The 209245-nt window shown below is 40.6% G+C and overlaps 1 protein-coding gene and 2 pseudogenes across 2 annotated transcripts; 2 read left to right on the top strand and 1 right to left on the bottom strand.

Annotated features, from left to right (window-relative positions):
- Positions 1-27140: 27140 nt before the first annotated feature.
- On the top strand, positions 27141-27532 carry LOC132665922 (small ribosomal subunit protein eS24 pseudogene; annotated as a pseudogene).
- A 52837-nt stretch (positions 27533-80369) lies between these two features.
- Positions 80370-208586, bottom strand: GALNT1 (polypeptide N-acetylgalactosaminyltransferase 1). 2 transcript variants are annotated; one of them, XM_060613622.3, is made up of 13 exons: positions 208464-208577; positions 160283-160337; positions 144656-144909; positions 135740-135914; positions 106263-106429; positions 100668-100875; positions 96504-96674; positions 94167-94284; positions 92260-92440; positions 91250-91389; positions 86548-86646; positions 85726-85860; positions 80370-82585 (listed from the first exon to the last, which is right to left on the bottom strand). In XM_060613622.3, the coding sequence occupies exons 3-13, from the start codon at positions 144792-144794 to the stop codon at positions 82439-82441; spliced, it is 1680 nt and encodes a 559-aa protein (XP_060469605.1). In that variant the 5' UTR covers positions 144795-144909; positions 160283-160337; positions 208464-208577; the 3' UTR covers positions 80370-82438. The 2 variants fall into 2 exon arrangements, with proteins under 2 accessions (XP_060469605.1, XP_060469606.1); XM_060613623.3 differs by lacking the exon at positions 160283-160337 and having other exon boundaries at positions 208464-208586.
- On the top strand, positions 180580-193447 carry LOC132664998 (Y-box-binding protein 1 pseudogene; annotated as a pseudogene).
- Positions 208587-209245: the final 659 nt, after the last annotated feature.

Genomic DNA, 209245 nt, shown 5'->3' with positions numbered 1-209245 from the left:
GCATGGAGCCTCTCCCAGGACCATCTGAGCAGTCTTGTTGAGGGGTTCCTGTTGAGGGGTTCCTCACAGGACCTTGTCTGGGGTAGGGCTCTTATGGCAGGGCACAATTTTATTGCAGAAACATTTGGATACAGGTTATTTTATCAATCAGGGATTTCTTCGGTCACCAGATCACCAACTATTGCCCTAACACAGCTAGAAAAAGATTCCCTAAAAATACAGATTTGACCAATCTCTGATTTTTTTTTTAATAGAAAAGGCCTAGGGTAAAGGTTGAAAAAGAGGAGAAAAAATGATTTCTTTCTCCAAAGCTACTCCATGGCAGGCAGCAGGAAGTGTTGGGTGCCTGTGACAACTGACAGGGCTGCAGAAACTGGATTTGGTTCTTAGTTGAAGACCACACAAAACAAAACAATTGTGCGTTTTGAAACCTGTTGCCAGAACTAACTGTAAAAGGCTGCAATGAAAATGGTTGTCAGGCCATGTTGTGTGACCTGCTGTGGCTGCATAGGGGTCCCTGGAGTCCATCTGCCCCCACAGGGTTCCCAGGGGCATCTGAGGGGACCCAGAAATCCACCCTCTTCTCAGAGCCCTGAGTGATCTGAGCACCCCATTTTCAGAAACAATGTCCCAGATGCCACTTTGTTTTCTCTTCTTTAGGTTACAATGTTCATTTCTGAAGGTGGAAGTCACAGGAGAAAGGAGAGTGCTCTGGAGTCTTTGGGAGAGAAATGGATTAGTCTGCACCTAACTGGAAAATGTAATTGACCAGCATATTCTACATAATGCCCGTGCTCCTTTAGGTTGATGAAAGGAATACTTTAGTATCAGTTCAACTTGTTTGAGTTGAGAAACTTTCCAGGGAGTTTCTACTCATTTCTACTGGAAACTCATGGATATTCACAGGTTGACCAGGTTTTGTTGTATTAGTCAGGGTTCCTCTATAGAACCAACAAGGTATTATGTAAAGAAATTTATTATAAGGAATTGGCTAATGTGATTACGGAGGCTGCATCTGAGTCTGAAGCAGGAGAGACGATGGTGTACCATGTAACTTCTAGTCCAAGTCTGAATCCAAAGGCAGGAGAAGTCCATGTCCCAACTCAGATGCTTGGAGAGAGAGTGAATTCTCCATTACTCAGCCCTTTTGCTCCATTCAGGCCTTAATGGAATTAGATGAGACCTACCCATATTGGGGTGGGCAAGTGGGATTACTCAGCCTACTAATTCAAATGCTCATCCAGAAACACCCTCAGAGACACACCCAGAATAATTTTTAACAGAATATCTGGGCATTCCATAGCCTAGTTAAATTGACACATAAAATTAACCAATACATATGTTTTTTCACATTTAAAAATAAAAAGGGAACCAGGAGCACCTGGGCGGCCTCAGTTGGTTAAGCGTCTGACTTCGGCTCAAGTCATGATCTCATGGTTTGTGGGTTGGAGCCCCAAGACGATGGGCTCTTATGATGGGTGCTTACAGCTCAGAGCCTGAAGCCTGCTTTGGATTCTGTGTCTCCCTTTCTCTCTCTGCTCCTCCCCTGCTCACGCTCTGTCTCTCTCTCCTTCAAAAATAAACATTCAAAAAAATTTATTTTCAAAAAGGAATCTAAACACGTTATGTTACTCTTCATTAAACTTGGCGAAGGACCCCAAAGTCAAAAGGTTTCTAAAAAGATACCTCATTCACTGTTTTTTCTTGTGTTTGCTGGTTTAGTGCCCTTCATTTCACCATCTCTACTCTGTATCGTTAACAGTGGCTTTTTTTTTTTATTAAAAAAAAATTTTTTTTTTAACGTTTATTTATTTTTGAGACAGAGACAGAGCATGAACGGGGGAGGGTCAGAGAGAGGGAGACACAGAATCTGAAACAGGCTCCAGGCTCTGAGCTGTCAGCACAGAGCCCGACACGGGGCTCGAACTCACAGACTGAGAGATCATGACCTGAGCCAAAGTCAGACGCTTAACCAACTGAGCCACCTAGGCGCCCCAGTGGCTTTTGACACATACGTCTTGACTATCAGGCTGTGAGTTCCCAGAGCCTGAAATCTGGTCTATACTGCTTATCCAGTACCATCAACCTGAGATGGTGCCTGCCACATAGGAGGTGCACAATAAACTTAAAAAAAAAAAAAAATTAAACTTTAGCGGTTCCTGGGTGGCTCGGCCAGTTGAGTGTCCAACTTTGGATTTTGGCTCCGGTCATGTTCCCAGTGTTGAGGGATCAAGCCCTGCTTTGGGCTCTGCTCTGAACCTGGAGCCTGCTTGAGATATTCTCTCTCTCTCTCTCTCTCTCTCTCTCTCTCTCTCTCTCTCCCTTTGCTCCTCTCCCCAGCTTGTGCATGCTGTTTCTCAATCTCTCTCTCTAAAAAAATAATAAAAAAAAATTGAACTTGATACTTGATCCATGATACTGGTTGTGTTGAGTTGCCTTCCCCAGCCCCCATCAAATCTCTGGCAGAACAAGTTAATGGCATTGTATAAGCTTGGTTTAACAATTTAATATGAAATACTAAGAGAAATTACTGACCTTTAATTGACAGAGAAAGCTGTAGAATGAAATAAAATAAAATTGTAGCAAATGACTAATAGAAGGGGCTCAAGTGAATAAACAACCTTTCTATCATTTGTTTTATTTTGGTGAATTGTGGCAGCAACTGCTGATTTACAACAGGCTGATTCTGACCGAATCTAGCTCAGCTAGTGATTTAGAAAAATCACTCAACATTAGTTACAAAATATAGTTCTTTGTTGTGTTTTTTTTTTTCACCAAATGTCATTAAGGCATTTAGAAAAATGTTAAAATACCTTTCATGGATGATTTTTCTCCAGTAAATTTTTAATCACACCAAATATGCAATAAACAAAATGCAGCTTTTCCTCTATAATTAAATGGTCTAAATTCACAAGTTCATCGCATTAATTAAAAGAGCAGTCACCCAGTTGTAAAATTGCAAATAGCTGACTTTCTCTTGGGCTTCAGATGGTAGCTTTTATTAGTTCATATATTTAAACATATATAGGCTATTGTTTGCCCTGAACAGTTTCAGATTTGTTAATTTTTTTTTCAGGTTTGTTAATTTTGTAACAAATCCTTTTTTAGAAAAAAGTAGCAATTTAAGTAAAATCTGGCCTTTGTCTGAAGCCCACAGTCAACCCTGGTGCAGCAATGTTTCAGTCAAATGCCAGCTGTGTCCCTATAAATAAAGCTAGTTACCAACTTCAAAGTAATAGATAACCTTGAACTTTCAGAGAAAAAGGATGTTGATTTTAATCCATTTAAGCCTGGATATAAATGATTTCAGGACATAATGGTGCAAAAACCCAATATTCTCAGAGACTGATTATATTTGACTCCATAGACCCAGTGATAATACAACATAATTAAACACGTGGGGCACAAGTGTCTTTGAAATACATTATCTGCAGGGTGGATAAAGAGAAAAGAAATAGGATTCCTTTTTTAAAAAATGGGATTTTAAGAATGTAAATCTGGTTTTAAAATGTTTGGCTAAATCGTTCTCTTATCTCTCTTTCAAATCCCACATGAAGTCCATTTTCATAGACTCAGATTTGGAAGCTCTTGAGTCTAATTCCCGACTCAACGCCAGAATCTCCTTTGTGTTGCTCTAAGCTCAGGCAGCCTCTCAAGGCAGCCCTTCCCTCTGTTTGAAGGACTGATTGCTGGAAGCATCTTCCTGACGTTATCAGAGACTTAAGCCACGTCCCTGTAATTTCCGCAGTCATTAGTCCTTATTCGACCTTGTTTCTGTAATAGAGAAAAAGCCCCCCTCGGCCCTAGAGATGACCCAAATTCTGCAATGATTGCTCATATTATACACTTCTTAGACTTCTCTCCATTCTGGATACCATGTCTCTTGCTGACTCAAACTTGTGAAAACTAGTTTTAAAAATGAAAATCGCAAATTCAGTGGTACAAAATTTATTGAGTACCATGTAGCAGGTATCCACTAGGAACTGGACATTATAAAAAGATAATTTATACATGTGCACAATAGCCCTGTTCTCCAGCAGTTTCTAGTAGGGAATAGAATAATCCTGTACCTCTCTCCATGCCTCTCTTTCTGCCCCAGTCACCCTCTATATGGGAAGTTGCACCTGTGGTTGGGTAGGTTCCTGAGTAGTCAATGGGCCCTATTTTACTGGATAACTAGCTGGCTGAGCCTTAAAAGATCACCGTCCAGGGGTGCCTGGCTGGCTCAGTCAGTAGAGGTATGACTCTTGATATCGAGGTTGTGAGCTTGAGCCCTATGCTGGGTGTAGAGATTATTTAAAAATAAAATCTTAAAAAAATAAAAGATCACCACCCATTTGTGGTGCACTCCTCACTTTTCTGTTTTATACCATGGTAAGACTTGGAGCCTACTATTTGGCTAGCTACCTGCTGTTTCTACTTTCAGTGTCTACTCTGGTGAGTGGACTCAGTGCCCACTTGGGACCTCTCTGTCTCTCTCAGTGTCTCTGCCTCTCTCTCTGTCTACACTGGTGGTGGAGGTGGAAAGAGTAAGAGTCTCACTTTGACTTCAAGCCAAAGCTGCCTATTCCAATTTAATTGCCCTAGTGGGTTCTACTTTGTGGATCAAGGGCATCGGTTCAAATTTAGTCATGGCATTTTATTCTCATTCCACTAATGTTCTTTATACACAGATTACTCAGTTTGGGGCCCCATGAGGAGAAGTGAGGAGGAGAAGCATGATACAGGCATTTCTGGGACCCTCCCTAAGCCTAATTCCACCAGATGAATACCAGAACTTCACCCAGAGATCCCAACACTCACAAATTAGACATGATTTAAAAAATACATATATCCATAAGAGAAGAATAAAAACATGGAGTTTTGTGGGTAGGAAATTGGAGGTAGAGGTGGGGGTGATAAGGCAAGGGGCAGGAAGGACTGGAATTTTCAGCAGGTGCAGCTGGAAGACTATGGAGAAAGATGGCACCCTGTGAGGGGATGGGAGAAATATATTCAGGGAATGGAGAGATCTCAAATTTGGTTGAAACATATAGGAGAATGTAGGGAGAAGAATACTGGAAAGAGGAGCTGGCCCAGATACAGAGAGCTCTGGCTGTCAGGCCAAAGTTTGCACATGATTTGATAGGCAGTCAGGAGCTGCTGAAGGTTGGGTGTATGGGTATGAAAGTGGTCCTGCACATATGATGACAGAGCTGGCAGACAGGGAGGGAGGAGGGAAAAGACTGGCCACTGCGAGGTGAGGGAGGAGGCACTCAAGCATAACACCCATACAAGGTGGTCCTTGGGGCGGGCAGTGCAGCCTCAACTCCCTGCTCTCTGGGGAGGATTGATGGACTCATCATTTTCACTGCTACATCAAACTTTTGGTTGATGCCGGGCCTGGTATTGACTGAGATCACCAAGTCTTTTTTTCACAGGATTTCTTCCAGGTGTCTTCACCCACAATTTATTAGTGATTTGGAGAATGTCTGTGTAAAACCTGACCTTCATCCTTTTGCAAATTAATCTTTTTAGTGTTAATTTGACATTCCCAGCTCCCAAGATAATTCTAAATTTTCACTCTGTCGTCTATCACGTTGTCTCTTCTTCCCAGCTCTATTTTGTTGGAAAATTGAACAACTGTCAAAGTTTTGCTGACAGTGTTGACAAGATAAGGGCAAAGACCGCCTCCTGGAGCTCTAATTGAAAGCCCCACTAATAGCACTGGAGCCGTTGACCAACAGACTGCAGGAACCTTGCTTCCCTGGAGGCAAGTCCACCATCAACCTCATTGTGCCCCTCAGCATTCATCATTTCATTCCATAGAAACCTGAGTCATCAAAGACGGTGTGTCCCCTTGACCATCAGACCCTCTAGTGCCAGTGTGATGAGAGAAAAGTCCATGTGACACTGTCATTCTGTTACTTCTGCAAAGGCTGCTTTTTCTTAATTTTATTTTAAAGATTTTTAAAAAAAGTAATCGCTACACCCAAGGTGGAGCTCGAACTTACAACCCTGAGATTAAGAGTCGCATGCTCCACCGACTGAGCCAGCCAGGTGCCCCTATTTTAAAGATATGTTCATTTTTCTTATACAAATACAAGAGGTGGGATTGCTGGATCATCGTTTTCCACAATGGCTGCAAAAATTAACATTCCCACCAACAGTGCATAAGAGTTCTCTTTTCTCCACATCCTCACCAACATTTGTTATTTCTTGTCTTTTTGATGATCGCCCACTCTAACAGGTGTGAGGTGGTATTTCATTTGGTTTTGATTAGCATCTCCCTAGTGAGGAGTGATGTTGAATGCTTTTTCCCCGTACCTGTTGGTCATTTGTATGCCTTTTTTGGGGAAAACTGCCTATTCAGTTGATCTGCCCATTTTTTAATCAAATTGTTTTGTTTTATTTTAATTGCTACCAAGTTGTGTGAGTTCTTTATATATTTTAGATGCTAACCTTTTATCATATAAATGATTTGCAAGTCTTTTCTCCCATTCTGTTGGGAGAACGTTGCCTTTTCATTTTGTTGATGGTTTCCTTCGCTGTGCAGAAGCATTTTAGTTTGATGTGGTCCAATTATTAATTTTTGCTTTTGTTGGCTTTGCTTTGGTGTCCAATCCAAAAAATCATTGCCAAAACCTATGTCAAGAAGTTTACCCCCTATGTTTTCTTGTAGGAGTGTTGTGGTTCCTGGTATTATGTTCAAGTCTTTACCCTTTTGAGTTGATTTGTGTGTATGGTGTAAGATAGTGGTCCAGTTACTTCTTTTTTGCATATGACTGATTGCCCAGTTTCACAACACCATTTATTGAAGAGACTATCCTTTCTCCATTGTATATTCTTGGCTCCTGTGTTGTAAATTAATCAATTATACATACTTGGGTTTATCTTTTGGCTCTCTACTGTTTTCGATTGAACTATGTGTTGGTTTTTTTTGGCCAATATCATATTGTTTTGATTACTATAGTGTCATAATATAGTTTGAAATTAGGAAATGTGATGCTTTAGCCTTGTTCTTAAGATTGCCTTGGCTGTTTGGGGTCTTCTGTGGTTCCATACAAATTTTAGGATGTTCTGTTTCTATGAAAAATACCATTGGAATTTTGGTAGGAACTGTAGTGAATCTGTAGATTATTTTAGTATGGGCATTTTAACAATATTAATTCTTCTAATCCACGAGCACATAATATCTTTCCATTAATTTGTGTCTTCTTTAATTTATTTCATCAATGTCTTATGGTTTTCAGTGTAAAAATCTTTCACCTCCTTGGTTAAATGTATTTCTAGGTATTTTATTGTTTTTGATGCAATTATAAATGGGAATGTTTTCTTAATTTCCCTTTCTGATAATTTGTTATTACTGATCTTTATAGAAATGTAACTGATCTTTATAAATTGATTTTGTATCCTGCAACTTTACTGAATTCATTTATTAGTTCTAATAGATTTTTGCTTTTCTATACATAAATTATTATATTTTATCTCTATATTATATATTCTTTATATAATTTATTTATTATTTATTTATTTATTTATTTATTTTGAGAAAGCACGAGTGGGGGAGGGGCAGAGACAGAGGGAGGGAGAGAAACCCAAGCAGGCTCTGCACTATCAGCACAGAGCCCAATGTGGGGCTTAATCCCATGAACCATGAGATCATGATGTGAGCCGAGATCAAGAGTCAGACACTCAACGACTGAGCCACCCAGGCTCCCCTATAATTTATTTTATTATTATTAAAGAAATTTTAAAACACACCCTTTAAACAAGATTCTAAGGCGGTTGCATGATCACCACCTCCTAATGTTATGGCCATTATTAGGTTTCATTATATGGTAAAGGTGAAGAGATTTTGCAAATGTAGTTAAGGTCCCTAATGAATTGACCTTAAGTTAATGAAAAGAGATTTACCTGAATGGGCATGACCTAATCAGGCAAGCTTGTTAAAAGAAACTCAAAGCAATAAGGCCTCTCTCCTGCCGGCCCTGATAAAGCCAACAGCCATGCTGGAACTGCCTATGGAGAGCGGCAGCTCATAGGAGCACAGACCTCAGTTCTACAACTGCAAGGAACTGAACTTGCCAGCAACCTGAGTGAGCTTGGAAGCACATTCTTCCCAGGCCGGGCCAGTAGATGGGAATCCTGCCCAGCTGATACTTTACTGTTGCCTTGTGAGACCCTGAGCAGAGGACCCTGCTAAGCATTCTCGGACTCCTAACCCATGGAAATGGTGAGATAATAAACGTGTGTTGTTTTAAGCCACTGAGCTTGTGGCGATTTGTTATGCAGTGATAGAAAACAGATAAACACATAAAAGTAGAGAATAGTACAATGAAGTGCTACTCAAACTGTAGTCTATGAACCCTGGTGTCCATAGCCTGTTTGTTTCTGATTCACGAGAAGTACAGAAATTGGGAGTCAACACTGAGAAACTTTCATGGCAGTTTGAGTTTGCTGTGACCTCAAAGTGGTCACAGCAAAGTGTGTGTCATTGGACTCATCTCAAGGAGCAGGACGTAGACCAGTTTGGATTTGGTAAGCTTACATGATAAATCGTGTATGGTGTGACCTGTGTACCAGATACATATTACAACATGTATAATTTTAAATTTAGTTTGTCAGTCAAAATCTGAAAGTGTACAAAAACATGAGAAATGTAAGCATTTATTTATTTGTATAACTTTTTAAAAATCAAGCTTGTTTTTAATTTAGCAAATTGTTAGCTATATTAGGAAAGTAACAATCCAGTGGTTTATTTTATTTTTTATTTTAGTGTGTGTGTGTGTGTGTGTGTGTGTTTTAAAGTAAGCTCTAGGCCCAACGTGAGGCTTAAACTCACAACCCTGAGATCAAGGGTCACATGCTTTACTGAGTGAGCCAGCCAGGCTCACTTATTTTGATCCCATGTTTCAATGACCATAGCTTGACATAGTCAGGAACTTCTGAGTACAGAAATCCAACCCACAGAGCAAATAAACCAGTGAAGAATTTTTCACTGTAGCTTAAAGAATGCATAGATTTGTTAATGTGGCAATTCTAGTACATGTGCAACTTGAACAGGATGGTAATGTGAACAGTTCTTTTCTCTTTTTTGAAGTTTATTTATTATTGAAAGAGGGAGAGTGCAAGCAGGGAGGAGCAGAGAGAGGGAGACCGAGGATCCAAAGCAGACTTCACACGGCCAGCATAGAGCCTGACACGGGGCTTGAACTCACTGTACCATGGGATCATGACCTGAGCTGAAGTTGGACACTTAACTGACTGAGCCACCCAGGTGCCCTGTGAACAGTTCTTTTTAACCTCATTGCCAATTAATACAACTAGCTCTATACAACCAAAAAAAATACAACTATATAAAACTGTGAAAGAATACATTGTCAACAAATGTGGTTTGGAGCTAAAGTTTTCTGTAAGAGTGTGTTTTGCTAGCCAGCTGAATACACAGGAGCACAGGAGAATGTTCTGGAACAGTCATCGGGATTAAGGAGCTCATGACTCTAAGCACTGCTTCCTTCATTGAGAAAGTCTTGCTACCAAACAAATGAACAAACCAACAAACCAAAACATCAGGTGAACTGAATAGTGTATTTAGTGATTAAGAATTTGTGAATTACATAAAGGCAAATGCATTAAATTCAAGGCCATCCTACTTTTATGTGATGGATAGAAGTGGAGTATAATTTCTTACTGCATGCTGAGGTATAGTACTTGTCGCGGGGGAGAATTCTGTCAGAATAAAATACAGAACAAATTCATTATGTTTCTGTGAGATAAGGAATCAGTTTGATCCAATATTTAGAGATGTGAATTGGACATCCAGACTTGCTGATTTTTCTGATAGCTTAGATATTTTTAATGACCTTAAAACTTCCTTAAAAATAACAAAGGAATGCAAGAAAAGATCAAAAGATAAAGGCAAAATTTGGAATTTCTGTAGATTTTCACGGCAGATCTCAACAACAATCAGAAATGTAGATGGCAGCCTATTACTGCACACTTGTACACCTATGAATTTGAATTTTATTTTCCATCAAAAGATAATGCACATGTAAGGAATCTGTGGCTCAGGAATCTATTTTTTAAAATCAAAGGATATGGGTAATTTAAGTTGAACTACAACTTTACAGGATAAATTGATGGCCCCAGCTACTGATCAAAGACTGAAGATGAATTCTTAAAATACAACATTATTTGTTTCATTTTTGATTGAAGCTAAAAATGGATATCCTGAGCTTGCTGAAATTACTGTAAACTCTCTTCTGCCATTCTAGTCAACACGCCTCTGTGAGGCTGATTTTCTCTACCAGAAGTGCCATGACAACAAAACACAGAACTAAGTTTAGATGTACATTATCCCCTGTGAGTAGTATTGTCAGCAGTCCAAACTAGGTTAGATAAATTAACAAGCAAGAAGTAAGCTCATTTGTCACATTAATAATTTTAAATATCGATGAACATGATTTTTGTTCAAACTGTGTGCAGAGGCATTTAATATGGGGAATCTCTATCTTATTCGTAATTCTCTGAGTTATGATTGGGAAATTACAAAAAGTTATGAAAGTAAAATAGCAATTCTCCATATTCCCTTATATACACACGTTCAATGGAAAACATGTATAGTTTTAACAACTCTTTTCTCTGGGGTGCCTGGGTGGCTCAGTCAGTGAAGTGTCCCACTTCAGCTCAGGACACGATCTCATGGTTGGAGGGTTCGAGCCCCACATCAGGCTCTGGGCTGACAGTTCAGAGCCTGGAGCCTGCTCAGATTCTGTGTCTCCTGTCTCTCTGCCCCTCCCCCACTCTCAAAATATAAATAAACTTAAAACAATAAATAAACTTGGGGCACCTGGGTGGCTCAGTCAGTTAAGCATCCGACTTCAGCTCAGGTCATGATCTCACAGTTTGTGGGTTCGAGCCCCGCGTTGGGCTCTGGGCTGACAGTTCAGAGCCTGGAGCCTGCTCAGATTCTGTGTCTCCTGTCTCTCTGCCCCTCCCCCACTCTCAAAATATAAATAAACTTAAGACAATAAATAAACTTGGGGCACCTGGGTGGCTCAGTCAGTTAAGCATCCGACTTCAGCTCAGGTCATGATCTCACAGTTTGTGGGTTCGAGCCCTGCGTTGGGCTCTGTGCTGACAGCTCAGAGCCTGGAGCCTGCTTCGGATTCTGTGTCTCCCTCTCTCTCTGTCTTTCCCCTGCTCACACTGTCTCTCTCTGTCTCTCAAAAAAGGAATAAATGTTAAAAAATAAATAAATAAATAAACTTAAAAAAAACTCTCTCAAAAATAAACTTAAAAAATACATAAAAATAACTTCTTTAAAAAAATAAAAACAATAAAAATTATTTTCTCTTTCCATATGGTAAGTTTGTTTTGATTCTCTATATTGAAGCATAATTTTATGTGTGTTGAACCCGATGAAAAATTTAGATTTATCTGCTGTATGTCTTTTTAAAAAAATTATTTAACTGTTTTGGCAATTCACTTTTATTGTACTTGATAAAAGTATTGGCCTACAATAAATTAGAAAAATTTTTTAAAAAGCAAAGCAGGGGTGCCTGGGTGGCTCAGTCAGTTAAATACCTGACTCTTGATTTTGATCTCATGGTTCAGGAGTTTGAGCCCTGTGTTGGCTCTGCACTGACAACAAGACTGCTTCAGATTCTCTGTCTCCCTCTCTCTCTCTGCGTCTCACCCCTTCATGCTTGTTCTCTCTCACTCTCTCAAAAATTAAATAAGCACTTAACAAATAAATAAATAATAAAATTAAAAAGGCAAAGCAGTCCTCTCCCAGGTGGATGAGAAGCTACATGGGTGTAAAACTGCAGAAGCCAACAGCTGCCCCCAAAGACCCACCCCCCTGTCAGCATTCTTGTCTCAGCTCTTCTCTCCCTTACGTATTTTGCCAGAGTATTTTAAAGCAAACCCCAAATAATATATAATTTTACATGCAAATACTTCAGTATGTATCTTTAAAAAGTAATAACTTAAAAACTTGAACCACAATGTTATCATATTCAACAAAATAAGTAATTTCTAATCGTATCTAATATCTGGCTTATATTCACTTTTCCCTAATTACTTAAGAAACGTATTGTTGTAGTTGGCTTGTTCAAATCAGAATGCAAATAAGGGCCACACGCTGTATTTGGTTGTGATGTCTCCAATCTCCTTTGATCTAACAATACCGTCCTCCTTTTTTAAACCATATATATTTTTTTAGTTTATTTATTTTGAGAGGGAGCACACAAGCAGGGGAGGGGCAGAGAGAGAGTGGGAGAGGGAGAATCCCAAGCAGGCTCCATGTTGTCAGTCAGCATGGAGTTTGATGCATGGTTAGATCGCATGAACTGTAGGATCATGACCTGAGCAGAAATCAAGAGTCTGACACTGAACTGACTGAGCCACCCAGGTGCCCCTAAACCATATGCTTATTGAAAAGCCTGAAGTATTTGTCTAGTAGAACTTCTAACATTTCTGCATTTGGCTTATTGCTTCCTGGGACTGTCTGTTAGCCTGTTACTCTATCCTTGATAGCTCCTTCTCCTGGAAGTTAGAGTCAAAGCCTCGATTAGATTCAGACTTTACTTACCTTTCTCCAAAATGACTTCTAGGAAGTGCTGTGCGCTTCCTCTTGCATCACCCCAACGAGCACATAAGTCTAAGTCTCGTTGCCTACCTTTGGAGATGCCAACTAACATTCAGTGGGTTTAGGTTTCACCAAAGGTTGCCTACCTTTGGAGATGCTAACTAACATTGATGAGTGGGTTTAGGTTTCACCAAAGGTTGCCTACCTTTGGAGATGCTAACTAACATTGATCAGTGGGTTTAGGTTTCACCAAAGGTTGCCTACCTTTGGAGATGCTAACTAACATTGATCAGTGGGTTTAGGTTTCACCAAAGGTTGCCTGCCTTTGGAGATGCTAACTAACATTGATCAGTGGGTTTAGGTTTCACCAAAGGTTGCCTACCTTTGGAGATGCTAACTAACATTGATCAGTGGGTTTAGGTTTTCACCCTGATCCATTCATCATAATATACTCCACTGACTTTTAGTGAGTGGTTTGCAGCCATTAATTATTACTACCTGGATCTGGTTTGCATTAGGAATTCACAAAATGGTGATTTTCTAATTATCTCATTGCTTCTTCATTTATTAGCTAGAATGACTTTCTAGAGAAAGAATCATCCCTTCTTTGATTATTTTGAAATATAGTCTGTAGAGGAAAGCTCGATAAATGCTCGTTTTTTTCCTTTTATCAATTTTCAGAATAAGAAATTTGTGCTTTAGCAACTTCCCAAGATGATCAATTAATCTGGGGAGGTTTTCTTGAGTATCATATGAACTCATAGATTGCAATATATTTGATGTGTTTCAAGACATTGTTATCATTATTCAAATGGTCTCCTTTTTGGGCAATGGGAGTCCCCTCAAGTTGGCTCTTGGATTTTTGTTATCAGTCTGGCAGTAGTTGAGAGCTCCTTGTTTTGTTTTGTTTTTTAATTTTTTTTATTTTTGAGAGAGATAGAGACAGAGCGTGAGCAGAGGAAGGGCAGAGAGAGGGAGACACAGAATCCAAAGCAGGCTCCAGGCTCTGAGCTGTCAGCACAGAGCCCAACGTGGGATTCGAACCCATGAGCTGGGAGATCATGACCTAAGCTGAAGTCAGAAGCTTAACCGACTGAGACACCCAGGTGCCCCAGCCACCCAGGTGCCCCCAAAGCTCCTTGTTTTCAGGCATGACAAAGTATGCCAGGTTTATGTTATATACTTTGGGCCTCAGGTCTGGAATCAGCCATTTCTCTAAGTTATCCTGGTTCCTTTCAGTGGGAGTTAGCATTTAGGGACTTCAGTCTGCATTCTGCATGTCTGATTTCTCTACTCTTTTCTCATGGACTGGAAAAACTCCCCAGGGACTGAACACATTGGAGTTTGGGGCCAAGGCCATTGCATTATGTTGTGTATATGTGTCATCGTCAGGTGCCCTATGAGGAGGCAACCTGGTCTCCTGACCCAGTGCCAGAAAATGACACTTGTAACACCCCCTGAAACATTTAACTGATTTCATGCATGCATTCACTCATTTATTCATTCATTCCCTTATTCATTCATTCATTCATTCATTCATTCACTCAACAAATACTTAATGAGTACCTATTGTATCTATTGTTTCAGGTCTCAGGGATGTAGTGGTAGACAAACAGTACAGTCCCTGCTACCATGGAGATGGCTTTCCAGGGAGGGGAAGAAGACAATAGACACACATGTGATGGGGTGTGGGAAGGGCTTTCTAGTCAGGGTAGTCTGATAAATGTTGGGGCAGACACCTGGAGGAAGTGAGGAAGGATGCTAGGCAGAAGTCTGGGGGAAATTTCTGGGCCAGAAGGAGCAGGCCAGTGTAAGAGCCCGGAGTCAGGAATGTGCTCACTGATTCCTAATACTGCAGACACTGACAAATTCTTCGCTATCCAAGTTTTCAGCATTTCTTATCAGTTGCAAAATATTTTTTCACAGTAAAACTTTAGAGTTTACAACTTGCTGGGGCGCGTGGGTGGCTCAGTTGGTTAAGTGTCCGACTTCGGCTCAGGTCACGATCTCGTGGCTCATGAGTTTGAGCCCCGGGTCAGGCTCTGTGCTGACAGCTCAGAGCCTGGAGCCTGCTTTGGATTCTGTGTCTCCTCCTCTCTCTGCCCCTGCCCTGCTTGCAATCTGTCTCTTTCTCTGTCTCTCAAAAGTAAACATTAAAAAATATTTTTAAAAAATAATAAAGTTTACAGCTTGCCTTTTTCTTTTTTTAATTTACTTGAGACAGAGAGAGTGGGGGAAAGGGACAGAGGGAGAGAGAGAGAGAGAATCTCAAGCAGGCTCCCACACTCAGTATGGAGCCTGACACAGAGCTCGATCCCACGACCCTGGGATCATGACCTGAACCCAAATCAGGAATCAGACATTCAACCTGCTGAGCCACCCAGGCACCCCTACAGCTTGCTTTTCAATAGTGATCTTTTATTTTTTAATTTTTTTTAGAATTTATGAAAACAATTTTTTTTAATATTTATTTTTGAGAGACAGAGACAGCATGAGTGGGAAAGGGGCAGAGAGAGAGGGAGGCACAGAATCTGAAGCAGGATCCAGGCTCCACACTGTCAGCACAGAGCCTGACACAGGGCTCAAACTTACGAATGTGAGATCATGACCTGAGCCAAAGTTGGACACTTAACCAACTGAGCCACCCAGATGCCCCTCAATAGTGATCTTTCAATTGGTGACTTTTATGTCATCACTCATGATACCTTGCAAAATATACCATCTTCTCTCCACCCCATGCTATATTCTTAAAAATGACTTTTCTAATTCCAGAAGTCATAGGTGTTTATTGAATAATGCACGGAAAGCACAAAAAAATAACACAGAACAAAGTAAAATGAGAACAAAACAGAAGCCACCTGTTGCCTCCCCCCCCCCCCCAATAACCTCTGTAATATGGCAGTCGGTGTCCTTCTATTCTTTTGCAAGAATGTTGTCCTGCTGTGAGTACTACATTCTGCCTCCCACTTTCCGACATGGTCTTCAGTGGCTATAGAGATTTCTGGCTTATATCTGCTCAATACTTCTTTGTCAGAGCAGGAGTTCCTTGCTGAGCTGTGGCTTACACCTGCTGGCTTGAAATGTCCCTTCAGACCCAGGGTGTGCCCTGGACCAGGGCCCATGCCTCTGGGTCCTGCCATTTCCATATCACCAATCAGTTCTTGCTTCTTGGTCAGAGAGAAGTGACAAGGAGAGTGTTTCCTCCCCCCTCACCATTTCTCCTTCCTACCAAGAAAGAGAGAGAGAGAGAGATCATGGTAGAGGGGGATGAAGGACAGAGGAGAGGAGTCAAGCAGTATTTCAAAGGTAACAGTGGAGCCAGAATTTAATCAATTCTTCTTGGAAGGAAATAATTTATTTTCATGTAAAATGGAATTTTCGTTTACTGATTTGCTTTCATCACCTGAGGCCAGGTGTGATATTATGACAGAGGACCTACTCATTTGGTGAGCCCCATCACCAGTTACCTGAGCCCTTGTATATGTGAAATACTCCTAACAAATTTAGACACATGTAGGGGAAAGAAAAGTCTACCCAAATGAGAACAAACAGATACCAGGTGTTAGGATTTCAATGGATCTTTCTTGGGGAAACAATTCAATTTAACCTACAACAGGTACCTTGATACTAACAAAAAAAAGCATTTTTGAGACACAGCGTAGCACAGTGGTTAGAGAAGTGGTACCAGAGTATCCAGATTGAACCCGTGGCTTTGCTGCTTCTTAGCTGTGTGATCTTGGGGAAGGTGGTAGGTAACCTGTACTTGAGTTTCTGCATCTATAAAATGGGGACAGTGCTAATCAAAGTACCACCCCCATGGGGCATGTTGTAAGGGGATCTTGTGACTTAGGGCGTCTTTGGCACTTACAACAGTGCTGACATTTAGCAGGTGCCTGGCCCATGTTGGCCATGTTGATTGACCTAAGCGCTTCACAGGTATTAACCTTCCTAATCTTTAGAACAAGCAGTTAAATGCATATTATCATCGTCCCCGTTTTACAGAGGGTTTAACTGGGGCAGACGGGTTAACTAGTCCAAGGTCCCACACAGGAAAGTGGTACAGCTGAATTCAAATTCAGGCAGTCTCAGCTCGGAGCTCATACTTTACTATAATGTCTGATATAATTACCCACTATTTAGTCCACCTGGCATTCCCTTCCAGAGCCTGCTGCTTGTGAATGGTTTTTCTTCCTCAAATATGGATATGAATATGGGTCTAAGTTTAAAATGAGGCCTTCTGTGCCTCCTGAGTCATCGAGCTGTCGCACCTTACCCTGGACTGTCTCCAGTCTTCCAACTGCACAGACCTTTGACCTTCACCATGAACTTCCCGGCCCCTTTCTGCCTTTGCTTACTTGCAGGGAGATGCCAGCAAGACTTCAGTTACAAAACGTATCTCTGTGTGGAGGTTTGTCCTCACGGTCTGCTGGCCATCTCTCAACAGTTGCCCCTTCTCCCTTGTTGTGTTCTCTCGACATTTGCCCCTTCTCCCTTGTTGTGTTCCGTTTTTAGAAAAGACTCATCCCCAATGCTGATTACTTCATGCTTTATTTATATCTGTAAGAGATGGCCCCTTTCACAGAGTTCACACCCCAGGTCCCCATGAGCATGAGTCAGAAGACCACACAGGGACAGAGAGGTGGCAATGCCTGGCCACAAAGGAAAGAGGGGCACGACTTGACATAGGGTTCATTTTGGAGGAGTTTATTCAGAGGCTGCTTTGGGTCGGGGCTGGGAATAAATGAGGAAGAAGTTCCCCGCCTGGTCTTGTAGTCTAGCATGGGAGGCAGACGCATAGGCCCTGGGTCCCAGGGTGTGATGCAAGTGCCACACGGAGGGTGTGTGGAGGTCAGGGAAGGCTCCCGGGAAGAGGAGACCCTGAGCTGAGTCAGACCCAGGTTTGAGCCAGAGCGTCATCGCTCCCTAACTGTGTGCCATCATTGGCCTCTCTGGCTTTCTTTCCTCACTGGCTAAATAGGGCTGTTGTGAAGATGAAATGTGCACCACACGTGGCACCCAAGGGTTGCCCTATAAATCACTGCAGGTGGTGCCGTTGTGAATATTGACCCACCATTAATAATAATGGTTGCTTTCTAATGATGTGCCCTCCTCATGTTATATTCAGAGGTCACATTCACTTCCAGTAGCAAATCCCAGCCTACATGCAAATACAGCTCTTTAAAAATATGATTATATAGAGAAGAACAAGCTTTCCTCTCCCACTTTCCTCTCCATGAGCCCCATTAAATATGTGGGGATTTGCAGAACTGGAATCAGACTTTCCATCCTCAAAGCTGACTTGCTTCTTGATAGCAACAAAGATGTTTCCTGCACCTTTAACACATTACCAGGGATGTGTAATTATGACAGTGGCAGAACACTCTTGGCTCCCTGGGATCACTTCCTAGTGATGATTCTTTTATACAATTGCCATTATTTCTCCACAGAGTACAACTGAGCGAAGCCAAGTTACTGAGACATAAATGGTGTAAGCATGTCATTGCATTAAACGGACGTTTCCCCCACTGTGGTGTTTAATAATTTATACCTTAAAGAAGACAAGTAGCTGCCCAGCTAGCTAATTAAAAATGCTAGATCTCACAGATGAGAAGTATGGTTCTTGTTAAAGTGTCCATTTGCTACCTTGACAGTTTCTAAGAAGCAAATATTTCTACTGCTCCAGATATAAAGAAACAGAGTTACTCAGCCATGGGAATCCACTTTGGAAAACAAATGAATCCACGAGACTCCCCTGTGATGACACAGCCCTCGGTGCAAAATCAGATGATGAAGTGGAGTGCCATCCGAAAAAGTGCAGTTCTCATTAAATAAGGGAACTGGAACCTTCTTGATTCCAATAGCAGCCTCTGGTCCATGCATTCCCCTCAGTTTCTCAAGGAAGGGATTTATTGGACATAAGTTCCGGGCATCCCCTCATCGAGCCCAGGATTTCACTGAGGAGCAGCTCTCTGACAAGGCAGGTCCACATGACAGCTCTAAGGACTGCCAGTCACGTATGCTGTGGGATGTAGTCACCTGCCTCTGCTCTCTCCTGAAAGTCCTCTCAATGACTGTCAAGGGACAAAAACAGTTTTGGGTTTTTTGTTTTGTTTTTTAAGGCATAAGTCACCAAAGGTAAAGAGACTAGGCCAGAAGACTGCTGCAGAGAGAGAAGGCCACGAGCATTGAGAGACAGATCTCTGCGTGATCAACAGCCTAGCAAACTCAGGAAGCTGAGAAGCCAGCCACGCAGGCCCTGAGTGCAGAAGGCTTGCAGTGGGGCTTCAGGGACCAAAACCACAGGTGCAGTTGGGGCCTCAGAAAGATCAAAACACACCCTGAGAGCTGGGAGCTAGCCTGGAACCCACAACCAGGCCATGATGTTCTCCTGTTCAACAGAAGCAGTTGCACAGAACACCTCCATCAGACAAGGCCACTCTGTGATGTAATAGATGAAGATAACAACAGGACAGTCCCTGACCATACCTGAACAGTGACAGCAACTGGAACACTGCCCCAACCTGAAGAATGGCCCAGGGACCACCCCCCCCTTCCCAAGGCAAGTGACAGAGGCTTCTGATGACAGCATTAGCCTACTTCATGCCCTGCAACTCCTAGATGAAATGCATTAAGTCATCACAGGACTATTCTTCCTTGCCACAGTGCTCCCAGTCCAGAGGGAAGTGCTGCCCCCCTGGGCTCTCCTTCGTATCACCCAACTCAAGTCTAAATCAGACCCTAAGTCCTTCCTAACACTCACTGAGACACTTACAGTTCTCCATGGTCGGCCCCTCTCAATGCAATAAGATGGTAAACCCAAGTGTGCTCCCAGTGGTCTCTGATGAACACCAACAGGTCCCGGGCCTCACCCACTGCCCCACCCCAGTGCCAGCAGTCAGGGGTGGCAGGAAACCTCCGAGAGATTGGCCAATGGGCACTGTGGTTGCAGAAGCACCAGGCCCTGCTGAGGAAGAGGTGTATTCTCCAAAACAGGGACATTAAATGCATGATGACATCACAGCCAGACTCCCAGCCTCTCCCCTGCCTGGCTCTCAAAAAAGACAAAGCAAAGAGGAACTGAGAATCTCCCCAGAAGCAGAGACCATGGCAAGAATGTCTAAAGCTGAAGCGTATTCTTTAACCAATACTTTACAAGAACAAAATAAGAGTTGGAAGGGAAGTTATACATTAAAAGACATTTATGAGTTTTATCAACCAATAGAAAAGTGTGGACCTTACTTGAATTCTAGTTTAAACACACCACAAAAATAAAACCATTTATGAAACAACCAGGCAAAGATGAATATTGACTGCATTTTGATGATATGAGGAAATTGTCAAAAAGTTTAGATATGATTATTTGGATTATATTTACATAAAAAATTCCTTATCTTTCAGAGGTACTATGAGAATAAGTACAGGTGAAATGTTTTGAATTCTGGAATTTGCTTTAAAATATTCTTCTGGGGGATGGGTAAAGATGAACCAGGACTGGCACAAAGGGAGGTGTATAGAGGTTTAAGGTTTATCATTTAATTAGCTCTACTTTTGTATATGTTTGAAATTTTCCACAATAGAAAATGAGCAAAAACAAGAAAAAAAACTACTAAAGGTTAACTTTCTTTATTTTTTTCATTTTGAAGATTTTATTTTTAAGTAATGTCTACACCAAATGTGCGGCTTGAACTCACAACTCCGACTCCAAGATCAAGCATCACATATTCTACTGACTGAACCAGCCAAGTGCTCCAAGGTAACTTTCTTTAACCTCACAAAAATGCCTCCATTTATCCAGACCTGCCCCAGACCTCAAGCCAGGAAGATACCAGGGTAGTCCATTCTCAAAGTCTGCAGATACAGAAAACAAGGCTTTATTTTTTTAATTTATTTTTTAATTTTTTAAACAAGGCTTTAGAAAGCTCTTTAAAAAATGGCATAAACCTAATTTATCAAGGAAGGTAAAGCAGGAAGGTAAGAGGACAGCCCCAAACACAGTTGTACACTGCTGTCTGTCCTCCTCCTGCTTCTATGCCCCCACTCTTTAGTGAGCCTGTGGTATCTGCAGACAAGGCTCCTTCCATAGCCCAGAAATCACCTTGCTGGGCATCTTGCCTGGGTGTTCTGGAGGGCAAAATGCAGTCGATGGCCATGATATCAGATTTAGCTGTGGGTGGGGACAAGGAGGTAGCTTGCTTTTGATGCGAGGGAGGGGACGGAAATGCCCTCCACTGATCTGGGTGACGAGTGAGAGGTGGGCATTGGGAAGAAGAGGATAACTCCATCTGTGGTACCTGCGTTGTTGGCAGAATGAAGGGTTGGGCAGGATTTGACTCCTGGGGGCAAGATGCTGGAGCTTGGGGGTTTTCCTTGCTATGTCTTCAGCACCTAGGACAGCTCTCAGTAGCGCCCTTGGATCCTTGTAGGGATGAATGAGAAGAAAGCAAAATACAACACTCTGAAGAAAACCAAGTGCAGAGATGGTGGCTAAAGAGTGGGGCAGAGGGAGTAAATCTCTGTGGAAGGTGGCAGGGAGACCGTGGAAGGTGTCCCCAGAGAGGAGAAATTTAAGCTAAGTTCTGAAGAATGAGACCTGGGAAGAGCATTTCAGATGGGAAGACCAGGGTGTGCATAAACCCCAAGTCAGGAGAGGTGTGCCATGGTGGCAGAGGAGGACAGGGTGACTGGGGCCTTGGGAGGGCACATGGTGAACCTGGAGCATGGAAAGGACCTAGACACAGGGCCTTTTAGACCAGGGTAAAGAGCCTCTGCTTTAATTCTGAGTACTATGGGAAGCCTTTGGAAGGTTTAAGCAATGCAGTAATATGATTTGACTTACATGTTCAGAAAAATCACTCTGGATACTATGTAAAGAATAAACCATAGGGAGTAGAGGATATAGGAGACCAGTTGTCTGGATAAGAGATGGAGATGGCTGTTTGGATAGGGAGGATGAATTGGAGGTAGTGAGAAATGGCTGGATATAAGTGACCTTTGGAGAGATTGCCAACCAGGTGTGGAGATAAGTTGGATGTGGACAGAGAAAACCCCTGGCTCCTGGCTGGAAGGATGGTGTCTCATTTCCTCACAGAGGTGAGGAAAACAGAACAGGTTTTGAGGGAAAAGTTACAAGTTCAGAGTTAGATGTATTGTGTTTGAAAAGTTGATTGGATGCCCAAGTGGAGATGTGAAGAAGGCATCACTATAAGAAGAAGGAGTCCAGAGGTAGAATTTGAACTGGCAGCTGTCACAGCACAGCGGGGATTAAAATCTAGAGAGGTTAGGGGACACACAAAGTGGCCGTGGGGAAGCTGGCACAGGAGACAGAGCAGGAGGGACAGAGGCTGAGAAGGCAGGGCTCTGACTTGGCCCCATGTGCCTTCTCCAATGCCTCTCGCTCTCGCTGGCAAGACCCTCTGCACTTCAGCCAACCTGCTGGGACTTCTGAGTCTGGAACATACCATTTCTGCTAAAGCCTCTGCACTTATGCTCTGCTCCTCCTCCCTCCAATGCCCTCCCTGATCTAGGCTTTTCTTAATTCTGGCCATCCTTTTAAGACCCAGCTCACTCTTCCTTGATGTCCCCCTGGGGGCAAGCATCTCATCCCCCACCTCTGCTCAGCTCTGTGCTGAAAACCAGAGCTAACCTGCCTCTCACACATTTTCCAAGCAGGCATTGCACATACATCCATGGTGCCCCCCAAACCACAGAGAATGCAGATCAAGCTCTTCAAGTGCCCTGCTAAGCCCCTCTCTGTATTTGAGGTGAAGGGGAACCCCCCATCCCAATTTTCAGAACTTTTATGCCCTGGATGAAGGTGTGGATGAAAGTCACATGGCTTTTGGGCAAGTCCTGCATCATGGGCTTCCCACTCTCAACCATGGCAGCAATATGGTGCCTCTGCCCTGTCTTTTAAATATCCCCACTTACCACGCTTTGTTTCTAAGGTGGGAAGGGATTGGGAGGTGGTGGTGGCCTTCGTATGGGCCCTGGGGCAGGGGCAGGATTTAGAAAGGGAGGGACATTTAAAACATTTTTTTAAAAAGGGACAGTGGGTGGTTCAGTCAGTTAAGCACCTGACTCTGGGTTTCAGCTCAAGTCATGATCTTGTGGTTTGTGGGATCAAGGCCCACAGTGGGCTCCGAGCTGACTACATGGAGCCTGCCTGGGATTCTGTCTCTCTCTTCCTCTCTCTCTGCCCCTCCCCCCCACGCCTCTACCCTCCCCCATCTTTCTCTCTGGCCCTTCCTCCACTGAGAGAGTGCTCTCTCTCTGTCTCTCAAAATAAATAAACATTGAAAAAATTTTTAATTAAAAAAAAAGGGAAGAGAGGAGGAGAGGAAAGCAATAGTGGAGGATAGGAGGCCATGGAGTAGAAAACTCTGGGAATTGGCATCTGGGGCCATTTCACTGCTTCTCTTTTTGACAAAAAGAATGCTTTGCCTCAGTCATGGCAGAATGGGCAAGTGTTCCTTTTTTTAACCAACTAAGATATACAACGGTTCTTCACGCTCTCTCTTGGAGCCTCCATTCTAAGCATAGTGACTGGACTTCTGGGTGGGGTGGATCTCTGAAAGCCAGAGAGGGAAGTTGTCAAGATTGTGGCAGGCAGCAGGGAGCCAGTATGGATCCTAGCAGAGAGGAGGGGTATCACAAGAGCCCTGTGAGGTGCAAACCTGGGAAGAGAAATCAGTCAAATGCTCCTCCTGCCATCTGGGTGGGAGGCCGGAACCTTGATGCCCTCAGGATCAGAGCAGCTGCTGGGCCTGAGGCCCCAGATATCTCCTAGGAGATGTGGGTCCAAGGCTGAAGTAGAGGAGTGGGTAGAGATCCCTGTGGGGAGTTTTCTCAGAGTCGAGAGAGGGAGGGAGTGTGCAAGGAACAGGACAGACGGCTTAGCAGTCTCATTCAGCTGCTTGTGTTTGCTACTTTGGGCTACATCAAGAGAAATCACGGAGGCCTTTGTAGGAGGAGGCCACCGGTGACGTCCAGCCCAAGGCTGACAAACAAGACAGAAAGTAGTCCCACAGTTACTCAGGGCTGCTCAGGTGCTCTCCGTGGGGTGCTGGTACACAGTTAGCAACTGCCTCTTTGGAAAGAAGGGGGACTGATTTGTAAGTGCTCCCACTGGGGCCAATTTTAAGCCACCAGCATAACCTGACTGCATCCCATTACATAGTCCTCCCACCACGGCTGTGAATGAGCTCAAGGACACAATAATAAAACAGTAATGAAATAACGAGTTCTGAGTATATTTTATCTTCATTTTAATATGTTTTGTTTGCTTGTAAGTTTACATAATTTAGTTTTTAATAATGATTGTTGAGGAACTGGCTTGCAAATTTCCTAAAAACTTAATCATCAGCTCTTGAGAGGGGGTACGAGCCGGTCCCAGCGCCTCTGGCTGATGCGAGGGCAGGTCTGGCTGTGGGAATGGGGATCCCTGCCTGGCAGAGCTCTCCTGCAGGAAGCCGCGGCTTTCCAAGGTCAGGAGCTGGGAGAAAACGACAGGCTGACTTCTAAGAAGAGCTCAGACCTGGGACAGCTGGACCAGCCTACAAGACGAGCACCTTTTCTGTAACAGGTCCAGGAACTGTCTGATTTTTAACCAAAAAGAACAACAACAACAACAACAAAGAGTTTAAAACTTGCATTTGCAAGTGTCATCTGAGCTGGAACGGCTACAAGACAATGTATCAGTGTTAAAATTAAAGTGAAAATTAAGCACACGTCACCCTATTAGTCAGCGTTTTAAGGCTGTATTATTGCGAAGTTCAGAAAAAGAGTTAAAGAATCTATTTAAATGCAAATGTGCCATAAAACCGACTAATGGCAATGCATCTCTGAAATGCTCTCAGCCCTTCTTTCAGCAGACTCTGCTTATAATAGCGTTGGTTTTTTTTTTCCCCCAACTTGGGGAATAATATCTCCGAGAAATCCTGTGTTGGTGGAGTGCAGCTGTGTGATTACCTGGGGGTGGGGGATGCGCGGGAGGAGGGATCAGGGCTCCCGCTGGGGCGGAATCTGCACTCATGCCCCTGTGCCCTCTGGGACTGGTTGTGCAGCACAGAAGCCCGGCTTGGCGGCCATCAGGCAGGGCTTAGGGCTTGTGCCTAGAATTGTCCCCCGCTGGCCCTGCTGATTACCATGCTCCAGAGCAGCCGAAGCTGGGGTTGCTCACAGACCAGGGAGCAGTGTGGTGCCCTGACCCAAGGACTGAATTGAGACACTCCTCCGAAGGAGGCAAGCACAGCACCTGACTCAGAGGGAGTAAACTGCCAGTGTTGACCACTAAACCCTCTGCCCCACACAGGAAGGAGGCAGGGAGGTGACAGACCCTCACGGAGACCCTGCGCTGTGCCAGGTGCCAGCCTCATCCTCATGATGGCCCTCTGGAGGAGGCCTTATTGCCCTGACTTGACAGAGGTTGGGAACAGGGGGCACAGGCATTGGGTGGTCGTTGACATTGGGCTTCTGTGGGAGGACTGGCCCAGCCCCCGCCCTGCGTGTGGAGAGGAGTAACTAGGGCATCAGGCAGCTATGGCAGAGCTTGGTGATGAGCCTGGCCTGGTGCTGGGTGAAACCATCTGCTTCTCCCCATCAAGGCTGGGGGCCCACCCTGGGAGCAGTCAGGGATCCCAAGGTGTATCCAAAAGCCCATGGTTACCCTCGGCCCTGTCTCCTCAGCTAAGAGGGGACTGTGTACCTGAAAGCCCCTCAAACTCCCAGAACAATGTAAGAACTACCTTGTTTAAGGTAGACTCTGTCAGGGAGCAGGCAAAGCCCACCTCGCACAGCTCACCTCATCTCCATCATTGAACCCGTGGGTACCTCAAGGTAGGACCGTGGCCCAGGCCCTGTGTGCAAGCAATAAAAATGTGTCGAGTGTTTGAAAACTGCTGCTCGGGCATGTAATATAGATATGGGGCAGAATTTATAGATATTATAATTTTAATATAAAATTAGCATTTATGTCGCTCTTTTTACTTTGGTTTATTTGGAGCCATTCAGAATTTGGTTTGAGGGACCCTATGCTAAAATGGGTTGTTCTCTAAGTACCCTACCCCCACCCCCCAAAGGACCCGCTCCCTTCAGGACTCATGCGTGGATGCCCTTGGGAAGAAGGAATGCAGGGCTGTTGAAAACCTCCACTTCTGTTCTTCCTCTGTTTGGGGGACACCATGGGGGGAGGCACAGTTTTGGTCTGGGATTGCTTTTCTGCCTGGAAGAAGGCGCCAGAGCCAGGGCCAACGAGGGGGCTAAAAGTGGTGCTCAGGGCTTAGAATAAATTGGTTCAGGCAGGGATCATATGTGTAGTTCAACTCTTGGGAATTCAGCCAAGCAGCGGTGGCCTTCAGAGGACTGATTGCAGAGGAGGGGACCCCAGCTGTGGTAGCAGGAGGGGAATAGCGCCTAACAAGGAAGCATGAGAGAAACTATCACCTAAGGAGACCCTGCCTGGTACCAGACATGTGCACTATTTTATGTCATCTTCCCTCCAGCCATCTCTGTTTGCAGACAACATAATCTTGAATAGATGAAATATTTAAGAATGCACTAAAATCCAGAACTAATTAATGAGGTCAGCAAAATTACAGAATACAAGATCCATACACCAAAATATAAACTACATACAAGATACGAAAAAAATGGTACTTATGTATACTTGGAATGAATAATCCAAAAGTGAAATTAAGAAAATAATTACATTTACAATAGCATCAAAAAAATAAAACAGGAATAAATTTAAGAAGTACAAGCCTTGAACACTGAAAACTATAAACATTATTGAAAGAAATTAAAGAAAACCTAAATAAATGGAGAAGATTTAATATGTTTAAGATGACAATACTCCCTAAGTAACCTACAGGTTCAGCACAATCTCTGTATAATTTCAAGTGCCTTTTTGGCTAAAATTGATAAGCCAATCTTGAGATTCATATGAAAATGCAAGGGACCTACAATAGCCAAAACAAAGAAGAAAGTGGAGGATTCACATTTGCCCATTTCAAATTTCCTACAAGGCTACTGTATCAGGGCACTTGGGTGGCTCAGTTGGCTACGCATGTGAGTCTTGACATTGGATCAGGTCATGATCTCATCGTTGTGAGATCAAGTCCCGCATTGGGTTCCTGCTTGGGATTCTCTCTCTCCCTCTCTCTCTGCCCCTCCTTTGCTCGTGCGTGCACGTGCTCTCTGTCTCTCTCTCTCTCTGTCTCTCAAAATAAATAAATAAATAAATAATTTTTAAAAAGGCTACAGTATCAGGAAAATATGCTACTGGCATAAGAATAGACATACAGACCAGTGAAACAGAATTGAGAGTCCAAAAATAAACTCGTATTCACATTTATAGTCAATAGATTTTCAACAAGGGTGCCAAGACAATTTAATGGGGAAAGAAGTCTTTTCAGCAACTTGATATTCATATACAAAAGAACACTTCCTCAAACATACATATGTAAAAGTTAACTCAAATGTATCCTAGACCTAAATGTTAGAGCTCAAACTACAAAACTCTTAGAAACGTCTCTTTTCCTGTCCGGCTGCTTGAAGCTCAGCTGCCATCATGAATGACACCGTAACTCTCTAGACCAGGAAGTTCATAACCAACTGACTACTTCAGTGGAAACAAGTGGTCATTGATGTTCTTCACCCTGGAAAGGCAGCAGCACCTAAGACATATTTGGGGGAAAAACTAGCCAAGATGTACAAGACCACACCAGATGCCATCTTTGTATTTGGATTCACAACCCATTTTGGGGGTGGCAAGACAACTGGCTTTGGCATGATTATGATTCCTTGGATGATGCAAAGAAAAATGAACCCAAACATAGACTTGCAAGACATGGCCTGTGTGAGAAGAAACAGACCTCAAGAAAACAGCAAAAGGAACACAAAAACAGAATGAAGAAAGTCAGGGGGACTGCAGAAGACAGGGTCGATGCCGGGAACAAGTGAGCCGGAGACTGGACAACAGAAGGAATAAAGATTCTGCAGTGGCTCTGTAGTGACTGTGCCAATTTTTCAGGAGAGGGTTAATAAACTAAGAAATTTTACGTGAAAAAAAAAGTCTTAGGAAAAAATATAGATGTAAACATGCATGACCTTGATCAGAACAAGCATTCTTAGATACGACACCAAAAGCACAAGCAATGAAAGAAAAAAAAGATAAAACAAACTTCATAAAAATTAAAGTTTTATGCTTCAAAGGACACCACCAAGAAAGTAAAAAGACAACTTACAGAAGAGAAGAACATTTTTGCAAATCATATATGATAAGGGACTTGAAACTAAAATATATAGGGAACACTTACAATTCAATAATAAAAAGGCAACCTAATTTTATTTTTTTTAAGTTTTTTTTTTTAATTTTTTTTTTAATTTTTTTTAACGTTTTATTTTTGAGACAGAGAGAGACAGAGCATGAATGGGGGAGGGGCAGAGAGAGAAGGAGACACAGAATCGGAAGCAGGCTCCAGGCTCTGAGCCATCAGCCCAGAGCCCGACGCGGGGCTCGAACTCACGGAGCGTGAGATCGTGACCTGAGCTGAAGTCGGACGCTTAACTGACTGAGCCACCCAGGCGCCCCAAAGGCAACCTAATTTTAAAATAGGCAAAGGATCTGAATAGACAGTTCCCCAAAGAAGATTACACATGGCCAATAAACGGTTGAAAAGAGGCCTTAACATCATTAGCCATCAGGGAACTGCACATATAAATCATGAGCTGCTATTTCACATTCATTAGGATGACTGGAATTTTTAAAAAGACAGAAAATAACAACTGTTGGTGGGAGTGCCAATGGTACAGCTACTTTGGAAAAGTCTGGAAGTTCCTAAAAAAAATAAACATGTGGGGCACCTGGGTGGCTCAGTCAGTTGAGTGTCTGACTTCAGCTCAAGTCATGATCTCGAGGTCCGTGAGTTCAAGACCCATGGCAGGCTCTGTTCTGAGCCCTCAGAGCCTGGAGCCTGCTTTGGATTCCGTGTCTCCCTCTGTCTCTGCCCCTCCCTTGCTCTCTCCCTCAAAAATAAAGAAATATTTTTAAAAATATAAACATACAGTTACCATATGACCCAGCAATTTCACTAATATGCCCAAGAGAAATGAAAACATGTCCACACAAAAACTTATATACAAATGTTTGTAGGTATATTATTCATAATAACCAAAAAAAGTGGAAATAACCCAAATGTCTATAACTAATCAACCAAATATGCTATATCTATATAATAGAATATTATTTGGCCATACAAAGAACCGAAGTACTGACCCACACTACAACATAGATGAACCTTGAATATATTATGGTAAGAGAAAGAAACCAGTCACAAAGACTACACGTTATATGATTCCATTCATATGAAATGTCCAGAATAGACAAATCCATAGAGACAGAAAATAAATTAATGGTGGCCTTAGGCTGGCCTTTTGGGGAGAAATAGGAAGTGATTGCTAATGGACACAGGGTTTCTTTTTGGGGCAATGAGAATGTTTAAGAAATTTTTTTAATGTTTATTTATTTTTGAGAGACAGAGAGTGTGAGTAAGGGAGAGGCAGAGAGAGGGAGACACAGAATCCAAAGCAGGCTCCCAGCTCGGAGCTGTCAGCACAGAGCCCCATGCGGGGCCCTAACTCATGAACTACGCTATCATGACCTGAGCCAAAGTTGGACACTTAAACGACTAAGCCACCCAGGTGTCCCAAGAATGTTTTAAAATCGAGAGTTATCTGTTTTATGATGTGTGAGTTTTGATAGTTTGTGGGTTTGGACAGTTTGGTCCATTTCATGTCATTTGCCACATTCATTTGCATAGAGATGTTATTGTTTTAATGTCTATGAGATCTGTAGTTGCCTTTCCTTTTCCATTCCTGATTTGGTAATTTCTGTCTTCTTTCCTTTTCTGTTTATTAGTCTGACTAGAGAAAATCAATTTTACTGGTCTTTCAAAGAACCACTTTTTGGTTTCATTGATTTTCTGTTTTTTTTTGTTTCCAATTTTATTAATAACCATTCTTCATTATTTCCTTCCTCCTACTTGCTTTGGGTTTATTTTGCCCCCTCCTCCCATCAGTTTCTTATAGGGAAGCACAGGTGTTTGCTTCGAGACATTCCTTGTTTTGTAATATAAACACTTAATGCAGTAAACTCATCTCCCACTTTAGCTACATCCCACAAATTTTGATATGTTATATATTAATTTTCTTTCAGTGTAATATATTTTCTAATTTCCTTTGAGATTTCTTTCGGAAAAACGTCATTTCTTTCCTAGTGTTTGGAGAATTTTCAGTTATCCTCCTGTTATTGACTTATAGTTTAATTCCATTGTAGTCAGAAAGCATATTTTCTATGATTTGAATCCTTTTAAATTTGTTAAAGTTTGATTTATGACTCACAGTATGGTCTGTCTCGTTAAACGTTCCATGTGCACTTGAAAAGAATGTGTAGTCTACTGTTGTGTGGAGTGTTCTATAAATATCAATTAATTCAAGGTAGTTGGTGGTGTTGTTCTGTTCTATCTTTGCTAATTTTCTGTCTTTTATTTCTATATATGACATACAGAAGACAGTTGCAGTTTCCAAGTATAATGGTGGATACATCTCCTTTTCTGCTCTGACAATTTTTGCTTCTTATATTTTGAAACTCTATTTTTGGATATCATACATTTAGAATTGTTATGTCTTCTTGGTGAATTGGTTCTTCTATCACTAAGTAACGTCTGTCTTTAACTTGTAATTTTCTTTGCTCTGAAGTTTACTTTGATATTCATATGGTTGCCCCTTGCTTTGTTTTGTTTGGGACTTCCATGTTATAGTTGTTTTTTTTTTTTTAATATTTTTTCTTTTATCCTACCTATGTCATAATATTTAAGGAGTTTCTTTAGACAGGATGTACTTGGATCACTTTTTAAAAACTCCATGCTGTCAATCTTTTTTATTCGTGTGTTTACTTCATTTACATTTAATGTAATTACCAATATATTTGGATCTAGACCTCCTATTTTATTATTTTTTTCTACTTATTCCCTCTATTTTTCATTTTTGTTTCTCCTTTCCTATCTTTGGGTTAAACTTTTTGTGTGTGTTTTTAGTATTCCATTTTAAGTTATCTAATATATATTTGACATTGTTTTTTTTTTTTTAATGTTTATTTATTTTTGAGAGAGAGAGAGAGAGACAGAGTGTGAGCATGGGAAGGGCAGAGAAAGAGGGAGACACAGAATCTGAAGCAGGCTCCAGGCTCTGAGCTGTCAGCACAGAGCCCCCACAGGGCGTGAACTCACCAACCATGAGATCATGACCTGAGCCAATGTCGGTTGCTTAATGGACCGAGCCACCCAGGTGCCCTTAGTTTTGACATTATCTTAAGTGTTGGGGAAGACGGTCCTGCTTGAGCATCTGTTCTCCTACATCTCCTACTGTGTGTGCCTAAACTGTAAACCCTGACTACTTTTTTACCTGGCCACTTCTCAGCACTTGGCATGGGTGCCCAAAGCACCAACAGCTGCAGGTTGGAATGTGGTGGCCAGTGAGGGGGAGAAGCCCCAGGGCACAGGCACCAGAAACTAGGAGGAAGAAGTGCCCATGCTCAGGTATAGACCCTAAATGAAGGGAGAAAGGAAGCTGACTTTGTTTCCTTTGCTTTGCTTCCACTGTCTTCCTGGGCTAGCCTCCACCACTCCCTGTGCTTCCTGAGCTCCTAGCCAGAGGATAGCCTGGTCTCCTGGTATTAAGGACTTTGCAGTCCCTGACTCGTATGCATGTTAGACTCCTTAATCCATGTTCTCATGCAAAGACTCCTAATTTCAATTGATGGAGTTTTGGTGAAGGAAAGGTAGGGAAGGAAAGCCCAAGTGGCCTTGTGGGTGGGGCCCTGTGGGCCATTCGCTGTACCCTTGTGGCTCCCCCTGCTGAAGGATAGTAAGAATCCATGTGTTCTGTGTCTGCACTTTCCCTCCCCTAAGTGCCAGAAGGGATTCTCCCATCCGGAACTGCAGCATGTACAAACATACAAGTGGTCATGTAGACTGCAACTTCCCCTTTCCCCTTTCCTCCCTAAACCATCCCTGGTGCTCCAGCAGAAACAGTACAGAATTCCAGCAATAGAAAGAGAAATCGGTGTTCATCAGATTTAATGGCTGCCCGATTACTCAAGGGCATTTCCTAGTGTAACAGTGCCACCTGGTGGACAAGCCCCCCAGTATACTGTTTGCTTGTTTTATTTGAGGAGGTTACGAGCAAGCTCTTGTTGAAACCGCATGCTTGACCCCTGGGTGCCTTGTAATACTTTGACCTGACATCCCCATTTTGGGGTTGATCAACTCAGACTCAATGACTAGCAAGGTGAGAAGAGCCCAACAGACCTCTCTGTTCCATAGGAAGAGCAACTCAAGAGCCAGTGGGCCTGGCCTTACCGAATGTCTAGTTTATATAAGGAAGTGACAGCAACGCGCCTTTTGGGAAAGAGGCCCCCACCACAGACCCTAAAGCAAGCTGCTGACTTAATGGGGTCTTTGATTCATGAAGATTCCCCTAAATTCCTGGGCCTGTTCTCTGGCAGTTTAGCTAAACTGATGGCATCTATATACCAGTGCACCACCTCCATAGAACAGAAAGTGACCAGGGTCTATCACTCGGAGCAGAACTCATGACAGTCCTTATCTCCCTGGTCGGGACTCCCCTTGATGAACCTTGTCACTTGTTTACTGACTGAGCTGTCGCCGACGGGCTGGCCATCTGGCCTGCTGCGGGAAGACTCTGGGTTGGCAGATTACAGGAACCCTCTGTGGGGCAGCAAACTGTGGGAACAAATCGCTGCTGCTGGTGGGACAGTTGTGTCACTGATGCAGATGCTCTCGGTAAGGATTCTCTGGTGAAACCAGCTGGCGTCACATTGCTATCAGGCCTTCACGGCCCACACCACCGCCTTCACTGGTCCACATGCAGGTTTCGGGCCAGAGCTGGGCTTCAGGGCCCCGTTCATGCTGTTCCCTCCACCTGGAAGGTTCTCTCTTCTGCTCTTCACCTTGCCAACTCATTCTCATTCTTCGGGTCTCAGCTTAAATCTCACTTCCCGCAGGAAGCCTGTCTGACTGCTCCCTACCTGTTGAGCTCGGATGGTGGCCTCCACAGAATTTGGTATTTTCTTCTCTTGGTCCTTCGATGTATTTGTTAACTTAATCGTTTGCAGTTGTTTAATCCATACCAGTTTCCCCTTTTAGACAATGAGAATATGAGGGCAGCATCCACATACGTCTGCTCGTTGCTAAGGTCAGCCAGTGAGGCAGCAGACTTGCAGGGAGAATGTGCTCTGTGCCCACCATGGCGTTGGGCTCCAACATTCCTAAGGACGAGGTGTGGCCCTTGCCTGCTGTTCTTTGCTTGTTGTCTCCACAAGTGCTGGGGCCCAGTGGTAACTGGCTGCCGGCCAGGAGGTGGGTCTACCTGTCAGAGGGTGTGTGCAAAGTGGAGACAAGGGGCAAGTGGCAGAAAGGGGGTCACAACCAGGCTGGAACCAGGGCCTGACGGTCAGAGCTGGACTCAAAAGTGGAAGTAGACATTGCCCACATCCTTTGGAGACCCTAAGGATCAGGGAGTCCCAACGTGGGACCCGCTGGTGTTTGCCACCCTCATGCAGGCTGTAGTGAGCCACGCTGCCCGGTGCTCTTCTAGCAAGCTCCAGAGGACCATCAGGGCTGGCGGGAGGAAGAGGCCCAGAGCTAAGGCTCTATGTCATTCTTTCCAACACCGTGGCCTCCTACGCCAGAGTGAGCCTTGAGACTCACTCTGGGGCCACTGACTTGGGGAAGTGACGGGGCCAGCCTGTCTGCTTGGAAATCCCCTGTGCTCCTCAGGGAGCACCTCGAAGAAGAGGGACCTGGGTGGGGAGGCTGCTTTGGCCAGCTCCTTCATCATCCTCGATTTTCTGCTCTCCAAACGGCCTCCTGCCTCTCAACCTCCCTGGAGGCTCAGAGTCCTTGTTTCCCGAGGAGGAGGCTGGCCGGGACAAGCTTGCCCGTTGCGTCCATCAGTATTTCCCGCAGAGGGCTCTGCTCACAGGCTCTGCCACTTTCCTCTAACATCCCTGGCAGAGTCACCTCCGGTGAGAACACAGGGAAACGAGAGAGATTTGTCTAAATTTGTCTAACCCAGAGCTTCACACAGCTGTGTGATCAGTATCCATTTCCCACAGAACACCTTTTAAGATTGCAGGCAACCCCGACTGGGAAACTCCTGGATAAACGGTTTCCATTTTAGCCTAGCATGTAGTAGGCGCTCAGTGTATGCTTCCTAAACAAATGAATGCTTGAAGGGGTTGTGCCTCCTCGCCCTCACTTTCTTGGCTTCTCCAGGGGCACCATCTTTTCTGCCCATCCTCCTCTGCACTCCAGATCTGACTCCTCTGGCCCTAAGTACATGCTCCCAGGGGGCCTGTGCACAGGCTGCACGGGGCCTGATCCATCTAGACCTCCCCAGGAGCCTGGATCAGCTACTCATTTTTAAGCCCAGATGAAACCTCCTCCCCTAGGGGGGTGGGGAGTCCAACTTTCATTAAAGCAGAGAATAGCGGGGCGCCGGGGTAGCTCAGTCGGTTAAGGCTAAGTGTCCAACTTCGGCTCAGGTCATGATCTGGAGGTTCATGAGTCGGAGCCCCGTGTTGGGCTCTGTGCTCATAGTGTGGAGCCTGGAGCCCACTTCAAGTTCTGTGTCTCCCTCCCTCTCTCTCTCTGCCCCTCTCCTGCTCACACTCTGTCTCTGTCTCTCTCTCTCTCAAAAATAAACAAACATTAAAAAAAAAGAAGAGCATAGAAAATGCCATCAGGATTGATTTAAACACATTTCTCTTTTTTTAATGTTTATTTCTTTATTTTGAGAGCGAGAGAAGGAGAGAGAGAGAGAACACATGCACACTCTCGAGCTGGGGAGGGGCAGAGAGAGAGAGGGAGAGAGAGACTCCCAAGCAGACTCCGAGGTGGGGCTTGATCTCACAAACGGTGAGATCATGACCTGAGCCAAAATCAAGAGTCGGATTCTTAACCAACTGAGCCACCTGGGTGCCCCTAAACACAATTCTTGAGGAATGACTGTGTAGCAGACACTTACTTCGTGGTTGCTTTTTGGACACACTTTCTGCTCTGAGAAGTTCTCGCTGCTCTTGGGGGTACATTATTTGATCCTGGAATGACCTGTCCCATCTGCTTGCCCTCCTCTGGCTCACAGATGACCATTTCTGCACACGGACCATACCCGGGCCCTCATTCCCCAGCACCTGCCCACCTCAGTCAGTGCCGAGGGGCGTCAGGTCAGACTGAGAAAAGGCGAACACAATATCACACCGTGGGCTGGAACTTGGGGGCAGAGGTCACAGGTGGCTGCGGCTCCTGTGGGCTGCACAGCTCCTCCCTCGGCAGCACAGGTGCCTCGCTTTCCGCTGCTAAAAATAGGTGCAGACCCGTAAAATCGTCACTTCTTGACATTTTAGAAGCCATTCTAGTCATTTCAGTAGATATTAGCTCTAAAGAAGTGACTAGAATCCAATGTCTGGCAATATCTGTCCGTAATGAAAGCTGGTATCCCCTGGCAAATTCATTCCTTTCAGAGGCAAATTATTTCAGACTCGCATCACGTAAATCGTGTATTCCCAGTGGGTTCAGAAACATTCATAGGTGGGTTACTATGAGCGAAAATAATCCAAGCACAGAAATCCAAGGTTTTTTGTCAAAGTAACAAGCAACATGCAGTACTCCAGGGGGGAGGAGGGGGTGGCGGCAGGGGCTGCCTGGACCTCTTCAAGTCCTCAGGAAGAGTGATGGGGCTGGGGTGTCCAGGGTTAACTAGGAGCCCTGGGCCTCCCTGAGATGTCCCCAGCAGGCCAGGCTGTGGTGTGACCAAATTCTTTTGGGTCCTTTCAGCTGGGGGTTCTCAAATGTAGGGGGAAACATATGTTTTAATGGAAATTATGAATTGTTGAGATCACACCCTTGGGGTTATCTGATTCTGGCCTTTTATTGCCAAAGTGCTGTTTTATACTTATAAATTGTAGAAGTGCCTGGGTGGCTGAGTCAGTTAAGCATCTGACTCTTGATTTCGGCTCAGGTCATGATCTTGCGGTTCATAAGATGGAGCCCTACATCAGGTCCTCTGCTGACAGCATAAGCCTGCTTGGGATTCTCTCCTTCCCACTCTCCCTACCCTTCACCCTCTTGTTCTCTTGCTCCCTCTCAAAATAAACAAATAATAAATAAGTAAATAAATAAATAAATAAATTTAAAACATAATTATAAATTGTGCATGACTGAGAGTGCAAAATAATTTTTGTCCACAGCCACGCAAATGAATTCTCTCTGCTGTAAAGACAATCCTTCTCCCCTGTGGAAAAGCCAGTTTTGGATCCAAGTTCATTTAATATTCCTGATATATTTAAAAAAATTTTTTAATGTTTATTTATTTTTGAGAGAGAGAGACAGAGTCGAGTGGGGGAGAGGCAGAGAGAGGGAGACACAGAATCCAAAGCAGGCTCCAGGCTCTGAGCTGTCAGCACAGAGCCCAACGTGGGGCTCGAACCCACAAACCACGAGATCATGACCTGAGCTGAAGTCGGATGCCTTAACCGACCCAGCCACCCAGGCGCCCCTGATATTCCTGACGTATACAAATGTGTCTGTTCTTTGGATTCTCTTTTGAATTGACTGTAACATCCTCCAGGTTTCTTCATTAATAATGAGTTAAATACAATGTTTAACACATGCTCGTTTTATATCTATTAACGTCATAGGTTTAATTTTTGCTGGAAGTGGTCCACCAGAGTCAACCGCAGAGTCTGTGTTCCATCAGGTCTGGGGTAGGGCCTGAGCACGTGATTTCTAACACGTCCATGGGGCACACTTTGGGAAGTCTGCGTTAGGCTTCCTCCAAGAACAACTCTGGGGGGAGGGGGGTGCGGTGACAAGGGCTCCATTGCAAGGGGAGTTTCTCCTGGGGTGTCTAAGCCCCTGGGACCCACCGGGTACCTCCCAGACCCCCATGGAGACTCTGCTTTGCAGAGACCAGCAGAGGGGAGCCCAGATGAAGGGAAGAGGGATCATGGAGCCAAGGTGCCTGGCCGGTGCCTGCTATACAAGTTGTCCCGGGCTGTGGGCTTTCATCCATGTGTAGTTACCACTTGGGCCCCTAAAAGCTGGCATGATCTGAGGTGGGCATGTGGCCCCAGAAGGGTGGGTGAGTTAGAGTTGCCTCCCCTGGGTGCCGTTTCTCTTACTGAGCACAGAGCCAGCCTGCATGCAGCCCTGCCTCGAGCAAGGGGCACATCACATCCTGGGCTAGTCTCTAGGACCCGGGACCCTGGGAGAGGCGGGGAGGGGTCGCTGTGGCACCCCATCCTACTACCATCCCCCACCATGACCACCCTCTTTCTGGGATGCAGAGGACAGGGAGACCTGAGACTGTGACCCTAGCTGTGAGCTGTCTTAGGCATGGCTAGACTATCCCCACAGGTTCCAGAAAGCAGGGGTCTTTTTGATTTTTCATGGCCACATTTGAATCTAGCCCTGTCTGGCTCTAAAAATGGGCTTTTTCTGGCACAGAAGAGGCTGTCGACACACAGGGGGGCTCCTCTGACTGGAAATATGCCTGCTTTTGACATCTGACCTTGCAGTCTTGATCCTGCTCTGAGACACCCCATAAGCAAGAGTCTTGTGACCCAGGACAAAATACCTAATCTTCTGGGACCTCAATTTTTCTCTCTGTAAAGGGTTGCAACAGTAGTGGTGCTGGCTTTCCAGAGTTCTGGTGGGGACTCCTTGTTATTCTCACTAGAAGTGGTAGCCCTGGGGTCAGGGTGCTCGTCGCCTGCATGAAGTCAGATGGTGGGGGAGGCAGAATCATGGCCCTCCATGATGTCCCTATGCTAATCCCAGGAACCCATGAGTATGTTAGGTTTCGTGGTAAATCGGAATTAAGATTGTTTCGGATGGAATTAGGGTTGCTAATCAGCTGACATTCACATGGGTAGCTTATCCTGTATTATCCCACTACAGTCACAAGAATCCTTAAGTAAAAGGGAGGCAGAAGAGGAGTCAGAATCATCATCTATGAGAAATTGACCTGCTATGGCTTTGAAGACAGAGGAAGGAGGCCGTGAGCCAGGGAATGTGGGCTGCCTCTGGAAGGTGGAGAAAGGCCGGGGACAGATTCTCACCTAAATACTACAGAAAGGAACACACTAATTTTAGCGCATGTCAGACTTCCAGCTGATAGAACTGCAGGATAACACATGTGTGTTGTTTTAAACCACCAAGGTTTTGGTAATCTGTCACAGCAGCCTTAGAAAACCGCTACAGAGGGTAACGGTAAAGCCCCTTTGTAAACCAAGCACAGCAATACGTGTGCTGTTGTGGTTCGTAGGAGGAGGCTCAGTATTACGTGTTCACACGTCCCACCTTCAGGAGCAGCAAAACGTTTAAAAATGTTAACGGAAAATGGGGTTTCTGGTTGCAGATGAAACAGAATAGGCACACGTGTCCCCATGTGGCCTGCTAAGTACACCCTAAGAACATCGGGCATTAAACATAAAACTCAAACGAGAAACCACTAAAAGGGGGAGAGAAGGCAGGGCAGCTAGAGACACAGGATCTCAGGAGGGGGATGATGTTGAATTCTGCTTTTTCTTTTTGTTATTGTTTTTGCTTTATACGCCTCTAGAACGGGTGTGAGAGAAGCCTAAAACCCGGAGTCGCACGTAGGCCAGCGCCGGCGCGGACCAAAAAAAGCCTCAAAGAAAGGCTGCTCCCTCCAGCTGAAGGACCAGGAAAGAGGCAGCCTGCAAGACAGAAAACAAACAACTGTTGGGGCACCTGGGTCGGTTAAGCGTCTGACTTCGGCTCTGGTGGTGCGTGAGTTCGAGGCCTGCATGGGGCTCCCTGCTGTCAGCGCAGAGCCCTGTTCGTATCCTCTGTCCCCCTCGCTCTCCGCCCTCCCCTGCTCATGCTTTCTCTGTCTTCTCTCTCTCTCTCAAACAACAACAACCTCTTCTACTCCACGCAAACACCACAGGAAAACTGGCTGCCACCAGCCCGTGTGTCCAAATGGAGAGTCTAGAGTCCAGATTTCTATCCTTGCCCCACGGGAACAAGGGGCCCCAAACCCCAGGTTAAGGAAACCCTAGTGAGGAGCCTACACTTCCACCCCGCCCACACCTGTGCCCTTCCCCCCTCCCCCCCGCGTCAAGGGAGGCGGAAGGAGGAAACTTCTATCCTTCTCTGTCGGCAGCAGATGGCGCTCGCCTCCTCTCCCCACCCCTCGCACACGGACAGAGGCCGCGTGTGAAACAGAAAATTTAATTAAGATCCAGAGGCTCATAACCCAAAATGGCTGAAATGAAAGCCACTCATACCTTGAATGAGAAAAGATAATTAACAGATAGCAGCCCTTCCACAACGCAGATTTTGGAAAGATCTGACGAGCACGTTAGAGCAGCTGTTACTACAACGGCAATTATGAACATGCTTGAAACAAACGAACAATCTAAAAATTCTCAGCAAATAAATAGGAAGTCCCACCAAAGACATCGAAGACTTAAAGAAGACCCAAATGGAAACTTTAAAGCTAAACTATTACAGGGTGCCTGGGTGGCTCAGTCAGTTGAGCGTCAGACTTCAGCCCAGGTCATGTTTTTTTTCTAAAACCTTCCTAAAGTGCACTACAGTGACTAAGCCCTAGCTCTTTCTGGATAGCAGTGCTCGGGACAGATATCCCAAGGCATCTGACGACCAGCTGTTACTGGTGTATTCATTAGTATGGATTGGGTTCTGGGAGTTAAGGGCTGTTTTTTTCCCTCGGGAACCAGCTTGTTCTGTAGAGAAGGAGGAGATTGGCTACGGTTGGCTGGTGGGAGGTGGCCAAATCTGGCAGCACCGGATATTATCAAGTGGACTCACCTTTGGTTCCTCTGCGCTTTCGGTTTGCTCCGGCCTTTGACCTTGCTGATGTAAGCCTGGAGCCCCTGGAGCCCCTGGAGCCCCTGGAGCCCCTGGAGCCCCTGGAGCTTGTGCTGGTATCCTGGGGCTTTGGCCTCCGGGGGCCCTGGGCATCCTGGAAGGCGAAAGAGACCCCCAGGACCCACAGGTGAGATTCTCTCCTCAAGTGGGGGCTTGGATGTTACTACCCTTGCACTTCTGTTGGTACAGAACCTGTCCCTCAGTCCTTGCTGGTTCCCCGGGACAGCTGCAGTCCCATGTGACTCTGTTGGGTCAGGAGCAGTTTTGAAGATTTTTGCTTGCTTGGTAGGTGGCATGAACCACACTCCGTTCTGAAGGGTTTGGATAGAGGTGTCAAAATGTCTGGTTGACCAGTTGTCCCTTGGTGCTGTCCTGTACATAGCTTCTTGCTCTGAGATGCCAGGTTAAGGGGTCATCTCGTTAACATGGTTGTGGCAAAATTGCTTTGGCGTGGTTTCCGAGTTTGAGCAGGTGGGAGGGTGAGGGCAGGTGGGAGCAGGTGGGAGGGTGAAGCTTTTTAGAGGTGATACAAGTGGCCTGAATGGGCAGTGGGTGTCTAATGCTCACATTTATTATTTGAATGGGATGGAGGGGGCCCCGAGGTTTATAGGCAAATAACCATAATAATTACTATAATATACATATGTTGTATAACCTTAAATATAAAACCTAGATCATCATAAATTATATATCCATATAAAAAAGTAAAAACCATATAAGCAATAAAAAAATAGAAAATTACCCAATCTGAGCTATAGAGAAGAAACAGTTTAAAAAAAAAAAAAAACAAAGCCACAGGGAGTGGTGGGATTTAATATTTGTATTACTGAAGCCTCAGAAGGAGATGAGAAAAAAAGTGTGCGGCTGAGAAAGTGTTCAAAAAAATAATGGCTGAAAATGTCCCAAATTTGACAAAAGTTACAAGCCAACAGACTCAAGAAGCTGAACAAATCCCCAACAGGATCAGCCCAAGAAAGCCACACTGAGATACAGGATAAAAATTCTGCAAAGGAAAGACAAAAAATATCTTAGCAATAAGAAAAATGACATCTTACCTGTAAAGGAAAAATAATCCAAATTATGGTAGATTCCTCATAAGAAATTATAAAAGCCAGAGGAAGTGGTACAACATTTTTCAAGAGCTGAAAGAAAAGGTCTGTCAACGCACAATTTTATATTCCATGAAAAAGTCCTTGAGGAATGGAGGGCAAATCAAGACCTTCTCAAATGAAGAAAAACTAAAACAGAGGCACCTGGGTGGCTCAGTTGGTTAAGGGTCCGACTTTGGCTCAGTTCATGATCTCACAGTGAGTTCGAGCCCCGCATTGGGCACTCTGCTGTCAGCACAGAGCCTGCTTTGGATCCTCTGTCCCCATCTCTCTCTGCCCCTCCCCTACTGGTTCTTGTTCTCTCTATATATACTTAAACTACATATAAACTTAAAAAAAAAAAAAAGTAAAACTAAAACAGTCATTGCCAGTAGAGCTATTTTGAAAGAATGGCTAAAGGAAATTCTTAACACTCAAAGGAAATGATAAAAGAAAGAATCTTAACCCCTAACATATTATACACAAACATTAAGAAAGATAGAAGACCTAAATGTGACAGCTAAAACTATAAAACTCTTAGAAGAAAACATGGGAGCACATCTTTGTGACCTTGGATTTGGCAGTGCTTCCTTAAATAGAACACCCTAAGCACAAGAACCAAAGAAAAAATGGATAATTTGGATCTCGTAAAAATTTTAAACATTTGTACTTCAAAGACGCCATAAAGTGAAAAGATAGCTCACATAATGGAGAAGGGTTTCTCAAATCACGTATATGATAAGGGTCTTGCATCTATAATAAAGAACTCTACCAAGTCAATCATTTGGGGGAAAAAAGTTAAGAATGGGCAGAGTATCTGCATAGATATTTCTCCAAAGAAGATAAAACAATGACCAATAACCAGAGCTAAAGAATGCGCGCACCATTGGTCACCAGAAAAATGCAAAGCCAAGCCACAATGAGATCTACTCCACACTCACTAGGATGGTTATTATGGAAAAGACGGACAATAACAGGTGTTGGTGAGGATGTGCGGAAATGGGAGCCCTCATAGTTGCTGGTGGGAATGTAGAATGGTACTGCTTTGGGAGACCTTTAGGCACGTCCTTAAAGATTTAAACCTCGAGTTACCATGTGAGCCAGCAGTTTCACACGTAGTCCTGTTCCCAAGAAAAATGAAAGCCTACTTCCCACAGAAATTTGTATGTAAATGTTGCTGGCAGCGTTGCTCGTAATAGCCGAAAAGTGGAAACAACCCAAATGTCCATTAACTGATGAATAGGTAAATCGAATATGGTATATCCACCCGATGGAATATTATTAATATTGCCTGGGAATATAAAGGAATGAAGTACTGACACGTGCTACAACAGGGATGAACCTAGAAAATATTATGCTAAGCGAAAGAAGCCAGTCAGAAAACATTATATATTTCAAGATTCCATTTATATGAAATCTCCAAAATAGGCAAATCTGCCCAGAGATAAAGTAGTTTTGTGGTTGCCCACGACATGGAGGGTGAGAGCTAAAGAGTATGGGGTTTCTTTTTGGGGTGATGAAAATGTTCTAAAACTGATGACCGTGATGGTGGCACACCTCTGCGAATGTACGAAAAACTACTGAGTCGTACACTTGAAATGCGTGAATTGGATGTAGGTGAGCCATTACCAAAACACGAAAGAATCTTAGAACCTCAGCAAGAAGGACAGAAAAGGAGTAAATATATGATAGATTTTCTTTTTTTTTCCCTTGACTTTTCTAAATTATGTTTGGTTGAAACAAAAATTACTGCATTTTCTGATGTGGTCCTCCTTGTGGACCAGCTAAGACAATTGTAATGTAAATGGGGAAGGGTAAAAGGGATGAAAGAGAAATAAGGGAAATAAGGGAAAATAAATCTCCCCTTGATTTCTCAGTGTTCCTATCAGAGCCTCAGACTCCAGAGATGAGAAATTAATATTCAACAGAGGATTTTTTTTTCACTCCCCACCTCCCAAAACATGTTACTTTGCACATATCATTAGGATTAGATCTGCAATCATTTGTTTCCCTGATGGCAGAGCTAACTATTCCCATCCAGTAGCCTTTTCTTATCTCTCCAAGAGAAAAAAAAAATTATGTTCTAGGATGGACACTTAGGTTACAACATTATCTTCCTAGGTAACGGCTTTTGAAATTTCAAAAGGAATGAAACCAAGGACACACAGACATTTGTACATTTTAAAAGCTGACTGTTGAGCTTTATTTGGACCCTGGAGGTTTTATTTCAAAGGGTTAGAGTAAGACATTTCCAAAGAGACTCTCTGAAAAAGGGAGAAGGAGGGCTCTTTCTTTTGTACATAAATGGCCTAAGTTCTGTGTTCATCACTTAAAATATAGACTGTGTCTTTGCATTTGACCTAGCTTTCACTGCATCATTTCAGGGACACAGGAGAAGCATGTAAGTAAGGTAAATACAGGTACTAGATGGGATTGAACTGCGTGGGTCCATTTACAGGTGGACTGTTACCTGTTTTATTTTTCTTGAGTTGACAGTAAAAGCCACATGGCATTGATTTACAACTGCCCAGCCCAGTCTCCACAAGAATGAATCTAAGGCAACAAGCACAGAAGTCTTACCTGCTGCCCTCTGAGCATCCGAGCAGGGCTGGCAGACAGAAGTTGGGGCTAAAGTATAGGAACATATCCAGAGAGCAAGGACAGCTGGTGGCCCCAGCACCCAGGCTCCCAGTCCTCTGCCCCCAGCTTTGGGGCTGTGCAGGGATAGCTGCAGGGCCTGGGACCCTCCTGGCCGGGAATAGACTCTTGGTGGTGGGTCTCCCCCCCCTGGTGGGGCCCTGCCCCGTCACCTCCTGGAGGCTGGCATGCTCACATGTGGTCACAGCTGCTGATGGCCATGGGCTGGTGGTACACCCCCAGGCAAATGGGGCATCTGTACGGTACTTGCAGGCTGCTCTTGCCCTCTGAAGTCCTGCCTGGCAGCTGCTGCTGCTCCTAAGCTGTGACCACCAGGCTGCTGAACATCCCCATCCCTGCGCCAGGCCCGCAGCTCCTGTCCTGGCTCCCTAAACATCATTTCTTTTCATAAGTATACATACAGTACTGTAAATCTATTTTCTCTTCCATGTGATTTTCTCAATATTTTCTTTTCTCTAGTATGCTTTATTATAGGAATACATGTAACATACAAAATATGTGTTAATTGACTCTTGATGTTGTCAGTAAGGCTCCTGGTTATTAGTAAGGCTTCCAGTCAGCAGTAGGCTATTAGTAGTTCAGTTTTGGGGGAGTCAAAAGTTTTCTGCAGACTTTTCAACTGTATAAGGGTTGGCACCCCACAAGACGTTGCATTGTTCAAGGGTCAACTGTAATATGAAAACTACTTCTGATACAAAAATCTCATGAGTATATTGAGGACATGTGTGTATTGTTTGTTTTGAGAGACAGAGCCAACATGAGTGGGGGGAGGGGCAGAGAGAGAGGAGGAGAGAGAATCCCAAACAGGCTCCATGCTGCCAGTGCAGAGCCTGATGCAGGGTTCCAGCTCACGAACCATAAGATCATGACCTGAGCCAAAATCAAGAGTCAGACACCCAACCAACTGAGCCACCCAGGCGCCCCAGTGTCCCACTCTTGATATGAGCTCAGGTCATGATCTCACAGTTAGTGAGATCGAGCCCCGTGTCAGGCTCTGTGCTGACAGCTTGGAGCCTGCTTGGGATTCTCTCCCTCCCTTGCTCATGTTCTCTCTCTCAAAATAAATAAGCTTTAAAAAAAAAAAAAGTAAAAGAAAATAAAAACTATAAGGAAAATCCAAATGGAAGTCTAATATCTATAGGAAGGACTTCTGATTTCCAGTTCCACATGTATGGAGTTTGGAAGTCACTACTCCATTCTAACAACAAGTAAAAAGCCAAACAGACTAAAAAACCTACAACTCTTCTTGGATCCATAAGAAAGGGGAGGACATAGAGCAAACTACTGCCCTGAGATTGGAGAGTCAAACAGGCAAATAGAGAGAGTCGCAGCTCACCAGAGGAGCAGAGACTCATGATTAGAAACCAGTGCCAGGTGCCAGCTCAAAAAATCTGAGCTGTAATTGCTAGAGGCTCAGTGTGGACAACTCTGAGAGAAAAACTCAAAGGGGGACCCAGTTATAGGAGAGCCTCCACAAGATAGTGAGATTTACCTCCAGGAGCTCGACCAGATTCTCACAATTAAATATCAAGGAAAAAATACCACCACAGGGCATCAGGCATGGGGTAGGGAAAAGGAACAATTTTGAAATATGCCAGAGCACTCTGTTCTTCTTAACAGGGCATATCCTCAGGGTAAATTAGCGAGTTACTTTATAGATCTCAATAGACTGACTCTAAAGTTTGTATGGAGAGGCAAAGGACCAAAAATAGTCAACACAGTGTTGAAGAAAGACAATATTGGAAGACTGATGGTATCTGACTTGAAGACTTAATAAAACTACAGAAATAAAGACGGTGTGGTATTGGTGAAAAGATAGACATCTATAGATCAATAGAACAGAATCAAAAGGTCCCCAAAAGACCCCCACAAATATAGTCTTGACAAAGGAGCAAAGGCAATACAGTGGTGCAAAGATAGTCTCTTTAACAAATGGTGCTGGAACAACACCTCTCCATACCAAAAAAAAAAAAAAAAGAGCCTTATACCCCCTCACAAAAATTAACTCAAAATGGATGATAGATCTAAATGTAAAATGCAAAACTGTAAATCCTAGACAACTACATAAGAGAACACCTATATGACCTTGGGTATAGTGCTGCTTTTTTAGGTAGAACAACAAAGGCTCTGGGGCACCTGGCTGGCTCAGTCACTTGAGTGTCCGACTCTTGGTTTCAGCTCAGGTCATGATCCTGGGTTCATGGGATAGAGCTCTGCATTGGGCTCTGTGCTGAGAGTGGAGCCTGCTTAAAATTCTTTCTCTCACTCTCCCCTACTCAATCTCTCTTTCTTCCTCTCACATAAATAAGTAAATAAATAAATGAATAGAATAAAAACAAAGGCTCAATCCATGAAAGAAATAACTGATACGCTGAACTTTATTAAAGTTAGAAAGCTTCTGCTTTGTAAAAGACTATTGAGAGAATGAGAGGACAAGACCAGACTGGGAGAAAATATTTGCAAAAGACATACCTGATGAAGGACTGTTACCCAAAATATACAAAGAACTCTTAAAACTCAACAATAAAAAACAACCAATTAAAAAAATGGACCAAAGACTTTGACACCTCACCAAAGAAGATAAACAGATGGCAAATAAGCATATGAAAACATGTTGCACATCGTATGTCATCATGGAAATGCAAGTTAAAATGAGATACCACTACATACCTATTAGAATGGCCAAAATTTGGAACACCAGCAACACCAAATGCTGACAAGAATTTGGAACAACAGGAGCTCTCATGTATTGCTGGTGGGGATGCAAAATGGTATCATTACTTTGGAAGACAGTTGGCAATTTCTTACAAAATTAAACCTCCTTTTACACAGAATACAGTAAGTGTACTCCTTGGTGTTCACCCAAAAATGTAGAAAACTTATGTCCACACAAAAGCCCACACATGAAAGTTTATAGAAGACTTATCTGTAACACCTAGACTTAGAAGCAACTAATCAACTAAGACGTCCATTTATTGTTTTTTTTTTCTAAGATGTCCATTTGAATGGATACATAAACTGTGGTACACACAGACAATGGAATATTATTTAGCACTGAAAAGAAACGCATTATCAAGCTATGAAAAGACATGGGGTAACCTTAAATGTATATTACTAAGTGGGGAAAAAAAGCCAATTTGAAAAACCTACATATGACCTGATTTCAACGATATGACTTTCTAGAAAATAAAAACTATAGAAATAATAAAAAGATTAGTAGTTGCCAGGAGTTAGAGGTGGGATAAATAGGCAGAGCATAGAGGATTTTTAGGACAATGAAAATACTCTGTATGATATTATGATGGATATATGTCATTATACATATCTCCAAGCCGATAGAATGTACAAGACCAAGAGTGAACCCTAAGGTAGCCTATGGACATTGAGTGATTATAATTTGGCAATGTAGTTTCATCCTTGGTAACAAATGTACCACTTTGGTGAATGATGTTAATAATGGGGGAGGCTATGCATGTGTGGGTGTGGAAAGTATATGGGAAATCTCTGTACTTTATATATATGTTTTGTGAACCTAAAATTGCTCTAAAGTCTTATCCTAAAGCAATAAAATAATAAATAATACCTACAGGAAAGTAAGAAAATGAGAACTAAGAAGTTAAAAGCAAAACAAACATTTAAAAAAGTGGTAGACTTGATCCTCACATCAATAATCACATTGAATGTAAGTGGTCTAAATATACCAATTAAAAGATTGGCAAGCTGAATTTTAAAATGTCTCAACTGTACACTATAAGAAACTCACTTCTAATATGACAATTCAGGTAGGTTGAAAATTAAAAGATGGGGAAAGACATATGCAAAAACCAAAGCAGGTGTGGTTATATTCTCAGACAAATAAGACTTCAGGGCAAAGAAAATGAAAAGAGATGGAAAGGAACATTACTAATGATAAAAAGGTCAATCCCTTAAGAAGATATAGCAATCTTACATGTGTATGCATGCTCTAAACACCAGCACTGCAAAATCTGAAGGAAAGACTGATAGAACTGAAAGGAGAAATAGATCCACAAATAAATTTGGAAACTTCAACATCCCTTTCTCCACACTGATAGAACAATTAGAAAATTAACAAGGATATAGAAGAATTCATCATCCTAATTCTCAACCAATGGAATCTAATTGAATTTACAAAACATTCTACCCAACAAGAGCAGATTACACATTTTTTTTTCAAGTGCCCATGGAACATTTACCAAATGTCATGAAGTAAATCTCAACAAATTTTAAAAAATGTAAATAATACAGATGGTGTTCTTTAACTATAATTAATTCAAATTAGAAATATAGAAAAAAAAGAGGACAATTTCTAAACACTTGGAAACTGAACAACACTCTTCTAAATAATACACATGTCAAAGAGGAAGTCTCAAGGGCAATTAAAAAGATGAACATGAATGTTAACTGAATGAACTGAATGACAGTGAAAATACAACCTATCAAAATGTGAGACACAGCTGAGGAAGTGCTTAGAGGGAGATTTATAGCACTAAATGCTTTCATAACAAAGAAACAATGTTTTAAACCAAAAGCACAAGTTCCCATCTTGAAAAACTGGACCAAAATAAGCAGAAAGCAAGCAGAATAAAGGAAATAATCAAAATCAGGGCAGAAATCTAAGGAATTCAAAGCAGAAAAATAATAGAAAATAATCAACGAAACCAAAAGAGATTCTTTGAAAAGATCAATAATATTGACAAACTTCTAGCAGGACTGACAAATTTTTAAAATGGAGAAGAGAAATGATCGGTATCAGGAGTGAAACGGGGGATATCACGACAGACCCTGAACAAGGATAATAAAGGAGTACTACACACGACTCAATGCACAATAATTCAACGTCTTAGATGAAGTGAACCAATTCCTTGAAAAGTACAAACTATCAAATTCATCTAATCTAAAATAATTTAGCCCTGTAACCTTCGAGATACTGAAGCTGCAGTTTAAAATCCTGTAAAAGAAATTTCCAGGTCAAATGGCTTAGCTGGAGAATTCTAAACATCCGAAGACTTCTAAATTGTATAAATCTCTTCTAGGGAACACTTCAGAATTAACCTATCGGACTGCACAGTGATAGCACAAAAAAGAAATCCCTCATAAATATAGATGCACTATAAAAGAATTATACACCAAATGGGTTTATTCCAGGGATGCAGTGGTATTTCACTATTTGAAAATAAATCAATGTAATCCACCATTGCATTAGTTTCTTATTATTGCTGTTACAAATGAACACAAACTAGTAGCTTAAAAACACAAGTATATTATCATACAATGCTGGAGATCAGAAGTCCAAGATGAGTTTCATTGGCCTAAAATCAAGATAATAAAAAAATTTTTTTTTAAGGTAATTGAAGTAGGGCTATGTTCCTTCCTGGAGATTTTAGGAAATAATCCGTGTTTTCACACTAACTTCTAGGGGCTTCTTGCATTCCTTGGCTCATGGCCCCCTTCCATCTTCAAAGTCAGCAATGGCCAGTTGAGTCTTTGTTATATCACACATGACTCTGGCACTGACTCTTCTGCCTCCCTTTTTAACATTTAGGGACACTTGTGATTGCACTGGGACCACTCAGATAATCCAGGATAATTTCCCCATCTCAAAGTCAGTTGATTAGCAACCTTATTTCCATCTGCAAACTTGATTCTCCTTTGCCAAGTAACCTAACATAATCACAAATTCTGAGGTTTAGGACATGGCCATCTTTGGGGGCCATTATGCTGCCTACAACAATTAGTCCTCTGGTTGCCTGCTACTTGGTCCTGTCTTGAGCCCTTTCCCTTCTCCTAGCTATTGCTTGAGCACATTGCTGTCTAATCTTCCAGCTTTCTAACCTTATCCCTATGCCAGAGCCTTGCCCTCGCTGCTCCCTGACCTGGAAAACAGACCAATTGCCCCACAGCTTACTCTTTTGTACCTTTCAGGCTGTGGTCAAATAGTCCTTCCTCTGGTAGGCTGACCTGATAGAGAATGGCTCCCTCCCCTCTGTTATTTCATTAGCTGCATGAGTTTTCTTCAAGGCGCATTGTTTGTTTTGTTTCACGGTCTCTCCACTCCTCCTCCTCATGTCAGCTATGTGGGGACAGGAAGTTTGGCATTCTGAGTCCTTAATGGAGTGGATGTGGAGGAGGCTCTTAATGTATATTTGGTGAATTAATGAACGAGTAAATGACAATCATCTGCAAATAATGAGAACAAATTGTTGTTTTTGATGATATTTTTTTTGCCTCCTTTCTGTTTCATGTCCTGATGCATTGCCCAGAGCTTCCGGAACACTAGTATAGTGCTAATGGTGATAACAGGCATCCTTGTTTTGTTTGATTTAAATAACAGAGTCTCTAGAATTTTATCATCAAATATAATATTGGCTTTTGGTTTAGAATAACATAAGTTAAAGTACAAGAGTACTTTGTTTTTTTAAGACCATTTTTTAATGTTTATTTTGAGAGGGAGAGAGCACAATAGCAGGGGAGGGGCAGAGAGAGAGGGACCCAGAGAGAGGGACAGACAATCCCAAGCAGGCTCCATACTCAGTGCATAGCACAGGACTTGATCTCATGACTTGAGCCAAAATCAAGAGTTGGACGCTTAACCTACTGAGCCACCCAGGCACCCCAGTACAAGAGTACTTTAAAAATAACATGTTAAACACATGTTTTTGCAACAAGTCTTACTAGTAGTGTTTTAGCAAACATTTACTGATAGAATTTATGCATAGATATTTTGTTAAACCTTAGTTACATTTTGAGACAATCCCAACTTGGTTGAAGTAATTGTCCTTTTAATCTAATGTTGAATTCTCTTTGTTAATGTTGTGTGTAGGAGTGTTGAGCCTGCAATCATGAGAAAGATTGACTGAGACTTTTCTCTCTTTCAGTTCTCTGTTTCAAGTCCTCTTTTTATCCCTAAAGCGGCCTGTGAAACAGCCTCCCCTGGAAGGTTGCACACTGAGGGGCGGGCTGAGCTGAGTAAAAATGGGAGTGCGGAAGAGTAAACACCAACAGGTTTCTTTACACTTTTTGCAGTTGTATGTGTTTCTTGGCTGGAGTTGAATCAAGCCATGCGTTGGTTAAGGAGGACCAGATTGACACTTTTCTGAACGGGATCCTCTGTGGGCTGTCCAGCCGCAGGGGATCCTTGGTCTGGTCTGGCACACAGCCAGGTGCAGCTGCTCCCACCACTGGCCCCTGTCCCAGCAGAAGCAAATGCTAACCGAGGAAGGGAAAGGTCATTTGTTAATGCTGGCAAGATGTTATAACTCCCCAGTGAGGAAGGCATTTTATGTATGTATGTATGTATGTATGTATGTATGTATGCATGCATTTAGCGGGGGAAGGGGCAGAAAGAGAGGAACTGAGGATCTGAAGCAGGCTCTGCACTGACAACAGGGTGCCTGATGTGTGGCTTGAACTCTGGAACCCAACCCTGAGATCGTGACCTGAGCGGAAGTGGGAAGTTGGACACTTAACCGACTGAGCCACTTAACCGGGTGCCCTGAGGAAGGCATTTTAGAGATGACCAGACTGAGGCACAGACAAGTTACTTGCTAAAGATCCCCCGACTGATACATGGCCCACCTGGGGTTTGAACCAGTGACTGACTTGAAGCCGGTGCTCTTTCCATAGTGCCCGTGTCTCCTTTCACGGTCGGCACCCTTACTTTGGCCATTCAAATGCCATAGTTAAGAGCAATGTCCCTCTCCTGTCCTCCCACAGGACAGGGAGTGCAGTGTCTCCTGCTGTCCTGAAAAGTGACAAAGGCCCAAAGCTGAAGACAGAAGGCGAAGATTCTTCCCGGCCTTGGAGGCAGGGGCTGAGGTGGGCCAGCCCCTCCACACAGGCTTATAGGGAAGCAGCAGTTTCTGACCCAGCCCGTTCTGCCTTCAGACCTGTCCCACGTTCAGCTCCCGAGCCTGCGTCTGAACACTGAGCTGGGGAGGAGTGGCGGCCAGTCCTTCTGAAGAAACTCGTCCCTTCCTGGGTGTGTCCCCACTCAGCAGAGCGGGGTGCCTGCCTGGAGGGAGCCTGGCATTGGCACCGCACACGCTGCCCATATGATCAGTCAGCAGGCTTGCTGGGGTTCCCTCTGCCACCTGAACGGCAGAGAAAGAATGTCCGGTGACAGCTGCCTGGGGAGGGGGCCCTAGTTCCTAAAAGTCAAGAAGCAAGATGGCAAAGGCCCGCCCGCCTAGGAGTTGGTCTCAGAGAGCAGTTCCCATCCCACACTAGAGGGGACTTGGGGAAGAACTAGGGCACAGCGGACTGGAAGATCCCCTCCCCCCCCCCCCCCCCCCCCGCCTCTACCAAACACACTCTGAGAAGGAAGAGAAGAGAAAGGAGAACTCAGCTCAAGATGGGATATCAGAATGAAACAAATGAAGGTGGCTAGAAAGTTGTGAAACTGGGCCAAGGCATTCTTAAGGGAACTGCTCCCAAATGAGGGAGACCCCCAAAAGATGGCGGGGGGACAGTTACAGGGACAAGTGGAATCATTTCAGGTTAAGGCTTCACAATAACTGGGTTCCACACTGTTGGTTGACTGACACCCCGCCCCCACCCGAGTGGAGGAAATGGAAATCCTGGAGTCAACAGGCATTTGGGGAAATAGACCCTCAACCACTTATCTTCACACGTGCTTTAGTTTGCTGTGAAACCTTTAGCTCAAACCGACAGCATGACAGACAGGCCTTCAGAAATGGCTGGGTCATCTGCTTGGCAGCTCCCCTGGCCTTTGTAGCTAGACCAACGCCTCCTAATGGGCTAGGGCTCTTCCCTTCTTGGTGAGCCTTTGCTCTTGGTGAGCTTTGATAGCGGATTCAATCTTCTTGCTCATCACTAGTTGGTTCAGATTTTCTGTTACCTCATGATTCAGTCTTGGCAGAAGAATGTTTCTAGGATTTTATCCATTCTAGGTTATTCAGTTTGTTGGCAGATAACTGTCCCTAGTGTTTTTCTATAATGCCTTTTATTTCTGTGGTTTTGGTGATAAATTCTTCTCTTTTATTTATGATTTTAGTTTTGAATCTTTTTAAAAAATTAATCTAGACAAGGGTCTGTCAATTATATTGCTCTTTGAAAAATCTTAGTTTCAAGGGACGCCTCGGTGGGTCAGTCGGTTATGCATCCTACTTTGGCTCAAGTCATGCATGGTCTCAAGGTTCGTGAGTTCGAGCCCCGCGTTGGGCTCTGTGCTGACAGCTTGGAACCTGGAGCCTGCTTCAGGTTCTTTGTCTTGCTCTCTCTCTCTCTCTCTCTCTCTGCCCCTCCCCTGCTCACACTTTGTTTCTCTCTCAAAAATAAGCATTAAAAAAAATTGTTTTCAGTCTCTTAGTTTCAGGGCACCTGGGTGGTTCAGTCAGTCAAGCATCTGACTTCAGCTCAGGTCATGATATCCTGGTTTGTGAGTTCAAGCCCCGCATCGGGCTCTGTGCTGACAGCTCAGAGCCTGGAGCCTGCTTCAGATTCTGCGTCTCCCTCTCTCCCTGCCCTCCCCTGCTTGCACTCTGTCTGTCTGTCTGTGTCTCTCAAAAATAAATATTAAAAAAAAAAAATCTCTTAGTTTCATTGATTTTTTTTTTTTAAGTGTTTTTCTCTTTATTTAGTTTATCTCTGCTCTAATCTTTATTTCCTTCCTTCCATGTTTGGGTTCTTCTTTTTCTAGTTTCTTGAGGTATTAACTTAGGTTAATTTGAGATCTTTCTGCTTTTTTATAGTCCTCATTTACAGTGATATGCTTCCCCATTAGCACCACTTTCACTATATCCCATATGTTTTGGTATATTGTGTTGTATTTTTCATTTGTCTCAAGGTATTCTCTATTTTTTTTGTAAATTCTTTGATGCACTGATTGTTTAAGAGTGTATCATTTAATTTTCACATATTTCTGGATTTTCTGGTTTTGTGCTATAGATTTCTAGTTTCACTCCATTGTGATAGGAAAAGGTAACTTCATATCTTGTTTTGTGACCTAACATGTGGTCTATGATGGAGAACGTACCATGTGTACTTGAGAAGAATGTACATTCTGCTCTTGTTGGGTGGAGTGTTCTATATCTTTGGTAGGTCCAATTGTTCTATAGTGTTATTCAATTCTTCCATTTGCCTATTGATCTTCTGTCTGGTTGTTCTATGCATTATTGGAAGAGTGGAATTGAAGTCTTTAGTGCTGTGTTGATGTGTATTTCTCTCTCCTATTCCTTTTTTAAAAATTCTAGTATAGGGGGGCCTGGGTGGCTCATTTGGTTAAGGGTCTGACCTGAGCTCAGGTCATGATCTCTTGGTTTGTGAGTTTGAGCCCCGCATCAGGCTCTGTGCTGACAATGCAGGGCCTCCTTGGGATTCTCTCTCTCTCTCTCTCTCTCTCTCTCTCTCTCTCTCTGCCCCTACCGTGTCTCTCTCTCTCAAAATAAATAAACTTAAATAAAATAAAATAAAAATTCCAGTGTAATTAATGTACAGTGTTATATTAGTTTCAGGAGTACAATATAGTGACTTAATAATTCTATACATAACTCAGTGCTCATCACAAGTGTACTCTTAATCATCTCCACCTGTTTCACACATTTCCCCACCACCTCCCTTCTGGCAACTACCAGTGTGTTCTCTATATTTAAGTTTGTTTTTTTTTTTTTCTGATTTAGTTTATTTCTTAAATTCCACATATGAGTGAATCATATGGTTTTTGTCCTTCTCTGGCTTATTTCACTTGACATTATACCCTCTAGATCCATCCATATTGTGGCAAATGGCAAGATTTCATTCTTTCTTTATGCTGAGTAATGTTCCATGTATGTATGTGTATTTGTATGCATGCATGTATATATACATATACGCCACATCTTTACCCATTCATCTATCGATAGGCACTTGGGCTGCTTCCATATCTTGGTTATTGTAAACATAGGGGCACACAGATCTTTTCAAATTAGTGTTCTCATATTGTTTGGGTAAATACTTAGCAGTGGAATTACTGAATCATATGGTAATTCTATTTTTAATTTTTGAGGAACTGCCATACTGTTTTCCACAGTGGCTATATCAGTTTGCATGACTACTACAGTGTAAGAGCGTTCCTTTTTCTCTACATCCTTGCCAACCCTTGTTGTTTCTTGTGTTTTTGATTTTTAGCCTTTATGGCATGTGTGTGGTGATATCTCATTGTGGTTTTGATTCACATTTCCCTGATGATGAGTGATATTGAATATCTTTTCATGTCTGTTGGCCATTTGTATGTCTTCTTTGGAGAAATGTCTGTTCATGTCTTCTGCCCATTTTTAAACTGTTTTTTTTTTCCAGTTTTGAGTTGTATACATTCTTTATATATTTTGCATACTAACCCCTTATCAGATATATCATTTGCAAATATTTTCTCCATTCAGTAGGTTGTCTTTTGTTTTGCTGTTTCCTTTGCTTACAAAATCTTTTTATTTTGATGTAGTTCCAGTGGTTTATTTTTGGTCTTGTTTCTCTTGCCTCAGGAGACATATCTAGAAAAATGTTGCTACTTGTTTTGAATAATAGTAATTCATGATAGCCGCACTTAGTTTTGTGGAGAAAAGCTTTATTAATTATAAGGGAAAGGGAATATAAGGAATTAAACAATTATAGTTAACATAAAGAGGGAAAGAGTGTAGAGAACAAAGAAGTCTTAATACATCAAATTGGGTACTCACAGCATCCAGCCTCCTGCCTGGGGAAGCCTCATGGTGAGCAGTGGGTTTGAGTCCCAGTTGAGGGTCCTGGGAAGAGCGTCCTCTCCTCAGGTGAGACACTTCCAACTCAGTATTTCCACCAGCGCCATACACACACACACACACACACACACACACACACACACATACATACATTACCCATGTATGATTTATGATTGTTCATTAAGTTTGCCTAACTGCAGTGCTGAGCAAGCTGTTTTTTCTCTGTTTCTCATATGGTATCACACAGTGTTAGGAGCCTGGGAACCTGCATATTTCTCTTCCCTCTCCAATCCAGTCCATGGAGCCAGACTGGTCTGACTCAAGGTGGTGAGGCAGAGTAATCCCTCTTAGTGTCAGGACAGAAGGGCCAGCTCTGACCCTGAGTCCAGAAATGGAATACAAGCCAAATAAACCCATGTATGTGCAGCTCTGGGCAGAAATGTTTGACAAGTCACAAACAACTTCTATATAGAACACTGCAGCCAATGTCAGAGAAATTTCTGCCTGTGTTCTCTTCTAGAATTTGTCTATGTTCTCTTCTAGGATTTTTATGGTTTCGGGTCTCACAATTAGGAATTTAATACATTTTGAGTTTACTTTTGTGTATGTATAAAGGAGTGGTCCAGTTTCATTCTTTTGCATGTAGTTGTCCAGTTTTCCCAGCACCATTTGTTGAAGAGACTGTCTTTTTTCCATTGTATATTCTTGCCTCTTTTGTCATAGGTTAATTGACCACATAATTGTGGGTTTATTATTGGGCTCTCTATTCTGTTTCATTAACCTATGTGTCTGTTTTTATGCTAGTACCATACTGTTTTGATCACTACAGCTTTGTAGTATATCTTGAAATCACTGATTGTGATACCTCCAGCTTTGTTCTTTCTGAAGATTGCTTTGGCTATTTGGAGTTTTTTGTGGTTCCACACAAATTTTAGGATTATTTGTTCTAGTTCTGTGAAAAATGCTGTTGGTATTTTGATAGAGATTGCATTAAATCTGTAGATTTCTTTGGGTAGAATGGACATTTTCACAATTTTTGTTCTTCCAATCCATGAGCAATGGAAATATCTTTCCATTTGTTTGTGTCATCTTCAATTTCTTTCATCAATGTCTTACAGTTTTCAGAATACAGGTTTTTCACCCCCTTGGTTAAGTTTATTCTTAGATATTTTATTATTTTTAGTGCAATTATAAATGAGATTGTTTTCTTAATTTCTCTTTCTGCTACTTTATTATTAGTGTATATAAATGCAACAGATTTCCGTATATTAATTTTGTATCCTGTGACTTTACTGAATTTATCAGTTCTAGTAGTTTTTGTATAGTCTTTAGGGTTTTCTATATATAGTATCATGTCATCTGCAAGTAGTGAACGTTTTATGTCTTCCTTACCAACTTGAGTGTCTTTTATTTCTTTTTGTTGTCTGATTGCTATAGCTGGGATTTCCAGTGGTCTGTTGAATAAAAGTAGTGATAATGGACATCCTTGTCTTGTTCTTGATCTTAGGGGAAAAGCTCTCCATTTTTCACCATTGAGCATGATATTAGCTATGGGTTTTTCACATATGGCCTTTATTTTGTTGAGGAATGTTACCTCTAAACTTACTCTGTTGAGAGTTTTTATCATGAATAGATGTACTTTGTCAAATGTTTTTTCTGCATCTATTGAAATGATCATATGGTTTTTAGCCTTTCTTTTGTTGATGTGATGTATCATATTGATTTGCAAATATTGAACTACACTAGCATCCCTGGAATAAATCCCACTTGATCATGGTGAATAATTTTCTTTAATGTAGTTTTGGATTCAGTTTGCTAATATTTTGTTGAGGATCTTTGCATTTATGCTTATCAGAGATTTTGGCTAGTAGTTTTCTTGTTTTGTAGTGCTGTTATCTGGTCTTGATATTAGGCCTCATAGAATGAATTTGAAATCTTTCCTTCCTCTTCTATTTTTTGGGATAATTTGAAAAGAATAGTTATTAACTCTTCTTTAAATATTTGTGTAGAATTCTCCTGTGAAGGCATCTGGTCCTAGACTTCTGTTTGTTGGGAATTTTTGATTACTGATTCCATTTCATTGCTGGTAATCAGTCTGTTCAAAATTTCTATTTTTTCCTGATTCACTTTTGGGAGGTTATATGTTTCTAGGAATTTATACATTTTTTTAAGGTTATCCAATTTATTGGCATATAGTTTTTCATAATATTATAATCATTTGTATTTCTGTGGTGTTGGTTGTTCTTTCTCTTTTATTTCTGATTTTATGTGAGTTCTCTCTCTTGGTGGGAGGGATGAGTCTGGCTAATGGTTGATCAATTTTGTTGATCTTTTCGAAAAACTAGCTACTGGTTTCATTGATCTGTTCTATTGTTTAATGTTTTTTCATTTCTATTTCACTTATTTCTGCTCTAATATTTATTATTTATTTCTTTCCAATGGGTTTGGGGTTTGTTTTTCCTTTTCTAGCTCTTTTAGGTGTAAGGTTGGGTTATTTTTTGGAGCTTTTTCTTGCTTCTTGAGGTAGGCCTGTATTGGTATAATTTATCGTCTTAGAACAGCTTTTGCTACATCCCAAAGATTTTGAACTGTTGTGTTTTCATTTGTCTTCATGTATTTTTTTACTTTCCTCTTTGATTTCTTGATTGACCCATTCATTGTTTAGTAGCATGTTATTTAATCACCATATATTTGTGTTCTTTCCAGATTTTTGCTTGAAGTTGATTTCTAGTTTCATAGTGTTGTGTTCAGAAAAGATGCAATGATATGACTTCAGTCTTTTTGAATTTATTGAGACTTGTTTTGTGGCCTAACATGATCTATTCTGCAGAATGTCCCATGTACTCCTCAAAGAAAAGTGTATTCTGCTGTTTTAGATGGAATGTTCAGAATATATCTGTTAGATCCATCTGGTCCAATGTGTCACTCAAAGCCACTGTTTCATTGATGATTTTCTGTTCAGATGATCTATCCATTGATGTAAGTAAGGTGTTAAAGTCCCCTACTATTATTCTATTACTATCAGTTTCTTCCTTTATGTTTGTTAATAGCTGCTTTATGTATTTGGGTGCTCTTATGTTAGGTGCATAAATATTTACATTTGTTTTATATTCTTTTTTTTAAATTTTTTTAAATGTTTATTCATTTTTGAGAGACAGAGAGAGGCAGAGCATGAATGGGAGAGGGTCAGAGAGAGAGGGAGACACAGAATCTGAAACAGGCCCCAGGCTTTGAGCTGTCAGCACAGAGCCCAACGCGGGGCTCCAACTGACGGACCATGAGATCATGACCTGAGCTGAAGTCGGACACTTAACCGACTGAGCCACCCAGGTGCCCCAATTGTTTTATATTCTTGTTGAATTGTTCCCTTTATGATTATGTAGGGTCCTTCTTTGTCTCTTGTCTTTGCTTTACAGTATATTTTGTCTGATGCAAATATTGCCACATTGACTTATTTACTTCGATTTGCATGATCAATGTTTTCCATCCCTTGACTTTCAATCTGCATGTGTCTTTAGGTTTGAAATGAGTCTCTTGTTGGCAGCATATAGATGGGTCCTGCTTTTTTCTTCATTCATTTACCCAATGTCTTTTGACTATAGCATTTAGTTCATTTACATTCAAAGTAATTGTTGATAGGTATCTATTTACTGCCATTTTATTACTTGTTTCATGGTTGTTTTATACTTCTTGTCTTGCTGTCTTCTCTTGTGGTTTGGTGGCTTTCTTTTACTGATATGCTTGGATTCCTAGGTCTTTATTTTTTGCATATATATTACTGGTTTTTGATTTTTGATTACCATTAGGTTTATATATAACATCTTATGCATATAGCAGTCTATATTAAGCTAACGGTCACTTAAGTTTGAACCCATTCTAAAAGTGCTAAATTTTAACTTCCCTGCTAGCTCCACTTTTAGGTATATGGTCTCATACTTTAAATCCTTTTATTTTGTGAATCCCTTGACTTTTTTTTTTTTAAGAGAGCACACAAACCAGAGAGGAACAGAGAGAGGAGAGAGAATTTTAAGCAGCTCAGTGCAGAGCCTCATGTGGGGTTTGATCCCAAGTGTTGGATGCTTAACCAACTGAGCCACCCAGGTGATCCTTGACTGATTTTTATATTATACTTGAATTACTGCTTTTGTGCTTTAATCTGTGTACTGGTTTTATACATAATTAATCTACTACTTTTATTATGTTTATATGTACCTGTGAAATTTTTCCTTGCCTACTTTTCTTATGCTTATGGTCTTTACTTTTCACTCAAAGAATCCCCCTTTAACATTTCTTGTAAGGCTGGTTTCTTAGTGATGAATTCCTTTAACTTTTGTTTAGGAAATTATTTTTTATGTTATTTATTTATTTTGAGAGACAGTGGGGGGTGGGGAGGGGACGAGCAGAGAGAGCAGGAGAGAGAGAGAATCATAAGCAGGCCCCATAATTGGCACAGAGGTGAATGAGGGGCTTGATCCCATGACTATGAGATCATGACCTGAGCCGAAATCAAGAGTCAGACACTCAATGGGATGAGCTACACAGGTGCCCCTGTTTAGGAAATTCTTTATCTCTCTTCTAGTCTGAATGATAGCCTTGCTGGATAGAGTACTTTTGGTTGCAGGTTTTTTTCCTTTCAGCGCATTGAAAATACCATGCCACTCCCTTCTGGTCTCCAAAATTTCTGCTGAAATATCAGCTGATACACTTATGAGATTTCCCTTGTGTGTAACTGGCTTCTTTTCTCTTGTTGCTTTTAAAATTCTCTCTTTATCACTACTTTTTGCCATTTTAATTACTATATGTCTTGGTGTGGACCTCCTTGGGTTGATTTTGGGGGACTCTCTGTGTCTCCTAGATCTGAATTTCTGTTTCCTTCCCAAGATTCAGAAAGTTAGCAGCTGTTATTTCTTCAAATAAATTTTCTGCCCCCCTTTTTCTTCTCCTTCTGGGATCCTTACAATGTAAATATTATTATGCTTGGTGGTATCACTGAGTTACCTAAGTCTATTTTCATTTATTTTTTATTTTTTTCTCTCTCTCCTGTTCAGCTTGATTGCTTTCCATTACTGTGTCCTTGAGGTCACTGATCCATTCTTCTGCTTCCTGTAGTTTACTATGTATTCCATCTAGTGTATGTTTAATTTTGGTTGTTGATTTCTTCACCTCTGGTTCTTTTTTCTTTTCAGTCTCAGTGTTGAGGATCTCACTGAGGTCTTCCACTCTTTTTCCAAGTCTAGTGAGTATCTTTGTGACCATTGCTTTAAATTCTCTATCAGGCATACTACTTCTCTCCATTTTGTTTAGCTTTCTTGCTGTGATTTTGTCCTGTTTTTTCATTTGGGACATTTTCCTCTGTCTCATCATTTTATCTAACTCCCTGTGTCCGTTTCTATGTGTTAGGAAAGTTAGCTACATCTCCTGCTTTTGAAAGTAGTGCCCTTATGAAGAAGAGGTCCTGTAGTGCCCTTTGGTGTAGTGTACCCTGTTCACCAGAACCTGGCACTTCAAGAGTGTCTGCTGTGTGTGTTGTATGTGCCCTATTGTTGTGGCTGAGCCACTTTTGCCTTAATTTCAGTCATTTGCAGTGGCTCTCTTTGTCTATTGTTGGCAGGATTTGGTCCCTCCGTTTTTAAGGGGTCAGTCTAGGGCTGATTGGGGCTTGAGTTGGGTCAGACCAGGTGTTTGCCAGAGTTGTGGTCACTCCAAACTCAGGGTGTTCTCCCTGCATTGTCTCCTAAGAGGATATGTTGGTGGGTGGGGCCTACAGTCAGACCAGATGTCTGGCCAGAGCCCACTCCTGGGACTGACTTGAACTGTTGTATGTGGTTATCTTCCCCTCTGCCTAGGGCAGGAGTCACTTTGGAGTGGTACTGGCCACTGTTGGGTTTGCTTGCACAATGCCATATTTGTGGCACTGCTTTAGACGGATTTCTTCTGAGGGTAGATTGGATGGGGCAAGTCCATGGAAGAATATGGGGAAGTGGCATGCTGTTAGCAGTCTAGCTGGAGAGTGTTCCTGCTCTTTCCCACAGGTGTCAGTGTATCTAGACTGGAGGGCAGAGAGGGAAATGGCACTGGCCAGCTTTTCTGTTCTTGGAGAAATCCAAGGATCCCTGCCTGTTCTGAGATTGGGAAATAAATCTCTTGGTATACCCAAGACATTTTTCAAACTGCTCCTTCTATGCTGTATCTCAGTGGGGCCATTTGTTATGCTGTCTCTTTAAGGGTGAGGACTGTTTTGTCTCTCCCTCCTGCTCTCTCAGAGCAAAGCTGATGATTTTTAAAGTTACAAGTGTTAAGCCCCACTGATAGTAAAAATTCAGGTAATTAAGCCGCTCTGGCTTTGAAAGGGAAATGTTGGGGGGATTGCTTTTCCCAGTGGGTCCCCATACCTGGGGTCCCTGGTGTGGGGTCTGTTCCTCTCCCTTTTCCATGCCTGTGGTGTCCTTCCTCTCATGGACAATCTCACTGGTCATTTTGGTTCCTAATCATATCTTAACCCTTCTTCCCCTCTTCAATTGTGGACTCTTCTCTAATTTAGCTGTGGAGTCTGTTCTGGGTTGTTTTCGGGGTTATTTGCAGTGATGTGGGTATTATCTAGGTGTATCTGTGGGAGGAGGTGAGCCTAAGGTTCTCCTACTTTTCCATCTTCCCTGGAACCTTCTCCCTCCTATTGTATCAAAGTTTGCCTCATGTATTTAGGAGCCCGGAGCTGTGGTGCATAGATATTTATAACTGATAGAGCTTCTTGGTAAAATTGATCCCTTTTTTCATTATATTGTATCTTTTTTTTTTTTTGTCTTTTTATTCTTAGAGCAGGGAGAGGGGCAGAGTGAGAGTGAGAATCAGGTTCTCTGCTCAGTGTGGAGCCCAACTCAGGGCTCAATCTCACAATCCTGGGATCATGACCTGAGCTGAAATCAAGAGTCAGATGTGCAATCAACTGAGACACCCAGACACCTCTCCTTCTTTGTCCTTTATAACAGTTTTTTATTTAAACGTTGTCTGACTTTAGTATAGCCACTCTTATTCTATTTTTGGTTAATTCATACAGAATATCTTTTTCCACCTTTTCACTCTTAGCCTATGTGTATCCTTAGGTCTAAAGTCTCCTATAGATAGCATATAGATGGATCATATATTTTTAAAATCCATTCACTCAATCTGTGTGTTTTGTTTGAGGAGTTTAATACATTCATATTAAATTTTTTTACATTTATTTATTTTTGAGAGAGAGAGAGAGAGAGGGAGACACAGAATCCAAAGCAGGTTCCAGGCTCTGAGCTGTCAGCACAGAGACCTATACGGGGCTTGAACCCATGAACCACGAGATCCTGACCTGAGCTGAAGTCGGACGCTCAACTGACTGAGCCGCCCAGGCACCCCAGTACATTTATATTTAGATTAATAACTGATAGGGAAGGACTTAGTATTGACACTTTGTTTTCTGTATGTCTGTAGCTTTATTGTCCCTCCTTTCTTCTCTCACTGCCTTCTTTTGTTTGATTTTTTTTTTTGTAGTGGTATGCTTTGATTCCTTTCTCCTTTCCATATATATATATTATATATATATATATATATATATATAATATATATATACACACACACACACCATATATCCATATATACACATATATATGCTATACGTATTTTCTTACATATATACATATATATCCATATATATATGCTATATGTATTTTCTTTTTTTTTCTGCTATATATATATATATATATATATATATATATGCTATACATATTTTCTTCGTGGTTTATCATTTCAATTAAATATCCTGGAGTTGTAGTCTGTTTTAAACTAATAACTTCAATTGTATATAAAAACTCTACTCCTTCGCAGCTCTACCCCATTACTTGATGATATTGATGTCACCATTACATCTTTAAATACTGTATGCCTATTTTTTAAGGTTTGTTTGTTTGTTTGTTTTAAAGTTTATCTATCTATCTTAAAGTTTGTTTTGAAAGAGCACACAAGCAGGGGAGGGGCAGAGAGAGAGGGAGAGAGAGAATCTCAAGCAGGCTCTAAGCTGTCAGCATGAAAGACTTGTGCAGGGCTGGAACCCACAAACTGTGAGATCATAACCTGATCATTACTGTATACCTATTGCTATAGATTTATTGCTGTTTTTATTTTTGTTAATTAAATTTTTTCACCAAGGGGTGCCTGGTTGGTTCAGTCCTTGAGCATGCAACCGTTGATCTCGGAGTCATGAATTGAAGCTCCATGTTTGTTGCAGCGATTACTTAAAAATAAAATATTTAAAAATAAATAAATAAGTATATGCACCAAAATTACAATTGTAGAAGTTACTATGTTTTTTTCATTTATTTACGTTTATTGAACAGCCTTATCTTTTCATACAGATTGGTGTTGCTCTGTACCATTTTTATTTCAACTTGAAGGACTCCTTTTATCATTTCTTGTAGAGCAGGTCTAATGGTAATGAACTCCCTCAGCAGTTTATCTTGGAAGCTCTTAATTTCTCCCTCATTTTTGGAGGACAGTGTTAACAGATAAAGTATTCTTGGTTGACTTTTTTCCGCTCCAGGCTCTGAGCATTTTGAATATATCATCCCACTTCTTGCTTTCAAAGTTTCTGCTGAAAACTCTGATATCCTTTGTATATGATGAATTACTTTTTCTCTTGATGCTTTCAAGATTTTGTCTTTGACTTTAGATAATTTTTTTAATGTTTATTTATGAGAGAGAGAGAGAGAGAGAGAGCACAAGCATGAATGGGGGAGAGGCAGAGAGAGAGGGAGACACAGAATCCGAAGTGGGCTCCAGACTCTGAGCTGTCAGCACAGAGCCTGATGCAGGGCTTGAACTCATGAACCTTGAGATCATGATCTGAGTTGAAGTCAGACGTTTAACTGACTGAGCCACCCAGGTACCCCTAGACAATTTTATTATCATGTGTCTTGATGTAGTTCTCTTTGAACTTATTCTAGTTGGAGTTCTTTGAGCTTTTGGAATCTGTATGCCTATTTCTTTCCTCGGATTTAGGAAGTTTTGGGCTCTGATTCCTCCAAATAAATTCTCTGACCCCATTTCTCTCTTTTCTTCTGGGATTCCCATAATGTGAATATTGGTCCCTTTGACGGCATCCCTTAAGTCCCTTAGGCTCTCTTTACTTTTCTTCATTCTTTTTTCTTTTTGTTCTTTGACTTGATAATTTAAAATGACCTGTCACGTTTGTTTGCCTGATCAAGTCTGCTATTGAATCCCTCTACTGAATTTTTTAGTTTAGTATTTATATTTTTCAGCTCTAGAATTTCTGTTTGCACCTTTTGTATAATTTGAAATAAGATAGATTGATGCCTCTAGCTTTGTTGTTCTTTCTCAAAATTGCTTTAGCTATTCAGGGTCTTTTCGTGGTTTCATACAAATTTGAAGATTATTCTAATTCTGAGAACAGTGGCCTTGGGATCTTGATAGGGGTTGCATGGAATATTTGAATGTTTTGAGTAATATGAGCATTTTAACAATAATGATTCTTCCAGTCCATGAGCATGGAATATCTTTCCATTTAGGTGTGTCTTCAGTTTTTTTCATCCATATCTCATAGTTTTCAGTATACAAGTCTTTCACCTCCTTGTTGAATTTATTTCTAGGTATTTTATCTTGCTCCTCATCTTAGAGGAAAAGCTTTTAGCTTTTCACCGTTGAGTATGATGTTAGCTTTTTGTTGAGGTATGTTCTCTCTATATCCACTTTGTTGAGATTTTGATGTGATTTTTATCAGAAATGGCTGTTGAATATTGTCACCTGCTCTTCTGCATCTATTAAGGTCATAATATGTTCATTTTATTAATTTGGTGTGTCACATTGATTTATAGATGCTTAATCATCCTTGCATCCCTGGGATAGATCCCACTTGATCATGGTACCATCTTCCATTCTTCTCCTGAGTTCAGTAAGCATCTTTATGACCATTACTTTGGACTCTTTATCAGGTAGATTGCTTATCTTCATTTCATTTAGTGCTTTATCTGAGGTTTTGTCTTGTCCTTTGTTTGAAACATATTTCTCTGTCTCCTCATTTTGTTAGACTGTCTGTTGGTTTCTTTGAATTAAGTGAATAAGCCACCTCTCCTCGCCTTGGAGAATTAGTCTTGTGTAGGAGATGAAACTTACCATTCAACCCTGTTTTTGCTCTTGGTTGCCTGTCAAACCTGTGATTGTCCAAGAAGCCTATTTTATTTTTAATAGTTCCCAGTGTTTGAGGATCTACTAAGACCTGTTATTGTCCCAAATGGGAGGGTATCTGTCACCACCCAAATTTAGGCTGCTTGGAAGCCAGAACCCTCAGCAGCAGCTTTTAAAATGCAGATATATACAATCCTGTGGGACTGCAAGCTTAATCCCTGCTGACCACTAGAGCCATGCCATCTGGAGATGTCCCACAAAAATCAGGGCTCCATATGAGTGTATAAGCTCCTTTCTGAGAAGTAAAAGTCAACGGTAGTGAAGCAGAGGGAGAGCTAAAAGACAGTATTCCCCAGCCTGCGTTCCCTGTCACCTATGTATCTCCTAGATGTGTTCCAAAGCAGAAGCCTGCCCCTCAAATCTGCCCCTCTAATCTATGTGCTCCAATACAAGCACATAGGCCTCTTTTACAGAAAGACTGTGGGTGTGATTCAATATGTTGTCTGTGCAGTGCCTTCAGGATGGTAGTTGGCCAATAACTGTCTCTCCAATTGTTACAGTCCTGTGGGACCCAGGAACACAAGCTCCCCTGGCCACCAGCTAGGCAGTCAAGGGGCATTCCATGGGTGGCAGCTACAAAAATCAGATCACCATTCATAAAAACTGGTGCATGTAGGAGCTCCCCTCTAAGCGATACTGATGCTCTGGAGCGCAGCAGGTGGAGAGCATGAAGATGGTACCTACTGTCTAGAGCAAGGCAGAGTGGGAGTGCAAAGATGGCTTCCACCTGGAAAAAAAAAAAAAAGACAGTGCACACCAGCTTTAACATGGCAGAGGGGAAGAGTGCAAAGATGGCATCCACCAGCTTCTGTCCCCCAAGGAGTATCCTAGCAGGCACCTGCCCCTCAGATTGACACTTAAATTTAGGTGAAAGACTTGTATACTGAAAACTATGAGATATGGATGAAAGAAATTGAAGACATGCATAAGTGGAAAGATATTCCATGCTCATGGACTGGAAGAATTAATATTGTTAAAATGCCCCTATAACCCAAAGCATTAAAATATTCTATGCCCTATCAAAATTCCAATGCCATTTTTCTCAGAAATAGAATAATCCTAAAATTTGTATGGAACCACGAAAAGACTCTGAATAGCTAAAGCAATTTTGAGAAAGAAGAACAAAGCTAGAGGCATCACATTATCTTAAAATCAGGTTCCTTTCAAAAGACTACTTCTGTTCTAGGTTTTGGGGTGAGTGAGTCCACATACAGGCATTTTAAGACCCATTTCTTAGTTCACCACAGCCCCATGGGTCTCATGGGCATGAACACCAATGGTTTCCAAAGCTAGATGTTTTGGGGTTGTATCTCAGGTGCAAGTATTAAAAATTGGGGTTCCCAATGTGGGGTACAAAACCATTGTTCCTCAGGGAGAAGCTCTGACTTCTGTGTTCCCTCCCATTTGTGGGTCATAATGCTGGGCATGGGGTTTATGGCAAGATTGTGTCTCAGCCTTTCCTACCATCTTCATTGTGTGTGTGTGTGTGTGTGTGTGTGTGTGTGTGTGTGTGTGTGTTTCTTCATTTGCCTGATGTGAAGGCATTTCTCCACTAGTTTTTAGGCTTTTTTTCCCACAAGATTTGCAGCTATAGATCTGGTGTGTCCATGAGAGATGGGTGAGTTCAGGATCTTCCTACATTGCTGTCTTGAACCGGACTCCAAATCTTTTAGATTTGGTCTAAATATAATATAAATATATTTGGTCTACAAATAGACCAAGTTCTACTTATATATTTGCTTTTCTACCTTTGCTGTTACTTTCGGTTTTATATCTAAGAGATTATTGCCCAATGATCACGTCATGAAGATGGTGGATATGTTTTCTTCTAACAGTGGTACAGTTTTAGCTCTTATATTTACGTGTTTGATCCATTTCGAGTTAATTTTTGTGTGTGATATGACATAGGGGGTCTCATTTCTTTTACATGTAGGCATCCAGTTGTCCCACCACCATTTATTGGTATTCTGTTAAATTTTCTTCACACTTTTGTTGAATAAGTATGGGGGTTATTTCTGGACTCTCAATTCTATTGATCTGTGGGTCTATACTTATTCCAGTACCACACTATCTTGAAAACTACAGCCTTGTAGTAAGAAATTGGGAAGCTTGAGTACTCCAACTTTTTTCTTCTTTTTCAAGATTGTTTTGGCTATTCTGAGCACCTTGAATTTCCATATGGATTTTAGGATCAGTTTGTCAATATCTGCAAAAAGACACTTGGGATTTTGGTAGGCATTACATTGAAATTGTAGCTCAGTTTGGGAGAAATTACCATCTTAACAATATTATTTTGATTCATGAACTTGTGCTGTTTATTTAGATCTTTTAAAATTTCTTTTAGTGATGTGTTTTAGTTTTCAATGCATATGTCTTGTACTTTTTTGCTAAATTTGTTGCTAAGTATTTTATTCTTTTTGACACTATTTTAAATGTTTTCTTTTTAAAAATGTTTGTTTATCTTAGAAGGGGAGAGAGAGAATCTGAAACAGGCTCTGAGCTGATAGCACAGAATGTAGGGCTTGATCTCATGAACCATGAGATCTTAACTTGAGCAGAAATCAAGAGTTAGACACTTAAGTGACTGAGCCACTCAAGCAACCCTTAAATGTTTTCTTAATTTTATTTTTGAACTATTTATGCTGGTGTACAGAAATACAACTGATTTTTCTGTATTGATATTGTATTCTACAACCTTGCTGAATTCATTTATTCTAATGATTTTTTAAAATGTTTTTTCATTTTTGAGACAGAGCATGAGCAGGGGAGGGACAGAGAGAGAGGGAGACACAGAATCTGAAGCAGGCTCCAGGCTCTGAGCTGTCAGCACAGAGCCCCACGTAGGGCTCGAACTCACCAACCACAAGATCATGACCTGAGCCAAAGTCGGACACTTAACCGATTTATCCACCTAGGCGTCCCTCTAATAATTTTTGATGGACTTCCTAGAATTTTTTAATATATGAAATGATGTCATCTGCAAATAGAGATAGTTTCATTTCTTCTTTTTCTATGTGGATGCCTTTTGTTGCCTCAAAGTTGCCCTGGCCAGAGCCTCCAGTACAGTGCTGAATATACACAGCAAGAGTGGACATCCTTGTTATCTTCCTGATCTTAAGGGAAAAGCATTCAGTCTTTCCTTATTAAATATGATGATAGATACGGATTTTTCATAGAGACCCTTTATTGAATTGAGGAAGTTCCATTCTATTGAGTTTGCTTAATCAGAAAAGCATGTTGGGTTTTGTCTAAATGCCTTTATTGCATCTGTTGAAATGATCATGCAGTTCTTTATTCAAATAATATAGTGTATTACATGGAGTTTTATATGTTGAACCAACCTTGCATTCCTAGATAAATCCAACTTTATCATGGTTTGTAATTATTTTAATATACTTCTGGAATTGGTTTACTAGTATTTTGTCAAAGATATTTGCATCTATAATAATCAGGGATATTCATCTTTATTTTTTTTCTTGTACTACTTTTGGCTTTGATGCTGGCACCATAGAATGAATTGAGATTATTCCTCTTCTTTTGTGAAAGAGTTTGTAAAGGACTGGTGTTAATTCTTCTTTAAATGGTTAAGTGGATGCACTGGTTTGGATAGTGTTTCCCCCAAATTCGTGTCTACTCAGAAATACTTCAAAATAGGACTTCATTTGAAATAGAGTCTATTATTTTCCTGAGGCTGCCATAACACAGTGCCACACATTGAGTTGCTTAAACAGAACTTTACTGTTCTTGAGTTCTGGAGGCCCAAAGTCCAGAATCAGGGTTTTGGCAGGGAAGATTGCTTCTAAGGGCTGGGGGATAATCTGTTGTATGCCTATCTCCTAGCTTCTGTCAGCTTCAGATATTCCTTGACGTATAGATGGTTCTACCCATGTCTTCTCACCATTTTTTCTGTCTCTCTGTGTCCAAATTTCCCCTTTTTATAAGGACATCAATCATATTGGATTGGGGCTCACCCTTATGATTTCCTGATAACTTGATTACTTCTGTAAAAAACCCTATTTCTAAATAAAGTCACATTCTGAGGTACTCAGGGTTAGGGCTTTATCCTATCTTTGTTGGGTGATGTAATTCAGCCCATAACAGTGTCTTTGCAGATGTAGTTAGGAAAGAGGAGGACATACTGAATTAGAGTTAGTCCCAAATCCAATATAACTGGTATCCTTATAAAAAGGAGAAACACAGAGACACAGAAAGTATAATGCCATGTGTAGACAAAGGCAGAATTTGCAGTGAGATTGGCAGTAATCATGGAAGGGAGGAAGGGGGCATGAAACAAATTATTTCTCAGAGTTTCCGTTGTTTTCTCTCTTTTTAGGTGTCAAATGCATGTATTTTATCCTCAAGGCTGTTTTTCCCTCCCTCAATCTTTTTCTCCATCTGTGGTTTAGTTTGGAAAATTTTTTTTAATGTTTATTTTTGAGAGTGAGACAGACACAGAGTGCGAGTGAGGGAGGGACAGAGAGAGGGAGACACAGAATCTGAAGCAGGCTCCAGGCTCTGAGCTATCAGCACAGAGCCCGATGTGGGGCTCAAACCCACCAACTACAAGATCATGACCTGAGCTGAAGTCGAACGCTTAACTGACTGAGCCACCGAAATGCCCCTAGTTTGGAAATTCTTTATTGACTTGTGTTCAAGTTCACTGATCTTTTTTCCTACTGTGTCACATTAAATTGATTTTTTAAATATTATTCAATTTTAGGATTCTTTTCTCCTTTCCAGTTTCTAAATTTCTTCTGAAATTTTCCACATTTTGATGATATCAGTTTTTTATCTTAAAAGAAATCCCGGGGCGCCTGGGTGGCTCAGTCGGTTAAGCGTCTTACTTCAACTCAGGTCACGATCTCGCGGTCCGTGAGTTCGAGCCCCTCGTCGGGCTCTGGGCTGATGGCTCAGAGCCTGGAGCCTGCTTCCGATTCTGTGTCTCCCTCTCTCTCTGCCCCTCCCCCGTTCATGCTCTCTCTCTCTCTGTCTCAAAAATAAATAAAACGTTAAAAAAAAAAATTAAAAAAAAAAAAAGAGAGTCTCCGGAGTCAAGCGCAGACGAGAGGCCCACGGAAGAGGGTAGGAAGGGCGGCGAGGCGGTGCGCGCTCCACGGACTGGCGGGAGGGAGCCGGGGCGGAGGGGCGGCTCGCCGGCCAAGCAGAGCCCCCGAGTCTGGCTGGCAAAAGCGGAGGGGCCGGACGGACTGTGTTCCGACAGCAAGCGCGACTTAGCGTCTGGGAGGTCATAAGTTAACAGCTCTGCTCGGAAAGCGGGAAGGCTGGAGGACAAAGGGAGGGAGAGCTGCTGAGCCCCCGGACGGCAGAGCTCAGCTTGGCGGGGAACAAAGGCGCCAGCGCCATCTCCCCCGCCCATCCCCCAGCCAAAATCCCAAAGGGAACCAGTTCCTGCCAGAGAACTTGCTCGCTCCGCGCAAACACCCAACTCTGTGCTGTTGCGGAGCCAAACCTCCGGCAGCGGATCTGACTCCCTCCCGCTGCCACAGGGCTCCTCCTGAAGTGGATCACCTAAGGAGAAGCGAGCTAAGCCTGCCCCTCCAGCCCCCGTGCACCTTGCCTACCCACCCCAGCTAATACGCCAGATCCCCAGCAACACAAGCCTGGCAGTGTGCAAGTAGCCCAGACGGGACACGCCACCCCACAGTGAATCCCGCCCCTAGGAGAGGGGAAGAGAAGGCACACACCAGTCTGACTGTGGCCCCAGCAGTGGGCTGGGGGCAGACATCGGGTCGGACTGCGGCCCCGCCCACTAACTCCAGTTATACACCACAGCACAGGGGAAGTGCCCTGCAGGTCCTCACCACTCCAGGGACTCTCCAAAATGACCAAACGGAAGAATTCCCCTCAGAAGAATCTCCAGGAAATAACAACAGCTAATGAACTGATCAAAAAGGATTTAAATAATATAACAGAAAGTGAATTTAGGATAATAGTCATAAAATTAATCGCTGGGCTTGAAAACAGTATACAGGACAGCAGAGAATCTCTTGCCACAAAGATCGAGGGACTAAGGAACAGTCACGAGGAGTTGAAAAACGCTTTAAACGAATTGCAAAACAAAATGGAATCCACGATGGCTCGGCTTGAAGAGGCAGAGGAGAGAATAGGTGAACTAGAAGATAAAGTTATGGAGAAAGAGGAAGCTGAAAGAAAGAGAGATAAAAAAATCCAGGAGTATGAGGGGAAAATTAGAGAACTAAGTGATACACTAAAAAGAAATAATATACGCATAATTGGTATCCCAGAGGAGGAAGAGAGAGGGAAGGGTGCTGAAGGGGTACTTGAACAAATTATAGCTGAGAACTTCCCTGAACTGGGGAAGGAAAAAGGCATTGAAATCCAAGAGGCACAGAGAACTCCCTTCAGACGTAACTTGAATCGATCTTCTGCACGACATATCATAGTGAAACTGGCAAAATACAAGGATAAAGAGAAAATTCTGAAAGCAGCAAGGGATAAACGTGCCCTCACATATAAAGGGAGACCTATAAGACTCGTGACTGATCTCTCCTTTGAAACTTGGCAGGCCAGAAAGGCTTGGCACGATATCTACAGTGTGCTAAACAGAAAAAATATGCAGCCGAGAATCCTTTATCCAGCAAGTCTGTCATTTAGAATAGAAGGAGAGATAAAGGTCTTCCCAAACAAACAAAAACTGAAGGAATTTGTCACCACGAAACCAGCCCTACAAGAGATCCTAAGGGGGATCCTGTGAGACAAAGTACCAGAGACATCACTACAAGCATAAAACATACAGACATCACAATGACTCTAAACCCATATCTTTCTATAATAACACTGAATGTAAATGGATTAAATGCGCCAACTAAAAGACATAGGGTATCAGAATGGATAAAAAAACAAGACCCATCTATTTGCTGTCTACAAGAGACTCATTTTAGATCTGAGGACACCTTTAGATTGAGAGTGAGGGGATGGAGAACTATTTATCATGCTCCTGGAAGCCAAAAGAAAGCTGGAGTAGCCATACTTATATCAGACAAACTAGACTTTAAATTAAAGGCTGTAACAAGAGATGAAGAAGGGCATTATATAATAATCACAGGGTCTATCCATCAGGAAGAGCTAACTATTATAAATGTCTATGCGCCAAATACCCGAGCCCCCAGATATATAAAACAATTACTCATAAACATAAGCAACCTCATTGATAAGAATGTGGTCATTGCAGGGGACTTTAACACCCCACTTACAGAAATGGATAGATCATCTAGACACACAGTCAATAAAGAAACAAGGGCCCTGAATGATACATTGGATCAGATGGACTTGACAGATATATTTAGAACTCTGCATCCCAAAGCAACAGAATATACTTTCTTCTCGAGTGCACATGGAACATTCTCCAAGATAGATCATATACTGGGTCACAAAACAGCCCTTCATAAGTTTACAAGAATTGAAATTATACCATGCATACTTTCAGACCACAATGCTATGAAGCTTGAAATCAACCACAGGAAAAAGTCTGGAAAACCTCCAAAAGCATGGAGGTTAAAGAACACCCTACTAACGAATGAGTGGGTCAACCAGGCAATTAGAGAAGAAATTAAAACATATATGGAAACAAACGAAAATGAAAATACAACAATCCAAACGCTCTGGGATGCAGCGAAGGCAGTCCTGAGAGGAAAATACATTGCAATCCAGGCCTATCTCAAGAAACAAGAAAAATCCCAAATACAAAATCTAACAGCACACCTAAAGGAAATAGAAGCAGAACAGCAAAGGCAGCCTAAACCCAGCAGAAGAAGAGAAATAATAAAGATCAGAGCAGAAATAAACAATATAGAATCTAAAAAAACTGTAGAGCAGATCAACGAAACCAAGAGTTGGTTTTTTGAAAAAATAAACAAAATTGACAAACCTCTAGCCAGGCTTCTCAAAAAGAAAAGGGAGATGACCCAAATAGATAAAATCATGAATGAAAATGGAATGATTACAACCAATCCCTCAGAGATACAAACAATTATCAGGGAATACTATGAAAAATTATATGCCAGCAAATTGGACAACCTGGAAGAAATGGACAAATTTCTAAACACCCACACTCTTCCAAAACTCAATCAGGAGGAAATAGAAAGCTTGAACAGACCCATAACCAGCGAAGAAATTGAATCGGTTATCAAAAATCTCCCAACAAATAAGAGTCCAGGACCAGATGGCTTCCCAGGGGAGTTCTACCAGACGTTTAAAGCAGAGATAATACCTATCCTTCTCAAGCTATTCCAAGAAATAGAAAGGGAAGGAAAACTTCCAGACTCATTCTATGAAGCCAGTATTACTTTGATTCCTAAACCAGACAGAGACCCAGGAAAAAAAGAGAACTACAGGCCAATATCCCTGATGAATATGGATGCAAAAATTCTCAATAAGATACTAGCAAATCGAATTCAACAGCATATAAAAAGAATTATTCACCGTGATCAAGTGGGATTCATTCCTGGGATGCAGGGCTGGTTCAACATTCGCAAATCGATCAACGTGATACATCACATTAACAAAAAAAAAGAGAAGAACCATATGATCCTGTCAATCGATGCAGAAAAGGCCTTTGACAAAATCCAGCACCCTTTCTTAATAAAAACCCTTGAGAAAGTCGGGATAGAAGGAACATACTTAAAGATCATAAAGGCCATTTATGAAAAGCCCACAGCTAACATCATCCTCAACGGGGAAAAACTGAGAGCTTTTTCCCTGAGATCAGGAACACGACAGGGATGCCCACTCTCACCGCTGTTGTTTAATATAGTGCTGGAAGTTCTAGCATCAGCAATCAGACAACAAAAGGAAATCAAAGGCATCAAAATTGGCAAAGATGAAGTCAAGCTTTCGCTTTTTGCAGATGACATGATATTATACATGGAAAATCCGATAGACTCCACCAAAAGTCTGCTAGAACTGATACATGAATTCAGCAAAGTTGCAGGATACAAAATCAATGTGCAGAAATCAGTTGCATTCTTATACACTAACAATGAAGCAACAGAAAGACAAATGAAGAAACTGATCCCATTCACAATTGCACCAAGAAGCATAAAATACCTAGGAATAAATCTAACCAAAGATGTAAAAGATCTGTATGCTGAAAACTATAGAAAGCTTATGCAGGTAATTGAAGAAGATATAAAGAGATGGAAAGACATTCCCTGCTCATGGATTGGAAGAATAAATATTGTCAAAATGTCAATACTACCCAAAGCTATCTACACATTCAATGCAATCCCAATCAAAATTGCACCAGCATTCTTCTCGAAACTAGAACAAGCAATCCTAAAATTCATATGGAACCACAAAAGGCCCCGAATAGCCAAAGTAATTTTGAAGAAGAAGACCAAAGCAGGAGGCATCACAATCCCAGACTTTAGCCTCTACTACAAAGCTGTCATCATCAAGACAGCATGGTATTGGCATAAAAACAGACACATAGACCAATGGAATAGAATAGAAACCCCAGAACTAGACCCACAAACGTATGGCCAACTCATCTTTGACAAAGCAGGAAAGAATATCCAATGGAAAAAAGACAGTCTCTTTAACAAATGGTGCTGGGAGAACTGGACAGCAACATGCAGAAGGTTGAAACTAGACCACTTTCTCACACCATTCACAAAAATAAACTCAAAGTGGATAAAGGACCTGAATGTGAGACAGGAAACCATCAAAACCTTAGAGGAGAAAGCAGGAAAAGACCTCTCTGACCTCAGCCGTAGCAATCTCTTACTCGGCACATCCCCAAAGGCAAGGGAATTAAAAGCAAAAGTGAATTACTGGGACCTTATGAAGATAAAAAGCTTCTGCACAGCAAAGGAAACAACCAACAAAACTAAAAGGCAACCAACGGAATGGGAAAAGATATTTGCAAATGACACATCGGACAAAGGGCTAGTATCCAAAATCTATAAAGAGCTCATCAAACTCCACACCCGAAAAACAAATAACCCAGTGAAGAAATGGGCAGAAAACATGAATAGACACTTCTCTAAAGAAGACATCCGGATGGCCAACAGGCACATGAAAAGATGTTCAGCGTCGCTCCTTATCAGGGAAATACAAATCAAAACCACACTCAGATACCACCTCACGCCAGTCAGAGTGGCCAAAATGAAGAAATCAGGAGACTATAGATGCTGGAGAGGATGTGGAGAAACGGGAACCCTCTTGCACTGTTGGTGGGAATGCAAATTGGTGCAGCCGCTCTGGAAAGCAGTGTGGAGGTTCCTCAGAAAATTAAAAATAGACCTACCCTATGACCCAGCAATAGCACTGCTAGGAATTTATCCAAGGGATACAGGAGTACTGATGCATAGGGGCACCTGTACCCCAATGTTTATAGCGGCACTCTCAACAATAGCCAAATTATGGAAAGAGCCTAAATGTCCATCAACTGATGAATGGATAAAGAAATTGTGGTTTATATACACAATGGAATACTACGTGGCAATGAGAAAAAATGAAATATGGCCTTTTGTAGCAACATGGATGGAACTGGAGAGTGTGATGCTAAGTGAAATAAGCCATACAGAGAAAGACAGATACCATATGGTTTCACTTTTATGTGGATCCTGAGAAACATAACAGAAACCCATGGGGGAGGGGAAGGAAAAAAAAAAAAAAAAAAAAGAGGTTAGAGTGGGAGATAGCCAAAGCATTAGAGACTGTTAAAAACTGAGAACAAACTGAGGGTTGATGGGGGGTGGGAGGGAGGGCAGGGTGGGTGATGGGTATTGAGGAGGGCACTTTTTGGGATGAGCACTGGGTGTTGTATGGAAACCAATTTGACAGTAAATTTCATATATTAAAAAATAAAAAAAAAAAAAAAAAAAAAAAAGAAACCCCATTTTTATTGATGAACTTATCTGCTAATTCCATCATCTAGGTCATCAGTGAGTCTTTTTGTTGACTATTTAAAAAAAAAATCTACTTTCTTGTTTCCTCATTACTTTTCACCCTATACTGGACAACTCAACATTGTGATTGGTGCACCAAACAGTTCTGTATTATGTCCTCTTCTTCTGAAGACTGTTTATCCAAGTTAGCAGATTGTTGGCAGATCAACTTGATGTTGCAGAGGCCTGGTTTTATATTTTGTTAAGTATGGTCTTTCTGCATTTTGTCCTTGGCCCTAGGAATAGCCCCAAGTCCTTAAGAAATGGTCTTTATTCCTACACAGGGCCTTGGGTTTCAATACATAGGCATACTTTGTTTTATTGAACTTCATTTTATTGTTTCATGGACACTGTGTTTTCTACAAATTGAAGGTTTGTGGAAACCCATTGAGCACCTCTACTGGCACCATTTTTCAAGTGGCATTTGCTCACTTCATGTCTGTGTTTCACTTTTTTAGTGGTTACAATATTCCAAACTTTTTCATTTTTATTATATTTGTTATGGTGATCAGTGATCACAACTTACTCAAAGTTCAGAGAATGGTTTAGCATTTTTTAGCAATATTTTTAAATTATGAATGTACATGGTTCATGTTTTTAGACGAAATGCTATCACACACTCAACAGATTACAATATGGTGTACACATTACCTTTATATGTACTGGGAAGCCAAAAAAAATTGATTTGACTTGTTTTATTGCGATATTTGCTTTATTGCAGTAGTCTGGAATTGAGCCTGCAGAATCTCCAAAGGTATGCTCGTAAAGTCTAAAGTGTTGATCAAGCGCCTCCAAATGGGAAGTTTTTTCTGTGGACTTCTTGGAGTCTCATCCTGCGCACATTCAAATCATTCCAGCAGTTGAGGAAATTCATATGCAGATTTGGGGACTCCTCTGTGACTCCCTCTTTTAGATATTCTCCAATCTCCAGCCACTCTGCTCATAAATACAGTCTCTGACTCCTTGGTCTAAGACAACAATTTCTATCTGTATGACCACTACCTCTAGTGTGTTGTGTACATTGGAAATGTTCTTTGGGGAAAAGACATACATATGTTACCTTATATAGAAGGTCCTTTTTAATAAGGGTTGAATCCTCTACATTTTGTGTCCTTTGTTCATTTCCCAAGGCTTTAAAACGTTTAAAAAATTGTTGTCCAGGACTATTAATTTATTGGCAGGTTTAATCTGACACAAGCTTTCATCACTTTGCCAGAACTTTGTTTTGGTAATACCTTGGTGGCTCATTTTCTCTTTTTAATAATTTCATAATTAACTTGTGAGCATATAGGGGCCTGGATTAATGTTTCCCCCCTCCCCCCACCCAAAGAAATACTGTATTCTCATTGTTTCCAGCAAGTGCCATAAATCTAGATTCACTCTATTTTCTTGATCTGCAGACTTTGTAACTGTGGTTTTAAACTCTTGATCTATTTAAAAGCAGGCCTTGGGGTGCCTGGCTGGTTCAGTTGGTGGAGCGTGCCGCTCTTGATCTTGGGGTTGAGTTCAAGCCCCATGTTGGGTGTAGAGATTACTTGAAAACAAAATCTAAAAACTAGGCCTTATGATCACAGTGGTGGCATCATCCTTGCCACCATTTACTACCTAGAAAAAGGGCAGAGTCTGTCAGATTTTACCCTTTGGTTTCCTTTACAAGGCAGACTTCTTTATGCATCCTTTTACTTATAGAGCTCTCTGAATTTTCCAATTTTATGTAGGGATCTTTAGTTTAATTCCCCAGCTTTGTTCAGGGCCAAGGCCTAGGAACTATCATTCCCCAAGCCCTGGTTATTCTATTTTGTTCTTAGGAGAGGAAAGGCTTTCACGTTTAACCATTACCTCTGTGACTTGTGTACTTATCTTCCCCCCTGCCTCACCGGACCGTAGGGTTTTCCCATATTTTCTTGTGAGTTCAGTTGAATATGTTTGTTGCAATTTAGCCAGTCTTTGGGTATTGTGTAGCAGTGGAAGGCTATTTAGAAAACTCTGATACCAGCAGGGTATTTTATTTCCCCCCAGCACTTTATTGAGGTATACAGATGGCAGAATGCATATATCCCAAGTATATAGCTCAGTAAAACTTTAAATTATCTAAATAATTTGCATTATCTAAATCAATTTATAGACTACTTCCATCATTCCAGAAAGTCTTCTCATGCCACTTCCAAGTCTATACTCACCCAAAGGTAAGCACCTTAGGTTAGTTTGGCCTATTCTTGAGCTTCATATAAAAGTAGTATGTCTAGCATTCTTTGTTTAATACTTTTTCTATTTATCCCTATTGTATCAGTAATTCATTTTTTTAAAATTGTAGACTAGTATTTCAATAACTATTTGATTATCCATTATCATGCTGATTGGTATTGGTGTAGTTTCTAGTTTGAGGGTTATTTTACATCTGCTTTGAATATTCTTGTATGCATCTTAATGTGGGCATATCCCCTCATTTCTCTTGGGTTTTATCTCTAGAAGTGAAATCAGAGTAGGCATACATTTACATTTATAAGAAACTGGGAAGCTGTTTCCTCAGGTGATCATACTTACACTTTTGCCAGTTTCTACACCTTCTCACCCTCTGGGCAAGTGTGCAACAGTTATTTCCTGGTGGTTGCATTCTTCCTTCCCTCATGGCTGATGCTGAACACCCTTCCCTATGCTAATTGCGCATTTGGATAGCTTCTGTGAAGTGTGTATTCAAGTCACTTATTAACTTTTATATTGTGTTGCTTTTGCAGTGGCTTTTAAAAGTTGTTTTTCTGCATACAAATCCTTTGTTATGTGTACTGCAACTATTTTGTCCTTGGCTGCAGCATGGTTTTTCACTTTATCTTTTTGATGAGAAGAATGTAATTTTGGTGAAGTCAAATCAGTTTTCTTTTATGGAGTTTATTTTGTGTCCTAAGACATCTTTGCCTATCCCAAGAGTCACGAAGATATTTTCTTCTAGATTTATTGTTTTGTCCTTCACATTTAGGTCCTGTGATCCATGTTGAAAACATTGTGCATTGTGTGAAAGTATCAATATTCAGAAAGTTTCTCCATGGAGTTGCTTGTGTTTTTTTTGTTGAAAAGCCAATGACCATATACGAGTCTGCTTCCCAATTCTCTTCTATCCACTGATCTATTAGTCCTGAACCCTAGTACCACTCTCTTAATTACTGTAATTTTAAAGCAAGTCATGAAATTGAGTAGTGTTAAGTCTTCCAACATTTGCCCCCTCCTTCAGGACTATCTTGGTTGTTCTGGGTCTGTTGGATTTCCATATATATCTGCAAATTTCTACAAGAAAGCCTCAGGGGAAGGATTGTTTTTTCACTGAAATTTGAATTGATTTCTGTAAATCAATTTGTGGGAAACAGATCTTGATATTATGCAGCCTTTCAATTCATGAACATATTTATTGCAGTGTTCTATATACTTTCAGCAACATTTTGTAGTTTTCGGGATAGAAGTCTTACGTATCTCTTGTTAACATTTTAGATATTTGACTTATTTGATGTGATCACAGATGGTAATTTTAAAATTTAATTTTTAATTGTTGCTATGTATAGTCAATACAGCAGAGTTTTGCCTCATTTCCTTAAAATTATTAGTTTTTGGTAGATCAAGCAAATTCTTTATCTTCAGGAAGTCAGACAATGGGAGAAGTGTTGCATAATTGAAAACATCTAATTTTCCAGAGTAAAAAAATGGTTCACTCTTTGTATACCTCTGCTCACAGTTACCACCTAAGAAACCCTACCTTCTGATTTTCTTTCTCCTTAAAAGAACATGTAATTCTGAGTTCAATTTACTCTTGGTGTGCTTCTTGAAAGATGGGGAGAGCACCAGATCTTTACAGAGGAACTTCTGTTTCTCAGCTAAATGTAGAATAGGAAAATGAGGACATGTCCTACATGCTGCCCTTCACTTATATTTTCAGGGTGCCAATCAGAACAGAAAGACATTAAAATGGATTGGGATGGGAGGAAGGTGAATAAATTTGAAGATTCAGATTATTCTTGTCACATTGGTGAATTCTTCACTGGTCAAATAATCCCCTCTTTTCATCCTTTGCTTTCTTTTTGATTCATTCTTTTCTTCCCAATTTGACTTAGAGCGATTAGCATACGGCCTGATCTACAAATAGCTGTAATGATTAGGGATCCATTTTAACTTCAAATAAAACCAATGTAAGGCACAACTATTCAGGAATATTTTATATTTTCAAAGTATTTATGAATTCTTTAATTAGAAAAATAAAGGCAACGGGATTATCTATCAGGTTCTAAAAGTACCCATGAATTAAATCACTCACATCCCCCTCTTAAAAAAACAAAACAAAACCTTGAATCACATTGCTATTTAAGCTTTCTTACAATAAGGAATAAGACCAAGCTATACTAGAGTACAAAAACCTGAAATTCTGAGCATGAAAATAATTTATTAGACATCTGGTTTATTCGAACATTAGGCCTACTGAAGACAGAATTAACAGAGCTCATGGAGTAGGAAACACACACACACACACACACACACACACACACACACACACACATACACACAAAAACAAAAACAACCCATCCAGCACCTGCTTCACTGCAAATTTCCTGGGGACAAAATGTATGCATTCTGTACTACAGTCTCACTCTAAACCATCCATATGTGTTTGATGCTGATTAACCTGAATAGGAGATGAGAAACTTTCTATACACTCAACTTGGCAAGTAGCCATTAGTGATGCAACTTTCAGAAACATTCTTAGGCACAAGAACTAGCACTGCCTGCAGTGAGAGTCTTTGATAATCAAAGAAAAGAATATCACTAAATATATTCTTACAAATAAGAAAATACAAGCACTTTTGCCAATGGACTGCTTTACATATCAGTTAAGATGTCACAATGAGATCTTCTATGAAATTAAAACACTAATTGTTATACTCAACTTTTAATCGATTCTGAAGTTATACTGTGGTATTAAAAATTAGAGGAAAAAACTGATTTAATCTAAATAGAATTTAGGGAAGAAATGCAGGACTAATATATAAGAGTAGCTGCACTTCTTTGGTTAACTCATTAAAAAAAATCAAACATTTTCAAATTAAAAAAAAAAAATCACCATTACAAGAATCTAATCTAAATATGCACCTGACAATAAAGCACATCTGAGTATGCAGTGAAAAAAGTTTTCCAAAAAATCATCAAATGGATCCTCTCCAAATACCCAAATAATCACTTCTGCAGGCCTTTTGTTGAGTGGAATCATAAAGAACTGAAGATTTATTGCTGTGAAAACAAATCTGTAGTACAGTAGTATGAATCTTGGGTATTAAGCATAATCAGCTGAATCAAGTTAAGAAGTTCAAACTCTAATAGGAAATTTTGTGTGTGTGAAAGTCAATAGCCAGTTGACCCAAGAGCAACTGAGAGATCTAACCTGTTCAGTGAGACCAGACATTGTTAAATCTTCATTCTTTGAAGGCAATTAGAAATTACAATTTAAACAGCCCATAAACCAAATAAAACAAAATTGAAGAAAGCAATTAAAACTACGTTCAAAGAGCCATTTTTTTTTTTAGCTCAATTTCAGCACCCCAAGGAAAAAAAGCATCCATGACTATCACAGATGAAAACAAAATGTCACTGGAATCCGTTATTTTTCCCCACTGAGGTATAAAATCTATATAGAAATTTGATACTATACTATAACAAATTGTACTTCTCATAGTTCTGTTTTAATTTCCTTTAAACCCTGTTTAATATAGTTTTTTCTTAAATTGTAAAAATGTTGTTTTCATGATTCTGAAACTGGTTCCAGTTCTTTTTCACTTATTTTTCTATCAATATTTAATATACTGGTTACCAGTCCTAATCAGAAAAAAAATCTTAGAAATCTCTTCATTAGGACAGCACATTCAGTGAAAGTTACTGATGTGCAAGCAAACCATGAAAGCGGAAAGCACGTTTGTTGACTGCTTCACTGCCTGAATATTCTTTACAATGATTCTTGATGAAAGACTCTTTCCATCGTGTAAACATCAGTGTGCGCAGTCTTGCTACTCTGTAGTTTCACGTCCTTGGACAAGAAGGCTGGTTCACAGCTAGTGAAAAGCGAGAGGAGTCTAAGTTTCAATGGCTGATAAACCTTACATCCCCACAGGAGGAAAGCACTTTTCCTTTTTTGCTACTTAAGAATGTGGCAGAAATGTATGCTGAGGTAGCCCAGTCAATCCTTATTTTTTTTTCTTCTTTTTCCTTTTTTGTAAATTTGGTCTCAGAATATTTCTGGAAGGGTGACGTTTCGAAGAAGCCACTGCTGGGACCGGCTTCCATTGCAGTCTCTTATGCTGGGCACCTGGCTGTCCTCTTCTGTGGCTTTATCCAGGCACTGATTACTGTTCACATGCTGCAGGGTTAATTTCTGCAAGTGACAGAAGAGAAATCTTAACATGAACGTGACAGAAAAAAACTCAAACATCTCAGCCATCGTTTCTGACGAGTATTAAACTGCCCTGTAGAAAAGGTGTCTACGTTAAGACCACCTTAAGAGCTATGTGGGAGGGAGAAAGGCACTGGGGTGCAGTGGGCTACAATGAATTTAAACGAACATGACCACAATGCTAGCTACTCCCAATTCTGCACAAGCTCTAACACTGAGAAATTTCACTTTGTGTGCTTCAGCTTCCTTTAAAAAAAAAAAAAAAAAAAAAAAAAAAAAAAAAGATCAGATTAGTGGTTCCTAATTTAGGATCCTCAACCTATTTTCAAAAGCTATTTCAAAATTGCTTCATTTCCCTGTGATAAGGCTGTTCAAATTAATTCTATGATTCCAAACCTCATGTCCTTAAAATTCAGGTCCTTTTGAAGACTCAAAATCTTAAGAGATCATCTTAAAGCAGCCATTAATAAATGGGTGACAGATGGTGCTATGTAACTTTTTATGTACTCATTTGTACTCCAGACTCAATACTGTCAAGTTGATATTTAGAATAATTTCAAAATGTCAGGACAGAGTTATCAGAGTGATTAGCCTAGGTCAGTTTATGTGTCTGTTACCGCACGCTGGTCACCAGCATGGTCACACAGCCAACAGCTGTGTAGGAACATGAGTTAACCATTATCCTGTAAATGTATACAACTGTTAAGAAAGTGTGAAATATGTTTACTAACACATTTATCGGACTCTTACTCATCCCTCTAATGTAATTCTTTTATCTGGAACATTTCATTTTCAGGGACTGTCATCACTGTGTTCAAGAGAGGACCCAGTCAGCACTGACTACTCTCCACACAGGAGAGTAGTTTTTTGTTTTTTGTTTTTTGTTTTTTTTTTTTTAACGTTTATTCACCTTTGAGAGACAGAGATGGAGCATGAGCAGGGAAGGGGCAGAGAGAGGGAGACACAGAATCCGAAGCAGGCTCCAGGCTCTGAGCTATCAGCACAGAGCCCGACGCGGGGCTCAAACCCACAAACTGTGAGATCATGACCTGAGCCGAAGTCAGACCCTCAACCAACTGAGCCACCCCAGCACCCCAGAAAAAGCTTAATTAAGGCAACTAGATAAACAGGTGACAGATAACTGACTGTAACCTTTTAAGCAGAGAATAAAAGCTATAATTATCATTGCAGAGTCTACTTGCAACCTAATAAAGGTAATTTGCTGGCTCCTGCCCCTAATCTCTAGTATAACTAGGTCAAAATCTGCATTTCGAAAGGACAGAGCCATGCATCAAAGCAGAAGCGTCTGGTGTCATAAATGGAATGTGATATAGAATATAAATAAGACTCTAAGATGTAAGAATATATAAATCTAATCAAAGACCTATGGTATTATGCAAAGAATCCTGGATCAAGAGTGGCAGGTCTGAGACCCGGTTCCATCATTTTACCTGCTCCGTGACCCTGGGGCAAGTTCCATTCTGGGCTTCAGTGTCTCTACGTGTATAAAACAAGGTCCTGGGTTTTATTTCTATGGTTCCTTTGGAGCCTTCGGTTTCATGATTTTAGGTTTAGATTATAAATCACTGACATGAATATTTTATTTCTCCAGATTGCTGTGGTTGAGACTGATGGAGGCAGGACACCGCCGACAGGCTGTTCTGGAGCTCCCCATGCAGTTGGCTCAAGCTGTGGGACCTGCATCGCAGCGTGACTCCTCCCTTTGCCCAATTCTGCTTTGTCCTTTTCACAGGCGTTGATCCAAAGGGTGCTCCCTAATAAACACTGTGAACACTGAACTTTATCTTGTGAATACTGAACTAACTTTATCTGATAGAACCCAGCCTGCAAAACTAAAATTTTACCTCAGAGAAGACACCATGCAAAGGGCTCCAGAAGTTTTAAAACTACATTCACAACTGGTTCTTTCTAAATACCTTAAACCTACTTTGGCTCCTTAAACTTCTAAGCACACATTTTACTTTTGGAACAACAGGTGTGGCAGATTGCATAGATCATACACAGGCTACAAACATCCACTCCCACTTCCTGTCCCCATCACACCTTAGAGACTGGAAAACCAACGCCTGTTTAACCAGCCTCCCTTGCAGATGGTCACTAGGGGATGAAGTTCTAGCCCATAAGACACAGCAGAGTCTGTGAAAAGAAGTGTGAAAGTACAGGGTATGTTTCAGAAAGAGGAGAGTTGATGATTAAAGGAGACCAGGGTTTGCATATGACCTGGTATAGGGAGAAAAGACAGCCAAAGTCTTAACTGCTAATAAAGTCATGATGCTAATAAAGAAGTTAAAGAAGTTAAAGAAAAAGAGACAGGAATGCTCCTGGCTTTGCAGCCAGGAGCTATTTCCATAGTGTCAGGCCGAGGCTAGAGCCACGGTTGGAGAACCAGAGGCAGGAGTGCCAGCCAGCCCCTCGCTTGCTGTTAATACATGTAACACATGATGGTATGTAGAAAGTAAGGTAGGAGCAAAAGTCTTTCCTAAGAGAAAAAAAATCAGTGCTTGTGCAGAAGAAAAAGAACCAGAGAAAGACCTACTGAAGATTCCAGTGCTGGTTCCAGAACCTTAAAGCAAAAGCACAAGCAGGTTAGCCAGATGCAAAGCGCAGGAGTGAGGCTTACTGGGGGTGCTCTGAGTGATCTTTTCTGCACCTGTGTGTGAGGACAGCACACACGGTGTGGTGACAGGAAGAGGTTCCAGAGGAAAGCAAAGGTAAAAAGCTTTGTTACATATGTCACAGAAAAATCATTATGAGCCAGAGAATTTAATTATTTAAAGCTCACCTTTTACCTAAGTGTTTAATTCACTAATTTAAACAGCCTACTCACGTCTCCATTTCTCCCACACTAGACGACTACAGAGCTTGAGGACATACACACAGAAGACTGGCTATAGTGGCAACAAGGACCCAAGAAATGGGGGGCAAGATTAATTACTGGGGAGATTAAAACATGTTTGTTTTTCCCACCTGTAGGTTTTTAGATGTAAGAACAATTTGATCCATCTTCAAACTTTACAAGAATTCATTCTTTTTGCCGTAAAGAATTTTTTTAGCTTCACAACACACATAATTTCATTCCTCTATGCAAGTGGAAAACTTACCACTGGGTCATACTCCCAAAGCTGGTTGCCTTTTAGGTGGTGGCATTTGAGCATTGTGACTGGGCCATTAAGTTTGGAGACATCCAAGCAAAGGTCATCTGTTCTAATTTCTTTGTTGGCAGTATAAGAGAAAACCTGAAAAACAAAAATGCACACGTATAAGCTTTAACAATAAAAGAAACTAGCCAGTAATCTAGCAGAGAAAAAAAACAAGTATCTCAAGATATTTGATTTCTGAACTTTATTAACGTAGTATTAGGAGAATAAATGATTCCGAAAAAGCTACCACAAATTTTACATACAGGATAGAAAAAATGACCGTGAGCTCTCTGTATACACTGAGTGTATTGTCAAGGGCTATCAAAAGCTGTTCGACTATAAAGGGCAAAATAAATCTCACGCAAAGCAATGTAAATACGGTTCTCACAAGGGACCTTTTATAAATGTTTCCATTTAAAAACAATCATTAGACTGAAGGCTCCCTTCTCCTAGAGGTTTTTAGAATTGTCTCTTCATAGGTACGAAAATATTTCCTGAATGACGTCATGAGATAAAAGATTCAAACAAATCCAAAAATTATTCCTTTTATTTATTTCTAACATTTATTCATTTTTCAGAGACAGAGACAGAGCATGAGGGAGATAGGGGCAGAGAGAGAGGGAGACACAGAATCTGAAGCAGGCACCAGGCTCTGAGCCTGACACGGGGCTCAAACTCACAGACCATGAGAATATGGCCTGAGCTGAAGTCAGACGCTTAACCAACTGAGCCATCCAGGTGCCCCCAAAATTATTCCTTTTAAAGCTTTACTAAAATACTCACCTGGTTACCTCCCATACCATGACAGTTAAAAATTCCAACTTTTTCATTCTCTTTTCTAGCCATGTTATCTAGACACTGATTTGTTTCCACATTTCTTATCTATGGAACAGTGAATAAAGAAAATACAAGGTGTTAGATAAACAAGACATACATATAGATGCATATGGACATTAAAGTCAATCGAAACTCTCTACCACATACATATACACAGTGTAGACTGACGGCAGAATGCTCAGTGGCTTCAATACACTATCAATTCCTTCCAGTTTACTCACATTCCAAGTTCCATCTTGATGACTGCCTTGGAAAGAGAAATAAGAGATGTCCTCTTGTTGGGTAAAATATTTGGTAAACATCAAGATGTCTAATGGCAACTGAGGTTCTAAATTATCAGGGACCCTTAAAGACTTGATGTAGGAAAAGAAGGGAGCTTTGCATCATTGGAGTAGATACTCCTGAACATAAATATGATCTTGATGTCCTCCTTAACCTAGCAGGAAAATAACTACTGACAGGATGGTTTGGGAATATGATACAGTACATCCCTATGAAAGTTGTTTTAGGATGTACCTAAATTGTTTGAGATTACACAGGGTATACAGTAGTTATGAGCTTTTAAAACACCGGGTTTGACAAACAAATGTGGAAACCCCAACTTAGGGCCTGGCAGGGAGAAATGTGTGGAATGACAGCAAGACAGACAACTTCCTGTGTTGCTGTGTTAATTAGCACTAATAGAACTTTCTGTAATGATGGAAATGTTCTATACTTGTGCCATCCAATATGGTAGCCCCTAGCCATATGTGGCTATTGAGTACTTTATTATATTTTTTTCTTTTACTTCTTGCTATTGAGCATATCCATTCCTGGGAAACAGGCAGGAACCTATAGCCCAGATTTCTTAGTTTTTGCTATAATCTCCTCTAGGATCTTGGCACTTCCACTGGGCAGAACAACACAGGCAGTTTAAGGACTTCTCAATTCTAATATAATGGAATCTGGATTCACTCTTTCCCTCACTGCAATAAGAGAAATATTGGTGGATATGAGAAAGAGTATGGGTGTGAATGGTTAAGAGCACAAATTTTCAAGCCATACTGCCTATGTTCAAATCCTGTCTCTTCCATTTTGTGTTTAAACCATTTACTTATGCCTCAATTTACTTATGGTTAAGTGGGGATAATAGTACCTCTATCTCATAGTGTTGATATGAGGATAAAATGAGTTAATGTTTGTAAAGCACTCAGACCAAGACATAGAGTTGACATGGAGTTCATACTCACTAAATCTTAGGATTATTAGATCTGTCTGGGGAAGACATTGGTTAGTCCTTAAGACTGGCTAAACTGTGAAAGATCTGACTTACTTGTTATCTGTGGTTGTTGTTTAGTGTATTTATCTCCTGGATTAACGGGTCTGAAACTCATTTATTCAGTTTCAGGTCCTACAGGAGCCATGAAAGTCAGACTTAGTAAAGGCAGAGACTCTAAATTCACACCTTCTCATTCCCCTTTCTACTCTAAAATTCTATGATCTCAGGCTTCTCTAGACCCTTTGAAGCATGACAAAAGATCCCTGAAAGGCTAAATTCCAGTTTCTAGCATAGGAAAGCTCAACCAGGTGGAGCTATGGTCCCAGTACGAGACCCCCAGCTGCACTGGGGTGGGTGCTTGAGAATGACCCCAGCACCAGAAGTCAGAGCTTTAATCTGCCTAGTGTGGCCTGATACTGAGGGCAAACAAGCTTAAGACCATCTGCTTAGTTAAAAAGACAGTGTGACAAGTAAGCCACAGTGGGTAAAATCTGTTCCTTTTACAGAAAGCCAGCTGGCAAGAAGCAGGTAAAGAGCAAACTTGCCTGGGCAATCATCTACTGTGGGTTAGACAAGTGGCTCTTTGTAATATGCCTGGATCCTGGCCCAGCTAACAATGCCTAGGTGTTATCCAAAATTGGGTCAGTTCAAGGAAAAAAACCCCAACTCATTCCCTCTATTCTGAAGGCAAGTTATAGGAACAACTGCTATTCTGGACCGGAATGAGGCTACAGCAAAGGGAACAGAGTCTCATTAATGAATCAAGAAACAGCCTACTCCTCACCTGTTTGAGGATGAATTTCTTAAATTACTACAGAGTTCACACGTAGGGAGCTCAGGTCTCCCCTGAAGTAGCCTCAGTAACTACTAAGGACAAACGGTAGCCTGTACTCGTGCTGGCACGGGCTGAATGGTTTCACTCCGACTCACCACCATCAGCACCGGGCTCCCCTGTGATATATCTGCTGCTGTGATATATTGTCCCATATCCTGCTCTTCTACGTTCATCTCGTCCTTATTCCCTAAGCCCCTAACACCACCAATACACTCTCTCCACTCTCAACTGATGATCTTGTGTTCAAAGAGGACATGGAAGAATCAGAGAACTTCCCACCACAGACTACCCGTCTCTACCCTCCAATCACGACTGACCTTGCATTTGTCCCCACTCCCTCCACTTCCTTCCTACTTCAGTGGACACACTGCCTTCTCATCCTGCCCACCATGACCATCTATTACATCTAAACAACATCTATTACAGGTGACTGCCATTAGTACTCTTTTCTAACATCTTCACATTTTCTCTTTTGGTCAGTTGCATCAGCACAGTTCTGGTTTAGCAAAAATAAACACAAAAAACCCTTTCTTTAGCTCCATATTCCCCTTCAGCCACTATTTCTCTGCTCTCTTTACAACAAAATTTCTTGCAAGACTTGCCCAGACTCATGATCTCCACTTCCTCTTCTTCCTTGAAGCCATCAAGGATTTTGTCCCTACGAACCTCCATGGGAACCCTGCTGACACAGTGAGATGGAGCCCACCAACAACTTCTCCCTTACTAGTCCAGTGGTCAGTTCTCTGTACTAGGCTTACTCAGCAGTCAACCACTTCCTCTTTGTTTTTAAGTTTATTTATTCATTTTGAAAGGGGGGAGGGGAAGAGAGAGAGGGAGAGAGAGAATTCCAGGCAGACACCATGCTGTCAGTGCAGAGCCTGAGTTGGGGCTCGAACTCACAAACTGTGAGATCATGACCTGAGCGGAAACCAAGAGTCGGACTCTCAATCGACTTAGCCACCCAGGTGCCCCAACCACTCCCTCCTTCTTTAAACACATCCTTCACATAGTCTCTGGGATACCCACTCTTAGTTCTCCTATTTCAATGGTCACTCTTTCTCAATCTTTTTGGCTAATTCATTCTTGTTTCAAAATTTCTAAATTGTGGAGTTTTCTAATTGCTTTGTTCTCAATCCTCCCCTCTTCTCAGTCTACACTCACTCCTACCACGGTGATCTCATACAGTTTTGTGGTTTTAAAAATTACCCATATATTGACAACTCCTACATTTAGATCTCCACCCCCAATCTCTCATGCAAACTACAGATTTGTAAATGCAAGTACCTACCCTGTATTTTTACCTGGATCCAATTTAACAGGTCCCAAACTGCACTGCTGAATGCCTGCTGTTACCTTCTCCACAAGCCTTCCCATCTCATTGCCAACTTCCTTGCCCCAGTTTCTCAGGCTGAAATCTTACCATAGTCCTTCATTACGCCTTTCCTTTCACCCCAGCTCTACTCTTGTTCCCACAGACAATCTGACCTTCTCCCAGTGAAAGTTTGCTTATCTCTCTCTGGCTTCCCATCTCACTCAGAATAAAATCCAGAGTACTTACTGTGGCCTACCAGCTCCATGTGACTTGACCTTCAGTTTGTCTCGATCTCATCTTCTACTACCCTCCCAGTCCCCCTGTTCACTTCATTCCAGACAACTGTCCTCTCTGCTGTTTCTGGAACACGCCAAGTACACTCGTGTCTTAGGGCCTTTGTACCTGTTTTTCCCTGAGCCCAGAACACTCTTTCCCCAGGAATTCATATGGCTTGCTCATTCACTTCCTCTAAATCTCTGCTCAAAAATCAAAACTCTTATATGAGGGGCCTTTTTCAACTACCCAAACAGTACCGCTACTCAGGCCCACCAGCCATTCTCTTTCCCCTTTGCCCTTAGCACCACCTGCCGTACTGTATACTTTAAAAACCTGGCTTCCTCCACAGATTGTAAGATTTGCAAGAGCAGAGACTTTATTCACTGCTATAATCCTTGTACATAAAATAGTGCCTATCACACGGTAGGTATTCAAATATTTATTGAATGAATGAAATAGCTGAAGAAGGGACAGCCTCCTATGGAGTCAGGGGTTACTTTTCCCAAATATCATGAGATTGAATCCTGGGATGGGGCCTGGCTGTGGCCCTGACCACACATATCATTTGCTGCTGTGACTTCTATTATATATGGTCTTTCAACTTTCTTTTTCCCTTCTTTACAATTTATCTTTACTTTGATGTTTGTTAAGCTTTGATTCAGGCTAATTAACACCAGGAGTATATGCTTTCAACTTCATGGGACATTTTGTTAAAGAAGTCTACTGAAGACACTAATATATTGAAATAAGAGTCCACCTCTGAAAGGTTAAGGGTGGAACATTCTTATTTTAATAACATGAAAAATTAATAAAATTTCAAGTTATGAGGTAGACTGTGTTAACAAGAACTGTCTCACACTTGAAGTTATTTAATTTTAATATGGAGGGATTCCCTTGTTGGATGTTTAAGCTCTATCGTTTTTGATAAATGAGAACACAACAACCACACAGAATATATATATTTTACCTCTCCCAAAGAGAAATAGTGACGTGGAATTTGGGAATCAGGATAAATATTCTCTAGGTACCAAGAGAAAGGTCTGCATTGTAGTTTGTGTCTTAGGCCAAGTCTTGATGATATATCTCCATAATCTACCTTTGTAACACCTGTTGAAAGAAATAATCGACTCTGAATTACTCATGTTCTATTAGGTAACATATTTCTATGTAAATAATGCATTTATTAACAAGCCAGGCAAATGGGAAAAGCGGTATCATTTTGGTGATATGACTACACAAGTGATATACCATGAATCCATTGTTCAAAATATAAAACAAGGAAATATATTTATGTGTTTTTTTTTTAAAGAAAAATTAGATTTTCATTGTGAGAATGGAATACAATGCTAGTAATATCACACACAAACATAAGTTATTATGGGATCAGAAAGCTTGAATATGTATGTTTAGGCAAAAACAAGAATCAAGATCTATTTTGCCCAAGTATTAAGCAGTGCAACTGCTTCCAGTCAGGTTTCTCTCCCACAACTCACTGACCTGTGCAAGCTGACTAGCCAGTCTTATGGTAATTAGAAAAGGGGGCTGCAATGGCAACAGCGTCAGGAAGATATAGAGCTTAGGGAACAACTATTCCCACAAAATTCTGAATAGCAGAGAAGTTCCTGTCCAGGTCCCTAGAGGCATGCTACAGTGCTCTGCACTGGCCCCGAGAGACTCCAATCTTCATATAAAAGTTAATCATCACAATTAGGTTAAAAATAGATACAGAACACTGACGACACCTGGGCTAACAGTAACATGTGCGATACTGACCTGGATAACTCATTGTGTTACTATATTAGGCACTTTGCTAAGCACTCTGGCACTGGGTGTGATTTCATTTATTCCTTACGACAACCCCGTGAGGTTGGTGCTGTCCCCCTACTCAAGGCTTTTCTACCCCTTATCTCTCAGATGCATTAAGATCAGGAATAAGAAAGCTATACTCTTGTATTTCTAATGCAAAATAATGCTAACCTGGAGAAATTATATAGAAGAAATTCTTGAACTCATCCATCCACACTTCTGCAAGTCGCCTGTTATTTTTATTGATAATCTGTCCTGTGCCTCCAGGAAATGTGTAAGGTGTGGCTTTCCGAAATACATGTCCGACATGTGAGCAGGTAACAATCTCCAAAGTTCCTCCACACTGCCAGATCTGAAAACAACAGAAAAGAAGACCACATAAGACCCTGATGTTTTTTTAAAAACTGTTCACATCTCTGGATATTCACAGTTAAAACTTCACAGAATCATGGCTATACATCCTCACAGTGGAGCTCCTGCTATATGGTCACAAAGCCAGTGCTTCCTCAGAAGGATACTTTTCTGTAATTTTTGGTTCTGATCAAACCAGAAGTTGAAGGTTAAATTCAGAAAAGATATGTTAAAGGCTAAATGCAGAAAAGATATAAGGTCTAGAGTATTATTTTTTTTAAGTTTATTTCGAGAGAAAGCACATACACATGTGCGCGCACATGAGCGGGGGGCGGGAGACAGAGGGAGGGAGGCGGAGAATCCCAAGCAGGCTCCACTCGGACTGCATGGAGCAGGACGCAGGGCTCCAACTCACGAATCATGAGATCCTGACCTGAGTTGAAATCAAGAGTTGGATGCTTAGCCGACTGAGCCACCCAGGTGCCCCCAGAGTAATGTTTTTCTAACTGGAGGCCAGGACTCATAAAATGATCGTAAGTTCAACTCTGAGGAATGGCAACCAGCACTCACTAACAAGACATACTGTTTCATGAAATTGGTTAGATTTTGTGTGTAGTATACACATGGTTCATGGTCAAAACACTTTTGACCATGCAATATGCAGCCAGAGTCCTATCTACTCCTCCTCCTCCAGACCTGTCATAGCCTGTACATTAAACCGACTGGAAATTGAAACTGGATCTCTCATGAATTATTCACTGGGACAATGACAGCACGCTCTGTCATCTTCATGAGAATAAAAACAAAAGGGTAAAAGAAACATCAAGTTTGGGTTCACATTCTTAGTTTAATGAAATTATCCTTCTGTTCCTTTCAAAATACATTCTTCTGTAAGTCAAAAATCTGCTATTTACACTTAAAACAGATTTTGAGAAGTTCTGATTTTGTTAAATATTCAGTGTCTCTACTTTAAAGTTCTCCCAGGATCACAAAGCGATACAGCTGGATAGGATCTCCCAGATGATCTAGAGTCCAGACCTCTCCTTTTCTAGGGGAGCAAAGTGATCCACTCGAAACAAAATGAGCTAGCTGGTTTAGATTACAGGGCAGTTCAATGTGGTTTCCACTATACGCCAGGTGTCTCGAGTTAATTATTTTCAGAAATACACAATGTCACTTAATGGGTTGATTTTAGTGAATGTGAAATGGTTAAGTGTTTTATATAAGGTTGACTGGGTTAAATTAGAGCAATTTCAGAACTCCGGTCTTTTTCTTTTTATTGAAAAATGTAAAGCCAGTAAAGTGACCAAGTTTTATATAAGAGAGAACAATTTTCACAACAGAAGGACAAAGCATATTACAGAAAGTAAAATTACGTTTTTGGCAGTCAAGTACCATAGTAGCATATAGAAACTACATATTGTTTTTTATTTTTAGAGCTTGAATTACTTCCTTGTAAGTAACAGAAATTCAAAACAACTAGGGGATCTTGTGTAAGTTTTATACTTTAACTATTAAGATAACTGAATTATTTGCTTAAAATATAGTTTATAAAAGGAACCATTAATAGTAACACCTAAGTTTTTATGAAGTGAGGTTCTGGAGTCTGATGAAACTCAGAGTAAATTCAATTTTTATTTTTTATTTAGAGATACATAACATGAATAATTAACGCATACCTATATTTGAGGTTAAGTAAAAGATTATTTTTTGCAAAGGGAACTTACCCTAAAGGAAATCTCTAGGTTTTCTCCTCCCCAAATATCCATTCCAGCATCATATGTTCCAATCTCCTGGAAGTAATCTCTGTCTATTGAAAACAGGCCTCCTGCCATTGTAGGTGTTCTGAAATCCAATCATAACTCTATACGGTCAGTTGTAAGAATTTAAAATTTACAGTCAATTTTTGTTTTTAAAAGTAGTTATATTAACTGTATACAATGACAGAATAAATGCTTATTCTCACGCTCTTCAGAAACATTCATAGGCCCCTAAGGACTTTCCATGTTTTTATGATCTGCTATTTGGTCTTCAGGCAGACCTATACCCACTGTGCTGACTGGTGGACCTACTCTTGTCACAGCCTGTGTGTGCCCTGACAGCCTTCTCTGCCCAGTCCCAAGGCCACTCCTGTTTTTAGTACCTTTCCTGGTCCTCAAGTCCTGACTAAGCTTAGTCACCTGAAACTCCTTAAATTGAGGCTAGTTCTCATAATTCTCTCCATCTGACTGTGTATCTTCCCACAGTTCCCAGCAACTACACTGACTATATAATCAACTAGATTCATGTTAGTTAACTCTCACACATGAGGTTTTAAAGTGTGGCAAATATTGCAAAAGATATAGATTAAATAGGACAAAAACAGTGAGACTCTTTTCCTACACCTAACAGAAATCTTTAAGGAAAGGAATGAAGTACACAATGAAATCAATACACTCCTAAGGGGACTGTCATCCTGATCAAGTATGGCACACTCTGTGCAGAAGAGGAGCCCAATTCATCAGCACGTGACCCAGGTATGCAGAGTGGGTGGAAATGACTGGAGTTAAGCAAAGAAATGATAATGAAGGAGGATTTAAATAAACAAATACCCATCAACCATTTGATTTCCATGAAAGATGTGTATGAAGAAAAATGGACTTCAACTAGAAGAAAATAATTAAGTTCCAGGGAAAAAGGAAACTATGGCCATCATATTTCATGATGAATTGTCGCCTGTGATTCCATGTCCTCAAATATATGGATTCTAGGCTGTAAAGAGTGGCAGCATTTGCCTTTCCAGTAGAAAGTCGTTTCCACATAAAAGTTAGAATATACTTTGATTTTAGAAGAGAAAAAGAATGAGAAAAGCCTACTATCTTAGGAGGCAGAGGAAACAGGCCAACACCCACAGAGTTACCATTTAGTACCCAGGTTTCTTGCCCTGGGTTTTGAGCTATCTCTGCATTTCCTGGAATTGTATGCTCAATCTTCTGTTTGCACATGTGTATTTTCCCCCTATTAGAGAAGACTCACAGCTTTTATCAGACTTTTCAAAGAAGCCTACTGTCTACAAAATGTTTCAGAACCTCTGATTTAGATGGTGATTTCTTGAACTGTCAGCAAAAGAGTAGAAAAGTACCTTTGCTAGAAAAAGACTCTGGCAGGGCAGGAGAAAAAGCACAGAATTAATGAAATTCTCCTCAGCTTGGCCAAAACAGGACTTGAGTTCAAGGGAAAGCAGGCCTGAGAAGGCCGGGAAGGGAGAAAGCTAAGGCGTGGTTGGTTCTGAAGGGGCTCTCAACCACTACAGAAGCAGCAGGCTGGTGCTGCTGGACAAATCCCAGGATGGCTCCCAGAGCTCAAGGTCTCAATTTCAAGGTTCTGAACAGCATAAAGATGATTATCCCTTTCTGAAAAAAAACTACAGATGACCAAATATAAAACAAACGAAAAATCAGAATGTGTCCATGGAAATCCTTTTTTATACTTCTGTCAAGTCTAGTTATTTTTATATCTGAAACAAGCTTTTCTAACCTTATCAGTCAGTAACTATCATCTGAATGGTACAAGTTGGAATTTACAATCTTATTTTTTGGTGCAACGACCCACTTTTAGGTAATATTTTCACATACCAACACTTACAATTAATTAAGGGACAGTTTAATTTAAAGCTAAATATTATTATCCTTAACAATTGAATCTAAGCATAAATCTGACAGATTTACAAAATGTTGTTCATACAGGAATGAAAAAACATATGCATGTTACCATCACTTTTCAGGTGCACTATTTATATAGATTTATATAAATGAAAAAATCTATATATATAGGCTTATAGAAAGAAAAATTCCAACTTTGTTAAATGATCAGAGTAAAAAGCCCTCTTTAAAATACTAATACACGTGAAAGATGGCTCTTAACTACATATATGGTATACACCTCGTGTATGTATGGTATACATTATATGAAGTATGTGCCTCATGTTTCTCAAAATATACTTAAAATCCTTTTGATAGGATTCCCAAAGCTTCGCTATCCCCCATTGATAACACTTTAGGGAAAATGTTTGACAAATCAATTACCTGACAGGAAGAGTCCGATCACCTTTCCTTCTGTCCATTTCTCTTTGGGGAACAGGATACCATCGAAAATTGAGCTTCCAGTTGAAGCCACCATAGGTCATATCAGAGCCTGCCATGTACTCAAAAGTATCATCGCTGATCACATCAATGATAGGACATACCACTGTTTTTCTAAAATCATAAAAGCAAACAAAAAAATCTTCACAACTTTCCTTTTTGAGGCACAGTATAACAACTATAATTATATGCTAAGTGTGTTTAAAATAAAAATACATTCTATAATGTTAAAAGCAATGATAAAAAAATTTCCTGCTATATCCTACTAAGTTAGCATAATCATTTATCACACTCACTTGTAGCCATTGATAACCTTTCATCCCTTTTTAGTTCATACTTTTACATAACTGCCACATATAAAAACAATCCAGGGGCACAAGGGTGGCTCAGTCAGTTAAGCATCTGACTCTTGATCTCAGCTCAGGTCATGATCTCACAGTTTGTGGGATTGAGCCCCTCATCAGGCTCTGTGCTGACAGTGCAGAGCCTACTTGGGATTCTCTCTTTACCTCTCCCTCTCTCTCTCTCTGCTCCTCCACTGCTCCCTTCTCTCTCTCAAAACAAATAAACTTAAAAAAACAAAATTCCAAATATTTCCAGTTTTCAAAAATAACGCTTTTAATGACTACATAATCATTTTAAAATGATTACTCTTAAAATGAAAACTCTTGGATATGTGTGTTCCTTACAGTTTTTTTGTTATTCAGTTACTAAGTGGACATGTTCATATAACCAGTATTTTGCTTTTGCTTTAGGAGTAAACTTCCAGTCTTGTACTTCTTCCTACAAACTGTCTGATCACAGATATTTAAATTTTTTTCTATTGGTTTTGTGAGTTTTTATAAATCTGAAAAAACTTCCACATGACCACAGCTCTTTCCTAGGAAAGGGTGCACTGCTCATAGCCTTTGGCAGCCATATTCTAGAGTATGTAACATCCTCAGCATCCCCATCTTTCCTGTCTTATTTAAGAAATCATTCCCAGTCCAAAATTATAAAGGTATTCTCCTATGCTGTCTTCAAAGAGAATTATATTTTTACTTTTCATATTTAAGTCTTTAATCCTCATGGAATTGATTTTGGTATGATAAACAGTAAGTATCCAACTTCATTTATTTTCCTCATGGATAACCAGTTATTACAACACTATCTGATGGTCTTTTTTCCTTCTGCTGTACTAACCAACGCCTCCTCTGTCATAAGTCAAGTTGTTGTGTAAACATGGGATGGTTTCTAGACATTACTGTTTCACGAATTTATTTGTGAACTTCTGCATCAATGTCACTGCCAGGGGCACCTGGGTGGCTTGGGTGGATGTCCGACTTCAGCTCAGGTCATGATCTTGCTTCGTGAGTTTGAGCCCCACATCAGGCTCTGTGCTGACAGCTCAGAGCCTGAAGCCTGTTTCAGATTCTGTGTCTCCCTCTCTCTCCGCCCCTCCCCTGCTCGCACTCTGTTTCTCTCTCTCTCAACAATAAATAAACATTTAAAAAATTTAAAACAAATATGTCACTGCCACAATTAATATAGCCTCAAAATAAGTCTTGATATCTGGTAGAGCCAGCCCTGTTGATACTTCGTCTTCTTCAAGAATATCTCACCTATTTTTTTAAAAATATGCATTTCTACATAAATGTTAGAATCAGCTAGTTCCTCCAAGAAAATTCTGTTGCGATTACAACTGGAAGTGCACTGAATTTCTAGATCAGTGTGGGGAGAACTGATATTTTTACCTTTCTATCCATGATTATTATCCTTCTCTCCACTTATTTTCCAGTAAATTTTAAATGTTCTATTTTAGGCATATTTTGTTAAACATATTCCTAATTATAGCTTATTATTTCCTCTGCTATTATAGAAAGGACCTTTTCTTTTTTTCTTTTTACAATTTATTTTCTAACTATTCCTTGCTGGTGTGGAGAAGGCTTTTCTATGGAGATCTTATATTTGACAACACTGCTAAACTGTTATCATGTCTGTTTTGTGTAAGATTTTGTTTTCCATTAAGAACACATCATCTGCAATTGACAGCACTTGTTTTTTTTCCGTTTCCAATCTGTACACCCTTTACTTCTTATATTATTGCAAAACCTAAGGCTTCTATTAATACTGAATGACAGTAGTTAATTCAGGGCATCATAAGGATGTTCTGTATATTTTTAAAAAATTTTTCAACTTTTCTCCATTAATCTGATGTTTGTTAGCTAAGGCTTTTTTTTTTTTTTTTTTTTTTTTTTTTTTAGGCCATCCTTTCTCAGATTAGTAAATTTCCATTCTGTAATAGTTCACTAAGTACTTTTAATCATAAGTGATGTTCATTTTAATCATAAATGAACACGTTTTTCTGTATCTACTGAAGAGATCACAGATTTTTAATGATAGGGTTTTAATCATAGTTTTAGAAATGTTAATGACAGTGTATTATGTGAACTGATTTTGTAATATTAAACTAAACCAATTAGTCATGATATGTTCTTTTACATGTTTTTCATATAAAAATAAATGCTATAGTTATTTTTTTTACTCCTAGTAGACTCAGTTTTCTGATATTTTGAGAATTTGGGGTTAGTGTTCATGAGTGGATTTGGATAATTTTCCACATACTTCCCTATTGTCTTTCATGTTAGAGTTCTACTACTCTCACAAAGAGTTCTCTCCTTTTCTATGTACTCTGTTTACAAATTCTGTTTCCCCACCGCCACCCCACTCCAAGGTTGAAACAGGCAAGTATTCTTGGGTGCGGTGGGGTTTCTCTTTCTCACTCACATGGGGGCACAAGATCTTAGCTTTACACAGGTGTTTGCTCTTCATCTTCCCACCTCAGGCAGGGCCTAGGCCCGGTCTCCTATCTTCCTGTCGTTTGTCTATCTAAAGGCAGAGAGGCTCTGTGTCCTCTGAGTTTGGCAGGAATTCTCCAAGTGAGAGCTGGCTTTAGTGTTTGGACCACTCTCTTGCCTCACTTTTGAGATCTGCAAAACTTCTGACTTCAGTGCCAGTTCAGCGATGCATTTAGAAATGCGTTTTATAACCTATCCAGCATTCAAACTCTTTCAGATGGAAATGTTACTCAGGACACCTAAGGCACCACACAGCCCCAACTAGAAGTTGTGACCGTCATTTCAGTCAACCCCTCTTTAGTTTGTCAGCTCCTCACCCTGCTTTCTCTCCCTGGGGCCAGGCTCTTGCTTATGTGTGCTCTTTATGCAAGCCAGTATTTCCCAAGTCAGTCATCTCCTCAAAGACAACAATTCACAGAGATATTCTCTTCCTTCTTCGGGCTGTGTTCTCCTCCCTAAAGCTGCTGTACCTTCTTGCTGTCCCAGCGCTGGTTTTTCCCTATTTATTCATCTCTGAAAGGGTGAGATGTAGGCTCAGCATTTGCTAACAAACAGAACAGATGCAGTGGCTTGTGCCATGTTTCACTTAACTTGTACTGAGTTCCCCTTCCTAAAGTCAAACCTTTATGTGGAGCTGGCCCAGGCTCAAACTGCAAAGGCAAGAAGAAATTCAACTAATCTGAGTCTAGCAGACTGAAGTTAGCTTCCCTCCTGGTATACAAGAACTGTGCCAGGGACCGGCAGTAGGTCACACTGAAAAATGTGTGCATTGCTCTCACTGCTCTTCCTGCATCCTCAGAGATTATAGCGCTTTTCCATATACAATTAAGCACCTTGGGCTACGATGCTGATCTCCCCACCCCCTCCTACTTCCTGCTGTGCTACAGGCTGAGTGCTGTAGTCTCAGTAAGGAAGTGGAGAAGGAGAGGTGACCTGCCTGCCCCAGTTTAGCCTTAGGCAGCAGGGGCGATCAAGGGTTTTATCCTACCTCTCCTGAGTTCACAGCCTTCTGTTCTGCTCCCAATTAATAAATAGAGCATGAGGTGCACATCTGAACAACCTGCTTCCTGATGCAGCCTCATCAACAAGACTGCAAACATTTCTTCACGGTCGCCTTCACTTTTAGTTTAGAGTGTTCTTCACGGGTATTTTAAAGCAAACTTTAGAGGAAATTATTTTTACATTTATTTAAATATACAGAATTCTGCAGTTTACCATACTGTTTAGGACAAACACACTGAAAACAAGTTTATAGACTCTGGAAAATTACCTGTCATGTTTGATCCTGGCTAAGAGAGGCTCCAGCCATCCCACTGTACATTCACAGTGAGCATCTAAGAAGGTGATCACCTGGCCTTTAGACACAGCAGCTCCTTTTAATCTAGCTCTGATCAATCCAGAACGTTGTTCCATTCGAATTACATGAACTGGTACTTTTAATTTTTTCACATAACTCTCTAGAGGTCTTTTCAGAAAGTCTGAAAAATTAACAAAACAAAACATCACATGAAAAGACCAACCCGGTGCTACCCAGATGTAAAGCAATTCTGATGTGCGGTATTTCCGAACACTTTCAGGGAGGCTCCCTGACTCACAAACCCATTTCACAGCAGGGAGGCTTTTTCTTTCCTAAGAGCTCATCCTAGAGCTGCCCTACCTTCCTGCATGAAGACTTAGGAGAGAGCCTTTGGGTGCAGGCTCAGTCAAAGACAGGCAGGTCACCACGGTTCCCTAATACCTCTCTTGGCTCAATTCTTCTTTCTCCAACCATGCTTAAATCTCAGGAACAGAAAGAAAGTAGTTCAAGAGCATTAAATCCAGACCTCAATAGAGAGAAGGAACAGAATACGTCACAGCTGTTAGAATTGAGACAATTGTGGGATGTCGTCAAAGGCAGAAACCAACTGTCTTATTGATTACTACAGTCTCTATGGTTCTTGTATTGGGAAGCATGGAGTGAGGTCAAGCTCAGAAGAGAAATGCTGTACTATAAATGCAAGACCAGAATTCCTTAGCAGACAAGTAGGTCTAAGTAACAAAGGTCTTAAGGGGGAATCACAAATGAAGGAGAAGGAGAAATCAGAAAGGATGAGGAAGTGGCTACATGAAACCAGCAACTATCCTGGAGTGTTCAAATAGAGGTTGTGCCCCTAAGCCAAGGAAGTCCTGCCTCCAAAATACGTAACACTTTAAAAAGCGGAAACGTCTCAGCTTCCTCAAAGCAAAGAGAAATAATTTTTTCAGATCAGGTTAGTTCATGGAATTTATGCCAGAGAAGCTATTGATGGTGGTTTGGTCAAATGTCTTTCCAACATTCCAACGACAGGATAGGTATGAGGATAATCTCTTTAGGGAAGGAAAATCCTGAGACAGAACTCCTGGGACTCCTAGGACTAGTTCTGTCCCACAGGACTCTAGTAAGGGGTAGGTCCCAGAGATCAGAGTGTATGCATTAAGGGGCTCTTAAAAGAGTAAACATGGGAATCCAAAGGGCTTCCTATGCCGCACAAAGGTTAAGAAAAACAGGGATGACATGGTTCTCGCCTGTCTGAACTAGAACGACTCAAAAATGAAATAATCAGGGACATGAAAATTATGAAAGAGAAAGGCCTATCTATCCCACTATGGAATACTGATTCCATTTCTGCTCATATATTTCCTAAAGTATCTGGGCTAAAAACAGTATCTGTAAAATACTGGGAGTAGAACTCGTACTGAGTCACCACTGTGATTTTATGAAGCAAATCTTAGGGTCAAAAAAATAGAACTCCATTCTGAATAACAAGGTGAGGACAGTACCAATCCCGGGGAAGAGGAAGATTCTGCAATAGCAGCTATCATTTTGTGTCTGTTTAGCATAGTGCCAGGCTCTTTGCACCAACTTAATACCATTTATTCCTTAAAACAGTAACCCTATGAGAATGTCATTACCCGTAACTTAGACACAAAAATTCAAGGCTCAGAATATAAAATGAACCAATCAAAGTGACACAGCTTGTTGAGGGTTGGAGCCAAGATTCAAACCCAGGTCTGCCTGACTTCAAAGCCCATCTTCTCATCCACAACAAGAAATCCCAGAAGGGAACTACAGAGAGAACAACTCAGGACAGTACGATCACTTGAGCTAACACAAATTTAAATTACTTTATGTCCAGAGTTTGATGGACTCCCATGTGTTAGGGTGTGGGATATATTCTAGGGCTTCAACCAACTGAGGCTGGGTGTGTCATACACAAGATGTCTCCTGATAAGCTTACCCAAAAATATCAGACAGCTTAAAGTCTTCTTAAGAATCAAAGCAATCTAATTCCCAAGTCCCACGTCTCTGAAAGCTAAAATACTCTGTCCTGTCTATAAATAAAATGAAAAATGCATGATTCTATGGTCTGGCAGCTCAAAAAAGTTGCTATTCCACAAATTTTCTTGGCATCTTTGTGGCCTTCATGCAATAAGGCTAAGAAATAGGTGTCCTCCTAACAGATGATACAGAATTAGGGACCCAGGGCTGGGTGGGGGATTAGGAACTACTTATTCAAGCCTAATTCTACAAAAAATGAAGACACAGAGGGTTAAGTGATTATGGGTCGAAGCCTCCATGTCATCTAAAAATAAATGAGAATCTTGTTTATTAGAATATCTTTATAGCTATTAGCCTATAAATGGGCCCCCAGGCATCTCTCCATCAGGGGGCATGAGGCTGCCAGAGAGTGTTTTGGGGGAAGTTTCATTGCTTCCAGCAACATCGAAGAAATCTTAGGCAGAACTCTACAGAGCAATAGAAAGAACAAGGAATTTAGAGTCTAGTAAATCTGACTCCTAACCCCTACTAAATAAGAACCTCTGCTTCCTTTTGTGTAAAATGAGAAAAGCAACAGTCATCTCAAATTAGGAACATGGTATCAGTTCTAGGTCTTAAGATAACCTTCTGAGATGACAATTACATAACTTTGACGTGAATTAAAGACTCATCCTGACTCTGCCTTCATGACAGACCCTGTAAGCAGTGAAGTTAGGAGACATGACGTACGCAGCAGTTAAGAGGTCAAGCGTTAGGTTTATGCTAAGCCTCATCAGTAAAACAGGGATAATTATAGCACCTGCTTCATACGCAATAAATGGGGCTACCGACAACTCAGCAGGTTAACTGCGCAATTGGGTATCCTGAGGCCATAAGCAAACCATGCATGCTACACGACCTAATTAGAAGTCCGCACAGACAAGAAGTAAGGGCGAGGATTAATTGGTAGATTATTCTTTCATTCACTCATTAAATTCTGGACTGTTTATGTAATAAGTGCTGTGGGCACTGAGAACAGGGAGGTGAGCACACAGCCCTGATGGAGTGTACAGTCTAGCAGGGGAGATGGTCATTAAGCACATGGATAAATAGTTAAAACTGATGACAGCCGTGGAGGAGTGCAGTGTTCCCAAACATGTTAGGAGGGACACAACCTGGTCTCCGGAGTTCAAGGAAGGCCTCTCTAAATATACCGTGATTCTGAGTAAACATCTGAGCTGAACTGTGGGGATGGGGTGGGCAGGGAGTGGTTTGGGAAGTGAGTAGAGATGCAGGCAGAGGCCGGGGCAGACAGGCCTCAGAGGAACAGTTTTAGTCAGAAGTGCCAGGATCACAGCCATGTGTTTAAAAGCTCACCATGCATACAGAGTGGAGAACGGATGGGAAGGGCAAGGGCGTGTGAGGGGAGATGGGACCAGCTAGTCTGTGTCAATAGTCCAGGTGAGGAGTGAGGGTGCCTTGGATGTATCTCATGAATAGAAAAGGCAGACTTACAGAGTTACATAAAAACAGAGTTTGCTCTAGTTCCTGGGCCTAACAGTTACCACCTAAAAAAGAGAACCAAAGAAAATTACCCTAGAGAATTCTCAATCTGGATAGAAGGACTACAAACAATGATAACCACAAAAACACAATACCTAGTGGTTCCCAAATATCAGAAATGGCGAGCTACACACCTGAGGCTTTCCAGGCAGGAAGATACGGGAGAACCAGCCCATGACCCAGGGCTCTGGGACAGTACTCAGGGACCCTGCATGGTGACTAAGAGCCCCGGGTGGAGCAGTGAGGGAGACCTCTGCCCATGTTTTCTCTTACAGGTTTATACAGGCTGGGTGACTAAGAAGGGCCTACATGAGGAATGGAAAATATAGTTGGTATATGTGACTTTGTCACTTTAGATTTGTGGGCACATGTGTCTTTGATTAGACCACTTCCTACAAAAACGTACTATTCACACAGCCCTCTCAGGCACTCAACAGAATATTAGAGAATACAAAGGAGGAAATGGAAAAATAACTCATTTCATCTGAGGAAAAAGATCTCTCCTTGAGTATTTAATTTAGCAAATATCAACATGTAAGTAAAACAAACGTTAAGTCACTTGCAGAATCGATGTTCATATATATACTGCTGCTGAAATGAACTTAAGCTTATTTTCTTAAAGGATTAATTAACTCCTGGCAAACAATTATCCACATGAGGATTTACACTTCTATTGTCAACAATAACTATTTAAGTGTGGTATTCTTAATTTCTAACAGCTCACATGTTGACATTAATTACATTACATATTATGCTATTATTCAAATGCTTTGTGTGTTTATAAACTGTCTCCTTAATTACACCAAGGAGGCAAGCTACAAGGTACTCAAGAAGGTAGGACCATATATTATTCTTCATTTGTACTTCTATAATCTGGCAAAGTGGCGAGATTTAAATTGCTATTAATGTGCAAATTACTCCCCATAATTAAGACATGAAGTGATTGTGATTAAATTTACATATTTAGAACAGTCATGGAAGGAGAAGATAAAATACTTAGATAAACCATCTTAGTAGATGCAGTGATATTAGGCAAGAAAGATGGAAGCAGCAAAAGAGGCTGAAATAATGGTCAGGAAGTCTATGGCTGGTCAAGGAAGAGACATTTTCTGTAGTTCCTTCCAAATTTTTGGAATATTAGGGGAACGAATACAGGACACCAATGATCCTCAATAGTGCTGTGGGGGAAAAAAGCCTGGGAAATGCCAGGTATGTCTGAGTTTAACAGGTTTCTCTACAGATGGGACTTAGCAGAGCCTTCTCTATGCTACCTTGTGGTGTGAAATCTCCATGAAGAATTCAAAATAAACGATGTTGGCTCAAGGTACTTTAAATTAATACACCTTTCCCAAACAAGGACTTCATGAGACAGTTTGAGAGATTCTAAGCTTGTGAAACACTCTGAGATCCCTAGAAGAGTATTTGGGCAAGAGTCACTGTATAGATTTATTATGAGATCAGAGTCATATTACATATCACTTTCTCATAAATGCCTTCCTCAGCCTTTTATATAACCAGCTATAGATCATTCTTGAACTTAGGAATGGAGAAAATGGGGAAATCTAAGAAGAATCTGGAGAACTAAGGCTTGCCCAGCCAAGACTCATTTTCCTTGCCAGAGGTACTTCCCTATGACACATGGAACTCAATTTCTCCATACTGGCTCTAAGGAGGTCAAGTCTCTCTCCATGGACTCACGGCCGCAACTTCCCAAAGGGAAAATTCTAATAAAATTATGTGGGTTTTTTCAGTAGTTCTGCATAAATGTTTATATGATATAGCATTATTTCTTTTTAAAACAAGATTAAGTTGTAATACAAATTAAATGCTAATTAAGGTAATACCTTAATTTTCTTTCACAAGGGTGTAATTTTTTGCATATGTGAATGAGTCCAAATGCCACAAACATTTTTAGGATAAATTAGAAGTCTGTATAAAATTGTTAGGTTAAAAATGATAGCGACGTTTCTTAACCATTAATGATAAAAGCTGTAGCATATTATGGCATTAAAATTTAAAATTTACCTCTTTCACTGGCATCATCTACTAGAACAATTTCTTCTAGCATGTGTCTTGGTGAGCGATTAATGACACTATGGACAGTTCGCAGAAGTGTGCTCCAAGCCTCATTGTGGAAAACAATCACCACACTTGTTGTAGGAAGATTATCTGGATACACCTTTGTTTTACACCTAGAGACAAAGCAAATGCCTTTATAAAAAGTGACTGTTAAAACAGCATACTCAATGCACCTGGAGAAGGAGGGGTATCAGAACAATAAAGACAGTTTGCTCTAGTGCTGGGACTCTTGGGAACTGTTCATTTAAGTTTCGGTTTATTTAAGTACCTATTTAAAGTTATATTTTTAGATGTAAATTATCTTAAAGATGTTAACTGTACACTTAAAATTAGGCACCTCTTCCTGGTCAGTGTTTTCTGTTGATTCAATTTAATGGACAATGTATTAAGGTGACATCATCAATCTGAAACTGAATGTGTCTCAAGAATCCAATTAAGACAAAAAAAAAATGGAATCACTGGAATCTATGCAGTTTAATAATCTAAACAACAACAAAAAAAACACTTTCCACAAGAGAACTCATATTTACTGAGTACTATTTTGTATCGGCAGAGAAGCTTCCTAATAATTCTTAGAAGTATCTGAGGACACATTTCACACAGGAGAAGATGAGGACAGACATAATAAGGAAGTAGCAGGGCCTGACTGAGAACTCCAAAGTCCATGCTCTGCTCAACCAAAACGCGTGACCCCCCTTCCTCCATGCTAAAATACCAATATGCATCTTGTGTAGTAAAGACCAGGTCTAGAAATGCAATCACCAAGAAGACCAAACACACCCAAAATATATGCACACAAAACCAACATATTAGTCATATGTTTCCAGCACTTTTTTTTTTTTTTTTAATTTTTTTTTTCAACGTTTTTTATTTATTTTGAGAGAGACAGAGCATGAACGGGGGAGGGGCAGAGAGAGAGGGAGACACAGAATCGGAAACAGGCTCCAGGCTCCGAGCCATCAGCCCAGAGCCCGACGCGGGGCTCGAACTCACGGACCGCGAGATCGTGACCTGGCTGAAGTCGGACGCTTTAACCGACTGCGCCACCCAGGCGCCCCTATTTCCAGCACTTTTTTAGGCAACATGCCCTCTCCCTCCAGTCTTGTTAGCTGGATGAAACTACTAAACCACAGAGGACTATAACAGCAGTTAGCAAGCAGACACCAAGGGATGCAGCTTAGAACATGAGCTCTCCTAAAAAATGCACGTGTTAACTCTTTTGGTTTGGTTTGCAATCTGCAACCATCACTCCAGCCTTCTATTTCCACCTTTGTTTCCTGCTCTCTTACAAGCTCCTCAAACCTTGTGGTCTCTCCTATCTCATCTGTTATCACCTGCCAGTGGGAGTGGAGAAAGGAAAGAAGGGGAAAGAAGTAAGAAAAATACCAGTGAAACCCCTCTTCTGAAGCAGTCATGATGACCCACTTACTAGGTCCCACACTAGGGCGGCTGGCTGGCAGCTGGAAAAAAAGGAAAATGGAAGGGAAAAGAGATGACAAGGGATAGGGACTGAAAGGAGGAGGAGGAGGAGCATTCATTGTGGGGGGCCCCATCAACACTACTCCCTCTCTTTCCAAGGAGAAAAGGACAAACAGATAGCATCCATTGTCCTTCATTAAATCCCTCTTCAGCCCCTACCATCCTCTTGACCATTCTCCAAGTCCCCCTTCACAATGTGGTATTCGTCACCTATTACTTATAACCTTACTCCTGTCCATTGGCCCACAGCCTCATTTCCACACCACATTCCACACCCCTCACCTTAGGTTCATTCCAAGCCCCACCAGGAAGCCACCACACAGCCTGCTGCCCTGTCTACAGTTCCTTCCAAGTCCAGGCAGCATTGGTGAGGCCCAGACAACCAGGTGTGCAGGCCATGGGAAGGATATTGTGCCCTTAGCATTCCAAATAACACTTTTGCCAACAGCTTCCCATCAAAACTCTGTTATGTTATAAATGGTGGCTAGATTATATACATACTCGGTACTATGCTTCAGATACATCACAGGTGAGCAAGTCAAGACACTCATGTTCTCATGGTGTTCATCCTGAACACTTGACCCACAGACTACCGGCACAGGACTCTGAAATCAGGAATGGCCTGTATATGAGTAAAGGGGGCTCAGAAAAAGTGTTTCTAATATTATTTAACTGAATCATATTAAGTCATATATGATCTCTTTTCTCAAATTAATCTTTACTCATTATTGTAGAATTGGGACACAGAAAACAGCCAAGGTGACTACAAAGTTGTTGGCTTACAAAACAACAAAAGAGCAAAATCAAGACCCAGAAGATAATTAGGCAAAATGCACAGTGTATAAACAGTATGCATGGCTAGCAAGCAGACAGGAAGAAGAGAAAATCCTGAGAAAGCAAATTCTGCAGAAGAAAAGTAAGAAGCCAGATTTCTTGGAAGATACAGTAAAGAATTCAATTCTGGAAGTGTATGGAAAGGAAGACTTCAAAGACTACAAAGAACACTAGAAATAGAGACTAAAATGGAAATCATTCACAAGAGGATGTAAGAATCAGAAAGCCAAACAAATATTAGGATCTGGACCAAAGGGAAAATAATTTCCTAAATCAAACAGTTAAATTTAATAATTCAGAGAACACAGCAAATTCATAAATGTTCTCTCAAAGCAACACAGAAAATATAGAGAAAATATGAAAAGTCAACATAACTGATCTCAGAACACGTAACCCCCACCCCAACCTAGACATAAGGCTCTCGAGGAAAACCAAAGGTCCTTTCAGCCTTCTAGTTAAACTGTTCCCATGGAGGGACGACCTGTCCCCGTGGAGGTGAGAGTGGGGGATCCTTCTGGGGGCGGGACACACAGAGCTGAGGACGGGCAGGAAGGTCACAAGCAGCTTTCTTCCACCCTGTCCCAACAGAATCTTTCATCCTTAGGAATGAAAATTAGCCAGTGTAGGGTTGTGCTACTTAAATAGTTACAAGCAGGTTTAACAACAGGGTGTGGGGATGGGGAGAGAGGGAAAAGAGGTTTAATTTTTTACTGAAATAAAACATACATACACAGAAGCAGACAGATCACAAGTATGCGGCTGAATGAATTTCCACCAAGCGAATGCATCAAGTAGCCAGCACCCAGATGAACGACGGTTTATTTACTTATTTACTTCATCTGGCACCCAGATGAAGCCGACTGTGACCAACACCCCCACAGGTTTCCTTTGTCCCCTTCGCAAGGTCACCACTCTGCTGGACCTTTAGCATTACAGAGGAGTTCTGTTTTTTTTTTTGTTTTTTTTTTTTTTGTTTTTTGAACTTTATTTGAAAAGAATAATATAGAGCAGTAGTTCTCAAGCTTTTTTTCATAATCCCTTTATGTGTTTAAAAACTGATGATCCCAAAGTGCTTTTACATACGTTATAGCTATTGACACTTACAGCGTAAACTAAAACAGAAAATTTTAAAACATAAGCATCCACAAACACGTATTACACTAGCTATCAGAGAGATGATTCATTACTATCACAGAGTGTGCCCATTATGGATTTATGGTCTCTTCGCTCCCAATATACCCTCCACTGCCTACTCTGTGGCAATGTAGCTGGCTCCTGTAAGCATTTCTCCTTTGCAGCTGGCAAGAGGCATACAGAAGCTGTGCATGGCACACATACAAACAGAGAGTGTTGGAGGGACACTGCAGGAAGTAAGGAGTTCCCTTCCTGGTTCCCGTGCGCTTTCATTTTTCTTCTCCTTCCCACTTTGTGGCTGCCAGTGGAATGTGTGGTGGACGCCCAGATGCGCTGTCTCCAATGAGTTTCAACAGCACCTACCCCCTCAGGCAGATTCTCAGCGAGTCTCCCAGGCACCTTAGCAGCTCGCTTCTCAGTTTTGGCTTCCTGCACCCCTAAAGGGGGGAGGTTCCTGTTTGCCAGTTCTGGCTCTGGTTTCCTGCCTCAATGCACTTCAAAGTGTATTTCCTGCTTATTAGGCCTGCCTACCAGCCCCCACTCTGGAGGGTACCATGTGCCAGGTCTCACCAGGAGTAACCGGTAAGATTTCCCTCTATCCAGTAACCAGTTATTACACATTCTCCAATGAGGTCTGAACCACAGCATTAGGGAGGGGGCTCCCTTCCAAGATGTTACATTCCTTGGTACTCTCAACCCATGATATACTTTACAATTGTCTTTGCCTCCCTGCAGTCAATCCCACTATAGTTAACAATTATATTAAACTTTCTCTGTTCAAATTACTGCATGATTTCAGTTTCCCAGCTTGACCCTGATCCATATAGCCTCTCAAACTCCACTGTGCACCAGCTGAGTAAGACAAAAAGGGTTAATAATTGTCTTGGTATTATTATGAAAACTTTTTGACCTTGCGGGCTCCCTGAAAGAATCTGAAGGACCTCCAAAAGTCCCAGCATCACACTTTAAGAAGTACTGATACACAGCATATTCTTTTGTGCCTTAATCCTTTCCTTCGACATTGTTTGCGTATCATCCATATTGTTATGGGTGACAGCTGCACAGTATTCTTTTACAGGACATATAAATTATATGTATATACAATTATATATTATATATATAAATAATAAATATATTATTATACATATATTAGAATGAATATATATATATTATTATTATATTATATATTATATTATATTATATTATATATATATTCATTCATATATTAGAATGAATATATATATATTATTATTATATTATATTATATTATATTATATTATATTATATATATATATATATTCATTCTAACACTGATGGACATTGAGGTACTTTCCAGTCTGGGCTATTATAAACAATGCTGGGGTGTCTGGGTGGCTCAGTTGGTTAAGTATCCGACTTCGGCTCAGGTCACGATCTCGCGGTTCACGAGTTCAAGCCCCACGTTGGGCTCTGTGCTGACAGCTCAGAGTTTGGAGCCTGCTTCGAAATCTGTGTGTCTTCCTCTCTGTGCCCCCCCTGCTTGTGTTTTGTCTCTTTCTCTCTCTCTCTCAAAAGAAACAAACATTTAAAAAATTAGAAATAAATAAAGCTGTGAAAATCACTCATGTACATGTCTTTTGGTGACTACATGTATGCATTTTTGTATTTTTGGGCAATAAAGTATATATAGGCTCAGCTTTAGCAGATACCATAAAATGGTTTTCCAAAGAGGATGTAATAACTTACACTCTCATCAGCAATGTTAGTTTCAATTGTTCCACAAACCTACCAAGAGTGTCATTTTTTTAAAGACCCCCCCCCCCCACCCCACAAAAGGAGGTAATTAAGTTTTCTGAGTTTTAACAAATGCAATAGTTTCATAAAACCACCACCACTTTCAGGAAACAGAACAATTTTACCTCCAAAGAACCCCTTTTGTTACCCTTTTATAGTTTCACCCTCCCCTACACCTAAGCCCTAGCAATCCATATCGGCTCTTCATTGCTATAGTTTTGTCTTTTCACAAATATCATATAAATGGAATTATACAGCATGTAATCTTGGAGACAGGTTTCTTTCACTCAGCACGTCTTTGAGATTCATTCAAATTCTATGTATCAAAAGTCTGTTATTTTTTACTGAGCAGTATTCCATTCCAATCAGTGTTTTCATTCACCAGCACTTTCCAGTTTGGGGCTATGATGAAGAGAGCTGCTAAACACATTCATGTATCAATTTTTGTGTGATCATGTTTTCATTTCTTTAGGGTAGATATCCAGGGCTGGGCTTGCTGGGTTACGTGGTAAGTATAACTTTGTAAGTGTAATTTTTAAACTGCCAAATTGTTTTCCAGAGATACTGTATCACTTTGCATTCTCACCAGAAATGTATGAGAGTTCCAACTGCCCTGGATCTTTGTCAGTGCTTACTATATTTTTTTATTGGAGCCATTTAAATAGGCATACAGTGGTACCTCATTATGGTTTTACCTGGCATTTCCCCAATGACTCATGTCTTTCCATGTGTTCACTTGCCATCCATATAGCATCCTGGGTAAGTCAAATCTTCTGACATTTTATCACATTCATTTTTTTAACTGGGTTACATGTTTGAGAGTTCTTCATGTATTTTAGATACAAGTCTTGTGTTGGAGGTATAGTTTGCCAATATTTTCTTCCAGTCTGTAGCTTGTCATTTCACTCTCTTTTCATCAGAATCAAAGTTTTAAAATTTGATGAAGTTCACCTGATCAATTTTTTATTTTGTGAAATTATGCTTTTTGGTTTTTTAATTTTTTAATGTTTATTTAGAGAGAAGGTGTGCATAAATAAGCATAAGTAGGGGGAGGGGCACAGAGAGAGGAAAGCGAGAATCCTAAGCAGGCTCCAGTGTCAGCGCACAGCCCAATGCAGGGATCAATTCTAAGAACCATGAGATCATGACCTGAGCCAAAATCAAGAGTCAGATGTTTAGCCAACTAGGACACCCAGGCACTCCTATGAAATTATGCCTTTGGCTTCATGTCTAAATACTCTATGCCTCATGCCAGGTCCTGAATATTCTCCCTAAAAATTATAAACATTTAGATTTTACATTTTAAAAAATGTTTAATAATTTTTGAGAGAAAGCAAGCGGGGGGTGGGGAGGGGGGGAGAGACAGGGACAAAGGATCCAAAGTGGGCTCTGTGCCAACAGCAGCAAGCCTGATGTGGGGCTAGAACTCACAAATGGCTAGATCATGACCTAAGCCAAAGTCAAACGCTCAACTGACCGAGCCACTCAGGTGCCCCCTAAACTTTTAGATTTTAGATTTAGATTTAGGATCCAATTTGAGTTAATTTTCATAAAACACCTGAAATGTGAGATTCACATTTTTGCATATGGATATCTAATTGTTCCAACATCGTTTATTGAAAAGATGATCTTTACTGAATGGCTTTAACACCTTTGTCAAAAACCAAATAGCTATATCCCTGTGGGTCTATTTCTGAACTATGTATTCTGTTCCACTAATCTATACGTTTCTTTGCCAACAGCACTGTCTTGATTACTGTGGCTTTATAGTAAGTCTTTATTTTTTAAATTTTTTTTTTTAACGTTTATTTATTTTTGAGACAGAGAGAGACAGAGCATGAACAGGGGAGGGGCAGAGAGAGAGGGAGACACAGAATCTGAAACAGGCTCCAGGCTCTGAGCTGTCAGCACAGAGCCCGACGTGGGGCTCGAACTCACGGACCGTGAGATCATGACCTGAGCCGAAGTCGGACGCTTAACCGACCGAGCCACCCAGGTGCCCCTATAGTAAGTCTTTAAATTGGGTACTGTATTTCCTCCAATTTTACTCTTTTAAAAAATTATTTTTGCTATTTTCTTTGCCTTTCCAAATGAATGTTTAAATCCCCTGCTGGGATTTTGAGTGGAACTGTATTGAATCTACACATCTCCTGGGGGAGAACAGACCTCTTTTATGTGGAATGTTCCAACACAGCTAGAGAACTGAGGCGTTACTTGTCTGACTCTGCTGGGCACTGCCTGTGCCTGTGTCTGTGCTCTAGGCCCAGCAGCGGGAGACAGGAAGAGAGAAGCATGGAGGATTCTACCCATGATCTGGAGACCAGAGCTGTTCTGCTCCAAGAGATTCCCCTCCCTCAGACTCAGCTGCTTGTCTGGCCGTTGCCCCCATGGCTGTGCTGCCCCAGCAATACTGCCTAGGAACTGGGGTAGTAGAGAAGGGGAAAGAAAAAGAGACAAAAATAGGGGTGTTTCTCCATTAACCCTTAAGAGATCCCTTTCTCATTCCTCAGAACAGAAGGAGTAGGTTACTCCTGGGGCTCTCCTTCTGCACCCAGTACATGTATCTGAGTTCTGGCCTGCCTTCAAGTACAACGTTGAACAGAAGCGGAGAGCACACATCCTTTCCTTGCTTCTGATCTCAGGGGAAAGATTTTAGTCTTGTACTATTAAGCATGATATGATACTAAAAGCATGCTTCATGAAAGAAACAACTAATCAATCTGACTTCCTCAAAAGGTACAACTAAGGAAATGAAAAGACAAACCACAAACTGGGAGAAAATATTTAGAAATCACATTTGTATCCAGAATATATAAATGGCTCTTACAACTCAGCAACAGGATGACAATCTGATAAAACATGGGCAAAACATTTAAAGAGAAATTGCATTAGAGATGTAAGAATGGCCAGGGCAATCAGGTGGCTCAGTGGGTTTAAGCACCTGGCTCTTGATTTAAGCTCAGGTCATGATCTCACATCTCACTGTTCCTGGGGTCTAGCCCTGCGTCAGGCTTTGCACTGACAGCACAGAGCATGCTTCAGCCCCATCTTTCTCTGCTCCTGCTCTGCTCCTGCTCTGTCTCTCTCACTCTCAAAATAAATAAATAAACATGAAAAAAAAAAAAAGACATAAGAATGGCTAATAAGTACATGAAGATATTCCCAATATCACTGGTCATAAGGAAATGCAAATTAAAACCACAATGAGATACCACTTCACACACGGCAGAATGGCTATAATAATAAAGACAGGTAAAAAGAAGTGTTGGTGAGGATGTGAATAAACTAGAACTCTCATACATTTTGCTGGTGGGAAGGTTCATGGTGCAGCCACTGTGGAAAAAAGTTTGACAATTTCTTAGTTAAAAATAAGGTTACCATATGACCTAGCAATTAGGAATCTACAAGAAAAATGAAAACATATCTACACATGTACCTGTATACCTTCTTGTACGCCTATCTTCTACACAAATGTTCTTAGCAACACATTCATAGTAGCCAGAAAGTGAAAACAACCCAAATGCTCATCAACTGGTGACAGGAGAAATGAACTGTGGTGTATCCATACAACTGAATAACTGTGGCTGAGTGCGGGAAGGCAGAGTGAATACAAATGGACACGAGAGATCTTTTAGGGGTGATAGAAAAGTTCTAAAGTTATAATGCTTGCATAACTCTGCAAACGTGCTGAAAATATAACTGAATTTTACACTTCAAACGGGTGTATTTTCTTGTAACAGTAAAGATGGAGTAAGTCACTCCCCCCTGTCTCTCCCAGTGAATGGCACTGTAACTCCTGGATACAGTGCACGGAGCAGCTTCCTGAGGGGACTGAAATGTAAATGGTAGCAGCAGCAGGTCAACCAGGGAAGGAGACCAGAATTCGAAACTTCACCAAACCAGTGGGGAGTTTGCTACTTTTGTCCTCTGGCATTAGCCAGCCTGCACTCAAAGCCAGCTCCAAAACTGAAAGTGCACAATGGGTGCCCTAAGGTAAGAGCCCCAAGAGAAGCTCTCTGTTTTGGTCTGAGGAACAAGAAAGAAGTGTCCTTAAAGGTCTTGACTCCTGTTCTGTTTTGTTTTTTTCCTTTCTCCCTCCTCTGCCATCCTAGCAAGTCTGAGTTTGAGCAGCACTACACCGGAGCAGCGGGTCTCCTGGGAGGTGGGATGTCCGTAGAGATCAAAATTACCTGAGCACCATTATTTAGTTTTTATTTTGATCCAAGGCCATGTACATAGCTTAAAGAATAAACAGCTCTGCAAAGCTTGTTTTAAAAAGTTGTTCTCTCAAAAAAAAAAAAAAAAAAAAAAAAAGTGCCGTTCTCTCACCTGTCTGCCATTTTCTCCTTTCCCATAAAACAAACCACATGCAATTCTTTCACTGCTTTCTCTTGGTATTTACCTCCATAATTCTAAATACTATATCTGAATTTTGATTTTTCAGTTCTAGATATTACATATTGACTTACTATAGAATATAGGGCTTATTTCCCTCCTATCCCCATCCTAACACATACACTTGCTACTCCTCAGTCTCCCAATATAGTTACGTTCAAAATTTGGTTCCCTGTTCTTTAATGTTCATATAAGGACTATACAAAATGCTATTTATAGCTGATTAATATATTGTGAATACTTTCCCTTTTCTGTACAACATTCCCTTCCACTTCACCCTGGATTATTTTTCCCCTTTCCTTAGTTTTCTATGTATTTGTCATTAATTCAAACACAGACTCTACAAATTATCTAAATAGTCTCTTAAGATGTTCAGAAGCATTAACTATAATATCACTGAAATCTTAAAACAAGCTCCCCTGGAATTTTCCAGGCTGGCTGCCTCTGTGCCTACACCACTGTCATCTGGGCTCTCCCCCTGCCACCCGTCTGTGGATTCTGTGAGCCCTCTGCACAATGCATCTCCTGGCTTTCATATCCTATGTCTTTCTCTTCCTTAGTTTACTGCTTTGTCTGGCAGAGAACACAGACTGAGAAAGGACGAGGGGAGACGGGCAGGTCTTTGAAACTATATCATCACTACCACAGTGGACTGATGATGCCTTTAATGGGAGTAAGTTATATACTGAAGTGGAGCTGGAGTTGATTGAAAATCCCTTGTTTTTAAACGAGTGAAAACACAAGTGGTTTCATTTAGGTTTCTATGTACAACAGAAATTAAACGATGGCCTATATAACAAGCACTCTTGTTAGAAGTGAAAGAAATACTGAATAAACTCTAATGCTTGAATTTCACTGTGTGGTCTGAGAGTTCGTTTGAGGGCCTGCCTGAGTGACTCAGCAGTGTTTTGGGAAATAGATTATTAAATTTACTTAGCACAGTGTTCATCTCAGCAAGACTGGGCTTACCAGAGAATCAATTCACACAAACACCTAACAATTCAGGAATGTATAAGTCCCATGATAATTACTATTTATTATATTTTGCAACTGTTACAGTCCCATTATACTTATTTTAACCCTTTTAGGGCCTGAAAAATTATTAAGAGTTTTTATGCATTGCCCCACTTTATCCTCACAACCCTAAGACAGAGGCCTTCTCCCAATTTTACAGATGAGAAAACTGAGGCTTAGGGAAAGGAAGTAGTTTTACTCTAAATCAAGGTACATATGCACATAATCCAATTCTCTTCTCTCTGTCCCTTTTGACTATTGTTTTTAAAGTATTCTTCATCATCCACTAAATTCAGCCTGTCACTGCCATTTACCAATGACGAGTCAGTATTTCTTAAGATGGCTGGCCACCTGTCTGGCAGTGTTTGGCAATGTTCTATAATTTCTCTTCCATGTACTCTCATTCAGACAAGTTCAATGAAGATCTAGCCATAAAAGTGATGGCAGGGCACAGTGATTAAGATGACATGTTTTATCAATGACAGATTTCACTTGGATCACTTATTAGCCATACTTTGCACAAATCATTTAATCTCCCTAAGTCCAAGTTTCCCTGCCTGTAAACTGGGCATGTTAGTATTTTGCTCAATTGCTCAAATATGACCATGTGTGTAGTGCCTGGTCCATACTAAACACTCACTAGATGGCATCATTATTACTTTTTAAACATCTGAGACCAATTTTATAGGATGGAATTGCCACATTAGGTGACTTGGAATTTGCCTCAAACCTCCTGCCCTAAGATCACACACTACAAAAGTTATTCTTTGTTTTTAAGTCTTCTTGACGCTCGAACAATGCTATTCTTTCCCCCAGTTTCCTGCAGGAAACGTGTCCTTGGAGATCCTACAAGACGGTAACGGTTCCTGGCAGGCACAGGATGGTTTGTACACTGCCAGCTATACCACTGGTTAAGCCAATGACTTAGAACAAGCAGGGCTTCTCAGGGTTCAGAAAAGGGGGTGGAAATGCTGCACTCTAGGGGCCATCCACACTGCTACTCTTCCACCTCTGCAAACTGGCCTGAAGATCTGCTGGCCAGCTTGGTTCACTGTAGTACACAGACAGCTAAACATTAATCTCATGTTTCTCATTTCACATTCCATTGTAAACACACCTCAGAAGCCAGATGGTGATTCATAAAAAGGATGGAGGAAGCATGCTCGCGGTCAGCTTTCATGAGACTCACACAGGAGGACCTAGAGCTCCCTCCCGGAACACAGGCCTTCTCCATATCCCGGTGCCACAAAGTATTCACAGCACTGCAAGTCCTCATGACAACCCCTGTTATTTTCTTACTGTATAGATGAGGATCCTGAGGTATGGAAAGGTCACTGACTAGTCCAAAGCCACACAGCGAGTAAATGGCAGAGTGAGACCTGGACTTTGCCACTATCAGGATATTAATGAGAAATTTATTCAGGTATAATTCAAAAAAGAACAAAGGGAGAGAAAAGTAAGGGTACAATTTGAGAAGCTCTAGTCTATGCACATGAGTAATTCCAGAAGAACGGGCTGAGGGAATGGTGACATGGCAATATTTGAGATTACAGCCAGAAATGTCCTGGAATCGAAGAATACGAACGCTTAGATCACAAGTATGCTATGTGAACTGAGCACGTAGATAAAGATAAATCCAAACCTTGACAATTACAATGTACCTGGGTCTTACTACTAAAGGAATAAAAATAAAATGTACAGCTTCCAAACAAAAGAGAGAAAAACATGAATACTTAATTTATCAACTGAAATGGTACCCATTAGCAAAACAGGAAAGGAGGAAAAAATGAAAAGGATGGTAAACAAGATTTATTAGTTGAACTTTATGAAACTCATTTTCATAGGTCAAAAATGGTTGAATATCAATGTCATATGGTTCAACCTAAAAGAAGCCCAAATATATCAAGTCACAATAAATGTAGATGCATCAAACTCACCTATTAAAAACTTATTAGGCCTGAAACCAATATTGTGCTGTATGTTAACTAACTGGAATTTAAATAAAATTAAAAAAAATTATTATAATGAATTAAAAATATAAATCCAGCCATTTAGTAGAGATACACCTAAAATAAAATCACACAGATAGCTGAAAGAAAAAGAAAAAATAATAGTCATATTAGGAAAATGTTACACAGACTAAAAGTTGTACAGCGATATCAAAACCAGGGTAAAAAAATTAATAAAGATATAGTGAACACTGGATTTAAAAACAACAATATACTATGCATTGCCATAAATTCAGCCAATGATGCAGCCTTGAAAAATAAAAGAATGAATTAGAGAAATTGTCAAATCCATTATCATAGTGGGAGGTTTTTTTTAAAGACAATGTAATCAGAACCTAATAGAGCATGCACTCTAAAACAGAAAAAATCCAGAAGTAGCAACCAACCAAACAATATTATTTTCAACTACAGAAGAAACAATTTTAAAAAACTGAACACTTTCTAGATTACAAATGAGGCTTTAACACATTTGAAATAGATCATGTTCATATACCGACCATGTTCTCTGACCATGACAAAATTAATCTAGGAATCACTAATAAAAAAAAAGAGGAAGTCAAAAGGCAAAAAGAAATGTACCTAGAAATGTTTTAATGTATTTCTAGGTCATCCCGAGTTAAGCAAAAATCAAACGGAAACTACAAACTACTTAGGAATAAATAAGAATGAAAATACTATAAATAAAACTAACAGGCTATACTGAAGTGATTCATAGATATAGAGTCTTTAATAATTATTAGAAAGCAACAATATTTTTAAGTAATAGTTTAAGCATTTAATTAAAGAAGCACTGGGGCACCTGGGTGGCTCAGTCGGTTAAGCGTCCAACTTCAGTTCAGGTCATGATCTTGCGGTCTGTGAGTTCGAGCCCCGCATCTGGCTCTGTGCTGACAGCTCAGAGCCTGGAGCCTGTTTCAGATTCTGTGTCTCCCTCTCTCTCTGACCCTCCCTCCGTTCATGCTCTGTCTCTGTCTCAAAAATAAATAAACTTAAAAAAAAATTAATTAAACAAGCGAGGGAACAGATTGAACATGAAACACAGAAGAAGAGATAATTACACAGAAAACAATTTAGGGGCACCTGGGTGGCTCAGCCGGTTAAGCATCTGACTTCAGCTCAGGTCTTGATCTTGCAATCCGTGAGTGTGAGCCCTGAGTCAGGCTCTGTGCTGACAGCTCGGAGCCCAGAGCCTGCTTCTGATCTCTCTGCCCCTCCCCCAGTCCATACTCTGTCTTCTCACCTCAAAAATGAATAAATGTGAAAAAAAAATTTTTTAATAAAAAAATTTTTTTAAAAATCAGATAAACGAAAGAAAAACCTACTTCTTCTTTGGAAATTAAAAAACTGCACACCACTAGCAAGATTATCTAAAGAAAAAGGAGAAAAGTAACAAAAAATAATAGATATGAGAATAACTATATATTATATACCTAGTGAAAATGTTTTAAAACTATACGATAATGCTGTGAACAAGTAAGAGAAAACACAGGGCTTCCAGTCACTGTGAATTACCCAAAGTTTAGTTGCTATTGGGCTAACTAAAGCTCCTGACCTGTGTGAAAATTAATGAAGAGAAACCTCACTGAAACAGAGTCAGGAGGCCGGGCTGAGAAGCCAGTCCACCCAGCCTAGATTATAAGATTGTCAATTACAGGCCCCAACAGAAGAATGGTCAATAGGAAAGGATCACCAACTACAGGTCTCAATAGGAAAAGACATACACTGCATCTTCTACAAGAAATCGATTCCCTAGCTGCACCTCAGCAAATGAGAAACCATCATCACCCCCAACTCCTGCTTTTCTCTAATTAGCTTTCATTCAAAACAACTCCTCCCAATTTCCTCTCCCACCTCCATAAAAGAAGGTCTTCTCCTCTGATCATTGCATTTGCCTATGGTTTTGCCGTAGCCTGTCCTGAACTGCAATTCTCTGCTACTACCAAATAAACCCATTTTGCAGGTAAAATAACTGGCTGTTCTTTTTTTCCAAGTTAATACCTGCAAACCTTTCCATGGTGCTCTGGGGAATTGATGGTGCTGTCACCAGTAAAATCCGCTATAATCACAATCCTAAATTCACAGTTTTCTGAATACTCCCTTCATTTTCTAGCACTGATTAAAATATCACCAAGAGCACTGCTTCCAGAGTTGTCTTTTTTTTTTTTTTTTTTTAACGTTTATTCATTTTTGAGAGACAGAGAGAGACAGAGCATGAACGGGGGAGGAGCAGAGAGAGAGGGAGACACAGAATCTGAAACAGGCTCCAGGCTCTGCGCTGTCAGCACAGAGCCCAACACAGGGCTCGAACTCACGGACCGTAGGATCATGACCCGAGCTGAAGTCAGACGCCCAACCGACTGAGCCACCCAGGTGCCCCCAGAGTTGTGTTTCAAGATGAGGCTGCATCTCTTCCCTATCTCACATACCACTGAGTCTGGAGGTGGGGGAAGATATCTTCCTTGTTCCTTACTGCTGATTCAAGACTACTGCTTTTCTCTCTTCCCTAAGAAGCCTCAAGTCCTTTAAAAAAAGGTGCTGTCAGGGGCGCCTGGGTGGCTCAGTCGGTTGACGTCCGACTTCGGCTCGGGTCATGATCTCACGGCCCGTGAGTTCGAGCCCCGCGTAGGGCTCTGTGCTGACAGCTCAGAACCTGGAGCCTGCTTCAGATTCTGTGTCTCCCTCTCTCTCTGACCCTCCCCCATTCATGCTCTGTCTCTCTCTGTCTCAAAAACAAATAAACATTAAAAAAAAATAAAAAAAATAAAAAAGGTGCTGTCAGAAGTTGCCACCCGATCCTTGTTACTGCCATCTATCACCTTCCCTATCAGTTCCATTGCTAAGTCTTGTCAACACGTTTTCGGTCATCTTAGCATCTATGTAGTCAATTTTTCAACACCCTGGCTTCTCAGATCTTTACTCTGCTCTCTTCCAGTGAAACTGTCCTCCAGGACATATCACCCATGTACTTTTTTCATGCTATCCCCCTAGATCCTCCATTAATGATCACCTCCATTTGAAGCACTACAATCTCTGGTCACCATTTCCCACCCTGTCCCCAATCCTAACTCTTCCAACTCAGTTACTCCAATAATCCCAGATCTTTAGCTTCCTTCACAGGGAGGCGGGGGGAGTCTCCACTCCAGACCCTCCCACTTTTTTTTTTTTTTTCTAAGTTTATTTATTTTGAGAGAGAGAGAGAGAGAGAGAGAGAGCAAGCGAGCATGAGCAGGGGAGGGGCAGAGAGAGGGGGGTAGAGAGAATCCCAAGCAGGCTCTGCATTGTCAGCACAGAGCCCAGCTCAGGGCTCAATCCCATGAAACGTGAGATCATGACCCAAGCTGAAATCAAGAGTAGGACCCTTAACTGACTGAGCCAGCCAGGTGTCCCAGACCCTCTTTTTACTTTCTGTTCTGTTCATGTTTTCCAGTTCCTCTACTCTGCTTAGATCCCAGACCCTTTATTATTATCACCACCTTGTTATCTCCCTATTCTTTTATCTCACTTGCTGGAATATCCCAATCATAGCTAAATCCAACTTTCTGCTGGTTTTGCATCTCACTTGAGCTGCTGAATATGGCTAAAGAAAACTTATTAAGCATGCTAAATGACCTCATTTTCAATTTATAACCACAAACCTCAAGCAGGCGCTCTGCATTGTGCAGGATTCTTCCTTCCATTTCCTAGTCACCTCCTTCAACCTGTTTCACATGTCCACAGATACCCAATCTCCTCCGTACTTCCTCCTACTCACAGGTGGCAATTTCACCGAAAACCCAGAAGTTGTCAGGGGAGAATTTCCATACTCCCACGAACACACCATCCTGTAGGCATGTGTGATCATGCACATTGTGCCTTTTCCCCACTAGACAAGGCCTGAACTATCCCTGTTGCTGTCTGAAGCCAAGTACAATCTCCTCACTCCCTTGAGTTAGATGTTCTTGCTATAATACTGCCCTCCCAAATTTTCCCTCAATGGGGTCATTCCCATCAAAACACACAAACATACTGTACTATACATCACATCTTAAAAAGACAGAGAAAATGCCTCCCTTATCACACCATCTCCCCAGGCAACACCTCCACTTCTCTCCCTACTCCAATGACAACTCAAAGTCACTGCTACGCTTGCCGCCTCCCCTGCTCCCCACCCCACTTTGTTTCCCCTACTCTTTTTTTCAAGTTGATTTTATGTGAAGTGTAACAGAGGACACAAAACATAAATTTAGGGCTGAATGAGTTGTCACACAGCAACCACCCATGCAACCATGACAGGGCAGAGCGAGAACATGGCCAGGACGTCACAAGGTCCTCTTGTTCCCATTACCTTTTCTTTCCTCCCCAAAGGTGATCAATAACTGCCCTAACACTTAACATCATCATTTTGTCTTGCCTGTTTCTGACCTTCCTAGCGACAGCATAATTCCATATATATTGTTGTGTGACTCTAAGGGTGAGATTCATCCATGTTGTGGCTTTTGTTCATTTCCTGCTGTAAAGTACTCCATTGTACGAATCTACCACATTCCACTGCTGATACGCACTTAGATTAATTTCAGTTTGGAGCCAATATAAAAATACTACCATTAACCATTTTGTCCTTGGGGTGCCCGGGTGGTTCAGTCAGTTGAGTGTCCGACTTCAGCTCAAGTCATGATCTTGTACTTCATGAGTTCAAGCCCCACATCAGGCTTGCTGCTGTCAGTACAGAGCCCGCTTCAGATCCTCTGTCCCCCTTTCTCTGCCCCTTCCCTACTTGCACTGTCTCAAAAATAAATAAAACATTAAAAAAACAAATACAATTTTGTCGTTGTCTTTTGATGAATATGTGCACACATTTGCTATATCCAGGTGGGGACCTGCTTGGGTCATTAAGTATGTTAATATTCATGTTAGTAGATACTGACATGGCTTTCAATGTGGGTATAACAATTTATACTGCCACCATAGTGTATGAGAATATGAAATGGTATTTATTTCATTAGTCTTGTGTCTTCCTGGTTACTAACGAAGTTGAGCATCTTGTGATATACTGATTGGTAGTTTGGATTATCTCTTCAAGTCTCTCATCCACTTTTCTACTGGATTGTCTGTCTTCTTTTACTGATACATAGGAGTTACTCATATATTCTGGATCTGAGCATTTTGCTGGATCTTCTGTAACTTGTCTTTTCAATGTATTTTTCTTTTCACTTTTTTTTTTTTAAATGAACAGGAAGTCTTTAATGCAGTCCCATTTATCAAACTTTTCCTACATTTTTGGGTGTTTTTTTGCCTTGTTTAAGAAACCTTCCCTTCTTTCAAGCCCATAATAATATTCTATGTGATCTACTTCATTGCTTTGCCTTCACATTTGTATCTGAAAAACACATGAAAATGATTTTCTGTATGGTGTGAGAAAGAGTGAGTTTCAGTTTTGTCCTTAAATTCCAGCACTTCTTTTTTCTTTAGGAGATCATTCTTCTACTACTATGCAGTACCATTTTTGCCCTAAACCAAGTGTTCACGTAGTATGGGACTGGTTTTAAACTCCATTTTGTTTCACCAATCTGTCTATCCTTCCAAAAATACCACACTACCTTACTATACTTTTCTGAGTAATTTTGATAACTGTTACTGCAAACCCCCCAACTTTATTTTTCCACAAAAACGTCTGGCTCTTCTGGGTCTTTGCACTTCCAGTTACATTTGAGAACCAATTTGTCAAATCACACACACACACACACACACACACACACACACACACACACACACACACACGTGATGACTAGAAATGCACTGAATCTGTAAATCAATTTGGAGAAAGTCAATATTTTTATAACATTGAACTGTCCATCCACAGACACAGGCATTTCTCCATTATTTAGGTTTTTAATTTCTCTCAATAACATTTTAGAATTTTCTTTGAAGAGAGTTTCTGATATCTGATATTTTCTGACTGCACTGTAAGTGGTATTTTTAAAAAATTTATTGCCTTTTGTTAAAAAAGTGACCTAGAAATACAATTGATTTTCTTTATAAGCATCAACCTTAAAACAATCAACATAGCTAAACACTTATTGATTCTAATCCTTTGACTGTATTTTTTATGAATTTTCGTTATATATTACCATGTCAATTTCAAATAGTAGATTTTAATTTTTCTTTTCTAGTACTTATAACTATTATTTCTTTTGCTTACCCACCTTATTTTGGCTAAAACCTCCTGCCTAACATTGAACAGAAGTAATAATACACACCTATGTCATGTTCCAGGTCTCAAATTGAACATTTTCACTATTGAGGGGCTTTGTTTCATTTTGGTTTCGGTAGACATGTTTTATCAGATTAAGGAGGTTCCCTTTCATTCCTAGTTTGCTAGAATTTATGTCAGAACCAGTGACACATTTTGATCAAATCCTTTTTCTAGATCTCCTGAAATAACATGACTTCTTTCCTTTATTCCTGTTAATGTGGTGACTTTAAATGATTTTCAAATATTAAATCAACCTTGCATGCTGGCATAAGCCAATTTTGTTTTAATGCATTAATTTTACATATTGCCGGATTTAGCTGATTAACATTTTATTTAGAATCCTACATCTATGTTTATCTATATCAATGAGACTGGTCTATAATATTCCTTTCTTATCAAGCCCTTGTCAGATTTTCATATCAAGATTATGCTGATTTTGGGATACCTGGGGGATTATACTACCTACTTACAATTTTTTAAATGTCTGCAGGATGTGTGGTAATTGTCCTCTTTTCCATTCATGATAGTTGTTATTTAGGAATGGGTTTTTTGAGGGGTGCCTGGATGGCTCAGTTGGTTAAGCGTCTGACTCGATTTTGGCTCAGGTCATGATCTCGTGGTTTGTGAGATCGAGCCCCCTGTTGGGCTCTGCACTCACAGTACAAATCTTGCTTGGGATTCCCTCTTTCTGTCCTTCCTTTGCTCACGCATGATCTCTTTCTCTCAAAATAAATAAATATTTTAAATTTAAAAAAAAAGGGTTTTTTGATTTTTGATCTTTTGAAATAACTAACAATTGGCTTTGTTGACTCCATACTCTATGTTTACATTCTGCTGTATTAAGCTCTGCTCTTTGAAATATATTGTCTTTTGAGGTCAGCATCTATGGTAATGTTACCTTTTTCATACCTTATACGGATTATTTGTCCCTCTTCTTATTTTCTTGACTGGTCAATTTTATTAGCATTTTCAAAGAACCAACTTCTGGATTTGTTGTTCCTCTATTGTAAATTTGCTTATTAACTTTAGATTCCATTCCTCCATTTTTTTTAAGTCAATTTGCTGTCCTTTTTCTAATTTCTTATGATAGTTCATTTATATTCTATCTTTTTAAAAACATTAACTGCATTTAAATGTATTTATTTTTACCTGGACATGGAATTAGCTGTACCTCACAAGTTCTGATACTCAGTATTTACATTGTCAACTAGGATAAAATATTTTCTTCTTAATGCAGTTAAGCTTTTTGCCTTGAAGTCTCCTCTATTTACCTGACAGTAATATAGATCAGGTATGTTTTGTTCTATTCTTTACCCTACATGTTCCTATATCCTTTTTTTTTTTTAATGTCTGCCTCTTACAATAATATATATAGTCGTCATTTTTCTTAATCTAAAATCCTTTAAAACCTTCACTACATTTAATTATACATTTGCGTTTAAATCCATGATCTTACATAAATAGAAATAGTTGCCCTTTTCTCTCCTTTCTTTCCCTCTTTTGAATTTTTTTTAAGTGGGCTCTATGCCCACCATGGGGCTTGAACTCATGACCATGAGATCAAGAGTCACATGCTCTACCAGCTGAGCCAGCCAGGTGCCCCTGAATTTAAATTTTTTAAATTTCTACTTCCTCCATTCTACTAACATTTACCTTCTTCTGGTGGTAACCTTAAAAATTGCAATATACAACCTTGATTTATTTATTAAAGTCTAATATTAACTGGCATTTTTACCCATGACTTGACAACACACATACACACACACACCCAAAAAACCATTATATGTTGACATTAATTCATCTACAAATTTACCACTTCCACTGCTCTTCCTTCATTTCTATACCTGATCACTCCAGTGGGATTTTTTTTTTCTTTTTTTTTTTTTTGCTTAGAGAACACTCTTTACTATATTTTAGTGTAGGTATTGAATTATCTCAGTTTTGTTTATCTTACAGGTTTTTATTTTTGAAAGATACTTGGTATCTTGGCTGGATATAGAATTTTAGGCTTAAAGTTATCTCTCAGACTATAAAAGGCACCATGTTATCATCTTTTGGCTTCTTTATTTTTTCTCTTGAAAAGTCAGCAGAGAGGTCAGCTGTCAGACTCAACTGTTGTATCTTTTTTTTTGTTGTTTTTTGTAACATTTATTTATTTTTGAGACAGAGAGACACAGAGCATGAACGGGGGAGGGTCAGAGAGAGAGGGAGACACAGAATCCCAAACAGGCTTCAGGCTCTGAGTGGTCAGCACAGAGCCCGACGAGGGGCTCAAACTCACAGACTGCGAGATCATGACCTGAGCCAAAGTCGGCTGCCCAACTGACTGAGCCACCCAGGCGCCCCAATTGTTGTATCCTTGAAGGTAATCTTCACCGTCCCCTCCGCTCCTTTGCTTGTTTTTACAATTCTTTTCTCTAGCTCTGGCTTGCAATATTATGATGTGGCCAGCATCCTGCTGAAAATTCATCAAAATTATTGATATTGTGCCTTACGGTTTTAGCATCAGTTTTAGAAAATTCTTAGCCATTGTACTTTTGAATACTGCTACTGCTCTATTCTCTTTCTTACTTTGACTACAATTTGTTGACAACTCTACACTTCTCATTCTCTCTCTGTTTTCTATCTTCCATGCTTCACTCTGGATATTTACTTCTGATCTATAATTCAGTCACTAATTTTCTCTTTAGCTAGATCTCATCTGCTATTAAACCCATCCATTATGTTTTTACTTTTTATTATTGTACTTTCCCAATTCTAAAATTTCCACTTGGTTATTTTCTAATAGATTCTAGTTCCCTGCTGAAATTCTCAATCTTTTTAAAAAATCTCCTTGAACACATTAATATTATGTACAATCATTTTAAAGTCTGTGCCTGTTAACTCCCTTACCTGGGTCTATTTCCACTGTCTATTGTTAGTTGTTTGTTTTTTGTTTTTGTTTTTTTTTTCATGTTGCCTTATTTCCTCAGGTGTCTAGCGAAGCCAGGCACGGTACATGAAATACCATTTAAAAATTTACTGGCCTGGGGCACCTGGGTGGCTTAATTGGCTGACTTTGGCTCAGGTCATGATGTCATGGTTTGTGGGTTTGAGCCCCACATCTGGCTCTGCCCTGACAGTACAGAGCCTGCTAGGGATTCTCTCTCTCTCCCTCCACCCCTCCCCCACTTGCACACTCTCTTCCTCTGTCAAACATAAATAAATAAACTTAAAAAAATAAAAATAAAAATTCACTGGCCTGATAGCTTTCTATGGAGAGGATTTACATTTGAATCTAGGGGGAGCCAGAGGCACCAGTAAATCTTAATCATCTTAATTCAGTTTCCTGGGTTAAGATGGTTTAAACTTGGGCTTCAGTCACTGCCAGGGCTGATCTACTTGAATTTCATCACTATTTCTAGGAACCTAAAACAAAAGCATGCAGGAAGGGCTATCTGACTCTCCCCTTACCACACACACACATTAGGCTCTGGACTATAGGTTTTATGTCCCAGCACCAAAAGGCTATCAAAAGCACTATTTAGTTTCTCAGTGTACACTTTCTGGAATCAGTAGAGGGCCCCCTGGTAAAAGTTCCAGGCTTGTTTCTGAGTTTTTATCTTCTCCCATATTTTGGCTCCGTAACTCTTTTTTTTTTTTTTTTTAAATAATGTTTGTTTATTTTTGAGAGAGAGAGCCAAAGTGCAAGAAGGGAGGGGCAGAGAGAAAGGGAGACACGGAATCTGAAGCAGGCTCCAGGCTCTGAGCTGTCAGCACAGAGCCTGAAACAGGGCTCAAACTCACGAACTGTGAGATCATGACCTGAGCTGAATGAAGTCAGACACTTAACCAACTGAGCCACCGAGGCATCCCTTGGCTCCATAATTCTTCACTGCCTTCTAAGCTCTGCCATCTAACATCCAGATGCTTTCAAGCAAACGACTTATATATAAAAAAATGTATACATTTTTTCCTAACTTTCTCATTGTCCTCAACTGAAGAGGTGATTTGAAACACTGAGGCTGCCATTACAGAAACTGTAAGTTCTTCCTCATTCTTTTTTTTTTTTAATTTTTTTAGTGTTTATTTATTTTTGAGGCAGAGAGAGACAGAGCATGAATGGGGAGGGTCAGAGAGAGGGAGACACAGAATCTGAAACAGGCTCCAGGCTCTGAGCTGTCAGCACAGAGCCTGACGCGGGGCTCGAACTCACGGACCGCGAGATCGTGACCGAGCCGCAGTCGGCCGCTTAACCGACTGAGCCACCCAGGCGCCCCTCTTCCTCATTCTTTTAAATGAGGGTCTCATTCCTATCACTCCACAGAAACAATGTTATCTAAGTTCCAACAGTCTCCACACCCTGAAATCCACTGGGCCATTTACAGACCTCCTCCTCCTCACATCTCAGCAGCACAGTTGACCACTTACTCCTTTCAAACATTTGCTTGACTTCCATATGCTTTCCCCCCTCATACCTCATGTTTTCATACCCTTTGGCTAGATCTTCCTCTTCTCACTCTTCAAAAGCTGAAACAGCAGTCACTTAACCTCGCCTCCTTTTCATCTCATCCACTCTGATTGCTATCTCAACCAATCCCATATTCCTATTTTCCCCCTCTATTTTGGCAAGTATCTCTGCAATTCAGACGGCTGCTCAGACCTAAATTCTTACTCCTCCTTTTCTCTTTTACTCCATACCCAACCCACCAGCATTCTGATAGGTTCTATCTTAAAGATGCAATCAGAATTTTAAAACTTCTCCACCTGTGCTAGCCCAGTCCATGCCACTATTATCCTCTGCATGAGTATGTGCAGAAAGGAAGTCTCTCATTCTCTATAGCTGGAAAATGTAAACTGGTGAAAACAGTGTGGGAGCAGTATTTTTAAAAAATCGACTGAAATAAAAGAGCACATGCCTCTCAGCACAATAATTTCACTTCAACTGTCAAACACTTCTGACCATAACCCACAGTAACAAATACATTTTATGTTAACCTAGTGCACACATCCTGAAACAATGATTAATGAAAAATATTACCACACGAAAACACACTCCGATGTCTTCTATTTCACTAACTAAAATGCTAACAGGTATTCACGACTGATGTCACAATCCATTAGTAAGTAAAGGGTCATGAATTATAATTTGAAAAGCACTATTCTACAGAAAACTGTTACATCTACAGAAAGGAATACATGTAAAAGGATGTTTACAGAGACATAACTGCAAAATATGTACACATAAAGTAAAACAATAATAGATAAATTATGGCATATTCATACAATGGACTTCTACAAAGAAGTTATATCATCCAGAATTACATGTACTGACATGAATAAATCTCAAAATCAATGCCTGAACGAAAACAATTTTTAAAAAGTTGCAGAAGGATATGTGCATATCCATATGCTGTACTACCATTTGTTAAGTTAAAAATATGTAAGTACACTATATTTTATATATATAGACATATAAAAGTACTTTTAAAACATGAACAGTAAGGATAAATGGAAAAATCAGAACGACTGTTAGAGAGAAGTGGCCTGGAACTGAGGAGGAGGATACAAAGGGATTCAACTATAGCCATAAAGTTTTATTGCTAAAAGCAAAATATAAAGAAAATATGGCAGCTGAAGCTTCAATAAAGCTGGTGGTTGATACAAAGGTTTGTTACCTCCTATAGCTTTCTGGATGTTTAGATGATTTTATTTTTGAGAAATAATTAAAGGAAACAGAAGGTTAGTTTTTCACAAAAATAAAATTTCTGAGATCCCTAGTAAAAGATGGCAAATACAAAATAAAAAATACATATAAAAAGTTTCAAGACAAATATTTTGAAGCATGTTTTTAAACTATAATTTATCAGGTCTCTCTGAGGCAAAAGATAAAAAACATCAGGGAATTTGCTAAATTTCTATAACAGAAAAATTTACATTTCATGAAGCAGGTAGAAACCAAATTAGAAGACAGGTACAAAAAAGTAGTATTTATGCTAGAATATTCACAACAAAATTTTATCTAAATGAAACAAAATATCTACCAGCCTTAGAAATACCAATTATTTGGGGGCACCTGGATGGCTCAGTCGGTTAAGCAACCAACTTCAGCTCAGGTCATGATCTCAAGTTTATGAGTTTGAGCCCCATGTTGGGCTCTGTGCTGACAGCTCAGAGCCTGGAACCTGCTTTGGATCCTGTGTCTCCCTCGTTCTCTGCCCCTCCCCATCTTGCACTCTGTCTCTCTCAAAAATAAATAAACAAAGAAAAGAAAAAAATGCCAATTATTAAAAAATTTTTTTAAATGTTTATTTATTTTTGAAAGAGACAGAGCAAGAGCAGGGGAGGGGCGGAGAGAGAGGGAGACACAGAATCTGAAGCAGGCTCCAGGCTCTGAGCTGTCAGCACAGAGCCCGACATGGGGCTCGAACCCACAAACTGTGAGATCATGACCTGAGCCGAAGTCAGACGCTTAACCGACTGAGCCACCCAGGCACCCCAGAAATGCCAATTATTTATAAAGCACCTGGAAAATACAAAATCTTAAAAAATTATAAGCAAAGCAACCTCCACAAATTCATCCCAAGTTATCTAGAGGAGCTTATCTGATGTAAGAAAATCAACAGAATTCTACCAAATACATTACTTGAATCAGTTTCCATAATTTCACCTAGCATTAGAAGGAATGGTTAAGAAAATGAAAAAAAGTAGCTTTCAGCAATTAGGAAAAGAGAAAAGAGAAGTAAGAGCCAGATGACCTGGATTCAAAGCCAATTCAATTATCCTGGCCCCGGCAATTTTTCTGAAGACCTTTAACAGCAGCCCGCCTCATGGAACTGATTATTTTTTAAACCAAAGTTAAATTTACTTTAAAAACTAGAAAGGCTGAAGCAGCTGGGTGGCTCAGTCGGTTAAGCATCCAACTCTTGATTTCAGCTCTGGTCATAATCTCACGGTTTGTGGGTTTGAGCCCCACACTGGGCTCTGGGCTGAGAGCACAGAGCCTGCTTCGGATTCTGTCTCCCTTGCTCTCTGCCCCTCCCCTGCTCATTCTCTCTCTCTCTCTCAAAATAAATAAACTGAAAAAAATTAAGAACTAGAAAGATTAAAATGCTATTGTTATACTAAATATCTCACAAATTCTTACATGTATAAAAATGGTAAAGTGCAGAATTTTGTGCCTACATTTTTAAAATGCCAGATAACAATGGCAAAGACTTAGTAACAAAAAATTTAACAAATAAATTCAAGAGAATAGCTCAAAGATAGTCTAGGATTTTTCCCTGGAAGGAGAAAAAAGAGCAGATGAAAATATAAGAGACTAAAAGAATCAATTCGAGTAGCCCAGAGCCTGGCTAATGGGAGTTCCAAAAGAAAAAAACAGACAGATGGGACACAGAACGCACCTGTCCAATGGAGATGCACATGACTGACCAGAGTGCACACCTTTCCTACCACAAGCACACAATTTAGTTGACTTGAAGGATACTGGTACAAAATGCCTTTAAGCTACCAATCCACAGCGAAGAGAGGGAACAGAGGAAGAGCCAACGACACCACAGTGACACAGTCCAGAAAATGCAGGCTGAGGAAAGATACAAGACATTCAGCCTGGTCTTCCAATAACAAAACTCTAAGGAGAAAAAAGATGGAGAGGAAACTTACAGAGACTAAGAAAGACTTAATTAAGAGACCTGTTCGCCAGTTGCAATGTGTGGACCTTATTGGGATCCTGATACAAATACTACAAAAAAAATAAAAGTATGACGTAACTAGGGAAATCTGAACACTACCTAGGTATTTCATGTTATTAAGGAGTCACTGTTAATTATTTTTTCAGGTATAAAAATGGTATCATAACCTTCCTACCTTCCTTCCTTTCTCTGTAAGTCCTTATCTTTCAGAGATACATAATGAAATATTTACAAATGATATGCCTTTGCCTGGAATAGGAGAATCTGCTTCTAAGAGCACTCAGCTGGTTATCCACAAAAGGCCACAAACCAAATGGGCTTTTCCACAGGGGTGCTCATGTCAAGTCAACTGGGTAATCTCAGAGCTAATAATCCAAGTGAGAATAAAAAACCAAACTGGAAACCACAATGCATTTTATAACCTAATCCTGAAAGCGACACTCCATCACTTGTACTGTGTTCTACTGGTCATACAGACCAATGCTAGTGCAGTGCAGGAAGAAAATACATAGAGGTGTAAATACCAGGAGACAGAGACTGTTGGAGGGACATATAAAAGGGCATTAAGAGACGAGACTATTAGGGATTATTGAAGCAAGGTGATGAACACATGAGGATTCATTATACTACTGTCTCCTTCTGTATACATTTGAAACTTCCCACAATAAAAGTTAAACAAACAACAACTTTAAAGGACACTTGCACAGAGATGGAGCAAGAAGGGGTAAAACGGCTACTCAGTTGCAGTAGTGACTTTGTGCCGGCTTCCTTAAGTGGCCCACTCCCACGGGGCCCAAATGTCTGGCAAGAAGGACTATGTATCAGCAGCTTGTGCAAAGTAAGACTTTCGAATCTGAGCAGTCTTCAACAAGCCCAAAATTCAGTGCACGAGCATGTGTATCACACCATTTAAACACTGTTCAAAACGTAAATGCTTAACAAAATGTGTTAAGAGTGATAATGTACATAGGGGAATTAATACAATTACAAAAATAACTTTGCCAAAACAAAAATAATTGAGTCTTTTTTAACATAGACATCATTCAAATTTTAACTGCAGGCTTCCCTGAAGAGTCTGGCTTTCTTTAGTAAGAAAATTGTTCTTAAATTGTTCAGGAGAGTAAATAGCTTGTGAAAACCTAAGATTTACAATGAATCTGCTGGATGAACATATAGATACTCTCAATCCCCCCCACCCCGGTTTAATTTTTATATGCACAATATTAACTGCATCCCAAACTCCCCATCAATTGTCAGATTTAAATCTCTTCTAGAGACATTCAGCGGTACCATCCCCCATCTTCTTGAAGTCTCTCCAGGGCATGAGTATCCTGGCCTCCTTCCATCTGGGTGGGCCGCCTCTTGGCCTACACAACTCTCATCCAGGGCTCTCCCTTCACCATCCTCAAGGGATTCTCACCACATTAATTTTATGTCACATCTCCTGTCTTCTATATCCTGTGTCCATCTTTTCCCTGGTTTGAGTCCTCACTTGGTGAAGCATAATCTCCAGTAACTTCCCAAGAAAGGATGTGTGGCAGCTCAGTGTTATGAGACCTTTTTGGATTTCCAAAAATGTCCCTTTTTAACCTGTGTGTTTGACTGCAAGTTTGGACAGATATAGAATTCTAGGTTGGAAATTGTTTTCCTCTAGAATGTTGCTCCTTTGTTTCTAGGGTTGCTGCTGAGCTGCTATTGAGTTCTGCCTTTTTCTTTCTTTCTTTTTAAACTCCCAAAAACTCTTTTTGGCTCTCCTAGTGTATCTTTTGAATAGTATCCTACTCTTGTTTTATGGTTGTAATATTTTATTTCTTTGGGATTATTTTTTTTTAAGTTTTCTTCTACCTGAATAGTTTTTGCTTCTCCCAAATTACTTACTTCTCTTTTTGGGGACTATACTTTCCATGTTTGAGGGTTTCTTGTGATCGTCTAGTATTCCTTGGTTATCTATTTGTTATAAAAATAGGGAACCAAAAAGGTGATTATTAGCTCTGAATGATGCTTAATATCAGTTTTCCTCCCCCTCTCTGTGTTTAGTCCTATTGTGTTACGAATGATCCTCCAATCTCTTGCCTGGAGAGGGAGAGGGAAGGCCTGGCTGTTGGCATCAATGGGAGCCACAGAGGGCAAGGTGGTAGGGTCTCAGGAGCTACATGTATCTGCCCACTTGTTCCGTGTGTTTTCTGCATAGTTCCTTTGCTCTTCACTGGGCCTGTTGTCCCCTAGCCCAGATATCTTGTGTACCTTTCACACGCAGCAACTGGGCCTCTTATATTGGGGGTGGGAATGCAAATTGGCACAATCGTCCTGGAAAAATGTTTGGCAGCGCATACTAATGCTAGATATATGTATAACCTACTCCTTTCCCCTAGACATACCAAACAGAAACAAGAGTCTAAGTCCTCCAAAAGACACGCATAAGAATGTCACAACTGCTTTGTTCATAATAGTCAAAGGGTGGAAACAACCCAAATGTCTATCAATGTGTAAATAAATTATGGTATATTCATTTAACACACATATCTTGATTTGGATAATGATGAGACAGGTGTATATGTATATGTAAAAATTCACTAATATGTACACCTATGACTATATACATTACTGTTTTAAGTTACAACTTAAAAGAATCTTTTTTAAAAAGCTGATTATAGGAACATTTTGATAAGTTTAAAATACACTTCTAATCTAAAGCCTAAAATATATAGCCTAATGATCAGTACTATTTTCATCAACATTTAATAAGTTAAATGGGATAAGTAATAACAGTGATACAACATTCACTTTCAGAATAGTCAACACTGAAGTGCAACTTACTGGGACTTGAGAGCACACTTTTCATTTTAATTAAATGCCAACAGGACCACACTAGGTACTTACCCTTCTAACCTAACATCTGGTAACGATCTGTTGAGTGCAATCATCTCACTTGCCATTAAATTGAACTGATTGATTTTAAACATCTCTTTCATCTTTTCTTGATCCTCTTTAGGAATGACAACTGGTTTCCCCATTTCTCCAGGACCTTCATGAGGCTTTTGTACTGGCTCTAGAACTAAGAATAAGGAGGAAACTTAATTAACAATTTTACAGCAAATGTAAATATTTCTGTTTAATAACATGAGTTTAAATTGTGCCCTCAGCACCCAGAGCCATTTCTGAGCCCGTCCTCTACGTCTGTGACACCTTCTAGGGGCTGCCCTGTCCTCCTCTTCCACACAAGTGTCCTCACTCAAGACCTCCACACCCTGCACTACTCACTCACCTGAATCGCACGCAGCCTTGGCGTTCCCATCTCAAATACTGTCACCACATTAACCTCTCTAAAGCATGACCTTCATTGTGGTATTCCCATGATCTCCTAAAGTCTAACCCTTTAATAGGGAATTAAAAAAGATTTTTTTTAATGTTTATTTTTGTGAGAGAGAAAGAGAGAGACAGAGCATGAGTGGGGGTGGGGGTAGGCAGAGAAAGAGGGAGACACAGAATCCAAAGCCGCCTCCAGGCTCTGAGCTATCAGCACAGAGCCCGACATGGGGCTCAAACTCACAAACCGCGAGATCAGGACCTGAGCCAAAGTTGGACACTTAACCAACTGAACCACCCAGGCGCCCCTCTTTAACAGAAAATTTAACCAAATTTCCCAAACCTAACACTTATTCAGCCCTCCACCATGCCACCCCCCACGCCCACTCCAGTGTGTCATCATCCTTCAGTCAAACAGCAACTCACTACTTTCCTTCATAAGTGCCTCATGTTTTCCTGTGTTGGTGCCTTTGCTCACACTGGTCCCCTCCCATGGCATCTCCCCATTCCAATTTCTACAATACCAAACCCCTACTTGTCTTTCAAGTCCCAGCTACAACAGCTTCTTTTGCCTGCAGCTTTTCCAAATCTCTCTGCAGCGATCATCTGCTACTCCTGACTGCCACATCATTTCATTTAGGGCTCTTAGATCTCTAATCAATTACTACCTCCATAATGATTGTTAACCTGTCTTGTGGGCTCCCCACTAGATTACGATCTCTTTTTAGCTGAAGTTTGATTCATTTGCATACTTTTTGGGGAGTTTAGCACAGTGTCCTGTAGGAGTTTTATAAGTATATGCTGAATTAATGAGAGCAAAAGTGCTATTCAAAATAAGCCAAAATGAAACCCTAGAAATGATAATAGACATCAGAATAAGCATCAAGCAAGATGGAGTATCATGAAAGATCATTCTAAGTCATGTTATCTCGTGATAACATAAAAAGGGTAATATTCTAGATCAGCAGTTTCGAAATATTATTCCTTGTTTTATACTTTTGACATGTTAAAAAATGTTCCAAGAAAAACAAGTTCCCAGATATATTAAACTTGGAAAAAAGTGTATTAAACTTCTCATCTAAAAGGGATGGGGCAAAAATTTTTAAAAAATAAAAGGGATTGGTAGAGAATGGGGTGAGGCCAAGAATGGGATAAAAATACCTGTTTTGAGGGCACCTGCGTGGCTCTGTCAGTTAAGCGTCCAACCTCAGCTCAGTTCATGATCTCACAATTTGTGAATTTGAGCACTGCATCAGGCTCTGTGTTGACATTTCGGAGCCTGGAGCCTGCTTCAGATTCTGTCTCCCTCTCTCTCTTCTCCCTCCCCGACTCATGCATGCAGTGCGCTCTCCCTCTCTCTCAAAAATAAACATTACAAAAATTTTCTTGAATACCTGTTTAGTACATTACTTGTTTATTTTTAAAACTGAAAATTTTATTCTCCCATTGTTTACGTTTTAGGCACCTCCAAAAAGTCTGCACAAAAATAGAGACATCAAGGCAGTAGACAAGCCATCTCTCTTCAGCCAGGCTTCATCTGCCCAAGAATAGGACTGGTTGGTAAAGCTGACCTGTAGATTGTTTCAGATCGTGGTACAAAGCAACCTACCAACACCAGAGCCAGAGAATATGAAATTACTGTGTCTTCAACAACTCTGTCTAGAATATAAAAACACCCGTCTTAGACAACCATCAAGAAAAAAAAATGGTATAAGATAATTTTGCTCTTGTTCTCAGAATGAACTGTGATTTGGGGAGGGCATTAAAATATTAGGAAATAGGGGCACCTGGATGGCTCAGCTGGTTAAGTGACAAACTCTTGGTTTTGGTTCAGGTCATGATCTCACAGTCCAAGAGTTCAAGTGCCACATCAGGCTCCATGCTGACAGTGCAGAGCCAACTTGGGATTCATTCATTCATTCATATTTTCTCTCTCTCTCTCTCTCTCCCCCTTCCTCCCCCCCTCTGCCCCTCCCCCAGCTCAATCTCTCTCTCTCTCTCTCTCTCAAAATTAATAAATAAACTTTAAAAATATATTAGCAAATAACTTCAATTATAGGAAAATTATAGGAAACTCATGTAAAACAATTTTTAAAAACAAAGCCTGTCTAATGTTTGCCAAGTAACTAAGCTCTTTAAATATCAGGGTTGATACAATTTCAAGATTTCCCAATCACAAGTGTAATAAAAACTATAATACAAGTAGTATTTTAAATATTTAAAAATCACAAGTTATAAAACTCTTATTAGAGTCAATTCTAATTGAGTCTGTCTCTGAAAAAAAAAAAGCAACCAACAGATTTGGGGATTGGGATATTCAGGGGTCAAGAGAAAGCAGCAGAGTTCTGGATGTGGCAATTTTACTGTGTGCATGGAGAGCACAGTTAACACAAAGAGTAGGTGGGAGACATTTAGTGGCTCTGATCATAAATATCTTTCGTTATCAGAACCCTATTTTAGTATAAGACGATGCTTTAAAGTTAAAATGGAAAAAAAACATTTTCATGCTGTTTGGCTTTTAAATTAAGAGTGTTAAGTTATGCATGGGGTGCCTGGGTGGCTCAGTTGGTTAAGTGTCTGACTTCAGCTCAAGTCATGATCTCATGGTCGTGGGTTCGAGCCCCGTGTCAGGCTCTGTGCTGACAGCTCACAGCCTGGAGCCTGCTTTGGATTCTATGTCTCCCTCTCTCTCTGCTCCTCCCCCACTCATGCTCGCTCTCTCTCTCTCTCTCAAAAATAAATTTTAAAAAAGTTAAAAAAAAAAAGTAAGAGTATTAAGTTATACAGAATACCACCTACAACATATTTTTGCTGGGGTGAGGTGGTGGGGGAAAGAGGGAGATCCTGAATTTGATCAAGCCTTCAGACCTACCTATCAATTCACAGAAAATATAAGACACCAAAGGACATGACAAAAAGTGTTAAAGGGATGCAAATCCTAACTGTGGGAAACTGGGGGGGTGGGGGGGAAACACCCAATTTTTTCTTCATCATCAACAACAAAATATTGAAAGGGAGGACAGAGAGAAAGAGACATCCACACATCCATGCCACCAGACCAGCTCTGAAATGAAAACTGCTGATGCCAGATGGTGGGTATATGGGAGTTCTATTTCTCCACTTTTGTTTATATTTGACATTTTCCCTGGGGGTTGTGGGAGCATGAAGGAGGACTCTAGATATTACTTCTGTGAGGACTAGTAAGTATAAGCTTGATTTCTTATAGCTTAAGAGACTATATGACCAGAAAGTTAAAATCTTGCCCAATCACTGTGAAGTAAAACTCTGGCCTTAAGATCTTAAAGAAGCAGACAAAACTCTACAACATATACAATCCTGCTATTGTGACATGTTACTAATCTGACCACCTGGTACTTATTAATAACCTGAATATCTAGTACAGTGTCCACATTAAGTAACTCAACCTACTGGTACACATGAAATTTCCAAGCTATAATAGAAATTACCAAAAATTATATGACTACTAGATGACTTACAGAATCCACCACAATACTCTAATTTAGAGATTATAATATCCTAAATAATTAAATGGACTAGTAAACTAGTTTTCTTTGGCAAAGAGCTCAGGATAAAGTGCATGTGGATAATGAATGTATTTTTCCTACTAATGCACTTGCAGATTAAATGATAAGCATTAACTTTCCATGCACTCTACTTACCAGTCTTTTATGTAAATTAAAAGTTCAGTGAAATTTTTGTTTAAAACCAACTGAAATGGGATTTGGATATCATTTTATGAACTGAAAGAAAATCTTCCTTGGCATAAAATTTTACATGCAGATCATTTCTAAAAATCAAATCAACTCTGACAAGGGAGAGACTAAGGTGTTTTAAATCCACAGTATTATGTGAGAACAAATGTATTTTACATTTCAGGTAAACCTCACTTATAAAACAATAAAGTCTCATGTTTTATTTTAAATAATCTCTACTCCCAATGTGGGGCTCAAACTCACAACTCTTGGTCTTATGAGCCAACCAAAAAGTATCATGTTTTAAAAACTTAATTACCAAGAAAACTACAGATTCACCCTGAATGCCACCAAACCAGATTAATATACACAAGCCACACGACCTACCTTTGAATGTATTTTAATAAATCTTACAAATTTTAACTTGTATTTTTCTCAAATAAGTAGAATAAAGAGGTATAAAGTTATGATACCCTTTCGGGGAAAAATACAAATAAAAGGCTAAAACCACTTCTCATAAATGATTTTCTCTTATTACACAATTATCATCTTTTTAAAAAATGTTCATTTATTTATTTTGAGAGGGAGAGAGAGAGAGCACACACAGGCAGGGGTGAGGCAGAGAGAGCGGGAGAATCTGTGCGTCAGCGCAAAGTCCGAGGAGGAGCTTGATCCCACTATCTGTGAGATCATGACCAGAGCCGAAATCAAGAGTGGGGCACTTAACCAACTGAGCCACCCAGGTGCCCGTACACAATTATCATCTCTACTGTTTTTAGGCATTATCTCTTTTATGTATTCCAAAATATTTTTTCCACATTTTAACAACTCTGATTGGGATGTAGCTTACAATGATAGCTGGAATGTTTCTGCTTTCTTACAGTATATAAACCAATAAGTATGCTAGCTTTGAAGCCCCGTCTGGAACCCTCAGCCTCTCACCTGGTCTCCCTTCCTACAGTTTCCTCACCTCCTGGCTTACTGCTCAGCCATTCTCTCATGCTTCCCTCCTCCTCAGTCGTGTGAAACAGCCTGATCCCCTCTACCCCCCACCAATGTAAAGCCTCTTCATTCTCTTTCTCCACAACACATAGGCCCTTCTACCAGATTTCACTCAAATTTGCCCTCCCCCAGAGCCCACCACCCTCACAAACCTCTTCTGGGAGAACTGGTCATTCTCTGTGTCTCACAAGGTTCGGATGAGATCTCACATCTCCACACCGTTACTCCCAGACCATTTCTCCTTTACCTAGTACCTTTGTACTTTGTATAAAAGCTACTTATCTTTGATGCTCATGCCACCGTTGTTTTCAAAACTGTATTAGCCTCGGCAATTTCTTCAAATACAATCCTTTTCTTATGGTTTTGATACCACATAGTTTCATCTGCTAAGAACCTGCTTTTTCAGGTATTAGTTTTCCCTTACATTTTAACCTCCCCCTCAATGTACATAAAAAATACACACAAACATAAAACTGCCTCCATTCCTTTAACTACTGCGCTACCCTTCTCTTTTTTGTCTTTTCCGTTAAGATTTTATTTTTGAATAATCTCTACACCCAATGTAGAGTTCAAACTCACAACCCCAAGATCAAGTCACATGCTCCATCAACTGAGCCAGCCAGGCACCCCATGCACCACCCCTTTTTCTGTGTTGAAGCTTCCTAAAGAATAAGCTACACATCTCTACTCTTCACGGGTACATCAAACCTATTGGCAATCAGATGGCACCTGCCAGGGTCAAAACAAACCTCATACAGAAACATATAGAAACACTTCCTCTTCATCGCAGATAAAATCTCTTGACAAACAACACCCAGGGTTTTCTTTTTTTTTTTTTTTTTTTTTTTAATTTTTGGGACAGAGAGAGACAGAGCATGAACGGGGGAGGGGCAGAGAGAGAGGGAGATACAGAATTGGAAACAGGCTCCAGGCTCCGAGCCATCAGCCCAGAGCCTGACGCGGGGCTCGAACTCGCGGACCGCGAGATCGTGACCTGGCTGAAGTCGGACGCTTAACCGACTGCGCCACCCAGGCGCCCCACACCCAGGGTTTTCATGAGCACTCTCCCTCTGGCTTCCCCTTCCACCTCTAACTTCCTGAGATGACTCTTTACTGACCTCCACGATGCTCTTCAACACTGGGTCTGTCCCTTCTGAGTCTATACATGCTCCTGATGCAGTCCTCTGCACAGACCAGGCTTATGCTACCACCTACATTCTGCGCCTCGACTGCTCTCTCCTGCAGAACGTCTCTACCAGAATTTTCCAAGTTAAATACTCCCAACCCAGCTCATCCTTTCACCTTCCACCAAAGCTGCTCCACCTCTGGGGGCCCACCTCCTATCAGTTCATCGAACAGGGAAACCTGAGAAGTATCTTAAACTCTTCTTTCATTACTACCTACATTCAGTGGCTCAAGTTATATAAATTCCACTGTTTACGTATTTCTTATGTATATATATTTTTCCTTTCTACCTCAGTATCACTTTAGTGTAGGCTCTAAGAACTTCTCTAAACTTTCATGACAGCTTCAACTAGCTGCTGCCTTATTCTCTTCTAGTACGTCAGCCACATGCCCACCGAGGCTTTCTTCAGAAAGTCTGGATCCCATCAGGTTACATACTCCCTTGTTTAAAATCCTTCAACGGCATGCCACTGCCTACAGGAAGAAATCCAAAATCCTCAGGATGCCATAAAAGGCCTTCGGGAATGTGGCTTCTGCTAACCTCCCAAGCTTCATCTGTGCTCCTTCCTCACATTCTCTATCCATCAACTCTATTCTCTCACTTGCATATCTTGCACATGCTTCTTTCCTTTGCTTATTTATCAAACGTAAAAAACACCTGCTCACCATGACACTTCTCAACATGAGCATTATTTCCCTATTGAACCTTCTCAGACACCCCGAGATGTTCCCAGCACTTTCTGCTCTTGTGCACATCTCTAGAATGCTATTTATTCTATCAGTATTTTACTTATTCTTTCTCTCCTCTTGAACTGTGAGTTCCTCAAAGGGAGGAATTTTGCCTTATTTTTTGTTATTGAACTGTGTAGCATATATATACTGCCCAGCACATATCAGAGTTTTAAAAATATTCACCAAGTGGATCTTCACACACTAAAGGTCCTATTCTTTCTAACTTTTACGTCTCTGTGTTTAAAATAGAACACCATGAGCTTCCGCTATAAATGGCAATAAATTAAAGCAGGGTGAGGGGAAAGTTAATCTGTTCTATTTGGGAAAAGAATATCCAACTTACTGGTAGATGGTAATACCTGCCCTCTGAGTTAAATCTAGACAGAGTTACAGTTCTGACAACAGTTAAGGAGTCAACCAACAAAGGTACTAAACAGCAGAGCCACAGAGTAAACCAGGAAGGTCAACAAATTAATAAGCTGACTTTGAATTAAAGTATATTTTATTAAAACTTAAGGGGAGGGGCGCCTGGGTGACTCGGTCGGTTAAGTGTCCAACTTCGGCTCAGGTTATGATCTCACAGTTCGTGGGTTAGAGGCCCACACCAGGCTCTGTGCTGACAGCTTGGAGCCTGGAGCCTGCTTTAGATTCTGTGTGTGTGTCTCTCTCTGCCTCTCCCCTGCTCACACTTGGTCTCTCAAAAATAAATAAAGATTTAAAAAAAAAAAAAAAACTTAAGGGCAAAGTGAAAATTAAAAAGTCAGGGAGGGATTATAGCCTAGGTATTACTAGAGCCAGTGCAAGCAACTGAATCTAATTTTAGGTAAATTTCCCAAGAAGAAATGAACAGAACTTGTTATACAAACCCATCTATAAAAATTACAGTAAGTAGGCACAGTTAACCAATACAAACAAATATTTTTAGATTATAAATTTTAGGGGACCAGGTGCTCTCATTATAAAAATACAAAAAATTTAACTGTGATTACATATTCAAATAAAACTGATGTTAAAACAGTAATCATTCACATAGAATTCCTAAAAATAGTAGAATTACTGCATAGCCAGATTTTCTATAACTAATCATAGAGAGTTCAGAGCTCAGAACAGCTGAATTATTGACTCATAATGCAAAGTCATTTTCATTATGTTAAAAAATAAAAAGCAGCACTTGTTTGTTGGTTTGAACACAGGTATTCAAAACTGAATTTTCCAGGTGTCCACTGCCCAAAATGTCAGGACTTCAAACCTAGGTCCTTCATATTTGTGTTTCCTTTCTTTTCCATACCAGATACTGCAGTCTCACTGTGGTCTTTATTATACAGCCTCATCCTTCCAAAAGTCCTCTCAAAAGTGCTAACTGGAGCTATTTACAGCATTAACAAAAAGAACTCTCCAGACTACCTCCATCTAGAATGATTTCCCTCAGCAATGAGATGGGAAGGCAGGAAAAAACATCTTTTAATACCCAACAATGAAATTTTAACACTCTATTCAGCATTTATGTCATTACACTAATGCCATACCATTTTGTTGGTTCCAACTATTAGTTGTTATTAGTTTCAAAACCATTAATATTAGTTTCTCCACATTACTTGGTAATACAGTTTGCAGAAAATTAACTACAAGTAACAGTGAACACAAATATTGAATTCAGCAACTCTATACTGAGACTTGAATCTCGTTTTTAACTGTTGGAGGAACCCACTGGAAAACTGTTGGTAACATGATCATCATATTTAGGAAGTCAGGAATTACTATTAATCTAAAAAAATGAAAATTTTATAGTATCCAAATTAGTGAACAAACTAGTGACATACTTATTGAAACAGATGTATCAGTGTAAAACGTCACTCACCATCCCCAGCAGGAAGTCCTCGCTCCTTTTTTTCATCACATTTGTTGCATTCACTGAAGTAAAGCAGCAGGAACATATCCAAGAGTACCCAAATCAAGGAGGTGGCTAGGACCACCTTGCAATATGCAAATTTTCTCATGGCACTTTAAGTCAAATGCAAAATTTTAAAATATATATATATATATATATATATAAATATGCAAAGATCATGAAAACTATTCCAATCCAGTTTCATCAGAAATCACGTTCATAACCTATAGAGACAAAAAGAAAAAAGATAACTTAAAAAATCAGAACCTTAAAAATGAGCTGTAAGATTAATTTAACATGCACATGAAATTTTACTATTCAGAGTAAGTTTAAACATTTGACTTAAAAAACACTTGTAAAATACATAAAAATGAATAGTGCCAAGAGTGTACAAATAACTCCTACAAATCAATATATAACAATCCAAAAGAAAAATGGGTGAAGAATATACAAAAGCACTATGCAGAAAGGAAACCTGAACAGCCTATAAATGTGGAAAAGCGCTCAATTCAGTATTAGGAAAACGCAAATTAAAACAATAGTGTGCCACTATCTCATAACCATGAAACACACAGGGCTGAACTGCCTTCTATTCAACTGCTATGTTAAATGCTAAGCCATTAACTGCCACAGGAGTTTAAGAAACCAGTGATTCTCAGTCCATTCAGGTTTCCAGGTCCTAAGGACTAATAGGAGGTCTCCCAGTATTGTATGATAGCAGTTTATTGGGCTAATTCTTATCCCTCTGTTCCATTGAATCCCATTCTAAAAACACTACAGTCAGCAGCCACCATTCAGAAACACTCACAGCAAGTATAATGGAGAAGAAAAGAGTTTAAGATCCGAGACCTAGTCCTGGCTCTTGACAGTAATTTTACAGACTTCTCTGATCTTTAGTTTCTATTCCCCCCACCCCACCCCTCAATCTGTTAAAACACCAAAGAAAATGATGGAAGGAACTATCACCCAATTTGGAAAGTCATTTGGGATAGTCTAACTAGTAACATTTCTGTTACTAAGGAGCTCATCTTGGGGAGCTCTGGAGCAGTGTGAGGGACCTCAGAGAGGTCAGGAATCATTCTGATAAGCAGCTGACATGGAAGCTCAAAGGCCTATGTCACTGCTGATCAGGAGGGAGACAAGCCAAGTGCATTCAGATGAAGTGGATAGAAGAAACACACTTTGCACATGTGCCTCACGAAAAAAGCCAAATGAGCAGATGTTCTGAAGGATTGGGCTGATGGGCAACATAGCAGCTTCTTAAAGGGCAATTTTACATGCCATGGTGGGCAACAGTGGTACTTATTACCTGAGCAATTCAGGACAGGCCAGAGAGTTTATCTATAAAAAAGATATATAATAGTTCTTGCCTACTTCACAAGGTTGCTAGACAGCGACCTGAAAAGCACCCAAAAAAATACTAAGTGATACTTACAAATGTAAAGTATTATTTGTGCTCTGAGACCTTTGTTTTCTTGACATTCCTCCTTCATCAAACCAACATTCCCTGACTGCACAGTGAACAGGGATGTATGTTACTGTCATATGCTTGCCTCAAAGTTGTACTTATTCAATCAATATCTGATACTGTGTCCCATACGGTGAGCAAGTACTGATAACTAGGGTGACTAGGGTTGGGGAGGGGGGGACCAGAAGCACTATAGTGCACAGCATCGTAAAGCAATAGTTTTCTCCAGAGAAGCTAGATAGAAACAAATTTTTATTTTGAGCTACTTTACATGAAAAGCTGTCTCTTTTGGTCACTGGCAAAGCAAACAATCTGACTGCTAGTACAGTATCTGGGATTCAAATGTAGCTTTCTATTCTCGAAAATCTGCTGATTGTTATTTTTTTAAATGCTTATGGCCCACAATACTCCAGTGTAAATCTCTATTACTTTGTATCCATTCTTATTTAATTTTTCCAAGGCAGCACAATTAGATTAGAAAATTGAAGATGAAGTGGGTATGTATGTGTTTGGGAGAAGAGGGGTATGGATGAAGCAGGAGGTGTAGGGAGAAAGGAGGATAAAGGAGAGACAAAAAGTCTTTGAGATCCTGGGTGAGGCAAAGTTTCCTCAGAACAGAACAAAAGAAGTACAAATCATAAGATGGTAACTTGGACTTCACAATCAAAATCTTCTCCAAAAGACAGTTAAAAAAATAAAAAAAGCAAGTCACAGATTGGGAGAAGATATTTACAAATTGCATATCTGATAAATGACTTATATCCAGAATAGAAGAACTCTTAAAATACAGTAAAAAAAAAAAAAAAAAAAAAAAAAAAGAAAGAAAGAAAAGAAAAGAAAAGAAAAGAAAAGAAAAGAAAAGAAAAGAAAAGAAAAGAAAACCCAATCCAGGGACACCTGGGTGGCTCAGTCGGTTAAGCATCTGACTCTTGGTTTTGGCTCAGGTCATGATTTGGTGGCTCATGAGTTCAAGCCCCACATTGGGCTCCGCACTGACAGTGCAGAGCCTGCTTGTATTCTCTCTTCCTCTCTCTCTCTGCTCCTCCCCTGCTTCTGCGTGCTCGCTCTCTCTCTCTCCCTCCTTCCCTCCCTCTCTCAAAATAAATAAACTTAAAAAAACACAAAACAATCCAGTAAAATAGGCAAAAGGTTTCATCGATTTTATCACCAAAAAAGCAATACAGATGGTAAATGAGCACGTGAAAAGATGTTCAACATCATTAGCTTTTAGGGAACTGCTAATTGAGACCACAGTGAAACACCACTATGTGCCGATATATATGGCTAAAGGGAAGAAGAAAACTACCAAGTGCTAGCTAGGAATTGCTGCAACTGCGACTATAATAATGCTGCCAGGGGAATGCACAAGGGTACAGCCTCTCTGGAAAACTGGCAGTTTCTTCCTACAAGAATCTGGCAATTCCGTCCCTAGCTATTTACTTAAGAGAAAGGAAAACATATGTCTACACAAAGACCTGTACATAAATCTTTACAGCAGCTTAACCGTAATCATCAAAATCTGGACACAATCCAAATGTCCATCACCTGGTAAATGGATAAACAAACTGTACCACACCAGTGAAATACTAACCTAGCAACTAAAAAGAACAAACTGTTGATATATATGCAATCATTTGGGTGAATCTCAAAAGCATTATGCTAAGTGAAAGAAGTCACAAAAATGCTGCATACTGTATACTGCATGATTCCATTTAGAGGGCAATCCAGCAAAGGCAAAACTATGGACACAGAAATCAATCAGCGGTTGCCAGGGGCTGTGGAGGAAGGAGAGAACTGCCTCAAAAGGGGCATGAAGGAACTTGTGATAATGAAAACATTGCAGGATCTTGCTTGTGGTGGTGGTCAGATGACTCTGTCCATTTGTCCAAACTCATAAAACTACATCTAAAAGGGCAAGCTGAATTCAACCTCAATTCCCTTAAAAAAAAGAAAGATAAATATGGGGGGAATACTTCAAAGAAACAATGCCAATTTCAGAAGCAGACAAACGGTGTACATTTCCTCAAATGACACACACCAGAATTTATCTTGGAAGTCACTTAAAGCTCACAGTTTTTGTCCCAACAATGATAAATTAAAACTTTCCATTTGAAATGCATTTGACTACCTAATTTTTTTAAGTTATAAAATCATAATTAATATCAAAGTACAGTGATCAATTATATCAGCAGAGTTCTTTTTATTTATTTATATATATATTAAATATAATTTATTGTCAAATTGGATAATATACAGTGTGTAAAGTGTGCTCTTGGTTTTTGGGGTAGATTCCCATGCTTCATCACTGACATACAACACACAGGGCTCATCCCAACAAGTGCCCTCCTCAATGCCCATCACCCATTTTCCTCTCTCCCCCACCCCCATATCCACCCTCAGTTTGTTCTCTGTATTTGAGTCTCTTATGGATTGCCTCCCTTCCTCTCTGTTTGTAACTATTTTTTTTTTTCCCCTTCGCTTCCCCCATGGTCTTCTGTTAAGTTTCTCAAGATCTACCTATGAGTGAAAACATGGTATCTGTCCTTCTCTGACTTATTTCACTCAGCATAATACCTTCCAGTTCCATCCACATTGCTGCAAAATGGCATGATTTCATTCTTTCTCATTGCCAAGTAGTATTCCATTGTATATACAAACCACATCTTCTTTATCCATTCATCAGCTGATGGACATTTAAGCTCTTTCCATAATTTGGCTATTGTTGAAAGCATGTATCAGCAAACTTCTGATCCTACTCTATGTCATACTGTCAAGTTCCTCCAAAGATTCATCAGCATTTTCTAGGGCTAAATAATTATTCTTTTTAAAGTTTATAATGTTTTGAGAGAGAGACAGAGACAGAAAGAGAGAGAGAGTGCACACACACATGCACAGGAAGTGCAGAGAGAAAGGGAGAGACAGAGAGAATCCCAAGCAAGCTCTGCACTGTCAGTGCAGGGCCTGACGCAAGGCCTGAACCCACAAACTGTGAGATCATGACCTGAGCCGAAACCAAGAGTCAGACACTTAACCGACTGAGCCACCCAGGCGCCCCTAGAACTAATTATTCTCTCCTACTTCTAATCATACTAATACTAATCATACTTCTAATCATACTTCTAATCATTCTAATCTCTCATACTTCTAATCAAGGTTCTCCAGAAGTTTCAAGTCTAAGAAGAGAGTCTTGGCTCAATAGTATCTTTACGAAAAAATGGAAGTTTCATTCTCTTAGACCTAAAGCTTTTGACTTCTGGGTACATCGTAGTGTATATCTCTCCTCTAACAGGAACACAGTATTCTCAGGCACCTCGGATCACTAGCTTGGCATCATACTGACCCAACAGAGGTAGGAGAGATGGGCCCTTTTGACAGATCTATTCACTTAATTTGTAGCTGGAACTTCTGTCAGAAACACTAAAGACTTAAAAACATGATAGTTATCCTCTAACATAGTAAGGGAAGGCTAAATTATTTTATTTACTAGTTATATATTCCATTTACTCTATTTCTCAGAGCTATAATCAAACATATTCATTCGCTTATTAATTCATTCAATGCACACAAATTCGGTAAATATAGGGAATGTGTCAAATGTAGGGAATACAAAAATAGACAAAACGCACACTCCCTACCCTTATGAAATTTAGAGTTGGCTCCAGGAAAGCAAGCATTAATCAAACAGTCACATATACATAAAGTTTCAGTGGTGATAACTTTTTGAGGGGAGGTACACAGCAATATAAACAAATATCTGACTGTCAAAAAGGCTTCCCTGAGGAAGACATGACTTGAGATGAAAAATTTGAGGCGGTGAGTAGCAAGGGCTCTGTAGCAGAAAGGAGCCCAACACTGAAAGGTCAGGGGATCAAAGACAAAAGAAGAGGAAACCTGTGATTAAGATAAAGCTGGAAGCTGGATAAAAGTGGGCAGATTCAAGAGGTATTCAGGAACAAATTCAATGGGATTTAAGGATGAATTAGACAGGAGGAAATACTAGCTTATGCAACTGGATGCAGAATGGTGCCAGTCACAGAAACAGGGACCAACAAAAGAGGAAAAGAAGGAGAAGCAAGATGGGAAGAAACTTAAGTTTGACTTTGGACATGTTAAGTATGAGGTAACCCTGATACCTTCAAGAAGAGATATTAACCACAGCTAGGATACAAAAGTTTGAGGCTCAAAGGAGGTGTCTAAGGTAAAGATATACAGAGAGAAGCCTTTGATCTTATGCAACTTTGTTAGGGCAGACAGACTTTTAAAAAATTAAGATGAAAAATAATTTCTGTGGACTGTAATTTCCCTCCTAGAGTGGGGCTGGACTTAGTGACTTGCTTCTAACCAACAGAATATGGTGGAAGTAATGGTGTGTGGTTTCAAGGCTAGTCATAAAACACATTTCCTCCTACCTTTCTCTCAGATCACACTCTGGGAAAAGCCAGCACTAATGTCAGAAGGATACTCAAGCATCCATATAAAGAGGGTCACATAGAAAGAAACTGAAGCCTCCTACCAACAGACCCCCAGGCATCTATTACACCAGGCACGGAAGTGAACCCTTTGGAAGCAGTCCCAATTAGCCCTTCAGATGGCTGTAGCTCCTGCTGACATTGACTGCAACATCCAGAAAGATCCTGAGTCAACACCACCCTGCTAAGCTGCTCTTGCATTCCTGACCCAAAGCAAATACGATAAATGTCTGTTGTTTGGAGTCATTAACTTTGGAGATAATTCATTATTCATCAATTATAAGATTTCAACAACAAAATAGGCCTAGAAAGAAAATTCTTCAACCCATAGTAAACATATTTAATGACAGAACTTTTCAGGCATTTCTGTAACATGACTTACGCATCTTTACTTCAATTTGACACCATACTAGAATCTAAGCAATAAGACAAGAAAAGGAAAAAAGATGAGCAGGGGGGGAGACAAAATTATCTGCAGACAGCATGATTTCTACACCAAAACTCTAAAAGAAATCAATAGATAAGCCATTAGAGCTAATCATGGTTTCATCAAGGTTGCTGAATACAAGATGAACATGTAACATCAATCAACTTCCTGTATAGTAATAACTAATTAAAATATGCAAAAGAAAACAAATTACATTCAAAATAGCTATAAAAACCCTAAGGTATTTGAGGATGAACTTAAAAAAATATGTGTAAGACATAAAAAAATGTGGCGCTTTATTGAGAGATATAAGAGAACACCTGACTAATGGATAGATATACTATGTTCAGTAAAGAAAAACAACAGTCTCTTCCCAAAATTAATCTATAAATTTAATATAATTCTAATCCAAACACAAAGTAAGCTGTTGGAGACTGGATTTATAACAAAACAGAAGAATCCAAAACCATGTGGTTCTCCAAAACAAACCTGTACATGTGTGGAAAACTGGACAGGTGCTACTACAAATCAGAGTAGAAAACTGGTACAGGGACAAATGGCCTTCCATATGGTAAAAAATAAATTTGGATCCTACCTTATACCAGTAACAAAAGTAAATCTGTGAATAGATAATAACTGAAGCCAAAGTTGTCAAAACAAAGAACAGCTATTCTGGCCTATTACCTACTGCCTAAGGTAAGTATGGCCTCTGGTTCTTTAGTTTTTAATTTTATGGTTTCTGCTTCCTGGGAAGCAGTGTTTAGGCCAACATTTCTCCCACTGTCTTTGAGTTGTCAAGTGATTACTGACTAAAATTTGGCACTGAGAAGGCTCATTCACCAGACAAAAATGCAAACCAATTTTTAGGTATTAGCATACTCTCATTCTGAGTATTGAACAAAGACTAGTTAAGAACCAGTCTAAAAATTCTGTATAAAATGATGTCCACATTCCATACGAATTTGGATATTCTCTTTCTCTGTTTCCCAGGTGTTAACAAGTTTACAGGTTGGGGAACAAGTTTATCATTTGGGGTTCTCACGGTATAGACTCCTATAAAATTTACTAGTATCCTGCATGGAATCTCAGTTTCCAAGGCAATAAACTGACTTAACCTACAGCAATACCTTTAAAAGTTAATATTTTTCCTAATTATAAAGTAATATATATGCTCAATGCAAGGAATTTGGCAAACACAAAAAAGTAAAAGATACAAAACCACCTAAACACTACTAATCCCAGTTAAACAATACCACCAATGGGCCAAGTGTCCTCCCAGTCATTTGGAATATAGTAAATGTCTTAAAGCAAGTTCATAATGTCTATTTTGACTCAAACATTTTATTATCTTTAAATGTCCTTATTAGGGGGAAAAGAAAGAAATGGGTATGACTATAAAGGGGATAGCAAGAGAGATCTCTGTGGTAATGCTATATTTTGATTTTCAGTAATACACACAACAGACATTTCTAACCCCCCTCCCCACCCAACCACTGAATATCAAGTCCTAGGCAATAACAAATGTCTTGTCATTTCAAAATAGCCTTGATATTCACCAAGCTAGGTTGAATGCCACATACTGATTTACACTTAAAGAACAGACATAAAATAAATGCAAACTGAGAGGGCTTCCAGGTTCATGATTCTGACCCTTGCTCTCCTTGCCTTCCCCCAAAGGTTTCTTCTGGTAATAGACCCAGCCCCTTGGCCACAGTCAAATGATCTGGCCAGGCCAACCACAAGATCTCTTCCCTTGGCTTCTTAAGTCACAGAGCTTGAGGCTATGCATGTAGTTCTGCAGTCAACCACAATGCCCAACACATGGAGAAAGCCCACCTGTAGCCCAAGAGAATGAGCCCAAGCAGAGGCATACAGAACAAGAGGCAGAGGGTCCTGATGGAGACAAAGTCCCTGACTCTTCCTTGGCTTCTAGAAACATCAGCAATCCTTCTACTAATCACCTTTTCTGCTTAAGAGTTTGAAATCGGTTCCTGACACAACCAGAACACCTGGGATGTTGGCGGGGGGGGGGGGGGGGGGGGGGGCCGGCGGGCGGTGTGGCGAGAGGAAATGACCTATAGGTGAAATCAAGCAGGTTCTGGCCCACTGATGAGGTTCCCTTCTGGTAGTTATAAATAACTGTACATTATGAGGCAAATTACACTATTTGAAAAGATATCTTTTAATGCTCCAAATCACAAAAACTTATCAAATATCAAAAGTATGTATAAAACACAGCACTGAAATAAAGTATCACAATACAACACACATGTATACCCACCACCCAGTTTAAGAATAAGAACATAATCTGGGGAGCCTAGGTGGCTCAGTCAATTAAGTGTCATTCTCGATTTCAGCTCAAGTCGTATCTCACGGTTCGTGAGTTTGAGCCCCGCACTGGACTCTGCACTAACAGCTCAGAGCCTGCTTGGGATTCTGTCTCCCTCTCTCTCTGCCCCTTCTCCGCTCGTGTGTGCACACACACACACTCTCTCTCTCTCTCTCTCAAAAATAAAAACATTTAAAATGAGACTTTAAAAAGGAAGAAGGGCATAATCTTTAAAGTTCCCTCTCTAATACTATCTATTCCCCAGCTCCTCCAAGGCAACCTCTATTCCAAACTTACCATTCTCTCTTTTCCTGATAGTTTTACCTCGCAGGTATCCTTAGCAATGCCTTTTTACATTTATTTGTCTGTTTCTGAACTGCTTATACATGGAAAAATCTGAGACTTGCGTTTTTTTTTTTTAATACTGAGTTCTGAGACACATCCGTATGTTGCATATGATTACAGTCCATTCCACTACTGAACAGTACTCCACTGGCTTAGCATACCACGGCTTATCCATTCGATATTTAACGAACATGTGGTTCTTTCTAGGTTTCTATTATCAAAAACAGTACTGTTATGAACATTCCTAAACATGTTTCCTGGCGCGCACGCACACACACACAAACACGCACACACACACAAACGCACACACACACACACACACACACGAGTATTTATTTAGGGCAGGGGGTCCTAAACCACTTCTGCAAAGAGTAAGGTGGTAAGCCTTTTAGGCTTTACTAGACAGAAGATCTCTGGTGTAACCATTCAACTCTGGTGCCACACCACAAAAACAGCCATAATGATATATAAATAAGTAAGCATGATAGTATTCCAACAGAACTTTATTTATGGTGACTGAAATTTGAATTTTATATAATCTTCACATTACAAATTACACAATTTTTTTTCATCATTTAGAAATGTTAAAAACCATTTTTAACTCATGAGTTGTCACCAACCCCTGATCTAGAGTCCATACATAAGGGTATTAGGTCACAGGGTACGCATATTTTCAATATGACTAAATATGACCAATTTGTTTTCCCAGGTGGTTGAAGCAAAATAGTAAGCAAAATGAGAGCTCTGGATGTGTCATATCCCTGGCAACACTTACTGATGTCAGACTTTCTTATTTTTTGACAATCTGGTGCGTGTAGTTGGTATCTTAATGTAGTTGCATCTCCCCACGGTCTCTGCCATTACTGGTCATTCCATTTCCACTGGTCATTCCATTTCCTCTTCTCTAATGTGCCTACGAAGTCTAGTCCACTATTCCATTCAGTGGGTTGTTTTGTCTTTTTTTTTTTTTTTTAAAGTAGGCTCCATGCATAGCACAGAGCACAACGTGGGGCTCGAACTCACAATCTGGAGATCAAGACTTGAGCTGAGATAAAGAGTTGGGCACCCCTGGGTTGTTTTCTTTTTTCTGTTAGTCTGTAAAGATGTTTGTTGCAGTCTGGATTCTAATCTTGTGTCGATTACATGCACTGCAAGAATATTTTCCCAGTTTATACCTTATCTTCTTAATAAGAGGTGTCTTTTGTGGTTCGCATTTTCTATGTCTTAAGAAATTCTTCTCTATCTAGAGATCATTAAAGATACTGTTCTAACGTCTAAAAATTTTTAAGTTTTACCTTTCAGGTTTAAGTAAAGATTCAATGTCACTTTCTGCCATGTGGATAACCAACTGTCCCAGTACAATGTATGGAAAGTTCATCCCCTTACTAAAGGTGTGCAATGCAAACTTTGTCATAAACCTGATTTCCAGGTTTCTACGTTCTGTTCCACTGGTTCGTCTACCCCTACACCACATTGCTGTCTTACTTATTACAGCTTTATAATAATTCTTAATAGATGCTAAAGAAGCCTTCTCACCTTGTACCACTTCTTAAGGAGGGCCTTGGCTACCCTTGACCCACTGGCCTTCCTTAGCTATGACAACCATTTAACTCCCATGAATGAAAAAAAACATTCCACATACTGAAAAAAAAAATCTAGTAGTTAAAAGAATTTACATGTCTATGGTGGATCAATTCTACTGTTCTGAGAAAACAAATTAAAAATAATACAAGTCATAAAAACAGAACTACCCCACAACCCAGCAATTGTACTACTAGGTATTTATCCAAGGGATATAGGTGTGCTGTTTCAAAGGGGCACTGTTATAGCAGTGCTATCAACGATAGTCAAATCATGGAAAGAGCCCAAATGTCCGTTAACTGATGAATGGATAAACAAGATGTGGTGTATACATACAATGGAGTGTTACTCAGCAATCAAAAAGAATGAAATCTCATCATTTGCAACAACATGGATAGAACGAGAGTACTATGCTAAGCGAAATAAGTCAGAGAAACACAATCATATGATGTCACTCATATGAGGAATTAAAGACACAAAACAGATGAACGTAAGGGAAGGGAAGCAAAAATAATATAACAACAGGGAGGAGGACAAAACATAGGAGACTCTTAAACACAGAGAACAAACTGAGGGTTGCTGGAAGGGCTGTGGGTGGAAGGATGGGCTAAATGGGTAAAGGGCATTAAGGAAGACACTTGTTGGGATAGACACTGGGTGTTATACGTAAGGGACGAATCACTGGAATCTACTGAAAACATTATGGCACTATACACTAACTAACTTGGATATAATTTTTAAAAATGATAGTAAATAAATAATGATACAAGTCATAAAAAAGAAGTTGGTGATAAGGAGTTCAACTTAAGAGCCATTTAAAATAAAAATTTCAGGGGCGCCTGGGTGGCTCAGTCAGTTCAGCGTCCAACTTTGGCTCAGGTCATGACCTCACGGTTTGTGAGTTCGAGCCCCGCATCGGGCTCTGTGCTGACAGCTCGGAGCCTGGAGCCTGCTTCGGATTCTGTGTCTCCTCCTCTCTCTGCCCCTCCCATGCCCACGCTGTGTCTCTCTGTGTCTCTCAATAATAAATAAACATTAAAAAAAGAAGAAAAAAAGAAAAGAAAAACCCAAAAATGTCTTATAAAATGACATCATTATTAAAATAAATGTATAGCATCCAACTTTTATGTCTACTATACTGTTGTTCCTTAAAAAAAAAAAAAAAGTTTCGGTATTTTAGAGTCAATTCTATACTCTCTGATACTTACTGAGTCTTGGCCAACCATGTTCTTGACACCGTGTCAGGTACTGCAGATGGTACTAGCCTGAAACAAATCACACCCTGGAAACTTATGCTGTCAAACACCAATCTAAGAGACACGCCATTCACATCACAAAAGACAAACATCAACTCAGGAAACCTGACAGGAAAAAGACAGACAGATAGGGAAGTTTCTGAACAGGTTTTATCAGAAGGCAGTGCAAGATACTAAACTTTTCTGCAACAAGGTTTTCTTTAATTTTGTTTCTGTAGTTGTTTTGTTTCTGTCTTTCCTTTACCTAAAACCGTTTAATGGCTTCTTACTTTTCTTACTGTTACTGCAGGACTCATACCTGCAAGTTGTCACTAAAGAAATTCCATGGTCAAATAAGTTAGGAAAATGTTATATACTCTATACGCCCTGGGAGATTCATACTGTCTACTACTGACTGCCCTAAAGGTTCTATGAAGTTCTGCAATAAAGAAACCTATTTCATTTAGTTAACTCAGAACCTCTCACTTTCAAGCATGGAACTTTTCCCATCCATTTTGTCTTTTTTGCATAACACAAAACAGGTTTCAAATAGCAACAGATTAAGTAACGGATTGGTTTCAAATCCTGCAATCAGCCAGTTTTTAAAGTATGGGTTATTCTTTTCCAGCAAAAATGGTTTTTCTGTGCACCTGCAAATTCCATTAAAGAGACCTTACCATGTTCACAAGGAAGATCTTCATAAAGCAAAGGTTAATTTTGTAATATCTAAATTGAACTGTTTAAAGTTCATATTTCTGTACCATCTTTTTTTTTCCAACTTTTTTTTTTTTATTTATTTTTGGGACAGAGAGAGACAGAGCATGAACGGGGGAGGGGCAGAGAGAGAGAGGGAGACACAGAATCGGAAACAGGCTCCAGGCTCCGAGCCATCAGCCCAGCGCCTGACGCGGGGCTCAGAGCCTGACGCGGGGCTCGAACTCACGGACCGTGAGATCGTGACCTGGCTGAAGTCGGACGCTTAACCGACTGCGCCACCCAGGCGCCCCTGTACCATCTTTTTTTTTTAAATAAATGTTCATTTATTTTTGAGAGAGCGTAAGCAGGGGAGGGGCAAAGAGAGAGGGGGACAGATATCTGAAGAGGGCTTGGCACTGATGATAGGGAGCCCGACGTGGGGCTTCAACTCACGACCCATGAACTGAAGTTGGATGCTAAATTGACTGAGCGCCCAGACACCCTTCTGTACTATTATTTAATATAACATATATGGCACAAATAGTTGTAAACAAAAATGGTAAATCCAGAAGTCACCATTACTATAAATCTTTAAAAGAAAAGAATCTAGAAGAAATGAAAAGAATTCTAAAGAAGTGAAATTTAGCAACTATTTACTATCAATTGTTTTTTCTAAGTTTAGAATATCATGTACTGAAGAATATATCAGCATTTAAACGGTACATTCAACAAATGCAACATTATTTCACATAGGATACTGTGAGGAAAGAGTTAACATAGCAGGTCTGTTTCACTCAGTCCATGCTAATCTCTGGGGCATTCCTGGAGCCATGGCAATGACCCCTGGCCAAACTCTGAGAACTAAACTCCTGGAATGTTCACAGTCACTGGGTAAGGATGTTAAAGGCAATGGGTCAGGATGTATCAGGCTGTCAGCATTGTTTAAAGTAATCACCAAGATTTATGATGTGCACCTGGTGTCTGGTCGGGTCCTAAATTTTAGTTACCAGGGCTGGCCACAGAAAGTCATGTCCTTGGGATCCTCACAGAGGAAAGACATGGACATTTGTGCCTGATCTTCCTGGCATTCACCTGTATGTATCTTTTTCCTGCTGTTCCTGTACTGTATCCTTTGCTATAATAAACCTTAGCCATGAGGACAACGTTACATTGGGGGAGTCCTTCTAGCAAACCAAACTAATGGGCAGTCATTCGTGGGACACCACACACACACACCCAAAACAAACACCATTAAAGCATTTGGTTTGCCATAATACCCACTTCTCTCATTATTTTTCAGAAGCTAAATGATCATAATCACAATCTACTTAAATGAATAAATCAATGTACAGGAGAAAAGTTAACAAAGCAGGCGTAAGATTCTTATCCTTAGAAAGGCTGGCTTGCAAAGTTGGCCCTTGGTTGGTAACTGGGAATTTGAATGACAAACAGTTCCCTATACTGTTAAAACACTTAGCTCAAGTGATAAGTGTCTAACTGTGTCTGTTTGTACAAACAATATGGTTTGTGCAAAACACCTGATTTTCTTCTGGGAGACTGAAATTTTGGTACATGCTAGGCAGAGGGTGCCTCCATGACCAGCCCAGAATAAATAGAGTGACATTGAGTCTAATGAGTTTCCCCAACTGGTAACACTTCACATATGTTGTCACAATTTATTACTGGAGCACAGCTTATGTGACTCCACTGGGAGAGGGTCTTGAAGGCTTGTGCCTTGTTTCCTCCAGACTTCACCCTATGTACTTTTTCCCTTTGCCAATACTGCTCTGTATCCTTTCACTGTAATGTTAGCTGTTATTATAACTATATGCTGAATCCTATGAGTCCTCCTAGCCAATCAGTAAACCTGGGGAAGGCCTTGGGAACCCGCAACACAATCAGCATATGAAAAAAGAAGTTTAGTGTCTATTAGGCCAAATGCTAAAATTCAAATTTGGGTTCAAATTTCAATTCCAACACTTACTAGTTAAACAATCCTAGCAGGGGCTCCTGGGTGGATCTGTCATTTAAGTGGCCAACTGGTGATTTTGCCTCTAGTCATGATCTCAGGGTTCCTGAGTTCGAGCCCCACATCAGGCCCCTCCCCTGCTCATGCTCACTCTCTCTCTCCCTCTCAATAAATAAATAAATGAATAAATAAGCAAATAAATAAAACAAACAATCCTAGCAGTGTTATTCTTTATTTGCATAAACCAGGAGCTCTTTATTCCTCTGAGAAAAACATGCCCACCTTATAATTCGATTTCACTAAATTAAATGGGGTCATGTACAACACTTAAATATTATAGTACACACTTGGTAAATATTGAATAGTATTTTCTAGAGGCACCTTCTTAAATAAAACAAAAAATCAGGAAGCTTTTATATTTGTACTGATATAATGATTATTCAAATGGCTACAGTACTGCAAAGCTCAGAGATAAACTTTAACCCTGAATCTTTTTTTGTTTATTTATTTTGAGAGAGCACAGGTGCACGCCTCGTGAGTGTTATGTGACTGGGGAGGGGCAGAGAGAAAGGGGGAGAGAGAGAATCCCAAGCAGACTCTGCACTCTCAGTGCAGAGCCTGATGCGGGGCTTAAACCCACGACCCACAAGATCATGACCTGAGCTGAAATCAAGAGTCTCATGCTTACCCGACTGAACAACCTAAGCACTCTCAACACTGAATCTTCAACACTGATTCTATGAGTGATTTCCAGCCCACTTGACACGATTATTGGGTGAGCTCAAGCAGGTTAAACCTAAATAATAAGAACCTTTTTATTTCTAAACGTTACGTTCATCTAGTCTTCAAAATGACCTCCCTAATGAAATATGAATGCACTAATTAGTACCAGGACTATGCTTGATGGTTACATTTCTGAAATAACTAAACTTGGATTTTAGTACAAACCATTAACTTATGTATATATGAGGCATAAAGTCCAATCAACATAAGTGTGAAACCTACATAGCTGTAAAAGCAAACCCCAAGGTAAGGGAAGTGAAACCCTGAAGTCATTCACTCCCAGCTATCAACTTACCCCAAAGTGGTTTTTCAAATGAATTCATATCCCAAATCCACATGTCCCACATGTCCTGTTGAAAAATAAATTTCCTAAAATCAGATTATTACAGAATAACTCTATCCTCCCCCCTTATTACTTCAGCCATGCTATTCCACTGACTTTAGGTCAGCCGCATCTGAGGGCAAAAACCATGTCTTATTCAGCTACTTCCCCAATGCTGAGCACAGGCACATAATCGGTATTCCTCCAAACCTTGCACATAGTAGGTATTTAGTTAATGTCTAGTGCATGAGTGAGTCAATGAATAAAATATCACTGAGATCCAACCTCAAGCTCAGTGGAAAGACTATAAAAGAGTCATTCCTCCTCTTAGAAATCTAACAGGATATTAACTTTCCAGGTGGGCAGTCCAAAGACAAATAGCACCTGGAGCAGGTCCTGTTTATTCCTCATCCCACCCCAACCCACCATGTTTTTCACTGCATTAGACTACCAACTGAATTCAACTGATCATTCTCTGCGAGACTACCTATTCTTGTATTTTCGTTTCATTCAAGCCAGCCATGGCTGTTCTATTCCTCTTGCTGGTGCAAGTGACCAAATCTCAACCAACAGCACCTGAGAGGAAATCTGTTGGGTGCATTCAGGAAAAGTTATCCTCTCTCAAAGATGTTGAAGGAGAAACTATACTTTTCTACCTTTGGATATTGTGTGTATAGTATATTTAGAAGTGTATTTATAGCAGCCATCTTGACTCATGAGGGAAGCCAACATCAACATGTTTAGGGTGACAAAGTTAAAATACGGAAAGCACATAGGAACCTGACAATATCACAGAGCCACTGAACAGACCAACCCTGAAATCTATGTCTGGACTTACTGTTACCCGAGATGATAAAACCCTCATTGTTTAACCGGATACTCTGCTACTACAGTTGAAAGCATCCCAATACACCACGCCGCAACCTACAGTTATTGATTTACACAGGTATGTATGCTATGAAGAAAAAAACAAGATGCGAATCAGTGAAGGGTCCAAATTAAGGAGTCTACTTTTACAGGAGACTGCAAAGAAGCAGAATTTTAGCATAAATTTAACAGCTACAAAACAGAACTTGGTGTATAACATGCCCATCTTAGACACAGCATTATTTAATCTACCACAGACTCACATATCCCTAATTTATTCAAACTTTAATAAATATCAAATATGTGTAAGGCACATAAGTAGTCTGATGCATATGAATATGAAAAAGGCTCAGTGCCTGTCCTCAATGAGCTTGCAGTTCACGGGGGAGAGAGAACAAGGTAAGTCTGCGTGGCGCTTCACGGTTTATAAAATGCTTTTACATATTTGCAACAGGTCCCACGTCACAAGGGGCTGTAGTGCACAAAGGAGAGAAACTGGTGGGGGAGAATGATGGAGGAACCAGTTTGAGTTAGGAAAGGGAAAAAGGATATTTCAAGGAGACAAAACGGTCTGAGCTAAAATAAGAGAGGCAGGAAAATGCAGGGGATGTCTAGGGGACAGCAAAGAAAAACTGGAAGACATGGCTGAAAGAGTATGTTCAGAACAAGAAAAATCTTGATTGGCAAGCTAAGGAGTTCGAAGAGCAATGTTGACCATAGTGTTCCCATGTTTTTATCCCTTTTATACAAATGCCAAGTCATTACCTCAGAACACTGCAGTTTCAGAAAATGTACACCTTTCCTCCAACCATGAACTCAAGACACTAGGAAATAGAACACGGCCACCATCAACAACGACAAACCCCTCAGATAGTGGGAAGTAGTTTTTGGGAAGGATCCGGCAGGAACTTCCTCCAGGCCAGGGGCTCATCCTATTTTCTGGCTATGAAGTCCCCAAACTCTCCAAAGGTGTTTGTATTTCTGCCCAAACACCAACCATAGCCCTGGGCTCCATAATCTGCCCTCCTCCCCCAGATTATCATCTCTGTGCAAGTTGTCTTTATTCTCTAATTTCTCAACTCCTCAACCCAGTGTGGTCTGACTTCGCTTCAGCGAAACAGTTTGATCAAGTTACTCTAGTATTCTAACTACCAAAACAGGTCTCTTTCTCCAAATCATTCGTAATATCTAAAACATCTTCTTTTCTTGTCTCCCGGGGTCATTCCTTGTTCTCCTCCTTTTCTGATCATCCTCTGCAGTCTTCTTTACTAGTTCCTCCCACTCTGCCTTGGATCTGTCCCCAGGCTGACTGTCACTCCACACACCCTCCTTGGGAAATTTGCCAAGTGTAAAGATTCACCCCTGGTGTGCCAGTGGGTCCCGTATCTGTGTCTTCTTCCTGGGACTCTCTCATTAGCCTGCAAGCTTCTCCAGCGTGATAATTACTTTTTCACACCTGAGCCCTAAAAATCTTATAAAATGTCTGAAGACAGCAGAAAGGAATATGCGATAAAGCATTTCTGCCCCAATGTCATTCTTTATCCTTTTCTAATGTTTTACTTTCCATTCTTTTTTTTTTTTTTAATATATGAAATTTATTGTCAAATTGGTTTCCATACAACACCCAGTGCTCATCCCAAAAGGTGCCCTCCTCAATACCCATCACCCACCCCCTCTCCCTCCCACCCCCCATCAACCCTCAGTTTGTTCTCAGTTTTTAAGAGTCTCTTATGCTTTGGCTCTCTCCCACTCTAACCTTTTTTTTTTTTTCCCTTCCCCTCCCCCATGGGTTTCTGTTAAGTTTCTCAGGATCCACATAAGAGTGAAAACATATGGTATCTGTCTTTCTCTGTATGGCTTATTTCACTTAGCATCACATTCTCCAGTTCCATCCATGTTGCTACAAAGGGCCATATTTCATTCTTTCTCATTGCCACATAGTACTCCATTGGGTATATAAACCACAATTTCTTTATCCATTCATCAGTTGATGGACATTTAGGCTCTACTTTCCATTCTAGCACCAAACACTAATTTACAGCAAAATATATATTGATTAATTTATTACTTATGTCACAAACTTCATGAGGGTAGAAATTCTGTTTAATGATTTTACTATAACATCTGGAATAATACCTAGCACATAAGAGTTCAATCATCATTTGTTAAATAAATGAAAAACCAGAAAGCAATACTGTGTAAGAAAAAAGGTAGCTAAAATTAAAGCATTGTAAGGTTGTTATGTTCAGGTACAGGATAAAGATAGGTGATTAATTTTAGACGTTTTAAGATTAAACATTATTGAAAATTTAAAGGTAACAATTAGTAAAGTAAAAACAGAATGTACAACTTAAAAACCAAAGTTGAAAGAAAGAATATCAATCAATTAAAAATAAAACAGGAGGGGCAACTGGGTGGCTGCCGGTTAAGCACCCAATTCTTGATTTTGGCTCAGGTCACGAACTCACGGTTCATGGGATCAAGCCCTGTGTCAGGGATTCTCTCTCTCTCCTCTCTCTGCCCTTACCTTGCATGCACGTGCTCTCTCTCAAAATAAACTATATATATATATATATATATATATATATATATATACATACACATATATATACACGCATACATAAACACACTCACATATATGTGTGTGTGTATATATATACCCACGTACACACATATATATATATATATACATAAATATATATATATATATATACATAAATATATATATATATATGTATATATATATATGAGCTATCAAGCCATGAAAAGGCATGAAGGAATCTTAAATGTATATTGCCAAGTGAAAGAAACCAATCACGTACTGTATGATCTCAACTATATAACATTCTAGAAAAAGCAAAACTATGGAGACAAAAAAAGATCGATGGTTGCAGGGGTGGGGGTTGAGATAGGCAGATCAGAGAGGATTTTTAGGCAGTGAAAATACTGTCTATTGTACATAATGTCCTTATACATTGGTTCAAACCCATACAGTGTATACCACGAAAAGTGAACTCTTAGGGTGGTTATGATATGTCAGTGCAAGTTTATCCTTGGCGAAAACATGTACCACTATGGTGAGTAATGCTGATAACAGGGGAGCTATGAGCATGTGAAGGCAGGAGGCATATGGGAAATCTCTATACCTTCCCCTCAATTTTATTGTAAACCTAAAACTGATCTTAAAAAAGTCTTTAAAAAAAATGAAAGCGTGAAAGACACACAGAAAGGTGAAATAGCTTATACTGGACTAACCTTCCCACAAACAACAATTATAAACTCTGGCCAAAATGTAAAAACCACTATTGAAAAGCACTGGATAGGTTAAATAAGTTATGGGGATTAAGGACTGCACTTGTGATGAGCACCCCGTGTTGTATAGAAGCGTTGAATCACTATATTGTATACATAACACTAATATTACACTGTGTGTTAACTAACTGTAATTCAAATAAAAACATTTAAAAAAAGAAATTAAAGCAATTAGAGAAGCACTGGATAGCAACCAAAAGACAGAAAAGAGAAGCCAATCCTTGAAATAGGAGAACTGAGATTTGCCTTTATATTGCTACTTGCCTACGGGCAGATACCAGCCTGCATAGCGTAGAGTAGGTCAAACTAGAGGACAGTCATTCACTGGCTCTCGGCAACAACTAATGAAGTCTGGGGCTAGTAGAGCAATTGGAAAGTGAGGAAGAAAATCCTAGATATGTTAATATATGTAAACTCCGCCACAATCCTTAGCTGAGCCCTGAACACACAACACAGGAGACTCCAGAGATCTCCCAAAAGAGCAACAGCTAAAATGGATGAAAGAACTGAGCAAGATATCAGGTATACTGCCCAATGCAGGAGAAACAGAGTTTGGAATTTAAGTCCAGCCAGCCTGCTAGAACAAGAAAGAATCAACGCTCTTTAGGAGAAAACAGAATTATACATCACAAAAACACATTTAAAACAGTCTGTATCCCAAGCAGGCTCCACACCATCAGCACAGAGCCCAACACAGGGCTCAATCTCACGAACCCAGAGATCATGACCTGAGCAGAAAGAGTCAAGACGCTTAACCGACTGAGTCAGCGAGGTGCCCCAAAACGTATTTCTTAAATAATTAGACTTAGAAGTAAAAAAATATTCTTTGATCCATGAGCTAAAAATGGATGTTGTGGTCGCAGACATGAAAACAACATTAATCTCATTGTACATCTCCATCAGAGCTCTTGGGTGACCAGGCACATTGTCAATGAGCAGTAATATTTTGAAAGGTTTTTTTTTCCTGAGCAGTAGGTCTCAGCAGTGGGCTTAAAATATTCAGTAAACCATGCTGTAAACAGATGTGCTGTCATCCAAGCTTTGTTGTTCCATTTCTAGAGCACAGGCAGATTCAGCATAATTCTTAACGGCCCTAGAATTTTCAGAATGGTCAATGAACACTGGTTTCAACTTAAAGTCACCGGCTGTGTTAGCCCCCAATAAGGTAGTCAGGCTGTCCTTTGAAGCTTTGAAACCAGGCACTGACTTCTCTCTAGCTATAAAATTCCTAGATGGCATTCTCATTCAATAGAAGGCTGTCTCATCTACACTGAAAATCGGTTGTTTGGTGTGGCCACCTTCATTAGCTTCGCTACATCTTCTGGATCAACTGCTGCAGCTTCTACACCAGTACCTGCTGCTTCACCTTGTACTTTTGTAGAGACGGCTTATTTCCTTAAACCTCATGAACCTCTGCCAGCCTCAAACTTTTCTTCTGCAGCTTCCTCACCTCTCTCAGCCTTCACAGAATTGAAGAGAGTTAGGGTCTTGCTCTGGATTAGGCTCCGACTTAAGGGAATGTTGTGGCTGGCCTGACATAATATTCATACCACTAAAACTTCCTCTGTATCAGCAATAAGGGTGTTTGGCTTTCTTCTCATTCTCCACTGGAGTTGCACTTTTAATTTCCTTCAAGGACTCTGCCTTTGCATTCACAACTTGGCTGTTTGGTGGAATACACCTAGCTTTCAGCCTATCTCAGTTTTCAACATGTCTTCCTCACTAAGCTTAATCATTTCTAGCTTTTGATTTAAAGTAAGAGACAGGTGACGCTTCCTTTTACTTGAACACTGAGAGGCCACTGTAGGGTTAAAATTGTCCTAACTTAATTTCTTTTGTGTCTTGGTGAATAGGGAGGCCCGCAGAAAGGGAGAGAGGTGAAGCAGTCAGAACACACACAACATTTACCAACTAAGTTCACTGTCTTCCATGAGTACAGTTTATGGCACCCCGGAACATCAAAGCTCACTAATTCAAGGTCACCATAACAAACATAATAATATAATGAAAAAGTTTGAAATACTTTAAGAATTACCAAAATACGACCCAGAGACGCAAAGTGAACAGATGCTATTGGAAAATGGTGCCAATACACTTGTTCAACACGGGGCTGCCACAGACCTTCAGTGTGTAAAACACAGCACCTGCAAAGTGCAATAAAATGAGGTATGCTTGTAAAGGATCAGTCAATTTAAAGATACATCAAAAAGCAAGTATCTGGGGTACGTGGATGGCTCAGTTGGTGAAGTGTCTGACTCCTGATCAGTTCATGATCTCACTGTTTGTGGGATCGGGCCCCACACTGGGCTCTGCACTGACAACAAAGAGCCTGCTTAGGATTCTCCCCCCCCCCCCCCCCCGCCTTCTCTGCCACTCCACTGCCCAGTCTCTCTCTAAAAAAAAAAAAAAAAAAAAGCAAGTATCCAATCTGATCCAATCTGAAGATCTGAGAGGAAAGAACAATCTTTTAGTGAACAGAGCTTCAGTGAGTTATGGTACAATATCACAGAGTTTAGTATATATGAAATCAGAGTCGCAAAAGGAGATTATACAAAAATCCTATAGAAAATTATACAGAAAAGTATATGCAAAAATAACAGCTGAAAATGTACACAATTTGGAGAAAACATAAAATTTCAAATCTAAGTCCAGTGAACCCTAAGCAAGATAAATACATGGAAAATCCCAACTACAGCACATCATATTCAAAGTGCTGAACACTAGGGGCACCTGGGTGGTTTCGTGGGTTCAAGCCCTGAGTCGGGCTCTGTACTGACAGCGTGGAGCCTGCCTGGGATTCTCTCTCTCCCTCTTTCCCTCCCTCTCTGCTTCTCCCTCACTCATACTCTCTCTTTTTCTCTCAAAATAAGTGAATAAACTTAAAAAAAAAAAAAAAACCTTATAATAAAAAAAAAAAAGTGCTGAACACTAAAGATACAGAGAAAATCCTGAAAGCAGCCAGAGGAAAAAGACATATTATATACAGAGGAAAAAATAACAGTTGACTTCTCATTACGCAAAACAATTTTCAGGTAAAGAGAAGCCAAAACAACTCGTCTCTTGCAGACCTGCACTACATGCAATGATATAAAGGAAGTTCTTCAGGCAGAAGGGAAGTGACACCAGATCTGTAAGTATGAAGATGTAATATATGCAAAAATTAGAGCAAACAATAGAGGTGGGAGTAAGTGGAACTACATAGTTGCAAGGGACTTACATTTTACATGAAATAGTACAACCTAGTACCCATTCATGGTATGTAAAACAAACAAAAGAAATCCCAGGAGACTGAAATGAAGAATAAACTTTGTTAACCTGATAAAGGATATCTGCCCCAAATCTACAGTAAACAAAACAGTTACTGGTAAAGTCCTGGAAGCATTCTCTTTAAAGTTAGTAAAAGGATAAAAATGTCTTCTATCACTTCTTCCTCTCAACGACATACTAGAAGTCATACCCAGAAGAGTAAAACAAGAATATGAAACAAAAGATTTAAGAACTGGAAAGCAGAAGAAAAAAACAGAGACAGAGAGAGAGAAATGATAGAGAAATCCAAGCAAATAAAGACATTTAGAACTAATGAGAACTTTTGGCAAGCCTGCTGGATACAAGTTCAACATGCAAAATTCAATAAACTATTTTTGCCGATAATAACTAGAAAATTGCTTAGAAAGTCCCTTTAAAAAATAAAAATAGCATGTTCAAATATGGATGGTTTATTAAAGAAATAAATCCTCTCAATATTAATCTATACATTTAATACAGTTCCAATCAAAATCTCAATACAATTTTTTTTATATATAGAACTTTAAAAGCAGGGTAAAATCACATGGGAGAGCAAAGCCATGGAAGCAAATAAAAGTTTGAACAGGATGAGAGAACTCTACCATATATCAAGCTGCAGTAATTAAGTCAGTGTGATACATGGGCAGAGACAGATTAAAAGAACATAGAAGAGAATGAAGAGTACAGAATCGGACCCAAATGATCATACAAACTTGATACATGACAGGTGTCACTATACACCGGTGTGAAAAAGATAGACTGTTTAATAAATGTTCATCCACATGTAAAAATAAAACTCCCACCTCACATCATTAAAAAAAACCCCTAATTCTAGGTGAATTAAAGATTTGAGGATATACAGTTCTAAAATTTTTAAATAAAATATAAGCAAGTATCTTTGTATCTTTGGGTATGAAGAATTTCTTAAATAATCCCCAAAAGCACAAACCATAAAAGGAAAAAGTGAGTAATTTCTACTACATGAAAATTAATTTTTTAAATATAACCAAAGACATCATCATAGACAGTTAAATGATAAACCAAAGACTAGGGGGGAAATATCCACAAGAGAAATTATAAGAAAAGATTAATATCAGAATGTATTAATAATTTCTACAGGGCACCTGGGTGGCTCAGTCAGTTAAGAGTCCAACTCTTGGTTTAGGCTCAGATCATGATCTCATTAATTCAGGAGACAGAGCCCCACGTGGGCTCTCTGCTGACAGCATGGAGCCTGCTTGGGATTCATTCATATTCTCTCTCTCTCTCTCTCTCTCTCTCTCTCTCTCAAATAAATAAACAGGGGCACCTGGGTGGCTCAATTGCTTAAGCATCCAACTCTTGATCTCAGCTCGGGTCATGATCTCACAGTTCATGTGATTGAGCCCCACATTGGGCTCTGTGCTGATAGCGTGGAGCCTGCTTGGGATTCTCTCTCTCCGCTCCCCCCCCCCCCCGCCTCAAAATAAATACACTTAAAAAAAAATTTTTTTTTAATACATAAAAATAAATAAACTTAAAAAAAAACGCTTCAACTTAAAACAAGCAACAAAGTGGAATGAAAATTGTCATGGTAATGGGTAAATCACAGGTAAGGAACCATAAAAAGCCAATGAACATGAAAATATGCTCAACTTCAATAGTATTCAGAGAAATGAACGTGACCTCATCAAACTGGCAAAACACAAATGTTAATAAGGAATAAATGGGACACTCATACAATGTTGTTCCAAGTGTAATTTGGCACAGCCACTTTGGAGAGCAGTCCGGCATTATCCAGAATAGCTGAAGAAAACACTACCCCATTATTCAGTAATTCCACTTCAGGTATATACCCGGGAGAAACTCTCTCTCACATACTTACAAGGAGACATGAACAAAGACTACAGCATGGTTTATAAGCGCGGGGGGGGGGGGGGGGGGGTAACAACCTAGATGCACAGCAAGAGGAGAATGAATAAACTGTGACAGAATAATATATAGCAATTACAATTAAACTAGAACCATGTGCATCAATATTGGTAAACACTGTTGAATAAAAAAAGCAATGTATGTATAGTATGTTCCATTTATACACAGTTTTAAAGCATATTAAAATAAAACATCCCATGGACACAAACATATATTGTAAAAACAGCATAACATGAAGGAATACAATATGCCAAATTCACATTATGGGTATTTCTGAGGAGGGAAGGAAGGGCTTCAATAATACCGGAACTTTTTTTATACAAAAGATCTAAATTGTGGCAGACTGCTAGTTTCTCACCAAATACCAATTTTCTTCTTCCGTCTTATACATCAAACTGCTGTATTAATAACAGTGGCAATTTACCTCTCTTGGCCTGCCAGCAAGCTGAAGGTAGCCAACAAGATAAAATCAGCAATCACTGGGTGGGACTATGGGAAAGATACTGAAAGGATGAGGACTTCATGGGGACAGGGACCCTTTGCCCTTACTCCTTCATTTATTCTCATGCCTGGAATAGGGACGTGAAGGATGGAGCTGTAACTGTGAGATGATGACCTTGAGAAAAAAAGAAAGCTACGAGGTAAGGACTGGAAAGCAGAAGTGAGATGTCCGGTCCTTGAACCAAACAACTGCCACAGCCAGAGAGGAAAAAAGTCCCTTTTAAAGCACCTTTTCCAGGGGGAAGAACGGTTGCAGGGATCTTTTAAATGCAACCAAACCTATGGCTAGGCTAACTGACACAGAAGAAAACAGGGGGAAAGTGTGAAGATAAGGCAGATTGTGCTACTGTACTTTTCTCTGTTTTTAATTTTTTATTAAAAAAATCTTTTATCCCTCAGATTTGAAACAGAGATTCTCAAATGTTAACCACAGACAACTGCTGGCCCACAGACCAAGAAAAACTACAAAGGCAACATGTACACTTTATGAGGTGGCCAACCAGAGTGGATAAAGAATTCGACAGACACGGGCCAACCACACTTGGAGAGCGCAGACCGCTACTATGCTATTGCCACCAGCACTGCTACCGCCAGTTTGGATAACAAAACAATCCCACAGTCTCTTGGCTGGGCTAGGGATGAGAAACACCAAAAACAATTTGCAGACTAAATGGAAATCTCTGTTGTCATTCCCTTTTCCCTATTTTTCCTTCTCCATGCATTCCCCAGAGCTGGTGCCACAGTTTTCTGCTTCCACAACTGGATCATCTGAGAAGCAAAAATATCACAGGACAACGGTACCTTCAGATAAAATTTAGCTGTCTCTTACAACTGCAAACAGGAAGGTTCTTTTCAGAACTACTTCATCCAAAACACTGTGTGACGTTACTAACTTAAGTGACCTTTTCAGATCTAAAAGTTTTTTAAATTTGCTCAACAGACCAGATGAAAACACAAGTTTGGAATGAAGGTAGATTTTAGATTTTGGTGCAAGATAATGGTCTAAAATATTTAGGTAAACACGTGAAAAAGAACACAAGAAAACAACAACAAAGTCCTGTGTACTTATTGGCCTGTTACAGAAAGACGATAATCTAGTGGTCATGACTTACCACAAGTACCACACAATGCAAAACATACCCTTCATTTTCTTTCCTTACCTAGTCAGCAATTTGGTACATTCGTTTTTGCGTGGGTTTTTTTTCCTAATTTGATTTCTCACTTATTTGGTTTCTCTCTAATGCCACTTAAATTTGTTTCTTAGCTTACAACGTTAGTGGTTGTTCTGCATTCTCTGCTGCTGATTTTATTCAACTTTCTGGCCCCCTGCCTTGTGCTTCTGTGAATAGCTATTCCCCACCTCACTCCCTCAATGTGGTTTTCCCCCAGTCTCAGATGGCTTTTGCACTGACACTAGCTGAGATCCATACTAGGCCCTAGCATCCCAAGTGCCTTTTCTTGGAATTTTTTTCAGTCCTTTGGGGGCAGATAATAGGATTTGCTTCCTGATCTCAGAACCAAGAAACAAAACAAAACAAGACAACAACCTCTGAGATCAGTATGTTTACATTTAAGAATGTAGTAGAAAGTTAACAGGAAAATTACTGGAAAAAAAAATCCCTGAAAGAATCCTGCTATATTCACATCAATAGCTCAAAACACTTCTTCTGCATTATTTTTTTCAGTTCCACTGAATTCTCCCAATTCTGCTAAAACCTCTGAACACTAGGGTTCTCTTTGCTTCCTACTTAACACTCCACAGTTGCACATGTTTTTATCACTAATAAAAATGTAACTAAGATAGGTTTTTTTTGCAGATGACATTTCTCTACTTTAGCTTTAGAGAATTTAAGAATTAAGTTCACACATGACCAGGGTTTTTCAAACATACCTACTATGTTCCAGCCTGGATTTAGCTTCCTTCTTATAACTATAAATTCAAAAATAATTAAAATAGTTAAGATACATTTAAGCATTATCAAAGAGCATATACTTTTTATTTTTTTATTTAAAATTTTTTTAACTTTTATTCAGTTTTTTTAAATTTTTTTTTTTAACGTTTATTTATTTTCGAGACAGAGAGAGACAGAGCATGAACAGGGGAGGAGCAGAGAGAGAGGGAGACACAGAATCTGAAACAGGCTCCAGGCTCTGAGCTGTCAGCACAGAGCCCGACGCAGGGCTCAAACTCACGGACCGTGAGATCATGACCTGAGAGGAAGTCGGACGCTTAACCGACCAAACCACCCAGGCGCCCAACTTTTATTCAGTTTTAAGAGACAGAGAGAGACAGAGCGTGAACGGGGGAGGGGCAGAGGGAAAGGGAGACAGAATCTGAAGCAGGCTCCAGGCTCCCAGCTGTCAGCTCAGAGCCCAACGCGGGGCTCAAACTCACGAATAGTGAGATCACGACCTGAGCCGAAGTCAGATGCTTAACCAAATGAGCCACCCTGGCGCCTCGAGAGCATATACTTTTTAATGAATATAAAATAATTTTACAGCTTTAATGAGAAGTCCTAACACCACTGCAGAGAACAGTTAAATTTAACTATAACTTTCAGTTTTGCATTTTGCTGTGCTGTTAACTGTAGTACTGCCCTATATACATGAAGTGCTTGATTACCAAAAAAAGAACAGCAAAGTAGTCTTAAAGGAGAAGATGAAAGAGTTACCTGATACAGCAAAGTTTATGGTTTTATGATAAAGAACCTTAATCTGGAGGGAGAGTTATTTTAAAAAGAGCAAAGGAGAAGGAGAGAGAAATAATAAAAATTAGGTATCGTTTTATTTCTCCACAGAAGAGTTTTTTCACAAAGACCAATCGTAACGTGTGGATTTGTTTGACTTTCGACTCTACAAACCAACTCAGACATTTTAAAGACCACTGGGGAAATCTGACTGGGTATTAGATGACATTAGGGAATTAATGTTAGTTTTATCAGGAGTAACAACAGCAATAAGGCTAGATTTGAGAACATTCTCATTATTAAAGATCCATACTGAAGAATGTTACAGGTAAAATGACATGATGTCTTGAATTACTTTAAAATACTTGGGCTTGGGGGTCAGGAGTAGCAGGGATTGAGAAGTAAAGCACATGTGGCAAATCTTAACCTTAGTTGAATATGGAAGATGGATACAGGTTTAAGGAGATTCATTTTACTATTTCTTTTATATATTTAGAATTTTTTGAAATACAAAAAAAAAAATAACTTTTAAGCTTGTTCTAGATAGCTCAAAGCTAAGTTAGAATTACGAATGGATTTAACATTCCACTGTGGCAGGCCAAATACTGCAAACATTAGCATTTTGTGAACAAAATCAAGGCATGAATACACTCATTCACTTAACTTCAATTTAATAATGCACACTTACTATATGCCACACATTTTATTAGACCCTGGGAGAGCAAAGAGTTAGACAATGTCACTGTCCTTAGGGAGGACACAGTCACCATGAATACCTGTGATAAAGGATTCCAGGTGGTCAGACAGAAGGCACAGAGAATAGCAGCCACAGACAAAAGACTGAGCAGAAAACTGTCAGACTGCCTGCGATGTGCCATGTACATTACATCCATGTATCCCTGCTACTCTCAAATAGAAGAGAGTTCTATACTAATAGAACTCATTAGTTCTGTCTGTCTTCATACAAGACTCCACCTCAGCATAAAAGAATCTATGGGTAGAAGGTTCCTCTATAGATGACTGTGCATGAGAAAATTTTAGACTAACAACAAACCTTTCAAGTGGGTTTTATCTTCATGTTTCAGCTGAGGAAGCTCAAGAGTCATGTTTTAGGAGTAAGCAGAACATCCACATTTAGAGAACCGGAAGGTCTAAGAGGTCAAAGAAGAATCTGGAGAGTGACACATAAAACCAAAAAAGAACCAAGTTCTCAGAAAGGAGTTCTCCACAAGACGAAATGCTACAGAGGAAGGTTAAGTGACACTGGAAGCTGTTTTTGTCAATATTTAGCAAGCTGCAGGGAGTTTGGTGATTTAAACATGACACTAAAAAACACCAGAGGGTCTCCTAAACTGTGCTAAGTAAAAGAAATGAAACACTACTCAAACCTTACTACTAATCCCATTAGCCATATGTAGTGGAAAGCTACGGATAAAAAAAAAAAAAAAAAAAAAAAAAATCTACAGTTCCTAAAGCTAGAAAGACTACTCCTTCCTTTAATGGGGGTAGAGAAGTTAAAGAAGGAGAATGAAAGCACAGCAAAGGCTACTGCACTTACTGAGAGCTAAGCACTCTCAGAGGCACTATGTTACATAAGCCTCCCACTGAGCAGTGAGCTAGGTACTGTTATGCTCTTCACCTTACAGATAAGAAAACAGACACTTTAAAAGGTTGGGTAATTTGGCCAAAGTCACACAGAATTTCTAAAGACCGGAATTCAAAATCAGCCAAGTCCCAGTAATCGTGATAAAACCCATAAATCTGTAGCCTTTATCATCTACCTCCAGAGTTTACAGAAATGGAATCATAATAGAATAGTCTTTTGCTACCTTTTTACTCCAACACGTTTTTACGATTTGTCCACATTGCTGTATTAATAGCTAACTTTTCTTTGGTGCCATAGAGCAGAGGATTGGCAAATTGCTATTTTTATAAACAAAATTTTATGCGAACACAACCACACCCATTCTATTTCTTTATGAATGGTTTATGGATGCTTTTGCACTATAACACCAAAGCTGAGGAACTGCAACAAAGACTGTATGGCCTGCAAAGCCTAAAATATTTACTATCTGGAGCTTTACAGTTTGTTGACTTCTGCCACAGAGCACTGCAGTGGCATACCTGATATTGTCCAAGTTTTATATTCGATATAGTTTTCCTGTGCATTTCCTGGTTGACAAATATTTAATGCCTAACATTTTTCTTCTACGAAATGGCTTTTCTTTTCTATTGTCCATTTACCTTTCTCATTGTCATATATGTGTGTGGATATATATACATACGTGTGTATATCACTGTGATAAAAATTTGTCAATTGTAGAAATCTCTTCAAAAAATATCTTCTACTTCTGTACTTGTGACTAGTCTCTACACTCTGTTGTAAAGAAGAAATAAAAGATCGTAATTTTAATACAGCCACATTTATTAACCTTTTCCTGCAACTGTTTTGCTTTTAGCATCTTCTTAAGAAAGTCTGAGGTCATAAAATTCTCTAATATTTTATTCTGAAAGCTTACGTTTATCATTTCACAATTACATTTTTAATCCATCTGGAATTAGTTTTTTTGAATATGGTGTGAGGTTGAAATCTTTTTTTTTCCCCCAATGTGGATAAATAATACCAACACCACTTACAGAGTATTCCATTTCCTTATTTGATTTGTAACACTAGCTCCGTTATGTATCAGATTTCCAAGTATGTACAGTTCTGTATTTCACCTCAATTTTCCTCCATTCCCTAGTGTCTATCCTTGCCCTATTACTACATGATCTCAATTACTATAGTTTCACAGTAGTCTTAAAATCTAGCAAGACAAGTGGTCTTCAGAAAATATCTTGGCTATTCCTGGTAGTTTGCTTTTCCAAATAAATTTTAGAATTAATTTGTCAAGTCCCACAAAAACAAATAAAGCCATACCCTGCAGGGTTTTTATTGAAATAGCAATGAATTTATACATTAATGACAGATTAATTGGTATGTTTACAACACATAGTTTTTCTCCCTATGAACATAGCTGGCCCCCAAATTTATTTAGGTCTTCTAATGTAACTTTTATAACTTTCTATATAACTTGTCACCTCTTTTTATATTTATTCCTAGGTAGCTTTTTTTTTTTTTTTTTTAACTGCGGTCAAGTATCCCTTTTTTTTTATTGTGGCTTGGATTTTTGTTTTTGTTTTTTTGCTCCATTCAAGCAGTAGGATCTCCAAGTCCAAACCCAGTGAGAGTGGACTTGCAGTTACCATTTCTCAAGGAAGACTCCCCTCTCCGATGAAAGACAGGCTGAGACAAGTAACCCCCCTTCCCCTACTCCTACTTGCCCCACCCCTCACTGTGGGACAAGTGTCTAATTTTTTTTCCAAGTTACTCACCAACACCTTTCATGGAGTTTCAGCTTTATACACAGACTGTGCATCTTCTCATCTTGCTTGATCCCTACACTCTACCTAGTACCCCATTGTCACCCTGCAAAATTCAAAGCTCTAGGCGTCCAGGGATCGACAGATACCAGAAGCCCCAGCATAGCAGCCAGTGTCAACATTAGTCTACTTCTCTGGATTCAAGATTTCTTGTTTTTGACCACTGAGGCGTTTCCTTACCTGTTTGTCAGCTCAACTATGCATTTTAAAAACTATTTTGAATATCTGGTCCAGTATTTTTAATCTTACACAAAGGGAAACTTTTTTTAAAAAAATCTGTAGTCTGCCACATTTCCAGAAACTGAAGCCTCTGAATATTTGAATAGTCTGCTACCTGAGTATTTTTCCCTAGAAGAAATGTATCTCTACTTCTAAAAGCCAAAGGAAAAATAATTCATTCAATTAACAAATATCTGCCAAACACTGTTCTACGCACTTGGCTTATATCAATAAACTAAACAAAGATTAATGCATACAAAAACTCTATGTGGAAGGAGAGGTGCACAGACAGCAAACAAAAAAACATAAGTAAAACTGACCTGTATCAGAGAAGGCAGCAAGAGCAATGGTAAGAAAGAAGAAATTGGTCAGGTAGAAGGATCAAAGGTAAGGCACCTAGTATTTCCACACAAGATTATACCAATTATTTTTTTAAACATAAAATCATAAGAAACTATGAGTTTTCTTCTCTTGATGTGAAGTAGGATGGCAAGCAATCTATAGACCTGTTAATATTATATGACTCCACACACCTCAATGAAACAGGAACACATTTTAATATCAATAATTGGAGATGATGCTCAAAAAGTTATGACACTACCTATTCAAAAACTAAAACTCAAATAAATGGAATTTAAAAATAAATTTATGAGGGTGCCTGCTAGCTGAGTCAGAAGAACATACGACTTTTTTTTTTTTTTTTTTTTTTTTTTTTTTTTAAGTAGGCTTCATGCCCAGTGGAGGGCTTGAACTCACAACCCTGAGACCAAGAGTCGCATGCTCTACCAGGTGCCCCAAGTATGCGACTCGTGATCTCAGGGTGGTGGGTTCGAGCCCCACAATGGGTGTAGAGATTACTTGAACTTTTAAAAAATGTTAGAAAAATAAAAATAAACTTATGATTGGGATCAAAGTAGGCACTTAAATATTTACTGAAAAAATGGTTAAGTGTGCATTATCTTTTATATTTCTAAAGATATTTAGAATTTAATTATCACTATTAGGCGGTTCTTACGAATGCTGAACCTAATCTAGAAGGCAATTAGTCCCATTATATTTCATTCTATCTTTTATGGAGCTCTACTATCCTATTTATAACTACTTAAAACAGGATTTTCTCTTTTCATAAGAAGAATCATGTATGAAGCTGAGTTATTAAATCATGCCTTAAAATATTTAGCTCCAAATCCAAGACCATACTTTTAAGTCCTATAATTATTGTCATTGCTTTTCTCTGTATTACTCAATTTTTCCTTCCGTGTCTTATAAGGTAGACAATAAAGCTAGAGCTTATATTACAAACACTGTGTCATAATTATATACAACAATCTTTTTTAATGATGCAGGTAATAAATAATGTAATAATGTAATGAATGAATGTTCCAGCACAGCCACTTTATGTTGTATGTCAAAGAAGACTCCCTAAGGACAGAACCTATAAAACTTAAAGACAAGATTTACATGCAACAGCAGAAGCTTTACAGGAAACTTGTGACCCTTTTTCAAGACAAAAAATTAGAAATGGTTCCATGTAACAAACAGACTGTCTTGAGAATGCTGCCTGAGACAGACAATAGTAACATACTAAAATCAGCTAGAGGTAAGAATGCTTCAGCACCGTCCAACCTCCTGTCCTCTGCTAGCTACTTTCTACTCCGTTTTCCAGACAGTGAGAATTCTTCCTCTATTTGGCAACTAGAATTAGACTTCCTCTAGCTCCTTACTTACATCTTGGTTATGTACTGGGCCTTGACTATATTTTATTTTACATACTCTCAGACATGAAAGACAGAAAATAGTCTAAAAAACCTGAGTTAGATGATGTCTGATGACATAATTACTTCTACAAGGTTGCTGCAAATTTCAGTTAAATTTTCTTACAAAGCTGGAAAAGTAAACCTCTGAAACAAAATTAAGTCTCTGGTTGCAATTAAATCTTTTTATTTATTTGAGAGAGAGAATGAGAGAGTGAGAGAGCAAGAGAGTGGGGGAGGAGCAGAGAGAGAGGGAGAAAGAGAATCCCAAGAAGGCTTTTTTTTTTGGCCGCGGAGCCCGAAGCAGGGCTCAATCTCACAAACCTTGAGCTCATGATCTAAGTCAAGTTCAAGAGTCAGAGGCTTACCTGGGAGCCTGGGTGGCTCAGTCCGTTAAGTGCCTGACTTCAGCTCAGGTCATGATCTCACAGCTCATGAGTTTGAGCCCTGCGTTGGGCTCTGTGCTGACGGCTCAGAGCCTGAAGCCTGCTTTGGATTCTGTGTCTCCGTCTCTCTCTCTGCCCTTCCCTTGCTTGCGCTCTGTCTCTCTCTCTCAAAAATAAATAAACATTAAAAAATAAAAAAAATAATAATAAAAAAAAGTCAAAGGCTTACCCAATTGAGCCACCCAGGCGCCTTGCAATTACATCTTTTCATTTATCTTTTTTCAACGTTTTTTATTTATTTTTGGGACAGAGAGAGACAGAGCATGAACGGGGGAGGGGCAGAGAGAGAGGGAGACACAGAATCGGAAACAGGCTCCAGGCTCCGAGCCATCAGCCCAGAGCCTGACGCGGGGCTCGAACTCACGGACCGCGAGATCGTGACCTGGCTGAAGTCGGACGCTTAACCGACTGCGCCACCCAGGCGCCCCTTCATTTATCTTTTTTAACTGTGTTTGTTCTTGTTTGTTTTTGAGACAGCACAAGCGGGGGAGGGGCTGAGAGGGAAGGCAATAGGGAATCTCCAGCAGGCTCAGCGCTGGCTAGCAGCAGGACTAGACCTCATGAACCATGAGATCATGTCCTGAGCTGAAATCAAGAGTTGGATGCTAAACTGACCGAGTCATCCAGGCACCCCAATTAAATATTTTTATGAAAACAAACCAATGATAACACACTTAAAGGAAAATGGCTTCGATAACATATTAATACAAGTATTCCGATGCCTGCTATGATATAAAGAGCCATGAAAGAAGTCACTGAAAGCTACGCTATGGTAGAGTGCAAAATCTGCACAGCATGCTCACCTGCCTCACTCTCTCACACACAGTATTCTCACGCTGGAGGCATCAAACCCACGGTCAATTCAGCAGCAAGGCCAAGGAAATGAGAAAGGAAAAGCAGGGCCCCAGGGACCTCCTCCTCCCTAACCTCCAATACATATGTACCTTTATGTGTTTTATACACTGGAGCTTGGTAGAAGATATCTGAAAATGTACTCCTGCCACTAAAAAGATTCAAAACCATCCACCTGTAGCAGCAGGAACCAACGCCAGGGTCCTCGTCATCCTTTTAAGGAGTCTGCAAGGTCGAAACTATTTGTAAACCAAGTTATTATTTGTCTGCTTCCTCTTGTTCTGTCATGAGTAGTTGAGTTCCAGAGGATACATGACATATGATATCACAACAGAAGGAACGCAAAAGAAGATGCAAGAATCTAGCTATGAGAAGCCAGACATCAATGAGATTTACACAAATATAAAACAAGGACACATTCCTCACTAATTTTGTTTTGAAAGCAGTTATTTTCATAAAAATGTATTTATGTTAACAGGTAATGGGCTTATTATTTTAAATGAATTAATGTTTTTTGAAGTGTCTAGGTTTTTATCTTTAATATCATAAATATTAATAGACATAACCCACAAAACAAAATTTTGTTTTGAGGTCTTCAATACAACAAAATTCATAGTAAAAAAACTCCATACCTACATTTGCTCCACAAATATTTGTTAAATACCAGCTTTATGCTAGGTATTTAACTAACCAGCTTTATGCTAGGTTCTAGGTGCTGAGGACACATTTGCTCCACAAATATTTGTTAAATACCAGCTTTATGCTAGGTATTTAACTAACCAGCTTTATGCTAGGTTCTAGGTGCTGAGGACACAGCAATCAACAGGACAGACCAGGTTCCTGCTCTCATTGAATGTAATGATGTTTTGGAATATAGACAATAAGCAAAAATAAACCAAAAGTGTCAGCTAATAAGGAATGCTCTATAAATAAAGAGGAAGGAGCGTGTTGGTAGGTGACTAGGCAGGTCCTTTACAATGGGTGATCAGGAGAGGCTTCTCTGAGACAGCGTCATGGAGGAGGAGGAGACTGGAAAGAAGGGCCAGCAGCCAGCCAGAACAGCATCTCAAGCAGAGCCTTTGGGATTCTGCCCACCATACCCCGACCACACTTCAGTTCTGCTCTGCACCTTCTTCAGGTGCCCTGCCCTTCAGTCACATCCAACAACTCCTAGTTCCCCAAATAAGCCTTGCTGCCTCTCGCTTCCATGTCTCCACACGTGCTGTTCCCACTGTTTCATATGGCCTCTGCTTGTCCTCACTTGTCAAACTCACACAAGATTCGGGCCAAAGGTCCATGAAGGCAGAGCTCTCATATTCCCTGGACCTACAGCTGTGCCTGCTGACGCACTGCTGGGACTCAAAAGAATGGGTTCTCACCTCCGCAGACTTCCCCCTCTGTACCACCTGTACTGATGTCATCAGTTGTATTTTTGCATGCCAAGTCCACCCATTTGATGGTGAGTCCTTGAAGGCACTTCTGAATGCAGCATCGAGCACAGTGTCTGATTCATAGTGGTAGGTGCTTAATAACTATCAAACCATGACTAAGTCACTGAATCACAGTTGTTATTCTAACTACAGCTATTTTTACGTCTAATCTCTTAAAAGTGGGAATTATGGCTTATCTTTCTATCACCCACTCAGTCCACCACTGTGCCTTTTACATCACACATATTCCATAAATGTTTGTCACATTAACATTAATGAATGTCATCTCTAAAGCACTTAATAAATTCGAAAGCCTTTTTGCAAAGGGCAACATTCTCCAACAGGAATACGTCCTGTTTGGTTTACCCTAATGGTGTAGGAGGTGGCCAGTATCCACATCATAGGTCTCAGCTTGCAGAGAAGCAAATCCTCATTAGATAGATACTGGACTGTTGTAAAAGTCAGTTGAAAACTGAAGGTTAAGTAAAGTGGATTTAGTGTTCTAGGGGGCAACTTCACACAGAAAGCAAAACAGTAAAATTATTTCACTTAGAAGCGTGTCTATTCTTACTGTTTGTTGCTCATCAGCTGAACTGATTTGTTATGTGGAGGCAGAACTACCACATGATAGCTATTTACATTACCAATCCCTTAACCTTACCATGTTCTTAATTCTCACATGCTATGAACAAGCTTGTTTCCTCATAAACTCTTCTAAAAGTTCTCTTCAGTTGGCTGTCTACTGTATTCATCTGAGCCTATAATGCTAGAAGACCAGGTCTTATTTTCATTTTATTGTCTGTGAGTTAAAACATACAATGAAAATGATTTACTCCAAAAGACCCTGTGAGTTAAAGTTTAAGCTGTATTATTTAGACTTGTATTTAGAACATTAGAATGTGTCACTTTCTCTTAACTGTTTATGGAGTCAAGGACAACACCAGATAACTCTTCCTGGGGACAATATAAGCCTTAATAAATATCTATTTAAGTATCTAAATAAATGGGATTTAGCAAAAACAAAAACAAAAACCACACAGAAAACCAAAATACATCACACAAAATCTTGTCAGCTAATAACATACAAAAATACACCCCAAAAGTAGCTATCACAGGGTCAATATTCACATTTTAAAGTGATTTAACCATGAATCATGCGTAAATAGCTGGTTGCTTCCATTTATTTCTATCAGCAGCCACAATTAACATGATCCTGCAAAAGCAAAACAGAAACTGTGATTAATGGCTAAAACTATAGTGACAAAGGATGTACACAGCAGATTTTCCACAACAAACACATGCTGCCTATTCTTCCGTGTGTCCTATGAGCAACAGGACTTCGGCCACACTGACATGAGCACCACTCTCAGTTATAAAGAGTTTGTTAATCTACATTGTAGATTATAAGCCCCTTTGCTTCTTTTCACTCCCCTTCCTGTGGGTCCTTTCAAGGCCCATTAGAGCTCTCAAAGAATTTATAAGAAAACAAAGAAATTTAAATCTAAGCCAACAAATTATGCACCAGGGCAAAATAGATTTTAAAAACAAAAATCCTTGTCGGATGGAGAATTAGTAAACAGTTCCAGATAAAATTCTTTGGGATTTATTTCAATTCTTGTCAGTATTTTTATGACCACTGAGAATAATAATAATTTTAAAGTGGTTTTTGTTGTGTTTTGAGAGAGAGAAAGAAAGAGACAGAGTGGGAGAGGCACAGAGAATCCCAAGCAGGCTACACACTGTCAGTGCAGAACCCGATGTGGAGCTCAAACTCACAAACCATGAGATCATGACCTGAGCTGAAACCAAGAGTCAGACGCTTAACCAACTGAGCCATCCAGGTGCCTCAGCACTAAATGAATTCCCAGAGTTCCTTGCAGTGCGTTTCATGGACCCATGCCCTATGCCATCACACAGGCACCAAAAGGGCCCTGGCACTGGGTTTAATGCTCTGCCATCACTGTCTTGAAGTACTGAACAGTTTTTTAGTAAGGGCCCCACATTTTCATTTTGCACTGGACTTACATTATATAGTTGCTCTATTCCCTGAAATTCTAATACTCTATTATTCTGTAAAAGTACACCTCCAAAAAACAGAACTGAGGTGACCAATGTTCCATTTGTTTCAGAATAATGACTTTTAGAACTATATTCTATGTCTTTGAAAAACAACAATTGTACATGGAAGACAATTCAAATCCTAGGAACTAATTTCACTTTTAAACATAAAAAATACTAAATATTATTTGGGATATCATTATTATAACATATGTCATTCAAAGCCAAGAATCTAAAGGAATTAATACTAAGCACAGAGCTCATCATAATCAGTATAAAAAAATAATTCTCTTTGTCTCCTAGTCACTGCTTTCTCCAAAATGCTTCTGATAATCTGTCTTTCCTACCCTCCACTTTTGAAAATACAGTTGACTCCTGAACAGCATGGGAATTAGAAGTACCATCCCCTGCACAGTCAAAAATCAGCATATAACTTGATTCCGCAAACACTTAACTATGGACCAATAACAGAAACAGTCTATTAACACATATTTTGTACATGTATTATATATTGTATTCTTATAACAATGTAAGCTAGAAAAAAGAAAATGTTAAAATCTTAAGGAAAACACATTTACAGTACTGTGTTTTTTGAAGAAAATTCACACATAAGTGGACCCCCACAGTTCAAATCCATTGTTCAAGGGTCAACTATAATTCTCCTACAGGAAAACTTTTAGGGGGGACAGTCCCAATAGTATTATGATATCAAGACAGTAAAGAATTAAAATTAAAATGTAGGTGGCTATAGGGGCGGCAAGGGGGGCTCAGGTGATTGAGCATCTGACTCTTGGTTTCAGCTCAGGTCTTTTTTTTTTTTTTAATTTATTTTTGACAGAGAGAATGAATGGGAGAGGGGTAGAAAGAGAGAGAGGGAGACAAAGAATCTGAAGCAGGCTCCAGGCTCCAAGTTGTCAGCCCAGAGCCCGATGTGGGGCTCAAACTCACAAACCGTGAGATCATGACCTGAGCTGAAGTTGGAGACTTAACCGATTGAGCCACCCAGGTGCCCCAGATTTCAGCTCAGGTCTTGATCCCAGGAACGTGGAACTGAGCCCCTCCCTCACTGGGCTCCACACTGAGCATTGAACCTGCTTAAGATTCTCTCTCCCTCTGCCCCTCCCCAGCAAGCACAAGCACACACGCTCTCTTTAAAAAAAAAAAAAAAAAAAAAAAAAAAAAAAAAAGAGCTATAATTAATCCAATAATCTACTATGGAAAATAAAATGCTTTCAACTCATACAATGAACACAAAATCTGACAGAGCAAACAGAGAAGAGGCCCAATGGTAGTAATGGGCTCCAGGTAAAATAAAAACACCATTTCAAAGAAGAGGTCTGAAAAACAAAGCTATTTCCACATACCAGGAGATGGGCTGTAGGAGCAATGCTTTATTAATCTCATTTTATTCCATATATTCTGCATAAACTGACAGCATTTTAACTGACATGAATTTTTTTGTATAAAAATTCATTTCACTCTACGCTTATTATGTAGATATCCCCTAAAGCACTACTATACCAAAGATCAACTTTTTAGTTTTTTGTTGTTGTTGTTTATTTATTTTTGAGAGAGACAGAGTGCTAGGGGGGGTTGAAGCAGAGACAGAGAGGGAGACACAGAATACGAAGCAGACTCCAGGCTCTGAGCTGTCAAGCACAGAGCCCAACACGGGGCTCAAACTCACCAACTGTGAGATCATGACCTGAGTGAGCCGAAGTCAGATGCTTAACCAACTGAGCCACCCAGGCGCCCCAAAGATCAATTTGTTAAAGACACACAATAAGAAGAGTAAATGAGGATGAGATTTAAAGTAAAACAGGGATGCCTGGGTGGCTCATTGGTTAAGTGTCAGACTTCAGCTCAGGTCATGATCTCACAGCTGGTGGGTTTGAGCCCTGTCCTGTGTAGGGCTCTGTGCTGACAGCTCGAAGCCTGGAGCATGCTTCAGATTGTCTCCGTCTCCCTCCCTCCCCCCTGTCAAAAATAAACATTAAAAAATAATTTAGAGTAAAACAAAACACCACTGGTTAAGTCAGTCCATGAAAAGATGGTCACGTAAAGAAATTTTCAAAGGAGAACTTGGTATTTTTGTTGTTGTTGTTGTTTTTTGTTTTTTTTTTTTTAACATTTATTTATTATTGCGAGACAGAGACTGAGTATGAGCATGGTAGGGGCAGAGAGAGAGGGAGACACAGATTCTGAAGCAGGCTCCAGGCTCTGAGCGGGGAGCACAGAGCCTGATGCAGGGCCTGAGCCCAAAAACCGTGAGATCATGACCTGAGCCAAAGTTGGACGCTTAACCGACAGAACCACCCTGGCACCCCAAACTTGGTTTTGATCAAACTAGGTAACTGGATTATCTGGAAACTGGGGTTTGTAATGAGAAGAATTTTCTAGGACATAAAGCATTGTACATACAGTTACATGTATATTGCTCTTTACTGTGATTAGTCTGGAGATTTATTTTTAAAAAGCTTTTATTCTGTCCACTAATAGGGTAGAATTGGGAAGTTCTTATAAGAAAGAATCTCTGAATTTGGACTGACACTGCCCCTGCCAGGCGTGGGTCTTCATTTCCTATGACTTGAAGAAAGAAAAGAGGTAGAAGACACAGCCAGCATTCTTCTCTGTCATCCTAGTAGGTACACTGTACATTCATTACTGCAACATTCATTACTGCATTTATCACACTATACTGTTATCACTTACTTACACATCCTCCCTCTGCCAAACCGTGAGCTCCTTGAGGGAAGAAATTATACACTATTTCATTTTTGTATCTTTTCAATACCTAGAACCATACTTGAAGTACATGAATAAAATGTTTAATAAATGAACAAACAAGAAAATCTTTGTTTAGTTTGGCTGAAACAATTACTGGAGCAGAAACTCAAATACAAATGGGCATAAAATCAAAGAAGGAAATGCTGAGAGGAAATTTAGGCTCTCTTTATACCAAAGCACAGAGACCGCCTCAAGCAACAGAGTTTGTTTTCAAGATACGTAAAGCAGGCTACGAAGTGTCACTCAATATTCATGCCCCCTTTTTCTAGACTTACAGACTCCCAATTTTTACTAGACATGTGGTCTGCTGGAATAAAGATATACTTCCCAGCATCCTTTGCAGTGAAGTTCTAGTTGATAAAATAGGAGCGAAGTCTTGTGTGCAACTTTTAGAGTTATCTAAAAGGACTGGAGAATACTCTTTCTTCTGGTCTTCCTCCTTCATATTGGAATACAAGTGTGATGGCTCAAGCTCCATTTTAGTCCATAAGGATGAAGATACACCCCAGGATGGCAGATAAGAAAGCTAAAACCAATGGGGCGCCTGGGTGGCTCAGCTGGTTAAGCGTCTCACTTCAGCTCAGGTCATCATCTCGCGGTCCATAGGTTCAAGTCCCACACTGGGCTCTGTGTTGACAACTCAGAGCCTAAAGCCTGCTTCAGATTCCGTGTCTCCCTCTCTCTCTGCCCCTCCCCCACTCATGCTCTGTCTCTCTCACTCTCAAAAATGAAAGATGTTAAAAAAAAAATTAAAAAAAAAAGAAAGCTAAAACCAAGAATCCAGAAAATCATGGATACCAGCCACCAGCTGTCTACATCTAGATTTAGACATTGAAAAATAAGTATCTCTCAGCTACTCTTACCTGGATCTCTGTAACAAGTACGAATCCTATCCTACAGAATGCATGCAAGAAACCCAGAAATCCCAAGTGAAGCAGGGCAGAAATGAACATAGGGCCAGGACTCACAGAGGGAAGCAAAAATGCAAAAGCTCTGAAGAACACAAGGACCCCAGCAGTTGGAATTAGCAGAGTGTTCCTCAAGGACTATACGATGACACAGGACTCCAGGAGCTGGCTTCCTATTCTTCTCATCCCCAAGCTCTGTCTGCTCTCTTTTATCCCCACCACCATTCTCTCAGACTTCCTCAGATGGTCTATGGATGATCATGGCTTTTACTCTCTCAAGGCATGGTGTTAGACTCAGAGCCTCGGTCTCAATCTTTAAGTTAACTTCTTGGAAAAAGAGAAGAGCTAGGGGGCCTCACTTATCTTTTCAAGCCAGATCATGTCACAGCAGCCACTAGTGAGCTGACTGCCTTGGGTCCGGTACACATTTCTGAGGGGTATAAAATATGATCAACCAAGAGGACCTATGAACAATAGTTGTAAGGGTTAGGCAGTTTCCTCCAGAAGATGATATAAATGTGGCTGGTGCTATGACTGATATAACTCATACGGGATGGTCAGAATCTATTTGTTTCAATCCCAGCCTCCAAAAGTAAAGGACACAAACAAAGAGAACTGATCTAGAATCCTGAACCCCACTTGAAACATTCCAATGGTCTGACCTGGGATTTTACCCATGTCAGAATTCAAATCCAAAATGCTACTTTAAAAAGGAGGAGGGCCAGGGCTGAGCAAGGTCTTCTGTTAACACAAAGTAAAGAAGCTACAATTATTCTGCTCCTTCCCTGCGACACTAGATCACCTGAGAGAACTGAAAAGTCTTATCTTCCAGAATGAACCAGGGATCCAACCTAGAAACTGCCATTTCCTCTTTTGAGGATGTTTTAGAACTGGTTAAAAGTAGCTTTAAAATAAGCAACAGTTAAGAATACAATAAGGTTAGTTTTAATATCATTGCCAACACTTGGTCTTAAAGGGTAACTAAGTCTTGAAGCCTGAGCTGTTAACAGATAAAGTTCAAAGGCAGATGAGAGTTTTTATTTATCACAACGCTATGATAGTCATTAGTGCTATCCACCAAATTTCTCTGATTCTCTGAGAAATTCTCTGTCTGCCACAGACAATGGCAGATTTGCACTTTTCTGTCCCCTTGACTTTCTTTGATCCATGACTTGTGAACAGAAATGACATGCCTTAATTCCACAAAGAAGCTTAAAGAGACAGTGCACCATTTACTCTGTTTTCTATCCTTCTGTGACAATGCTCCCAACATACAAAAACAGTAACTGTTCCCTCAGTATGGGTCCCTGAGGAGGATGAGGCACAAAAGAGTCCCCAGACAACCAGTAACAAAACCAACAAGTTGTGTTCAGACACTGAGATTTGGGGGTTTTGTTAGTACAGTATGACTCATCCTACCTTGACATGCACAAACATGAATGCCTAAATATTCACAATTGTTTGCTCATAAGTGCTAAAATAAAGTTTTCACGGTGTTGTAACTTCTTTCGATGCCAAAAAGAACAATAGTAAATAAACCCAGGCAGGCAACTAAAACCTTGCCTAAGGTTTAGGCAAGGCCTAATTTAGCTCCAAAGTTTAGGTGGAAAAAAGTCTCTGTCTAGAAGAGTCAAATGTGAGCACTTATAAGCTACTGGGTTTAAGACTATCAAAATGTTGATAATTCCTGAGGTGAGAAGATGAAAATATCATAAGTTCATTATACTATTCTACTTCTACATATATTCCACAATAAAAAAAAAAAAGTTAGAGAGAGAATATGAACAATCCAAAGAATCTTAAACCAAAAGAAAAAAAAGCATTCTGGTTTTAAGCCCTCAGAATGAAAAAGGTTTTAATAACACTGTTAAAAGACTTCACCAGTGCTACTTATAGACAAGTTGTAGAAATTGAGTGTCTTGGCACTACCAGATCATAGTAAAAATCTAAGACGGCTCACTGCCTTTCCAAAAACATCTTCTTAATTCATAATTAAGTTTAACCAGATATTTTTTCACGGGTTCCAAAATTAGAGAATATTTGAGATGGAAAGTGCATTACAATGTATCCAGGGCAACCTCCTTTTCATTACTGATAATGAAATTTAAATCTGGTGACACAGTTAATGGCAAAGTAGAAACTAAAGTCCAGGTCCTTTCAACTCTGATTCACGTTAGTCTCTACCTTGCCAGGTTAGGGTACTAGCCTATTTAATAGTATCTTAATAATGTTACTTTGAACATCCAGCAGAAAGATCTTGTTATCTCTTCTCATTGTAATTCTGCATCATGACATCAGTTGGGATAACTTTAGCTGTTAAATGAACAGAAATTACACCTCACACTGCTTAAAAGTAAGGAAACTTACTGGCTCACATAACTGGTAGTCCAGGGGTAGGATGAAATCCAGGGACAGCTTAACCTAGCAGTTTTAGCTCCACCCCTCTTCAACTCCCTCAGTTCTGCCACCTTCTTGAGCTAGTTTCCTCCTTGGGTTTGATAACAAGACTGCTGTAGCAGCTCAGAGCCTCACATTCACATATGGAGAGGTAGTGTCTTCCCATGCACAGGACAAGGAAAAAGTCTTTTTTAGAAGCTTCTGCAAACTTCCTTCAGCCTAAAATGGTAATATGCCATTTCTGAATCAATCCCTAGCAAAGGGAATAAGACTTTCATGATTGCCTTAGATTATTCAAGGTCCATCACCAACCACCACACAGTAGGGAAGACTAGAAGCCATGGTGGGGAAAGAGCCATATTTAACTACAAGGACAGCCAGTGACTCCTAATGTACAGCCCAAGAAGCCTTGGGAAGTTGAAAAACTGCCTGACTCTGAGTAAATTATATAACATGCATGTGTACTGAAACAGAGAGAGAGAGAAACACTGATTAAAAATATATACAGATACTCTAAAATAAAATCCATATTCACCTAAAAGTATTAACTCATGGTAATTTTTAAAATAGCATAGAGGCAGTACCACACCAGACTACTTGGGTTTGCACCTGGCTCTCACACCTGCTATCAGGTAAGTCCACACAAGTGATTACCCACATCACAATATTGTTGTGAACATTAAAGGGGCAGCAAGTAAAGGGCAGGGATCAGAGTGTAAATTGTATTTAGCAAAGTACTAAATACATTCCTGCTATTATTTGTCTCATACAAGTGAACTACTATGATGTGGAAAATTATGACTTTTTTTTAATGTTGAAAATGGGCATGTAGAAGATACTTCTTTTCAGCTGCCCAGCACCCATCTGTTTCCCCTTCCTAATTTCCTTTTGGAGAATTCCTTTCCTCTGCCTTATAGTCTTGCCGAGACTGTAAATCCACGTGCCTATCTTCCCACTATGGAGGCCACAGGGATTCTGGAGGGTTCCTGCAACTAAATCCCTCCTCTTGCCACTGGTATACCTAGCATGGCATAGGCTCAGCCAATCAGATGTGTTCTCCAGGGGCCTGAAATCTTGAGCAAGTTACCTGCAGAGTTCAAATAAGGAGGTGGAGTTCATCATCCCAGTGGAAACATCCCGACCAGATCATTCCTGTAATGCAGTTTGCAGCCCTCCCCGCAGCCTCCTACCACTCCCCCCAGCTTCTGCCTGTTTCTAACCTTGGTTCTCTAGCAGTCCTGTCAGTTCTTTAAGTTTCCAATTCCTTTCTGATTAACTACTACTTGCTTACATTAGTAGAGCTAAATTCTACACCTGTAGCTAAAGATCTCAACTGAGAAATGGACTAAGATTGGTCACTGGAGTACAGCATGAAAGTACTGTGCTAAGATTCAAGAGTGGAATGGGGACTCTGTGAGAATGAAAAAGGCAAGTCTTAGAAAGATGCTTCCTGGAAGTATAGGGAGAAGCCAGAAGGCTAAGTTGTTAAGCAACGGGATAAAGTTTATTCCAGTGTAGGGGTGTGAAGGACTGCCCCCAGAGATCTGGTCCACCCACCATGTGAGAGGTAAGTTACATAGGAAGAAGAGAGACCAACTACTTCCCAATGAGAATTTCTGCCTGGTGAAATTCTAGGCCAAGTATTTTTATGAGGCCTCTTCTAAAGAGTTACATGATAAAAAAGCATAACCTCAGGTTCACTGGTGCCATCTGTACCAGAACAGAAAGTGGGAAGACCTTCCCTCTCTTACTCTCTCTCTCTCTGGTGGAAATCCTTTTTCCCTAGGTCAGCATACTCTGGCATACAGAAGGGTCAAGTCCATAAATGGAACTCTATTACAGCTCAAGAGCATTTAAGGGCAGAGAATATTCAAAGGTAGGAGAACAGTGTAAAAGTTATCCAGTGGGCTAGGTTTAGGTTTAAAGTCCTCAACAATATTTTCCAGGAATTCTATTTTTACTACCCTAGTCTAAGTCACTAAATCCAAGTCTGCTTTGACTTTACTACCTATTTCCATCTTTCTGCCCAATCTGAATCAAGCTACTGTTTTTAGCTTTCATGTTGCCTCTCTGGAGAAAACAAGTTTGGCCCAGTTCAGGACTCAAATAAACTCCTGCTTAGTGACTGTGCACTTCTCTCTGCTCTGACATAAGCTACACTACCCTAACCTCTATATCCAATGCTCAGTGTCCCAAGTTCTCCCTAAAGTCCGTCCTGTTTCCCTCGTCTCCACAGAATCTTCCCTTTCCAAAATACACATTCCCTACTTTCTTTCAATTCTCAAAATGCACCCCAAACTGAACTTTTAAAAACTGCCTACTAGCAAATCACATCCAATTGGTGGGTTTCTTTCCTAGCTTAATTATCATATTCCCTCATAATATTCTAATTCACACAAAAGTTTTTGAACCAACTCTCATCTGGCCCAGAAATATCTCTGAGTTCCATTTATAAGTTTACAAAAAGAAAAAACAAGATGGAAAAATTCCTTTTCATTGTATATCTTTCGGTACCGTAACGATATTTCACTACACAAACATGTTATTGTTTTTCTAATAAGAAAAATTCCAATTATTTAATAACGCAAAAAAATTTTTTTACCTTACTGTTACTTTCCCAGTAGTATCTGTATGCAGAAATATGTGGACATTAAGGCACCTACCTGGGTGGCTCATCAGTTAAGCATCCGACTCTTGACTTCAGCTCAGGTCATGATCTCGCAGTTTGTGAGTTGGGGCTTGCGTGTCAGCTTGGGATTCTCTCTCTCCCTGTCTCTCTGCCCCTCCCCTATTTGCACACACCTTCTCTCTCTCTCAAAATAAATAAAAACATTTAAAATTTTTAAAAAGAAATATGTGGACATTAGATGAAGAGAAGAAAGCATCTCTAAATTCATTTTTTGTTTTTGTTTGTGGAGGTCGGCAAGTGGACAAGCAGGAGCTGGTTATCACTGATTTAAGGTCTGACTGTTAAACAAACTGATGGTCTGACGATGAAAGTTTAGGAGAAATCTGAAGACCTTTTATAAGTGTCTGACCCCTGAGGAAGTGATGCTGCAAGTAAGTACTTCCAGGTTCCCGGTGATGGAATGACCGGGTTAGTCACTGCCACTTCTCACAAGCCTGGGAGTGGCTGGCAAATCAGAACAGAACGGGTCAGGGCCGGCAATCGAGCATCTCTGTAGGTGTGGGTCAAGTTAACCCCTGGTACACTCCACCCTGCCAGCCTAAGCAAAACAGTTCAGTCCAAATCTTTTCATATGTTATTTTAGAGTTCGAGCGGTAGCGGGAGCAGAGAGCAGACACCAGAGAGCCCTGAGCAGCCCGCCGCAGCTGGCCTAGTTACCCTCACACCCTGGGCGGAGCCACAGCTGCCGGCCAGGTCACCATCAGGACCCAGTCACCATCACCACAGCCCGCGGCGCTGCACGCACCAACCCCGGCACCACGGGCAGCGGCACAGGGAACAAGGCCTCCTATCGGCTGCACCTTGCCCGCTGGGGACAAGAAGCCCATGGCAACACAGTCAAATGGTTCAATGGAAGAAACGGATGTGGTTTCATCAACAGGAATGACACAGAGGAAGATGTATTTGTACACCAGACTACCATAAAGAAGAATCCCAGGAAATACCTTCGCAGTGTAGGCAGTAGGGGAGACTGGAGTCTGATGTCGTGGGAGGAGAAAGGGAGCCGAGGCAGCAAACGTGACAGGCCCCAGTGGAGTTCCAGCACAGGGCAGTCAATATGCAGCGGGCCGTAACCATTACAGACACTCTCCATGTGGCAGGGGCGCAATTCCCAGCAGAATTACAACAGTAAAAGTGGGAGAAAAAAAGAGGGATGGGAGAGTGCTCCTGAAGGCCGGGCCCCATAGCGCCGGCCCTAGCACAGGCGGAGGTTCCCACCTCAGTACCAGCGGAGACCTCATGGATGCAGACCACAGTCCTCGGCGCCTCCTGTGCAGGGGGAAGTGATGGAAGGTGCTGCAAGCAGGATGCAGGAGAACAAGGTAGACCAGTGAGACATACTAAGTACCGAGGTTACAGACAAAGATTCTGCAGGGGTCCTCCTTGCTAAAGGCAGCCTAGAGAGGATGGCAATGAAGAAGAGAAGGAAGAGCAAGGAGATGAGACCCAAGGTCAGCAGCCAGCTCAGCTTTGGTACTGCCGCAACTTCCAATTACGGAAAAGCAGACACCCAGAAAACCTTCAACCACAAGATGGCAAAGAGACACAGGCAGCCGATCCACCAGTGGAGAATTCGTCCGCTAGCAAGGCTGAGCAGGACGGGGCTGAGTAAATGCCAGCTTCCCATCGCTACAAGCATCTGGTTTAGTCATCCAACAAAGAAATGAGCAAAAGATTGGAGCTGAAGACCGTAAGTGCTTGCTTTTTCCCCACTGACCAGATAAACAGATCTGCATTGTCTATGCAGCATGGGGTTTTTATTTTCACCTAAAGACATCACTTTTTGGTGATGACAAATGTGTTTAAAAAAAAAAAAAAGCCTGGTTTTTCTTAAAACCAAAAAAAAAATTTTTTTCCCCTCCAATACACCTTTAAAAATTTTTAAATTGTTTCATATCTGGTCAAGTTGAGACTTTTAAAAGCCTCATTTTAATACGTAATAAAAGTTTACACCTTTTTTTTCCCAAAAAAGTCAACAAACAGCAAGCACCTGTTAATAAAGGCCTTAAATATATATCATTTTTTATGTGAGTATTTTACAAATATTATAATAGCATATCATAATAGTTAAATCTGAATTGTAGACTAGTCAAAATCTGCTACTTCATTCAGCACCCCTGCCCCCCAAAAAAGATTTATCCTTCTGTTAGGAGACTGATCTTCAAGGCACCCTCCAACTTCCCCAGCGAGTTGATGTTAGTTAGCACTGAATCCACCTTCTTCCTCCCCACAGCAAACCTCCCTCGATCCAATGGGCTCCAACACGCAAGCTGACTTCAAACACTGTCATCCTCGGCAGCCAGCGCCATCCTGGTCACGGAGCCAAACACCAACCTACCTATCAACCTGTAAACTGACACTTCAGCCAAAACCAAATCCAGATGCAAACCACGACCCAACCACCATCTCCTGACCCCCTGGCGCTTAGATTCCCTCACCCTGCCAAACCTGCTCTTCTCCATCTGCTTCCTAGTCCCCTCCAGCTCTCCTAACTACAAGGCTTCTAGTTTCACGTGGTGCTTAGCTACCGACCTAGAAGTCACACAACCTTTGTGATTACGCCATTTGGGACACATACAAAAAATCCCTCACCTTTTGGACATCTTCAGCCTGTCCATCCCTAACCCTAGACGAGTCCCACTGCCCACGTGTTCTGTTCCAACTTCCAGGATATTAACATCACAGACAAAGTTCTGAGTCCACGGTCCAGCCATGCTAAGTAGCCAGATGGAGGGGCCCTCACCGCTCTTTACAAGCCCTCTCTTGGACGCCCCTCACCACCCCCTCCCGTGTGTGCACCCTCATGGACCACCCCACAGAATCCTGGCCTCTGACTCTACAGTGTCACCTCCTCACACTCAAGTCCCCTCCACCTCACTTTCACCTCACACTCCCTTTGCTCCCCTCTGAGTCCTTCCTCCTTTTCAAGGATCATGCTCGCCTCACTTGTACACTTGACTGCATCCTCTTCAGCCTCAGAAGCCTGGTTCCACAACACTCCTGTCTTCTTTCACACTCACCAACTTCACTAGCCTCTCTCCCGAGGTAACTTTTAGGCAAACTGCGCCTGAAGGCTTTTGTCCCTCCCGTCTCCACGAAAAAAATACTCTTAAAAACTGAACTGTCAACATTTACAAATCAGGACACTTCACTTGAAAAATCAAGATTCCTGGCTTCTCTGGTAAACTAGAATCCTCTGCCACCACTGAATGAGCACACCCAAATCTCAAAATCCCAGGAGCTGATTACTGGTGGCCCCCTTTCAATGGGTATTTGCCATCTCCAATGCACCACATTACTCTTTCTTCATCCCTGGTCAAAAGACTCTCACGCTCCTTACCTCCCAGTCTCACAGACGGCCACCACCACACCAGCCCACTGCTTGCAATTAACAGGCTCTGCTCCTTCCAGTTCTAAAAGACGTTTCCCTCAACTATCCCAATTCAAGCTACACCCCCCTTCCCCCTCCCCACAATATTTCCTTCAAGGAAGGGTCCACACTCACTGTCCCACTTAGCACTATGCACTTACTCCTACACCCCCTGTAATGTGATTTCCACTGGTACCTCTCTGCTGAAACTGAAGAGAGCAGAGAAAGCAAGGAAGTGGAAGAATGCTTTTCACATTTCTGCCTGCTCAACAGCACTGGACATAGGTGCCTGTCATCCTTCAGAAGGTCTTCCACCCGGGCTTTTCTCCTGCTACAGAAATCACATAGACCTTCCGTGGTTAGAGACCTAGCGACACCTCTGAATGACACACGGGCCCCGTCAGCATACGCTGTCCCTGTAACACTGCCACCAGCAAACCCAGCTTTCAGAGTTTCCCCAAGGACAAAAACAACAGGAAAAAGACTCAGTCTAAAACCGACCACAGTCTCACACCTCTGAAGGTAAGCACACTGATTTACTAAACACATACTGATCACTTTGCTGGTAGGGACTGGTGCTTAAGAGACCGGTAAAACAAGGTCCCTGCCCTTGCTTAGGAATTCAGTCTAGAATGGACACAGATGGATACAATGACAGTGTCGACATAATACTTGATATGATAAGGGGGAAAAAAGAAGCACAAAAGAGAAGTCCAGGGAGGGCCAGAGCAGCTTGCTGAGAGAAACACTGGAGCCGCCCTCGGCATCAACAGATCCACTGTCACCATTTTAGTCCAGGCCCCCTGCAATTCTCCCAACTGGCCACCAGGCCTCCTTTTTAGTCATCCTAAACTCTCTCCCAAATCCATTCTCCACACTGCAGCAGGGGTGGTCTGCTTAAAATTCAAAACAGAGCTCTCTTCTGCCCAAAACCTCTCAACAGCACTGCAAATATGGTCCTGCCACATCTGCCCCATGCGGATTTTTCTCTCTCATCTCACCCCACCTTCTGTGGCACCAGCGACCCCTCAGCCACACAGATTTTGCAGTTCCTTAAACAGAATGAGTTCTCCTCAGTGACACAGTCTCTGCACACACCATTCTTTTCCCCTGGAATCCTCTTGCCACCACTCTCTGTATGAAAACCATTTTGAACCCTGGGTCTCAACTGAAATGTCATTTCCCCTGTTTACTTGTTTCTATTTCTGTCTGCCCCATTACATTGTGTGATCAAAACAAAACCAAGTCTGTTTTATTCACTTTGTATTCACAGTGTCTGGCATGCAACACGCTACCAATATTTGCTTGATGAGGACATAAACGACTCCTCTTCTAGAGTCCTGATGTAAGCATCCCCTCAGGTTCATTTCTCAATCATCTCTACCACTCCCTATTTTTAGCACCCCAATGCTAATCATGCTTATCTGTCCTCCCAAGATCAAGTATTGTAACTATGATGCCCGCAGGATAATTCCACCTGGAGTCCCATTCTGATACTTGCAATCGGACATGTCTCAAGACACATTCATTAACTATCCTCAAACAAAATTTATTTTCCTGTTGCTGTTGACTTTAACATCCTCTTACAGGCTGAGTGACTGACTTCTCTCTTTCTTTAACTCATTGACAAGAACAACTGCTTCCATCTCTAAAAATGCACTTGTATGTTCCTATACACACAAGTAATTGACCTAGTGCATTAGTCTCATTTTCCTGCCTCTTATCTTTTAAAGTATGGGCACATTAAAGCTAAATTCTGATGTCTACCAATACTCCCATCAAAATCCTTCAATGGCTCCTTGCTGCCTTCAAAGTTCATACTATTCAAAGCTCCTATCGGGGTGCCTGGGTGGCTCAGTCGGTTGGGCGTCCGACTTCAGCTCAGGTCACGATCTCACGCGGTCCGTGAGTTCGAGCCCCGCGTCGGGCTCTGGGCTGATGGCTCAGAGCCTGGAGCCTGTTTCCGATTCTGTGTCTCCCTCTCTCTCTGCCCCTCACCCGTTCATGCTCTGTCTCTCTGTCCCAAAAATAAATAAACGTTAAGAAAAAAAAAAAAAAAGCTCCTATCAATCTTGTCCACACTATTCTCACAAGGCAGTCCAATTTGGTGGTTAGAACCAAAAACTCTGCAGCCAGACTGCCATGCTAAACGCACAGAAACAAGGACAGATGCAGATCCCTCTGTACTACTGTTCCTTCATCTGTACAATGGGGATAATGATAAAAAGTATTTACCTCTGAGGTGCCTGGGTGGCTCAGTCAGTTAAGCATCTGACTCTTGATTTCGGCTCAGGTCACACTGACACTGCAGAGCCTGCTTGGGATTCTCTCTCTCTCTTCCCCTCACTTTCTCTCTCTGTCCCACCATGTGCACTCTCTCTCAAAATAAATAAACTTTTTAAAAACGCATTTACCTCCAAGTGTTGTTACAAAGACTTAAGTGATAAGGAGAACCCTTAGAATAGTTCTCGGCGCAGGTCAGTGCCATATACATTGTGTTTTACCACCCCATCTCCAATTATCAATAGCCTACATCCCAGTCTATCTGAACCAAGTCACTCTTCCTTAAAGCTTTTCACTTTCCCTTCCAAGGTAAAAGCCCACAGCTGATAAGCACCAGCCGTTAAGCTGCCAGTATTCCACCCCTCTTGAAGGGCATTTCCTGTCAATAGCTTCCACCACAAAGCACCTTTCTCTCCAGGAGTGTCCTTTATATCTCAAGCACTGAAATTCCCCAGAGGTTGCTCATCAAAAGATTTCCAGCCCTGTTCAAAGACTGTTAGTCTACAATTAACCATCCTCTTCTTCCCTCTACTTTCTCAATTCTCTCCTAAATTTCAGATCAAAGGCAATCCCACCACCATTTTCCATGCCCTGTGGCAAAGGTGTTTTAGTTCTCCTGTGTCCCTAATCTGGGTAAAAGTTGAAACTTTCATGACTACTACATCCCTGCAACAGTTCTATTATATCAGATAGTGTTCCCTTTGCATGGAAACACTTCAATTAAAATTAAGTTCTGCAATGTTATTATGAGCAGAATATGGATGGACTTCAATACCTGAAGCAGCCAACCCTCACCATCATGACAGTGCTGCCCTCTAACCCTCTAAAGTCCTTGCTATGCACAGGAACTTGGGAATAATAGTAAACTGTGTATTAATAACCCAGCTCATTCCTAGGGATGGAAAAATAAGAGTTATTACCAGAAAACTTAACCTTAAGGAAAATAATAAATCATAAAATGTAATGTGTAATTTCCAAAGAACAACCCAGTAACTTAACATATGGCCTTCTCAATGCAATGCAAATTCTGCTCCTTTTAATAACTGAACTGATACTTGAAATAAACATTTTTTTTTAATGAGAAGGAAGTCATAACTACCAAAGACACTAAAATATAGCAAAAACCATGACATCTTAAAAAGTCTCTAAATCACCTTATGGCACTTCAGAAGGCTTTACCTAGTGTCTCTTAGGTCTTACGGCTGAGGTTGTCAACTAAAAAAGAAATATACCGAAGCCTAAAGAGGTCTTTACAGAACCAAAAAGAATCATATGCTCTCTGTAACCTCCGAAATCATAACCTGCCATGACTGTAAAATAGTCTTATAAACACTTACAAGAATTTATTTTATGATTTACAACAATTTAAAGGAATTCTAAAAATTAGAGGAGAAATGGGTCCATAAACCAGAGAAGCACTCTCAACACTCATCACTATTACTACAGCTGCCCTAAACAATCCTCAACATTCCTTCTCCTTAAGGACCAAAGGGGTTTCACACTGAGGACATCTCTAAAGACAAAAGTACAAGGAAAACAGTAGAGCAGAAACTAAGCTGAACTGTTAATCGTTCATTTATAACTTCAAAAAGAATTAAGTCGTAAGATCTAGGCAGGACTAACCAAAGTGTAGTCCTTAGAGAGCAAATTGCTTATACCTACTCCATGAAAAGGTACATACAGAGACTGAGAGTAAGCATTTATAAATTCTGACCGAAATTTGACAGAAATTTTATATCTATTAAACCTAATGATTTTAAAAATCTGGGAGTTACATAACGCATGACAAAGGAGGGGTGTTAAAAACTGGTCCTTCAGGAATGTTTGCTTCTGGGAAGATGGAGTAGATGTACTTTTTCCTATTCTTCCCATTAACTATAAAAAATTTGAACTGCATATAAAACAAACATAAGACTCTCAGATGTGCAAAGAAGGCAGACTAGACCTCAGGCCCTGAGGAGCAACACAATGGTGTGTTTCCTGGGTTTTATTTTTGCCTCATACATCCCAGACTTGGAGCTGAATAAGCTGGCAACCTGGGAATGCCAACGGGCAGAGACAAAATAAATCCCAACAAAAGCCTGTTTTCTCTAGCCGAAGGACCAGAAATGGAACATCCTACCAAGACAGAAGACTCTTACAGGGAAAAAAACCAAAACCAAAACAAAGCCCTCTACTCCAGGCAAATAATACAGAAAAAACTGTGGTCTAACCTAGACCAGCAAAGGTTAGGTGAGTAGCTTAGACTTCCATGTTCTCACCAGGCTGTAACAAGGCACTCAAGCCCCTCCACGGTACAGTGACACTGACAAGGCCAAACAGGGAGCCCAGGCTTTCATCCACGTCAGCTGGCATCAAGGCACCCTTCCACACCACCACCCTCAGAAACCCTGGACCTCTACCCCACCTGGTAAACAAAACACTCTACTTCTGGGTCAAGGAAGCCCAAGTAGGGAGCCTGCACATCTAATTCCTCTAAGCAATAACAAAACAGCACCACATGCTGCCCCCTGCCTCTACTGGAGTGGTGTCAAAAAGAAGCCAGCTAAAACAAGGGCTTAAATAAGATCCAAAATTTCATAGAATGTGAAAATTTCCAGGTTTTAATTTTAAAAATCACCCATCATACCAAAAGTTAGGATAAATTCAAACTCAATGAAAAACACATCAGTAGACACCAAAACTAAAATGACTTATCAGAATTATCTGCCAATGATTATAACACAGCTGTGACAGAAATGCTTGAACAGATTTCAAACATGCTTGAAACAAATAACCTTAGAAAAGAAATAGAAGATATAAAGAAGAGTCAAAACAGAAATTTTAGAGCTGAAAAATATCAAAATAAAAAGCTAAGTGCATGGACTCAATAGCAGAATGGAAGGAATAGAAAAAATAAAATGAAAAGCATAGCAACTGAAATTAAGCTGAACAGAGAAAAATAAAGAAAACAGACAGTAGGGACCTGTGGAACCATAATAAAAGATCTACCATTCAAGTCATCAGTCTTGAAGAGAAAGGAGAAAGAACAAGGACTGAAAAAGTACTCAAAGAAATAATGGTGAAAAATGTCCCACCTATGTAAAAGACATAAACCTACAGATTCAGGAATGTGAGTGAACCCCAAACAGTATAAACCCAAAGAGATCCACACCAAGATGTATCATAATTAAATTTCTGAAAACTAAACTAAAAGAAAACTCCTGACAACAGTGAGAAAAAATGACCCCTTAACCACAGAGGGATAACTGGATGACAACAGATTTCCAATCAGAAACTACAGAGGCCAGAAAAAAGTAGTACATTTTTCAAGTGCTGAAAGAAAAGAACAAGATGGAATCTATGACCAAAGAAAAATACCCTTCAGGAATGAGGAAGAAATCAAGGCAAGGGGTGCCTGGGTGGCTCAGTCGGTTAAGTGTCCAACTTTTGATTTCAGTTCACGTCATGATTTCACAGTTTATGAAGACAGAGTCCTGTCAGGGTCTACACTGGAGCCTGCTTATGATTTTCTCTCTCTCCCTGCCCATCCCCCGCCAAGAATAATTTTAAAATAAATAAATAAATAAAATTAGGGAAGGTAAAGGGATATAAAAGGAAATAAGGTTCCTATACTTCACTTGAACAGGTAAAATGATGATACCAATACACAATGATAGTTATGTATATAAAATGTAACAGCTAAAGAAATGAGTAAAAAAACAATTTTAATTTGTTAAATTAAAATTAATTTGTTTGGGGTGCCTGGGTGACTCAGTCGGTTAAACATCTGACTGGCTCAGGTCATGATCTCATGGTTCATGAGTTCAAGCCCCACGTCAGACTCTGTGCTGACAGCTCAGAGCCTGAAGCCTTCTTCAAATTCTGTGTCTCCCTCTCCCTCTTTAATAAAAAAATCTGAAAATTTTTTAAATAAACAGAAATAAAATTTAAATTGTTTAATTTAAGTTAAATTTGAAAACATTCAAAAACAATATAGATAAATCAACATGATTTCCAAAACAAATGTTCAAATAATCCACAGGAAGTAAAGGATATCCAGAGAAACAAAAAACAGAAGGCACAATCAAAAAACAAAAAATAAAACGGCAGACTTAAGTCCTAACAAAAAAACAATTACATTACATGTAAATGGCCTACATGCATCAATGAAAAGACAGGAATTGGCAGAATGCATTAAAAGACATGATCCAACTACATGCTGTCTACAAAAAACATTTCAAATGTAACAATACAGGTTAAAAGAAAAACAATTAAAAAAAAAAGATATATTCCCCAGTTAAAAACAAGCAAAAGAAAAAGTAGTGGCAATATTAATATCAGATAAAGTAGAATTCAGAGCAAAGAAAATCACTAGACACAAAGAAGGACATCATATAATGACAGAAAGGGTTAATCCATCAAGAAAACAAAGCAACCCTAGATGTGTATGCACCAGGGAGCGGCAAAATACGTAACTAAAAACTGCCATAACCTACAAGGAAAGACAGCCAAATGCACAAATATACTTGGGGGCTTCAACATCCCTCTCAAGATCTGACACAATATCCAGACAGAAAACCAACAAGTATAGAAGAACTCAACACCACAACCAACCAACAGGATCTAACTGAACAATTCACTCAACAGCAGAAAACACATTCTATTCAAACATTCACAGAACATACACCAAGAGGGACCATATATTGAGCCATAAAATAAGCCTCAACAAATTTAAAACAACTGAAATCACAACATGATTCGGTGTGTTCTCCAATTACAACGGCATCAAACTAGAAATCAAAAACAGAAAGATAACAAGAAAATCTCCAAACACTTGGAAACTAAACAACTTACTCTTTTTTGTTTATGTTTTTATTTTTGAGAGAGAGAGTGTGAGCGGGAGCAGAGGGAAAGACAGAGAGAATCTTAAGCAGGCTCTATGTATGCTCAGCGTGTAACCCAACACGGGGCTGGAGCCCACGACCCTGGGATCACAACCTGAGCCGAAAGCAAAAGTTGGCAAAAAACAAAACCTATCACAATTTGTAGGATACAGCTGAAACAATGTTGAGATGGAAATTTATAGTGCTAAATGCCCTCATGAATATAAATGCAAAAAATTCTCAACAATTACTAGCAAATAGAATTCAGCAATATATAGAGTTACACACCATGACCAAGTGGGGTTTATTCCAGGGATGCAATGCTGGCTCAACTCAAAAGTCAACCAAAATAATCCATCACTATCAACATGCTAAAGAAGGAAAATCACATGACCATACTAGTGCACAAAAAGCACTTGACAAAATTCAACACCCACTCATGATAAAAACTCTCAGAAAGACAGGCATAGTGGGCAACTTCCTCAACTTGATAAAGAGCATCTACAAAAAATTTACAGGTAATAATACACGTAATAGTGCACAGTATCAGTGCCTGGCAATTAATTTTTTCAACTGTAGTATGAATGCCTGACATTAAGCTTTTCATTGCCCAGGCATCCACTTCAAAGACATCATCCCATCTTGAATAAACAGAACAGCCTGCTACACAATTAGATAAAGAACCAGGCTGCCCCACCCATGAAGTCCCCCCACCCACTCTTTTTTAGGAAATGCTATTACACTTAAGTAACTAACCATTGGATAGCTTTCTTTTCCCTTCCCATGCCCTAATTCCCACTCTTATGTTTTAAATTAACCAGTAAAGAGTGAACCTGCAAAACCCTAGACACCTCACCATCTACACCATTAAAAGCAGAACCCCAGGTGTGTATGCTCTACCTGCTGTGTGCCTCAGACGTGGGGTGTACCCTCGAGGACCTGTGTGTAAGAAACCTTATCATCTTGTCAAAGTTCACCATAGATTGTTGCTGAGGTGTGTCTTGCAATCATAATAAGAACTTCAAGAGCCAGTCCACAACACTGGCTGCAAAAGGGAAAAGTCTATGAATGGTGAGAGCTCCAGACATTTCTAATCAACAGTATCACTATGGATAAACTGAGACTGGCCCAAACACGATGAAAAACTAAATGCTTTCCCCCTAAAATCAGTAACAAGGCAAAGATGTCCTCTGTCACTATTCTCATTCAACATAGGATTGGAATTTTAGCCAGCGCAAGAAGGCAAGAAGAGGAAATTAAAGTCAAGTTGATTGAAAAGAAATAAAACTGCCCCTATGTATACATGACACAATTATCTATTTAGAAAGTCACAAGGAATCTACAGAAAAACTCCTAGAAGCAATAAATGGATTCAGCAAGACTACAGGAACAAGATCAACAGGAGAAAGAAAGTTAATGTTTCTCTACATTAGCAATTAACACATGGACACCAAAGTTTAAAACATGTATCATTTTCAACTGCTCGAAATAAAAATACTGACATGTAAATGTAACAAAACACACAAAAAATTAAAACATAGATTTGTATGATAAAACCACACAATTCTAATGAAAGAAATCAAAGATATAAATAAATGGAAAGACACACCATGTTTACGGACTGGAAGACACAACTTAGTAAAATGTCAATCCTCCCCAGACTGATACACAGATCTACTACAATTCCTATCAAAATGCCAGCAAGATTTTTGTATAAATATAAACAAGATTATTCCATAATTTATATGAACAAGCAAAGGAACAAGAATAGTTAAAACAATTCTGAAAAAGGAGAACTGGGAGGAATCAGTCTACACCAACTTATGTCTTACTATACAGCACAGTAACCGAAACTGTGACAGCGGTGGAGGGACAGACACACAGACCAATGGAATAGAACAGAGAACCCAGGAATGGATTCATGCAAATATACCCAACTGCTTTTTTTTTTTTTTTTTTTTTTACAAAGACACAACCAATTTGATGAAGGAAAGATGTTGCCTTTTCAACAAATAATGCTGTAACAGCAAAAACTATAAACAACCAGATGTCCTTAAACAGATAAATGGTTGAAAGAACCATAAAAGTACACCCACACTATAAAGTACTACTCACCAACACAAAAGAATCAATTATTGATACACGCAACAACCTAGATGAATCTCCAGAAATTATACTGAGTGAAAAAAAAAAGCGAATTCCAAAAGGGACTCACTGTATGATTCCATTCATAAAACATTTTTGGAATGACATAATGATAGAAATAGAGAACAGATTAGTTATTGCCAGGGCTTAAGGAGCACGTAGGAAGGTAGGAAGCAAGTGGGTATGGCTACAGAACATGCAGAAACCTTGTAGTGGAAATGTTCTGTATCTTGACTATCCAGTGACACGGTCATGGGTCTGATACTATACTATAGTTTTACAAAATGACACCACTGAGGGCAAACAGGTAAAGGGCACACAGGGTCTTTCTAAATTCTTATAACCGCATGTGGATCTACAGTTATGCCACAAAAAGTTTAATTTAAAAAAACAAATTGGATCTTCACTCACTGCTCTAAGGTTCATCATCCAAATATTAACACTTCAGAATGGCTCTAGCCTCTTAAGAACTACTTATTAATCTTGGCTTTGTGCTGGACTAAATGAAGACACACAGATATAAATGTAAAATACTATCCCTACCCTCAAACACCATACACTCGAATAGAATGACAGAGGCATTAATCAACACTGAAAGATTTCATAAAGGAGATGGGATTTGAGCAATCAATGATTTATTGAGAAGAAATCATATACAAAGACACGGAGCTAGAAATCAGCACAGTTCCTACGGAGAAAGAGGCATGTACATGTTGTGATGTGGAAAAAAACAGTGTGGTGTAATTATGGAAGGTCCTCAAAAGTCACAGAGAGGTCAAATTTCACTTACTCAAAGAATCCTTTCCTCATCAACCCAGACAACCAAAAGCAGCAGCTGCCCCCACCCACAGTCTCTCCAGCATCCTTTACTGTTTCTTTACAGCACTCATCACAAGTTGTAATTATTACATACTTATTTGCATGTTTATTTGCTTAATGCTGTCCCACTTTCAGATATTTCAACTATCTAGTACTGGGTCTGGCACATAATAAGCACTCAATGAGTATTAATTGAACAAGTGAACACACAGTAAGTATTCACTCCTAGTTCTCTCCTAGCGGACTGTTCCTCCACTACCCGTCACTCCGTTCACCTTGGTCCCTCTCTCACCTGCTGCCTCTTTCAGCCAATCTTTTCCCCTGCTCCTCCACCCCGGCCCAGCTCTTAACCCATCACAAAAATAAAAACTCAATATTTTTTAAAATAGTGCATCACAATGGCAATACTGTAATACTCTTCTGAATCTCAACCAATCAAGAACTGTATCCCAAGAAATCTGTTACTGAATAAAAAGTACTAAAGTTGTATATTGTTACATAAGCCTAATATATGTATTGTGTAAACGAACAAGAACAGAGGAAGTTATTCCTTTCACAGCCTTATTGTCCTGAATATGAGAGTCTTTCCCCAGAACTGGATGGTCCTATCTGATATAGGGAAAGCTGTTTAGAGAGAGCCAGGACAGTACTCCTCAAGGCTACAAAGTTACGAAAAATAATAAAGAAAGAAACTGCTACAGACCAAAGACTAAGGAGACATAATTACTAAATGCAATGTGGTACCCTGGACTGGATCCTAGAACATAAAGAGAATATTAATGGAAAAACTAGTGAAATCCAAATAGTCTGGAATTCAATTTAAAAAATATAATTTACACACACACATATATATATATATAGGATTAACATGATTGAAATTTAAACTTGTTGATATTATTTTATATCATTAAAAAGAGAAAGAGAGTGTGGCGCCTGGGTGGCTCAGTTGGTTAAGCGTCCAACTTTGGCTCAGGTCATGATCTCGTGGTTCGGGAGTTCGAGCCCCACGAAGGGCTCTGTGCTGACCGCTCAGAGCCTGGGGCCTGCTTCAGATTCTGTGCCTCCCTCTCTCTCTGCGCCTTCCCCACTCGTACTCTCTCTCTCTCTCTCTCTCTCTCAAATAAATAAACATTTAAAAAAATTAAAAAAAAGAGAGAAAAAGAGGGCATGCAAGTTAGCCAAGAGTGAAACTCAGGCCTCAGTTGGGGCTTACAGTTGAAAAACTACACATAGTTATACCTTCATTTTGACTCTTGTCACATGCTCTTACCTGATGCCATGAGAACTAACTTGCTTGCAATCGCTGGAGACCAACAACCAGTTCTGACTTCCTAGCAAGCTCATTCATACACTCAGCAAGCATTTATTAAGTGCCTGCTGCCTACCAGGCACTATGAAGTCTTTGGAGATACAAGGCTTAAAAAAAGAAAGGCACAATCTCTGCTTTCATAAAGCTTATGTCCTTCCGCCTGGAGAAACCAGGCATTTAACAAGTATTTGCATAAATGGTGAGTGTTCCCAAGAGTTTTAGAGCCTGCTTTTTAAAAACCCTACCAAACAATCCATCAGGTATTGGTTCAAGTCGGGTATCACTGATGTTCTCAATAAGGCCTTCGATGTGAACGAATCACCTGAGATCTGTTAACTCACTTTAACAGATACTTTTTCGGTTGATGTGGTTTAGGACCTGAGATTTTGGATTTCTTCCCAACTTCCAGAAGACGAGGATGCTGCTGTTGGTTCATGAACCACACTTTGATTCAGCAAGGTTCTGAACTATCATGGAAACATCCCTCAAACTATCATGCAAAAAGCAGGCTCCAAAAAGGCAAGGACACTGCGTCTCTCTTATTCACCACAGTACACACAAGACTTAAAACTATGCCTGAGAGACAGCACTCAATAAACATTCATTTTCGCAATAAATGGATGTATGGTCCTGATAAGCACTGTTCAACAGTAGTCATTGGTCACATCTGGACACTGAACACTGGACATGTAGCTAGTGCAATGGACGAGCTGAATGTTTTTAAACTTAATTTTAATTAATTTAAAGTCAAATGTGGTCAGTAGCTACCACAAGGGACAATCCAAGTCTGGACAAGGATGAGATGTAAAGAGCACTGGATTAATAAGGCCTAGGATTGAACCCCAGCTCTGCTGCTTTAGCTTGTGACCTGTGAAGTTACAACTTCTTCAGGCCTCAACTCCTTCCTCCGTAAAATGAGGACAAGACCCCCCTGCCTCCAACACACACACACACACACACACACACACACACACACACACCCTTCTCAGAAATTATTATAAATTCATGTAGTAAGCATAAGGTACGATTAAGGTAACATTCTCTGCCCTCCAGAAACAGTTCACAATCACAAGACTACTTTGCCTATTGCCCACACTCGCCAGAAAATGCCAAGCGCCTTGGCTTGAAGGACTGGTTAGTTAGCTCAGTAGCTTTGAGAATGAGGCCAAGGTCACAAGTTTGGAGGAGGGAGGACCCTCACTTAGCAAGGCTGATCAGGTAAGAGAGGCAATGACAATGCACATCAACACAATTCCTGGCAAATCTTTAAATGGGCACTGTGTTGACTGTGGATGAGTAAATGACATTTCATTCATTCGATCTTCCAGGAAGAGCTGCCACATTACCTAAAGCCCGCTACTTCCCAGCCACAGACCTTTGCGAATTCAGGTCCCCTCCGCGGGCAGTGAGCCGGGAAGCCCCCGCCCCGGGCCGCCCGCGTGTCCTCCCCTCCCCCGTCGCGCCGGCCCGGCGAGGGTCAGCCCGGCACCACGGCTCCAAGTACCACGCCGCCGGGCCGAACCCAGGAGCCATATTTAGCTGTATTTCTGGTCAATAAAAGAAACTTCCGTCTCCCAAAGAAGAACGGTTCTAACTCAATGACAAACTAGGACGGAAACTCGCTGCTCGCCGCAGTTGCCAAGCAGAGGCGCCGCGTGTCCGGCAGCCCCGGAGTCCCGGACTCGGACCCCGCGCCGAGCGCGCCCGCGCCCCGGCCACGGCAGCGCCGGCCACAAAGGACGGGGAGACGCGGCCGCGGCCGGGCCTCCCCCTCCTCCTCCCGCCCCGCGCGAGCGGCCGCAGCTCCGGGACGGCCCGGGCGCGGGCGGACACTCACCTCGGTCCGCGCGCGGCGGCGGCGGCGGCAGCGGGCGCTCCTCGGGGCCGGCCCGGGCGGTCGCGGCGCGGTCCCGCGGGCCGCAGCGCGGGCGCTACTCTCGGGCCGCCGTCCGCCGCGCCGCCTCCTCGGCCACTGCCGGCGGCTCCCCCGGCGGGCGGGCGGGCCCGGCGCGGGCCCCGCCTCCGCCGCGCCCGCCCCCGCCTCCGCGCCGGGCCTCGCGGGCTCGGCGCGCTACTCCCGGTCGCCCCGCATGCCGCCGCCGCTGCCGCTCGCTCAGGGCCGCCTCACGCGGCGGGCCGGGCCGCAAGGCCGCCCGCGCAGGCCGCTGGGGCGCAGTGCTCTCGGCGCGCGGCGTGCTCGGCGGCGGCGGCCCGTGCGGCTGCGCGGGGGAGGCGGGGGCGCCGCGCGCTCACCCGGATGCGCCGTCCCCCGCCCCTGCGGCGAGCCCACCTCGGGGCCGCGGCGCTTCCCTCGGGGCCGCGGCGCGGGCGGGGGGAGGTTCCGGCGTCTCGGCGCCCCCACCCCTGGCTGCCCGACCCGCGGGGCGGCGCGGAGCCGAGGCGCCGCGCGGCCGGCCGTAGCCGTGGGCGGGAGGCTCCGTCCGCGACGGGCTGGGGCCGTGCCGTCCGGGCCGATGGCCTCCACCTAAACCTGTGTACGGACAAAGAGGCCGCCGCAGCAAGTAAAATAAAACTCGGGCCGTTTCACGTCGAGCAGACCACGGGGTGAGAGGAAATGGAGGTGCCCTCACCGCGCCGTGGAGGTTCTGGGTCGACCCC

Source organism: Panthera onca, chromosome D3, assembly GCF_046562875.1.
Source record: "Panthera onca isolate mPanOnc1 chromosome D3, mPanOnc1 haplotype 2, whole genome shotgun sequence".
NCBI lineage: Eukaryota > Metazoa > Chordata > Mammalia > Carnivora > Felidae > Panthera > Panthera onca.
Note: the sequence above shows the minus strand (reverse complement) of the source record. Positions and strands in the feature narration are given on the sequence as shown.

Coding starts and splice junctions, on each gene's coding strand:
- GALNT1 (XM_060613623.3), bottom strand. CDS start 144,794: ATGAGAAAATTTGCATATTGCAAGGTGGTCCTAGCCACCTCCTTGATT. Junction 91,390..92,259: donor CTTCTATATAATTTCTCCAG/GTTAGCATTATT, acceptor TTCTTTCAACAG/GTGTTACAAAGGTAGATTAT. Junction 85,861..86,547: donor ATGGTATGGGAGGTAACCAG/GTGAGTATTTTA, acceptor TTTGTTTTTCAG/GTTTTCTCTTATACTGCCAA.